Source organism: Ischnura elegans, chromosome 1 (assembly GCF_921293095.1).
Source record: "Ischnura elegans chromosome 1, ioIscEleg1.1, whole genome shotgun sequence".
Lineage (NCBI taxonomy): Eukaryota > Metazoa > Arthropoda > Insecta > Odonata > Coenagrionidae > Ischnura > Ischnura elegans.
In genome coordinates, this window is record NC_060246.1 from 115,029,061 (window position 1) to 115,317,418 (window position 288,358).

Genomic DNA, 288,358 nt, shown 5'->3' on the forward strand with positions numbered 1-288,358 from the left:
TTTTTCAAGACTCGACTTGCGTATGATATTCAAGATGTACTCATTTGCCATATTGCTGTCACTTACAAGGAGACTTTGCCTAACTGATGTGTAGAAAAAAGATGAAACCTTTTTTATTTGAAAGTAGACACTTAGATAGGAATACTGTTGAAGGGTTTCGTCCATATACGCCTGGGTTTGAGAGAAAAAAACATTAAAAAATTAAAAAATATGGTCACATTGAATTTAATTTAAGAAATTTCCGTCATTGTTTAGCGTTTCTGTTTAGAAAGACCAGAGTTCGAGACTCGTAAAGAGTTAATTTTTTCCAGTCTGTCGCCTCCTCCATTTTTTTCATCTGTTCCATCTTCTTCAGATTTGTTCATTTAGGACGTTTTACATTTTTTTAATTAGTTTAAAGTATACCGGGACTAGCCGCAGTGATAACTTTTACGGGAGTCACCCGCAATGCACAATCATGCGAAAGATCCACAGAGAAAAAATCATTCGCCTTGACCGGGATTCAAACCCGGATCCCCCGATTTCCGGTCGAGTGCTTTAGCCAGTTAAGCTACCGAGGCGTCATTCTTCCCTGTGGATATTTTCGGACACTACCGGACAAGATGTTGCTGGACTGCTGAGCATATGATGCCACAAGCAGTCCAAATCGTGTGCATAGCGCCACAGCCGGAGAGCAGGCCCGGACATAGAACACTGTAGTGGACTAATAAGTGGGGGATAGTCTCCTTTTCTAACATTAGGGGATGCTCAATAAAAAGAGCTCCAAAAAAGGTAAGTGTGAGAAGATTAGTTTCTCAGGGACAAATCTTACAAGTGGAGATTGGATGCAGTGTTTTGAGCGATTGGAAGACAACCCACCAAAGGCGATGCTCTGGAGCTGGAGCAATTATCTAATTATTTATTAACGTGAAGATTGTTGTTAGTCATGGTTTACAACATGAAAAGCAAATTATATAATCTCCATTGAACAATATGAGGATTGGTTTTGAGAAAAGTGAGGGTGCAATAGTGTGGGAGGAAGACGTAAAATGTCATCGTTAACACACAACAACCTCTCTAATTGACGATTCTGTTCAAACTGTGTATTTCCCATACATTCATGTCATGAATTACTTTCATTAATGAAGGTCATACAAAATCAGGCCATATAACCAAAGGAATAAAGTCCTATCATTGAAGGTTTGCAAGTGACCTATAGTTGAAACAGGGTGGATTAAGGTCACTGTTTTGAGAGGGGCAGTTTTCAGGCTATGCACTTTCTGCGCCTCGGTGGTAAGCAATACCTTTCCATGATGTTTGATGCCTAATATGCATAGACAAGATGCTTTTAGATATTCATGCTATTTTTTAACATAGGTTGTAAAGCTGGTGAAAAAGCTTTCAGTGGAGAGAACATTAAAAACTACCATATTTTCAATTTTTCGAGAGAGTATGAGGGTGGGAACAGACCACCAACCCCCTTAATCTGTCACCGAATAAAAGTACTTATAATATGCTATCACTTCCTAAACAAAATTCCTTTGCTAGAAAACTGAGGTGTATAAACATGATGGAGAATGTGAAGTAGCAAACATATGGCTAACTAGATGCAAATTTATGGAAAGAATTCAAGAACATGAAACCTGTACCAGAGACAAGGTCATCATGTTGCTACATATTTGCAAAGCATCTCATAGAGGAATACCATCAGAGTGATTTTCCAACCAGTGACCTTGCACCAGGAAAAGTGAGGATACAGACAAGAGACACGGTAGCAATAACGGATTTCACCAAGTGAAATGAAAAGAATGTCAAAAAAATTTATTTTCCTTTTCATTCCCTATTTTGGTTCTTCTTCTCAGCCTAACTACCTTAGCTTGACTTACCCCTGAAAACCCACCCGCCTTTTTGCCTCAACTTGCCGTAAAAGTAGGAATTTTCCTCCTATCTTTCTGAAATCTCCAAACCCAACCGCCAGGCATCACAAGGTAACAGACTTTCCTTTCCCAACTCAACCCTTCATAAAACTTTGCCGCTGCCACACCTCCAAGTCAACTCCTCCCCTCTTCCTTCCACCAATCCTAAGTCACCCTAACGGTTACCTGCTCCATAACTTAAAACTTTAATTTGAAAATGATCTATGCCTAGCCTATGCATACCTGTGCATTTGTATGATTGTGATTGCTCTACATAGAAAGGAATTACTTTGTCCTTGCTATTCAATCACAATGAGGAAAGCCCTAAATAACAGTATTGGAATGCAATGCAAAGGGAAATATTTTTTTTCTAAAAAAATAACACTTTATTTTACATTATAAATATGGAATTTATGTACATACATTGGAAATTCATGAAAAAGTAGTAATAAAATTATAGAGCCTAAACGTAAAAAACATCATCATTCATTCTGCTCGTCGAGAAAGTCTTGAAGAACAACATTATCTAATGGAATGGAGAGACGCTCATCACCATCTGCTCCAGCACGTGATTTTATGATATGGTGGTCCACAAACTCAGTCAACTGTGCTCGCAGGGCAAGATCAGAGCTCAAAAGAAATGCTTCCCTGCTCTTCCAGTAGAGATCCCGAAATGAAATACCTGATGGGAATAGATAACAATTGCTTATCACAGTCCAAATCCCAACTCAGCACTTGATACAATGACAGTTGTCCTACGACAAGTGTAAGTGTTGAAAGAAGGGTAGAAGGTAAGGTTGCCAGGTAAATAAAGATGAAAATGCCTACGGTCAGAGGTGAACTAAAGACATCAGCAATGAACAGGTTCAATACAAACTAAAAAGAGATAAAGAAAGAAATGGTAATTCTGAGGTTTGAATTCCAAGTGACAACATTGAATGGGAGATTGAGGGTGTGGATTGTAAACAGGGAACAGCAAATGGCTGAGCGACTTGCATTGTCATCAGAGTTCTCCACCCCTTTCCCTCAGTCATGGAACAACTGTGGCTGGATCAATTGAACATTCATCACATTAAAATAATATACATCAAAAGGTAGAAAAAAACTAAGCAGTAATTAGCCAAGGCATTAATGATTTTATTCTTGGAATAAATACATTATAGTTCTGTGATCATGTGAGGGGGAAAAGTGAACAACAGCAAGTATCCCTACATGGATAGGACCATGACAACAGATAAAGGGAAATACTGATCAGCTATCCTTCACGGATTCCCCTTCATGAATATATGGCTACAGTGAAACCTCTATTTTAAACTTTTGAATGGACAACCTAAAATAAAAGTAACATAATTTAACTGGTCTTGCAATAATCATTCATTTTAAATAGTATGTGCACATTCAAATGTAAAATAAGTGAATTCATAACAAGTTTAGAATCAATTTCTATTAAACCATTAAAGTAATGTTTCATTTTTTCAAGACCTTTCAGTCTAAACAAATTATTTTCAACTTCATTGCATGCTTCAACCAAATTTCCCTCATTCTCAAAATTGTGAATATATGTACTTTTTTTACCTAGTCTATTCAGGGAATCAATAAAGTTTGTGTTTTCTTCTTCTAAATCATCGTCCTCTTAAAGGTCTTCATCTTGATGAGACAGTTCTCTGAAAATTTGTTTCACAGGCTGGACCTTACACTCTAGGAGGCCTATTACGAACGGCTTACCGCATGCGGTGAGATACCGCCTGCGGTATCATACCGCCCCGAAACGCGTTTACCGCCCCCGAGCGATTACGAGTGGCCACCGGTCGGTATCATACCACGGCTTAGGGGTCGGTATGATACCACGGCCAGCTACCCCGGTGGTGAGATACCGACCCCCTAATGGCGGACGTCTGTTTACATTTTTCGGGTCGAGCTGGCGTTTTTAAAACAAAATATCCGACGATAGAAACTCGGAAGCTATCATATTTTGTGTTATTTATAATTCATTTATTTAATTAGAACAATTTGGATGTTTTTTAATTTCCGCTGTGTTTTTATATGCAAAAACATCTTCCATTTCTTCATAGGTGCCGGAAAATTCGTCGTTAAGGACTGCCTGTGCTTGTATTGTATGGTGAATACAGCTGTTGCTCGCTGCTTGGAGATTTCTACAAACATCTTTTGTGGCAAAATATTATTTTTTCAACGTGACAACTTCTTGTATTGCAAGGTGAATACTACTTTTTCTCGCTGCTGGGATATTTCTACGAACATCTTCTGTGCCAAAGTAGTGTCATTTTCAACGTTATAACTGCTTGAATTGTGAGGTGAATGTAACTTTTGCTCGCTGCTTGGAGATTTCTACGAACATCTTTTGTTTCAAAATAGTGTTATTTTCAATGTGACAACTACCGTTAATCACAGTACCAGTGGTTGTAATGCACAAAGTTTGACGAGGTTGACAAACATCTGCCAAGAGCTGTAGTTATCATTGTTCCATTGTGGTTGGTTGTTAAACAGTGGTTTACGCTATCGAGAAGTGTCTGATAGTAATGTAAAGATTGTCAGTGGCGTTTATACCTTCGTCATTCACCGCAGAGATAACATTTCACGATCAAGCTATCAAGTTAAAAGCCATGTGTGAAATTTGTTTATACTAGTACCTATATCAATTTCGCACCAAGGAGTTGTAGTGAGAAAAGTCACCTGTGCCACTTGCGTAGGATAATGTGAGGCTTAAAATCAGTGATTAAATAATTGTTTTCATCATAGCGAGCTCTTGATTGTAATGTTTACGTGATGAATATAAGAATGGTATTGACTTCCAGTTCTTGATGATCGTATTTGCCTATTTACCATTACATATTTACAATGGTGTGAGCTTGTATCGATTGTGGATTTTACCTGAAATATTGAAATAAGTTGTAGCCTGTGTGTGTGATTGCCGCGGAACCGATTCACGATCTCACTTGTTTATTGTGGGCAGACTGTTTTGCTGTGGTTGTGTACCCGTGATTAAACCAAAGAAATGGTGAAACTCTGTCACATTATATTGAAATAAAATTTTATTTTAACCAGAAGTGAATATCTTGTGTTTTTTAATTCTCCATTGCTTTTCATAGATAACAGCCAAAAAGTTATTTTTCATTATTTTTAAAAGTGCCTTTCTTGTTCTCTGAATTTGCATTTGGTTTCCAAACCCCGTTACTAACACGAAAGGAATGCAGAGCAACAGATATTTTGTCATTTCACAGATGTTGAGTGTCATATTGTCTGTGATTAAGGCTCTCCAGCTAAGTATTCGTGGTGGATTTTCATATATTTTTTAAGAATGGGCATTTCGGTCAAAGCTCTAATGGAATTGGTGGTTCACCTTGCCCGTTGGCCCTTAAAGTACTTCTATCGTAATTTTTCGATGGTCTGCAATGCAATTTGTCACGACCTGCGTCTGCTCATACGTGATTTTTTGATGATATCTTCCGCAAGTCACTGCTAATTATTGTTTTATTCAACTTTTATCCTATAAGTAAGAGTTGAGGAGCAAAATTCGTTCATTTGTCAAACTTTTAAGGTGAATTAACGAAGGACACATCCGTATTAATCCATAAATACCACTAATTGTCTTTATCGACTGCCAACAACTCTTGCCGAAATATTCGTCTGCTAGGAACAGTTGCCGCGGAATTGGAACACCGCACGCCCTTGCCATTGGCTACACCATTTTCGGGCTGAAGGAACTCAGAATTTTTCATACAAACGTCACTTCCGCCGCATCGCTCCTTACCGACCCCCTGACATGTACTCTCCGCCCGGCGGTGACTTTCCGACCGTCCCACTCGTAATCGCAAGGGGCGGTATGATACCGTATACCGAACGAAAACTCCGCCCGGCGGTAGCGTACCGCCCGCTCGTTCGTAATAGGCCCCTAGGAATGAATGCATTGTGTTCTAATTTCTCATCCATTTTGAGAAAAATTATCCTTTACTGGAATTCTCAATATACAATCTTAAAGGTAATGACATGACATAAACATTGACTTCTCGTGTAAAGCAAAAGATGGGATGAATAGCAAGACAAATGACTGCAACTTTGTACTTGTAAAGAGGAATGCAATTTGCAAAATTTTAGTTACAATTTGTGGAATTCCACAAGGTTAAAAAAAAAAGATTTACTGTACAAACATGCATTTTTTAAACAGATCACTGCATTCATGCAATAATCATAAAACCAACAACTTATTAATGTGAGAATGCTAATAGAACTTAAACTCTGGTTAAGCCGTTCCTTAAGTTCCGTTTCAATGTTCCGGTTCCGTTAAGATGTTCTGGAATAAAGTTTCCTGTAAATGCTGGTACTTCATTTTCAATTACTAATTATATGCTATGTTATTATAGGCTACAATGAGTACCTATGTGTGCAGAGCATTACTCTTCAGCCGACAATGGTCGCTGGCCTCCAAAATGCCCTAAAAGATTTTTTCTTACTTCTCTCTTTTGAACATTTGTGTTTAATCAATGTTGCCTATTATAATTGTATGCACATCCATGGACGTACCCAACAAAGGGGTAGGAGGGGGCAGCTGCCCCCCTAGGTGCACATATCAGTCTTTAAGGTGAATCAGGACTGGATTGAAACAAGTTTTCAACAAATATTCTTTAAACCCAGAAAAATGATATTAGAATAAAACATGTCACTAAAATAACTTTTTATCAGGAAAATCATTTTGAAGACTGATAAAGCACTGTTATAGTTTCCCTAAAATGCTGGTTTTATTCACCTTTTCCATGCTTAAATGTTACAACTTGAACAACCATGGCTTGCCCCCCCCCCCCCCTTCCACCCCCACTAGTTTTGATCCTGGGTATGCCCTTGCACAATTCAAGGAAAACATACAATCAGGGAAGAGCAAAATCAAGAAAAATTAACATTGTGCATCTGTATTGGCCCAAACCTAATAAAATATGTGTAAAATCAGGGGAAATTCACAATAAAGGAACATGAAATAGAGGTTTCACTGTATTTGGTCCACGACCAACATATGTGTCACTTTCTATCTGCGCACCCAGTTATATGCTATTGTTTTATAAGTTTTGTGCCCACAGGTACTAGAGCAACCCTGACTCATAAAGACAGCACATGTACAGTGAATAGCATGAACAAATTTCAGCTCTAAATGACCTCATATTCTCAAAGTAAAATAATTAATCATAGGCGGATCTAGGGGGGGGGGGGGGCAAGGCTGTGTCCAGAAGAAAATCCTGGACACAACCTTGCTTGTGCCCCCTTCAGAAAGAAATCCTGGATCCGCCCCTGTAATTAATACACGTAGTATGGATAAAATATACAACATCACTCACCTGCATAGTTAGCATTTCCTCTTTTCTCCAATTGATACTTCAATATAATCATAAAAACACCCTTTGCATTCGATGTTAGAGAATTATAAACACTCCTCAAAGATGAGAGAGCCAGAGCTCCAGACTGTTTCACCATGACTGAATTTTCAAATGATGTTTCCTCGATGTAAGGGAGCATTGTTGTTGCATCAAACCATAAGAAATTAAACATGCTAAGTTTCATAGGATCCCACACTAGAAAAAAATGATATTTTGAGTTATAAATAAGTAAAGGAGAATGAAAATAATGAAAAAGAAAATCAAAACAAGCATTCAGGCTTGATCTCAGTAAGGGTGAATGATTTTTCTCTATGAATTTTTAGCACAAATTGTGCATTACGGGTGACTCCTGTAAAGTTATCACTGTGGCTAGTCCAAGTATACTTAAACTCCTATTTCTACTTACATAGAGGGGAATTAATGTGGTCCAACGAAGCAATTACATGCACATTCTTGATGGCTGCTAGCCTGGACAGAATAGTTTGGCTCTGTTCATTTCTCAGAGTTATTCCATCAATATTATGAACAATCAAGAACAGTTCTTCACTGGAGTCCTCACCGTACATACTTTCTATAGCTTTCACAGAATCTAAAAGGCCTGCAGGATTAGACTTCATATCCATAATTTCCTCAGTGACACAGTTAAGTATCTGGAATGAAAAATAAATTGTGAGAATTAATGACTCTCGGCTAAAATATGGAAGTTTAATTGCGTGCATAATTTAAAAAGTCTATTTGCAAAAAATTATGAGTAGATACATTATATTAACTGATAGCATTTGATCTCACATACAGTGGCATCAGGAGCCCCACAAAAAAATCTAAATTAGCCCCATTTTATTCATTACAGATACACATAAATCACCGCAGCTGTCAAATTAGGGATGATTTAAGTAATATGTAAGCACATTTTTTTATCCATACCCATACATAAGATATTTCAATTTTTTATATTAGTTTTATGCTAAAGTAACCAATTTTTTAATACTAATATTTAAGAATTCCTACAGCAATGTCACAAGCTTACTTAAAAAACACTATTTGAGACTTGAATCACTGTTAGCAGATCTGAAGGCGCTGACATAATTTGCCAATATGACTTATGCCTTGAGGAGAGCGTTGCAATGATAACATTAGCATAATAGGATATATATTCCAGCCACTGAGAAAAATGAAGTAAAAAATGTCAAGGAAGATTTTTCTTAGAACGTAGGTTTCCGCGGCGATGGTTTGATCTCTGCATTTCTTCCGGGTTTCCTTCCACGTCAGCATGTTTGTAGACAAGTTTTGCCGGCTATCCTGCCAGCGTCTTCAGGTCGAAGGTGTCGGCTGTCGGTTTCTGCCTCGCTTATATACCGTAGGCTGGATGGGAGCTGCACTGTGATTGGCTGTTTGACTGGGCTCCTCAGTTCAAGTTCAAAGCGACGCAAGGCCACCTTAGAAAACCAGAGTGATGACAATGGAGAGGCAGAATCGTCGAGGAAGCTGTACGTCACCATCCCTTTCATTGCTAGAACGTCAGAAAGGATCGCCAGAATATTAAAAAAGCATGATATGGTCACCAGATACAACTGTGTGACCAAGATAAGAGACTTCCTCCCCGGGCCCAAGGACATCATTCCTCAGGAACTGTACGAGGGGGTATACAAGGTGCCTTGCTCCTGCAGGAAATCCTACATAGGGGAAACTTGCTGCTCCATGCATGTGAGGATCAGAGAACATCAAAGGGCGACCAAGAACAAACAATTTCAGCTCTCTGCCATCACCGAGCATGCATGGTCAGAACCTGGCCACGACATCAAATTTGAAGAAAAGAAACTTTTAGTTGAGGAAAGCCGATACTTCCCAAGACAAATCAGGGAAGCAATAGAAATTCAAAAAACACCATTGAATTTCAATAGAGAAGATGGATACTTCCTTCACAGCGCGTGGAAAAGAGTAATCCAAGAGAGAGCCAATCAGATAGAAGCGCCCAGTCAAACAGCCAATCACAGTGCAGCTCCCATCCAGCCTACGGTATGTAAGCGAGGCAGAAACCGACAGCCGACACCTTCGACCTGAAGACGCTGGCAGGATAGCTGGTGAAACTGTTGTCTACAAACAAGCTGACGCGGAAGGAAACCCGGAAGAAATGCAGAGATCAAGACTTTTCTTGTTTTTGAGGAGGTATTTTGATATCCAGGGGCAACGAAAATAGCAACAAAAATTCAGGAAGCAATAATTACAGCTGAAATATCTGCTATTACTGTCAGCATCAAAATGATGTGCCGCTGTACTTTGCAAATTTATATATGGAAGTCAGTGCATGCCATAATAATGAATAATATGTCACGTTAAAGGACATTTTATTCTCAATTCAATTTTATTTTTTGTTTTATGAAAGATTAAAAAATGTAGACATGCGAGTGCAATAAATGACCACCATACTATAAAATTAGCTTTTTTTAACTTCATTAACTTCGTAACTCAACCTAGGGAAAACTACGACGTCTACAATATTCATGTTCCACAATAAGTTGCAAATGTATGGTAAGACTCTTACAAAGAGATTGAACAACCATCAGGAGAATCTCAACACCGTATGATAACAACCACTGCAAAAGTGACTGTGTCGCACATTGAAAAAATAAAACACCCTCGGCCCTCCATCATGCCATGCCTCTGATATTTTTTTTTTCCTTTTTGAGACCACACAGTCCATAAATCATTATCTTCGAAGGAAAATATCAATTTACACGAGAACAATGGATGCGTGTTTCACCCCTATCCCATCTCACTCACTGACCTTTTTCATCTTACCTGCTTTAATTCTCCGTTTCTGGAGAACAAATGCTGGGCGAGTGACTAATTGGACCCGAAGATGTCTCAATAATTTTTGGCAACTGGATGACGTGCACGAGATTCAAAAAGAATGAGACCAATTTTTTTCTCATCTATAAAATATTTAGGTTTTTTTAAGCTCAAATTGATTGAAAAAAGTTTATGCATAGTGACGTGAAACTATCGCGAGGACGTGCAAAATCCACCTCACTGCAACTGAAGCATTTGCGGGTGAGAGACAAGTCAGTATGCTATGAGAAAGTGACAAAATTTAGGGGAAACTTATGTGTGGATTATTGAAATCAGTCATTAGTTTATCCAAAGATTGAAACCTATTTTCATTTCCAAACGCAAGTGTAAGGCCCCGGGTACGATACGAGCGGCGAGTGGCAAGCGGCGTGAGCAGCGCTCCTCTGATATCGGTCCTCATTTAGTTGCGTGTAAATCCATTGAGGGTGCGCACGATATGTTTGAGCGGCGAGCTACAGTGAGCGGCGCCGCCCAGTGCCGCTCATGGTTCCAAGTCTACACCGATTTCTTTTCCACTGCCGCTCAGTAGATTCATCCTTCGGTGTAGTTGAAATTGTAAGCAGAGAAACATCAAAGTAGTGAGAATACGGCCAAACAAAGGAAGACTGAAGTTAGAAAAGGTGAGAAACCTGAGCGGGTTAGTAAATTGCCGCTCGTATTGTAGCCACCGCTGCCGCTCACGTGCCGCTCGTATCGTACCCGAGGCCTAACAGTTAAGAACCTGAGTGTGTAAAGATTTTATAGTTAAAAAAAAAAAAAAATAATTTGAAAGCTTGTAAAAATGATTTTTAATTACTAAAAATATTAAAATGTGCATGTAAATCTAAAAAGCATTCCTTTGATTGTATGTACCAAGAAGAAACTTGAATAATTACTTCATTTTATAGCAGGAACTTGAAAATGCATTTGGATCTGAAAATATCCAAAGATACGGCTCTGAAAATGAAGAATTTGATCCAGATCCGAAAAAATCCTGGATCTGTCCATCCCTATTTATTAGTAAATTAAATGTATTACAGTATTCATTAAAATATTAAAATCATTAAGCGAAACACTGCATACTATTTGGGCATTCTGAGTAGTGTAGAAAATATTTAAACCAACTAAACGCTCTACTTGACCAGAACTCCTTTCTTTGCAAAAGAGTAGAGCCTTCCTGTCTTACATTACACAATACAGGCATCCCCCGAGTTACGTAAGAGATGCGTTCCGGCAGACTATACGTAAGTCGAAATTTACGTAAGTCGAACCTTTGCGTTGGCGCTTCAGAAATTGCTGTATAACAAGTTGTATCGTACAGGAATGAGCGCAACCACATACGCCACCACATCCATCGCTAGAACTGCAAATTTTCACGTTGATTGCTGACTTGGGATTTATAAGCAATTTTTCTACAGAAATTAATGAATTTTCCTTCGAGGAATGACAAAAATGGGTCACTTTGTTATTTTTAGCACGTAAAAAACTCTATAACTATTCGATATTTTTTCTACCATAGGTTGTACGAGCGAATATCTACTTCTTCGCGCTCGCATTCGAAAATTAACGTAATCATTTGAAATACGGTTATCGCTTACGTAAGTACGGATTTACGTAAGTCGAGACATACGTAACTCGGGGTATGCCTGTACTGTAAAAACCGCTGCCACTAGTCTCAATGAGTACATTCACAAATTTTATTGTTTTGAGGGTGAAATTGATTCTGATTGAGTTTGAAAAATATACGCACTCCCAATTTTCCATTTTTTAATGCATCCCCTAGTCCTCATGCTATTCACGATGAAAAATCGATAGCTGTAACCCTTTGACAGAAAAGTTGATGACATTACTAACTCATGACAAGTGGATCGCAGCTAATCAGCTACTCTCTGGCCTCATTCATGGGCCTCACATGGTTTGCTGTTGTTTACACTCTTGCTACCATTTTCTTCTCTGAGTAAAAAGTTCTCCCTGAGCAAATAAACAAATGAGCATATGCTGTAAGAGTGCAGTACATTACCTTCTTCATGGATAAACTCGGGAAAAATCCATTTATGACAACCACATCACAATCTGACAAAATTTGTTGATGAAAGCTACTCAGAGTATTTCTTTTGGAGCCCAATCCATACAAGAGAATACTGTGCCCCTGCCTAAAAAATATAATAAAAACAATATTAGACAATTTCTATCCAGAAATCAACTAGTGAAATCAAATTTCATGACTTGCTTCAAATAATAATAAATTCTTCACTGTATTCCATTGGCAAAATTATTCATGATTTTCTTTTTCAATAAATACTCACCTCATGCAAAATAACCACTTTCTGAAGTATTTTTCATGTTCCATGTTTAATTTTGTTATTTCCCTCTTGTGATTGGATTCCATTGACTTTATAATATCCTTCAGCATAGAATGGGATATCTTCGGAGTTTTAAGTCGACTAAGAGTGTGATTTGAAGTCACACTTTTCGAAGACTTTTGTGAGCTAAAGTAATCTTCTGGTGAGTAGATCTGAGAATAAATAGGTTTAATTCATTGCATAAATAAGATATTTAAGCATTTGTAGTTATTTTTATACATGTAATAATTAAGGTGTGGGAAATAGCATATCTTTTCCAAGTTACAATTACAATTAAATTTTTTTTATTACACATGGCAAATGTGTAATTCTAAACATTTTTCTAGGGTAAACAAAAAACATTCCACATCACCCCTCAACTTCTGTTTGATTAGTACTGAACATGGGACTAAACACTTAGGCTTTTGCTTGGCACCCTATGTGGTCGCGTACTTTGCTTACCCCTTAAACCAGCCCTGATTCAATACCTCCTATTACAATCTCAATTCACATACATAGTTATTCTATTTGACCTACAGCATATTTCAAACGTGGGTAATAATAAGCATAAAAATCTATTCAGTTCATTGCATGGATTCAAGGAACTTTCTTACATGCATTTAACTTTTCACATGATTTCCTTCAACTGTAAAGCATTTTGTACGTATGCATGACCAGAGTACTACCATAGCGAAGGAAATTTGAAAGAGCCTCACAGATAAAAATTAATTTTATAGTGTCAAATAACTTCCAAACTGAAAAAACATAAAATTCAACATAAAACTGAGGTGCCAAACACAAACATAATGGCTTCAAGTATTGTAAATCCAAACCATCTTGTCATCTAAAGCTACCAAAACTGCAGAGTAAGGTAGTTCAAGTTGAAGAACACCTGGAGTGAATTGAGGATCTCTGGGTGTGAATACTAGTGAAGACAAATGATATTTCCTCTGTGGAATTTTTGCATGCAACATATTCTCCAGGTACACAAAATTAACTATCTAGGGTAATCAACCCATTTTAATGTAATGAAAAGAATTATATTTTATAGAGGAAAAGTGGGGAGTAACATTTATGGTGATTACAAATATAAGAAAGCTGCAAAACGCAGAGGTATAAAAGGCAACTTTTTTAAAGAAGAGTATGTTCCAGCATTATGTGAGCACCCCTTTGGGAGGGGGGTAGTTTTGAGTTAGCACACTTTTGATGGCATGTGGGAGGGGCATCATAGGATTGCTGATGTATAACAGGAAGGTCTATATCAGTAGCAAAGAAAGTGGGAGTGGTCAATGTGGAGGACAGAATGCAGAACACCCTGATAATATATAACATTACTTGCAATAATTATAATTTATATATTGATCATTACTTCATTAATTGAGAAATTATAGATTTTTTAAGGTATACTTCCAAAATATAATAAATTTAATTTTTAGTTTTCCTAATACAATTGAGAACCTCAAATCCCGAAAGCTTGGGACCAAAGGGTTTCTGGATTTCTGGTCTTCATGGTATCTTTTGTTAATTAATTAATTTATAAATGCGTTCAGGCTCTTGTGCTTGATATTTAAGATCCCTACCTAGGTTGTTAGCATATTTTCATAGCATGTGCTAACTTCCTACTCGTCCCAGAACAAGGCTCGGACAGGTTTGCCACGAGATGGCTAGTCAAAACACTATGCAGAGGAATTTTCAAACGTTTTGGGTTTCTGATTTCCGGATTTGAGGTCCTCATCTGTATGAGCAGATTTTGAAAAAAATCGAAAAAGGGTGGGACTCAGAGAAAGCTAATTTTTTGTTGCTAGGGAGAAAAGGAGTGGATGGTTAAAATATGACCAAATAGAGATAACGTAACACTTCAACGATCTTGAACCTATGAATGAATTTTAATTAGCTCACATATTTATGTTCTTGAAGCTTTGGAGCAGATAGAGGCTTGACAGTTGTTTCTTCCACATCCTCAGCTGCTTCCTCATCGCTCGAGGATTCTTCTTTATCACTGGGGTTGTATTCACTCTCACTGGAAGAGAAATCACTCGGGCCCTCCTCCACCATGTTGCCAATACCTAAACAAATAAGAGAGGGACAGCAAAATGATCAAGGTATTATCTAAGGCAGATGTACTATTGGAAGGATTATAATTTCCCACTTTTGTAAAAACAATTTAACACTTTGAAAATGGAGTATCATCAGTCACTCTGTGGAGACCTGAGAAGCAATTTAAGCCTTTGAGGGTGGCTTGTTTTAAATGTGTGCTATTTCTTAATAATTTGTCAGTTACATTTAAATTGACAAAATCGGAGTGGCATGACACACTGGTTTTAAATTTCATTTATTTTTTTTTAATCCCTCATAACTCCTTTTAATGTCTTACATTAATATATGAAAAATATTTATTTACATGCACTTCATACTGTGGAAAAGAAAATTTTATCTCATCTAAAAGCAATACAAACATTTCCATGGATTGCTGCATTTGTATCACTCAGTTGGAGATAATATTAAGAAACTCAATCAAAGAATTGTTTGCGTGTGCAGAGGATAACAAGTGCAATGTATGGTTGCATACTTACAAGAGCTGTTAAAAAAAAAAAAAAAAAAAAAAAAAACTACAGATATTGAGTTTTTCTACAATTAATGCTGAAATACAGTCAAATAAACTTTTATGGAACATTATTCATAAAGACAATAATAATTTGGACACACCTCAATTTTCCAAAAATTGACGCCCAGAAGCTTAGACCATTTAAGTAAGTAGACCTGCCATTCAGGCGGAACGCTGTGGCCAACATCGCACGGCGTGGAAGTGAGTGGGATGAGGGAGTGTGACGTCACGGTTGGGACTGCAGACGATATTCCATATGCGCGCTTGAGATATTTTAATGCTCATCCGCTGCAAAGTCGCTGAATAGCGACGATATTGGGCACGCCAAATGATTATACACTTAATAAATATATTTTTACGATGAACTAAGGCATTTTATAGCCTTGACTGTGCGCAAAAAGCTAAATAAATCAAGATAAAGCGAGAAGCGATCGTATTAAATAAATTGATTAAGAATGTCATATGTAAATATGGGCGTACCCAGCGAAGGGCAGGGGGAGCAGCTGTCCCCCTAGAAGCAAAAATCGCAAAAGTCTTTAAGCAAAATCAGTACTGAATTGAAACGAAAGTATTCAACAAATTTTCTTCAAACCAACGAAAAATGATATGTATTAATATAAGTTAAGTAACTGCAATAAAACTATTTTTTCAATTAAATAATCTCATAAACTAATAAAGCGCTGTTATAATGTTCTTATAATGTTGGTTTCATTCATCTTTTCCATGCTAAAATGTCACAACTTGGCTTGCCCCCCCCCTCCTAGATCATGGCTCCCCCCCCTAGACCACGGCTTCACCCCCTCTAGGTAAAAAGAAGGGGTTCTGGAAAGTATCACGTAATTTTTTCCGCAAAAACCAGTTTATTGCGATCTCGGTAATCTTCAATAAAAATAATTAAACAAATCGTTTTATTTATGAGCCCAACACAATTAAGCCTAGATTAATGTATTTACACTGAAAATATGCATTTTGAAAAATCCTACGTGAGATTAGAAAGAAGGCGTGGAGCAAAATCCCACGATATCTCACATAGGATGAAGGGAGGGGTCCATAAAAAGGCAAAATTATTTTAGAAATATTACTTATTACTAGTAGATTAACCTAACGGTGACATTCCTAGAAAATGAATATTAAGACTGTCCCAACGGTCGTGTGTCATTTTTAACCCGTAATTTTAGTAACTTTGCATCGAGCAATATTCATGAAAATTGGCACACTTACCTATATGGGGAAAGGTCCTAAGTTTTGTTGAGTTTAAGCAAAATTTTACAATTTTGACCTTTTGACCTCACAACGTGGGTCCAAACCAAAAATTTTAATTTGCCTTACGTGGTTTTAATGTAAAAAATCGAGATTGAAAATGTCTGAATTTCATTGACCAAAACATCAATTCTTGGGTTTTCGGACACAAGAAACCCGAAAAAAACACTTTCATTTACGAAAATTCAACCGTTGACCCAGTAAGGTCACCGTCAAGGTCATAAGGGTGGCAAAAGAATAGCATACCAACAGGTGTCGATCCATGGATTTTATGGGACACCCAAGTCATTGGTATTGTCCAAATACCCGTATTATTCACTAATTGACCTACAAGGTTAATACGGAGGTCAAAGGCCATAGAGGTAAACGTCCGGCCATCGTGACACCCAGGTTTCGAACCATATGTTTTGAAGGGTGCCAAAGTCGATTTTTCAGTTAATAGATCCGTATTGTTGATTTTTTTACCACCGAGGTCTCAATGGGGGTCAAAGGTCATAGAGTTAAATGTCTGGCCATCATGACAACCAACGTGTCAAACCATAGGTTTTGAAGGGTGCCAAAGTCGGTTACGCAGATCATTCATCCGTACAACAATTTATTTTGACCTCCGAAAGTCATAATGGGGGTCAAAGTCATAGAGATTTTAGTCGACCGCTTTGACTTTCTGACCGCTTTTGATTCAGATGTTTTAAACTTCATTCGCTACTTCGATTATCAAAATTTTATCACCCTCAATAACTTCAATAGCATTAAAAAACAGGTGATTGATTGTTTTTAAACTCTAGCTAAATTTGAGGATTCTTTTTCAAAACTCTCTTCTACAATTCTAGGACATTAAGCCTGATATAGAAAGTAGGAATTCATGGTGTGGTATAATTTAAAAATTCTATCTACAGCTGACGAAAGAGGTAACTAGCGCGTTTTACAGTAACCAAGTATTTTCTTATACATGCGACTTCCGCAGTTTCACAAAATTCTTTCAGCATTTGAAGACGCACAGTGTGATGTAGAAATAGAAATATATATTTTAATGACGAAATTTTCCACATCTGTGGGCAACAAAACAGCAGCTGTTTGTACGGCGTTGTGTATCATGTGCGCTGCAAAACCGATTTGATAACTTGTGATGTACAGGCCTTAGATTTGAAGGAATGACTATGCAAAATGGCATGGAAAGACATCCTTCTGCTGATGCAAGTTTCTTTTCTTCGTTATATTATAAATTTCTGTATTTAGGAGGAAGATGCAGAAGTATATAAATATCTTTTATGCTCTTGCGTCTCGAAGTGCTTCGAAATATCATTCCTACTGCCGTGAAAAATAAAAAATTACCTGTTACATTTCACACATTAGACAAAGTAATCGCTCCTGGATTTTTTTAATAAAATGAGATTCACTTCTAGACGATATTTGAATTTGCATCCTCTTTTGTTTCGCATTATGACAAAAATCTAAAAAATAAAATCATGTCATAAGTAGTTTTAAAAAATTTCATTGAAAACTCGGTAAGTACATACGTACAAAATTACAAGAATATATTTATTAAATTATTCAATGATTGTTTTAAAGCAAATTTATCTTTAAAATTATTTTAATCCAATCCTCTCTTTCTTTCTAATTATAAATATGTTAATAGGTATTATTTAGTCCCAGAATTTTCCTTAGCGTACGTAAATCGTAGGTGTCACTTGCAAAGCCGGCGCTAGACCTTTTTCCACCATCGCAAAATATAAATAACACGAGAGCTGTCTGCTAAGTAAAAAATTATGCATTTAAGAAATAACTAAATTACTTGCCTAAATAATATGAATTCTGATTTGTTGACATCCCTTTGACAGCGCGCAGTTCAATTTGCATCGCATAATTGACCGTTTAAAAATTACTATATGCGAAGGCGTTGCCACGTTACTTCGTGGACGACCCGCAAATTCTTGACACCATGACCCTTTTCCTCTCTAAAATTCCCCCCGTTTACAACTTTTGTGCAAGATTTCATGTTTTTATAACGATGTTCCGAATGATGCTACATCGCTAACGAGATAAGAAAAAAATCTGCGGAAGTTTACAAAGGGCTTTGTCTTCCTTTTACTGCCGCAATATTTTTTCGTCGCTGCCAATGCCGAAAAATGCCACTGTTCATTAATTGTAAGTTCACCAATCCAACCATGGCTGAGAGAATACTTCTCGTACATAACGCAATAAATATTAGTACTTTTAATTGAAAAATCGTGAAGAAAATGGGCAGAATACCGCAGTGATACAGTGAATCCCCATTCGTAGCCATGCGCTACGACGATGAGCGTCCCAACCGTGACGTCACGTCGCTTTAAAAGTGGGTGGGGAAGGAAGGGAGCGGAGATGTTGGCCACACGGCAAGGCATGGGTAGGGGTGGGGAATGGCGGGTCTAGTTCTTATATGGTCTAAGCCCAGAAGGAAAAACAAAGGAAACCCAGCATCAGCCATGAATAAGATCTACCTCTCTATCATGCCACAGTAAATGTGATAAGAGCGATTTTTGTTTAATGTAAAGTTTAGATCTTCTTCTTTTAGAATATGTGGGATGATATAAAATTGAATTATGCTTTACTTGGGGAGGAAAAAATTTTAATTTAAAAATGGCAGAAGTAATATCACATTGCAGGTAAAATATGCAGGGACATTTTACAAAGTGTTAATGTGATGCCTAGTTTTAATACACTGTATTATTTTCTAGTTTCCTGCACATCAAATTAGTGTGTTGAAACAAGTCCCCTCTTGCAATTGTTTTTAGGCAGCAGAAAAATTTGCAATTTATACATCAGGGCATGATAGAAAAGTTCCACCCCATCAATCTTACATTAGTGCCATAAGTTCAATGAATTACATACTTACGTTTCTTAATTTTTTTCCTCAGATTATAGGGGGTTTTGGAATTCTTTAAATCTAATGAGGCTTTCACAGACTCCAATTTTTTCGATACTGGAGTAACATTCACTTCACTTCCATCACCCATATTCTTGTTTGATGATTTTGGAGTGACCTTTGAGGCTGACGATGCTAACTTGCTGAGGTTGCCATCCTTTTTTGGTGTCCTGAATCCGTACAGCTGCTTTCCAGATAACTTTCTATCTTCATCAAAATCTGTAAATAATAGACCACAGGGTAGTTAAAGGATAATGCCTTGAGGCCTGGTTGCATGATGCATTGTCATGCGTGAATAATTGTGTACGCGCATTAAAGTGAGAATGAATAAAAATGCAGCGTTTAGCCACTCTACTTGTGTGCATGAATTAAAATTAAACAGAACCTGTTTTAAATTGGCTCAAGCATTTGCACATTTTCCGTTCCACTCCACCAAAATCATTCATGCATTCACACAATGACTCACACATGTTACTGTATTGCTGAGCGAGGGCAATAAGTCTAAAAGTGGATAAGTTCACAAACAGTTGACTTACCTAACTCCATTTTGCAGAGGGGAAGTCCCTCTTCAATCTCATCCTTGGTCTCTTCTTGTGAACCAGCATCTTTTGTGGTTGACCTATTAACAGCCCTAGGGGTACGCCTAGCAGATTTGGGAGTAGATATAGAGTCAACTTCTTTTTTTCCTGAAAAATTAAAGTCCGCATACTGGTACATAAAAAGCAATTTCAAAATAACCGTTAACAGTTCCGGTTCCAGGATAGGGACAAGAGGGGAAAATCTCCCTGCAGTAGTGGGGGTCCACACAAAATTGCCATTTTATCTAGTATCAATTGGATCCCAAGGAGAGGCTTAGAGCCCTCCCTAGCCCGTCTCTGAATCCGCCACTGACCAACAATCATCAGAAGGCTTCAGCTTTCTGCTTTGTAACATTACCTATTGTAGGGTCACAAACATGATAAGCATATTTAGACTAGCAAAAATATGTACACTTCTCTCAAAAATCTAAGGAAATGAAGGGCAGCACAATACAATGCACATAGTAGAAAACTATAAAGCGTAAATAAAGGGAAAAGGATAAAAAGGAGAGCTACCTATAGAATTTATACTGATACACCCACTCAGTGATTTAACCAGACAGTTGGTTTGGATAGATGAGGGTTGAGTTCACCTTGAACTAAGCTACAGGTAAGTGAAATTCAAACATTCAAGGTAGGGGAGCCAGTTTCTTTCCTTGGGCCTTAGCCTCCATCAATGATTTTATTTGGAGGCATCACCAAGAATTTTAACCCAAGTCCTTTCAATTGGCTCACTCACTCTCCCCACTAGGCTACCGTGCTCCCCACACCGACAAAACAAAATACGAAAGTTCTCATTCATGAAGCTATCATCATGACGACTTCATGAAACAAATCACAACTTGGCGCAAGTAAATTAGGACAGAAAGTATCTTGGAGAAAACAAACAAGAAATGATTAGTATACCCCGAGAGATGATGCGCAAGCACTAAATAAAAAACACAAAGAGGATATACTTTTAAAAATGTCAGGCACCAAAGCGAATCAGCAGCAGCAATATCCGCCATTTAAGTACAGCATTATTGACAAGAGAAATGAGCAAATACCAGGGCCCAGACTTAAATGAAGTACCCCTTGAAAAGAAGGTAAAAGGGACAGGGACCGCATGAAAATGAGGTTTGCATAATGGTGGGATGAAGTCACGACGGACAGCCGTCAAGACCCACTGCAGATGACAATTCATACATATTATGTAATATTCAGTACAAAAAGAATTGGTAATGACAGAATATTGTCTAATTCACGTAAATAAGAATTTTGCATACCTCGGACACTCCTGATTGAATTTTTAAGAGGCTGGATAAATTCTTCGACATCTTTATCGCCGACAAAGCGGACGGTTAGGTTCCGCTTGCTCCTTCTAGGGGTCCCAGAAGAAGAATCCATCTGCGAAGGGTTAGATAAATATGATGCTAAATTTTCATGAACTACGAAACGGCTATCATGACTTTCAACAAATTATGGGTAAGAAAGAAACGTAAACGGACATTATTTTGTAAATTTAACTGGTTAATGCTGCTTAAACAACAAATAGAAGTTATTGCTACATCAAGAAAGGATAATATATATTCCATTAATTAAGTAAGCGGTAATAAGAGGAATCCTACATCTGAAATTCATCGGCGAATTAACGTCAACAAAAACAATCTAACTCAACATTCCCTCCAAATGAACTTTTGTCATTGGAACGGAAATGAACTAACCGGTGCACAGAGTGAAACAACCAAGTGCTGAAAGAGCAATAAAGTAATTTTATATTTCATCGTCATAACATATGTTATCTTAAATTTATTTAAAATATTTAATTAATTATAATTACTGTGTTTCATCCTTGTTGTAAAGAAATTGTCCAAGCCAATATCATGGATTGTGTAGAAGTATTAAATGCAAAGAAATCTTGTTCATAAATTAGGAAAAAAAGATTTTAATAAATTTAAGAGCTACATTTTAAGAATATGGGTCTTATTATAGTAATTTGTATTTAGAGATAATAGCATGTTTTTCTCCTTTTTCAAATCATTCCGACAGCTAGCGCCATTGTGTTCAAACTTGGGAAGCTTTTCTAAGAAAATTTCAATGTTCCCTTGATTATAAACGAAGGAACGTGTCATCTCATTTAGCGATTAGGCTACGGCAAGATGGCAGAGAGCAAGGGAGCGTTGATTGCTAAAACAGTGCAGAAACATGCAGGAAGGGCGAAAGAAAAGGTATGTTTGATGAATTACTATTTCTGTGCCTTCGAATAATGTGTGCGGATGGGCTGAGACTGTGGCGTGCCGACGTTGCGAGTGACGATCTGTGGCTTTAATGTTTACGAGTTTCCGTATGCTTTCCGATTTCGGTGTGTGTGGATGCTGAATTGTTTTTGTGATAAATATGCTTACGGTTGACAGAAAAAAGTTGTGAGTGGCGTTATAAAGGCATTGTTATTGTTCCACGGTGTGTCTACACGCACGTATGTGCAACATTCTCGTAAGGATTATCGAATGTGTTGGTTTGTATTGTGGTCAACTACGTTTCCATTGGTCTGTGATGATGGTCTCTGCTTTTTTCGCTTATTTAACGACGAATAATTATTCGGTCAACGTGTAATCATACCTGTTAATTTTGTTATTTAATGGGGAAGTGTTTGTAGAGCTTTGAGTTGCATTTCGCTGTCATTGTCATTGTTTACCCACTACGTTTGCATTAATGTTAAATGAAAAGTTCCCTCTTTGAATTACATCTGTCGTGGTGGGCTTAAATTTTTTCTATCATTCATTCTTTCAAATATCATCATTACTGTTGTCGTATTAATTCTTCGTCACCGCCCTTGGAATACACACAAACAAATTTGCTTTATTTAGAAATTATTTCGACATATTTGCTTTAAAATCTTCTATGTATGAATTTATTTTTTTATTCTTAAGTTATTTGGAAAATTGTGTATTTCCGAAGTTTCAGCAGGCATAGATTATGTCCATTCTTTCGGTTTACCCCCTACCCCCCTACATCTCAGAATAACTTCTATTTCTGGCGTTCGACTTTTTTCAAAATAGGTGACGTTGAAAGAAAATTTCTAATTGTTATGCTTGTTACTCATATTGGGTTTAGAACCGTGATTTGAGTTTAAGCTTGCTATGCCCGCAATTGCATCTTTGAACAGAGCTAATTGTTTTGCCATTCATCAGCTGGGCGTTTTCCAGTGTATTTGTATTCTTTTCTATAGCTCGAATGAGTCAATGTTTCAGTATCTTTGTCACGCATTTGAAAATGTTATCGCCGCCAGTAATTATTTTTTCTTTCCCTTTAATATGGCTTAATGAAACCAGATAATATCTCTAGCGTGTCCCAATCCAAATGTATATCACCCAAGAGATTTGGAGCAAATTGGTATCCTAATTTTGTGGGTCGGACTTAGGTGTTGAAGACCCGTGCTCGGACCCTGAGGCCATCTGTTCTACGCCCTCTTATATTTGTCGAACGTTTTGGGTTCTGTCCGTGTAAAACCATCTCGTACTTTACCCTTAAATTAAGCTACCGGATTGGTCATGAGCTCTTACGTATATTCATCAAGCTAATATGTGCGTGTGTCCACCCTTCGTGTTTTGAGAACATAAAGTGGAATTAATTTATGCCTCATGAGATAGGGGTGCTGCGTCTTACATGCTGATCATTTCTTAAGAGACCTTTTACGACTGTGATAAAGATAGCCCCCTGATCCGCGGATTTTTAAAGGTTCTCCGAATCATCTTTCCGCCGTGTGGCACAGGGTGAAGCGTGGAATTCCACAGCCGCCGGAATGCGGGTTGGAATCAGGTAAGACGCCGCCTTCGGCCTTGGGTTTTAAAAGACCTAAAGCGCTTGCCCTTAAAAGAGGCGCCCGAGAGAGCTTACCGGAGAGTCTTTAAGACACGCGAGCATCCGCGAACGTATTTTGAACGCCACTACGTAGAGAATAACGGGTTAGGCGGTAAGGAGAGGAGAATGGAGGCATTTCGGTGTGGCGTTGTGGATTGGGTCACAGGCGAGCATAGAGGTCACGAATGGCAGTTCTTCGTTTTTTCGCCTCGACGAGGTGTAAAGGCATTCGAGCAGATTTTTCGGGAGACCCGGTTGTAGGTTTGGGGAGTGTCCAAGATCGGAGCCGGGACGAGTGACGAAAACACTAACTCCGAGTTATTCGTGAAACACGGGGAAAGAGACGGGAGTCTGCAAGGCCTGGTGGACCAGAATAATGACTGACTTCTCTCTTCCTTTCTACTCTTGTCTTTGCCATTCCTCAGAGACTGAAGTCTTATGATGGGTCATCAGTCTTTGATTAGTCATTCCGGTTCTAGTTTGTGACACACAAATGAGTTTCCTGAAGAGATTCCGTTTGTGTTTGCGGTGGTGAACGGAAAGGAGATACTTTTGATCCTGGCCAGAATTGAGTTTCACCTTAAAGCTGAGGACTGTAATGGTTAAAAGGATCGATCTATGCGTTGACGAATCGCTCCCGTAAAGCCTATGTTATCATATTTGAATTTTCAGCGTATATAGAGTGCATCCTTGTCTATATTTGCCTGAATCTCAGATTTTAATGATTTTCATAAATATTTTCGCATAAGTAAAATGTATTTGAAATACAGGCTAGTGTTGACAGTGGTCTACGCCGCTTACCCTGAAAATTTTAAGACAATAGCGAGGGTTTTAATTGTGTCATATGTCACCATAAAGGACTAAATTAGGCCGATCAGGAGGGAGATATGAATCCTCTCAACCGTCATTTACTATGTTACCTTTTGATTACATTGGCCTTGTTTACTCAGGTTTGTAGCGCTTAAGTGTGAGCAACTGAAATAGGCCGTCAAAAATATTGGTTGATTAATATTTAATTTTCAATGAATAGCCGAACAGACTTCTAATTAGACTATAACCAATGCCATGCAGTCTCCCTCTTTCTCTAACAGCCGAAAAACCTTGTATATAGAGACACGCTTGATCTTACAGTTAGAGCATGAACACTTCGTGTTTTAGCATTAATCTTCGGAGAAAATAAGCACGCTGTTTGCCGTGTCAGACGTTCTTGTTATTTTCAAGTTCCATGGTATGAGGAATAATCAGTCTAGTTACAAATAAGGAAACTATTACCTGTTCATTTAGGAATTCACAATCTTCAAGTGGTACCTACTCTAACATATCCCTCTCATTCAAAAATCCATTCTGCGTGACACCGTATTGTGGTCTATTAATAAGAGAGACTAATAATCCATTCCTTTTTTTAAATATTTCACTGTTCGCGAAAATACGGGGCTTCTCTTGGCGACATAAGTTTTGGTGACTCCATCTGAGCTGTAATAATAAGTCATCTCGCTACCAATTTATAATTTTATATGAAATTTTAGTTTTAAGCAGTAGATTACTCCATTTTTTGTGAAAGATAGTTGTGTAGTCAAGGTGAGTAAACTGTTACTGTCATACGGAGAATCAGTTTTAGAAGATAGTACATATGGTGATTAGGCCTGTATTGTGGTTTTTTTATAAATGATAATTGGATTGGTATTTGTTTATGCCGAAGAGTGTTAACCCTAGCCGCATGTAGCATAACTCACTTCCTCGTTGGAAGCTCTGAAGTTGGGGGAGGGGCGGGGGAAGGTATTGGGGGCTTTGGCAACTTGCTTGGTCATGCAGTCGCGGCCCTGCCATCGCACTATTCCGGTCGTTAGCCTTTGTAAAGAGTGGGGGTTGGATCCCTCGCAAATGAATAGTAACATACTTCATAGGAAACAATTTCGTTATCCTCCACCGATCATTTAAGTTGCTTCGCGAGCCGAGTCCCTCTTAGCGAGGTGGGGATTGTGCGTCTGCCCTTATGCATCCCAGTCGGGCACGGTGTGGAGGACCGGTTTGCCGGCCCGCGCGATCCCAGGCGTCTGGACTCCATCGTCCATCAGGAGATTCACTCGTTCGGGAAGTGTTGTTGCCGCTCAGCGGTTATACTTTTCTTCCCCCCCGACCGGCCGGCCGGCCTTCGTTAACTCTCCCCCACCTCGCACGCTGGCGGAGAAAGAAAACTTCACTTCAGTCGGTACACGCGCAACATCCATTTTTGTGCCTGTCTGGCGGTGCGCCATTGTTATCGTCATTACGTTGGCTTTGCTCTTATCCCTCATGTCGGTCACTTGTCCGCAGCACGCTTGCTCACCAAGACGAGAACCCTGCCGGTCTCGGCTACAAATTCAGGGGTCGCGGGTTAGAATACCTCCCCATCCATGCCAATATTACTCCATCCAGGGCTTGGGTTGTGCGTGTATGTTCATCGAGTTAAACTTAAGACAGAGCTATACAGGCATAATAAATGCTTGCTTATTATTATTAAGAGGACGCAGACCTCCAGCTCGACCGGTCTATTTGGTAATTTATTACTTGTATAAAACTTATCCTATCGTATTTAAATTTTAGCCCATATTGAGTAAATCCTGGGAAAAATTTGCTTGTATCTAAGAGTTTATGTGGGGATTTTCTCAGATGCAAATATTTCGTTATAAGAGAGGAATACGTCGCCGAAAAGGATACAGTACGATCGATCCAAAGGGTCTGTAGCGTCTTCCTAATCAAGTGCGATCTCCAATTACGCTTGTTTCATCGCCTCCTGTTACAACTGCGATGTTCATATCCGTAATTAGGGGGTTTAAAGGGTTAAATATTAACCCCATTAATTTACCGTCATCATATGTCAACCTCAAATTTTATTATCAGAATTGACCGCTTCAGTTTTGACGGAGAATGTTAACAAGTTTTTCGTGATAGAATAATGTTCAAACATCGTAAAAATAGCTTTACATTTAACGCTAATTTAGAAAAAATTCTAAAGCGATGGTAATAGAGGTGGGTTGCGTAAAATGAAATACCTCGGAGATTCGATTTCGATTCCTTTGTCGGTAGGCTCAAATCACCCACCGATGAATGGGATGTCAATCTGAAGTAAACCAAGAAGCGTGTTCCGAAATACCGGTCAAACCGCGGAGTCCTATCAATCTTTCCTCATCATCTGCCTATGCGTAGTGGCTGGTCCTGTAACACGGATTTTAGCTGCTCCTCCCCGCCTAGTGCTTGTTACATCCTAACCCTTTTTCTATTCCGTATCTCATCTACCAGTTTCCTCTCCTTGCCCACTATGTCCGGCTCTTTGTCGTCCGTCCTCTACGTCCACTTCAACTTCCCCGTTCTCCGCACTCACGGCTCCAAAACAATATAACATGCCATTGAATTTTTAGAGATGCGGATGCGATTGTAGTGACCGCTGCTGGCCTGAAGGTATTGTCAATGTTTGGATGTCTCGTCGAATTTGGAACAAGAATGAGTGGCATGATTTCCCTTTTTAGTCATTCACCCTCGGTTCTTATCAAGGTCTGAGGCCCTTGTTCGCACGAATGTTAGGGTTTGTTACAAGTCAGAGAAATCAGGGAAAAGTAAGGGAACTTGTCCATGGTGTCACGGATAATTTATAACTTGACGCTCGCGTGAAAGTAAGAGCCCCTCCGTCAGCTGGCTGATGGCTCGCGCCTTTGACCTTGGAATGAACGATGAATTTACCTATTGCAATGCATTGTTTATACTTAATCGGTAGACATTTATTATGCTTTCTTCGTGCTTTAATGTGTTCATATTTCCCTCACAAACTCATTATCGGTGAAATTAGCCGTTGTAGGCCTGTTTGGGCAAAACCTCTAGGGAGTAATCGAAAGGAGCTTGTAGAAATGTCAAGGGAAATGAAGATTTTTGTCTGCGATTTGAAATCCTGAATCTTACTGGTAGAGGCACTGAATTTTCGATATTATCAAGTATAGTTTATTTCAACAATATTCATAGCCACAATTGTAAATAAACGTATAAACTATGTCTATGGGGTTTGATTAACATTTTTGTGCATCCTATACAGAGGCGGTCTGGAGTACATAAATTGGAACCCTCGGCTGGGGCTTGTGATTGGGCCCTCATCTGGAAAATTTTGGGTAATTCCATGTCCGGAAATGGATTTATAAGTTATTCTTGCTCTTAAAGACTAAATAAAAGTTAATAGAAATAGAAATTTCGCCAGAAAAATGATGTTAAAAGTGAACTTTTCTTAGCTTAAAAATTTTATAATAAAAATCTAAAGTAAAACACTAAAATAAGCTTTTCGAATAACCCTTTCAGAAAAGAATCAGGTTCTCTTTATTCTGCTGACGCCTTTATTTTTTTATCTGACCTATCTTCACTGAATATGTTGTAAATATAGCAAATTAATGAAATCTTTGAATTTTATAATTGAAAAAAAAACTGTGGTTCAAGTAATCTGAGTCTTTCTTTATTATCCTCTTCATATAAGCTTCAAGATGGACGCGAGCGTTGTGGGGTCGCCATAAGCTCGGGGCCCTCGGCGATCGCCGACCTGGACAGACCGCACCTGATTCTATATCACGACCATGTAAACACAGATCGTGTTACTGGTCTCTTACATTTCGCTATTTGAGAAAATTCTGTGTCTGTACTCGTGGGATATAAACAGCGTTGGGGGCGTTACCAGTACCTCAGTGAAAGTAGCTCAGTTACCGGCTACGGTTACATCCCCTATGAAAAAATAGTTAAACCTGTATAAAATTTGTATACATTCTTATACAATTGTCATGACAATGTATAAGAATGTATACAAATTTTATACAGGTTTATACAAATTTTTCATCGGGGATTTAATTTAATTTATATTTCTTATCTTTAGAATTAAGAATATAGCTGTTTAATGAAATGTATGCATTGCTAGCTGAAAATGCTCGCCACTTTTCAGCGCGTACCTTTCCCGGACGAGTAGTTCAAAAAGCCCGTGGCCTGTGAACTAGAGCACTGGACCAATGAAAATGTGTCCCATGCTCCGCATGAATCCAGTTTTTGTTCTCTTTCATTGTTCACTACAGCTAGATCTAAAGCCTATTTTTTAGTGTATTTGGGTAACACCCTTATCTTTTACAATATTATGACCCTAAAAGTACGGGTTTCTACATTGATGCGTCAAGAAATTGAAGATTGCATGCATGGCAGCAAGTTTTCTGACTTTCTTCCTTTCTGCGAAACTAATTTTGTCGCTAAACAAAACTCACTCGATTCAAGGCCTCGTGTGGCAATTGAAAAATATATTCAGAAAAGTGACTATAACTGCCTCCTTTTTAAAATTGTTACTAGTACTCGTAAAAAATCATGAGTTTTCAAAAGTAAAGCCAATTGAGCCGAGTTACATGTTTTTGTTTCTTTACACATCTCTCGTAACAACCGTGTGTTGTTTTGACCGATACTCCAAAAATGACCGCTGGAATCTGAAATGTGAGAGTGCCTTTTAAATCGTTCCACTCCCACCGTCCCTTCCTCTCCCCCTCCTCCTCTTCCTCAGCACCCCTCACGCCCGCGGCGCTTTCCGAGGATAAAGGCAGAGAATCCCTTACCCTCCGCCCTTTCCTCCGGGCCAAAGGTGTCGACGGCAATTAGCCCGACCAAACCAGTCGCTGTCGTCCGACTGGATTCCCGATCTCGAGTCTAGCGGAAATTCCGATATTTTAGAGTTCATGAGGCACTTCATCGTATTCTTGTGTTGTATGAACTCGAGGTCATTAACCTGTCGATCGTTCCTGTTGAGTTTTCATCGAGGTGGAATTTCTCTCTTGGCATCTCGGGGCATGTTCGCACCGTTCGGATGACGTAAGTGTTGAGATTCTATTGTTGAAAGATGCCTGGATAACGGATGTGTTGAAGTTGGTTATAGTTGTCTTCGATGATTGTTTTGCATTAAAGGGTTCCAAATACAGTTTAGATAAGGAATGTCAAAATCGCATCGCCATTTTGTCAATAGTTATTTAATTCCTTTATTCCACCGCTCACTTATGTTATAGGTGATCATGTCTGTTTTTTAATGTCAATCACACCACTGTAGCGGTTTGCATGCGAAATATCTAGTGGTATTATACCTACATGCAGGTATGGAATGCATTGTAATCATTACAATGTTCGTACTTTAAAATTAATTAGCCTAATTCTCACTTAAATTGATTGTTTTATGAATCAAATGATAGTATGTGTAAATTTCTTTTTTGTTCTCTGGGAATTCAGTTTCGGTGATAAATTGTGGTGTGGCGGTGTTGAAAGTGATTATTACATTTTAATTATTTGCATCACACGTTTCATCTTCCCCTTTTATATCACATGTGGTGGTGGTGAAAATCTAGTGATAGATAATGCTATCAAATATGTCTTCTTTTTTACCGAGTTAAGGTAAATTTTTGTGATCGTATGCTTCTAAAGCTTAAGACATTTAAACTTTTTTTTCAGGGCTACAAAGTATTTTCTTGTTGAGCCTACCCGAGTTACACATGTGATATTAGTGAATCCTTATCATAGTTAGTTTTCTTTTAGTAACTATTAATATGCATTCTTTTCCTGTAACCCTTCGAATTATATTTTTCTAAGCGAATCGGTCGAGATTAGACGTTTTTACTCATAGGATAATAATGTAGGTATTGAGTTAATGTCTACTAAATAAGTTCAACAGATTCAGGCGTGATATAGTGGAAGTTCGACTTTCATACAGATACAGAAAAAACATTTTTTTTTATAGATTGAATTGTGGAAAATTGCAACTACCTTTCATTTCAATTCAATCTTTTAACTAAAAAAATGTAAATGCATATGTAAATGTGTTGTGAAAGCGAAATGTGGCCGAGAAAACTAGCCTCCCCAAGCATAGTGCATCTGTTATGATCATGATTTTATATGATGAAGTATGGAGTTAATGAATTATCAACCCACTTCTGCTGTCACAAGGCGTTTACATGGGTATCAGTTCCTGGATAAAATTGGAGTGTTTATTACGAGCGCGCACGCTGTTGACTTTTTTTTGCTGAATGTCCGTTGTTGATTATAGGATTCCTTCACGCTTCTTCCTTAGTCTGAAATTATCTTAGCGTGCACAGGGAGAGGGATTACCTCACTACGGACACGTAACTTCTGGCTTATTTCGCTTACCTCATTCGTCGTCATCAACTTCTTCATTTGGACTCGTAGTTCATTATGGATGTTGGTGATCGCTGTTTTCGTTAGCAGCTTTGCTTTGGCTTATTAGCGGCCGACGCGTAGTCGCTTACGAATGAGAGCGCGGAGGTTGTGTGATAGTATTTATCGAACTCTGCCGTACATTACCCCCGACAGATAATCCTTGTCTCCGTTGTATGGTCACGTTTTCAGTATGTTCCTAGCATGGTCACTGATTTCCTTCATAAGGTTTACTTTTTTTCCTGGAAGTTTCAGCCTTTAATGATTCATAATTATTTCATTTAATATTTTCTGTGTTAATTTTTTTGTTGATTATGAAAACTACTGTCAAACTTCTTTATCGTGTCTGGTTTTTGATCAAATCACAAGTATGAAATTTTTAAAATGTTATCTCTTGACTGTACGGTTTTTTTCGTGTCTACATCTAAAATAGTGATTTTATGTTGCTTCATATTGAATCAATCAGTTGCATAAATAGTTTATTGTCATTGGTTTGGAAAATAATTATTTTCCATAGGTTTTTTTCTATCTCACTTAATTTATTTGCTTCATTATTTGCATTAGTGCTTGAAATGTGAACAAAATTGTTCTCGTGGTGGTTGGAATGAATTTTTAATGAATATATCAGCTATTCAATACTGATTATGAAAATAAGGTTAGCTAGGTCATTTAGGACGATCCGTTTATGCGCTCATAAAATTTTAGCATCAGGTAGAAGGAGGTTATATTTATTAATGCTCAGGGAACTGATGTCGAGGTACGATCTTAACCTTATAACGTCGAAAACTAAGGAAAACCATCGTAGTTGAAAACCTATAAAAATACTTCACGTGTGGTAATCCTTTCCTCATCGTATATCGACTTGTATTTTTAAGTCATGATGGCGGTAATTTCGTCGGCAAAGTTACATTAGGGATCGAATTAGGTTGGCATTCTTTTACCCATGCTCTTCGGTAAGTTCCTGTGCGTATACAGTGAAGTCTCTTTACAAATAGCTTATCCAAAGCATATTTTGTATTCATCTCTCAGTCAATGAATCCTCGTCTCCTTGAGGCTTGAAATCTCCGGCTTTCATCTCTTCTGAATTAGTTAATCAACGATTGGACGTTCCAGATTCATGTACAATTTCATACTTTTTACCCTTCGCCTTGCGGGATTCGGTTAACTATTTTGACTGGAAAGCCTACATTTCAATGGTTCTTCTCAGAATATTTCCCCATAGGGTTTCATGCATATACTCTGAATATCTTTTTCTGTGTTTTTGGCGTCTAGTTTGCGTATGGCTGAAAATCGGAAAAGGAAGAGCCCGAGATCTTTTCCTATGGATCAAGCTTTGGTACAATTTGAATTGCGTGTCTTCGTCACTATGAACTGGGGGTTTTTGGCTTATTTACTTGCTGTGATAGCTATTTTTTCTACTAATGCTAATTATAGAATGACTACAGGAGATGAGAGTTAAAGGGTTGAAACAAACTATTCATGTGGTAACAGTAATTTGTTAGACAAAATGTCACACTTCCATGTGATGTGATGCTGTCACAAAACCTTCTCTCAAGAGCCCTGTGCCATCCACACTTCTCTTGTAGAAGATTTCTCATTGTTGGCATGAGTATTGACGTCATGGTTTTGCTTCTTATTCCCGCCTCGATATTTGCCTTTTGTGCGCTGAATCCCCTTGATCTAGAGATTCTTCTGTCCCCTGGACGTGGCTCATGAATAGGCTTTTCAGCCGGTCGGTCTCTCCTTAGCCAATCCTGCTTGGCCAGGGTCTCGACGAGGAAGAAGGGTGGCTGGCGAGTGACACCACCGTCTTTTGTCACCCCATACCCGGAAGTCTCATTCAATCTCTCTCCGCGTCTCTCCAACTTCCGCGCCTCCTTACGAGTCGTCATCTTACTTTCTTAGTATATAATCGGCGATTTTTGAATCGCATCCTCTACCTAAGATTTTCTATTCCTTATGTGTGATTGTTGATGGAGGGTAATAATCTGCAAACCTGTCGTCAATTCAAATAATAAGATCCATAGATGAGTACGAACTTCTATTGAATAGCGCCTCGGATAAGTTCAGAAAGAGGTTCTTAAATAATTGCGTGTAATGAGCAGCTACCATTTTCGGGGCGTCAAAAACTACTTCATTCATACGAGTCCGGATAAAAAATGTTAATGCCTGGATGAATTTCAATTTCTGGCGGTAGTGAGTCAACCAAGAAAAAAAATTCCCTCATCGCTAGTTTATTTCATTATAATCGGTAGACAAGTTTCAGAGAGAAAATACTTAAACTCGGATATCTCAATTTTTTGCAAGGGTAGTAGATTTGGTTATCTCTTCATTGTTTTCCCATAAATACGACTACTTTTCATTCGTGTAGCCATGTTAGCTGAAGTAAGTCTTATTATGCCTCGCCTTTATGTAAATCATTTGGATAAATTTGTCGGTTCATATAGACGGTGTACTTCCTTGGTTATAATGCGAAAAATTCTGATCAAAAAGACCCCATTGAAAAAATTATAAATGTTTAAGAAGATGGTCGAAGGAAATTCCTGTTAAGGTATGCTCTATGGAATATGAGAATTTTAAGGATAGATAGAAATCCCTCAGATGACTTTCCTATTACGTTCTGAATTAGTGGTGCTAAAGCTGATTTGGTTGTTAGTTAATTATTATGATACTGAGTTTTGATACGAGTCCTTGTCTATTTTAGGCTAAGAAATAATACATATTTGATTTCTCTTGGGACGATTATTTTAGGTGGGGTTCAACTTAGGTTTCTGCAATTTTTTCTCTGTAGACCTTATATAAATTTCACGTATTTAGGGCTCCAAGGGTGCATGTGCAAGGTAATTATTATTTTTATAGCATTATATAAAGTATTACCATTCTGTAAAATGTGAATTTCAAATTTGGAAATACTAATGCAATAAATGAGAATTTTTTCTTAGATCACCCACCAATATTTTAAGTCATTGTGTATTTGTATAAACGTGTAAATTTGTATCAGAAGCATAAGGGATAGAACTCGCTCTTCTAATACTCTATTTGTAGTATTTTCCTTTCCTCAGATGAGCACAGAGTCCATACCCATTGTTATAAGGAGCTGAAAGCTATTTTTAAAGGTAATAGCGTGTTGCGTCCATGTCTCCGCTGCGCTGTTTGCCATTACCTGGCATAACTGCCAAAGCGGAAATTTTCTTACTTCAATAGAATAGTTGTATACAAAGAGTCTGTTCGTGTGGAGATAATTATCTTTCTCATTCGAAGAAGCCCTTAGGCATTTTAAGAGTCCTTGAGATTATTACCTTCCTCGCTCATTGCATTTCTTGCAACTCACCATTCAAGTCCCCTTCCTTCCCCAAGTATTCGATCATGACGAAATTTGTTCTCATCTCCTCTTATGATAGATTTTGTAATACTATAAACTTTTGTTGGTGTAAATCGAGATTACAAGTATCCTTTTGTAATGGGCTAACGGTCCGAAACTGTTTTATCAGAATTAGTTTTGACATCATCAGGCAAATTGCATACCGCTTTTGTTTCCGTGAAATTGGCCTTTCTCGTGAAAGAGCGGTCTAAACCGTTTCAATTTTAAATGGTCATATTTCATTTGCTATAGGGATAAATTAACTAGTCCCCGTGACGAAGTAATAAAGAAAATTAAATTATAGGCCAGTGACAACTATTAAGGCCAGTCTGCAACGTCAGAGGACATTTAGAAGACAAGAGTAGCCCATTTTCTCATCTCGTGTATTCCAGATAAAGTTAGAGAAACGAAGAATTCCGGAAATGGACAGCGTTTTCCAATGCTTCCCTCGCTTTGGAATATCCTTCGTTTTTGTGAGTGGAAGACCTCTTTCACCATTTTTGGGAGGGAAATGTTATTTATTTTTCCTAGGGAGAGAACGCCTCAATCCTGGACCAATGGCTTCGCGAACGTCTTTTGGATGAGCACTCTTTGATTATTTCTTCAGTGTATTAAAATTGACGTTTTCATGTGCACTGGTGGATAAAAAATCTCCCCCTGATTCACTCTTGTTCACATAATTGTCTAATGCAATGGCTTTCTCAGATTGTACCTTAGTTTAGCGAAAATGATTGCTCCCAATTTTACCTTTTTGGCGATTAAGCATTCCTGATCATTCGTTGAAAAGTGATTTAATGTACTTCCTCCTTGCCTATAGTTTTTTCATAAAGCTTTTCACGTACAATTACATGCTCGTTTCTCCTCCTCGACCGATCGTATTTTGCCTTCGTTAGCAATGTATTACTCCTTTAAACTTTGTGCTTTCGTCTTGAAATTTTCTGGGTATATATATTAAGTATAGACCTCGCTCAACACATGCCTGTTTCTCATGTATTAATTATGCGCCTGGGAAAATATTGAAGCATTCAAATTTGAGGTACAGGCAAACATTGACCTAATGTCTGCCACCGCGTGACGCCTCCTTTGTATTTATCCGCCCTAGGATTTGATTCAATGTGACAGCATAAGTTTTAAGAGGTAAATCCATCGCCAAAAGAGACTGGTCGAGCGAGAGGTATGCGTCCAATTTTTCCATTTGCTTACTCTTCTTCAAAGATCCATTTTCACACCGATAGCCACGGATGAATTGTGACGATTCGTTCTAATACCTAGTTATCAATTCTTCTTCATTTAATTTCTCGTTCTGTATTGGATTTCAATGTTCAATAGTATACAGGATTTCCTAACATGAGCCCATGAACTGTTAAGTTTCTCAACTATTCCTACCACGTTGCTCGATATGCCCTCCTTCCTCGGCGATTCCCTTATCACTCATCATCGATCCTTATTTTCGAGGACTCATGCGTCACATAGTTGTCATCTCGCCTACGGCACTGAAACCCTAATGATTACGTGAAGTAAACAGAGAGAAGTAAATGAAAATTGATGAAGTTGGCTTCGGGTGTTTCCAATTAACTGTCTCCTGAGTGTATCTGGTTAGTGTGAAGGCCAGTGTATTGGCTTTTACCCGGAAGACCCGGGTTCAAATCCCGGCCGATGATTCCTGTCTGGGTTTTATGTGGATGACACTTTAAGGGCTACAATCCGTCCGTCGGATGCCATCGTTCCCTTTGAGCAGTCTGATTCCTATCCCGGTTTTCTCTCCACCCTTCCTTCCTTAACCTACCTTAATGGCGAATATGACCTTAGCTGTGGGTCGTCTCCAATATATGCCATACCTTATGATACCCCTGACCTGAGGCAGAACCGCGTCTGAGATAGGACTTGTTTTCAAGCAGTCCGTAGTGTTGAGAATTCAAGGGGGCGTTATAATTCCCTCCCTTACTGAAGAAGAACCCTCGCGGTTCGTGGGCACTGCCATAACCGATTCCTTATAAAGCCCTCTTCCTGCCTGGCTCGCGGACCAACCCACTCCCTTGCCCCGACGGACGCACGGCTCCGTGGGTGAGGGGGAAGTGACACCTCGCCGTGCGTAGAGCTCTTTGGTTGCCCACGCGTCACGCGGAAGGGTCTCTCGCTGTATTATCCGTCATTTATGGTCGTCATCGCTTTAGTCGGGCGAGTATTCTTCTGAAATAGACCGAAATGACAGTGATTATAGTAATAACCTGTGGTGCTGGTTACGATGAGATATTTTTGGTCGAGATATTTATTCGCCTAAAATTTTAATCCTTATTGTTCAAATTAATGAGCTTTATTAAGTTCCACAAACTTTTTATCATGCCATCTCATGCTTCGTACAGGTATATCTCTAGCCATTAAAAGCCCGTGAAACTTGACTCAGTATATTCGCTTATATTTTCAATTATTTTAGCTTTTGGTAATTTTCCACAAAAATGTATATTATTGAAATTTTAAATACGTTTCGCATCATCATCACTGACTACATCACGAATTAAGTGAATTCCACGTAAAGTTCCTCGTTACGTGCGCCTTCTTCTGAAAAGGCTCGAGGCTCCTAGTGAAATTTTTCAATTGAGCGCTTACTAAGGGCGTTTTCGAAAGCAAGGATTGTGATCAGTGTATAGCAATTTCTCACCACCTTCAAAGCAGGAGACATCAAGCGATCATCGCTGAAAATGATAAGCATCTAAATGTCGATAGTACTCATGGATCTATGATAGTAACAATAATACCGTTGTCAACTGCGCGATGATGATCGCTAGATGCCCCTTCCGCTGGAGGTAGTTCAAAAATTGTTTTATTTTATATCACTAGGCTTGATTTTCGAGTGAACTCGATCGTTGGTACTTTCGAATATGCCCCGAGACCGCTTCGCCGCCACATCAGGTGCTCCTGGCGAATTCCGTGCGTTAGGTGCTAAATCGTCTTTCCCTTTCCTTAGCGAATAGCGAGTGTGGACGGTTTCATAATCCCGTCTCAAAATGTGCTAACTGCCGTAACCGAATAAATTAAGCGCGCACGACTTCTCGCTCGACAATTATTACGCGAGAGTGGCAGTGATTGGTGGATGGCGGAGTGGAGGACTGCAATGGGAAGGACGCATCACGCGCTGAGGAGGGCGCTAAACAGCTACTCAATGACTTCCCATGTCATATGTGCATATGGGTGGACGAGGTCTTATCACTCTCAACAAGCACTGTATGTATCCTGGCGGACGCGACGATCTCAACCCCAAGGCCATTGTGACGATGTTTTCGGCTGGAACCTTATCGACTGCCGAATTCTTCCGTTATATTAGGCGCTGCTGTAATGGCGTTCTCTTGTATTAAGTTTTAGTCAGGTTTGCCGTGAGCATATAACGTGGAAAAGCCTTTGCTTAGGCTTGCCATGACTTAAGATTAAGTTGAGTGGTATCCGAGATATTCACCGTATTTTCCATTTTCATGTACGTTCGGCCCGTGTATTTTAAGTAATGAATTCATCAAATGAAATTTATTAGATATTTCGCTGAAAAACTATAGTCATGAACACACTTATGTAGGCGAGTTTTCCACACTTCAAACACTCCTTGGGAGTGATAAATCGTAACATCCTTGAGAACATGCTTCCAAGCCACTTCGACTGCATCAAGGGTTCGTGGTTACCGAGCACACGGAAAAATGGCATCGCAACGATTCCCCAACCTTCATATATCCCCGATCTTACCCTGCATACTTTTTGCTCTTCCCTAAAGTGAAAACCCCTCTCAACTACGCCAGCACGACACCATGAATGCTGTCAAAGCGACTTGCACGCACGCCTACTGAAGGATATCTTGGTTTTTCACTTCCAGGGAGAGTACGAAGCGAGGACAATTCGGCTACAGAAGTGTGTTGATATTGAAGGAGGAAACTTTGGAGACTAATTTCGTTTTTTAGTGATCTCTACTGTAAATTACTCTCAATGAATTTATTTCATTGTTTTAAATGCACACCCTGCATGAGGAAATTGCGGGCGTCACTACGCTCCACCGTGAAAGGCGTCGTAAGGATAACTATTTTTCATTTACGCCTACTCGCACAATTTGGCATTAGAAATCTGGGGTCCATGGCTTCTTATGGCATCAGTGGGAGGTTGCTCCCAGTTAATAATGAAAGATTCTTATATGGAAGTGCTGATGCGATATACGTCGTCGCGTATCAAATAGTGGCTTAGTATGGTCTGTATTTTGTATCTAGAGGATTTTTGAATGGCAATTTCTTATAATCGTGACATTATCATTAATATTTTCATATGTAAAATTCCCGAGTCGAACCTTGTTTCAGAATTGTGATTTAAAAAATTTATAAATGGAAGTGTTTGCTAACCTCTGCATCGATTTTTTATTATTTATCGCATCCCTTTAAATTCTGAATTTAGATAACTTCGTTTCACCTAGAGGTTGCTTTTCGTTGGTGAGGGCAGATTTATTTGGAGTGTGATATTGTGGTGTTCAAGGAGGGCATGATTTCTCTTTCCTGGCCCATCTTTGATCCAAGCGCTAATGTACTTTCTGAACAAGCTGAAGATCGCACCTAAGGATGTTATAACGGGGGGTTTATTATTGGGTCGTAATGTTCAGTGGCTTCACCCAACTTCAAATTAAATTTCACATTCCTTCATTCAATTTCATTTCCACCGGCAGAAGTGATGCACATGTTTACTTTTTAGCTCTCTACGAACTAAAGTGACGTGAAGCCTTAGCATTGGTGAGGAAGTCATCCAAAGATCACTAGAAAGGGGTAGCGGTGGCAAAATGGCTTAGAATGGCTCAATAACATTGCATTACCCTATCAGCCATTTAAATGATTGGAAAAGAAAATCTTCCCTCCGTTTTTGAGGTCTCATCGATGTATTTTTTGTCAAAGGATAGTTTTCGGATTTGATTTAGCCGTAATTCATATTTCAAGTTGAAGTAGGAGTTTAATAATCCCGTTGCGTCCCTTTTCTGGTTAGTAATTAAAGAAGTTAGGTAATGCCTAGCGATGCAACTTCTTTCCCCATTGAGCGGGGCGTTATACCAGTGACCAAGTGGCCTAGATTTAAATTATGGTGAAGGGTCCGATAAAGGTATAACTAGAACCTTACCTATGACTTATTTTCGAGCAGTGACCCTCCGTGGGAGACCTATGAAGTTTCATGAAATTAGGCATTCCCTAACCTTTCTTGTGATTATTCCGCCCATCATTCGTTTCGGCTGATGACAATTTTTAAACACCGTCTTGATTTTTGTCTTTGGTCTACGCTCACTCTCAAATCAGTGAAGGTTTGTCATTTTTCATGCCTTTTTCCCCTTTGCATTGCTCATGTGTTGTTTGTCCGCCCCCGCTGAATTTTAAATTTGCGGCGAATATGTGAGCGTTGTATGCTTATGTGTGCAGAGGAAACTTTAAAATTCTTATATAACTCGAAATGACGTAATATACATATTTATCTTATTAATCTTTCATTCGCTTTTAACTTAAACATTTTTAGGGTTTCCAGTTTCATCTCAATTTTCTACCTTTATTTTGTAAAGTGTGTTTATAGATGTTTCATGACATTTTTTTCTTATTTGTCATTTGATTAAAATTTTAATTGGTATTATAAATGACATAATGATCACAGATTTTTTTGAAAATTCTAAAACAACGAGGAGAACGAATCTATATCCTGTCGTAGTCTGCCTTTTAGTTCAGCGCACGCGAATCATTTCGTGGCTGTCGAAATGCGCGTTGCTTCAGGCGATGCGCATCGTGGAGCGCCCCGAACTCCCCTCCGTCCCGCGTCTTACCCCTCCGCTCCATCCTTTCCTTCCCTCCACGAGGGAAAGTAATTTTCGTAACGGAAAGCAATTTTTTTCTTTGTTATGAGAGGATTGGGCGATTTCCGCGTCGTGCATGCGGCGCATATTGCCTCCGGTGGCCGTGTTCCATCACCGCAACCTAATCCGCGGGCGCGAAAACTCGCGACTGCCAAACCATACCGATGATCGGTGAAAGTGGGAACCGCGCCACGTGTTATTGGCAGTTAAATGCAGTTTCTCGTTCAGCCAAGCAATCTCGGTTGACTCTTGTCCACGGAATCGTTAGCTCTCCACCCGTGGCAATTTTTGGATATCATGCTTGTGCGGGAGTTCGCTATCGGTACGGAATATCCTGTAGTTACCTGTTTTTCATTCAAGCAATTCGCCGTGTGTTTGCGAAACCAAGACTGCGAAAAGATCTGAAAACGGGGCTGGGAAAAAGTTGACCTTTATATTGAATTTCGCTTCTTCTCTCAGTCCTTGCTGTTGCCTCCATCAGCTTCATTTTTTCTGGATTTGAAAGTGGGAATCTTGTTAATGCCTATTTCTCCTCTACTTGAAGTTCAAAATAGTCAACAACTATGATTATAGACTCGTTCAGTGGGTCTACATATCCTTTCAGCCTATCTTTGTGTCTGGATCAGGAAGTGGGCATCTTAATGGTGCCTTTTCTCTACAAGAAATTTATAAGGCAACTATGAAAAGCACATGGCGGATGTCTCTTCAAAATTATTCGTATTTAAAGCCAAGGAGGTCTGGTATTTGTCGTATGATGGGTGCCATTTGGCCTCCTGCCTCTGGCTCTCGTCCTGGTCCTCGCCGGAGGAATGCGAGAGGTTTGCCCGAGCGGAGCATCGAGTCCGGCTCCCCGTCTTTGCAGGAACGCTCTCCACTTGGCGGATCGCTGCGAATTAATTGCTGTATATCCGTATACAAGCTATGGGGACCATTCATCATGTGTCTCGGAGATAACTCAATGTTATCGCCTCATTGTCTGTTACGCTGGAAGTAAAAATTATTGTCCGTATTTAAATTGCTCTTGAGTTAATAGTTATCACTCTGGAGCTTTATTTACCGAAAGTAAGGCATGCAGGACCGGAACCAGGAAAATGGTCTTGGGGGTTGGGGGGGGTCAAAGTTTGCCTCTCCTCCTCCCTTGATCCCCCCTTCCTTTTCCCTCCTCCTCCTGCCCCGCCTCTTAAATGTAATGCATCCGTTAGCTATTTTTTGGTAATTGGTTGTTGAAATTACATACCGTATGTTTGATGATATGAAGTTCTATTAATGTTAATGTTTAATTATTAATCAATTAATTATTATTGTTAAATAATTTAATTAGAAAAAATATATAACTTTTTAAAGTAAACTTTTCAAAGTTTGCCACTCCTTGAAGTCCTGGGGCGCGTGCCCTCTCTGCCCCACCCTAGTTCCGGGCCTGAGGGCATCTAATGGTGCATGAAAGGTTTTTCCTATAGTGTGGTGGTAGGGTATGGATGAATTTAGTATTACTTCAGGCTGTAATATGTGATTTCATGCAGTAGAAAGTATTAAGGAACATATCTGCCGGAATTTCATTACATTTGACATAAGGCTGACAATAGTGTACCTACTCTTGCGTGTTTTTGGAGACGCTATAGATCTACGACAGCGCTTTCGCCGTCGGATCTTTAGATCACGGTGGGATAATTTCGATATCGTAAGATTTTGTAACGACCGAGATTTTCTTTTCCGCATTCTTATGTGAAAATTGTTTGGGCGTTGAACTCTTGCACCGTAGGTGTATCTTTTTTTGAATTATATTCTACATTTATTTGATTTACCTATTGGACATAATTGAATGACGATATCACCACCTAATGTTTGCCAGTTTGTTAATTTTGTGTAAATAGAATTTCAATATTTAATTCGGTACGTTTTTTGGGAAGCACTTTCGCCTGGCACCTGTACTTGTTCGTTGGGCGAAGTTAACCACACCGGCAGTGAGTACGAATCGATTGAGGGCGTGGTCGACCTTGATTCGATCTATTGGGGACGTTGAAGCATTTTAAATTTTGAACTCATGGGACCAGATTAATTTTTTTATTAATTTTGTGTGAGAGATCATTGTTAAGCCAAAATTTTCTCACTAGTAAGAGGAAATAAAAATATTTTTCATTTGCAACCTCGTTTATTTTGTTTTTCTTTCCTATCAAAAAGCGTTTTGGCGTGTCATTATCCACATAGTAGTATCCAGATATAATTTTTGAGATACTGCTACAGCAGTCAACTTCGGCATGTTATCAGGGTTTACGTGGGTGCGATAGGTGGCAGGGTTTATGTTATAGTTTCCCGTGTTATCATTCGACTCACGTAGCCCATGAATAGACAAAATGCTTCGGATACTCTAAGAATATTGGCTATTCCCGGCATGGTGGTGACACAAGTAAGCCTGGGAGGAATTATCCTCGTTAAGAAGTTGCAGAAGTCGATCTGCTGTGAAATTATGAACAGGTAGTGAGCTATTAAGAAATGATATCTTTTAGGGCGTCATTGAAGATCATCATGGAACCTCTCTATCTTTCTTGGTTCGAATAAAGTGGTAAAGTAAGACAGATATTTTTACAAACGGAGAGGCGTAGGAATTCTATTTCTCCCCTAGCATAAAAGGACCTAATTAAATTCCTACCTGGTAGGTGGGAATTGCAAACATTGGTCAATTATCTCCACAGACGCGCACCTTATTTTCTTTTTTTTTGTAAACGACGCGTGTCACGCCACGCGATGCAGGCGGGTGATACACCTACTGATTCAGCTTGCGGGGATCGTATTTGAATGTAGATATTCCTTCTAAGAGGGCCATCGCGAGTCCAGCTTCTATCTGCAAGCAGCTGATTCCCGCGGGAAAGGCTGCGCGCAGCATCCCTCACCCTTTACCGCAATCCGGAAGATGTCACGCGACTTTCTTTCGAGACATGTTTTGACCGGCTACGCTGCTAATGACTGTGCTTTTTTTTACGGCGGCTCTTAGTAGTAATTACGTTGAAAATATCGTAAAACGTAGTCCAACTCGGATAGTCATACGAATTCCACCGTCTCCAATAAAGGAATGCCGTTGTCGCTTGTTACTGTGTATTTCACTTTTGATATAGGTATGGATGAGGGTGGGGATTACTGAATGACTAGAGAAGTAATGAAAAAGCAACTTGTGTGTTCCTCGTTTGGACGTGAATGGATGTATTTTTAAAAGTTTCTCTGTTGAACTGTCGCCGATTATATTAGGTACGGAAATTTTCAAGTAATCATTGGAATGCATTCCCGTTCTTTCCGCATGTTTTTTTACTCGCGTTCTCGTGGTTATTTGGAAAGGGAAACCACTCTCTTACACCTGAGAGCAGCTCCCGTCCTTGTAGGAATGTGATGAAAGTAGTTTTGTGAGTGTTCCCGCCTTCATTTTTAAAGTGTTCTCCCTCTCCGCGCCCTGCCTTCCACTTCCTATCATGAGTAGGGAGACAGTATCCCTTCTTTCACATGTTTTGTCCGAGCTGTCGCGGGATGCTTGTTCTGTCCCGTTGTTGCAGATGCGGAAGAATCGAGAGAGTTGTTTGCGTATTTTTGAAGGCATCATGCGGTGAATCGCTGCTCTCTCATTCATTTCTCTCCTCGATTAATTGGTATATGCATTTATGACGAAATTCCCCCCAAAATTTGGTAGATTGGAGCAGAGGAGAAAATATTGATAAGAAACTTATATTGAGCGCGTTGGTATTTGTGAAATACGGATTCATTCAACCGCGGGCTTGGCGCGACGTATCTTGACGGAGTCACCCGCAAATATGCATAAAAATGCGAAAATTCCACTGAGGAAAAATCGTTTTCCTTGACCGTAATCCGAAACCGAAAATAAAGGCAATCAAACTACGCAGTTGAAGAAGAGGCTCGGCAGTTCAATTGGTAGAATACCTGGCACCAAGTCATGGGATCCAAGTTCGTATCCCGGTCAAAGCAAAGGCTTCTCTGTGGAAATTGCACACTTTAAATTCACTTGCGGGTGACTCCGTAAATGTACATCGCTGGCTGGTCCGCGGGTAGTTCCTTGATAATAGCCACATTTCGTTAATACCAAGCCGCTCATTACTAGCGAGCAGTTTCTGAATTGGTGATTATGCCTCAGTTTCCAAGTTAAAGTAAAAACTTTTGATTTGGAAATAATGCAGCTACCTTGTATGATCCTCACTGACTTTTTTCATCTTGAAATTATTGCAGGGCTTATAATGTTCCGTATCTTGCCGTATTCATTCCGAGTGTGCTTGATGTTATCAATACGCGTAAGATGCTCTAACCGCTTAAACTCATGGGGAAATACTCCCTCCCCATTGTATATTTTTCGGACAAGCCAAGGTTATATGTCTCGTGACTCGTGTCTCTCGTATCTGCATCAGCAGCTTCCTTCCCTCCTGTTACTCTCTCTGCAAACACGGTGTTGAGCCCCCATGATCTCTCATGACGTCGACCCTTCACGGAGACGACGACGTAACCGTTACGGAAGCTACGTGCCATCGTCACGTGGGCACAAGGAGGGGATGGCGTGGATGTGGTTGGGAAGGGGGTCCATTGGCCGCTCGCCTAATTCCCTCCACCTCTTCTTTTCGCGAGAGCACGTAACATAATGGAAAGGGGCGTGCGTCACCAATCCCCCGGGAAAGGCGATCATCGTCCTTAGGTGCCTCTCTATTCATATGGCGTCATAATTTGGTGCGCTGCATGGATGGCTCTGAGCCCCGTTGTTGGCTCCACGGTGGGCTGCTTCCTCGGCCAGCCGTGCCTGGTCGTAGCGAAAGAACAATGAATGGGAACCCGAAGCCGTCATGGATACATTGATCCCGATACTGGCTCATCTGTTCTCCGCACATTTTACCTGATACGGTCCATTCTCCGCAAAGGTCTCAAAACTGCCTTGACCGCGACTCTCCGTCTTCCGCAACTTCACGGGCCTTTTGGTTTTTTATTTTCGCTTTTACTCATTTACTTATCAAATGCATGAATCAATATCAACTTATGGAGTACGAACCCAAAAGAGTATGGAACTTTCTTTTTTTATAGTCGATGAAACGAGATAAGGCAATTTACGTTGATTATCAATATGAGTGTTATAAATTTCATGCCCAATTATTTTGTCTATGTTGTTAAGCGATCGAATATTTGCCCCGAACAAGAGTTAACGAACCGAAGTAAATGGTCTCATTGCTTTTTCCAACTGTCCGAGAGTTAGTCAAGAGAAGTTTATGTTAGATTCCCTGCTGTTCAAGAAAGCGTACTTGGTGCTAGTGCTTTGACATACGTGAACTCATAATCAACGTTGACCTTTCTGTTCAAGTGTGGTACGGCTTGCCCTTCAGGGATAGAAATGGTATTCCCGTCCGGGCCCCTTAAATTTTAAAACAGGTTAGTTAACTCACCCGAAATTACATTTCGTTATAACCATTTCGAAGGAGGGAAGGGTGATATAATATATTGAGGACAAAAAATCCTTCGCCATTCAGCCAACCTCTCTTAAATTCAAAAAATGAAAACGCAGAAGTTGCCGCCCACTTTTCATGTGCTAGTGACGTCATTAGAATTCTAGTTCAGTTTCTCGTTGTAAGGAGAACCTTTCTTTGTGGAAGGGAATCTGTCTCTAGAGTGTAGGCAACGACAAACGACACGACGCCAGTGAACAAGGTCGAGTTGTCGCTGACAAGCGGTGACCCGCTCTTCATAAACTCGTGATCTCATTAACTTCTCTGTGAGTGGGTTGAGGCCGGTGGTTATTCGTAGCTCTAGAAGTTAAGGATGGATTGAAAAACGGAAATCATGGGTGTTGTTATTTTTCAATCATTATCGCAATCGGCGTTACAGAAGAATTGGCGAACGAACCCAGTATGGCTTGGAACACGTTATAGTAGCTAAGCCATATTCAGTCTCTTAGAATTATTCTTTATCTTTGCCTGTATTATCTGTAAACGAGAATCAACGTCAGACTTCGTATTCTTCATCATCGTCAAAGCTCAACTATCCGAATATTGGTTTGACGAAGCTCTCCGCGTATTTCTCGTATCGGCTTATATCTTTAACTCTAAAAAATAATTCTTCTGTTGTAAATCATTCATCACCTGCTCCATATATATCATCCGAGGCCTTCTTTTGTCTTGATTACAATACAAATTTAAAATGGGAATGTCATCCGTTGGCTAATAATAATTTACCCCTTTCCTATCCTAGATAACACATCTGGCTTCATCTTTTCATTTGAGAAAGGAAAAGTTCCTTTCGGTTATAAATACAGTCGCGCTTCCCCATTCATTCTATTTTGGTCGTAACTGGCTTTAAGTCGGACCGATTGCAGAAAAAAATATCCGCGTGATGTATTGAATTTATCGAACAGTCGGCGAGTAATCTTCTTAGCGCATTATCACCTTGTAATGTGGCGCTGGAAAATTATTTAAGCGATCCCATTTTTCGTCCGTGCGGATAAACTGGCGGTTGAAGTCTAAACCGGGACCACTAAACTATTTTTGATGAGGCTGGTTAACTCTGCCAAATTCTGAGCGCAGCTGAGGTCCAGGGATTTCTATCTTTACCGTTGTGCGAGATATTCGCTTTTCGCCTGCCGCTTTATACCTGCGGCATTCGGTGCCTATCGCCGATCGAGTAAATGTTAAGACTGCTTATTTAGCATAATTATTTTCTCCTGCCCCCAAGAAATTGATTCAAGGACTTCATTGTCAAGTATTAATTGCGAAAATTGTGGCCTTTTGTAATTTATTCTGTTGGCTGTAAAATATGGCTGGCAGGAGCTATTAAATTTCGTGTAGTTACTCATTCAACGCTGGGAGCGAATTTTGAAGATTGTATAAATTCCTATCAATTAAATTAAAACCATTACTAAGTTTCTCCGAGTGTTATTTTATCTTCATAGTGGGTTTCTTTTTTCCCACAATCCCGTTTTTTATTAATATGCCGGATATCATCATATCAGCCGAAGGCTACTGCTAATTTTAATAATGTAATAAATAATTTTAAGCTGTTTATTTACTTTTAAATTGTTTAGATTTGAATTAATAATATTAGGTATAGGAGTGATGTCGATGGATGCTATAAACACGAATTTCACTTTAACATAGCGTCAGTCTTTTAATCGGGTTTGATCGGAAGTACACAAAGAACGGTTGACATTAAATCGGTGTACCAGAAGTAAAGAAACAATAAACTACTGAATAAATGCAATTAATACAATGTTACTAACCTACGAAATATAGTCGGGGCCCAAGTATTACTAAAACAGACGTGAAGACGACTAATTTATATTTATTTATTATTACTAATAACTTGCAGCCTCAATCCGCGAAACCTTTCATCTATGGAAAATAAAATTTCTTTGGTTTGAGGTTTGTTTATATACGGATGTGATCACGACCAGTCTCAATTGAAGATGTAGCTATGTTGAAACCCGGGCCGAACTCAATATATGTAAATGAGGAAACTTACTAAGTGTTATACTTATTCATTTCCGTGATATTTATTCTATTGGAAATACTGCTGTTATTAGAGATAGTGGTTAATTATCATCGAATGATAACCATGGAATGCTTTCGTCAGATTTTAGGCAACTGCTCCGTCATAAATGTAAAAGAGATTTTCCACTTTAATAAAACCTTTATTCGCTACACTACACCCAATATTGTACTCACTACAGTAGTGAATACTTTTTGTAAGGTTAATGTGCAAAATCTCGTTGTCATCAATAAATTGTTACTTTTAGTTAACGATAGATTCTAATATATCAGCCGATTCTTAGTTTACGTAAATCTTAGTCTACACAGATGTCTTTAATGCTATGGATTGTTGAATATATGCATTTTAAATTTTTTAATGTAATTTTCATGATCTTTTATTTTACTTTCAGGTGAGTGGTATTGTCTTCTCTCCATTGGAGATTTCGTCTTGGATCGTATGACCATGTGGTGAGCTCATTTCCCCTTCTTGGCAGTATTTTCTATTATTTCGGCGCGATATCCAACTTCTTTTTATCGTCTCAGTCTTTTTACGCATTAATGTCTAATTACGCTACTAGTTCTTTCATTTTCACGCATGACATCGGCGTATTATTCGATGTCTTATCCTTCCAATTTTCCATTATGAATTATTCAAGTTTGGAGAATGGCTTCAGTCAAATGCGGCAGGTATCAATGTTCCGCGTGAAATTTTTAAAGTACTGTAGAAGAATTCGATTTTGTCCTTTTGAGGATCCATGGGTTTGCGATGTCATGTAGTTTTGATTATTACGTAAATCCCTCATAATGCCTTCGGATTGCTAAGTTGCAATTTACCGGAGAAATTCTTAAGACTGAATGGCTTTGTTACCTCAAGTACATAGTTACTATTATCGGTATTAACTGTTGAATTTTTTCATGCCAGAGTGTATACCGTTACATTGACTTTTCGGGAATGAATTTTCCCTTGCGGGTTTTATTTTTAACTACTCTCTGTTGCAACGGGTATTATTCTTGCCTTTTGAAGATATCGGTACATTTTTGTGTACCTGCATTTCCGCTTAATATTTATTATAGAACACTCCCATTTTCTGATATTCGGCTAGTTTTTGGTGTTTTGACTCCAAGGTAACTTATTACCGCACTAAAGAAACATTTTCCTTGTGTAGATGACGAATTTTTTCTTACTCCTATGCTTTTATTTAGGAATAAAATAATAGACTCACTGGGAATATGTGTTTGGAGGAGGCGGTGGCTAAAATACGTTAGAGGACATGCGATTTGGTATTTCCGCTTTCCCCTTACTTGCGTTCTGCGTTCTCTCGAATGTTTACGAGGGATGAGGTCTCCCCGCGGCAGAGCTGAGCCAGGCGTGGATTTTAACGAGTGTCACGGTAATTCGTAATTATTAGAAATCGTTTTATAAACAGGTTTTTTAAACTCTTATATGTCGTATGAAATATTCTTAATTGAACGTTAAATATTTTTGATTGCACAATTCCTCAGAAAGGCCGGTTTCGTTACAAGAGAAAGTGTTATTCATGCGCTCAAGGAGTGGTCTCCATAGCTTAGAAAGTAGTAATTAATTCTGTTTTTTGCATAAAATTACCACGGTTGCGGGAGAGGATTCCACTGATTCATCACCATCTCATTACATTTTCTTCCTTTATGCATCTTATTATCGTCATAAAAAGACCTTTACTTATTGGAAGTGAAATTAAGTAATGGAACTAATGGCTCCTACAAGCTATGCCGGATAAATGGAGGGAAGTAGAAATATATAGTTAATCTGAATTTGCGTTCATCAGTCATTTTATCCATCCGTAAGTGTTAGCAGTTCTGATATGATCTTTTTTTAATTGTATATTTATGGATTTTTTTTATTAAAACTCGCTTTGGAGTTGACCGGAAGTATAGCAGTGACTATCTGGGATGCTCCTCACAGGCATAGTGTTTAAAATGAGTATGTTGGATACGAGGGGGCTAGATTCAACCCTTGTCATTATTGTCTTCCTTGGAAGCCTAGCTTGTTGTGTCTAATGCCGTAGATTTTATAGTACCTTTTCACATATAGAGTACTCTCACTATACTTTCTTAAGTCTTTTGTCGAGGAGAATGTGCATCCTTGTGTGATATGTGTATCCATAATCAATCAATCAGCTCTTCATATTACACAGGAAAATTCTCACAGCCAGTCAGATTAAAAATGTTACCTTATTTGGTTAGAGTTTTTTGGGCTTGGATTTTTCCCAGCTTTAATGATGATCAACTATGTATTATTTTTGTTTCATCCTTTTAAATTCTCGTTAATAGTTAGTAAAACTCCTTGCTCCTCCACTCTGGTGACACACTCCAAAATTAAATTAATAATGAAGATTAATTGAGTGAAAATAAATATTTTACCTTAGCAAGTGATGTTTCCAACTAGCCCTAGTACATCCCGCGGCGCCCATCAACCTCGCCCCTACGATTAGAAAATACTTCTATAGAATCTGTATTTATTCTGTGGTACGGAACTGAAAAAAAAGTATTCCAATCGTTAATCGAGTGAAGTGCGTTTTCACAAGTGAGAATTGATCCCTCTCGGAACTGGTCTAATGGCGTCTGAAGTGCACACATCCGGGAAAGTCGCAGGGAACAGAATCGAGACAATTTTTAAATTTACTTTATTACTTTTAGGGCCTCCAGCATAGCGGCGATTGGTTCAGGAATTGGTTCGGCGATTGGAATAGTGTGTCGAGTTCCAGACCGTCCCGAGGAAGCTACATTCATAAATCACCACTTGGTGCACATTTTTATCTTTTTTCGAAAATTTACAGAGTGCGGTGATGAGTGTTAAGCAATCCCTGAGTCCGCTGGATGGTCATTCAGAGTACTTCTCCGTCGCCATTGTTATTGTAAGGCAACCTTATGGATAGTTAGTGATCCATTGATTCCTAATTTATATAGTATAATAATTGCACTCACGAGAAATACCTTGAAACGTTATGAACTCGATTGAACACCTAATCAGAATGTATATTTCTGTTAATATTACTACTTAATTATAACTAATTTTCCCGTGATAATCGGCTCTCAGTAAGCGACGCGAGTGGAGACTTCAGTAAACCAGTTCAAATTAGCGTAGAGTGACAAAATTTCCAATTGGAGAATCCTCTACTGTTATATTCGAGATTTTAGTGTTGGTGGAATCGTGATCGAATCTTTCTTGGTCGAATGAATTTTGTATGCGGTGCTTGCAGCCGCTTGTGCATGATCTCTCTCGGAAATTAGTATCTTACTCTCATAGGAACCATGGATGCCCCGTGGTAGCTCCTCCGCTGCCGCCGTACTCGCCTTCGTCAGCTCTCGGTTCATTACGTGCAACCCCTCCCATTTCCCCCCTCGCTTGCCGCCACCTATTTTCGTCCCATGCGTCGGAAGTCGTTCCCTCGCGGTGCCCCTTCGAGCATACATCTCGCGCTCATTCCTCAAAGGCAATCGCTGGTGATAACCATCTCTGTGGAAAGATCGCTCAGGGAGGAGAGAGGAAGTTGTGCAATTCGGAGAGTCGTACCGATATCGCGACCGTTAAATCGTGCGATAACGAAGCGTTTTAATCTCTCGATGATGTTATCCTACCGGGTTTTGGACCCTTAGAAAACATGGAGGTTTCCTGTGCGGAGTAATGACCCTTGAAAGCTACTCTACTGAAAAATAGATGCTGGTTGGATCAGGATTATTTAGCGATATTACCCATTATTCCGACATGGGATGGTTAACTTGTTGCAAGTAAATCTATAGACAATGTGGAGAGTGCGTGGTGAATACTCGTGTTTCTGATCGCCGATCAGTTCGAATGTGTATTATTTCCTATCGCCCCTATCCATGTACAATGTATTGAAACCAAGTGGAATATATGGATAGGGGGGGAACGTGCCCTCCCCTAAATCCGCCCATGTTGCCTATTATAGTATATTTTATTATTTATGAAATGTAGTCTATTTTATTATGGTATTATAAGTTCAAGGCAATACTAGTCTTAATTATGTATCATAAGAAACGTGCTCCGTTAGGTATTTAATACAATTACGTCAATTATGTTTTTATTTTCTTCATAATTGTTTGCTCTCTTGTTGTCGAATATAATTTTCAAATAGAAATCTATGCTCGGTAGTAATTATCTTTGGTTTATTTGGTATTTATACAGCGTCAACATTTTCTTCATCAACTTAATTAAATATTATGTCCTTTTTTTAATTCTTTTGAAATTATTTAAAAAATAAAAGGTTAAATATCTGAAACCGGCTGGAAAACTGGTTTGAATTATATAATTGCGAAAAATGAGATTGAAGCTTTTGTAAGGTGAAGCAAATTCTTAATAATTATTCTGCGGATTTAAAATATCTTTGGTAAGTTTAAATCTCTGTGGAATATGGGGAATTAAATGTTTATTCATCAATGAGTATGCTTTTTTATCTTGAGTAACGTAAATTTTATTCCCTGGGATCTGTACGTACAAGTACATACTACCCCTCCAGCCACTTCAACAAGCTTGCAGCGGAGGCTGTTAAGTCACCAGGAGTTCACAAAAAAAGGAAAAGAAGGTCCGCATTGGAATGATTTTATCACAGAGTCCCACCTAGCATGGATTGTAGTCCTAGATTGTTCGTGGAAAAACTCCTACATATATCCTTTCGGCAAAATCTTTTTCAAAATTTTTCTCTAGGACTTAGAATCATAGTTGGATACTAAGAATATGTTCTTAATGCCGCTTCAACAGATATCTGTAGTTCAAGCAATCTAAGCCCAGTATGTTACCTCACAGTCTTTAGCGTCATTCAGTCTAGGTTGCGTATAAGCTGCGTTACGCCCTCTTCTCGCTCATAATAGTTTTTGACGTGTCGATTAAATTTCCTTGGTGTTTTATTAAGGTTATGGATTAAAAGTTGCTATGGCGGATCTCGTATTCAAGGTTCAGTGTGACGAGTGGAACGTAGCACCTCTTTTTAAGTATTTTCCCCGAAAAACTTATAACAATAAGCTTGGCGAATTCTGTCCTCCTCGTGGATCTGCCACAAATATTCCTTTCTTTTCCCCCCACAACATGTTTGAAGTTATCGTGGGACGGTTGACTTGCAGAGGAGAAGCTTCTCGAATCGGCATGAAATGTCATTGGATCCTAATCCCAATGTATTAGTGACCCAGTTGGGAGTAATGATTCATTCCCGAATGGACGATTGATGGATCGCGGCGAAAAGAGAGGGAGAGGATCGGGTGCTGTCGTCTCTGGCGTCCCCCTCTCCCCTGGCAGTCTGAGAGAGATGCACGCCCCCCCCCCTCCCCTAATGATCCCGCCTCTACTTACTCACCAACACTACCTGCCTCCCGCCCACCTGGCTCAGCGTGTCCGTTGGAAGGCGGAAGGGACCCATGAATGCAAACTCTTTTGCCTTTCCCTCTCTCTCTCTCTGCATTACCTCCCCTCGCCCCCCCGCGATGGTCGGAGCGTTGGCAAGATTACCTCCGGGCGGGGAATGCCGCGAGTGATAATTTTACTCCGCTCGGCCCTCGAACCCAGTGCTACAGTTTCCCTAGCCGGATGCCGTATTAGTGGGGAACGGTGTTTCTTTTCAGGCATCCTTCCGGATACACATGTGTTGCCCCCATGATCTTTAGCGCCCGATCGAAACGCTTGTTGGGAAATTCGGGAGCTATCAAGTGACTTTTAGATTCCACTGTCATATCGGAAGAGGGTTTCTTCTTTCGAAAATTACGTCAGGGGAATTCTACGCTGTGGGATTGACTTTTTGCGAGTCGTATTGGAATCGGGCGTAAGCTCACATCTTTCTTTGCCTGTATTACATCGAATACAACGGGAAAAATCTTCAGAATGGATTTTTAAGTCTTTCATTTTCAATCAAGGATGACAGAAATATGAGATGTTGTCTCAAGAAGTTAATCATTTGTTCTCTTTTATGAAATTATTTTATTATTGGTGTCCTTTATAGTTCTCCAATAGCGTAGGAAGTCAATCCGGTTGTCACATTCTCCGTGACGCTAGAGTCGGAATGATTGTCTGTCATCCGATCTGACTCTCAGATCGGAAAGTCTGGGTGTAACACTCCTGTTCCGTCGATGTAAAGACGTTTGTACCGCTGAGAAATGTAATTCTTGAAGTGACGCTATTTGTGATTTATATATTTGAAGGTAGGGACATCTTATCTTTTCAACCTCCTATTACGTCACTGTATAGGGGTTACAAACTTGGCAATAGATGGAAGAATCAAACCATTTGAGGAAATCAACGTAGTATGGTATATTCTAACACCGCATTCCCACATGTGATGGTTTAACATTCACAGGTCCTCACAAAAAGAACGAATTTCATACCCGTGGAGCTCCTTCTTAGGTTCTCTTTCTTTTTTCATCTTATCCTTGAACTACCACTCTCTGCGGACCCCTGTTTCTTTTATGTAGCGTTTTATTTTCTATTACAACTTACATAATCCCCTTTCCTGTAAGAGCTTCCATTCATTTCGGATACATGCTCACCGATTGGCCATTGTAAATTGAAAATATTTTATGAAAACGTTATGGATCTCCTGGGCCGGAAAACGTTCACGGCCGCGTGCAGACCGCAGGTTGGCCACCCCTGGTCAAGAAAATACCCTCCGAGAAGATCTTTTCCGTAAGGAGTGTGAGACGAATAAAGCTATTAACGTGGAAATCGTTTATAATCGCTTGCGAGGATATTGGAGCATTTGCGTAAGGGATGGAATTGTGTATTTCATAAGTGAACCGCTGCATTGTGCATACTGTGAGTACCTGGAGAAGGGTTTAAAATAGCTATTGTTAATTGGAAGATTTTTCTCGATGGTGTTTTATTTGACTGTAAATGACCGCCTCTAACTACAGGTGGCACCGAATTGATTTTTATTTTTGTACGCCATTCATTTCTTTAATGCCTTGAGAAAATTAAACGTAACGTCTTCGGCGCACATGCGAGAAAATACTTTTCTTCTGCTCAAGGACGTGTAAGATCCGTGCTATGAAATACCTTGAAGAAGCGACTTTTTAGGTGCATTCCGAGAGGGCGTATGATTTACTCTGGTAAAGTGTCTATTGCGTTTTTTTTTGCTGCTAATGAATGTGGTAGTTGCCCATCCGGAGCGATATGAGCGTCTTCTTCGTGGGTATTGTTATTCTGGGCCTGGAGTGAAGATATCATCCTTCAGTGTAGTCTGCCCCCGCTGTGCGTGTCATCTGATGTAAGCTCCCTCTTGTGATGTTTGACTGGTGGTCCGCTTTTCGTCCTCTTCGGAAGTGCTTTCGAGTGCTCTCGTCCTCTTCTTTCGCCGCAGACCCAGTCACCGTTCCTCCCACACACCACCCCTTCCTTTATTTTCAGCCTCCGCTAATACCCACCCGCTCTCGGAGCCTTATCGCTATTTTTGAACCACTCAACCAAGTAACGAAGTGAAAAAAATGTTTAAAGGGCAATCCTTGTGCCAATTTAAACGGTGACCGTAGAATGATGTCTCCATGTTCCTGGGCTTCACCGCGTGGATTTTTCTTTATGACGACAGTTTCTCCGGTATTCCAACCGGCGTGTTCAGGTGACCGTAGAATTTTCTGTGCTTAGAGCTGTTTATTTTGTTCTTCCGGAATTCAAATTAATCGTCACTTTTTATCCCTGTTTTTACTGCAGTTTCAATAGTATTTGTTTCATTAAGTCGCTTTAAGTTCTCAAAGTATTACCTAAATTTTCTTTTAGGTTTTTAAGCCTATAATTCATTGTGCGAAAAATCCACAGAGAAAAAATCACGGGAGTCACCCGCAATGCACAATTGTGCATTGCGGGTGACTCCCGTAAAAGTTATCACCGTGGCTAGTCCCGGTATACTTAAATTCTATAATTCATTGTCTGCTGATATGTTATGGCTGTTCGACCTCTTGATATCCATATGATTTCATTATTAAGCTATCTTTGAGGTTGATAACGGACTTTGGCGATGGTAGGTACATATTTATCGACCATCGGGTTACGATTAACCATAAAGTTTTTTGTGTAATAAAGCCATATTTCGCTTATATTAACATATGTTTTGTTACCAGAGTATCGTTAAATATCGCCCCTGTCTCTGTGTTTTAATTAACGTTAAATTTCTGACAAACAAACTATATAGCTAAGAAAATATAATGGATTTTGATGTAGAGAGGGTGGAGAGGACGAAGCTTCCTGCTGTCTATTGACGCCTGTCTAATTATGTAATCCGTGGACTAAATAAAATGCAAAAGAAAAATATGTGAATCGTCAAAAACCCCTATAAGCGAGCAGATAGTGTTTCACATCTTTTACACGAATTATGCTGGGTAACGCTAAAGAGTAGGAGGTTAGGTGGTAGGCTAAAATTGCTTGAGCTCTTAAGAAGAGATACTGAGAGCATCATTTGACAACCTCTCTACGTTTCCCTATCGAAAAATTCGTTTTGGGTTAGGAACAATAAAGGAAAATATTAAATACTAGAATGGAATTTGTAATTAAATTATCTTCAATTCTTACCTTGTTTCCTTGTATTTTTCATAAAAAGGGGGTGTCCTAATACCCCCGCTAACGCGTATAGGGGTGACTTGAGGATTACCATGCAGGTTAAACACCTGTTTATATAAGGTGCAGTTAGTGTTCACCTACGCGGACTACTCTCCACTTTCCCAATATGTGCATTGAATGGTGTCATTTCTTAAAGATTAAGTGGTTGGAATTGTTTTCACTCTTCCCTCTGTTCATTGAATCCCGCTCCAATGACTTGCTTCCTGCGTGCAGCGAGAGATGAGTGATGAGAAACCCATATGGCCGAAGCGCAACTGGGTTCCCGTTCGTGTTACGGATAGCGCAATGGATCACCCCCTCTGTCCCTGCCCTCGCTGCGTGACTTGGAGCCTTCACAACCGTCGTCACAACTTTCCTTTAACTTGGTTTAGTTTTCGCCCCAGCGTCTGTTTTCTCACGTGAGAGAGCGTCTATTCCTTATTAGTCGCCATCACCTTCCGTAGAAATCCAGCTCGGTGAATTTTCGCCTTTTATGCTTTACTTCTCGACTCAGGCCGGTATGTTTTCTCTTCACAAAAATCACCCATCCCTGATTCCTCCAGATTCAAACACTTTATGTGGAATTTCCCTCGAAATAGAACCAGTCAAGCGAATTTTAATTTCATCCCTGACTAATCGAGAGGACACTAGGTCGATGATCTTCATTTTTTCCATTCCATTGGGCTTAAGATAATTTGGTAGTAGCTTTACACGGTTGAGTAAGTGTCTATCCTGAGTTCTTTTATTCTCACTCAAAGCAACGAAATGACCCGGTTTCAATTGAAGGTTCGAAATGTCTAACGTAAACTTAGTGATAAAACCCTTCATTTTTGCCTTAACCCGAAGGCTTGTGAATATTTAAGTCAAGTTCAGACAAAGCATTGGTTCTGAAAATGTATCCAATGGCGAAATTGAGATTAATGCAAAAAATATCATGGAAACATGTATATTAAATTATTTTGCGAGAAAATTCCAAATAATTGTAAGCAATTTGTAAATATTCATTCTTAAAAAGTTTTTTTTTCAACTCTACGCTAATTTCGTAACTTTCTAAAATGTCATATCAGTCATGCCCACCCCTCGATTGATGGGGGACCACAAAGGGCGACTTTTATTAAACAATTAGCATTTGGTTATTAGTTGGTGTGATAAACGTAGAATTGGAATAAGTCAACGTGTCAGAATAGGTGTCTTTCTCATGGCTCGATGGTGTAAATAATTTGGAATGTGGAATGCAGCGTAGTTGCTTATTTTCCTTCCGCTACGTGCAGTGAATACCTGGGACGAAAATGGTTTGTTTGGGTTCTGTTACTTCTGTATTACGTCAGCGGTGGTGGTTGAACATATATGAAACCTTTGGAGATGCTTGAGTGTTGACGTTAAATGTTTTTCGTTGTCCTACTAGTTTCCTGATTGGGTTCACTAGGCTATAACAACGAAGAAGAAATAAAGAAGAAGTGCAGAGCGCTGGTTTTTTAACCTACTTTTTAAATAATTTATCGTTTTTAAAGATTTTGGTCGATTTTAATAATTCAAATTAGATGGTGATGTATACCTCTTGATACCGTATTTATACTGTAAAGGGTGCGACTTAAATTTCTTCTCCCTACGGTGGGTCTCCGTTGCCCTCCGGAGTTCTTGCTGGAAGTATTACATCCATTTGTTCGCTTTGCCCCTTTTAGGATAAGTATTTTATGTGAAATAAGTTCTTGTCCTTCAAGTGTTTTTGGAATAAAAGTGAAGCTGATATTGGACGCGCGCTGTTTTTTGTTAGGCCATGGTCATCATGTAAACCGCTACTTGATGGCAATATATTCTATGTGAATCAAAGAAAATTGCAATTATCTTCTCCTACATGAAGAATTAGCTATTATAACGGCGCTATGGTGTGGTGGTATGCTTCGCGAAGTGAATGCTGTCATCACTTGGAAAAGTCTCAACAAGCATTCCAATCTGGGACTCTGGGGAGAGTTACGAGGAATCGTCGATAGGGTACTTTTTCAGGGTAGGGATCAGCAGATGTAATTCAGAAATAAATTTATCACTGTTCAATATTACACCTCATTCTCCCGGAATGCGGGCCACAAATTTAAATGGGCAAGGGTGCGTGGGATGCAAATACTTGAACGTGATATTTATTTACTAATAATTTATGCTCTAAATTTGAGAAATGGATTCCCACAAAATAATCGACGTAGTTGGCCCGCGAATCGCAATTGGCCCAACCCCTGGATGATGATATCGCTCGGGTTTGCGATAAGAGAACATTAAACATTACTTAGTTCATGAATCAACCTTTTCATTATTCCCCAATACATTACCATAATGGGGATCGGATTGGTGTGGTGGCTAGAGTGTTGGCTTCCCACCCGGAGAACTCGGGTTCAAATCCCGACGATGGCAGAGAATTTTCAGAGACTGTCCGATCCCTGCTTGAGTGTTGTGTGGAGGACATTTCAAGCGCAACACTCCGTCCGTCGGATGGGACGTTAAGCCGTGGTCCCCTTGGCGCCTTTCGTTAAGAGCAGGCTAATGCCGACGCCGGGCATCTCTCCACCCTTCCTTACCTACCCTTCCCTCATGGCGCAAATGACCTCAGCTGTCGGCCGCCTCCTCCAAATACCATACCATACCATTACCATAATCAGTCCCGGATACCACGATAAAACGTCCGTGAGTTCATATGTCCATGGCTTGGATTACGGCGTTTTCGCCGGTGGAGTGTGCCACCACCTCAATCTGTTAAAATAATGCGGTCGTTCACTCAGACACGATATCGCCATCAATGTAAAAGAAAAAAAAGCTACACCGCATTACGCCATCATCTCGTAAGTTAGAAAAGAAAAGTAGTGGCCTCATGGACTCATCTACGAAAGGGTAAATGCCGTCGATTTACGCCGGGGGTGGCTGGAGAAGTAGGAGACGGATTTGAAAAAGGGAAAAATACGCGTCTCTTTATTTTTCAAACTATGTTTCATATTCTAAAATGAATAAAAATAGGTGAACGAGGCCATCATCGGTTTATCAGCCAAACCGCAGATGGTTATGACCCCGTGGATGATGAAATCGCTCACGTTTACGGCAAAAGGCAATGGAATATTGATTATCTTATGGTTTCTTCTTCTATAATTTTAAAATTTCCCAATAGACCATGAAAATCCTTACAGGATACCACAGTAGAACGGCTGAGTGGCGCATATGTCTGTTGCTCGGGTTACGGTGTGTTCGCCCGGAGAGTATGCCTCCCGCGCCATTTCTCCGAGGTAGGTCCCATTGTGCGTGCTTGCTGCGTCGCCGCGCTGCGAAGGAGGGGCGTGTTTTACGTGCGATCGGAGGAACGAGGCAAAGCGGTCCGACTGGATTCTTCTCGGGGTGGGAAGGCGTGTGAGGCTGCTGTGATCGGGTGTAGGGGAGCCCCCCCCCCCCCATCTCCCCTCTTGTATCTCCGCGCGTCGTCACGGGGTCAGACTCAACCGAAGGCAGCAAACGCGGAAGGGAGGAAGAATCTGCCCTTCCCATCCTGCTTCGAACCTACTTCTTCTCCCTTTCATTCGCATAGTACCGCCGTGTGTACGACGGAATTTCCTAGCCAATCGATAAAAAAAACGACTCGACTCGATGGAAGTTGAGGCTAAAAGTATGGCGAACACCATCGAACGTATTCCTTCTCTCCTTTTTTTTAATAATAATAATAAAATGCCTTAATTCTTGCGAGGTTGAGACTAAGAAGTCCCCTCTTCCACCTTACCCCTCGATAGCGTCAATGCAAACAATTTAAAAAACGGTAGACAAACGTTTACAATACAAAGGATATACAATATACACTGTTTGTGAAATGTCAAAAATATAAAAAACTATATGTGAAAATTTTGTGTAAAAAATATTTCATTTTAATATTTTTTGTGGGAAAAAACATGAGGATAAGGGTGCAGTATCCTTCAGCGAAAAAACCCACTGCAGGAAAACGCCCACACAAGAAGAAGAAAATTGTCCCTTTCTCTCTTTTTTGGGGGGGGGGGGGGAACTACATAGAGAGGGCTTCCAGTCAACCTCGATTAAGTTTGATTTTTTTTCCTCTTCGCCCGGGAGAGGGATCTGTTTATTGTCAATATTTATTAATTAATATTTTCAATCGTGAGAAATAAAATTGAGTAATTATGAATTCGATGGATGGCACAATAATTAATTTACATTTCAGTTGACAGCCCTAATTATAAATTATATCTTCGAGTGCTTCCGACCGCTCTGCCTGTCAACGACGCGAGTGGAAAATCACGTAACCCATTTGAGTGGGCAGTGGGTGACAACTCTCCTTTTTGGCCGACAGCAGAAACCTCTATTGTAATTTTTTCGTGTCCCTTTCACTCTCGTAGGCCTGCAGCGTACAATGGAATTTCCTGACCGATCGGCAAAACGGCTCGAGTCAATGGAAATTGAGGCGATTAGTATGTTTCCGTGGTATAGAATCACTGAATTGTTGCCTTTATGATTTCCCATCAAGCATTACATTCATGAGTACTAGTGGCGTTAGTCAATTTTGAGTGGTGGAGTGCAAGCAGACAAAATAGAGCAAGCAGAGTAAGGAGACTAAATAGAGGCCTCAGTACGTCCTGTAGGACCTTGATTTAAGTTCCAACTTGGGGCGTATTTTTAATCGGTTTTCAAAAATGTACGTAGCCATTCTCAATATTTATATAAAGTGATTTTCAGTCGCGAGGAATGGAATTGAAAATTAATTAGTTTGATGGATCACATCGTCGTGGTATAAATATCGGTTTATAGCCCAAACTATGGCTTATTTTCCAGTGAAATTCGGACCACTCTGCCGACAGCGACGAGAGTGGTAACTTTTTCAATCCATTTAAAGTCTGCCTCTGGCTATGAGTCAATCTCTTGTGATGTAATGGATGAATTCGTGCCAGAAGGCGCGAGGTCCGTGTGGCGCGCCTTCTTCATTCACTTCCTTCACGGATGGGGAGTTCCCAATGATTACACATGCTCACCAAAATGGGGAGTCTGATGAGTATTTAGGAAGGAGGAGGACTAATACTGACCGCAGCCTTAAGCATTCAAGCCTTGCGGTTATGCCTTTATTTCCAGTTATGTCTTAGCCTTGGTTTAAACGCTGGCATACCCATAAACTCCCAAGTCTTGAGGGGGTTATAAAGGAGGAAATGATATTTTTTGTGTCAATTGTCCTTACCGAGTAAAGATTTTAATTTTTAAAATTGACAAATTTTTTACCGCCAGTCATTGTTCGAGTGCTTCAAGCCCAAGGTTATTTCAGATAGTGAAGAGCAAAGCTGTCTCCACGAATAGCCGTATTAAACATTGAAGATACGGGAGTCTGAACGTTTCGCTGTTCTATATCACTACCGAAGACATTTGTTCTGGTGTGAAGAAAGCCCTATTCTGGATTCGAACCTGGGTCCCTCGATCAGTTGTCTAACTCTTCCGACTAGGGTCCACGCTCTCTATTTTGGTCTTAATTGAATGCTGAAATTAAACAACTTTAGATTAAATGGTGCGACTGCTGAGCGGAGACTGAAAGTTCTCCATGATTAGTGTGCTACAACTCATCGAGTGCCTCAATTTTGGCTTAGGTGTTCTCTCTTCATTCCGTCGTTCAACCTCCGTAGTTGGTTTCGATAGGTGAAGGCAGAGCTCGCCACTGACGTATGAATATCTCATATTCGGGGTAGAGGGAAGGCATTTCCTTTCCCTAGGCCACCTCTCCCTTCGAATATTTTAATTTGAGGGTTTCTTAAGGCTTCACCCAGTATTTAAACCCGGACCCTTCTATTAGCAACCTAGCGCTCTATCCAATAGGCTACCACGGTCCTCCGATAAGTATTTACCAAAACTAAAAGGAATCGCACGAGTAAATCTTATTAGTCGTGCCTTACCAGCTCTCTTCAACAGGTGAATTTCGCGAATTAAGAGGCCAGGTAAATGTGACCTGTTAGAATTTTGACTGCGTTTACCTTTTTTATGGAAGTGGAAAATCGATCGTCAGCTGACTCTTCACTAACTTCCCCATTGGCTGGAGAAGAAAGCTTTTTTTTAGGCAACGTATTCTCCGTGACGCCGTTCTTGCGTTGTCACCGGCGTGGAAGTTCACGGCCGTCACGTTCTTCCTCCGACCCCCGACCTCGCCGCCGCGCCTCTCTGCCCTTCACTGTCACTCTCGGAATCACGCGGTGCCCCTCCCCCGCCTTTTCGTCTTCGAAATGCTCTACTTACGCCGATGCAAACATGTCATCCTACGGCGTTTACGAAAGCACCGATGAATAAATGATGACGAAGGACAACGATCTCGTGTGACAATTTACGAACTACCTCCAATGCTGCAGACATCTGGCGGTCAGAGGTTAAATAAAAGAGCATCGAATTTAAAATAATACCCATGAATATTGTGTGCACTTTTTGATTTTCCACCACAGCGACTCCATGGATTCCCGCCGGTAGTCGTAAATAGTGGTACTCCAGTCGCTGGGATACTATCAATATACGTATTAGCCCGGAAGAGATACGCTACGCAGCGAATTTAATCGTTTATTGCTAAAAATTAAGCTCGTAGATGGTTGAAATGAGCTTAATTATTTGAAGTAAACGATTATATTCGCCGCGTAGCGTATCACTTGCGGGCTAACACGAATATACGGGTGTATTGATGAGTATCCTAGCGACTAGAGCGCCAATATTTGCGGCGACCGGAGGGTGTCCATGGAGTCGCGGGAGTGGAGAATAATAGGACCTCCTGTAGTGATACTAATGGCACCGAAGGTAGTACCATGATGAAGGCATTAACTAGGCAAAAAGACCGCTAGATGTTTCCTCAATTTGAGGGAGTCCTTAAATTGTTGTGTGCAAGTGTTGTCCTTCGGTATTAACTTAACTGGAATATTGTCACTTTCGAACGCGCCCCTAGTGTTTTACGGAGACTAAGCGGTGGACCGTGTTCGTGGTTAAGTGATCTAATGGTGAGCACGCGTTTGGTATCATTCGTCTCGTTGTGACCTGTGAAATGATATGTAGGGGCGTAGGTGTCGATTGCGGTTGGCAATGCTGCGCGGGAGACATCGTCGGATGACGCCTGTGTCCTTATGGTCTCCCGTTCTCGGGTGGGAGACTCGCGTGGGATGACTCTCATATATTCCACCTCAGTTTCCTCATTTCCCTACTCCTTTTTTCTCCCCTTCCTTTCTCTCGCGGTAGCGAGTGTGTTTTGATCGATGGATGACGGTGTCATATCACCATTTTGTAAAACTTGTTTTGAGCATCCTTTCTGTGAGAAATGTCGAGGAAACAATTTTATTCTGAAAATTCTGAATGGACAATACGTTTATGTTTGCGGCGATATGCTCTTAATTGCCATTTGCGGAGTTGTGTAAAAATCACGTGATTTGTGTATTTGCGGATGATGTCCCGCGGCGATCTAATTTCTATGCGAGAGTCATTTTTCCGTGGAACATCAATAAAATTTCTTTTCCTTTAATAGGAGCTCTATTGAGCCAGTGAGAAGACGGAACTATGGTTATGATTAATGAAAATATTTAGAGGATCCAATGTGACTCAGGCATACTTCGATTCCTGTGTCTTTGTCTTTTTTTTCAACCCCAAAAATGAGTTATTAGCGTTGATATTTTCCGTTTTCCCTCAGTAATCGGATGCCCCCCCTCCCAAGTAGTCATATCCACCCACCATTTGTGGCTCACCATGTCTGTCCACCACCAAATTTGGCATTATCGTGAAATGATCATTCTGAGAGTAAGGATGGAAACCGCCATTACCTGTGAGTGCTGGGCATGAGTACAAATAGTATTTTGCATCATTCGGAGACCACATTTTCTATCATTCCTATTTATTTTTTTGCTGATTGTGGGAGGGGTTTAATAATCCTTTGGCTTATGGTCCAAGTATTTGTATTACCTGTTTGTATCCAGAGTTCACACTTATCCCTCTTAATGTTGCTGTGCTTTATTCCCTCTTCGTCGTTGGCTGCAAGGCTCGTATTAATTAAAATCATTTGATACGTTGGAGAAAGACGTTTCCTCTGCGGATGTATTGAACAGTGTCATAATGTGCCGCTACACTGCACCTTGCTACTAATTTAGGTCATTAATCTTTTTTCTGATGTTATCGAGACGTTAAATTTCTAGGGAGACACCAGATGGCACTGCCTCCGCATCCCGTACGCACTTGCTCCTCCATTAATCCTTCTTACCTTACGTCATCGTCCTAGCCTTCCCCCACCCCTTGGCGCCTCTCATTTCCCTGGCCCCCCTGCCGCTGTCTCCTTTCTTCTCTTGTCCATCTTCCCCGCACTTGCGTTGTATCCCTGCCCTCCTTCCCTTTGCCGAATTCTATAGTAAGGAGCTATCCGCGTGCTTGGGTTTTCCTTTATAATTAAGTGTTTCAGGGGTTAAAGTGGGCGTTATATGTTAGTGCTTCAACCAGGAGGCTTACTTATAAGTTTCTCACATGCCGTGAATCGAATAACGGACGTAAAATCATTCCTGGGCAAAGGCGGAAGTCACCAGGTGGCCTGTGGATCAATTCCTGGTGCATGGGGTATTTTTCCCTTGGCAATTAATGTGAGGAAAATTATTTTTATTGAAATCTTCAGAGGTTTGTTATCCCTGAAAAGCCTTACATGTCGCCAAACCCGAGAAAAGTTTACTTTTATTATTCGTCTGAGCCTGCTAGCCCGACAAATGATTTACAAGGAATCATCCTGGCAGAGTACTTAGTGTAACTTTAATGGAACAGTTATGGTGTTGCTAAGTAATTTTGGGTACTAAAAAATTAAATAACTCTAGTCCCATCAGCTATGAATGATAAATTTACACGGTTAGAGTTCTGGGATTATGTTTGAAGCTGAATTTGCCTATAGATTGACAGATAGCACTTCTTTTTCTTATCATGATCGTCTCTCTCGAAGTGAAGTGTACGAATATACTTCGAGTAACATTGAGTGGGATATTGAGGAGCTGTTAGAAGTTTTGCATGCTGTTGCATCAAATTTTCCAGCTTTATTGAACTTTAATATAATTTTCCGCATTTAGATGGGATGAAGTCTCTTCTTAAAAGCTATTTATTCATTATATTAAAAGTTAATTATAAAGTAAAATTTCTTTCTACCTAAAGGAGCTCTTTTGCTTTTAATTAACTCACTCTATGGCGTCCTTCAAATCGTTTCTAACATTTTCTTATTATATCGCAGTCCACTTGAAGTACGTCGCGCTTGCAAAGTTTTGGCATGCATTAACCTTCCTTTTAGGCGCTACCTCGTATCTCTTACTGCTTACGCAGAGTATTCTCGCACATTTATTTTTTTACCGTTCCCATCTCTCATCTGATTTTGATATCCATCTTTTTTCACATTTAACTTGCGTCGCTTGATTTCCAGTAATTTCGCGTCAAAGTTTTTGCCCTTATGTTGACGGCGGAGTCGAGGTCGTTAGACCTCACGTGGCCTTTATTCTGAGGCCGGGTCTACTTTTTTTTAAATGGTTTTTACCGATGGGTTTCTTTACCCCGAGTTCTCGGATGGGGCCGGGAATTTCTGAAGGAGGAGAGGAATGGTGGTCTCGCCATGATGAGCACGACGAATCCCCCGGGGTTAGGATAGGTTCTGGAAGGGAGATTCTCGCACCGTCATTGAGATAACGCTTGATACCACTACCGAAACCTGGAAGTTAGTTTCAAAATAATGGAAGCCCTTTCCTGTAAATACGGAATTGAGAGTGATTTTTTTGTCTCGCTGTTAGTATTAATAACGAATTTTACAATAGAGAATTCTCCAGTCGGTCACTAAATTCGCCGACATTCGTACATTTATAGACGTGACATTATGACGTTGCCAGTGACGGATTAAGTTGGGTGATCGCCCCCTTGCCCGTATCTTCTGGAAACGTCTGGAAAATAGGTTAGAAGGTAATCACTTACTAGGTGGCTATTCAATGCAAATTTTTGTTTCACCAAATTAACTCAGGAAATTTTAAAATAATTCCAGAATTCCCAATAGCCACTTGTCTATAAGCTGTCATAAAATCGCTTAGAGGCATTGCCTACCACCAAGGCGCCGCAGAAGGGGTCAACCGCTCCTACCCCCTCCCCCCCCCCGTAAACAACGATCTTAATCCGCCCCCTGTTCGCCACTCGGGTCGCTAACGGTTGAGCAATCCGAATTTCACGCATAAATAATCTATATTTAGGCCTGTTGACCGAAATTTATAATATTGCTGATTTTATCTGCCGAATTATTAATTTTTCTTGGCAACCCTCGCGAATGCAAATACTTTATAGTGAAAATTAGTGTATCGCTCCGCGCTCATTTACGCGTTGCAGATATGATGTCAAACCGATGAAAATGCACCCTGAATAGCACAAAGGCTTTTACCGGACGAATCTGAGCCTCCTCTCTGCAGACCCTTAGTGATCTCTGTATTGGATCTCGTTTTGGTGACAAAGCAGGTGGTATTGTTGAGATAGCCTCGCCATGGGTGTAATTTGGTCTTCCGCCCCCTCGTGGCTGCCCCGTCACTTTTAGCGCCTGCCTTCTTCCCCTCTCACCAATCATCAATCATGTGCCCCCTTGTACCTGTTGAGGCGGTATATTCGCAAAGTATCTCTATTATACGTCTTGATTGACCTTTGTCTTTCTATATCGAGGTTATATTTTCCTCATACTATTAGGGGTAGCATGGGTTTCTCTATAAATAAAATGGATGGCGTCACTTGACAGGACGACTCATTGTGTGCTTTTCTTTTCCCGTTGGGTAATATGCATGATTTCATTCATATGGTATCTTATTTTTCATTCTTCCAATCTAATGTTACCTTAGATTACTCAAGCATAAATCATTTCCGACTCTTAGTTTTTTTACTGATACAATTTCTCATTAGTGGTGAATGTAATCCTTTTTATCGTAAATAGAATGGTAGTAATGTTTCCATTTCAAATCTAATTCTACATTTTGATAGATTCCTCGCCTCTGGCACAAATTAATTTCAGTCTTTGTATATTCGTCGTATCCAGTGTTCCCCTACATTTGTCGCATCTATTGAACATCCGTCTTATGTTCTACTTTTTTTGTCCGCTACCCTCATTTCATACTCTAAAGCAGGGAATTCGGTCTAGCATGGATGTTTAATGTTCCATGATATTTTCGTAAAATCACTGGTGTGATGCGCGGGAAAAATTATGTCATTAGGTATCGTAAGCGATTTGTTGCGGAATTATCGCGCTGTGTTGGATTATTTACGGCAGTTTTATCGTCCCGAATGATCGCGGCCCCTTGGTTAACTAGGTAGGCTGTTGCCTACCCTTTTGCGCCGGTGCTATGTTTCCGTCGACGGCCATTCAGAGTTCGGAAGGGCGAATCGCAAAGGGTAATGCTGAATGGTCGAGTGCTGTGTGGGCCTTCTCTTATCCTTTTGTTAGGGGTGGATTGAAGAAACATTGATTGAAAGTTTGATTCGTCCGAAAAAATGCTCATTTTCCGTACGATATTTTAGGGAAGATCGCGTTGATTACCCTTAGCGTTGTATCTTTTTATGCTTTACGTGGAATCTGGTCATTTAATTAAATGTTCACCTGATTAGTGTTTGGAATATTTTGATTCCATTCAAGTGGTTGTATTTTTTTCTACAGAACCTTCTGTTGCCATTGACGTAGGTGTCAATGGGCGTTCTTTTTTTGTCCTTCGCTGTTCCTCTTTCATCGCCCTTTATCGAGGATCTCTCAGCTGCCCTGGCTTTTTTCCCATCTTCTCTCCTCTACCCTTGCTTCATCCTTCAGCGGTTTTCCTCTCCGTTCCTCCTTAACTTTTTGGCCTCTGCTCTATATTTTACGTAATAATGTCCTTTTTTCTTTTCTGGCCTGTATTACGTAACTTTTTTGTCTCTCGTAAAATACTTATCTTTTTTCCTTTTAAAGGCGAATGACTTGCACAGAAAGATTCCATGATAAATTCTTATTCCATGATCCATTTTCGTTTTCGCCTCGTTGAATTGTCTCTAAGATTTTATTTTAAGAGGAAGTTCATTGTTTTGATTTATTACATTGGTTGATTGTTTTACTTAATTATTTGCTTACATTTATATGCATATATTCCCTATGTTTCCTGCTGAATTTGAGCGTGACTTAATAATATCTTTTACCATTAAGTGGTGACACATGACTTAATAAGCTCTCTCCAACCATTAAAAGTCCTCGAGACGATGACCAACTTGCGCTCAGCTTATTATCTCGCCCCGTTCTCGTCTCCGGTTCTTTTCTTTGTGGTGTTCTTCGTTGAGACGCAGCCTCTTGTAGCCACCATATCCTTTCTTACTCCACCAATCTCTTCATTCTTTGCCACAATTTTTATTTTATTCCGGGGCTTCTTTTTCATATCACTGCTTATACTTGGTTGTTATCCGATGCTCTCATCGTACGCCTCGCCGCACTCAATTCGTCGACTCGTCTTGGGTGAATAGGCTCGTCCACCATTTTTTAAAAAAATTATCGATTGCGTCACTGTTTGAAAAATAAAATTACCCGTATTTTTTTCTTTCACCGATTCGTCGCCTACTTCTCGAGCTCTTCCTTCGCTAAAAGTCGGCCGTCTTAACCCTTTCGCAGATATGTTTGTGCAGACGTCATTTAATCACCGCGATAATATATCTCTCTGCTTCTGGCATTATCCTCGCATGGTTCGTTGCTGTTAGCAGTTTCTTCCTTGAAAGAGCAGTTCTCTATGAACGTGTAAATCGACGAGAACTCTAAACTCATGGAAAGCTGTTGGTATCCTATGCGCTTTTTATCCTACAACTATGAGAGAATTGTCGAGTGAAGAAGGTTATATTTTCTTCTTCACTCATCTTTCCTTTCCACCTTTCAAATTCTTTTAATGCATGGCGATTACTGGTCTAAGTGAATGAGAACATTGTGACTGTGATGGGTGAGGAGAAAAGGGGTTATCCTCCCGGGCGGAGGACGCATGGCGGCTCAAGGGGTTTCCAGGCGGCCAACGCACGCCCCTGTCTCTTTCCCTCCCACCCTCTTCCCTTTTCGCTCGAGGGTATTTTAAACTTCGCGAGGCGCGACTCAGAGCTAGCGGTGGTCGGACGAGCCCTTTATCTCGACTGCTAGACAATTCTCATCACGTCACCTCCCCGCTTTTTCAGAGCTTTCGCCTCCATTTTTATTTCCCCTCGATTTTTTTTACTCGGTGAAAAAGATAAATTCCAACTTATCTTGTCATCATGTCCGTTAAATTGGGTGTCTTCTGTAAACTTCACAAGGAAGTAATATCACAAAGAAGATGAACGATTTTTTTGCCCCTTCTCGGTAGGTTTTACAATATTTAGTTCGTTTATCACGAAGGGCCCGACACCCGGATTGGTAATGGTGCTGACCGGTTCTCTTTATGGCAAGTTTTCGTATTGAATGATATGGAGCCGTGTCTTACGAAAAACTCTCAGTGTATATGAATTCCATTGAAATTGTGAACGCAGAAAAACTGAAAACTACAGATTTATGAAACTTATCAAATTTGTTTTGATTGCTATTGCAGGTACTGTAACTCGAAAAAAACAATCATTCCTTTTTTTCTCTTGGCAGAAAATGTTAACGAACGAGCCTTTTGTTCCTACTTCTCCCTGTTTTAGTATTAAATATTTTTTAGGTTGTCTTCAAATATTGGCAAGGAGTGAGGCCTCTGCTACTTCTTGTACTGATCTTGTTGGGGTACGGTACGTGTAGCTTTGAAAGTTTTATTAAAATGGAAAGTTTGAATTCAGGTTAGTCTCTATGAACATGATTTTGAACTATTTCGTACCTCCCAAAAATGCTGGGAAGTGGGTTGAACCCCTCTATTCCCTCACCATCAACACGACGGCTGTACAATTTACAGTTTTTTGTGATATCCTGAGGTCGGTCCTGCGGAAATCACGTTCCGTTGAAAGATATTGCACAAAATGCAGACGTGTCAATGGGTATCCCATTTTTAATGTTTGAAACCTTTTGTCTATTGTAAGTTGAAATTGTGCTCAAATGTTCTTCATCGGAAGGAGACTCTAATATGACTTGCTGATGAAGTGGCGAGGAAAGCCGCTGACCCATAACCAATGTCACTTCATCTTCAGCCAAAGAAAATATAGTCAAAGACACGCGGGTCTGAGTGCTTGAAGGCTTCTACTGTAGCGACCCAAAATATTCCATTCCTTCGTTTTCCTTCGATATATTTTGAGCGTCTTCAGAATCTCCTTTTGGAAGTTCAAATATTTATGAGGTTGTCGGATGTCGAAAAGACTCTTCTAACTACGGACATAAGCTTCTGCATTTTCTGAAGGCCTTTATCGTTGTCTCAAGAGGCCACCTCGCAAAATTTCGAGGTGCCCTTTCAGCTCCTGGTTCCATTTGTAGTATTTTTTACCACCTATTTGATATTTTTTGTGACAGAACGGTGATACCTGTTCTAATCCAAATCTATTCTATTTTTTGGCGACTTTTCCAAAGAGGTTGGCTCTCTTTCTTTACGCTCTACTTTTACCTGAATATTGAATTGCTATGGTTCACTCTACACAGGCGTGTCGTAGCTTAATCAAAACCAAATCCCTGGCTACTGCTCACAATCTTAATTTTAAAACCAGTATATGTCGCCCTAATTGGTATCAATCCCTCGAAATAGTTTTTATTTGATTCTAGCACAGTTAAACGACCATTTAAGTAACTGTACAAATGCTCTGTAAATAATAATCTTACCTAAAATAAACATCAATTTTTGCAAACGTTTCATATTTTATTTTTTATCTCGGTGGTCATGCCCAGGATTAACATGGTCAGCGCCGTGACTGCACTTATTATTTATCAGAAAGGGAAACTTTTCCAACTTATTACGTTTCCGATACCACTTTTATGGGACTGATTACCCCCTTAATGCACATACGTTAATTCCCGTGAAGGCTGAAATACATGTGATGTGATTCCTGGTTGTGAAACGCGGAATAATGAACATCAAGAAAACGTTGGGATAATACACATTTAATGACCATTAAGGTGTAGCGTGTGTCGTGTCACATGTTTCGCCTTGGACATTAGGCCGGCCCTTATTTTTCAGAATTGAGAAAAGTTATGTTTTCCTAGTCTCAAAATGATCCAAATGAGGTTCATATTCACGTGTTAAAATTTGGTTACTTTAAAATAACGGCAACCCGTGCCCCAAGGGCCCTAAGTACTAAGGACCCTCAATTGAGATTTTTGAGGCCGAAAAAGTGCTAATTCTATGTAAAACGTAAAAGTAAAGCCCCTAAGGGCCGATTTTTTGTTTGTTTTGACCTATCTCTAAGCGTTTACGAGATATTGTCCGTCGTAATGCAATCCACCCCCAAGGGCGCTACCCCGCACCGCGGCGCCGCTGAGGTACGGCCCGCACCACTTACTAGAGACTTCCCCTCCACCCCCTCCCCTACCTCGGCACAGACTTTGCTCCTGCTGGCAATATTTGCATGCTAGTGGTACAAAATTGAAAAGTTCCTCTTGTGTCATGATTTATGTTTTTAAAGCATACAATGTCAATCTTAACCCTTCAACGCCGTCCTATGTACTGTGCACCGACCCCTTAAACCTTAGTTTGTTGCCACCATACGACCGCGCACAATTACTGCATGCTTTGTTCAAAAGTGCTCTTTATGTACAAAATTTTATAAGTATTCGATACAATTGTGTTTGTGAATTATAAAGGAATGAAGGAAATGAGCAGGGCTTCCAGGGCCATAACAGTTGATAGAAATATTCTATGAAGAAGAAACGAGGCAGTCAGTTCACATTTGTAGATCAATGTAGAGACATAGTTAGTTCTTATTTATGGTGCGCAAAGGATAGAATGTGCTAAGTTTTTTTAGGATATACGGAGAAAAGTGGTGAAAAAACTAGTTTATCATGAACACACGTGGCGTTCATTTTAAGAATAGGCCAACAAGAAAAAGTATGAAATTAAGACTAAATCGCACATTGAAGTGGTTGAAAAAGAAAGTGAAGAAATACTTGGCTCAAAGTTACTCACAGTGAGAGAAGTAATGTGTGTTTCTCTATAACCTGATGGGTTTGAAATGTATCAGACTTAGTGCGAGAAAAACAGAAAGAAATGCGTTTCATCCATGGAACAAAATGAGAATTCCTCTAATTACAGAAAATAAGGTGACTGAAATGTTAGAAACATTACACAATGAATGGATGAAGGTGCGACGACATAAAGAGAGAGTGGGAACTACCGTGGAGATTTAGAGAAGAGAATCTTTCGTAACAAAACTTGATGATTTGTTTGATATTGCAAGGGGCGGTGCCATTGAATTTTTGACGCTCGCAGTTAATCTCTCAGATAAATGTGCGTGGGATGAAGAAGTAAAATTCTTACGCAGTCAAATAGGAGCACGAAATGCAGTTATTGGTGGAATAGATTTCAATATGCTCAAGAAAAAAGAAAAAGTTGTGGTTTCCCGCTCCTTGTGCTGCATCTGCTCCCAACAGTGACTTTCAGATCCTAAAATTACGAAAGTGTTAACCTGGACATAGCGAAAGGAGTACAAAAGAGGTTTTCAAACCACTTGTGGTACCTGAATGAGGAGTTCATAGGCCTATCATTCTTTGACGGATCCTTTTCTGGGTGTGAAAAGGAAAATGTGATACGCCATATGAGGACACGTGAGGGAAAATATGATCCACCAAAGATGGCATTCTATAAACGTAAAGACGTGAAAACGGTATCTATATCAAATGTTGTCACTACTAATTCGAGAAGGCTATTTGATGCATTGGAAATATTAACTGCATTCTTTGATGTGCCCACGCAAGAATGGTATGAACATCCTGATTACAAGAACGATTTGCAAATTATTCGGGGCCTTCAAGCAGTAGATGATTGTGCAGAGAGAGGGGTGATACTAATTCAAGATTTTAAGTCAGTCACGTAGAAGAAAGAGAGCTTTCAAAATAAATTACTAACAATAAATGTGAATTTTCATCGTGGCACAGCCCCTAACGTGCGCAAATACACTTTAAATGCCAAATATGGGGTGTCAGTGAAAGATTAGAAATACGAAAATGTATTTTGTTTTGGTTAATATGTACTGAAATTCATGGACAGGTGAAAATACGAGTAAATTGATCACTTTGATTGGAAGCATTGTCAAGGCAATTAAATTCTTTTTAACGCAAGCACATTTCTTCAAAGACTACATCTTGCCATCGGGAGCAAAGTCTGTGCCGAGGTAGGGGAGGGGGTGGAGGGGAAGTCTCTAGTAAGTGGTGCGGGCCGTACCTCAGCGGCGCCGCGGTGCGGGGTAGCGCCCTTGGGGGTGGATTGCATTACGACGGACAATATCTCGTAAACGCTTAGAGATAGGTCAAAACAAACAAAAAATCGGCCCTTAGGGGCTTTACTTTTACGTTTTACATAGAATTAGCACTTTTTCGGCCTCAAAAATCTCAATTGAGGGTCCTTAGTACTTAGGGCCCTTGGGGCACGGGTTGCCGTTATTTTAAAGTAACCAAATTTTAACACGTGAATATGAACCTCATTTGGATCATTTTGAGACTAGGAAAACATAACTTTTCTTAATTCTGAAAAATAAGGGCCGGCCTATTGGACATTGTGAGTCGACTCCCCCACCCGAGCTGTCTCTTGCGTGAATTCGACCGTCACGGCTCAACGGTAGCGTCGGCACGGCCCATATTGCGCAATGCACGTCGGACCATTGGGCGAACAGGCTTAATACTATCATCAGGCGCGGTATGGTGGGAAATTACGCCGAAATGCTGGCCAAAACTCCCAAATCCAACTCATAGGTGCTTAAAAATATCTACGGATTCACAGATCGAAAGGAGCCGCTATTAATTTTATTGCCAATTTTAATTTATAATATACACACGTACTAGCTCGCGACTCAATGTAACTCTCATGCGGTTCAGTGGTATAAGCTGTGAATTGCTGGAATGCACGCGAGAGGGCAAAATAGGCAGCTCTAATTTCCGCATGAATTTGCACAATGTATGGTTGATAGAGAAAAAATCAGTCCCGGATTTTGCAATAACATTCCCCGCGTAAAACATCCTTAAGAAATTTTCGGGGTGATTGTGATGGATTTTTCTTGCGGAATATATTGTGTAGGTCTGTACAATTAATTCGACGAACGACATTTTCCTAAGTTAGTGTTAGACAACGTTGTATATTGTTACCTATAAGGAAAAATTATCTATCTTTTTCTCCTTAAATTTGATTATTTATGGGCCAAGGATACTTAAGATTTTTGTAAGTGCATTGAATGGGATTTTAATGTTCACTTTGTAGTAAATTAGTACAATAGTGAAGGGATTATTATAATTTTAGGATCATTTATGGCTGTGAAAATTGTCATATTTGACCATTTTATCCAATTACGAAATTTTGTGGAATAAAATAATTTAGTTCTTCATGACGTGATTGTCATTATCATTAGTCAGAAATCCAGCTTCACTTGGTCGCTATTTCCAAAAAAAGCGTAATAATTGAGAACTTTAATTCTTATACCAACATTAGGGGCACCAGTTGAATAATCCATATTTACTATTCATCAAATTTGGCGGAATAATTCCTTGAATTATTAGTTAATAAGCTCATCGAAAAAGGGTGGGCTTTTCTAAATAATATATATTTTGTACATCTTCGGAAGGTTTCAAACGGATGTAGTAGGAAACCTATTCAAATCATCATATTCTCAATAAATGAAATCGATTTTGCATAATCCTTTTTGACCAGCTATTATCCTTTTACTGGTGAACTCTTTTCCAATTAGAAATTTGGACTCCTTACTTTCAGGGCTTGATGTGATCTCTCAGGGCTTCTATCGCGTCAGAATGTTATCCAATGCCCAAAGTTATTGGTGAGATGCCTCCTCGTGTGTTTATAGTAATTTTGGTTTTGAATTGATTTTAATGCCCATTTACCTAAATTTTTTTAATCGCTAAAGTTCATTACTCATTATATTTCTCTCCTTTAACTTTCAGGTGAGTGATCGTTTGTGTTCAACACTCGTGTGATTTTTGGAGTTCGTGTTTGGATTGCCTCTATAGAGGTAAGTGATATTATATAGAGCTCGGCAGTCTGAAGTTGCGTAAAATATTCTATCGCAATTCTAAAATCGATACGTATCAGAGTTAATAAGATATCGCTTTTAATAAATTTGCTTCACCAAACGTATACGGTGAATTCTGCGCTGATCCTGAGGCCATTATAAAGAGTTTGCGATAAAAGCAGAGTTCCCAAGGAAATACCAGATAATATCAGAGTCAATTTCAGCGTTTTTTGGGTACAGATGCGATGTTATCCTACAATCCGAGTTGGGAGACATTCCATATCAGGATAATGAGGAAGTAACTTGGGTGTCGAATGAAAACGGAGAATTCGTTAGAATCTCACTCATGGTGGGAGATACTGGAACGGAAGTATATAGCTCATACTAGGATTATAAATTAGTTTTAAATCCACACATTTCATTTCTCAATCGAGCCTGGTTACAACACAGCAGTGCCATCATCTGGGAAAGTAGGTACGATATGTTGGCGTGAATTGTGCACCAACCAGTCGACATTGGTTGCCACGTCTTGTGTAAATGTCATTAGAGACTACATTTGATCGTGCTTTCTTAGCCGAGATGGATTGATTCATATATCCGTGGGATTCGAACAAATTCCATTGCTGGCAGCGTTCCCGATCCCTGACTCCTTCGAACGAATTCTCCTGTTGGCCGTGCTCCTGATTGCCACTTGAGTGTGATGTGAAGAGACAGAGCAAATGACGAGGCAAAACTATTACCCCGCTCACTTTTGATTCCTCCGCTTGTCTTACACTGATTCCTCCCCCGCGACCTACTTGTTTTCCCTCAAGGTCGCCCTTCTCGTGCAGCGCGAAATAAAATTTCTGCAGAAAAATAATTTCAAAAGTAATGTCGTGAGGAGGAAAGAGTTCTGTTTGATCGTTACATTGTACAGTGCAGGAGCGTCAACTGTGTTGAAGTTTCGACCTGAAAAATAGCTGTTCTTAGTATCGAAACCAATCTTTGCTTAGCGCGTTACCTGCCAGTCTCTAGCGGATGATGGAGATAAGAGGGGTACCTATAGAAGAAAATGCGCGAAGAAATGAGTGATCGATTTTGTGTATGATCGATGACTTCAGGAAACTGGGAGATATATGGGTATGGCAGGGTTGGTGAGCTCAAAGAAATAGTCATAGAGGAAAGACGCCGATGCTTGTATGGATGAAGAGATTTTTAATTAGTGGGGAAGGATGAAAATGAGATCCATGGGTGGGGTATAGAGAGTCTACTTTGGATGGGAAATATTTTGCGGAGGCTTCGGATTTTGGCTGTTTTTGGTACGAATGTATAGCTCGTTTTTCGTGAATTCCTCCAATTTCGGTTGGTTAGTTTGAATTCACGTTCGTGAGGAAACACCAGTAGAGATGTCATCCTGTCAGGAATGGAACCAGGATATCCAAAATTTGCTCCAGGTGCTTTATCAAGTCAACCTCTACGTCTTTGATTTATACAATGTTGTGTTTTCGCTTTCAGATTTGAAAGTTCATTTAATTTTTACCAGATTTTTTTAAACATGGTTTATTTCTTCTATCAATTCATTTATAATCATAATTTACCCACTTTTTTATTCACAACTTCAGGGTTACGGTTTATAGAGAATCTGAAAATCGAAGAATGCTAGGAAAAATGAAAAATAAATATTGATAGAAACATAATTCCTTATGCACGCGGGAATATTTTCGCTATTTAAACATTCCATGCTTTTCTGATTGAATTTCTTTAAATTGATAATTTTCACTCCGGAGACAATATATGAGGGCTCATATAATTATCGAAATGAAACTTTTCAAGCACAACAAATTCCAGTCGCGTTACTAACCAATCGGAATCAACCATTCGGGATGAAAATCGATGTGAATAATTCCGATTATGTCAATCAAACCCCCCCCCCCCACCCCCAAGGCTCCATGGTGAGAGTGGAAGGGACTCGAGTAGGCGGAGGTACTAGCTGGGGAAGGGGGCGTGGAAGGAGTTCGGCGAGGAGTACTAGCGAATAAGGAGAGGATGCTCTTCTGCGGGCGGAGGAGGTTGGTGTGGTGCCCCCGGTCTCGCCTTGCAGTGGTAGTATTTTTACCTTTGGCTTCGGGAGGGAGTCTGGGGGCGGTCTTGGATCTCGGCCAGTCGCAATGAGAGGAGTCTCCACTAAAGAGACTTCGGGCGGAGGGAGGGAGGTGACGCGGGGGGAGCCCCTTTCGCTTTGCCATCGGCGGGAGGGGAGGTCGCGGTCCGCGAAAAGTGAGGACTGGGAGCGTGGCGGTGAATGGTGGAAGCAAAGATAGCGATAGAACAAAGAATCAGTGGAGAAGCTGAAGCTTGCAAACCGTAAATGTGGTAAAAGTTATCAAAAAAAAGATAAATTAACAATTTTGATACAAAAGAGAGCGCTAAATTTTCATGCTCTCCCCGACTTTTTATATAGATAATTATATAAAATTAGCTAAACTGGAATAATTTACCGGAGATGTGTGGTCTAGTGAGTAGAGCGTTTGGATGCTGGCCGTTGGTCTCGAGTGAAACCTTTGGAATTTCCCCTCCCTTAAGGGCCCCGTAATAAAAAGGGGCACATGGGAAGGGTCCTCCTCCTCGTACACTCCCATAGTCACCCCAAATGTTTGAAATACGAACCTGTGGGTTAGACCAGGGTGGCATTTACCCTCACTTGTCCTAAACAACCCTCAAGTGGAGTAAGTGGTGTGCGAGTAGCGTAAGGAGAAATAAACTATAATTAGGGTTGTTAACCAAAATTAAGATATATTATGTTCATCGCGAGTGCGTTGTATCAAATGCAAATATTGAGAGTAAATGGGTCTTGCACTCATTGTCGTACAGCGGATTTTTTAAAAACTGATTAAACTGTGGCCTAAGTGGCTACGTAAATCAAGTTTCTATGCAAAGGACTGGTCCCTCTTATGTATTCTCTGTGAAAAAAAATGAATGCACCAGCTATCAATTCTCTAACTGTATTTACCACGTTACTTCGTAGGGGTTACGTCGTAAGGTTATGGCATGCGCGTAATAAAGGTTCAGGAATTTTTTGCCTTTTTTCTTTTATTGTATGTGATTATTTATGCCATTTTTGCAGTATTTATTCCAATAAATATTTTGTACATCAATGACCGATGATGTTGCGCACTTGAAACATTAACATCTTGAAACTAACGCGAATTTAGAGCAGAACTAGGAAGAACTTTCAGTAAAAGTTCGTTGACGCTTCATATTCGTATCTATATGGTTTCTCGGTTTATAGATCGTATAACAAACAGCACAAATAATTCATTATCGTTGGAACTTCAATATTTTCGAAATCTCAATCAAAATGTATGTAGTTTTTTTGATCGAATTTAATTCGGGTGGTAGGACTGGTAGGTGTTTCTGCAAGTGAACGGAATTAAACAATTAAACGGTAAGTACTCGGCAATTAGAGTTTCTTACTATCCTACATTCTCTGTCACCTCATGTCCCAAGTGTGTAACTTGAATATTTACATGCAAGTATCTCTTCCCTTTGAATCGATCACTGGAACCCTGAATGAAAAGTCTCTCGGAAAGAGATGACTGCAAGGCTTCCTTGTTTTCTTCTGTGACAATGCTAAATTTACGTAAAGCATTTACTACTCGGGGCACACTCAATCTCAACATTTCGTATTATTTTTTTCGATTTCTATTATTAATACCTATAATTTCTCCTTTAGTTTACGTTATTCTTGTCATATATTCGTTTTAATTAACGTAATGAGTGATGTGGATATTCTTGCTGCTTGCTGAAGTTTTTATTAATGCTACAAAGTAAATATCGGGGTTTCGGTGATGTGTTTTAATTCAGCGAACGTTTTTCCTTTAGATACCCTATGTAATTTGATTGTTTGAGGCGTAACTTGGTGAAAGCGATTCATTATTAAAATTAAATGCAAGCACAAAGTTCTCCGTTTTAATTTTGCCTATGTAATTTGTATTTTTCTCATGTAATTTTTCGTCCTGTGTTAATTGCCGTGTTACCTTCACCATGTAGATCGCGATAACGATTTTATTTCTTGGCTTGGGGACGTGACACCCACAAAAGAATGTATGACCATCATCTTAGTCTCGAACCAATCCCGATTTGATCTCAGGCCCTTAGAATGAGCTCGGAGATTATCTGATAAGGCTTCCAAGCGCATTCGCCGGGACTCCAACCTCAGATCACTGGCTTCTACCGCTAGAGGGAGCGTTGCTCTGAGCGTGGCTGAGTTACGGCGTGGGCGCCAGAGGCGGCTGGCCTTTCGGGGGCGGGTCACGTGACTTGGGCTCGGGCCACGCTGCCGCTATGAATTAGTGCTCAATCCCCTCTTAGGTGGACAATAAGCTTAAATCCCCCTTTCGGCGGACTAAGGCCAAAAATTTAAGTAGTTACCCTCTAATATGCGCAAACGCGTATTGTGAACGATTTAGTACCTACAGTCTCCAAATTAAAATGTATTTATTTCTTTCCAATCACCCCTGAAATCAGCACTCTATGGAATTCATATCAGGGGTTCAAACAATCAACAATATGCGAGACACTATCTGATATCTGCATACATATTTAATTCGTGAGTTGTAACTTTAAATAATGTTTACTTCCGCAAAATGAATTTAAAGGAAATCATGTTATGCTTCCTTGATTCGATTCCATATTTATCGTGCAAGAATGTATGCTCTACTAATAGTTAAACTGGCTAGTGGTTTCTTTACAAAAGACCACCGTCCATCGCGGTGAATGCCATTGTGAAGAAATATCGGTAGGGGGCGATTGACGTCATCCTAAACGGAGAGCAGCTTAAAAAGGCTTGTTCTCACTTGATTGTAGTGAAACTTCGTGGAAGGATTATTCACTGCTGACGTTCGTGGCATTGACAGCCGTAGTCGTTTGGCTATGATTGTGATTATTCGTCCATTGCAGTCTCATGAGTTAAAATCGATCCATATCCCTCGGTACCACATAAACCAATTAAGTGAAACTGCAAATCGTATGAAGGACTCGGAAATGGTGGATTATGCACATAATCTCGTTGTTGCACCGTATGTTCTTAATAGTACCCACAAAATGTATCACTATGATAAAAATCTTTTAATAAAACGGTGTTAGTTTCTTGATGAGATTCGAAGGAGTTTGAATCGAGTGAACGTGGAGGGGATGTTAAAAACCATTTCATAGGGATGTTGATCAGTTAAGCGGGCAAGGGGAGTAAGAAAATGGGATTAATAGGTAGAATGAAAGGGTATTGCCTTTCTGGGAATTTTAGAGGGAAGTTTGGATCGAGGAGGGGTTTCAGGCGGGGTGATTCGCGAAATGCCTCATGCTATCTTACCTACCTTATTTGGTATATTATTTACATTAAATCTCTCACTGACAGTAAGCGTGGTATAGTTGTTAGCGCGCTCGACTACCAAGCTATAGGGTGCAGGTTCATATCCTGGAGCTCTCCGACAATTATTTTCGAAGGCCTATTCTAGGAATATTGGGAGGCGATAAGCTGCCCCTATGTACTACCCCAGTGGTGAGAGGCAGCTGTATCACCAGAAGGCACTGATAACGAAGATACAGAAGATCGGTGCATTATAAATTGCCATATCTTCGGGTGAGAGTGAAGGACACGGAATTGGTCGGTGTAGTGCAACTGTAGAAGACAACGGGAAGCCACCACATTAACTCCCCTTGCAGCCGATGCAGCCTTGCATTCAACATGGTGTGTTCGCCATCCACCCCGTTAAAATATTCTTGTAGTAAAATAGTCCCCCAATCGGATCTCCTGGTGGGGACTGACCAGCTATTTTGGGAAACTTCAGCGCTAAATTATGACGACGATATTTTTGGGCTTTGCCCGCGTATGATCTAATGTCATGGCAGATTTATGGAAGCAAATAGCAATCAATTAATTGTAGGGAGCGCTAGATGTGATCTCAGGAACCAATGAACAATTGCGGCGTTCACGGAAAAAGTTAGTGCGAAACCTTATTAAGTTAAAGGAAAAATCAACGTAGGGTTTGGTCGATTTGAATTAGTGTGAATTTCTATGAAAATCGTCGTGTCGTTGTCATTTGCTTTATGTTCTTTTCTTCCGTTGTTTTACTCCAGGTGTGAATCATGGAAGATGACATCGAGTAATCAAAAATAAGATGGATTTTATAATGGTTTGGAGAAGTAAGCTCCGGAAAAGACATCGAGGCTACTTTGCTTATAACCATGGACTTAAAATAATCGGGACTGGGCACTTAAAGCTTCAACTGTCGTCGCTATTGTCGCTGACGAGAAATTACTCGCGTAGATGGCAGCACTGTATATAGCCCGAAACATCTAAGGAGTTTATGGTGATTATACGGGAGTGATCTTTTTTCAGCATACTTTCGAATATATAAGCTACTTTGGAACGATGAATCTTCTTGAGATACTAAGAAGATTGTATAAAGAATTTATCTCGATGAAGTTTTTTTTATTCTTTCGAGAGAAATAACGTATTCTTTGCTATAGAATTGACTACGTTGACGTTTTCATATCCGTCCCACAAGATTTTTAACCTCAAACTTTTCGACTACCGCAGTGGGAATCTTTATTGGAAGCAGCTAATCATTTAAAATCAAAATAGGGCATTTTCAGCTAGTATATAAGATAGGGCCTTATCAGTTTATTATTTTCCTTACGACTCGATTAATACAAAAACGTATGACGTAGCTTATAACGAATCAACTAATTTTTTTACTTAGTGTGTGCAACCGTTTCATATTAGTTCTTCAGAAGAGTTATAGATAGCGTCTAGTTCGCGCTATTTTTTTATTTCAGTCGCAGAGTCGGGAATCTACTCCTTTTCGTTGAGATCTTATATTCATTTTTCGCTATTGTTGCTTTCTGTGAATCGACATTTAGACTCTGCGGAGCCGACGCTGCCCTGGGGACGAGACAATACCATCTGTGAGGGGCCCAAAGGGGCTGTTGCACCACAGAGCCTCTGACGTGCAATCGGCTTCCGGAAACGTTGGAGAGTAGTGTCGGTTCCGGCATCAGTCATCATTGAAGGGGGCTTTGGAGGGGAGGGGAGATTTCGTACGCAAAGTGGATGCTGGGCGTGAATAAAAAAAAGCTATATTGTTACGGCATTGCGGAAATAGGTCGTCGAGGATTAATCTGTTCCGCTAGATACTCTCTCTCACCCCACCCCGCCTTTCTTCTCTTCCTACCGCGTTATTTGTTCAGCGTTCCCCCTCTTCGGCGACCTTGAGGGGCGCCATCGTCACGCTCCCTTCCCCCTCCCCGCTCCTCTGGGACACCCTCCCACCTCTTCCCCTGTCCCTCCCTCTATAGTCTCTCTTTACTCACCTGCCGCCCCCCCTGCAGAGCTCATCTTTGGCACCGCACCCCCACCCTCTTCAGGCGAATGTCCCACCTACGTCTCGTATATCATGTCCCCCTTTTAGGGTAGGATATCGCGCAGCTCCAGGATATCATAAGTGTGAAGAATCAAGAGGAAATGAGTGTTTGGCGATGATTTCCGTATTATCCATTGCAACAGGAAAAATAACTCCTAGTAAGTGGAGATAGTAAGTCGATGTACGTTGGTAATTAAGGTATCAGTGCGTGACATTTGTACAGCAGATCAACATGCAGCACTAGGATGGAGAGGGTAGTATCTCAGTAGATTTATTGAATGAGATTCTTTAATCTCTTCCCATGAGTCCTTAGTCCTGGGAGCCGCTAGATACTCGGAGGCTGCGCGGCTTGCAATTAGATTGCTTGAACAGTAGACGATAGATATATTTAGTGGAGTGACGCGGAGGACATAATCTTAAATCATCATTTCTAGGTCAGCGATAAATTAAGAGAGATATTTTGCTTAACGGATAGATATGGGAATTCTTTTTTCCCCTGAACCATAAATGACTAATCTTGTTTGAGCATTTGATTTTTATATGCAGACGGTTGGTGTCTTAACACCCCCTGCCACACGCCTGGCTTGCGGGGTAGTATGTAAATGTTGTGAAAACTCTACACGAATGCTTAGTGGAGGACACTTCAAGTATGGCACTCCGTCCGTTGAATGGGACGAGAAGCCAAGGTCCCCTTGATGCCTTCTAAGTGTAGGCTATTGCCGACGCCGGGTTTCTCTCCACACCCTAATTCCCTATCCTTCCCTCATGGCATAAATTACCTGATCCGTCCGACGCCCATTCAAATATCTTACCATCGGGGGTTTTAAGAGTTAGAAGTGTTTCTATAAATTAATTGGTCTAAATGTGGGATGTATCATGGTTTATATCATTCTGTCCGATGTCTCTGCTTTGTCCCGTCAAATGTATCTATTGAAATATTGTACAGCGGCCATTCCTGGGTTACCCTTGGTAGCCCATAGTTCAGTGGTGTTTTCGGTCTTCTACTCTTGGACGGCAAGGCCCTAAAACGTCTATTGCTCAACGGATCAAATCAGTATAATGATGGTCACGTTGGAAGTTAGGGCTTCTAATAGGGTGTAATGATGGTGGGGGTCGCGTTCCGAAGGCCTCCTAGCCGTAGGTCGTGCTGCTCGCTGCTCCTGGGAGCCTGGGACGGGGGGGATAGCTAATCAGCTGACACCACGGTGCCTTTGCCCGTGCGTCATCCCGAGTGTGACTCCCTCCCCCTTGGGGCAGCTCTTCTTGATAATGACCCTGAACACGATCCGGAGGGATCTTTTTTTAGGAGACTGCGACGCGTACCGCACCGTCCGAGTACAATTGACCGAAGGCAGTCAGGATTAAAATGACCGAATAGAACTTAGATTGATGTCGATGACAAGAAATAGAAAATTTAATTTAATGATTAGAAGTCGGCTGAATTTATACATTAGAGGGGATTTCCCTTCCAAATATTATGCCTGAATTATAATTCCATTGGTGTGAAAGGGACTCTCACGGAGTTTTACCCTTGATCGTTGAATAATTTCGTCCCTACATTCGTTTGAATTTTCAATTTGCATTGGGATAGCACGTAAGAGCGCTGGATGTATCTACCGGAACTACTCTCTCGCCGGTATATTTAGCTCGCTTTGGATTTTTTAAAATGTTTTTAGCTTCATTTCAATGCAATCGCATTCCACTTAAGCGTGTATTTTGTCTCTTGGTTAGGTTACACATGCTTGCTTTTGATTCCATGCGCCTTTCTCTACCAAGCACTTATTGTTAGTGGGTGTGTTGGAGGTGCTCCCATGCAGTTAGAGGTGATGTTGGAAGGGTGGAGGAAGAGGCAGGTCGAGGTGACGAAACTGGATATTGTGTTGGCCATCGCTGAATCACTTTTTTATAATCTGGAACAAGATGTGGGAAGTAGTAATTTTTATGCCTGGCAAATTGGCGAACCACCTCACGTTTCTTGTTTCTTCTTTTAATTCGTTGTATCGTTGAGATTCTTTTTTCTACCACTGTGTGGAGAAACTGGTGTGTATTTTTTCATATCTTACTCGGAGCATTTCGTGCGACTTCTTTCACAGATCCTTTTGCAGACATTGACACTTTCCGTAGGTTGGTCTTTTTATGAGTTGATTAATGTCTTCCATCCTTGAACCTAAATATTCAAACGTATTCGCCTCCTGTTTTAAACTGGTGTATTTTAGCAGCTATTTAATTTTTTATGGTGGAAACATTTCGCTGGGGTTGATCTCGTGATCTCGTGATCTCTCAGAATCATCACCCGAAATGGGTCTTATTCCCCCCTTTCAGAGAGATAGGTCTAAATACGTACTGATTAATGCTTAGAGTACCTGATGCTTGTAGAGTATACTTAGTCTTTTCTCTGATAAATGCTTTTTCTTTAGATGTGGTCGCAAATGCTCTTAAATTGACATATTTGTCGTCCTCTTTTGACCGTATCTGAAGTATCGTGTGCAGAATGTTACTCAAAGAGTTTATAATGGTGGTGTGGAGTGGTGTATTCGTCGGTATATCGTAATAACCTTTATCTCTCGTGCGATTATCATATAACCCGGCAGGATGTGTGCATGGTGGGAAATAATCTCTATTATGTGCCATTCATTGTGTAATATAATAAATGACTTAGCTTCTCATTGTTTCTCGTGATCTAATTCCGTTCCCAGTGACTGCACCTCGTTCGTTCAGCAGTGGTTTACTCGAAACTCAAGTGCAAAGTACAGGCGCAGTGACTTCCAAGAAAGACTCTGAAATCAGCCCTAGAGTTATTTCAATTTATAAAAATACCTCGTCGATTCGATATACTTCCGAATAAGGCATTTAATTATATTTTTATATTAAAACATAGGCATTTAGAGGCGCAAGTCCAAGGGCGTGAGGCGGTGCCTATTCGAATACTGTTGCAGCACGAGGCTTATTTGGCGGCGTCGGCCGTGGCGTGGCTGTCGTTCGAGGTGCTAGCGAGGAGGAGAAGTTGAAGTGGTGGCTGCTTGAAAGGGGTGTCGTTGCCCGAGCGGTTGAGGAGGAGTTGTACTGGGTGGGATTTTTGCGTGGGAAACGAAGGTGTGCCATTGTTCTTGTTTTAATATCCTATTTGAAATTCTCCTGGTAATTAAAAGACGAGTCGCCATTAGGGATGTGCGCAGCGTACGAGATTAGGTGTTTCCCGGTGTGTTATTCTTACAGGTCTTAAGTTTTTTTATCTTTCTGCGCAGTCGCTTGATCTTGCTCACAAAACCTTTTCTATCTCTTTCTACGGCTACATTTCAATGTATGGAGAACCCAGTTGGTTGTTGGGTTAGTTTTGCCGCCTGCCATTTCATATTTTAGTAAAATTAAATAGCTAGATTCATAGAGGCTAATGGTAGTCAGTGTCACCTTTCTGTTATCTTGTTATTTAGAAATTTATATATTCTTTTTTTGTTCTGTTAAATTTTAATGCATAGTTTAATGCACAATTTTGTAGTTAAGCCGTTGTGTTCAGAACCGAGAGAGTTCACTCACCTTTACCTTCAAACTTTATTATCCTATGAAACTCTCAACTCCTTGGGCGCAGTTATGACGATTGACGAATGTTTATTTTGTTTATGTTTTTCTAAAAGTTATCCGTTTTAATTATTTCGAGAAATTTCTTGGCGAATTTGCTTGATTAACAGCGGTGTTCTTGTAGTATAAAAGTTAATCCTCTCTTGGTGGCTGGAAGCAGTTTACACTTCAGTCTTAAGGAGTAGTCATGGGTAATAGCGAGGCCGTTTCTCTGATCCCACTAAAGAGTAGGAGTGGCAGCTACTTCGGCCCTCAAGGAGGGTGGAGTTGTGCTTGACTATGATCTGAATTATTACGATCGGAATCTTGTGTGGATGAAATTTACACACTTTAAACTCACTATAAGGGTTTTATCCGACGTCGTCGTGTGCATTTTCAAGCATAAAAACTTCTGCTAACCAATCGATATCGACTATTGGGAATGATTAGCGACCGGAATAATTACAAACAGTGTCAAGCACACCAGATTAACCAACCCTCGGAAAAGCAAAAGGAAGCTGTAGCGAAAGGAGTTTTATTAGGGGTCATGCCAATCAGGGAAGTCAGGTAAATTATGTTCAGTGTTAGGGGAGGGGCCCAGCGTAAAGGTGCAAATAGTAGTGAAATTTGTGGGCAATGGCTGCGTTCGAGGGATGAGGTAGGCGCGTCATTTTGTTTGCGTTCGGGAAAAGAGAGAGAAAAAGGCGATGACAAGGTCATTGGCACAATTTTCGACTGAATCGAGGTTCAAGAGGACTAAGTTAGCGATTCAGAATCCTTTCGTTTTTTGGAATGATTTGTGTCATTTTTAACAATGTCATATTTTTAAGTAAAGACTGCTAATTCTTAACACTCCTCCTTGTTTTCGAAAGTCGTCTGTTAAAAGACTATTGGAAAAAATAATTTTTATTTCGCAATTTATGTCCTTGTATTTTTCAACGAGGTCCTTTTTGCGAATGCTTTTCCATGGTCGTTAAGTCAGGAGAAAAAACGGAATGGAAGTCAGGAAAATCGAAAATCGATAGTTGGTATGAACTCTGTCCATACCGTAGGAGTACTTCGCAGAATGAGGTTGGGGTTGAATTTATTTATTTATTTTACAACATAAGCAGCACTAAGGCCTTTATATTGGGTTAAATATGAGCAAGTAAATAATAAATTATGCCTTTTTAATAAAAAAAGTACAAAAACAATTTCATAAATAACAAAGATATTTAAAAAATTCAGTAAAAACAAAAGGGGGTGTCAGAATGAAAGGCGTTGCAGTTGGCTGTTGAAACTGGTGTGGGAGACTAAGAGGTCAAGAGAAGAAGAAGTATTCGATAGGGAATTGAAAAGGGAAGGTAAACGTTAGAAAAGGGATCTTTGCGGAATTGATTGTAGGAATTTGGGGGGTGAAAAGATTCTTAGCTGTGGGTCGTGCGGGTTGGAATGTGGAGTGTGAAGAATAATAGGAAATCAATGTATCTGGAAGAGCCATTAATATTGCAATGAAAAATGTAATGTCAATCGGCAACGGGTGGGGTGTAAAAAGCCAAGTGAGAGTAGTATTTATTCAAGTTAAGAGAGACTGAGGTGAGGTATGCGATGTCGTACTACTGAGAAGAACAGTTTGAATGGACGTTTGAGTAGTTTTAGTGTGGTAGGGGAAGCAATTGACCAAGTCCCTTTTATAATTTTCCGTGATTTCAAAGTCAGGGAAATAAAAAATAATCCGACAGGAAATCAGGGAAGAGTCAAAAAAATCCAAACTGGAAAGTTGGCATGAACCCTGTCCATCCCGTAAGCGGAAGGTGCAATTTTTTCTCCTGTGCGACGATGGACGGACCCTCGCCGTTTCCCCCCACGCTCCTCCCATCGCAATCGCCAACCACCCCACCCGCCCTCCGCACCATCCTTCCGTGTGACAAGACGGGGAGGGGATCTCCGGGGATATAGAGAGAGGGCCTATATTTGAAGAGGGAGCGCGGCCGCCGCCGCCGGGGGCAAGAATAGACTCTCGCGCCCCCCTTTTTCCTCCCCGGCATCGCATTCCTCCTCTTCCCCGATTATTTGGCGCACCCCACCCTCCCCCGACGCGTCGCCTGCGGCAGCATTTTTCTCCGATTCCCATTTGGCTCCCCTCTCGGTCATTTACTCCTGTCCAATCGCTCGACCTCGATACCGAACGAATGTGCATTCCTCCGCTACTCAACCGGCTCACCGCCGAACTTACGCGCCACTCGTGAACGCTCTTGAAGTCTTTTTTCTGACTGTGGTCATTGCAGGGTAGAGAATGTACCCAGGGAAGAGAGGTAATGAAACTTGAGAGTGTTCGGGGATTTTGGCCTTCATTTTAATGTGTTTACCTCCAGTCTTTTTTGGTCGTTTCAAGCTTTTCATGTATTAAATTATTGTCGGCGTATAACCCCACCTTACACTATATCCATCAAACTTTGAGATGACAATATTCAGTCTTGCTTTTACGGGGAAATTTGCATTATGTCATGAGTGCTATTACTTCGTTCGCTGGGATGCGACCATGAGTCCCCGCGCGGAAAGCGAATATCCTTGCCCGCGCGCCAAACCGTCTCGGTGACCACGGTTCGCCTCCGACACACCCCTTCTCCTCATTATGCAGTGCGCCCTTATGGAGTCGTGGGAACTCCCCCACGCTATCTCCTCACTCCCCACACATTGTGCTCTTCCCCACCACTCTTCCTGCCTAAACTTTTCGACTTTTCCACCTCATTTACGGAGCCCTCCCCCCACCATCTCCCTTGCCTCCCTTACCCTTCTCCCATGGTAACACCCTTCAATGCCCTTTCCAGTGGGTGAGCCTCTTCCCCCACTTTTTGTATCTCCTCCTCTCCATTTTTTTAGAAAAGGCATTCCATTAGCGCGGCCGCGCGTTTTGTTTCCGCAAATTCAAGATTAGATATATCGTTTTGTGAGCCCAATGGCTAATATTCGCAATCCCTGTTCTTATTTTTTGAACCTTTAAAAATTCCACCATTCCCGTATGCTCAAAATAATTTTATTGCTAAGCGTCGACTCATTGCTAAGTGACGACTAGCGTATGGTGATAAAAACGTTTTAATGTAAGTCTGGCAGATGGAACTTTTTATCAACTTTTTAATGGTGAACGACGCGCTTGTCTTTAACGTTATTATGAAGTGCACTTTGATTTAAAAAATTGAGTGTATTTCGACGTGACTCTCTACTCCCTATCCTATACGTTTCACGTAATTAATGGACTCCCCCTTAGGTTTGAATTGGAGGGTAGGGATGTGACGCAGAGGAAGGTCGTTTGGAAATGGGGAGGATTCTTCGGATTTAACGGATGAGTACGACAACGGATATTGCCTCGTTTGTATGGGAAGTATGCTAAAAATACGAATATATTTTCGATGAATACGATTGATGTTCGCCGTATCAACTGATTGACTGAAGGTAACTCGATCACTCAGTGAATCAACCTGAAGATTGATTTGAAGGCAACTAGTGTAGTTGAATTTGGTTAGGAGTGAACTCAAAAGTGGGAGTGTGGAGGTGGTGGGGATGTCGAAGAGAGAGTCGGCAGTCGAAAATTTCGGCGGTATGGAGATTCGTGGGTGTCGTGTTTACGTGAAGCGAGAAGAAACGCCGCATTTGTAAATAAATTTCAGGGATATTTCCTCTCCCTAGCTTTCTTTTGAATGGACATGATGGAACACGTCACATTCGGACTTTTATTTGAAATCTCATCCACATCTAGTTGATATTGAGTAAGTTGGACCCGAAATCATCTTCTCCGACCCAGCGCCTCCCTTATCGAGCTTTGCATGCTGAGGAATTCTCTCTCTTGATTTATAATCTTTGAGATTGAATCATTGGCTACCCGAAAATATCAACCGAATCTGAAAATATTCATTAACCTCGATGCAATTTAGGCTCGAGGAAATACATTCTTCGCAAGGCACAATTGATCTATACTTTTTGAATTTCGGCCGAGAATTAAATAATATTCTTGGTAAAAGAAGGCAAGATTCTAAAACTAATGTTACTGGAAAACATCGGAACGTATTGCCCAACTTTTGAATTATTCGTTGAAAAATTCTTTGTCCTGAGTGTGAAGACATTAAATTGTGTATCAAACTAAATCTCGTTTATTTATGGGATTGCTGGGGATATGAACATTATTTTTATTTTCTTAACAATTGCATGGTTCTCTCAGAAAAGGAATTTCAGCGCATTTTGTGGTGACCGCAAGCATGCATTAGATTTTCGGGCTTGAATCAGCAAAAATGATTTAGATATTAAATCCTTTCAAAATGTTGTGGCCAGATGCTTTTGCGATAATATTGCGTTGATTCATGTTACTACGCACATCAATCACACCACATCATGGCGAGAACGCTAACCTGCTGCTGCCGTAGGTACTGTCTCTCATGTTCTTTCCACTGTGGTTACTTGGTAGGAAGAAGTCAGTCACTCGCGCCGGACGGTATCTTGGATGCAACGCCTTTTCACTCGTGTCAAGATGATTATGAACCCTCAATGAAAACCGCAAGCATTGCCTTTCCACCTTCTCCTTTTCATCTCGTGATATTTGCCTGACTTTAAGCGCTAACGTGTTCAGTGAGGCGAATTCGGCCGCTACCTCCAAGTGCTCCATGTCGGTGCAGCCTCACTTCCCTCGTCTGCTCCTACGTCTCTCGTGTCCACCTCATTCGCCGCGGGCACCTCCATCTGTTTCCCCTAAACAACTTTTTCCTGAAAAATATTTCGGACTTGGATGCATTGCTCGTCAACCGGTTAATTAATCATTCGTTGTATTTTTGGCTGTCAAGGACACGTGTGTTCTTGGATTAATACGGGTACTGGAATTCCTCCCTGTGAGTCTTGGTACGAATCCTGGTGGTGTCGGAGATTTTTCAGGCTACCCGATCCCTGCTTGAGTGCTTTGTGTAAGACACTTGAAGTACAGCTCACCGTCTGTCGTTAGAAGGTGGATCTGGGGACTTTCTTTGAGAGCAGGCTAATGCCGACTTCGGGTTTATCTCCACCCTTGCCTTACATCCCTTTCCCTATAGCGCAAATTGCCTCAGCTGTCCATCACTTCCTTTAAATACCTATCCACACACCCTTTGGCAAATTCTCATTTCATAATAGTTGTGCGGAAATGTGCGTAGCGGCATTCATATTCCTCTCCCCATGTTTCTGCACTCACTGCCGGTTTCCTCTTTCCCCGCTGGAAACTCCTTTCGATTGCCCTCCACGCCCAGTTCACCTTGCCCTTGTGACATCCGCGCTCACAGGCGAGTTGAGAGCTCGGACTCTTGGGCAATACTCTTATTCGATCCAGAAAAGCTCGGATTACGCCGGAGGAAGTGCAGCCGGTTTTCCTCTCCTCATGCTTTCCCTCCGTCATGAACAACCCCTCCTCGTCCAGCATCATTCTTCTGTCGCCACTCATTTCCTCTGCACTTCACCCTTCCTCCAGTCCATTTCTGTCCGCTGGGTCCCCAGTCCGGCGACATTGCGTCCACTCTGTTGGTCCAATCGGTTCTCGTCCATTCTACCCCTCTCCTCCGGCCGGCCTCCTCCCTCTCGTTCGACTTCATCCGCGCTGTTCTCCCTCGTTAACAATTCCCCCTAATGGGTCTCCTCCCTCTGCGTGCAGAAGGCATTTGCGCCGGTTTGACCCTGGAAGGGTATGACGGGCGGCCCGCTCGCGTAGAAGGCTCGACATTATTGTCGACCGCCTCAGAAATAGTGGCATTGAAGTCTGCGTACACCTAGCTTGAAATAATGCCATGTACTCACCATCACGATCCCCTGATGGTTCTCCGTTTCAGTACCCTTTGGCGTCTTTCGTTAATAGCAGGCTAATGCCGACTCCGGGTATCTTCATCTACCTACATATTACCCTGCGAGCCACATCTATGAGTTTTTTGCGGAGGGTAACCAATCACGAGCATGCAACAGGATCCCCAAGTGCATACAGCGCAGTCAAAAATACGCTGATAATAACATAATGTAGTAACACTATCATTGTTTAATACATGCACTTTCATGCGCAACGGTGGTGTGAGCTTTCACCAAGCGTGCCTCGCCCTATGCAGCCCGAGACTTCAATACAAATGCACTCACATAGAAAGGCAAAATTTGCGAACGGTTAGCGATTATGTATTATATCCTTGCAAGGTTATAACAACGCTAAGTAATTATCGCGAAGAAATAACCGGTCGAACAATGCTCTAAATTGTTTCTCTTCATCCCTACTCGCTCCCCTGCTCTCGTTTGGCGTAAATTACCCCGGATTTTTGTCGCCTCCTCCGAAAACCGTACCCAGTACTTTTTTTGTGAGCCGAGTCTACAATCAGGCTAAGGGGTGATTTAGAAAAAATTCAATTGATTAATATTTTGTCATTTATGGGCATCTTTTATGCAAACCACCTGCAGTCCAAGGACCATCTGTTTGGAATCATTGCTATAAAATGGCGATGTATTCGCGTCAGCCCCTCTAAAATTTCAAGTCTAGGTTATGTCAAGTAATTGATTAATTAATGATGCTGTGAAGTCACAATCACGAAGATTTCGAGCTTTTTTATGGGCGACGTAGCTTATTTATTTACTATTTTATTTGAAACCTATGAGAGAATGTCTGAGTGTGATTTTTTTCATCAAAACTAATCTTTCCCACTCATCTACCGAATTATTTTACAAAATTGCGGAATATAGTCTTAACGACCCCGATCTATTGAACCCCTCCCCTTCATACGTGGTCTCATAATTACTTTTTCCATGCTCGTCAAAGGGTTTATTTTCAAATTCTACCATTATTTTGCAAAAACCTCGTTACACGCATCTCACTAAGTGGAGCACATTGTTCGTTTTCATTTTCTTTGCCCAATTACAAAAGCATCCGAGTCTTAATCATTCATGCAGCCATTCGCCTAACTGAAGCATCCATTCCGGAGCTCCCGGAAGCAATATCATTTTCTCGTGGTCCACATCCGCTTCTGCCTCTTCAATCCCACAGTAGAACTTCGAGGGTCGGGAAATCATAGTTGCAGAATGGAAATGAGGGATTCAGAAAGTGGATATTTAAATTGCTAAAATGCCCGCACTCGCAGAACTCTCATCATCGTATTTGCAGAAAAGATCAAGTGCATTCTGCTTTGGGGCACCTCTGGTGGTAAATGCGTATGTACAAAAAGGGAGCCATATTGAATCAACGATTTAGACGCCCAAATTAAGGGTATTTCGAAGCGGAAAAGATGCCTTTAATAGAAAATGGTGATGCGATAGGCGATCGCAATTAGGAAGAATTCTCCACCCGCTAAGGCTGTGAACCTTTCTTTAATTATTCTCTTGAAAAGCGAGTTAGAGTATATCTGCGTCAGTGGGGATGTGTTTAGGAGGACCGAGGATGTTATTTGGTTTAAACTTTTTTAAATGGTTCATCGGTATATTAATCGCGTTATTCTATTTTGTGCCAGTATTGATGTAGTGGATAAAGATTTGTTTTATCGATCGATATGTTTACTTTATCCTTAGAACCGCGCGCCTAAGTCTTATCGTTTATGGATTGACCGTAGCCTTCAAGGAAATTTAATCCAATTTCCTAACAGCGTCATCCCCTATATACTGATTTACGATCCGACAAATCTCCGTGAGAAAGTGTTGCAACCGAAGGATGAGGCTATGCTAAGTTTTTAATCGACGTGCAAATGGATACATGAGTATTCATCCCACCGAACTCAAAAGAATAGAATGTCGGTTGCTATGAAATGCTCAAGCGAGCAGTTGACGCACGTCTAGGTCCTCCAATCATGCCTCACTCCCAAGTATATCTAAAGGAAAAATGTGCAAAAGCATAAAGTAAAGTAAGTGCAGTTTGGCGTGAAAACTTTATTATAGGATCCATGTAATGCATCCTCCAAGTATCAATCCCATCCGAATTATATAACCCGAGAAAAAAATTCAAAGTTGCGTGATGTATGTACCCTGTATTAAATGGAGCTAAATTTTAAATGATCCTCTAAATATATCCAGGTGCGCAAATTTTTGGCTTTACTAGGGTAGTGGGTGTCATCATTCCATTGTATAAATGTCAGTGATTCATCCAGAAGTGTCATCGAGTATATGTCTGCTGGATCTCATGTTGCGATCGTCATGAGATTATTTCCCTCGTGCTACCTATAAGGTGTTGGTGCCGCCGCTGCTATGTCTGCAAAAGAGCGTCCGGGCGTGCGACGTTGCTGTGTGCTGTTATCGCCGTCGTTCGTCGGGAAGTACTTCAATTAATTCCGCATTCCGCGCGACTTGGGCACTTAATCGCTCGCGCGGCCCGATTGTCTGGTTCGCGAGTGAGCTATTGTGGTGGTCACAATGGCGATTGGGTGTCCTTGCTGCTCCGGGCAGTAGGGGACCCGTGCTGCCGTCTGAGGTTGGGTGGCGGCGTGCTTGAAAGGGGTCGTTGATTGCCGTCGTCGTCTGCACCTCATCCTCCGCTCGAACGGCGCTGCTTGCTCCCGACGGGCCACGAGAGGAAGGCTGATTGATTGAATTAATCGCCCTCATCGTGCGCTGGGCGACCCGTTGGGTGGTGACCCCTCTCCTTGCCTTTCCACTCCCTAGCCTAGGCCATCCTGCCGAGGGCCATAGAACCTTGAGGGAAGAGCTTAGCTGTGAAATGGTCGCGTAGGGCAGGCTTTGGGAGAAAATATCTCGTCTTGCGTGATCTCATGGCTCCAATCGAGAGCCGCAAAAACTTTTAAAAAATTAAAAGTTTTTGCGGATTAAAAAATTAAAACTAAAAGCATCACACTACATTCGTGAATCATAATCATCAATTGCCAGTAATCTAAGATTGGTTTGGCGCAGCTCTACACTCGATTCTTCTACCGTCTAATCATGTTACACCTAAGTATACCGTATCTTTCATTACCTGTTCCATAAATTTATCCGAGGTTTTCCGTTGCCGATCTTTATATCCTTTTTTATCGGTGGCTGTGTTTTTGAGGCCGTCATAGATAATTAGGTGGTTCCGCCTTGTATTTAAGGTTTTCATGAAGTATCTCTGTTCCCCCACCCCAAATTTGGTTCACTATTATTTATTTTTAATGGGCACGTTGACCGGTAATGGGTGTCATAGCATAGTTAATACTTCAGGTTTTATGTTAACTATGAAATGAAACTAGGGTAGTGAATATTAAACATAATTAGCTAACCTTACTTAGTATGAGACTTTCATTTTCCATAATTTAAAGGCTTCACACGGTATAGCCTGAAGTTACCTTCTATATTTCATTATTGAATGAAATAAAATAACTTTGTTTTATTCCACACTTTATTTGAAAAGGCACGACCCGGGTTTCAACATCTGGTGTTATCATCAGGGTGATGTTGAAACCCGGGTCGTGCTTTTTAAAATAAAGTGTGGAATAAAACAAAGTTATTTTATTTCATGCAGTAATGAAGCAATTCCACAAAATAACGCCTGAGACCGTGTCATACATTCTATATTTCATTTTTCTGGCACTTACCAATTATTATTAATGTGGAAATATTTAAACAATAAACTATTTTAGGGGTCGGCAATCCGCGGCCAGCCAGCCGTATGCGGTCCCCGAAACTTGGCTTGATTGATTAAAATCGCATTGCGATGTACTTCCTCCTCCGTACTTCTCATATTTCGCATTATCAGTCTTTTTTAATACTTCCTCATGGTCCTTTGTGGTAGAGTAGCATTACGGAAGATGGCTTCGGTCTAGATCCCAGAGGGCGTTGCCATAGTAATAAAACGACTCAAATGAGTTTAGTAAAAATAGTCTTTAGGTCCTCATTATGATCTCTTATGAGTTGCCTAAACATTGAACTTTTCGTTCCACATGGTCATGTGTGGTGGCGGCAAATTACGTGTTATGCAGATTTCGAGATCCTACCGGTTTTTCTTCCTCATTTTTTTAGTCACCCTTCCTACGTGCGTCATCGTTATGTTTGTAGAGGATCCATTCTCACAATCACGTTAACATCTTGTGACAATTATGCGCATGTATTCAAAAACTTAACCCCTGCCATGACTACAGTAATAAAATTACTCTTTTGTAATTTGGTGATCGCTATTTAAGTCTTAACTGGGTAGACCGGCAAAAGTTTATATGTTTTTATCCTCATTTGCACAATTTTCTGTCACTTTTAAATAGGAATGGACCGCCTTTGTTCCCTTGTTCTTGTTTCCATCAGTTTTTGAACGTAAAACCTAGTACCAGCAGTCTCGGTATAATTGCCATGGGAATTAAAGAACATGGATAGCGTAGTGGTCTGCGCAGTGGCCCGGAAAGCCAAAGGTCCGTGGTTCGATTCCCGATCCAGGGGAATTTTTTCTCATGGCGATTCTTGTATGAAACCTAAAACCAAGTTTTCCTATTAAATAACTATCACATTCAATTGTAAGAAAGTTCGTGTTTTTTCTTTACTTATATGAAGTTATGTAATTATTTCATGTCTAATACTTAAAAAAAATATTATTAATATTACGTGTTTAATTCGATGGTTTTCATTTTTTTTAACTAGAAATTTGTAGCAGTCAGTGCTAAACAGACTGGTATTGCAGAGCACCGTGAAAAATTGCAATTGAATTTCAATATTGCCTTTATCATTATTGATAATTATAATTAGGACACAGTAGAAATTTTGTCATTTAATGCAACAAATAAAAATATTTTGTTGATAATCGTTATTCGATAGCCTATTTGTTTGTTGATGCTATGATGGCTGTTGTATCTTTTCATCAATGTTGTCTTTCTATAAGTTATTTTTTATTATTCTTATCAGCTATCTAAATTATCTAATTTCTGGATTTCAATTTTTTCCAGAAATACAGCTAGGTTTTAGCCTCATATTGTCGTAAATTACTATGCTCTTTTAATGAAGTTTGTTAGATATCTTTGAAACACGACCGCTTTCGACGACGCGACGGAAGGCAACAGCTCAACTGCAACCAAAACGAGAGACCAACCCACTCCTAAAATAAAATTTTAGTGTGACAGCTGACAGGTCGATCGGGATCCTGCTGAGATGCACTCTCCTTAGTGCATAAGTCTGTGACTAATACTCCCCGCTCCTCAGGCGAGGGAGCAAGGGAAGGAAAAATGGAAGGAGGAGCCGCGCCGCTCCGATTATAAGCCCGAAGTAGTTTCGAGGGTGAGGAGGATAGGATAGAAAGGAAACGGGATGATAGGATCTCTCGCCGTCATTAAGGCGACGCGAGCTATCACTAGCTAAACCAGATCTACTGTTCCTAGAAAAACGGAACGGAAACGGAAGATCTTCACGTGAAAAGAAATGGTCCAAAGATTTTTCTTTTACTGGTATTATGACACCGCGGTGCTCCGGTACCCAGGGTGGGTGGGTCTCTGGAGGGTACAACCACGGGGCTGGGAACGAAGTAGTTCAACTTATTCTCTCAGTCTCCTCGTTAGGGGTATGGAGAGTAAGGAGGAAAAGGAATGGAATCGGAAGCGCCGGACTCACCTGGCGGCGCACCGCCGCAAAGTGAGCCCCACGACGCCTCTAGGGTGAGGATAGGGACGGAAGGAATGGGTTGGAAGAATCCGTCGCCGTCATTAAGGTGACGTGGTCTGCCATAAGCGAAACCAAGATTTGATGTTCTACAGAAATGGAAGAATATTCTCTAAATATAAATATATTCTACGGATTAATCTGTAGGTTGGTATTATGACACTAGCCGGATAGCGCCATAGTGCGGTATAGGGAGAGGCCGGGTGCGTAGCGGGTGGTGGTGGTTTGTATGGGCGGGACCCTTGGCGGCGCCGGCGTCTGCCGAGCAGTGGGGCGCGGCGGCCGCGGGTGGCGGTCGCTGGCACGTGTTCGGAGGCGCCTCCGCGTGTATCAATGGCGAGGCAAGGCTCGGTGTCCGCGGGGAGGGGGTGAATATTTCGCGCGTCCCGTCGCGAATCCGTGGCTTGGAGGGCTTCCTTCTTGATGTGTGTGTCCTCAAACGCGGGCGCCCACGCGAGAACGGCCCTCGGCCGAGGGGGAAGCCCTTGCTTGTGCTTCCACTCCACCTCTTCCCCAAGGCCCTCTACCCCGCCGCCGCCGCCGCTAGAGTCGCTTTCTTCTGGTGGTGTTGAGAACAATGTGGATCGCGCTTTGATCTGAATTTCGCCCCTATTTCGGTGCGCCGCCCGGCAAAGTGCGCATTCGCGGGAACGGGTTCGACTATCATCGATCATTATTCCTCGCAACCATTCCTCGCTTTTTTCCATTGAACATCTCTATGTACTTATTCCTCAAGTATTTTCCATTTAGTGGTTCTTCTTTAGGATAGGGAAAAAATACTTCGTTCAAAGTTTTTAAGTCACAAGCAATTGAATTTCATCTACATCTTAGTATCTGTGCGGAAAGTTCGCCTACGATCATTGTTGCCTGATTACGTTTCCAATTAACCGAGTAAGTAATCCTAATGTAATGGAAAACACAAAGAGGAGGCTCTGTTATTTATTATATCCAATTCATAGAAGTATAATACTCCTGATACGTAGCAAATAAACGTAAGAGGAAATGGTCAGTTCTTTCATCACTCATGCGCCTGAAGTCTTCTCGAGTTTACATTGCTATATAGTATTCCTCCCTCGCCCCCTCTTGCTCTTTCGTCTTTTCTTGAAGTTGTGCCCTGGTGCACTTGAAGATCTTCCTTTTTCGAAGTTTGCCCTTCCCGTTTCTCCCTTCCAGCCTGTCTCGCCTATTTCCTTCACTTCGTAATGAAATTCCGATGCTCACATTTCTGAAGTACCTCCCATCTGACGCAGTCCGTTTAGCTGGTAACGAAGTCTACTGCATGCGATAGTTTGGCATTTCGCCTGAGTCTTGAAAAGTTGAACATATTTACTTTCCAACCAGCCCTAATAATTAGGCCTAGTATGGCTTGAGTTTTGAGATGCACGCCCTAGCACTTCCATTTATTTTGGTAGGTGTTAACTTTCCCTCCCTCCCTCCCTCATATCCTGCTCATATTTTGTAATTTTCGATACTAGCAATGATCATGCTGATTTTTCCTGATTCCTTTTGAGTAAAATCTGTGAACCTCTGTGGTAATTTATCGAAGATGAAAACACTACCTGTTTGGCAAATTTTAATTGTGTCTTATAGTCTCGAAAAACTGTTGTGCTTGCTTCAGTTATGAATCTTTCGTTACTCTATCCGTTGACTTATATCACCTTTTATTTTATTTGCGTGCATTAGCAAATGTTGAAGGGATTGACATTTTGGAAATGCAGGAGGAATCGAACGTACAGCCTTGATTGTTGGTACCGCGTATCTCTCATAAAAGGGATGTAATGCTCCTACTAAAGCTTTTTGGTGGATGGAGCGGATTCGTGTATAAAGGTCCTTGTTTTGTTTGCTGCTATGGCAACTGAAGTCATGATTGGTTGCCTCTCTGTTTTTTATATTCATCGGAACATGTGACCCACCAACGGGAAATTTCTCCAACAAAATGGGTAGAAAGGATTTATCGCCTTACATCATCCGAAGAGACCGATAAGCACATACCATAACAGCATTTGTAGAAAGGTTTTAATGGAATAAATGGGTGATCTGAGCATTAGTTTCAAGCTGTTTCACCCTTACAATATGTATTTACTGAAGTCTGTACCGAAGCAGTTCACTGATCGAAAGAAACAACCGGATAGAATGACTTGTTGAAAAAAGGGAAATCAACTTAGGTGGAAGAGGGATCGGTAGTTGAGTTCCCTTTCGAAGGGAAATAAATGAAGGAGTTCTTTGACCGTCCCGCACAAGCTTGATGTCGCTATTTCGCAATTTCAATCACTTTAAAAAAATATCCACTGCTCCGCGATTAGTGCAAATTTATCCCTTATTTCCCAATAGTTGCAGAATAGTATATCCAATCCAAATGAATAGAAATGGAAAGTTATAAAAATGATAGATTATATCATCACTAATGTAAATTTCAGTTTACATTCCGAATTTTAGCTTGTTTACCTGTGAAATTCCTCTCACCCCTGGCGTCATGGAATTGAGCATAGAAAGCATCTAATGGCCGACAGAATAGTCCTCATAAGGTTCATATGCACTTTCTGGTATCATGCGTGGCCCTCTCGCTACCCCAATGTGCGCCACCCCATGTATGGCGATGGCAGAGGAAGTTGGGGGGAAAAAAGACGACGCCCCCTATATTTCATTTTTCGTGTCGAAGGAATTCGTCCCGCCCGTGTCCCCCCTCTCATTAATCTCATTATCCTCCCTCGCTCTCCTTCCCTCCCTCCCTTCCCTCTCGGCCCCTATGTAATGCGATTCCGTGGCATTCCATTGTTTCCTCTTCATCTTCCTCGCCTTGGCCCCTTTCCTGCGATCGGCCCACATGGCGACGCGTCCCATGCGTTCGACGAACTGATTGCGCTCCTCGCTCATTCCAGAGCAACGCCACCGCCTCGCGCACCTGTTGACTTGAAATTCTCCCATGAAGAAAGATTTCGTGCTTTCCCGGCGAATAGACTTGGTGAAGAGTTCTCGCACGGAAAAAAAAGATTTGATTAAAACTATCGAACTGGTGTGATAGGGAGTATTTTTGTTAAATATACTTAAACTTTGATGCAAATTACTAAGCACTTGATTTATTTTACCAAACGCTAGCGTGAGCTCTTGATATATTTCATCAAACATTTTGGTATTGCATAATTTGGTCAATTGTACGGAAGAGGTTCGTAAAAATAACCGAATTAATTCAATACGATTCTGAGTTTGATAACTTTTATCGAAGTTATGATTAATTTTACGAAGGTGATTGCTTGTTTGGTAAAAATTATCAAGCTCTACATTGCTCTGCAAATTTGGTTTGATAGAATTTACCAAGTGTTTCGTAATCTATCGAACGGTCTATCGTTCCTCTTATGTTTATACCAATACACATTTGCAGTTGAAAGATTCTTAAACAGGCCTTACATAAAAGATAAGTTGGTAGAAATGCTTTTGATTTCATTATTTGTGATGGCGATAACGTTTTAATTTTGTTTACGTTCATTTTTCTGTTTTTTTCCTGCTTTAAATTGCAATACTACCCGTTAGCTGGTGCATCAAAGACATTGATTGAATCGCTTATTATCATAGATATTAAAGCTGTAAGCAGATGTTTGTGTATTTCGACACATTAAAACTTTAATTATAGGTATTCCTGAGGTATAATCATTCGCGATCATGTTTAATAACGTGATAAAAGCCGTGATACTACACCCAATCCATGCTAAGGATATCACCCAGCACGTTAAAGCCATCTCTATATCGATGTAATAAGCCTGCAAATAAAGTTTTCTTGCGCATCTGCACTAGATATTCATATGGAGTAACTACGTAATGCAATTGTGTGCATCAAGTATTCCTCTTAAGCATACAAAGGGAAACTGTAGCCACACCTTATTCACATTTCAAAACAAAGGTTAAATACTTACAATAATAATATATTACAGCGTTTAAGTTAGCAATTATTATGACAACCGATTTAGACTAGTTGTTAGAGTCCGTTGCTACCACGCGGAGGGCCCACGTTCAATGCTTCATGCAGGCTTGTTATTTTTCCACTTTTTTTTGTATTTTTTTTGCAGAAACTTACGCCAAACTCCTAATTTTATTATATTCAATCATAATAGTGTTTTCTGGGTTGAAAATCTTTCACATGTGCACGCTACGTCGATTTTATTGCCCTTTCGATTTTGATAGTTTTTATCGAACTGCTGTAGCCATTTCGGTAACAATTACCAAATCAGTTTGATAGAATTTATCAAACTGGTTTGGTAATAATTACTGAATTTTTCAATGTGCCATATGAACCCAAAAGTTTGATAAATTTAATCAGAAATCGATAGTTCTAATCAAACTTTTTTTTCCGTGCGGGATCGCCACCGGGTCAGGAACTGCATAATGAATCTGCCGATCCAATGGCTTTTGGGATCGACTCATCAAAGAGTCTATTGAAATTAGATTGGCCATGAATACCGTCAATAGAGATTCCGGATTCCTCAACTCTTGGAAACCTGTGCTCAAAACTATCCAAAAGGCTAGGCAAAACCATCACCAACACGCCAGCCAATCAGAGCGCGCCGCTGACGACAGCTAATCCTGACCACCAGAGTGGCTTTATATAAACAAGTAAAATTTCTCACTCGACACTCACAGCCCTGAAGACGATGGTCGAGTTTGGCATCGAAATGTCGGCACTTATGCAGTTCCTGACCCGGTGGCGATCCCGAGAACTCTTCACTAATTCTCCCATGAGTTTGGACTCGTTCAATAGCTGAAGTAAATGAAAATAGTGAAGAGAGTATAGCACTGTATGCTACCAAGGTGCTGCGGAAAGTGATGAAACCCGCCCCCTTCCATACACGGAAAAAAAAGTTTAGTTAGAACTATCGAATTCTGATGAAATTTATCAAACTTTTGGGTTCATATGGCACATTGAAAAATTCAGTAATTATTACCAAACCAGTTTGATAAATTCTATCAAACTGATTTGGTAATTGTTACCGAAATGGCTACAGCAGTTCGATAAAAAGTATCAAAATCGACGTAGCGTGCATATGTGAAAGATTTTCAACCCAGAAAACAATATTATGATTGAAAATAATAAAATTAGGAGTTTGGCGTAAGTTTCTGCAAAAAAATACAAAAAAAAAAGGAAAAATAACAAGTCTGCATGAAGCATTGAACGTGGGCCTTCCGCGTGGTAGCAACGGATTCTAACAACTAGTCTAAATCGGTTGTCACAATAATAACAAACTTAAACGCTCTAATATATTATTATTGTAAGTATTTGCCCTTTGTTTTGAAATGTGAATAAGGTGTGACTACAGTTTCCTTTTCTATGCTTAAGAGGAATACTTGATGCACACAATTGCATTACGTAGTTACTCCATATGAATATCTAGTGCAGATGCGCAAGAAAACTTTATTTGCAGGCTTATTACATCGATATAGAGATGGCTTTAACGTGCTGGGTGATATCCTTAGCATGGATTGGGTCTAGTATCACCGCCTTTATCACATGTTATTAAACATGATCGCGAATGAATATACCTCAGGAATACCTCTAATTAAAGTTCTAATGTGTCGAAATACACAAACATCTCCTTACAGCTTTAATATCTATGATAATATGCGATTCAATCAATGTCTTTGATGCACCAGCTAACGGGTAGTATTGCAATTTAAAGCAGGAAAAAAACAGAAAAATGAACGTAAACAAAATTAAAACGTTATCGCCATCACAAATAATGAAAAAAAAATCATTTCTACCAACTTATCTTTTATGTAAGGCCTGTTTAAGAATCTTTCAACTGCAAATGTGTATTGGTAAAAACATAAGAGGAACGATAGACCGTTCGATAGATTACGAAACATTTGGTAAATTCTATCAAACCAAATTTGCATAGCAATGTAGAGTTTGATAATTTTTACCAAACAAGCAATCACCTTCGTAAAATTAATCATAACTTCGATAAAAGTTATCAAACTCAGAATCGTATTGAATTAATTCGGTTATTTTTACGAAACTCTTCCGTACAATTGACCAAATTATGCAATACCAAAATGTTTGATGAAATATATCAAGAGCTCACGCTAGCGTTTGGTAAAATAATTCAAGTTCTTAATAATTTGCATCAAAGTTTAAGTATATTTAACAAAAATACTCCCTATCACACCAGTTCGATAGTTTTAATCAAATCTTTTTTTTCCGTGTAGCATAGCTGGAAGTTTCGCGGCACCCTGGTTCTGTATGCTACTTAAGTAATATTTGTATCAGTTGAGGAAGGTTCCGTCCCTCCCATAATTCTGGAAAAATGGAAAAGATGGTAATCCTTAAGTTTGGTTCTCCAATCAAATTTTGTATTTCACCACCATAACAAACAATGTTTAAAAGTAACTGATGAATGCGTGAAGGCCACTTGTCTATGCATAGCAGACCTCATACGCATTATCGCGGTGAAGAGAGTATAGCACTGTATGCTACCAAGGTGCTGCGGAAAGTGATGAAACCCGCCCCCTTCCAAAACAACGACTTTATTCCGCCCCAGCCTATCCCGAATGTAGGCTTACCTGAGCCTTTCCCTCTGCGCAGTGGAGTATATAGATCATAATTTCGAGGGAGAGGGTGATGGGATCCTGCTTTTTATTTTCCCGAGAAGGCGAAGACGACTATCAGAGTCACTAAACGTTGATTTTTGCCTCTACATAGGACGTATCTTCGGTGACGACTGGCGATCGCGTCTATAATAGTACTGCAGGAGTAGGTATTCGTCAAATTCAGTTAGGCGATTTCGGTCCATCGAGTTAGCCTGCGTCCTCTTAATTATTACTGTGCTTAGCGTTGACTTAAGATAATGATCAATAATTAGCGGGATAGCCAAGATTTAAGGTTAGGTCAACTCATGTTAAGGAAGGACGCCCCATTGCACTTTGTATTTACATTCATAAAAGAAATGAATATGTTCTTGATTCGTGAAATATTTAATCTTTTCCGTGAACATCCAGCCTCCACTTTTTATTCGCGCTTGTGAGATGTTGGTGATTTTTCTCTCAGTTTCGTGTGTCACTTTTTAGTGAACAAATTGAAAATAATAATGATTTGCGGGTTCGTTTCGTCCTTTTTTCAGCATGATACATTTTATCGTGAATAGTAACCTCAGTAGATTGGGAAAAAAAAGTCTATCCTCTCTGTGATAAATGCTAATCATCTTGAAAAAATCGCCGCGGAAACCTACGTTCTAACGCTAATCATCTTACTTACCCAGTAAAAAGTAATAATCCTTACAAGATAATTCACTTTGATCTTAAAGATAACCCATAAATTGGTGGGGGCCTCTCATAGTTCTACAATATCGAAGTTTGCCAATTTTTAATTCGCTGGGTTACTAGGAAAAAAGCTACCATCAATTTCTTGGGCGGCGCAAGTTGTTTGCATCTACCAACATTCTTGAAGAAAAAGAATATTATCCGTTTGTAGACGTTGATAATTTTTCATTTTACTTCCGTTGTATCAGGTATAATACTTATGTGCTGCCCCCCGTATCGGAATATTAATAATCCGGCTTTGAATTTTGATTTTGGCGCGTTTTGCAATCGATTTGCATGTCAGAACTTGTGGTCTCTTTTGTTACAGCTCCATCTTGCTTTTGTTATTTTATTCATTCATCAATCTGTTTATTCTGCAAAGGTCATTAATCAGTAACCTATTTCTCTGAGCATAACAGCTTCAGTTATTCATCCTACGTCCACCCAATTATCCGTTAAATTAATCCTCCGTAACGGGAAATTACTGTAACTAATTGTATCGCTACCGTTCTGACTTCATGGTCTCAAGCGCATTCGTTAAGTTGTCACACTCAATTAAGCATTGTTTGATGGGCTAGAACTTTCAGATCGCAATTTACATGTCTTGATGGGATTTAATAAAATAGGAACGAACGGAGTGGTTAGTTGTTCAGTATTACGTGAATCTGGGTTTATGAATAACCTTACGTAATATATAGCAAGTAAAGTCACCTGTCGCCCGTGCACTATAGTAGGTCTGGTGTACTTGTTAATCGTAAATGTAAATAGTAAGTAGTGATATACCTATGTTCGATTTGGGCTCGTCATTTTAGGGGTTGGGAGTGACTCGGTATCGGAGCTGGTCACCTAGATATGGCAACGATGCTCATTAATTTTTCTTTCACCCCACTAGTACTTGTAACCCTCCAAAATCTTACTTCTGCAGCATCACTTATAGTCATTTCACTCATCCTAGTGTCCATGTCTCTTGCTCTCCATAAAAAGAGTTTCCGGTATGTATTCATAGTGTCAATACTAATATATTTAATTGAAACTCTTGCATGGCTTTCTTTTCAAGCAGCTATGTATTCATGATACTATTACCTGCTTTACTATCGAGTTTCGCGTTTTCTTCCGTACGTGTATTCTGTTTGACAAGTGGTATTTAAAGGATTCACAACTTATTTCTGGCGGAAGTGTCGGCGGCGCAGGTTACGTATTCCTTTGATATGTCTATTTGGTAATCGCCGCACGCGATCCAGCTCGGAAATCAAGACGTATAGCCAAGGTCAATGACACCTTGGCGAGTCTTTGCTCATCTGTGATCGAGTGGGAGGAAGTTTGGCGGTGCATTCGGGCTGAAGTCATTCCCACGGAGCCCACCAGCTGTTTTTAGCTGAGAGTAATTGTCAGCGTGGGGCGTGGTTAAGAATCTTGAGGTAATTCCAACTTCTACCGACATTAATTCTTGGTCCCGTTGTCTGAATTGCGATGTCTCGCATTGCGTCTGTTGTTTGTGCGTCAATCCATTCTGTGCCACCAAGGCATTATGTCCAAAGAATATTGATCAGAAGTTCATTGATAGCTGGTTTGACCGGTCCGCCGGTTCGATGAACTAACGGCTGTCTCCCCGTTGTGTTTCCGGCTATGAGTGAAAGTCTCGTAACGTTTAGAACTGTTTTTTCCTCAATTACGTTCCCTCTCTGACCTTATTTTCTCTCCGCCGCATTGTTCCTGGAACTTTTTGAGTTTATGAATTAGCGCAGTCTTTTCCGCTTGAAAAAAATTATTCCTGCTGTGCAGATTGATTTTTTTTTATCGTCTTAAACGCGTTCAGAATCTTGAAGTACGATTATGGCCCGGCAATTTCTTTATCGTAGGAATAAAATGTTGCTAGGTGATAGGAATCCATTTCGGAAATGTTTTCAATTGAAGTTTTATTTCGCGAGCTCAACGATTTGAACATTTTTTTAAAATTTAGTGATGATTTTGTCTCCTCATTGTGATTGTGAACTTCACTAATTAAATCCAGTAGGCTCCGTAATGATCTTTACTATCCATCGTTTCTTGTCGTTTTAGATTTTCATTTTTTTAAATTTTGAGCTCCCGGGAGGGATTTGTTCTACTTGTACCTCTTCCGCAATTCCCTAACATTCTTGCCTCTGTGATATAATTTAGAATATCATCGAACTTCGTCACAAACCACTTTATCAATGTTATACACTTCACGTATATTCCATGATTTTCTTCGCATCAGCAAGTGTCGTGTACCTCCTCGTTTGTTTTTATCGGAATATGTCACACTTTTTCTATCCTTCTTCACGCACTAACGTCAGACTCCTGAGACTTAACCTCGTTCTCCTTTCACAGGACCCATGTTTTCTCATTCAACGCGGAACCCCGCCCTAAGAACTTAACGGTTATATTCTTACGTTATTGCCGGGCATCAATGCCGTAAGGTTTTCATTAATTATTATCCGTTGCGATATAGTTTCCTAATTTATTTTTCGAATTCTTTATTATGTTAAATGCTGCTTAATCTGCTCGACTACTTCGTATTTATGTAATGTACGGTTATTTAAAGTGTTCCACATGCTACCCGCTAAATTTAAACATTTGTGTTTTGTTTTACCTCGTATCTTTGTCCTATCTTATTTATTGCCGCTTGTCTTCTTGCGTTTTTATTACTGGGGATCAAATTCCTGAAGTATCCAACAATACCTGCCATTTAGTCAATGGGTTATTTACGAACGCCATGTGACCCGCATAACTAATACGCTTATCGTCGGTCTGCCAACCTTCTTGCAATAGGTAATGTCTTTCCTGACATAGTTAACGTCCAGGTGATTCACTCCAGTTCCTATGGGAAAAAAACTTTGTCTTCCCGTCATCAACAAGTGACTGTTCCAGTTCTTATTCACTAACCCCCTTTGTGCATTTTGCGTTACGCACAAGCTAAGACGTATTGAACTATATTCTAAATTCTTGCCAACGTGAATCGCAGGCAAGTAATCGTATGTCATTCTCGTTTGATATGATTTATTGTTAAATATATTTTACCTGTTTAGATAAGATTGCATGGAGCATTTTGCGAATCACCTCGCATGTCCTCATCAAATAGAACTTGCCTCTTCAATTCTGAGTTAATCCTATTCCCTTTCGTTAATTGAATAATTCAATCCGGAGGGCAATATTTTCTTAGGTGACATAGACCTTTATAGACCCATTCCTTTCCAGCTTGTTCGTTCATTCGCGGTTCTTGATACTCAGGTGCGCTTTTATCGATACTGCTTCGTATGAATCCCTCTCGACAGTATTTCGACCCACTCTCTGCCGTTAAACGATCAATTATCTTCCGCCCTGGTGGGACTCGCGGATGCGCTTCGCCTTTGTCTGTCGCTCGGCGGCGGATTCATTTGTTTGTTTTTTGTCTCATTCTTTTCGTCGCGTCACTTAAGTGGATTGCGTCCGCCCTCCACTCCCGGGATGTCGTTCGATGTCAACTCGCCGGCAATTCAGCGTCCGAGGCAAAAGGGCGAGCGCACTGTCACAGTCATGTTTGTCACGGCATTCTCCCGGCGGGAAAAACTCGCGCGGGTGAGGACCGAGGAGACGCGAGGGGGGCGGCGCCCGTAGGGGAGAGGGGGAGGCGTGCCCCCCTCTGTTCGCCTCCCTCCCCACCCCGGCGGCGCGTGATATCTCTGCGGGCGTTGGGTATAAGGGGCGGGTCGGTCGGCTCGAGTGGGCTTGGTTTAATTATCTCTGGTGCTGTGTTGCTGTCAGGCGATGGATTCAGGATGCGTCGGCAGAACTAGTGTAATCGCGAGCCACAGTGCTTTCTCATTCGTGGGCAAAAACCGCGTCTAATAGCGTAAATATAATATTGTGTAACTTGGACCGTTTTACCTTTTATGACGCCAAGTTTCTTTAGCTTGAATATTTTAAGGTTCATAGCATCTTCTGTCAAAACAGCCTTAGGCAGTGTGAGTTTTTCACTTTAATATTAAATAAGTATAAAATCGGCCAAAATCCAAATTAACAAATTCTTCTCGTACTAATTTGTAAAAGTAAATGCTGGCATGTAATATTACGTGACGTTCTTCAGTTTTTTAAAATAATTGTTAGAGTTTTATGATTTTAAATATTTATTCTATTCGTGTAGATTCGAATATTCTGTGTACCTTTTTAGTTCAATTTGTGCGAAAATTTTGTGGCACCGACGCTCGTGAAAAAGATGTACAAGTAGCTCAAAGATGAGAAATAGAGTGAAATTAAACTCAAATGTGTTTTCTGGAGAAGTTCTCGTTTGCCCGAAGGATACATTTCGGATGATGCGATCAGCGTGGACACATGTAAAAATACGGTGGCGTCAGCGCGGAGGTATTGAGGGAAGGGGGTAGTGGGGGCGCCCCGCGCCGGGGGTGCGGCGGCGACTCAAGTGCGCTGGTCGCCCGCCCAGGGGGTGCGAATCAGTGGCGGTGCCGCCCAAGGGGAAGCAACGGAAATAGGCGCTCTTATTCACTCCGGAATGGACGCGGAGCACTTGTTGCCTTCACACCGACGGTCGAGACAGGCATTCGTAGTCAGTTGCGGATCCAGTAGGGAGAGAGCGAAGGGAAATCTGTCTGAGGGGAGGGTAGCAGTATGTACTAATATGCCATGTTATCGGGTGGTAGAATACCACCCCCGTTGTGGTGTCTGGTATTCCACATTTTGCTCTTGGGGGTAGGAAAGGGGCCAGTTTCCTTTTTTGCCTCCTATATAATCCATTTGTGCGAGTGTTGTTATAATTTCAAATGGGTGACTAGTGAGGACAGTGGTAGGCTTTCCTTGAAACTCAGAGAGTGAAGGTAGGAGATAAAGATTTTTGGCTTCCACGGGTGCAACTAATATTGAAACATAAGTCCTGAACTAAATTAATCCCACACCCCTCTCCTCCATATCTTTCTGTGGCAAATAAGATCGACATTTAGCCGATTACGTTGAAACCATTTTTATCATTGAAGTTGTGATTTATTTTATTTTTATCAAAAACTTGATTCCCTAAAATTTTGTAATTATTCTCATTTTTTGGCTAAGTCTGCTTATGTTGGATTTAAATTTTTATAAATTTGATAGGTACATGTCATACTCCTGGATTAAATAAATTTTATTTCTCGATGTACCTTGCTATAGTTTTCTACAAAATCTCTAAATACCAGTGTTTTGCGATTGATATAAAACAAGGGAAAAAAATTGGGAGCTATTTATTATATTTTAGGATTAGGACTTACGGAAAATTCAGGGGAATAGAAAATGGAAATTTGGTATGAATCCTAATGGGAAGTCCGTCAGCCATGTGCCGGAGAAGTTAAAGGCAGATGGATCAGTATCCTGTGAGGCTGGGTATAATCCTAGTCTTTTTCACCTTTTACCTCAGAAGAGGAGGGTGGGTGGATAAAATGAAGGAGGAATGGAAGAATATCGCCCCGTCGTTACGGCGAAGCGAGCAAAAGCTAGCGAAACAAGATGTGATGTTCCTAGAGAAAGGGTGGATCTTCCTATGAGAAGAATAATCCCGAGATTTTTATATAGATAGTCGGGAGACTTTTGGAAATTTCGAGTTACGGCGGATCCGTTACTTTTTTGTGAAGATGGCACTGTAGGGTATAACTGTCCAGCAGGACCAACACCGGGTGTTTACTCATGCGTTGTGTCCATAGTGAACATTTGGAGTGGAGTTTGCGATAACTCTCAAGAAATCTATTGTGCAAGTTCTACTTCCTGATTATTCAGCTTCGCCCCCCGCTGTGGTCTAAGCAAGCATTGATAGTGTGTGTCGTCATGTCGCCAAAAGGATTCCTGAGGGAACGGTTGGCTACGGGTCGTAAACACTCGGTGAATAATCCTTGTGATATTCCTGGCTGAAAATGATCTTCGCTTAATCGTGCAATTCCGTGCCGACAGTTAGGCCATATTTATGGCGGCTGAGCGCATTTTGGTGTCCGTGACGTCAGCACTGCAAGAGCTTTCAAGCATCGTACTCGTTTCCTTTGCATCTGCCTACTTTTGCATCTGCTCACTTTCTTACATTCGGAGATATTTGGTTGGTTGGGAAAATTGCATCTTGACATGGTCCAGCATTGGATCGTGACTGTGTATCACTTGATACAGATATTGCTACAGTCATTAGGGTTCATCACCAACGCATTACCAAATCTGTAATTAAAAAAGACCATGTTTTATAAAGGATTTTTTGTTATCTGGCTCATTTACACGTTCAGGGAGAAACGTTAATTCAGGAAAGAAATCACTCGCTCACAAGGATATAAACAATTGGGAACCATTCGCGGCCGATTCACGAGGCCGAGGGGGAACTGAGAAAGCTCGACAAGAGCTCGTGACGTCTTCAACTTTCATGTGAAAAAGTTAAGGCGGTCGATTCTTTACAGTGAGAAGTGCTCGAGAAACGTCATTTCGTATGATAAAACGGGTAAAATTAATTTAATTGTAATTTTCATACGCTAAAAAATTGGACTGAAAAAAATGAAGCGATGAAGCCGATTGCCTATGTACCTTTTTCCTCTCGTCAAATACCCCCTATCAAATTGAATTTGTGCACACAACGTCCCCTGCTGCTCGAGCCATTTTATATCCCATCTTTCCATATAGCTTCCCTCTTTCGGCCCCCTTTACCATGCTCGTATTCCTCGCAATTTGCTCGCGAGATACGAGGATGAAGCTGTAAACGCGTGTATCCGTCGTCGTTTGTGTCCATTTATTTAATCGTCTCATCGTCTCCTCTTTTCATTTTAGAGGATTGTGTTCCACTTCTTGTCACCTCTCATCACTAAGATACCTCATCCCACTATTCCCCCCCCCCCCTACATCCTCCCTTCTCGCTTCAACATCTCTTCCTCCTCCCCACAATGCGCTTCTTAACCAGTTTTTTATTGTTGGATGGTAAAAATATAAAATAAAATAAAAAGACGTATTTTTCCGTCTCTCGATCCATCGCGAAGCCTGCTCCTCGAATCATTCGCGGAAAAAAAATCGCGGCACCTCAACCCTTCCGTAAATAAGGTGATGACGCCAAAAAATCGTGCAGAGTGAGTCACCGTTTCTCCTCCACTCCTCGGTCTCGCGCATAGTTAAAAAAATATATTCTTTACAAAGCGACTCTCTTCCTCAATGAGATTTTATCCTTGAACGTGCGAATGAATCGGAACTAAAATGACGTCACTAACTCTCGAAAAATGTGCGGCAACTTTCGCTTTTTTTAACTTATGAGAAAAATGGCTGAATGAGGAGGATTATCTTTTCGTCTTATACACTTTCCCTTTCATTTACCTAATTTTGGAAATTATTTGCGCTTTCGGTTCCCATTTCCTCTTTATCTCTCTTCCACGCACCCCACCCATTTCTCTACCCATTCCACCCGCCCTGTTAGTGTCTTCCCTCTCGTGTGCAATCGTCCGCAATCTCCCGAGATAAGTTCGCTCAGCTATATTTTTTCAGACATTCCCCGCCTTCCACCTTAGCCTAGCCCTTCCGTCTCTCTCCTTTCGTTCTCCGCGATTTTTCCCACCCGCCCTTCCCGTCGTGCACTTCGCGAGCGCACTCTCCACGCCCGCCTCGCTCTCTCTCCCTTGTCCCCTTCCCCATACTACTCATCTGGCAAAGCTCGCCCGACCGCTACAACACTCTCTTGACGACTATTTTTAGTCTCATCCTCTAAATATATTTCTTCCCTAAGTCCTGATGTGTCGAATTGAACTGCCTCCTGGTAGAATGCGGTGTTTGTTTGCAGGGAAACTCGGCGATCCAGCCTACGGTCATCCGGTTACGATGGTGCTAATTACACTTGTTTAATGGTTTTTATTGGCTGTCTTCTTAAAACAAATGCCGTGAGTACTAGCGTCGTTCAAAGTTTTGCTAGTAGCCGCCTGATATCTCTATGGGGTGGGATGACATTGAGCTGGAATCACGGTGCTTTAACCTGGTAGTAGAAATTGAGTCTGAGATTAATTGAGAACGCTAACTTGTTGGATGTCCAAAGGTTACTCTCTTATTTCTTTAGACGTTACTGTACATTTTTTGGCTTGTTCCTTCCATGCTTGTGTTTCACCCTGCGTACGTCGACCAGCCGTGCGCTTCGCGTGCTGGCTTATTTTTGGTGCCATTTGCGCGGCGATATCGTTTTACCTCGATTTTCCGGGCCTAAGTGGAGAGACTAATTTATTTCGTGTATCTCACTTTGCGTAGAAGAAAAGCATTGCATTATTGTCTCATCTCCTTGGGTAGCAGACATGTGTCGGTAGCGGATTAATGGAGCGAATGGGCCAGAACTTCCGTAATAATCTGGTTCACCACTTTTATTTTACTGTCGTTTGCGATAAAGTTTGAAAAATAAAGTAACCCTTAAATCTCCTTTTTCTCCAACTAAGAGATCCTTCCCCGACTAAAAATCGACTGCCTTAAGACTGCAGATGAGTCGATAACGTCACGAGCCATTGCCGAGCATGTCTCCGTTTCTCGGCATTGCGCACCGTTTTAGCGGCTTTCTTTGTTATTTGCACTCTTTTAGGGGATTCCTTTCCCCCTGTTAATGTTCCCTTTTGATGGAGTAAAGGAACCAAAAATCAAATGACGTCACTAACCTATGAGAAATGGGTGGCCACTTCCGCGTTTTCTTATTTTTAACTTTATTTGAAGATAATGGCTGAATTGGGAGGTTAGTTTTCAGTCGTAACTTATCTATCCATTCCATTTACCGAATTCTTTTGAAAAATTACTATTTTGGCTCTGAGTGAACGACCCAATTCCAGGGAAAATAGAAAATGACCATCATATGTATGTACCTATAAAAGTAATTATATTTTTTTCGCCTATCAATTTTCAATGTTTAATGCCTTTCATATCTAAAAAAAATTCGAAGATGAATGAATCTAGTGCACCAGCTTCGATTTTATGTATTACATACTTACCCTTTAAGTGCCCCGAAAAGTAGTTAACCGCTTCCCCCAAAACAGAAATGAATTACCTCAAGAATCAAGGATTTAGAGCGCTTCTGGCCAAGTATTTCCCTAAAAAAGTTTTTGGTTTGCTGTTTGTCTCTAAAGTCAGGTAAATTCTTCCTTTTTGTTTTCCTTTTATTGCATCTATAGTAAAGCGGCGGATTCGATACGTTCTAAGGTTTGAACGGGTTGATATTTCGTGTAGCAACACCTTTGATGACCATTTCATGTCATTCCATTTCAAATTCTAAAAGATGTTCCGTTCCTTACGTGATAAAAATTCGATAAAACAACTAATTGAAGTGTAATTCTTACCTATCGATTTAATTTTATTATGGTAACCTTAATCTTGTCCCTCACATTTTTTTCGCAGCACATCTCTTTTAAGAGAATCTTTGCCGTCTTTAAAGTAATGCAGTAGTTTTAGTCATGGTTCATGAGACCACCAGTTGAAATTGTAATAGATGTCTATTTAAAATATTTGGTCCATTTTAAAATTTTACTTCTAATCTGCGATACCACAAAATGAATCACTTATGCCAGGTTTCACACAAATCTGCTCGTTATGAAAAAAACATATTTTAACTGTTCACGTGGACCGAAGCAATTGATTCTGCTGTGACGCAGTCAGAAAAAAAGCGGCGCCTGACCATAGCGCTTGACGCATGGGCCATTCTCCATGGTGTTGGTGCGTGGTAGAAATGGGATGGGGAAATAGTGTTGAAACGGCCCTCGAGTTGATCGTGCCCCGAGAGAGTCCCGCCTAACATGCCACTAAATTTGGAGCGGTGTGGATATCCTGCTGTGCAAATCTTTTTCCTTACTTCCGTGTAGTACGTCTTTTATCCTTCGGTTTTCACTTTTTTATATTGCCTTCTTTCTTCCGTGAGATCTAAGATTTCATCCATGTTCGATGACTTTTTCTTGCCCACATTTCTTCCCCCCTGAACTACTTAGTATCTTCTTGTTGACCAATTTTAATATTTTTACAGCTATCTTCCAACCACTTCTCAGGTATCTCTTCTCCTATGTTTTATCCAAGATTGTTGAAATATACGTTGATGATGTGAATTCTTTAATTTTATTAACTGCCGTATGTTTCTCACTCCTTTCTTTAACATCTTGAATTCAGGATGGGATTAAATCATCACTGGATCATGATCTCTGTCCCTGGGTTGATTTTACAGTCCTTGACGTTGTTCCTAAACCTCTGCTTCGCTAAAATATTGGATCGTTGAAATCTTCCTGTGCCATCAAGCATTTTCCACGAATATCTGCCTGCCATGCCTCTTTAATTTGGGTTGGTGTGGGTGGTGGTGGTTTCTCACCCTGCGTGGGTACATTGCCATTCGTGCGTTCGAGACGAATTAAGAATCGCTGTGGAAATAGGAGTCTAGGTGGGCCTCGCTCAAGTTTTGTTGGCAGTCGGTGGTAACGGTATCCTTTGCCTCGCCTTCAGTGGGAGATCCACCGTGTTCTAATCTTCTGCCTGCTCCGTTTGGTGCCACTTGAAAATTTTCTCTGGTGACATAACCGTAGTTTTAAAAGGTAATCTTAGGTGGTAACGGTAAAATCAGCTTTCAACGGTATTTTTACTCGAAGTTAGGCAATCAACTCGAATATATTCATGTCTACGACCCGGGTCTGTTCTTTCATGAATATGTAGTTTTAACAGGTAGTTTGTAGAGTCGTGGCAGTTGACAAAATTTACGGAGTACTTGTTTGGTACGAAATATGTATTATAGTAATTTCATGAACACCTGAGGTTTTTTAAACTTAATTTTGGACCTTTCGATAATTTCCCTTTGGTGGTACTATTTAATAACTCTAGACATGAAAGCTTCTCTTAGTGACGGCTGCTATCGTCTTCTTGGTAATTTTCATTTAGGTGGCCCTCAAAACATCTTTTCGTACAAATATGCCCCAAGATGGTGAAACTACCTATAAATATAAAATAATAATTTTATTTACTCCTTCATTTTTATTTTACAGTTAAATATCAAAGAGAAGGAGCTTTAGCTCGTCTCCAAGGTCATGGGACCAGAATTGAGCCACCAAATAACAAAAATGTACGCCAAAAAAAGAAAATAATAATGCAATAAACAATACATGAATATTTTAAAGAAATAACATCAAAATAAATGTTCTATCATTTTTTGAGAGAAAAGCCAGTCTATGGCAAGTCTTAAAATTTTATTTGAGAATTTAATTTTTTTAATTTTAGCGGGCAGTAAATGAAATATCTTTGGCCCCATGTAAAGAAAACAACGTTTATATATTGTTAACCTTGGTCTATTTGTCAATACAAATGACTCACTCCTTAAATTATATTTATATTTATCACATCCACTCGGGATATTGCCACTTTTGGCATAAAATAATTTTAAGACTTTGAATAAATACAAATGCCTTAGTGGCAACAATTTTAGGGCAGTGGCGCAAAAGTTTCGCAGCGGTTCGGGGTTCACCCTCCGATGATTGGTGCAAGATTATCTAATATTTGTGATGATCATCGTGCCAGTGGTCTTTATTTGTCGTAGATTATAATTTTCTACTGTACCTATGCAAATATTAACAGCACACTCGAATATCGTAGATCGCGTGACAATTAGCGGTGATATAACGAGGGATATCCAAGGGTGATACTTCAGTCTTGTGACAGCGGTTGTTGAGATGCGTTAGTATGGGCGTTCTCGATGCGAAAACACAACTGACGTAGTTGGCGGAAACAGAATCTAGTTAGGAGTTTTTCGTAGGGCGAAGTCCTTTGAAAGTGCGTGCCCAAAGTGCCTCTTTTAATTTAAGTACTTTACGGTGATTTTTTAAAATCAGTTTTACATTTGTGTAAGCTGTGTTTCGAGTTCGTTTTCCATATTAAGAGGAGGCCATGTTTTATGTGCAACCCTTAATTTCGTCTATTGAAAAAACTTCATCGTGCGGAAAATATGCGATCTACTTGCATGTGATAGTGATGTTGAATTTTAGTGGAAGTAACGATAACGGGCGTGGAAATCCTACATAGCTGGAGCTGTTGACGATATTTCAACCTGTGAATTGATATTTTTTATCATGGAATGATAGTACTGTTGCTTATTTTTATGTTTCAAATAATTTTTCTGATAATTGGCGTGTTATTCTTCGTTTTATTTCATCTAACTACTGAAAATATTTAAAGTTCTAATGCGGTATCTTTTTTTCTCATTACAGGTAAGCTGCTGTCTGTCGTGGTGAATGTTGTTTGGAGAGAACGAAGAGCTTGCAGAATATTTTGTAGAAGGTAGGAAGGACCATTCACTTCCAAAAAAGTGTCTTGAAAATAGAACTGCGGGAAATATTTAATGACGAGCTCCCGAATTTCCTCATAGGGAAGGGACTAGCAGTGTAGGAACTACTCTGGAAAGACTGACTTAATGGCCATTGTCTGTAGTGGCGTTACTCACTGCGGAGGTGCTACTTGTGCCATCTTGCAGTTTGAGAGTACGCGATTGTTTTCGCATCATATTGTCTGTGTTGTTCTAACTCGAAATAACCATTTAAAATATCGACCCGTGAGGAAACAAGCACCTGATCTTCTCTGTCATTAATTCTTGAGGACGAGGAGCGAGGAGAATATGAATTCCCGCCCGGGTGGAAACTCGGTGGAACTTATCCAAACCCTGCTATGAATGTAATTTTCTCTCTATATATGTTTTGCTTTATCTGTATGTGGCGTTAGGAGGAATGATGATTATTTCGTCAAAAATCTCCTTAGTATGCGGCCCTAACAACCTTATTACAATTCAAGTCCAGCGGGAGTGCTTTCCCGTTAATGGACTACGATGTATTTTTTGTGATGTTATTGTTTACAAATGACGGTGCTAACGACGGTGACGGTGATTATTGAAACTTGTGTGACAACTTGGTCGTTCATATCTGCCAACTTCATTATCCGCTTATTCCTCATTTTCCGCGTGCCTGTGCGGAGAGAGCTCCCTCGCTAAGACCTTGGTCGCCAGCGTGATGTTAGCTCAGTCGCCACGGCTCGTGAACTCACATTTGCACCTTCTATTTGTCCCTTCGTTATTATCTCTTAACGGTACCTGAAGGATCCTCCGTCGATGATCTTTCTGTGCACGTTCTTGAGAAGTTACTTCTTGAGTACGTATGCACTTCCTCATCATATTTTTGTCATTAACACTTTGTCGCAATAAGAAATCCGCTTTATTCCCTACATTTTCTGACGAAGGGACTTCGTTCGATGCCTTTATTTGTCCATAAATATGTAGGCGTTTTACTTCAGAGTTTTTGATGCTCAATTTTCACCCCCCTCCAATTCTAGAGGTGAGTCGTTCAGAGAAAATGTTATTTAAATTTACATCGAGGGTGAAATTCGCCATGAAAAAATCATTTGGCTTAGCCTGAGTACGAACCCAGATCTCTGGATTGTCAGTCAGTTATACTATCAGGTACTTTTTGGAATATTTGTCTAATTTGTTTTCTGCAGATTATGAAGTATTTTTTGACCTAACTCACTCTTCAATTTTGTTATGTTATTGAGATTAACCCAGCTACTTGTCATGGTCTTAATTCGTTGCCACTGCAACACTTACATTTGAGACTGTATAGTAGTACGCGATAAACACTAGGATGACTTTACTTCCTACGATTAAGATTTGGAGACCAAGTTCTACAAATTTTAAAGTCTCTTCTTGATTTCTGTCTGTCTGAGGCTGTGTTGTCGTCTCTATGATAACTCGTATATTTCGTGCGAATTACACCAATCTATCTGGAAAGCCGTACTCATAGAAGTGAAGTGATGGGTTACTTTGAAATCATTCCATTCCTGGAATAGGAAATGGAAAATATTTACTATGAAAACTGGTGTGGCTAACATGAGTGGGCCTTTGGTGTTGAACGTCGAAAGTTGTAATATATCAAAACAGATATGCTGACGTAGGAGTTGTCACCAACCTTGCCGATGCGCACAGTGGCCGAGGATGGGAGCCCCCTCGCTGCGGAACTCCCCCTCTCCCCCCGCGATGTTGTCGTGTCTTCTTGAACGATCATCGTCTCGAATCGGCGTACCCATGGAATTTCGCCCCGCAGCCGCTACCCCTTTCCCTCCCCCAGGCGAGAGGACTCGGCGGAGGAGTAGCGCCTTCTCCGTGACCAACTTGGTGCTCCTCCGACCGGTGGTGGCGGTGAGGAGAGGGCGGCGGCCCACTGGCCTCTTTTTTGCCGCTCGTGGCTCCTCCTCCCCTCTCACCTGCGAGGAGTTTTACGCCGGAGACGACGGGGCATCCCTCCCTCGCTGTCGAAGAGCGCGTTCATATTTTTCCTTTTTCAGGCGCGCGTTTGCCGGTGAACGGGGTCGCCCCCCAGTCTCGGCAGAAGGGAGCGTGGGAGGATGGGCGGACGCCGCTCGACCTCCATTTGGATTGAGCCGCCCCTGGCGTCGTTTTTACTTCGCCTGCACCCTGTGGCATCCCCCTACCCCGTAATTCCTGTCAATATAGAAAATATGGTAGTCGTTTAGGTGGATTTCGGATCCAGGCTTGGATTTCGCCTGACTCAGTAAAACAGTGTCGAAATGTAATTGGAGAATATCTGAAATCCTTTTGTCTAATCAGGCGTAGGTATTATCGATGAGAAGTTTTGCGTACCACCAAGACGCTGCGTAAAGTAGTGAATCGCCTCCGCAAAAACAACCGTTATCAGTCTCTGCGGTGTTTTCTCTATCGTTATTCGATGTTGCTCGAGGGAAGTGGCCAAAGTTGTGGTCCAGGAAGTGGCTCGAATGTAGTGTCAGAGAATGCTGTCGTGGATTCGCGGTGGTCATCAATGGTTGCAGGGAAAGGACGTTTTCAAACGAAGAAAAAGCCCCAATTTAGTAAATCCTGTGTCATGGCCAGTGGCTGAATGAGCAAGGGACCGGCGGGGGGGTGCTGTCCCCCCTCACTCTCTCTCTCTCTATCTTTAATAATGCATGAACATGTAGGGAAATCGTAATTATTTACAACGATTTCTTTTGCAATTGTTTTATTTTGACTGGCCATCTAGAAGCTCCATTTCGTTCGTGTTATTACATGCCACCCAGGAGCCACGAAAAATAGTTCACTGAACGCCTTCCTCAAAAATATTAATCCGCCTTTGGGTTTCTCTGGGTTTAAGTCCTCGCCTGCCTAATCGAAGGCCGCGGGTTCGGGCCTCACCTTGATGGGTTTTTTTAGTGCATGGGTGCTTGTGATCGTACGTTGTTGTCAATCCCTCGTTGCAAAGGTCTGGTTGTAATTTTCTCGGGGTAGTGGAGATGAATAAACAAAATGTTCATTTCCTTGAGTTGTGTCCTATACCGATGTTTATTTCGTTGAAATGAGGTTCAGCTTGGAGCCTTTGCACTCGTCGTGGGTGCCTTGGGATGGGAATTGGCGGGAGGAGTTCGAGGACCTCAGAGTGCGTCGTTGCGCGGTTTCGAGGGGCCGTGCGAGCGAAGGCAGAGACGAGTGAATTACGCGATGAGGGCCGCGGATCCAATCCCGGCGGATAGAGAAATCGAGGTCAATCCAGCCCCCTCTTGGGTGCCCACGGTACAACTCTCCATCCTTTGGTCACCTTGCTGTAGTTCATCGAGCAAAGGCGAAAACCAGAGGTTGGCCTCTCTCCTTATTCCTTTCCGTCCGATCCCTTTCTCATCCCTCCGTACTTGCGGTACCTACTTCAAAGCAATTGACCGTTCATGGCGGCGGAGGTCACTGCCGGAGAAAGGCTTGGAGGTCGAGGGCGAATTCCTTTGAATACCCTTTGCCTTGAACAGAGTCACCCTCGATCGGACGTTAGTTCCTCATGCAGCTTTGTGTAATGTCTCCTCAACTGATTTTCTGTGCAATGAAGGTTTGCTCCGCACGTGTTTTATAGAAATCCACCCGTGATTTACAAATAACCCCAGAGAAGGATATCAATTGATTCATTTTTTATTCACTTTCTTTTTGTTATTACACCGAATCGTTTTGTGGGCTAAACGGATCCCATTTCAAATTCCGATGAACACTCACTCAACTCTGCACATCATGTCTCCGATAAGTGGTTCTTTGACAGAAAATTCCATTTTCTCCGATTGTACGCAATGTCACCCCTTTGCTTATAAGTTGTTGAGCTTTCGGGGGCTTTATCGCGGGTGACATTTACTTCATAATTTGAGGTCCTGGGTTACAATACTTCATTGAAAAGATTAAGAATAGATGGGTCGCTCTGCACTCATTGCCGCGCTGCGGACATTTTTGAAAACTAATTAAATATCTTCTTCTTAGGTAACAGAAATCGAGCTTCTACGGGGCAGACTGCCTTACTGAGGTTTCGAATTGTAACTTCCTGGCCTATTTTCACTTTCTTCGTTCACCGTATCTCAAGAGGAAATCGTTTCGTATGGTATGAAATCCTGTCGCTAGGTGTGGGCCCTTTGACATCGCCAGTCGATCCAAACCCAGTGGCCGCTGCTGCATCCTCCTCCCTCCCCCTTCCCCTTTCATTCACGGGTGGTTTACGTCGAAAGGGAGGAACGGTGGAACGGGGAGAGGTAGGGGTGGAAATCCGTTTATGTGCCCCACTTACGCCGCACCCCCTCCCTCCACGTAGGAAATACCTTCTTCGGCCGAGTTCCTCCTCTCTCTCTATCTCCCCTCCGCTTCACCTCCCGTTCCTTTGACTACTCACTCTAAACATTTCTCCTCCCCTCCATATCCCTCGACCCGCTCATCCTCTTCGCGCGCCCGTCGTTTCGGATCGTAAGTTCAATGTGTGTGTCTTGCGCGAATGTCACGAATGTGCTGTGGGTTTTCTTTGGGGAAGTTAAACACGCATTTTCCCACATGCGCTTGGGATACGGCGCTTCATTTGAGCATGTGATTTCCCTTCCGAGTGAATATAAACAAGAGTGCCCAAGATGGCTGCGCTGTAGCGTTGATATCCCTTGAAGATTGTTTGTCTCATGATAATGGAAAATATTCAGCAGATATTGGTTATGAATAGATTTTATTGAAAGCTTGATCGTTCTCCTCCTTCGCGACTATTGAATTTAAAGAGAATCAAATCCCCTCTCGCGATAAACAGCATCACCAGAAACAAACGATATCGTCGTATACAGCCAAGGAGATCCATTCTTGTATGCGTCTAACAAGGCTTTCCTGACCTTCACGCATTTCTCTCCACTTTTAAAACAAGTTTATTTTTGTATGAAGAAAGGAAAAAAGACTTCGCTGCGGAGAGTAAGTAATGTTGGTAGCCTTGGAGTCAACTACCGTATTATGAGGATGTATGAGTACCCACGATCGAAGAATTTTTTCACACTTTTCGGCGGAGCGTTTTTCATTGAGTTATCTCGGGTCGTTCGGATGGGCGGATTTTGCCTTCGAGAATCCAGCGTCCGCATTCGTTGAGTCGTGTGTTACGGGCTGGCCCCCCTCGCCTTGGCTCCCTACGATTTGTGTCGGATTTGGATCGGTTGCTTGTCTTCTTCCGGATCTGATTGATTAGATGGCCGTTGCGGCAGCTCCATGATTTAAGAACTCGAGGAGGGTGGAGCGCCACAGTGAATGGCCCGCTATTTTCCCGGCTTTAGAAAATCGTCAATTCGTCTCACAATTTCTTCTGGATTAGGGTATTGGCTACTGAACACATCTCTATGCTTAACCAGCCGCTCTCCTTCAGCGCGTTTATAAGGATGTCGTGACGATGCTACGCTCTGATGTATCAAGCGGAAACATAAGCAGCAACCAAAGCCGCTCGTCTTGCTTTTAAATGTTTTCATCTGAAATGAAAGTCTCTGGCAGGCGATCTCATTGCCGAATCGTGTATTTAATTTTTGCCACTTGAAATATGTTAACAATAGAGCCATAGTTTCCCAGTTTTTTTTAATCGTAGCTTACCTATTGTCTAGTCTATCGTAGCGCACAATATAATTATAGAATAAATACAAGCTAAGACAGATTTCGAATCAAATTTATCTTAATCTATTCCACACCAATCCAATCATATTTTTTCTGTGTAAGTGGTTATGAGTTTAACATTTATTATCTGTCACTTTCCGAGATGTGTTCACGAGGATTGGGGAGAAAGCTATATCGATTGGAAAACGGGGAAATCACGCTAGGCTTTCCTTCCTCCTTGGATCCCTTCTCTCTTTTTTCCTGGCATAAATATTTTGAACGCTTCCCTCTCTCCACTCCACTGTTTTTTTTTTGTGCTTCCCTTTGAGACGGCTCGTCGTCGTGGAAATATTCCTCGTGGAATACCTTCACGCTCGCGAAAAACAGCGCCTTGGGTGCGATTCGCGAGAGCAACCAATCGAAGCGGCTCGGCGTGCGCAGAGCTGCCCGCCCCTCGCCCTCCCAGCTGTGCGTGCGGGTGGAAAGTGCGCTTGACCTTCACCGCGAGCCTTTCCCGGGTTCTGCTCCTCCTCCTCTTCCCACTGGAGATGATCGCGCTGATCGCCTTCCATAGCCCCTGTGCATGTCGACATTATAACGCGCCGGAAGCGCTATGCACTGCTGTACCGGTGTATCGAAAAGTCACCCCAACTAGCCAATTGACAATGGTGTTAAACATTTACTGTGCGCTTATGTTTCCGTAGTCTGTGTTTGTTAGTGTTTGAGTGAAATAAAAAATGACAAATTTTTTACAGACGATTTGGACGCGGAAAAAGTAATTTTAAAATATTGTAGGATAAAATACATTTTTTCTTTTTGTTGGCGCAATTTTCATATTTCTCAGTCTTGTCATTTGATGGCATCTACAGTGTGTGTATTATTGCACGCTATGACCACGTTTATTAAAATTGAAATTCTCCTTACAGCCTCTTAATGTGTTGTCACCCACCGCGCATTTAAATGGATTTACGAAAGTCGCCATTGGCGCCGCTCTCGGCAGATCGATCCGAATACTTGAGGAATAAGCCATTAAAATAGTTGTCAACCCAACTTTATGGCGTTTATATGATAATTTGTCTGTTACTTTTCTTTCCAAAGTTAATGATTGGCAATTCGAGATGAAGCGAATCTATTCTGTCAATAACGAGGATTCTCAGTGTGAATATGGATTTTTATAAGTATTTGCTAGTTTACTTACGCATCATTTCGTTAAAAAAACGCCGCTGGTTGGATCAAAGTGCTTTCACGGTTTACTAACTGTCATGAAATGGAAACTTCAGACGTACGACTGCCGCCTCTTATTTTGTTCCTCGGTTTAGGTGGTTCGATCAGTGGGTATGCAGTCAGAGACATTAATTCGCTGACGACAAGGCAGGTGGGTGAATTCGCGTCCATTAAAGTCTCCTGCTACTCGGCCAAACTTGGACCTCCGGAAGAAGCTACTGCCCTTGCTTGACGTTCGGCGAAGTCGCTTTACTGTCGGAATGCGTCCTCGCTTTGGTAATGGCAGAAATATTGAGCAAGAAGGACTAGTGTGATTCCCCATTTGGCCTAGACCTTATATTGTTGTCAGTATACCAGTGAAAATTTTAGAATGATATTACTGAATCAGTCTGCGTATATGTGGGGTGCATGCAGATGTCGACTTCCGTGGTACTTTTCTTCTAATGGCGAAAGTCATCATGTCCTGTCTGAAGGCATTCCCCGCTAATCAATTTTGTGGAGTGCTGAAGGAAGAACTGAGCAGGGGTAGTATGGAAAGGAGATCAGCTCCGGCCATAGTGTATTCGCCTATTCGGACATATTTCTCATAGCTTGTGGAAAACAAATGTAGAAGCGTTGAAAAAAAGTGTTTATCCTCCGGAAAATAAGTATATGGACGTTAACTAGATACGCTTAACAGTGTATGCGTAGGTTACTGTATTTACCTGGAGAATGGAGGAGCAACTGTATGCAGGGAAAAAACTTAGCGTATGAATAACATATAAATGTTACCACAGAGGATCCTGAAGTCGATCAGTAAATGTGTTGCCCACAACCGCGCTTTTAAATCTGTCTATTTAAGTCGCCACTCGAGACACTGAAGGTAGAGCGATTAGTTGCTGCTGCGATGAGTACGTTCAACCGAAATTAATATTCGTGATGAATTTAACTACCTAATACATAGCTATGATACAATTTTCGAGATTGAAATTACTCCATTGGAAATAATTAATGGCATCGCTGTATACAATTTTCGAGATTGAAATTACTCCATTGGAAATAATTAATGGCATCGCTGTATACTCGTCGCCCCGCAGCTGAAATGATTGTAAACAGATTAAAATGCGCCCTTAGTCACAGCATAAATTAATTACACCAAAGGATGAAGTTCGCCCTGAAAAAATATTTGACTTAGCCGGGATTCGAATCCGGACGTCCCGATTACCGGTCATGCTTGTTAGCCAGTTACACCTCCTAGTCATTATCTCAGAGCGAACTTTGGGATGGGTTTTACAGAACAAGCTGTTGACGTCACAAGTGCACACTGTGGCACATGTGGCGGTGGTCGTGCTTACCAAGTCATCATGCAGTGCTCTGAAGATCAATTAAGCTTGTACGTGGCGGCCTGGGGTCTTCTCTATGCAGTGAGATGATCTTCCCCATGAGATAGTGCATGGATGTTGGTGGAAAATGAAGTGCAATGACTTTGGCTCCGATATATGGCACGGTCCTGCCGGGATCGAGTCTGAGTGGGAAAGAAAATTTGTGGGTGGGGCAGTGCTCTGCCGACGTGCTTCATTTCGCTCCTGTCAACAATTCCATTCGTGGTTTTCAAGTGCAGCGCCTCAGACAAGTGGAATGGGAGTGGAAGGTGGAGCGAAGGGGAGGAGGGAAGCCCCCCGTAGTGTCAACCTTACTCTTGACAAAAGAACGCTAATAGCTCCTCGCGGGAGTAAATATAAAACTAGAACAATTGGCTGATTCTGACGATAGCGTTTTTCCACATTTTCTTTAAATTTCAATTGGAAATTATATTTCGATCGCATTTAATTTTTACGAAGAGAAATAAGTTTATGAATTTCTATATTATCTATTTGTGAGTATTCCGAATGAAATATACAGTGTCCGGCGTGATACGGTGGAAATCTTTGATTTTCAGCTTAGTAAAACCACTTGTCTGTTTCCAATTGGCGGTAACCTTGATAATGGCATCAGTTGCCGAAACCATGGTCAGTCTAAATAAAAGTGTGTGGAAACAGACAAGTGGTTTTACTAAGCTCTGAGTCTTCCATTTGTTAACTTATTATCCATTTCCTTCTATAGTTTTAAAGTTTGGTGTTTCAATGTAAGCCTCAGATTTTTATTTCACGTAGTTATCTTGGTCGATACATGCGCTAAGTTTAAGCCGCAAAGCGGGTTGGAGTGGCTTAATAAAGTCTTCGACCGGTGATCAAACGTAGGCTTCCCCGTACTCGACATTCTGCTCGTAACCCGAAGGCTCAGGGTTGTGGCGATCAGATCGGCACTTACTCGGAGCTCCCCGCGGTGATCGGAGGCGGTGTGGCGTGGGTGGCGGTGGCCTTCTGGAGTATCGTGCGTGGGACTGGGTCGGTGAAGGAGGGGCACCTGCGGGCCGTAGAAGGGAGACCGGCCGGCTCTCGGCGGTCCCTCGGAGGCGTCGCTAACGCCCACGGGAGCCGCGGCCGAAACAGCTTCGAAGTGGCCCCTTCTTTTTTCAATTGGTTTACTTGTCAGTGGTATGAGCGAGGCAGCCTGAATAACCAGGCGTTGAGCGATGAACAAAGAAAATTGTGACAAATATTTTATGGTAGATTATAGTAATAAGAAATAGTGCCTCCCTCCACAAAGTTTTTGTAATAGCAACTTCGGTTTCAACGCTTAGGGATCATCATCAGGTACTTGATGCTAGAGAATTAATTTACTTCCGCGTTCCTTTTTACCCAAGGTCAGTTGGGCTGTTTTTCTCTGGTCCACCTGGCGCCTTTCGTGTTGTGGTATATGCCGGAGGGGACTGTCAGTTAAGGTCATTTACTACATAAGGGAAGGGCACTCGGAAATTCGGCGTCGGCATCTTTTCATTGTAGGCGCCAAGGGGACCACGGCTTTATCTCTCATATGACGGACGGAGTACAGCACTTGAAATGCCCTCATTAAAGCACTCTAGCAGAGATCGGGCTGTTTGAAATACCCCAGCCACCGCCGAGATTTGAACCCGGGCTAAATGGGTGAGAAGCCAGCACTCTAGCCGCCACACCAACCCGATCACTCCACGCCTTTCGTTAAAGCCACACGAAGAAGATATAAATAACCCGAGACTGGTGTTCTTCACCGACTAAATTCCATTTTCGATGGCTACATGGCGATTACGGAAATTGATGAAGAAATCGTCTGTTTTTACAAATCTTGCTGATTTCACATTTTCTGTTTCTAATCAAAGTAGACATTACATGAATTAGCGAAAATAATACGGAGGAAAATAATTCACCTCGGCCTGGACTCTAACCAGAATATCCCAAATTTGTTACGATTTTATTCTTTCTCTCTGAATCTTTTGCATTTAAAGGCACATTCGGTTGTTTGTTCGCTTGTGTTTTTATGTACATTTTATATGAGGTTTGATAAATGGCGCTCTTTCAAAACACGATGGCTTCAACCCAAGAATAGTTCCCCGTAATCAAGGTGGTGCGTTCAATTGCAGTTTTGTTTCCCACGTGAAAGAGCCTTCACTTGGTTTGCACGTGGGTGGGGGTAACGAATAATAATGGCACGTCCGTCGACCAGTGAATGCCGAGCATTCTTGTTCCAAGGTTTTCGCTGCCTATCGCATTTCTCCTGGTGGGAAGAAATCTTGCTGCATATGCTTGTGGTCGGCTCCATGTTATATTGATCTTTTCGCTTTATCATGCCGTTTGCGAATTGTTGCGATGTGTTTTTGCTCTGTACGAACATTTGTAACCGTAAAGTATGGTTCATCAGCCCTGAGTCTGTATTTCTGAACTCCAATTCTGCTCGGCATTTAGGAATGATAACATATGCTTCCTTTTGGTTCGTCAGAGATTTTAGTGATACCTTCTGTTCTCATTGCGTATTCGAACTTCCGACGAGTGGTCTTGGAGCGCTTTGATGATTTTTCAACCATTGATGGCTTATGTAAGATTTTTATGTTTTTACATTATCACGATTGTGTAGAAATATGATTTATGTTGCCTGAGTGCGAATGACAGTGACTATAAAATGTGATTTACCGAAGAATTGTTGGCATTTTTTATGCCATGAAGGGATGCGGAGTACGTTAGAAGAGAGCGGAAAAATGCTTGGTGCAGGAAATTGAATTATAAATGTGAAAGTAAACAAGGTCCATCGAATCATTCCCTTTGCTGTTGACGGATACTTATTAAGCTGTGGGTCCCATCCTTGGGGGAATCATAGTAATGTGCGCATAATCACATAGTCATTTTTCAAGCCGAGACATTTTTCTAGAAGTGAGGAAATAATCAAGCTTATCATTCTCATCTATATTTGAATAAACCGTTGCAATCATCATCATCAAATATTCATATATTAATATAATTACGACATAATTTTGTCTTTTCATAGAGTATATATTTTATGAATAACAGCTACATTTTTAAAATTAAATTACGTTATACCTGCATCTTTACCTACTGTATTGATTGTCAAATGCAGTATGAATGGTTGGTAATTCTACATATAGTCCGTAAAACATTAATATGCAGTATTTGACTCGTAAAAAAATATTTCGGCGGTAAACAATCGCAATGCACTTATTCTACGTCATCGGGGTTGTATTTTCCTATAGGCTAATTAGGATTCAGCCTAAGACATCAAGATAAGAGAGGCCTACGTACAAATCGTAGCAAAATTAAATTTAAAATTAGGTAAGCACACACAAAGCTCTATTTTAGAAAATTACAATGATGTCACCGATGCACTCAATTATTTTTATTGAGATAATAATATAACATATAGATACATTTCACAGAGTTGTTTATTTAATTATCTCCCATGTAATTTGCAAACTTAAATATGGGAGTATGAAGGGCCTCATAAGTGGAATAGCCATTCATCTAAATAGCTCTTTTCATCTTGATAATCCGACCCTGTACCTCATGCGATGGAGAATCCTCAATATGTGGCGAAGTGAAACAGTATACTTTGCGACGTTAATCCCGGAGTGCAAGTTTTTATGTATATTTTAAATGAGGTAACATTGAAGATGCTATTTTTTCTAATCAGTGTTGAACAAGAAAATACTTGCGCTGATATCTTAGGTCCCGTTTGCATATGTTATATTTATTTATGTTATCTACAGAATGATAATGACAATATGCTAGGCTTGACGAAGAAACGTTTAGGGTATTTATTGCATTTGTATTTAAGTTAATTTTTCACAAAGGCACGAAGCCGTTTTCTTTGGATCCGTTCTTTGCCGTCTTAATTTGGTATCGTAGGCGGTCAGGGCTATCCGCAATGTATGTTATATCTCGATTGAAAAACATTGCTATTTCTGAAGCCTTTGAATACCGAAGCATATACACGGACGAGTTTACCTAAACAGAGCTCTAGATTGAGTGCCGGCAAGGTAATGCATACCCCATTAAATGATGAAGATAGTGACCGTTCGTTTCGGCGCAAGATCTCAAATACGAATTTTTAACTGCTATTGCTGAATGAATACGACATTTATAGGGTGTAAAGTATTGATAATGAGTTTTTATGCCTTGAATATATTTTTTGGCGTCATTCCCAAACGGAGAGAAAGGCGCACGTAGTGGGATCTACAGCACAGTGTGCGTGCCCTTCGCCGTGAGCGCGCGTGTGTTGTGACTGAGAGTGAAGATCACGCCCTCGCATGTGGAGTTCACACGCCCCACTCCCCCCTCTCCCATTTATTGGTATTTGCTCGACTTTCGAGATCGCGTTGATCCTACTCGCTGGTCATTTATATTACAGAAAATTCCACCATCAACTGTAGGTATTGCGGCGGTTTCCTTTCGGAATATTGCCTTTGCCATGGGTGGAATTTGGTAATAGGATCTTTAGTGGAAGCTTTAAGCGGATTCTTTAAAAGTTGGCAGATTTTGCGTGATGCCTGCCTTTTGCTCCTATGAACCCAGAATCCGCGATATTTCGTAGCGGAAATTTTAAATCTCCACCACAGCTTAAATTCCCTAGTCTTCGTTTAAATTACACCCTTTTCTTCTTATTATTATCCTTGTTGCTGCAGCCATCACTTCCATCAAACCTTATCTTCAGCCTTTCTCGTCAGTTCATTGTTTTATTATTTTATTCCATTCCCATCGCCAATACTTTTACGCATAAATTTCTCGTTCTTCCTCTCTGTCTTTGGCGCTGAATTTTTCATTCCATAATATTTTATATTAAGCTGTCGTGTTTGAAAAGTGTCCAGTGAGCTTTGCTTTTACTATTTTGTTCGTATAGTTCTCTTTCGGCATGGGCTTCATTCAGTACTTGCTTATCAGTCTACCTGTCCGTCAACCGAATAAATTGTAACTTCCCGCCAGAGCGGCATTTAAACAGTTTAAAAGCTCGGTCATTTCACTCTTCCTTACCTGCCTTGTCTTTCATCCACGCTTAATGTAAATTTTTTCTTGAATTTCTTCGTGCTATCAATACTAATGTCATTATTTAATTGGAGGCTTTTCTTTTATTAAAAGACTTTCTTAGTTAAAGTAATTCTTCTTTCCACCTTCGAGGAGCAGCTGTTATTATTCTCCAATATGCTTCCAAGTACTAAAAATTACCAACGCTGTGTCTTTTCTGTTTAAACGGCATCGCGATTCAGTCGTGCGAAGTGAAACACCCTTCTGGCCAAGTTACCAATGCGTACGCATTTTTATTGCTAATAGTATGATGTCCGCCGGATGTGGTCTTCTGTTTAATTCGTTCGAAAATTGCTGCTCGGTTTATCCTCTAGGTCAGGGGTTCCCAAACTGGGGGGCGCGCCCCCCTGGGGGGGCGTAAAGAAATTCCAGGGGGGGCGTGACACCCAAATGAAATAAATAAAAAAATTACAAAAATAATTTCCTCAGATCTTTGAAATAAAGTATTTCTAAGTTTTCATAATTGTTTTTGTAAAGTTTCAATAAATTTGTAAACTTTATCAAAGAAGGTTACAGGTAATTATATTCGTTTTTCATGTAATACTTGTTTTAATTTTCATCATACGTACAATTATTGAATCTTTCCATTCTGCGTTACCGCATTCAACAGTGAACAAAAAAATCTACCTACTCACCGTATCAAGTAGGCACATACAAGTAGGAGTACACAAGTGTGTAGTAGTGTGAGTAGGAGTGTACAAGTGTGAGTAGGAGTGTACTGGTAGGAGTTGGTATGTACGGCACCGTGGAAATAGGGTATAGCAAAATGGAAAGCTGATATGTGTAGCGGGGGGGGGGGGGGGGGGCGTGGTACAAAAAAGTTTGGGAACCCCTGCTCTAGGTCATAGGTGGGCAAATTATGGCCCGCGGGCCACATGCAGACCGCCACAGAGTTTCTGACGGCCCGATACAGAATTTTTAAAAGTGATAGGGTAAACTTTTATAATGAAATTGATTATATAATTAAATGTGCTAGCAGCTAGAAATCTTAATAATATAAAATTTACCTAATAAATAAGTAGAATAGAATTGTTTATGGTTTGATTTTTATTATACAATTTATATTTTTTTCTGAAATTAAATATAATGGTAACTAAAGAATACAATCATTGTAAACGGTGCGACCTTCCGATAATCTCCGCTCAAACAAAGTGGCCCTCGAGCCCAAAAAATTGCCCACCCCTGCTCTTGGTGATTCCACCTGCGTTGGAAGCAGAAGCTAGATCTCCGTAATTAACGTCTCAGCAGAGCCGGAAAGCCTCCGAAGAAGATATATATCTCTGCGAATGCCCACGATCAAGATTGTATAACATATCCTGTCAGCAGTTTGGTCGGCTCTTAATCTAAGTCCTGAAGTATCGTTTTTAGAAATCTAAAATCTTAGAAAATTTAATGCCGTTTAAAGGGAAAAATCCACTCGACCTTTGTTTACGGAAACGGTAATTTTGAGAGCAAAATTTAGTAGTTTCATCCGAAAACGAAAAATGTATTCAGAGTTCTAATAGTGTCTACCCGTTTGAAATGAATGGAACGAGGTTTTGAGTTTACCTAGATAATAGCTTCGAATTTTGACGTGCGCGGGGCCTCAACCCTGAAGGTTACTGGCATTCCAATTTAATTTTCTGTGTCCAGGAGAAAATCATTCCTTTCTTTCAATTAAAAGACTTAAAATTTATATTCAGACGATGAGAATTTTCATTTCTGTGCTCTTAAGCAGCATTTATAAGTAATCGGGAAAGGGAAATCGCACACTTTCTCCTCTTATCCAACGCTGACGTGATTACTCGGGGCTGACGGGGTAATTGCGTCATAAATGGATGGACGTATTTGGCGCAGCTCTCATGTATTCGTATGAATTCGCTCAACCAATAGCATTCCGAACCGAAAGAGAACGCTTACTTGACGCTCAATTGATCTTTTTTTGACGTCTTAATCGCTCAAAATTTGTGCAACATCGTGAAAATTTCAATTTTTTTATATATTAGACCCTGGGGAACATTTTATTCTGTACTAAATTTGAAAATTCTACTCAATATTTTTTCATATGTATTTTTTACATTTAAGGTATCTGCAAATGGTGACAAATATATTATATTCTTACCCTGATAATATGAAGATAACACCATTGGTTTTAACTAAATTATAAGTCTCCAAAAAAGACAAAATGCCGGTCGAGAGTGAGGTATGCGTCCTCTGAAGACCTTTTTACGCGGGGAATGTAATTGCAAGATTCATAACAGCATTTTATTCTCAACCTGGCGTGCAATTGCGCGAATGCATGCACGGTATTAGAGGGCTATTTTGCCGTCTCGCGTTCATGCATAATTCCGAGCATTCTTTACTTATCAGTACATTCTTCTCTTGCAGTCAACCGCTTTACGTGACGCAAATTGAAATGCTCTCTTGCACGTTCGTCTGATAGTGCTAGAACATCCCCGTCTAATACGAGCTTTTAAGTAGTTGGAGAGGTCCTGTGGCAGCCGAGGGCACCACGAAACATACCTAGTGCGCAACTCACCCTTGGGACGACCCATGGGCTGGCGACTTGCACAACAGAATCCCCGCGGAGCAAACGAAATGAATGGTACAGGCGTGAAAGGACGACGGATTGGCTGCGATTATGAGGAGCGAAAACTCGATAAAGCGGCGCGAGGTGACTGCGACACTCCACCCCTCCTGATGACTTACAACTCTCAAATTTACACAGGACCACTTAAGCATTAGCACAGAATCATAGGCCGTACTACACATACTATTTAACGTACTTGGTTTGAGCTGCCAGTTGACTGAAATGAAGTATAAAGTGTGTCTCCTAAGGTGAGTTAAAATTATTATCTCCATAACAGGTTTTTAGGTTGGATAGGGCTACCATCAACGGGGACGAGAATGTGTTTTAAGGTTTTAACCTGTTCGAGGACGTGATGAGGGCGATATTCGGTTTCTTAGATATTAATTCCTATGTTAATTGGCTTTAAGAGGCTAACTTAAATGCACATTCTATTCACTGAGGTAATTTTAATGGAAAGAAACGTGCAGTACACAAACGTTCAACGAAAAACGGAACTTCGTACGAAAACAGACCGCCTCATGTTCAGAGGATACAGCTACGATTTAATCACGAGAATAGGCCGCTCTTTCCGAGGACTGCATGAGGCGAGACTCGCAGGCTGCATTTTGTCGGCCACTGGGCCTCCACTCCCTTCGCCAGGGACCCCGCTCACCTCGCACGCAACCACGAGATGGCTTTGCGCATTCCTCTCTCCAAATTACGCCCCGATTCCCACCAGTCCGCTTGAAAGAGTCACACTGCTTTTCTTCCGCTGTACCGTAAGCAGGTAATTAAATATAACAGTCACAATGAAAATAACTCGGCCGCGGAACACTAAAGCCACAACGCGGGTAGACACTTAGATGCCTCAGAGGTTTACGGAGCGAAACCGGCATTAATAATTAGCATGCCCAATGAAAAGTGTATGAAGTGCATCTAAGTAAAATATTTAATTATGCTTTTATGTAAGCTACGGTAAGGGAAGTATAGGTGCAGGAATAAATTTTCAAGAGTTAAAAGAATTATCTCTTGTAATGTGACAAAAGAGCTAATAGAATTACGCTTACCAATCCATTTCATAAGAAACTGATTAATAGGTGTCCTCAATTATTCAAGAAAGTCTCGCTAGCTAAACGTGCGTAATATTTTCCGGGTGTCTTATGTGCTTTCTCATGCGCTGTCGACGAAAACAGTGACTAATGAATGGAACGACTTATAAGAAAACCAGAAAATAAAAATAAACCACAATGCGATTATGAAAATTGCTACGTACGGGGTCGTTCTCTCAGGCTCTAAATCGCATTTCATTGAGAGAATTCGTTGGATGGAAAGAACAGTCAAGTTTCAACGGAAGTAGCAAACCTTCCCCCATTCAGCTATTGCCTCATAAGCTGAAAATAAAAACATAAAAAGTTGCCGCCCAATTTTCATGGGTTGATGACGTTATTTCGTTTCCGTTTCATTTACTTGTACTGAGAGAACCGCTCTCTGAGGGAAGGAATCGCTCACAAGAATTTAAACAATGAAGAACCATGCGAGAAAGATAGTGGGGGGGGGGAGGAGTTGCAGGGACAGTGGCGCCGACTCCATGGGGCCTGAGGGGGCCCGAGCCCCCTCAAAAATTCGTTATGGATGTGAGGAAAATATGTGTCAGGCTTGTCGATTTTCCCCGGAGTGTCCAGGTGTCGAGATTCGAGTTATCAGGGTTCTAATGTTGATCATATGTCTCTTCTAAAATGCTTAAAAAACTTAAAACTCACTACTTATAAAATTTCCCGGGGCAAGATCCCCGGTTTGGGCCCCATCAATATTTTTTGTAAGTCGGCACCCCTGTGCAGGTAAGTACTATCCGCGGATTATAGAAGATCGTTAATGAAAATGGATTTTGTAAATGGTTTTAGCTCCGTATTTACTCAGAATTAATAGTTATACAATTGAACCACCATTGAGGTGGACGAACGTATTCAAGTAGTTTCATTAATGCGTCACCACCTTGAGTCACGCACGAAGTGTGCGATTGAAGAGCAGCAGGCTGTAATGCATAACTTCGTTGCCGTCTCATTGAATTGCGGTCGCTGATCGCGCTGCAAAAGCTCCTAGTGTGGTTTTTCTCCGCCTGAGATTCCCAGCTCGTGAGTCGTCTGACCTATCTGCCGTCAAGCTCCACGATTCCTATTTTAGAGCGTTGGCAATTTTCGGCGATGATGGGCTCATACCAAAATCAAGATCCAACTCCTCCAGCTTTTTAAGAATTGGTGCCCTTCTTCCCCAAAGTATTAGATCTACATTCGAGACTAGGATTGAGTCATCTCCATATGCATCCAACACTAGGATCGGCAGCAGTTAAATTTTATCAGCTTTGATGTATAGAAATCTTCAAATCCCTTAGTCAATTAGAAAGAGGAAAAGGGAAATATTTGTCTTCCGCGCGCTGTTCCTTATGGAGGCGACGATTCCGTGACTAAAAAAAGACGAAGTATTAACCTCGGTGGAGAAGTGAATTACTATTTTTTTCGCTTTTCATCGGTGCTCGTGTGGGAGCGAGATTACCTGGTGGTTAGGCGCTGGGCTACTGATCGAAATACCTCGGGTTTGAATCTTCTGTCTTTGGAGACCACCGAACAAAATTCCTCAAAGTGCGAGGTGAACCTGGGAAAGAATTGACTTTGTGGATTTTGCTCGCCTGTGGGTTAGGTGGAGTTAGTTCTACTCACATATCTACCTCTACATAATACCCCGCAAGCCGCCTAAAAGGTGTTCGGACACCAGCCGTTTACAGCTTTAAAAAAATGAAGTGCTCTAACGAAGTTGGGACTAGCGTTTATTAAAGTCCTTTATGATTCGGGGGAAAAACGAATTCCCATGTCTATCCGATCGGCAAAACATCCCTTAATTTATCGCTTCTATCGGACCTGGAAATATGGTGTGGCTCCAATATTATGTTCTCTGTGTCGCTCTTAAAGATATCCATTCTCACTTGTTCAAGCAATCTAAGCCTAGCGCCCAGCCTCCGAGTCGCCAGCGCCTCCCAGCCTATTTCGCTTAACATCTGGGTAACGCTGTCTGTACGCCCGTAGCAGTTTTTGACGAAACGCGCAGCCTTCCTTTGTATTTTATTCAGTTCGCGGATTAAGTCTTTCTGCACCGGATCCCATACGCTCGCTGCATATTCAAGGTGCGGTCGGACGAGAGCGAAATGGCAACTTATGCTAAAGCAATCGAAGGTGCTAACGTTAAATTTACTAGGTGACAGATATATTTCATATTCGTGGTTGTGGCAGTCGATACCCCGAAGTCGCGCTGGACCAAGTGGGTGAGTCCTTTCTGAATGGGCTTGTTCGCCTTTGTTTTTATAAATTTGCAATTATGATTGTGTTTGAAAAATAAAGGTACCAGTATTTTCTGTTTCTTGATCCGTAGGTTATTTCCATTACTATGTGCGACAAAAAATCAATGGCCTAAACCCTTACATAGATTAGATGATGTCGCAACGAACTCATGCTAAATGGGTTACCGCTTCTCCGATTTTCCACCGCCTCGTACATTGACCTCATATGGTCCGTTATTGTTTACACTTGTGTGAGCGAATCCCTCCTCAATGATGGGTTCTCCCTGAACGAGTTAATGAACCGGAACCTAGACTGACGTCACCGTCACAAGACTAGTGGTCGGCAACTTTTGCATTTTTATTTGTTAAACCTGTGAGAGGAAGGTTGAACAAGGAAAGTTTATTTCTGTCGTAGTAAATGACCTGAACCTACCTTAAACCGACTTCTAGATTCTGGCGGCGGGGTAAAGTCCTCGTCTGCCACACCGCAGGTCTCGGGTTCGAGTCTCGCCTGAGTCGATTGCTCCTATCCTGGGCGTGAGTGTTTGTAATACTTCATCGTTGATGAATTTAAAAAATTCCCTGAGGTAAAGGCTTTAAATTTGCTGTTTTCGGGGAGGTGAAGATAAAAAAATCTTTCAATAAATTGCGAATTTGGGTCTTAGTGAGCGACCCCATGAGGTTAGAGTTACTCATCGAGAATTCAATGGAGATCGTTAGAAGTGGGTTGACTTGTGTCCTTGAAGGGGCCAACTTTCGTCATCTGTGATCTCTGTACCTCTGCAATATATCGCCCGGCGTCGCGACTTCTCCGAAAGAATCAATGTTTCCCTATCGGCGCAACTTTGCTCTCCAGCGAGGCATTCTAACAGCTCCCTCGAGAGGATTTCCCACGATTCACGTTCCGAGGTTTCGACCTTTAAAGCGCGTGACGTGACATTCGTGTGTATACGAAGTGAGGTAAGCGATGCGCTTGACTGCAGCACCTCCAACGGGAAGTCCGTGATTACCCCTTTTTTTCATTTTTCTTCGTCCGCCTTTAAATTGTATCTTGTGATAAGAGGGAAGACGAAGGGGGCCCCTAATGGGTGGGACAGGAGGGAAGGATAAACAAGACCATATGTCGGGGGGGACGACGTATCCAAGGTTTCTTACACCTACTTGTGCGTTTTCCTTCGAGGGCGCGCTGTTATCCCGACCGCCCGCCGCCTCCACGAACTCGTCCTTGGCGTTGGGACTCAACGTGGGTCGATGATTCCGGCATCATTCCCTTTTTCTTGCTCTCCGTGCGTGGGCCACGGCACTCGAAAAAGCGCGATGCGCCAACGTGCCCACGTGAGAGCGTACACACCGCCGCGCGCGCACTATGCCCTTGTAGGGACTCGAGATCCAGCACCAATTAGGCGTAAGAGTCCGGGCCGTTGACCTCGGGCTGCATGCAGTTGGTATCTTACCCCGCGAGTTTATGCTCGTAATACTACTCGTGCAACGTGTGCCCCTTCGTGTGCTTATATCATGGCCTTTTCCGCGCAATCGCCGTGCCGCCGAGCAGTATTCCATATACTGACCTTCAAATATCTGGATAATGGTGTTGAAAAATATTTCATTTGACCCATCATCGCTGCGGGATTCACTATGAATATGTTTTTAGCTCGCATCCTTCATATAATATAGATAATTCAGCTCTTAATGAACATCGTGCCTCTGGCCTACGAACAACAGTTTCTCCCCCCTCTCCCCGTGGATCCATTCCCATAAACGTATTCTTCAGCAGTGAAATCCAAAATCTCCTCTAACACCCTTCCGCGCTATAATCCTCTCAAATGCCTCAAACTTCCAAGTAAAGCATATGATGATAAAGTGTTCCCGAGAATTCTTCCTTTCTTCTCCGCTCAATTAACCTCAACCCTTCCACCCTCTCACCTTTCCCAAACTCCTGCCTTGTGCAGACGATTTTTGTTCCATAAATACGGATATAGTCATGATTAGTCTCCTGAAGATGTCCAGCTGTCTTATGAATCCCGGTTCGTCCCCATTAAACATGAACAGTGGACCTCACGAAGTGTAATACTTTTATTTTTCATAGTGTTTTAGGTTGTTTCGTGCTTGAATTAGGGTAAGTATGTCATTGGGGGAAAGGGTGAGGGTTATCCCGCATATATTCTGCGTGACCTAGATTCGTTTCCAGAAGTATCTTCAGCTGAACATAACCTATATGTCAAATGTCACCCACATGCCTAACGCTGAAATGTGTTGCATATGGGTATGAAGGGAGTAGTGGTGTACTTTCTCTTTCATGTACACCAGTCCCGAAACAGCTTTGTTAAGAAAGAAATATTTTTTTTAATCTCACATTGTTACTGAAAGGAGCCGGAGGGTGTGGATGGAGCGAGTGGTAAGCGGTGAGGGGATACTGAAAACCGTGACAGAGGGGAGGATGCGGAGAGAGCGGGGGTGGCGGAGGACTGGAACAGGGCTCTTGGTTAGAATGAGGAATAATGGACAGTATGCCGAGGTGAATAGGAGAATTCCTTGTGGAGATGGGGTCAGGGCGAGGTGCTTACTAAAATTGTTTATGTCAGCTTACCCCAGCCGATAGAATACTCATCATGACGATGAATGAGAACATTTGCTCGAGCCCGAGAAGTTTCCTAGTGGCCTCTGGAGGGAAGTTGGTCTTTAGAACATGCCGTGGATGTTAAGCGTAAGGATACTTACATTAGAGGAGGCCCCGGTCCGTTCAATAGAAGCTTGATTTCTGTTGCCAAATAAGGAGCATTGTAATCGGTTTTCGAAAATGTCCGCACGCGGCAATGAGCGCAGTGGCGTAGCCAGGATTTTGAAATGGGAGGGGGTTTTACCGGAGATTTAGGGGCCCTTCCAGAATGCATGGAAAACACCCCAAGGTAAAGGGGAGGGTCCTCCCCTGGGAAGTTTTGTGATTTTTGATGTTGAAAACGTTATTTTTAGGACTCAAAAACAGTAATTTTGTACGAGTATTGAGCATTTATTAAACTTTATTTATTGAGTCCATGTTACTCGTTTTTTGCGCCTCTTATGTAGGCTCAAGGGCGCGTTGTAACCCGGAAAAAAAACACCCGTAGCTACTGCACTGTCAGAGCGATCCATTAATTCTCAATATTCGCTAAAGAATATTTCCACTCGCGAGGAATATCAATGAAAAGTTTTGAATACGATAGATTTTATCATCAATAATATAAATTTCAGTTTACAGCCCTAATTTTAGCTTGTTTACCTTTAAATTTAGATCACTCTGCCGTCAGCGACGCGAGTATCGAGTGTTTACCACCCATTTAAATGCGCGTGTGGTGATAACACATCTGGACCGAAGAATCTTTTGTTGTAATACTCGTGCATTATATAATCACGAATACGAAGGCGACGCGAGTGGCGACTTGTGGAAACTTGTGGACTTGTGGAAATGCGCTGTGGGTGACAATATGTTTAAATGACTGACTTGAGAATCCTTTATGGTAATATTTGTGCTCATGATGATGACTTTTTCGACCGAACATGAGAAAAAATTACTGTTAAGTGACTTCTGGAGTGTATTTGGTCTTGCGGGCATGCAAGGGGAGTTGGAGCGATTCTTCAGCCGCAGAAAGAGTCGATTGCGACATTTCCACCTCCCGCGAGGAGTCGTGTTCGTTCATCGTGATCGCCCTTCCCTGCAATTCTCCCGTCCTTTCCTCCGTCCAGAGAGAGAAGAGAGACAGCCGAACCGCACCCCCCCCTCCCTCTCGGCTGCGTCACCTTCCAATTCAGTCCTTCCCACACTCTGGGAGACACCCCACCTCCCTCCCTCCACCACCCCATTCCACCTTCCTCACCAAACCTGTTATGCGCCCTCACATTCCCCTCGATCCAACCTCCACGGTCCACATGTCCGTTCCTCCGTCCACTTCTTCCTTACCGATGCATTCCCATCACGTCCCACCCACTTAAAGCAATATGTGAACTGATATCAGCTGCTTGGACCTCTTCTGCCCACCCAAGTTACTTCCTTTTCCAGTGGAATTAGATCTTTGTTATATCCTCAACGGTGGTGAGCTTGGAAAGAATTTGCAAAGGAGTCGTTCTCTCAGACCAGAGATCGTAATTCATTAGAATAATTCGGTAGTCGAAACGGAAGGATAAGTTATTACGAAAACAAAATGTTCCTCATTCAAACAGTCTCTCATGATTTTCAAATTGAAAGAAAATGTAAAATTTTCCGTCTGCTTTGACGGCATTAAGGACAATTGAATGGTTTGCGGCGTAACTTCGTGAAATTTCCTCATAATGGAATGAAAAAACTTTGTAAATTTCACATGAATTTTATTGGCACGACCAGTTTCATCGCTGCGCGACATCATCAGGTGACCCAAACCTGATGATGTCGCGCAGCGATGAAACTGGTCGTGCCAATAAAATTCATGTGAAATTTACAAAGTTTTTTCATTCCATTATGGCATTAAGGACGGTGTATCGAAAACATAACAATAAATTAAGAGTAGAAAGCATTTAGCGTAAGATTCCAGGACCAATAAATCAATGGCGGCGTTCATCGAAAAAAATATTGGCGATTTTGTGAAATAAGCGTGAAAATTAGTGTGAAATTAACTTATCCTTACTCCGATTTAGCATGTTAGCGTGAACCCTGGTGTCCATCGTCGAGGCACCATGTTCAAATCCCGTTGCGAAAAAAAGTCTTTTCGTATTTGGCTTCGTCTAGAAAAGGATTCCTCAACCAAGGATACTCTTGAGGGATTGCGTTATGTTGTCAGGGGTAGGGGATGGGGGGCTTGATCTTGGTGGGAAAGAAGCTCACGTATGAAAATTATCTTAATCTGTATTTTAAATAAGCAATTGGAAAAAAAATGTACCTTCGTAAGTGGTTGAAGTTTTCACGGCCCATTTGAAATCATTAAGGTTTATTTTTTAGTCTATTTATTTTTTTCCTAGGTTTTGCCTCACATATTTCAGAGTATGTAGTTTTTTACTGAAAAGATAGGCCGAAGCCCCCATATCGCGAATAGAAACAGGAGACAATACTTTTTAAAAATAGGCGACAATCTGTGGAATAATCTATAAATATCTCATTATTCATATTTTTGTAGTGTTCCCATGACTGGTGATCAGGCGCATGGAATAATAAGGAGAAGTACATACCCTTTATTCTCCGTCATTGAATATGCCCTTTATTTTCGCCGCAATATCTTTATTGTGAGCACTAACGATGTAAATTTTATTTAAACCCTAAGGTAACTCCTCCACATCGCTCTTGTTTACAGAACGAACTCGCGATCTTTCCTGTCAACATTTAGGGGGCTGTTTAGCGCACTATATAATTAATTACCTCCACTTTTCAAGTTTTTTCCATCATCTCTCTAGAATGCCATCCAAACCCCATCCCATCCTGGCGCCGTGGCTACTTTCCATCCTAATGATCGATATCAAGTTTTTTCTCTATCTCATATGTTGAATAGCGTGCTTTGGAAATTCGCGAATACAGTGCGATCACGGTAATACAAACTTGTACAACTGTGGCATGGCCAGATCATTGAAAATGCACTGGAAATAAATAAAACAAGCCAGGATTCTTGTCATGGTAACATTGATCTTGTGGTTAACCGTTTCTGCAAAATTATGCGTACGACGCTCGCCCGCCCTTTGTCATTTTTTTTGCATAAAATGGTTTATTTTCCCTATACTGTGGGATACTGATTATATGAGAATAGAACAGACACACACCAACTAAAAAAATTTATGTCTATAGAAAAACTTTAATTTGAATTGGCAAAAATATTTTCGCGTATATGATGTCGCCATCCCGGACGCCGGATACTGGACGTGTTGAATAGCCACACGGCCGGATTGCAGAGATGCTCTGTGTATAAGTTCAATAAAGGTTAAATCTATTTTTGAAACATCTCGTGAAACCACTGGAATTTGCGAACCAGCAGGTCCTACAATTAGAACATGTGGCTGGCTGAAACGAAAAGGTTGCCGACCTCTGCTCTAGAGCAAGTATTGAGCATGTTCAAAGAGAGATCTTCAATGTCAAGGTAGAAGAGTCGAAAGCGTGGGCGATGCTGGTGCGTATATTGCAATGGTGGTGGCGCTAGAGAAGGCATTAAAAATAAGGAGATATATATCTTCCAGATGTTGGCTCACCTTGGGTCGCTCTACTTGTTAAGTACTGAAAACCGCAAAGAGATTTGCTAAGGAGATGGGGAGGAATTCGAAAGTTATGCTTTTAGGAGGAAAGAAAGAAAGGAGAGACTCTTCAGCATCACACTCGGCTGTTCGATAAGATCCTTAGCGGGTTCATGTTGTGATTTTAACGAAAGCGGTATACCATGGAAGGTATGCTTGAAAAAAAGCTGTAATCTCATAGACATCCACAAACTTGTGGCTTCGTCGATTGTATTCATGTAAAAAGGTCGCGTACGAAGAAACTTGTAATGGACCAAACCCTCATTGTGCTCTTCAATTTAACTAGATGATTTAAGGAGTGAGTCATGTGTAGTAACAAACGGATAAAGGTTTACATTATAATCGTTGTTTTCTTTACATGCGGCCAAAATTATTTCAGTTACTGCCCGCTAAAATTTAAAAAATTAAATCACCGAATAAAATTTTATGACTTACCAAAGCACAAGAAATAATTGAGCATTTACGTTGGCGTTATTTCTTTAAAACAGTCATGTATTATTTACTGTATTATTATTTTCTTTTTTTTTTTGCGTACATTTTTGTTATTTGATGGTGGCTCAGTTCTGGTCCTATGACCTTGGTGACCACATAACCTCACTTGCGAGACACACCTTCTCTTTGTTATCTTGTATTCAGCTGTAAAATCAAAATGTAGGAGTAAATAAATTAAAAAAATATTATGATCGTTCATTTTCAGCGACGAATATTTGAACTGATCGTGTCGTTGGAATTTCTCACATTTATCATATATGTACCAATCTATGACGGTCACTGAGGTGTTAGCTCGTTGCGCTACTCCGTGACCCTTGCATCAGTCTGCCTCTCCATCCGAAGGCCACTGGGAAGGGGAGGAGGAGGTGACCGAGGGGCGTCACGGGAAGTGAGCCCTGTGCCTGGGTTTGCTCCTCGCACGGTGCTCCGATTCCACTCACTCTGCCCCACCCCATCACCCTCATCCAATTCTCTCCTTAGCCTCCCATCCTGCATCCCCTAATACCAACCCACTCGATGAGACAGTGTGCCTAGTCAAACATTTCTCCCTGGTCAAGCCCTCCGATTCGGGTCTACTTTATGGATAGCGTTTATTTTGGTGCACATTATCTCCTCTCCTGTCGTCGTTAAATGAAGGTAAAGCTATGAACTGGTGAAGACAAACTGTGCTAGGAAGCAAAACAAGCTGGGGTTTGGTGACGTCAAAAAGTTTTCTGCGAAAGGGGTAAAGGCGCCGATATTTCTCAGCGAGTAACTCGAGAAGTATTAGACGGATCGAAAAACGGAAAAAATAAGGGTCTCTTTATTTTTAAAACTCTGTCACAATCAGCAATTGAAAAAATTGGTGAATTTAGCCTATTTTAATTGTTTGATGTTTCATTAATTATTTTTTGCAAAGGGTCGACAGGGAATACTCTATTAGAATGGTTCTCTAACGAACTTTGTTTGTAGGAAAGGTCCAAGGAAAATGCTGCGGAATGGTTAGTCACCTTATTTGAATGCGGTCTTGACGATGCACCGCAGCTGATGTACCGTCTCATGGCTGAGGGGTCGAAGCGACTAGAAATAGGGCGAGAGCGGAAACCGTGCGGGATTTGCAGTCGTGTGCCGCGTCGCGCTATTTTCGCCGGAATTTCAGCATTTACCCCCGCACTCCTGGTCACATGCATCGTTCGGTAAGGTTCCATGCCATGTGGGCTCGCAAATCCCCATGAAAATGCTCTACAGCTTCAAGAACGGGTATCGTTGCTCAGTTGAATTTGCTATCTTCGCCTAGCCTGGATAAACTTTCATTCATTCATTCATACTTCTACGGTAAGTAGATTGGTATATTGCAGCCCCCATTTCTCTTTTTCCCAAGCTACTACCATTTTTAAAGATTTGTTTTCTGGAATAAGTTAACCCCTTTGGCCATGAGGTATGTAAGGAATGGACTCATCAATTTATGGTCATCTCACTGTCATCCATTCTTGATTTATTTACAATTCTAAGATTGGTATTCTTCATTTTTCCCTTTCCCAAGCTGGTTCATTAAGTTCACAAGTATTCTTTTTCGTTGTTTCCCTCTTTTTCTGCCCCAAGTACTTATCTCAAGATCTTCCTCGGGGGACTTATCCTTCAATTTTTCCCTCCATTATATTTCTCACGTAATTGCTATGTCTTGTGACATGACCTAGCCACCGGATCCTCCTCTAGCGTATGATACTCCGCGATTCCATTTCTTCTCGTATTGTTCGGCACTTCCCATCGTTTCTCATCCTATCACCCAATGAAAGAACACACGAGTGAGCAATTACGCATTCAATCATCGCATTCGTTCGTCTATTTTCGCCCCATTCATTTGGACTTGACCGACTGAGATCCATTTAGGAATTGTTCGTTGCGAAAGCGCTCCCCTCAGTGTTGTTCGTTTGCACGCGCTATTTCTCCGAGATGATACATCAAAGATGCTCACGCGTGCGATTCCCTCTGGGATAACTGCGCTCGTGTATTGGCGCCGAGGCGTGGGAGAAATATGTTTTTCGTTATTTCCGTGGCTCGATGCCATCTGTTCGGGAAATTTATACTGTGATGATTTTTTGGCAGTAATTGCGGACAACAATCCACCTCGTTTTTCACTCTTTCTCGAAGGGTAGAACGTTGTTTAAATTAGTCCACTTCAGTCAAACCTCCCTTAAAGGGCCTCCTACTAGTGGACGGCTTTTTAGTCCCTGCAGCAGAGCATAACTCTTAAATTGTTATTAAACGACGCAGTTACAGCACATGCATTCAAACTGTGCTCTAATTGCCCGGACAGCAGCCCCATTCTAAATAGCGGACACCTCTCAATGGTGGACAATTTTTAGTGCCAACTTTATTGCATCCAATTTTTACAGACATCACAACTCACAACTTTTCGCAAATAGATTTACAGTACAAATTTTAAGTACGTATAATTTCCTACCACTTTTCTCCCTTACAAGTCTCTTGTTAGTTTTTTTTTGTTCACGAACCGTTTGGAAATTAGCGCCATTTGAATATTACCGTTTCATGTCCGTCTTCGCAAATACTCTATACTCCGTAATTGAAGCAACAAGCCTATTATGGTAGTATTTTTTATTTCTCCTATATATTTCTCAGCGAATGTCCGAACCGTCCAAGTCCGAAAATGATATTAATTTTCTTCCATCACGACAAATAATTTGCAAACGTCGCATCTGCGAATTTGAAAAAAGCAATTAAAGGTTAGGTATGCGATATGAAAAAGTATTCAAAAATTATTTTATTTGAATATTTTGTACGGGTTTTACCTCTTGCATGCACGTACCTAAATAGTAGCTTAGCCTGAAGAGCGTGGCAAAACTGCATTTCGACTGGAATGCACTGGAGCTTGTTCAAACGAATACCGGCAAACCATCCGCAAAGAGCCAGCTCATTTTCTCGCTCCCTACGATTACTGTTTCAGTTCCTCGTATTCGATTCTCTACTTCCGTAAACAAGAGAAAAGGCTCCATCCGCTCAATGCCCTCTGCGGCAGCCACGTCGGTGAAAGTGCGACGCGTGATAAGAATTGAAATCTCGACGGATTGTCTCGGAGTGGGTAGAGAGATTGTACAGCTTGGCGTGTTCGTATTTGGAATTCTGGATAATTAAGGTTCAGAAATTTCTTCAGGAATATGCGGAATTCCTATGATACTGCTTCCATTCCCAGGGGAGTTTATAGAGGAGGCGCTACCCCGTCCCACTGAAAAATGATTTTTGTCGCTACATAGGGCGCATATAATCGGTTTTCAAAAAATTCCGCGCCGAACAGGTGAGAACTATCCATTTATTCTTAATATTTACTACATAAGATGCAAAATCGTTAGGCATAGCATCGAAAAGCTATTAATTCTATGGGTCACGTCATCACGAGTTCAAATTTCTATTTAAAGCCCTTAGCATACCTTATTTGTCCTTGAAATTCGGATCGCTCTGTCCATCAGTGACGCGACTGGCGACTTCTGTAACCCCATTTCAATGCATGGCGAGAAACAACCCTCCTGCAGGCCACCTAAAGAATCATATTAATTCAATATTCATGCCTCATTCACTCAGTTGTCGTTTTGTATTTGTCTGTATCCCAAATTATTTTCCTCTCGGATTATGCTATCATAGCTGAAGTCCTGCTCATTCTGTACCTATATTCTTATGTGTAGTTTCATCAAGGCGCGTGAAGAAAAACGCATCCTGGACTTACCTTAAAGTTATGTATACGTTGGACGAACCGGGTTTCATTTTTGGCAATGTTAGTTCATTGGCGCAAGTTACGGTGCTAAGTGTCCTCATACCTCTCGCTCGAACGGTCTTGTATGGTGACGGATGACCCGCTTAAAAATTTTGCTGTCATCCGGAAACATAGCGTACAATTACCTAAGTATTTTCTCCGATTCATATTTTTGTATTTGAGAAACTGGAAAATGTTGATAACGGCCTACTCTACGTGTAATTTACATTTCAGAATGGTAGTTTAAGCTTCGTTCGAGTAATGCGTCACTAAAAAAAGAGGAAGTACGAGAGGGTTGGGATGCGCTCCCTTCGACGCATTGTGATTTCCAAATGGTTTACACTCGCTCTTTTTCCAGCATGTGCGCAGAGTAAACTCAGGTGGTGATTATCAACATTGATGGCGAAATATCCGAATTTTGGGAACGTGAAGATGGTGCTATAATGTGGCTCTAGATACCATGCGTGGAAGTGGTTGAGATTAGGGTCTCCCCCTGACCAAACATGGTGTGTCGATGCGATGGGACGCCCGCTGTCGCCGCGAGGTCGTGTAGGGGGCCGTCCGCCCACGTGTCCCCCGCCCACTCCATCCCAACCTTCCCATTGAGAGTATTTCTCATTCCCTTTCGCTTTTTCACCTTCCTCGTCGGATCAGGTTTGTCATCGACGCAAATTGGTCGACTCTTTTAACTAGCGTCAACATGGCATCTTAGATATTTTTATTTTAGAACCCATTTATAGTCATGCGCTCAATGAAGCGATTTTGATTATGTGTGCTTGACGTGAGGTTAAATCTACCCACGCAATCCTGAGGGAGTCCAGCCTATTGGGAAACGGAATTCACAGGAATTTTATTTTCGCTGGAAATGTCAGGGAAATTTGACTTATTTTTGTGATCAAATCGTGGCATAATGTTATATTTTCACGAGCTACGATCACGCTGTTAAATTAAATTAAATTGATTTAAAAAATATATTTTTAATTATAACTTTTCTTTTCTCTTTCAGTTTCTACAAAATCTTGGAAAAGTCGACCGGACCGCAGATGATATATTCGATGAGCACTTACAGAACTTCACACGGCAACAGAATGCAGCTAATAGGCTTCAAAAGGAATTTAATAATTACATACGGTGTATACGAGGTATGGAATTTAATATTTACATTTGTTTAAAAAATAAGTATTACGTACATAATTTGATGGATCGTGCATTAAGGTTTTTCTCATTATGGAATTGATTATCAAGTCGTATGAAATCATGCACTTCTGTTGTAAGATTCATTCTAATCATAATGAAACTTTCATGGCTTCTTAAATTTTGAGTTGGTAAATTGAGTTAATATGGAATAATCTTGAGAATTCTATAGCAAAAACTGATTTTGAGCCTGAGTATTTTCTCCCTTGTAACACTATTTTTTGTTACATATAAAAAATAATTTCCATAGGATTTTTGATTTTGCACATATTTATATTGGAGTCATTTTTTTAAATAATTGAACAATAAAAGTTGATCAAGTGTTATAAGGGAGTGTAGTGTAGGTCGGTGTTGTTTGTAGAGGAGTAGAGGATTCTATATTTATGTTATGTGGAGTAGTTTCTAAGTGAATCTGTGGATGGAACAGATGCACACAAATTAAGGGAGGGTGCTTGCAGATGATAATAATATTTAGAGCCTCAGGGTGCCATACGTGGTATTTCTTAAATAAATTTTAGATTTGTTTCTCACTGATGGGCCTGTGTCTCGGAGTAAATTTGGTATGTCATCTGTAGATAACACTAAATTTCAGTACTAAATGACTAGCTTCAGCAGGGAAAACTTTTTTTCTCTTGAATTTGGAAAGCAAGGCAATATTTCTATTCCCCACCTCTCATCTGGAAAGGTATTTGAGAATATTTGAGGATGTGGGTTGTAAAAATACACATAAAACTACTATGTTAGAAAAAAGTATCCTAAAAAATTTGTTCCACCAATATCACCTTGCAGGAAAATTAATTCCTTTCTGGTAGTCTATCCTTCATGAGATTGAGGAAAGGTGAATTCGAGTACACTATTTTTTTCCACCACCAAGGTTGTGATGGAATATCGGCTGCTTGCCTGCCCTAAATGTATGTCGACGTTGTTGCTCAACCTATTACAGACTATTGAATCAGAGTTCATTCGTCTTGAAAGTAAGGGAAAGAATTCAAAATATTGGAAATGTTTTCACCAATGAACTCCACTAGTGATTACATGTTGAATTACCATGCACCATTCTCCCCTGTCTGTGGTATAACTCTGGGGGGATGAGCAGGATAGATCCCCTCCAAAGCCACAGAGAAATTAAAAAAAAATTAAAAACTATTGTCTAACTTTTACGTATAATAACTGCATCTGCTTAAAGTTAAAGTTCATTTATTAATATGATGGCAGTGAGACAAGTCACTAAATACCGACTGGTGACTTAGGAATGAGGGAGGGTGCACGCACCCTGGGACGGCAGGACAGTTTCCCCAAGGGGGGAGTGTCCTGCCGTCATCCCCTGAGCACCCCCCATACCCCCAATGTATATTCCTAGTTACACCACTGTCCTCTGTTATTCTTTGTCTTGCCTCCAAAGGACTCACACTGTGGTAACTCAACCACTCTTTTGTCACTATTTTATAGTTACTTTTTGCTTTATCATTTTTTTTGTACCATGGTGAACAAGGTGCATTACTGTCAATTTTAATTTCTCTTCCCAATTGTGACCTTGAAGTTGTTCGTCCATGTTTAAAATTCCTGTATCCGTCTGTTCTACCCCTCCCGCCCCTCTAGTCCACTTTTTCTTCATGACTCAAACAGAGAGTTCAACGAGGTCCATCCTACTATACAAATTTGCATTTGTAGGTATTACATATTTGGGAGAAATTAGAACTTATATTTCTCCTATTGAATCCCTCATTTTCTGTTTTCAGCCTGCCATGCTGCTAGCAAATCATTGTTCGACTCCTTAAATGAGATTTATGAAAGCAACTGGAGTGGACATGAACTCCTGTATGTGCAAGCTCAAAATGTTGAAATGCTGTGGCACGACTTCGGTCACAAGCTGGCGGACCAAGTACTTGTTCCACTCAACTCCTACCAAAGCCAGTTTCCTGAAATGCGGGTTAGTTGAATTTATTTCTTCCATCTGTAGATTTGCTTCATTTTCAATTATTGGCTGGAAAATTTAGCTTTATGCGTGGTAAAAAAATTAGGTTTGTGTTGATTTTCTATTTTGTAATTACTCATAGTCACCTTGATTTTTCATATGAATATTGTGTATTAATTATGATTTTGAGAATGAGAGTAATAATATAAAAAGCGATTCATTTATGCTTTTCCAGTGAAGGTAATCGTTACATTATTTTTAATGTTACAGATATACCACTTGTGCTCCCATTAACTATACTGCTCCTGCCTAATTATAATAGTTATTTCTTGTGGAGGCATTTGTGGTAGGGTTTCAGCAAAGTAGTTTTCAGGAATCTCACCGCTGTAGTCCTCTTTCGAAAATATTTAAATGGAGCAGAATGGTGTAATTCCCAAGAAAAACTGTACTGAAACCATAGATTATTTTCTAGAAAAGTTAGACACTTCAAGAAATTTTTAACTCTCCAATACTCAACATGTAATGAATGAAAAATAACAATGTTATGGGTTAATTAAAAATTAAATGTAAAGCCATGAGTATTAAAGGAGTGCTGGAAAACACACACCATAAAGGCCTGGTTACACAATACATTAACACGTACGGGTTAATGTCTAAATGTATGAGCCCGCGAATGAACACAAAAATGTACCGTGTAACCACCCAACTTGTGCGAATGCATGAACGGAAAATAGAACCTGTTCTAATTTGGTTCATGCATTCGTACATGTTCTGTTCCGGTCCATCAAAATCATTCACGCAAACGTACATTAACTTGTATGTGTTAATGTTCTATGTAACCAGGCCTTAAGAATGAGTCCATAAGAACTCCTCTGAGGATGTAGTTAAAGATGCTTCATCCTACAGTGAGTGGTGGGATTGGTGATGATTTTCATTATTATACTATAATCGTTTGAAAAGTGGTTAGAATAAAAATAACCCCTTAATTTCTTATTTTCTTCTCACCTTTTTCTTTATTCTTGCCTCTTTACACCATTAGCATGTCATAATTTACGCATGTGATAATTTTCCGTTGTTTTTTAATATTAATCATGTCTGATGAAAATTTTCTTGGTAGTGTATTTTTTAAATATTTCTGTGTACATACTTCATAAGTTCTATATCTTCCTTTGGACTCATTTGATGGGTATAATAGCTAAGTCTTCTTAACTCAATGAAGGTATCTGAATGCAATTATGTACTTTGCTTGCTTTACATTTTTACATTTTTAACCTTGCAGAAGAAGATTGAGAAGCGAGGTCGTAAGTTGGTTGACTTTGACAGTCAGAGGCACAACTTCCAATCACTACAAAGCAATCCAAAGAAGAGGGATGATATTAAGGTAGCTAAGTCCAAGGAGATGTTGGAGGAAGCTAAGAGGACATACGAAGTGCTCAATAGTGAACTGCATGATGAATTGCCAGCTCTTTATGACTCCAGGGTGCTCTTCCTTGTCACAAATCTTCAAACTCTTTTCTCGGCTGAACAAGTCTTCCACGCTGAAACATCAAAGGTATGTATCATTATGCTGTATAGTTGAAAGAATTTTTGAATAATGAGAAAACCGTAATCAACTTAAGGAATAAGTATGTCTTATTTATTTGGTACTGATTAAGAATTTTAGATGGGTGATGTAAATGGAATAACTTATGGAGATTTTCAATCTCTATGCTTGCACTCTTTGGGTGGGGGGGGGGGGGCAGGTAACAAGTTTATTTTTTGCCATTACCGACAAGTTGAATGCATAAGACAGGAAGGTCTTACTCTTTAGTTGAGAAAAGAGTAGTACATTGTCAAGTAGAGTGTTCGGTTTGTTTTACTCTTTAAGTGAAATTTTTTCACTCTCCAAAGAACACCCAGATAGTGGTACGTATACCAATAATAACCTATTGTTGAATACTTTAATAAAGGTAATTTATCAATAATTATTCCTGAAGTAATTTCAATGCTCAATATTTTTTTATGAATGATGTGGTGTTGCTGAAGAAACTCTACAAAAATAGTATGATATAGAATAGTTTTCATGGTTTAAAGCTAAGATTAAAAAATCAAACCATCTTCTTTTGGCTAATAGGGGCAGGGGTTTAACAAATGCTAAGTTTTGCTTCCGTGGGGGAATGGTCATATGTAAATTGCCAAAAATTTGCTTGCATAATACTTTCACGTTCCCGAATTCTTTTTACAGTAATCGCAGTATCCTTAGGGCACGGACTTATATAAGTACTGAGCCCTAGAGGGAATTTCTGTCCGCCTTATGGCCCAATGCATATTTTGAAGCTCACACATTTAACATAGAATTATTATCAAACTATAATAATTACTTAATGCTAATTGGTGATACTGATAAGTAATCATCAAGGATGAAGATAACTGAATTCAATCGAAATATTTATTTATTTACTTGAACATAGAACTTAACTGTTGGAACACTCTTTATTATATTTCTAAGTGTGAAAAACCAAATCACTCCTCTGGATAATTTCTAATTTGTGTTAGCTATACTTAAAGACAATTTTGACATTTACTGATGGATTAGATTATTCATGTATTATAGTGTTGCATCATGAGATCTAAATAAGCATAATTGCATGTGGCACTATACTTTTTGAGGATATCTTGCCCACCTACCTAAAATGCAAGATGGAAATAATTTGCACGGTTTCTCTTTACCAGGGGAGGCAACTGTGAAAAACCTGTGATTTTTGTTTACGAGTTATGGAGTTGATGAGAAAGAATAATTTACCTCATGAAAAGATATTTTTGTGCTCACAAAATGCATTATCAAATGACTCTTTTAATTCGGGGAAAATTACCTAAATTTGATGGCAAAATGTAATACAATCGCCCAAAATAGCTGTTAATATATATTTTTCAGTTTGTGAATACTTCTAGTGACCCCTAAATATATATTAGGACACCTTACACCCAATGATACACATTAAAATAAGTGCTTCCCAAAAAGGCTGCTATCTTTAAAGATGGCTCTATTTTTGCAATTTCCAATGAGCATACTAAAATTGAAAATCCACAATCAGTTGTTTTGAATGAAAACAACACCTCATGCAAGCCTGGACTTAAAATATGATTTAAATAAATTCTCATTATTCTCTCCTCACCTTATTCTCCCAAATTAAGAGGGTCTGATGGTTCTTTGTGAAAAATCACTATGTTTTGACCAAGGAATGATTGTTCCAAATTTCATGCTTGCTTCATCAAATTCAATGTTTTTAGCTGTGTCACCATAATTAGTTGTGAGTGTGGATGATGGGCGATTGCCAAATAAATTATTAGTAAAGAGTCAGTATGTTGTCCACAGTAGGATTGACTCATTGGTGCTTTCCATTCATGCGACTCACACATGGACTAGTGTCGACTCACGGAAACTGGTTATAACTCTCAAATTCCTGCGCGTTATCGTTTGTTGACTTCTGTCACAACAGCAGGTGAAACACTCAGAATGGAGCACAAAAACCAAGACACAAGTAGACTTGTGTCGATGAATGGAAAGCACCCATTGTGTTAGTAGTTCAACTCTGTGTTCAAGTAAATGTGTAGATATCGTTTTAAGTGTACCGAGACTAGCCACGGTGATAACTTTATAAAAGTTATCCACAATGTACAAATTGTGCGAAAAATCCACAGAGAAAAAAATCAGATTTCAACCCGGATCCCCTGATTTTCAATCGAGTGCTTTAGCCAGTTCAGCTACCGAGGCGGCACCTTGTCTAATTTAGTCCTCAAATTTCTACAGGGGAGAATGACGCCTCGGTAGCTTAACTGGCTAAAGCACTTGACAGGAAATTGGAGGATCCGGGTTTGAATCCCGGTCAAGGCAAATGATTATTTCTTTCTGGATAGTTTCAAGTAGTTATAATAGTTGGGTAATAACTCTTTATACCGTCTGTGAGATTCAAAAAATGCAATTGAGTGTTCAAAATGTCTACCTAGGAACAGTGGCTGAAACATTTGGGGGGCTGAGAGTCCCTGTCCCCCCTCCCAGACTCCCCCCACATGCGGGGTCACCCTCATTGCTGAACATTGCAGAACCGTAATTGTAGTTTTTTATATCATAAGAAAGTCTTTTGTATTAATTTTATTAAAACTTAAAATTTTCTTGTGACCTGATTATGTTTTTATTATGATATAAGTAAAGCTCGCTCAAGATATCTTTTGCAGGGTGCAAAAGAATGTTGAAATTGCTACAGTAGCAAAGCTGAACATATACATAGTATGTGGTATTTGTTTCACCCTTGAAAAAAGGAAAATAAATAGGAAAAATTGCATTTTTCAGTAGAATTCTGAGTGTGTGTGCAATGCTTTTAGTGGGCAGCTGTTTGTGCTGCCATTTAGCAGACAACAGTTTCAAAGGTGACCTAAAGTTGGAAAAGTTTTCACACAGTGTGTTTCTGAAGGTTCAAAGACATGCGTATGAGGAAAATTATGAAAGAAATTGTGTTTTTTATCCGAAAAACATATATTCTGGTGTTATATTGGTAGATAGTGTGAATGAAGGTCTCCGAGGTATACAGTACCCTGGTCATGGTTTCACGTGTCAATTTTTCAATGGCATGCTCTGTTATTAATGTTAAGGAGCTTGATTATGTTGCCTGTGTTAGGAATTGAAACATCAAAAGTAGAAATATTGAGCCAGATGTTATCTCAATAGAACTCAAGCGCAAAATTTAGTGGAAACTTATTGTGAGAAATAGTATTTTTCATTTGACTTATGTTATAGTTTTTCAGTTAATTTAATCTCTTCTCTCATCTGATATAGTAAAAATAATGGATGCATGTAAAAAGGAATGATTATAAATTGAATGAGTGAAATTTGAATTGATCAATTCAAGAGTTGGATACCAAATATTTATTTAGAATGCCGAAAAATAAAATGTTTCCTAATGCACTTTAAAAGCTCAGTGAAATAAAACCTGACTTGGCTTTCACAATTATTGGGGTGGCATGTTTAAAACAAGAAATTTAATTGATCATGGGTCTTATGATTGGCTAATGGAAGCTTAGCTTTAGGTATAAATCCCTTATTATCATTGATTTATGACGTCTTTAACATTTGGCAGACTTATAATTGTTATTCTAAATCTATAGACTGATGTTTTGATTGACTTTTCCACTTAATGAATTGCAGCTTTTAATTTTTTTTTCTTATATCATTTTTTTATTCTGAAGGTCTACTCTGAACTAGAAGCTATTGTTGACAAATTGGCAACCGACTGTCAGAGAGGAGCGTACACTGTCAAGAAGAGCTCACCTACTTCACCTAAGAAGTCTCCAACCTCTCCTAATTCCACGTGAGTAGTGTTTTTTTGTGCTCTTCTGATGTTAACTGCTTGGTCTATGTTTTTTGGTCCTAACTGTTAATAGTAGGGATGGGTCAGTTTGGTTCTTGCTTCTTCTGGTTCTTGAGAATTTTGACCAGCTGTGTCCAGACCTTAGCCATGAAAAATTTCTGGGGTGGGTATAGGTACAGTGAGTCCTCATTTAACGTTGTCGATTCGTTCCTGAAAAACTCGACGTTAAGCGAAACAACATTAAACGATGCAGTGTTTCCCATAAGAAACAATGTTAAAAATTTAAATTGGTTCCTAACAATCCATTTCTTCGTAAAGAATCCAGAATTTCCCGGGCGAGAATCCAAGGTGGCCAATTATCGGAGCCGTAACTTTTAAGCAGACTTCGTGACCAATCGGGAGACACCTGAACCAGGCCAAAGATATACATCAGAAGGCCAAAATAAAAAAAATCTGACACTCGGAAGCACGAAGATGAAGGGCAAGTCACTTTTCATGATGATATGAATTCTTTAACCCGAAATCGCGAGAAACATTCATTACCGATTATTCACTTCAGCATGATAACGATTCATGCACAGCGCAACGATAAAAGGTTGAGAATAAGTCATTATTAAATGAAATATACAAACTAAATTAAGAAAGTATTTCAATGGCGAAACATCGATATTTTCAGTCATCATCATTAGTCAACAATCCTAAGATTGGTTTGACGCAGCTCTCCATTTCTCTCTCCTATCCGCTAATCTTTTCATAGCTACATATTTCTTCTCTTTTACATCTTTTATAACCTGTCCTATGTAACTCATTCGGGGCCATCCCTTGCCCTTTTTCCCTTCCACTAGTCCTGCAATGATTGTCTTCATCAGACCATCGTGCCTCAAAATGTGTCCAACTAAGTTGTCCCTTCTTCTGCATAAGGTTTTTAGGAACAGAAGAAATTTTAACTGTAAAAACTCGACCTGAAAACCAAAAACTCGACCAATCTCTCCAGCAGTTGCACCTTCTTCAATTCTTTTAATAATATCAAGTTTTTGTTCTAATATCGCCGTTTTTTTCTTCATGTCTGAAGAACCACCAGGATAGCCACTCCTCATCTTGGACATTTTTTTTTCGGTTGGAATCAGAAAAATATGTGGATAATGGGTAAATGAGGCGATAATTATTCGCTCAGATGCATATTTAACTTACGCTACCCACGCCAACCTTTTCTGTCGAACGAAAATTATCAATTGCATTAATATAGTTACATTTACTATACATCAGATGCGCTTGCGTCCTATTTGCCATTCATTTTTTTTCGTCATGTAATTTGGTCAAGGGTTTCAATTTTTGGACAACGTTATCCTTAAACAACGTTAAATGGGACGACGTTAAACGAGGACACACTGTATGTATTTGGAGAGGTGGTGCATTTCAGAAAGGTCCATTTTGGAAATGTTCACTTGAGACATACTTCCTTAAAATTTCTGGGAGATGAACCCCTTAGACTCCCTACTGACCATTACCTTGAAATATGGTGTAAAAATTTATTCTAGGTGTGATTATGAATTGTTGTTTGAGTAAAAGAATTATTTTCATAAAGCATTTTCAGCCAGTATCAATAGGTTCATTAAATTCTTCTTCTTCTTCTTATTATGGCAAGATAAGTCTACCATGTTACAAAGGTCTTATGATTTTCAATGTGAGGGGACTCACCAGTATTATTATTTCATTAATAACATAGACTTCTAGACAATTATATCATATATTATCTCCATGAAAATATAACATTCTTAGGATAATTTTCAAACTTATGAGCAGAAGCAGGTGGTCAAATCATTCTAGAGATACGTTCAAGGGTTAAGAAAATATCCCTCTCTAGAATTTTTTTATGCCCATCTTAAAAGATGCTACATATGCTGTTTGGAATTGTATGCAATTAACATTTTACAATATTGTCTTATTTAATTACTGTAAATGTGAGCCTGAGACATAGTATGTAAAAATGTTTTTATTTACTTGCTAAGCCCTAAGCTGGTCTTTCATTTTTAGGAATAAAATTAGTTACTAAGTGAAAATTTATTAATATATTTCCAGTCTTCATGTATTGTTTTCCCTATATTTTATTTTTTCAATAATTGTCACCATTATTATCTTGTATTGTGGTATTGGTTCATAGTGGATATCATATGTAATTTTGAGTTTTTAACCGTTTTTCATTTTATTTTTCAGAATGAACTCTACACCATCATCTCCATTGGCAGGTTAGTCATGTTATCAGAATTTTGCTGATTAGCCACTCTCTTTAATTTGGTATGGATTACCAGTTAATAGTATTCTTGTTATAATTTACTATTTATTTATTCATTTCCAATGGATAACACCATTTTAACTATTGCCTATAGACCAATCACTCCATCGAAATTGTCAGTCACCCCAAAATATCCTGATGTGGTTGGTGATTCCTAATCTAGTGAAGGTTTTTCTTGTTTTATCATCCCCTTTCCTTGTTTGTATTTCGTAATACATAATTTTTTATCTTTTAAGACTGATGGTGGTGTTTTGAGTTTCATTGGTTACAAAGCACCAGCTTGTGGTTTATTGTGATGCAGTCACCTTAATTTTCATGCTGATTGACCTCAGAGGAGTTCTTATGGCCTCATTCTTATGGAGTGTGGCTGTTTTCCAGCACTATTTTAATACTCATGGCTTTACATATAATTTTTAATTAACCCTTAACATTGTTATTTTTCATTCATAACATGTTGAGTATTGGGGAGTTAGAAATCTCTGTGCATATATATAAATGCCAACCATAAGCTAATCCATGACATGCTGCTTAGCAAACAATAATTTCATGATTGATATCCAATGTTTTTTTATTTTAACCCTTACAATGCCAACCTCTTGTCCCTGGTATTAAAAAAGAATGCCATGTCCTTTTTAGTTTATACAATGTTACTCAGAAATTTATAAAAATTCCTATACATATGTATTGAAGTTATTTTTTTTCATTTTGACTTAAATACTAAAGCCATTTAATGAAGAGTTCACCTATGCTGTTTTCCCTTGGCTACAACTTCGTAAAAATGTTGCATTTTTATATTGATTTTAACCCCAGGCATTCTTTGTACATACCCATCGGAATACTTGGCTGGAAGAGAGGCTGGCTGGCACCTAAAGGGCTAAATCCTATCACTTCATAAAACAATTACATCACATTCAGTTCATTCCCTGCCTTTTCCATTGTAAAGGCCAATTTACAAGGGGCTCAGTTCTCCACAAACTGATGCACGGATTGATGTGCAGTGGAAATGTATGATGCAGATTAGCTAATTGTCTATACGCTTGTACAAACAGTTAATGGAGAGCATGATTGTTGAAATTCCACTCTTGTATTCATATTGTCTTCAAAGCACTTCAAAGTTGACAAATGGACTCACCTTATAGAGAACTTTCCTTGTAATTCTCAAGGGATATCACCATGTGCAGTAATTTCCATTGATGCATTTTGTATTGTAAATATCATCAATACTTCCCTCTCAGAATTTTGTGGCTTCAGAAGACAGCATGGCATTGGCTACCAGATGTAGCAATGCCACAAGGTATGCATATAGCATTGTTGCCCTGTGGCTAAGGGCTGTATTCCAGAATGTTACTCAAGCCTTAATCCTGACTAGAACTCAACTTGATTGGCACATTGGTATTACAAGATCTCACTCGAGTTCCAAAGTTTGCTCATATCCTACTCTACAGATGATAAATGTAGTCCCTACTCAAAATTGAGTTGCCAAATTCCAAGATGTCCACTTATTATGAAATATCTCTTATGAAAACACTTATGATATTGTACTGCTTTAATGCTACAGTAGACTCTCGTTAATACGAACAACGTTGTTACGAAGTTCTCGTTATTACGAAGCAAACCGTTGGTCCCGTCGAAAGGGCCTATCCAAGCTATAGTAAAAGAAACGTTATTACGAAATTTTCGTTTTTACGAAATTACGAACCTATGTCCCGGTCCCGGCAGTTACAATATGAACTTTATTACGAAGTTGCACGCACAAGCCACGGTATTTAGGTGGATATTCACTACACTTAAGTTTCAATAATTGCGCCACGTTTAAGTTATTCTCGTTTACTGTGCCTAAGAGCGTCAATTATGGTTCTTTATTCAGTTTACACGCAACATCATATAACTAGCTTACTTCCTGTGTAGTCAGGGTGCCCTACTCATAACCGTTCGTAAATAGGATGTACAGTCAGACCTCTTCCTATGCACATTCGATTTACGAATTTTCAGAGATACGAGCATTCAAAATTTTCAAATTTCAAATTTGGCGCCTTTCGATTTGGCCGATACTACGCGGTGTGGCGCTGGGAAACTCTCACTGTGATCATGATCTGAATAAGGTATCAATGAAAATGGTGTGAATTTAGGAACTGTTCAACGTTTCGCCCGTTCTTCGTCACCGCGGGGAGCTATTTTTTCGGCTCCGAATGCATCGCAGGCCCCGCTAGATCAGTTCGCCACAAGCGTGAGTAAGCGCATACGTGTGATGCAGTGTTGCATCCCGCAGGATAACCTTACTCTGCGATAAATTACATACAGTCCGGCTGGCGAGGGTTGTCCGATTACGGCACAATAGGATGGGCGGATAATCCTGCGCCAGCACGGTTTAAAGCCAACCGCTGTCCCCCAAACGCACCTCACACCCTCGCCTAGTCATACAACGTCGTCAAATGCATAAACGAACACCGAAATAAGCCTGATCCACCAAAATAAGCCCATTCTTCGAATCACAAAACAAGTGATTATTCCTCTAGGTCCTTGACGCTTGTCGTCCCTTCCGGATCTTTTCTTCACGGAACACTTTGTAAGCGTTTCCCTTTCTTACCTGGCAGCCTTGCCCCCTCCCCGGACCTAGACCATTTGGTCTGTAATTGGACAACTCTCGGTGGCCGGACTGTAATTTTATCAACCTAGGAACAAGGTCTTGGGACGCATCGAGTTTGAATATCGGAGTTCATGTATTCGGGAAGATATCAACCCTCGATTGCGTCATGGCGCAGTCTTCTGTTGAAAAACTGAAACGCATTTTCCTGTTTATATTTATTTCCGCGTAATTTAATCGCGTTTATAATACACTATTCCTTTCGACGATTCCTAAAAGAAACGTTCTTACGAACTTCGTTATTACGAACCTCCGATTTTTCGGTCCCGTGAACTTCGTAATAACGAGAGTCTACTGTAGTTTTTATTAGTTGAGGGAAGTGACAAGTGTATTATTTTACAAATAGGGTAGTTTCCTTCATCAAAGAAAACGAAAGGCACTGATTGCGATTTGTTACCCACCATTAATGTATCATAATATACAAATTATTTGGTTTTTGAAATACCGGTTTAGACGAATGGCAATGGTCCATTTTTATCCTCATTTGAAAAAGGCCAGATTGGCACCCATGCAATGCCACTCCACTTGACGTCACAGGGACCTAGTTTCTATACGAGTAGATAGGAGTTTTACATCGTCTAAGGTTACCAATGCATGCATGAGGCACAGAGTTCAGGGAAACATGTCTTAATAATCACCTATTAAAACTGGCTAAGGCCGGAAAGTTTTCTTCGTTTGATAAGGTATTAATAATCCTTATTTAAGCCTAGCACTACCAGCTAGCATGGCACTCTGCTACCTGCTAGCATCCTGCATCGTATCAGTGCTCAGATCCTCGCCCCAAGGTCACCTCACTTGCAGCAGCGGGAACCAGAGCGACGTCACATGGAGTTTTCCCGGCATTCATACTTACCCGTCGTGTTTTCGCGCGCTTGAAATTTTTCACTTTTCATTTAATTGCAAAAAATAGATATCATTATTTAAAAATCTAAAAGCGTGAAATACATACTCAAGGAGTAATAATTTTTCGATTTAGGCAATAAAAAAATAATAGGAAACCACCCTATTTTACCACCAAATGTATCCATAACTCTTGCTCAAGTGAGTTGTGCTGAAGTTAGTTTATAAAATAAAATCTCCTACTCAAACTCAAGTTGAGTCTAGGTATGAAACACTCAAGTAGAATGAGTAAGGCTCTGGAATAAGGCCCTAAAGCTCAAATTAGATTGCAGAGGTGCGCAGTGAAGACATTTTTTTGGAAATAACCTCAGCATAAATTACTATTTACTTTAACAGAGTCAGCCACAGGGCGACACAAAATGTGATTGTTTCACTGGGGAAAAATATTTGTTCTTGACTGGTTTTCATACCTGGATCCACCAAACCCAAGTGCTCATATTATCATCATCATGTCATCAATCTGAGAATTGGTCAGATGCAGCTCTCCACTCTATTCTCCTATCAGCTAACCTGTTAACACCGATATAATTCCTCTGCTTTTCATCCTTCATCACATGCTCTATATGAGTTTCATCTAAGGCCTCTGTTCACCTGTTCTATGGTGATAATTTTCATCAGACCATCATGTCTCATGATGTGGCCAATCAAGCTGTCCCGTTCTCTCTCCAGGGTTTTCAAGTTTTCTAGTTTTTATCTTCCCTCCTACTCTTTGTAAAACTTCAGCATTATTCACGAGGTCTATCCATTTCATCTTCATCACATCCTTCTATAATATCGCATTTCGGAAATTCCCAACCTTGACTGCTCTGCAGCTGTCATTTTCCATGCCTCACCACCATAAAGTAGCGGGCTCCAAATGCAAGTCCTAATGCATTGTTTCCTGACTTTGAGGCTAGTAATTCTAGCTGTTGAGAGATCCCTCTTTTTGAGGAATGGCCTCTTTGCTTGGGCTATGACTACTTCCTTCTTACTTTTCCCATCACTGGTCACTCGGTTACCCGGGTGGCAGAATCCTTCCATCTCCTCAAGTTTATGGTCTCTTAGTCAATCATTGACGTTACCCCGAATCTTTCAGTGGAGACTTATATCTTGGTTTTCTTCATATTAAATGATTTTCAGCCTATGAATAGCCATTGTCTATTCCATATGTGTTAGAATTTTCTATTTTGACTGCTATGTCATCAGCAAATCTCAGGATGTTAATTTTTTCACCATGGATGTTCGCTTCCACAAGTGCTATAACCACTTAAATTACTAAGGTATCTTTTTTCCTTGTGAAATATGATGACTTTTGAGGAAATCGTTGGGTATAATGCTGGACATACATTGCCATGAGGGAGCATAGTCATGTATACATATATGTTTCACCAGAGTGATGGGGAAAAAGCTAAAACTCAAGTCTGTGAAGTTTCTAGGCATATTCTATAGGCAGGTTCTATAGGCATATTTTAGGAAGTAACCATGGACTGGCCAGTGGTGTACCTTCACAGAGTCACATTCACCTAAAGAGTGACCATTCCACTGGAAATAGGCTGTTTGGTAAGGGTCAGGAAGAGAGAAGTGGGGTGCTATGAAAGGGAGTGTGGAGGATATATTGTGGGGAGTTGTTAAAGTACTCTCGGATGGATTATTTGAGAGACCTTAACTATCTGTAGATTGAGTATAGGATTATATACGTTCTACTTTGCTGTGCTTAATGCATATTAAGTAATAAAATGCTCTCACAAAGAACCTTCACAGGCCAACAGGTCTACATGATACATTCATGTGAACAGGTCTTGGAGATATTCCTTTGTTATGGACTACCTATGCCATCACCAACTAACCAAAGGAGAATAAAATGCATACGAGAGGGAATTATTTATCAATTTCTGTATGATTTTTTCCCGAAAAGTGGGACGAATGACTTGAAATAGTGACATAATAGTGTAGGAATGAAACCTTTGGAAATGAAATTAAAAATTATACGGTATGTATCTGCAAAAAATAATATGTAAGTCCTTGGATACCTAATAGTAAATCTCTGTATTTATTTAAGATTGTAAAGCTCACAGTTTAGCTCTTTTTTTCTTTTTTAGTAATGTTTAATGAGTGCCAACAGCTAAATGAGATTGTTTGGTCTTATTGAAAGGCATCTGTATCTTGGGCTCAATCGGAATGAGTTGGGATTCCTCTCCAGCTTTTAAGAAAATGTTATGCAATATCTTTGGCATACATAGGCCATTTTTGTTGCGCATCCAACCAAAGTTAATCTTTACCAAGCTGAAATTTTAATGATATCGTACCTGATCGTCCTAATGAAGTTTCAGTATCACCTGTGCATTCTGCGTTCTCTTGTTATTTCTTACTCTGTATTCATGTCTTCCAATGCATTGAAATGAATGTGAGCAGGAAAGGAAAAATGAGTTTTTGTCTTTAAATCTCAACATGCATTCTACATTTAATATCTGAGGGAATATCTCCAAGACGTGTTCACTGAATGTATCATGTTGGCCTTTCGAGCTTGTTTAAGTTATTCTTGGAGTGCAATAACCTAAACATGGATTTTACATTTAATCTGATAAGGAATACCTCCAAGAATTGTTCATACCGTTGTAGAATAGGTACTTACGTACACTCGCGGAGGTGATAGTAACACGCAGGCACGATTTACTATATTTTATTTGGTGGGTTGAACTGTACAAAAAGACCAGCGCTTCGATGTGGCACCGACGGTCGTAACATGCGGCGTTGGTGACTCGGCCAGACTGAGCTCACAACTCCTTCACGAGCAACTCCCCCGGCATCATGTAGAGCTGTTGGCCCTCAGAGCTTGCCTTAGTTGATTCTTAGCAGTTGGCTTGGTTTATTTTCAAAGTACACTCAGGTGGCCCCTACTGCAAGAACTGAAGCTGCCATAGCCTGCACAACACAGAGCACTGCGTAAAATAGTATTAAAACTTGTTTTCACTCCATTTTCTTTTCTTTTCTGTTGAGCATGTACCAAGAATGCTGTGGTATAATACGAGGGGGACCCAATAATAACCGGATGCAATTTTTATAAGAATTCTTAATTTATTTTTTGTATTACACACATTGGCCACCCACCTAGTACTCTCCATTTACCCTGATACATTGGTTCAAACGTTTTTTTCTTCTGCATGAAACACTTGTGGTACTCGTCCTTTCATATGCCTTGCAGCGCTGCCTTCGATTCTCTTTTCACCTCCGGAATGTCACCAAAACGTTTCCCTTTCATCACCCTTTTCATCCAACAAACAGAAATCACAAGGCGTGAGATCTGGTGAGTAGGGTGGCCGGCCCAGGCATTGAATGTCTTTGATCAACATGGAGCCACGTTTAAATTGCGAATACCACTCATGCACTTGAGTTCTTTTTAAGGGGTTTTCTTCATAAACTGTAGACAACATATCAACCATGTGCGACTCACTTTTGCCGGGCAGAGAACAAAATTAAACTATGCACACTTATCGAATATCAGCCATTTCAAAAATAGAAGAGGTCAAAAAACTCTTCGAATTTAAACTCAGAAGGGCTTACTAAAACCGTTCAAAGCCACTCAGAAATGATGAAATATAACCCATCTAGTGAGAGAAGCCTGAACTGTAAGATTGACGCACATTGCGATTTCTGTCCGGTTATTTTTGGGTCCTCCCTCATATTGTCACTTCCTTCAAGTATATCTCTGGTGTATGAAGCCATAAATATCTATACTTTTAATTTTATGGCTGTGATATTTTATTTTTCAATAATTTTGCTTGAAATTGTTAACAATGCTCACCCAAAGAAAATGTCTACTGAGAGGAATATCTCAATTAATTTTCTAATGGATACATGTCAAACACAAGGATGCCTCCATCTTGTTTTTCCCAAGTATTGGTGCTTTATTTAACGTTTTACAACATTTATTATCAGTTGCTGAGCATGTTTGTAATTAATAATTATTTAAAAGTTTTGAATGGAACACTGAAACAGTCTGGTCATCTCTCAGTGGGTACTTTATTAAATTACGTAATGAAAATTCTGATGTGACAGTGTCCTAATTTAATGCTCTCCAACCACTGATATCATATTATTCAACAGATCAGCGGATTTGGAATGGACTAAAGGCACCCATGCACATGAAAGGTTTGCATTAGTCCTAGAAAAGGAGTTAGTATTAATGAGCTGTGAAGTTGATGCATGCACATATGGCTTGCCCATTCCATTTGACCGTGACTGTCAATATCATAAGATTCCATATCTCTCACTGCTCCTCACATGCATATTCTCCTCTCTTTACTTTTTCATATGCACCCCTCTTCATCATCCCTTTGTGGTTGCTCTCCCCTCTCAAAATACCTTTTAAAAATCCCAGGCCAGCTGTACCTCAACATCCCTCCGGCCCCCAGTAAGTAGTCCATTGGTTTCATCTCATCATAACCCACACTTTTGCCATGTTTTCATTCGCACATTAGTGTTTATCATTAGTGCAATGTTTTGGCCCATGTAGTTTGTGTGTGTTGTTACTTAATTGTGTGAAGATGACATTGGTTTGTGATGTATGTACAAGGTAGCTCCCCAATACTTACTGTTAATATAGGTTCTACTATTGTGACGTCTTAGTTTTCATTATATAACATTAAAAGTTAATGTTAATTATCAAGCTTAACTCTAAATATTATAAATTCTGTAACAATTTTGCCTTGTTAATAATAACTCAGACTGTCCAATGACTGTTCTCTCCTCTAGCCCTGTATAACATTTATTCATATTCATCCCCCATATCCTTAAGTCTTTAAAATGATATAATCAAGTAATTTACCATTGCCTGAAACCATTAATGTTACTTTATTCTCACAAAAATTGAGCATGTTTCATGTTAGTGTGTTTTGGTTAACCATAATGTGCTGTGGCTGTCGGTGTTTGCAGCATCCCCGACAAAGATGGAGATGGAGTTGAACAATAAATCAGAGACATCAGCTCCAGAAGAGGATGGGTTGGGTGAAGAGAGCAGAAAGCCCATTGTTAGTGGGAAGGTTGAAGCTGTGGAAAGTTCAAGCATAAACACACCCAATGGTAATGCTAAACCATCATCAGCATCAAACAGTGAACCAAAAATAGCGAAAGACACGTATGAAGTACCTGCTGGTGAGTATTTGTCTTATTCAAGGGGCGTAATAAAAGAGCAAAGCCGCAGCCATCTCTTCCTATTGCATGTGTATTTGGTGTCTTGGATTAAATTTCAGGAGACTCTGATTAATGGCCTAACAAGCAGCATGATTCCCTGCTTAATTTTCATTTTATTTTGCAATAACAGTTTGCCAGCTTTTTTTTACTGGCTGAGTTATTTATCTATTTTTATCGCTCTCTGCTCTATAGATATTTGGGTTGTTGGTTGGATCTGACATCTACTCTTCTTGGGGTAAGCTCTTGCTTTTGGGAATAACTGATGAATTCACCGAGGATCGGTGGACATAAGAATCAGTAGAATAGTCATATAATTGGTTTGCTGGTTTTATTCTGTATATTCTGGATGCTGAGCGAAGTGGGCAGCATAATGCTCTTTCTGTTTTCAATTTTTTTATGCAGCTAAGATGTGCTATGCAAAAAGCATTCTTTCTGTCCTATTCTAATTTTAACTCTTTGTAGATTTTAGTATAATTAAGAAAATATTTTTGTAATTGCATATTTTGAGCTTTTCAATAGAAAATTTTCTGTTTTAAAATTATGGATATATTTTAGCAGGTATGTGGCCTTGATTTATGAGTCTTGTTGCTGTGGTAAATGATGGCTTCTATTTTAAGTGCAGATGATAGCACGTAATGGGCTCTTGTCTAATGTTATTCATTGTGTGTTACCGCGGCTAATAATAGTTCATACTGGTGATATTGACTTATTGAAAGAGTAATTTGGCTAGTAAATTTCAATCAGCTCGATTATGTTATCTGATAGTTACTTATTTGCTTTTCATATGAAATATGTATTTCTCATAATTTCATTCGCATACTGCTCTCTAGGTCTACCGTGTATTATTATCCTTAATTATTGAAATATACATCCAGTCTTATTTAAAAAAATTTTCTCTTAAGTGAAATATTTCCTTGCAATTGCTATAATAGGATAATAATATAATAATGTGGGCTTGCACTATTGGTGTCAGAGTATTGGTGTTTGGAAAGGTGCTATCCGCTCAAGTCCCTCTTTTTCTTTTTTTATGGTTAATACCTCTTGGGCCTCACTCTTTTCATGCTGGGGATTGCTGGATTGAAATAGGGCAATTGAGTGAATAAACCAAATTTAAGAGATGGGAAAAATATGAGTGAGTGAAACTTTAATAGGACTCCTTTAGGAACTGATTGAAGGAAGTAATTAGTCATAAGAAAGTAAGAGTTAGATGTGAAAAATCTAGAACTTTTAAATTAAACATTTTGAAGCTGTTGGTTATCTTTAGGTTTGTTATCGGAGTCTTGACATTGTCTATGCTGTCTTGAAAAAACTGCCTTTTACGACATCTTTCTACTAGGATTACGCCTATAGTAATGAACAATCTCACTCTCATTCATGCCATGGTCTGGATAAATTTACCCCTGTTGGACTCTAGCCTACAACCTCGGAATTGGCAGGTGTTAATTTAGTGACCTTGGTGAGCAATTGGAGCAGTTATTGTTTTGGACTTGTTCCTTTTGGTTTTATCATACCCATGTTGAAACTCTGAAATATGATACTCAATTCAAAGACTCAATTCATTGGCACTGCCACTAAAAAAATCATGAACTTTGTGGGCGTGACCCAACCAATAGAATATTAGATATTAAAATCACTTATATAGGAAAACTGTTGCCATCATTTGACGGGTTTGGTCGTCCAGACCCAAAATCACAAAATTAATTTAAAGACTTCGGCAAATAAAAAGGAAAGGCAAATTGCGGCAAAAAAAAAGCCTTCCCCATTCAGCTATTCTCTTGGAAGTTAAGAAATAGAAAATGCAAAAGTTTCCACCCACTTGTTATGAGTTGGTAATGTCATTAGAGTTGTAGTTCATTTACTTGCTCCGGGAGGACCTCTCAGCAAGGAAAAGAATTGTTCATGGGAGTGTAAACAATAAAGAACCACATGGGAGCCATACACAAGGCTGAGGAGTAGATGAGAAGCAGTTACCTACTTGGCATGAGTTTGTGACATTAACAACTTATCTGGGAAAGGGCTGAGAGTGGTGATTTTTTTATTGCAAATAGCTCAAGAAGTAGACAAGCCCATTATTTGTCCTGAGAGAGGGTAAAATACCTGTGATTAAAGTACCTGAATATAAAACAACTGAAATTCAATGTGAAGTGAAGATTATGGTGTATTTATCAGCAGTAATTTACTTTTTATGGTAGTTTGGAGGGAATGAGAATTTTTGCCACCTTCAGAAGTAAATTCTATCTTCTTACACAAGGGAAATCTTCATCATAGAATCTGTCCATCTTTCTTGAAGACAATAATCCTGTTCACTTATGTTTTCAAGTGCGTGCTAAAACTAGCTTGAACAGGAAGGTGTAACATAATTTAGAAAAATGAATTTAAATAAATTAATTGTTGACTACTTTAATAAACTACTTCATAACTCATTCAAAACTTCAGGTTTTCCCAAATTAACCATTTTCTGGAAAAGAGGCTATGCTCCATTGAAAAGGGGAGAGGATATTATTTTAATTAAGAGAAGTAGATGTTGAAAGATGCAGGAATTCTGTCCCATTTGAAGTGAGCTTCTTTGAACATTGTACATTTCTGGTCTTGTTATTTGGTAGTCATTTTTTCATTGTTATTGCGAAGTCTAAAATTAATTTCAATAATTGACTAAATATGTGTATCAACATTTTGGTGTTCACATTTAGTTGAATCTGCAGTGACACATTAGACTTAATTCTCTCCATATTTTTGGTATTTAAACTGGTTCTATAAAAAGATAGGTTCAGTTTAGCGATCCCATGTTTTTTTAGAGCCTGAATTAAGTGATGAAAAGTAATATTGTGGCATTGTGGTTTTGATTTCTCTGTTATCCTCTTCAATAAGTTTTTGTGTGAAGTTTTGAGAAAATCTATGAAGAATTACATTATGAAAGAGATTCATGGTAAAATGATGTAGAATCACTGTTAAATGAACTTAATTCTTGTATCCATGTTGCCCCTGGGTAAAACAACAAAAATTTAGGTGATAGGAAAAATGATTGATGATTATGTGTATACTTTTTAATATAAACTAATTCTAATTTTTATCATTTTAGGTGCCACTACTGACAATCTGCCTCCTGGTGTTCTCTACAGAGTGAAAGCAACTTATAAATACACAAGGGAAGATGTTGATGAACTTTCATTTGAAGTAGGAGAAATAATTCGAGTAGTGGAATATGATGACCTGGAAGAGCAGGTTAGTTTGTTCTCTTACCGGAGTTATTGTATTTATTATGTGTCCAGAAGTAAATTTTAGATGCTTTGTGTATGATTCACTCAATATATATTTATTTCATGATTTATGATGCTGGAACAGATTGTGCTAATAAGTCCACTATTAATTATTATTATGTAAGTAGATTTATGAGCATAGCCATGTAAGGATTCAGGAAGTGAAACAAATGCTGTTCTTGAAAAGGATTTTTTAAAATGCATTCTAACCTGAGTGTGCTGGAAAGAGCCAGATAATGATTATCAGAGTACACCTTGCACAATCCTTCCAGTATAAATCCTGGCTTTTTTGCAGATCATTAACACTTTTGGTGGGAAGGTTACACCTTCCTAGAGTGATGACGGCTAAGGTGTCTCACTTTTTCACAAGCTTTTGACCCAATGCATCACAAAAAACTTGTATGCAAATCAAAGTCATGCAGGTTAAACAAAACAGTTGTAAACTGGATATTCTATTAAAAAGTGTTTGTTGACGTAATTAGCTATGCATGCATTTCTTGATTAAAGCTTTTGCTGCTCATGATAATTAAAGAGACATTCGGGTATGCCACAGGCTATAATGGATTTTGCCCCAGCATTTTGTGACCGACTGCAGGTCACTTCTTCAAGGGAATGGTCAATAGAATTAGCTCTGATGTAGTTAAAGCAACAACAGGTGTCCCTCAAGGAAGCATAATTAGCCCCCTTTTGTTTATTAAATACATGAATGACTTATGCTCGTGAATTAGAAGTAAAATACATTTATTTTCTGATGATGCTGTCATCTATCGCAAAATTAGTTTAACTTTGAAAATTCATAATTGGATTTAAAAAATGTTAATAAGTGGGGCCAAGAGTGGGCATTCAAACTTAATCTGAGCAAATGCATGGTGGTAAATGTCATGTGGAGGTCATCCAACTATCCACATGAATATATTCTGTGGATTGTGTTAAAATGAAGGCGACAGATAAAGTGGAGGTTTTGAAGCTTGGTGAACTTCAGCATCTCATTTTCTTGTAAGCAAAGTAGGATTAGCATGAATTCAGCGACCCACTCCTAGAAAATTTTGCGCAAGCATACCACTGCCCCCTTCAATTACTGAGAGGAAGGAGGTTTGCTCAACTTTGGCTCAGTTCACCCCACCATAAGAATCACTGGTCAAAGCATCTATCTATGGGCTATTAACCTTTTTGACTACTAGGATAGAAGGCTCTCACTCAATGTACTGATTAGTTGTTCTTGGTAGCAGGGGTGTGGTTCAGCTGTATTGCCAATTCATAGTCAAGTCGAAACTTTGAAAATTTTTGGCTTCCAGGTGGTAAGATTTTTCTATCAGAGACTACCAATATTAATGAGGAATTCGAGAGAAATTAATCAGTCACGCATTCAAAACATTTACTTGGTACTCTAAGTAGCATTAATTTATGGGTGCACACCAATAATTTAATATTTTTTTCAAGTTTTGAAATAAGTTTGTAATGCCAGTGGCGTTATAGAGAACTGCTCATTTTCGAACCTGTTCTTCTCAGTGAACAGTTCGTTTTGGCAGCTCGGCTTTTAAACTATCTCTATAGGCAAATTTTGAGTTGGCCTCCTATTTTCATATCTTAAAATTTATGCATTTGTTCATTGAATTCATTAAGCCTTATTATGTTTGGGTCGCCTCTTGATTTTGCTGTGGGGTGTCTGAAGGCTTCATTCAGAATTTTAACCCAGAACCCTCTTATCTGCAGCCAAGGTATCAAATGTGAAGCCATGGTTGCCAGTTATCACCCATCTCTTACCCATTTGTTTCACTCAGTGCCTAGTTAAAATATACGATAGAGAGTTCATGCGGCAGGGAAATATTTAAGTTTTTCAATTTCTGACCTTTGGTTGATGCTTTTCTGCTATTATGCAAAATATTTTCTATAACATGAAGAGATGGGTCGATATCATGGTCAATGGGGAACTTGCATGGGTCATAGGTTGCTCTAAAAACTATTTTGAATAAGTAAAATGGATATATTAGCTCGCAAAAATACCTTAAGTTTCTCCATTCAACATCAAAAGAAATTTAAAAAATTGCATTTAAAATCGAGAAAAATTTCTCTGAGCCGACCACTGCGCGAAGACACCCGAGCATTGCCGAGCCCAGGCATGACGTCATAGGTGGCTAAACAACAGTAGGGAGTTGGGAAATACGCTGAGCGCATGTTGTAAAATTTGTTTTGAGGGAGTATTTAGCCGCTCATCTTCGCTTTATTTTGTTCTGTTATTCTTGGGCAAGTTTTCCTATTCCTAATGTGCCACGATTATTACTTGGGATATTAATAATGCAACATCGGGATGATGAGGTAAAAGCGTTTCACTTCATATGTTTTAGTTATCTGATAAATGGGTGATAACATTGCCGCTCGTTGGAATAGTACACCTGAAATTCATCTACATAATACCCCGCAAGCCGCCTAAAAGGCATTTGGCATGGGGTGTTAGGATGCCAGCCTTTTTTTTTAGGACACCAAAAATTGATGCCACGAACCTCATGGAATTTGTTAAGACAGATTATTTCTATACGTCGGCGGCAAATCGAGATGTAAAAGAAACTTGTAATACTGGAGGATAACGATCGTAAGCTGTGCTGTTGACATTAGAGTAAGCTGTGTTGTTGAATTAGGCAACGCCGAATTAGCAGAGAAGGTAGTCCTATCCGTCCTACGGTACGAATTCACAGCAAAACAGTCTGCACACAATCCACATGTGAGATCGCGAATCGGTTCCGCTGCCTACACACACACAAGCTACAACCTATTTCAATAATGTAGGTAAATCCATAAACAATATACTAACATATACATACCTTAAAAATATAGTGGGAAATAGGCAAATACTCTTATCAAAAACTGGAAGTCACTCACATTCTTATATTCATCACATACAACTTACAATAACAGAGCTCATTATGATGAAAACAACTATCTATTCACTGATTTGAAGCCTTAAATTAGCCCACACAAGTGACACAGGTGACTTTTCTCACTACTATTCGTTGAAATAATGGAATAACAAACTTCACACACAGTTTTTATTTCAATAGCTTGATCGTGAAATGTCATATCTACTGTGAACAACGGAGGTTAACACGCCACTGACAATTTTTACACTACTGTTAGATATTTATCGATAGCGTAATAGCATTTTACATACATACATAGTAATAGCGTTTTACAATTCGATCACGATGGAACCCTGATAACTCTTGGCCAATATTTTACAACCACTGGCACTGTGATTATTAGCAGTAGCAGAACAGGAGATGTCACGCAGAAAATAACACTATTTTGGTACAAAAATGTTCCTAGATGTCTCCAATCAGCGAGCAAAAGTTGCATTGACTGGAATTCACCTCATAATACAAGCACAGACAATCCTAAACAACAAATTCTCCGGTATCTACGAATAAACGGATGAAGTTATTGTATATAAAAGCTAAGCGGACATTAGTAAACATCAAAATCGTTCTAATTATATATTTAAATGAATGATATGCCGTTGATAACATCAACTTACAATTAACGTATCTCCCTTCCAACGGCCATGTCTCAGACTCCTACAACGATGTTATTTAGGTATTATAAAATTTTTGGTTTAACTACTCCAGTTTTATATTTTATGCCCTTACTCAGATATTAATGTTATAAATAATACAAAATATGTGGGGTCCCGAGCCTCTATCGTCGGATATTTATCTTTAAATAGAAAATAATCAACACGTCTAACAAACGAAGTTCTCACAACTGCTGGCAACTATTACTAACAATCACAACAATAGCTTTGTGTGATGTTTAGGCACCTTTGACGTCATCGAGGCTTCGTCAGCTGTGGCTTGGGGGGGTGAGGGAGTTTTTCCCGTGCTTTAAAATTCGTTATATTTATCATTGAATATCTCACAAAGGAAAACTCAGATATACATGTGGTTTTCTTTGTTGTATTCAGAAAATAATTTTCTGTCCGCCTGTGAAATAAACAAAAATTCATGCAAGTTCCCCATTGTATTATATTCTCAATTATCTGTGTTTTTCAATGACAATGGGGAGCAGCCATTTATTGTAATAGATCTGTGACCAACTTTTGGTCTCTGGTTGAGGAAATAACCTCAGTTTTTTCTACCACATCAACTATTTTTGCTGCGAGACACCCTTTTTTTGTCTCAAATACATACAATGTTTGACTGCAGTGCCGCAGGTGTAACTAGACATGTATGCATCTGTTGCTGGTCTCCTACTATGTCATTCACCCTGCTCCAGTTGGAGAGGGGTTATATCAGCCAATAGGAGAACAATAGTGCTCCCTAAGATATATACTCGATCCAGCAGAAAGTGGTCACGTCCACATAAGGTGCAGAGAAAAAACTTTTTGCAGTGGAGGGAAATTATCTGCAGTTCTGAAATCAGCATGCTCATTTAACTCTGAAACAGCTCAAAAATCTAACTCAACGGATATTGTGTCACAAAATGTTCTCCAATTTTATGCAGGTTGCACCTTATTTGCATGAATAATAGGGAGTTGACTGTAGTTGGACACCTGTATATGCTCAGTGCATTGTGTAATTTCTTGTTTATTCAATCTTTCCAGGAGGAAGGATGGCTGATGGGCATCAAAGAGAGCAATGGAGAGAAGGGAATGTTCCCTGCCAATTTCACACGTCCAATCTGAGGAGGGGGGGGGAGTGGTGCAAGAGAGGGTGGGAGGGGGTGGGGAACGGTGGGGCGGGAATCATCAGGGGAGAGGAGAGGATTGGGGGGATGAGGAGGAACACCCGAGTTGATTGCTGACAAACGTCTGGGCAAGAGGCTCGGCGGTTCCGCTGCTGTGACCGGGTGAGGGCGTTCAGATTCAAGTGAGAGGGGCCCTGGGCAGTGAGAGACTTAGTGGGAGAGTGGGGAAGAGGAGCAAGTGGTCTCACAAAACTCGTGTTTCTTACTTTCTCGAGTACAATATGTGTCGCACTCTTCTCTCATGGTCCAGGAAGTGGTTAGGTTTTCCTGTTCCATAGTTTTGAAGGAGGTACTAACATGCCGCATCAATTCTGGAAGATATTCTTAGATCTTCACTGTGGAGGCGAGTGTTCACGGGATTTGGTAGTTGTACTGTGGGAAGTTAGAGCTCTGATTTATGCTGTGGAGTATGTGATCATTTCTCTACGTGGTATTTGCATGTTTCTCTCCTCATCTGAGGCCCTCTGCTCAAAAGGAATCACTTTGCCTGTGTCTGGTATCCGTTTTTACTATCAACGGCATGGCAGAAGATGGTCATCATTCCCTCTCCCTCGCAGAAAGAATCCCGCTCCACATCTGCTCACCTGCCTAATCATGATTCCACTTCCCACTTGCCATTTCCTCAAAAATTTGTCAATTTTTCAACTCGCAAAGCCTCACAAGTGCCTGTAAAATAATGATATATATATATATTGAAATACACAAATGCACAGGTAAGCCTGTTTGACATCAAGATAATAACGTATGTGTATAAATGAAAAATTCATTGGTCATGGGCAGTGGTATTTCAAAATTTGCTCATTTTGTCTTTGAGCAAGCCTATATTTTCCGTCCCCACCACCTTCCCTCAAGTGGCATTTGTTGTGTCATTAGTTGATTCAGAGGGTCTGGCAGAGGGAGTGTCAAATTTTTTAAACGTGCTAATGAATTGTGTAAAATATTCAAAATATTTCATAAGTAGTAGATATTTCTACTAATTTATTTACAATCTCAATCACTGAGACTGATATTTTATAACATCTTATTGAATCTAAAAATACTCATAATTGTATCAAAGTGAATGCCTTTTAAAACAGCATGTAGTGTTTCAGGATTGCTACAGACAGCGCAGGTATATACAAAGTCATTGAGTTTTGGTGAGCCTCTGGTTATCCACTGTTCTCTTTGCTATATGGATTGTTTATTCTTTTTGTATTAGATATTCCACCAGTTTGAGGCAAATATGTTGATTTGTTTGTTGTTATTATATTTCATAGCCTTTACTCGTTCCCTTTCCCAACTTACAATGCCATTTAAATATTTGTTTAAATATTTGACTTTTGTGGAGTTATGTATGTGTGTGAAACATCCCCACTTTTAAAATTTTGCTCTTAATACATATTTGGCATAGTGTTGGAAATATACTTGTACAGTTTTCTGTACTTATTGTCATTTAATTTATACTTCCTCTACCTATTACCTCTTACTTATTTGAATCATATCAGCTTTTCATCCATTTCCCTATTCACCACATTCGTTTTTCATCCTGACCTTTCTTGTGCAGTGCACAGAACATTTCAGAGTGATTGATAAATCTGGGGTTGTTCACAGTGGTACTTTTTTTCAGTTTAACTGTCTTGCGTATAGGATAGAAATTTCCTCGCCTTATGAAGTATCATAAATGTGTGTGATATTATGTGATGGAAAATCCCAGATATTCTCTTTTGCTATCCTCTGATGGTCTAATGTATGTACTGTCATTCATAATCAGGTACATTTTTAGTTGAGTTCTTTTGCAAGGTGCTTTTTGGAAGTGCTGGTTTTAATATCCTAGTCATAAGATGAGAGAGTAGCTATTGCTGAAATCAATCGAGGGAATCTCCTGCATTCTTTGAAGCTTCTACATAGTTCCCCTTCAAACAATCCTTATCCTGAGAAAAAGTTTTCATAAGAAATGTTTTAATCCTAAAAAAAAGTTTTAATACTTTTCTATGGTACCTGGACTCTAAAAATATTTTGTTCAGATTAAAATGTTATTTTGTTTTAGCTTCAACGTATTAAGGATTAGAATCCATTAATAATGCCATTATAATCATATGAACATTTCATTTTATTGAAATTTAATTTTTTCAGTTTAATATCAATTCTATCTCATATAATTATATTCTCATTTAAGCCTAGATTCAAATCTAGCAAACAACATCAAAGAAATACAGAGTTGAACAATTAATTGCATTTTGTGTTCTATTTCTGGAACAGCAGATTAAGTATTTGGGTGTAAGTACTTCATCATAAGAAAAACTACCTAGGTGCATAGGTTATCTAATGCATCAGAAATGTACATTCATATTGTTGAAATGCTATAAATTTTTACCTCCTTGGTGGCGTTGCAAGTGTTTCAGTGTTCAGTACATGGAAGCCTATCAAATGGTGAAAGCAAATGATTTTATTTCAGTTTTAAATATGAGCTCTGCAATAAGATATTCACTTATTAATTTAAAGGTATTTGGAACCCAATAGGCCCAATTTATTTCATTTTATAGAGGTTTTACTCTATTAGTGTCCTATTAGATGAATCAATCATCATGTGTATTTATTTTTTGTCTTAGCTATTAACATCTGGAGGAGGAGTTAGCAAGTTTCTAAAACCAACATTTTTTACAGCTCCAAGCCTCCAAAAAAGAGGTTATTTTAACCCAAAGAGCTGGGTTTTTACATGTAAATAAAAAATGCTTAACTTCTCCTAAAACAATAATTTTTGTTGTAGTTGTCAAGCTACTAAATGATTAAAAATTTCCATGGTTTGGGAATGATAGAATTTTAACCATATGGTATCGACAGATATAATCTGATAATAAGTCTTCCCCTTAAGTAGAGCAGTAAAGTACTCCAAGGCAGTATGCACCATTCTTTGAGATACAATTATTGAACTATCTAAGGTTGCATATTTGTATTTAAATGCTCTGTGACAGTTTGAATTGGCAACCTCGTGTTTACCTAACCCCTAATGAAATTCAGGAATATTACTATCTGATCCATCTGAGCAGGCTTTATAGACTGAGACTTCATGATGCCAAGTTCACGTTTTTGTGGAATCTTGAAGTATGACATTGTCTTAATAATTTTTATCATGTGAGTTGATACTAAAATGTGCCTATTTGCTGATTCTCAGGCATCTATTTTTTTTCTTAGTCTTATTCATAGAGTTAACCCTAACAACTTTAACCTGTGAAGTGCAATCCTCGGGACAATTTACTGCTCTGACCAATCAGAAAATTTATATGAAATCATGTAAAATATGTCAATATAGTATATATGCATATAAATATATTTTTAAGGAACTCAGTTGATTTCTTTCTTATTTTTAGAAGGAATGATAAATTGTCAATGTTCTTATTGCTCTCACCCTTAATTTGGGCTTCAGTCTGAAAGTATGATGAATATCATACATGAAAAAATGTGCTGAAGAAAAGTTATATTTTCATGTGTGCCTGAGAGTGTGTTTGTGTCCCCTGCCATCCGTTACACATCCAATCACACACTCAATCAACAACATCTCATATGTGAGAGATGAATGTAATTACGTAGAGTTAAAAAACGTAGCACTATTGTGTATGGAAGTTGATTTGTAATAAAGAGGGATTTCAATTTTATAAGATTTCTCTTATAATCATTTCAATGTTTACAGGATGAACATGATGTGAATAGTTAAATGAAACTCCTTATTTCTCTCCAGTCTAAGGTACCATTTATTTTGGGGTGCTTTTTCTTCATTCATGGTGTCTTGTACAACAAGCATGCACATTTTCTGCATTTAGGGGAAACTCAGGAACCATATTTATGAAATGGGTTTATTTAAATTAATTTTACATCTGCCAAATTTATAAATTACTCAAAACTTTCACATCACATGACTCCTGCAATTATTTACTGATTTACAGTAATGTACACATCAACTTTTTGTATCTGATGACATGTATTCCTCTGCTGAATTACCTTTGCGAATTTGATATGTAGACTGATTTTTAATATCTGAGTCATTCTTAATAAGTAGGCAAGGTTTTTGCAGTGCTATTTTCTTTTTATTTTTAGATCACCCATTAGAAAATGTGGAATAAAATAAGAGGAAAACGCTATGTTCTAACTTCAAAAATATCAATGTCCCAGTATTAAGGTTAAGGATAAAAACAAGTCAAATGCATTTTGTTTGCTGTGTGAATAAGGAGACTGGACAATTATTTTATTCCAGAATTTTAATTTGGTGAAGTCTTGAAATAGATTAATTCATCCTTTGTGTATTGAAAAGACTTTCTACCATTTTTTTACTCTCTCAAGAGTGAGAACCTACTCTTATGCCTAGAATGTTGCGGCTATCTTCGTATACAAAATTACAAATATTGTTGTGAATGTATGCCTTCCCCATTCTCGTATTTCTTTAAAAGGATTTTGTAAGCATGAATCATATGTCTTCTGTATCAAATACAAGGAAAGTAGGGAGGGAACTTGATTTGTTTCTTGGAGCAGAGAAACAAGAATTTTCCTCGCAAGCACCCCTCAAGCTGTGGTTTGTCTACCTGTTCTTCTGCCTCACCCAAAGTTTTAATTTTGCCTTACTTGTCTTCAAATCTTCACACCTCTCATTTATTGTCAAATAGGGCAATTTCATTTCAAGTATACGTATAATTGTTGTTTCAAGATCCCTCTTATGTTGAAAATTGACAATTACTATGTCTATTCAAAATTTTATGCTGTTTAGGCAAAGTTAAATCACACTTGACACTTCAGTCTCCCATTGAAAAGGATTTTACTAAAATTCACAAATAATACTTGAAGAACTTAACAATCTATGCTTCCAAATTCTTTTTGTTGGAGCAAAACAAAGGGCCCCAGAGCGTTGTCATAGACTGGAAATGTTCCACGTTTCTGAGTTGTGTAGGCTACTGCCCCAACAAAGTTTTAGAGTACCTGCTGTGTCATTGGGGGTTTATTGAAATGGTAGATGAGCCATGAAAAACGTATGGCATGACGTATATGTGAATAGAAGGGAATCATTGGGCTATAAGGTCGTTAACTGAAACCTGAATTCAATATGTTAACCATGAATACTAGCTATGAATGGGAAAATAGTTGTTCGGACAAAAAAATTGGTTGTACATTCAGCAACTCGTTTAAAATTTAAACGGATAATTGCTCTAAGTGACGCCCGCTCGAAGACGTGGTGGAATAGTTATGGATGCGAAGCAATGAGAATTCTCCATAGAGTTCGCAGCGATTGAGTCGCCTCAGTAATACCTCAGATAGATGGAAATATAACAACTTAGGTCGACAGTCATTTTTCGGTTTAATGCCGCGTTGACTTTAATGGAAGACAGTTTCGGGCGCATTCCAGCTCCAGTCTTCGAGTCGTAATGAACCCGAAGACGGGAGCTGGAATTGCCCAAAATTGTCTTCCATTAAAATGAGTCAACGCGGCAATAACCCGAAAAACAATTATCTATTTCATAACCGCGAAAGCGTCCCGGGTACAACTGAGATCTTTCACCGGAGGCGCCTACATTTTTCGGGAAGCGATCGAAATTCGTATTCTTTAAAGCGACAACAATTGTTATAAGAGACGAAAATGTATCTCTTAGTTTTCAATTTATTTATATTATTTTAAATTTCTAATTGAAATGAAATATATTTTAACGGCTCGCTACTTCAGTGGTGCATGATGTGTCGGAACTTACCGCGATTTCCCTGTTTTTCCCAGAATATGGTCAAGTTTTATGGAAGGTTGAAATAATCCGTAAAACCTAATTCTACTAACTGCTTCAATTTTGTGGATTTTGAATTTTTTGTGGTCTCAACTCAGGGAAACATTTTTGCTTTGCAACTGCTTTGGAACCCTTTTGAAACTGCTTTGGAACACCAAAATCTGTATTGGAACTGCTGTGAAACTCATTTTCACTCATTTGTACCAAAAATTAGAAATATGAAGACGTTTGTAACTCATTTGTGATCCCCTTTGGAACTCCTTTGTACAGAGTGTGTTCGTTTGGAACCGCTTTATACTCATTTGGAACTACTTTTGAACGATTCGGTAGGATTTCCAGACGTCATCATTCGCATTGTAACTGCTGTGTACGGAGAAAATTCATTTGAAACTCCATTTGAACGAGATGACAGGATTTCCGGGCGTCATCATTCGTATTGTAACTGTTGTGTACTGAGAAGATTCATGTATAACGGCTTTCCATACGTTTGTAATTCTTTGTGAACAAATCCATGCGATTTATATACGTCATCATTTGTTTTGGAACTGTCTTCTACGCGCCAACATACCATGGCCAGGTTCAGTCTGATACGTTTGGTCGAGAAAACGAAAATTCTTTAATATATGCAATAAAAATGCATAAGTGGTTTAAGAAATAATCGCAAGTCAGTTAATAGAAACGGAACTCCCAAATAATCACTCAAATTAGTTTAAAAATTATTCTATTTTCCTTGTGGCTTAAATAGTATTTTTGGGTCCGATTTGAAATGCGACAAGATTATCTTCACTACGTACCGAGAATTTTGGTCGCGTATAATAAAGGTATTCAATAACAAATTCATAGCGCTCGCGTTTTTTTGCGTTTCCAAGTATATTATTATCGTAAAAATTCAATTTCTATACTTTCAAAGTATACTTCGCAATTATAAATATTGCGAATTTTACGGCATTTTTGCAACCGTTTCTTTCATTGCTTTCGTTCTTTGATATTACCGGAAAAGTAGTATTTTGCATAGATTAATATACATAAAATCATAGAGTAAGTATATAATATACTTACTCTATGATAAAACATACCGATGTATTGTCTTCGCGATCCCTAGGAAATGGTTTATGTCCATATTTGGATCCGTATTTTAGGGCTGAATTTTTTCGCCATGAATCCCTCCTTCGAAAATATATTTCTATGTCGAGGTTGACAAGTTCGATTACCCGGAAAGGCCTTTTTTCGCATTTCCCATTGCATTTTCAGATATTTAACATGACGGTTTTCAAGAAAAAAAATCCAGAAACGAAGGCATTTCACTCAAAAATGGACACTGAATGATCCACATCAACCACGTAAGATCGGAATTAAGCTCTCGATAAGGACTTTCTTGACCACCAAATTGACTTACCCCTCACTCCGCAATAAGAAAACAAGAATCTTGTGTTTAGCTTGTCGAGCTTGAAGGTCTTTCGTTTATGACTAATGCTTTTCAAAGCAATGGAACTATTGCGAAATGGCGGCACTGCCGCACTTCAATTCGTAATATTCATCTTGCCTAAATATCCGAAACAGACTAAAATAAACTTCAAGAAAATTGAGTACGCCATCTTGAACTGTTACAAAGCAGGTGGCATGGTGTACAAATGAGTTCCAAATGGGAGTCCAACTGGTACAAATCAGTTCCAAAACGGATGAACGAGTGGTACAAACGAGTTCCAAATTTAAATTCAAATGAGTCCCATAGCAGTTTCCAATGGAAATCCAAGGCAGTTCAAAATATGTTACAAATGAGTTGATGACATGGTAGGATGCTATGACGTCATGAACTGCTGTGTACCGTGTTTCAATTCCACAGTAGTTCAAAAGCACATACAAATCAGTGGTACAAAGCAGATAAATGACAGTTCCAAATGACTTACACAGCAGAAATTTTTCCCTGAGAAATTAAAAGAGGATTGAATAATAATCATTTAATTCCTGTCCAATTTCCCAGGGCCATCTTTATTTCGGTTTCAAACAGGAGGTCCTCTTGTACTTCTAGCGAATTCGTTACGTGAATATTTCGGAGTAAATAAACATGCATTTTTTAAAGAAATTTTACTTTTAGAACTTGGCGTCAACAAAAAGTAAACGGAAGCCATTAAATGCTAAAATATGGATGCTATCATGACATTAACGAAGTAATCTTATGGTAATTGATGACTGCGATAATTGTCTTACATTTTTCCATGACAAATTGATTGATGAATCAAAATAATATTACCTATCTACTGACATGGCTATAGGAGTGGCGGGTTAAGGGGGCTATAGCCCTTTGAGTTGAAACACATACTAAATAAATAAAATCGAAATTTTTGGAGGTTGCTACTTTGTACTAAAGTATTTTGTTATATTTTCCTATATATATGCCTACTTAAATGAATTGAAATACAAATTAGCTCTAAACTGAGGGCCTACTTTACTCGCTTTTGGTAGGTATGTTACCATCCAGCGGCAGATCCAAAGAGGGGCTATGGCCCTTTCCCCTGGGTATCCAATTTACACTAGATAGAATGGTAATTTTTTTCGAACCCCCATTACAGCTTGGAGGTTGTCCCCTTCTTAGACCCCCTCCTTGTCCCTATCCTAGATCCACCAATGATGGCTAGACTATGGTCATAAGGAAATATTTAAATTTTCTTTCTCGTAATTCTTTTCCGTAGACAAACTAAAAAATAATTTTCGTTGCTCTTTCGCCTTCTGAAAAAATTAAAACTTTATTTAAGATTGGGTAAACAATAAATTATTTTCATTTCTTAATTAATCTTAGCAGCAATTAGCCCTGTTTCAGATTTAATCCTACGAACTGAACCCTATAGTTGAGGGTAAGAGAATTCACAGCTCATTGCGAGAGTACAGCTTAAACAAAGTAGTTTAAACTGTGGCAAGAGCTCGTTTATTTACGTTTTATGTTTATTTACCGCTCGACTTTTGTTTCCTTATTGTGTAAACAATTGTCATTATGACCGCGGTCGTAATAATTATTACCGATCCGCGAGCATACATATTGCATTTTCTTTTTTATTTCTATTGTTCACTGTAATTTTGAATTATATCTTTTAAGCAACGTCTAGTCATTCTATATGTTGATGTGAAATTCTAAATGCAGTTACAAAGCTCTTATTAGTTTTAAATTGACAAGTTTAAATGGTGAGTTAATTTTATTGAAAGTTTTACCACGCATTATTTTCATGAAATCACCCTGAAATTTATCTTTCTAAGCATGATGAGTTTTTCGGAGTTGTGTCGTCCATGGTGTCGTCTTATCCTGGATTGTCACAATGCTATTTCAGAAGCAAACATGCTGTTGTTGTCGCTGCTGTAAATGCAGTCAGCGATGGTCAGAGCCTTCGATCAAACCATTGAGAAGTCAGAATGAAGACGAGAGAATTGCGGGAGAAGAGCTTGACGATGGAATAGAGAGACAAACGTGTGCGACCGAATCACGATCCATGATCGATTCTCGTAAGAAGGGCGCAACAGCCGCCGAAGCGCGTTCTCCATCATCCCATGTCTCTTCCGTGAAGTCTGGCTTAGCGAGACGTACGTCAACCAAGTTACAGCACTTCAGTGACAGTGATGAGGATGGGAATGAAAGTTTTGATCGGAATGCCTCCTCAAAGAACATTCGACGTGCACATCATGTTAAAGGGCATAAAATAAAGAAACACAAAGACCCTAAGCGCGTCGATGAGAAGACAATGAGGGAGATGGTGAGCTAAGGGTACGATTATATCATGAATTTTCTTCTTTTTATCTCAAATCATAACCTCAAAGACCTTTATTGTCCTTTTTTAATGAAAACACACTGGGAAGTAGTTATTTGAACATTTTCTATCGCTTGAAATTCAGTTCCTTGCCTCTATTCCTGTCATGCGCATTCATATGATTACGCAGTGACTATAGTAGTATATATATAGTAGCAGACAGAATTTTGCGTGAACTTTCCAATGGCAATGCAACACGTTTTACTTAAGATTTTTCATCAAATATGATCAGAGATATTGTTTTGCAAATGCCTCACTTCGGGAGGATCAAAGCATTTTAATGGAGAAAACTGTAGTTTTCGAGTATATCTTAATATAACTCGAAGGGCCATTGATTATTATAATAAGTGAAAAATTTATTATTTAACCTTTCCGTACCATGCAGTTGCAACTGAGAGTTTCAAGTGAAATGCTTAACGAATCGTCAACATGGCAGCGCCAAGAAAGACTGCAAAGGCGCCTGGAGAGAATTGGAGCGCTAATAACCGCCACCATGGTGTATAGTGATGCTCTGGATCTTGCATTACGTGCAGGAGTTCGTGTTCAACGCCTCTTGCAAGTTGATTCTCGATCCACGAATGAGAGGAAGCAAATGTCGCATGAGGAATTTGGTAATGCAAGGAGGCCGCTGGAAGTTGAGGAGATGCACGAAAAATTGATCAAAATAATCGAAGTAAGATTGTAATATCTCTTTTGTTTTCTCCATGGTGCTAATCCAGGCATTTTTCCTTGACGAAAAACCTTGTAGTTAATATATTTTTCATATTTTTCTGTTAGTATATTGCTTGTTCGCAATTTCTATGCGTTGAGAAAAGATAACAACTTTCGTTGCTCTTTTGCCTTAATTAAGGAAAATTTTGAACATTATTAAAGATTGGATATATCTTCTATTATTTTCATTTCTTAATCAATTTTAACAGCGAATTTTTCTATTCAAAATTTATATCCTCCACATTCAGTTCATATATTTCTTCTTGGCTTCGAAAGTGATCACGGGTATCTATCAAGGCCGTTGCCAGTTTTTTGAGAGGGGTCTCCTATTTTGAGGGTTCACTAAAAACACTCCCAAAAATTTCGGGGAAGATTTTAATTTACTGAGGCCCTCCACCCACTGTAGACGGCTTTGATCACTGTATGTTAATCTTGCTCCAACTTTCAAGCAAAATTGTACAGGTTGATGTCACCATGATTTACATTTGAACTACCAATTTATGAAATCACATCAGTTAGCGAGTGAAATCTCACGCTATCCATCATGTTACCCAAGTTGGTCAGGGTTTGTGGAAATTAGTCTCCTCCCAAGCTTAATCCGGTCGAGTGTTTCGACGAGGTCTTGCGGATCTCGGGATTCGCGCTCGAAATCCAATCTCTTTGCAGAGTCTTGCAACGCAATGTGAGATCCGCTGGTTGATGTTTTATAGATATTTTCGACATATCTTGATTTTTTCTGATTTACTATATGCCCAATAGCCTCCGTCAACTAAAAATCATTTAACCCCCGCTCCCCCTCTAACAGTACCAAACTGATTGTGAGACTACGGATGCTGATATCACCCATGAGAAAAACTCAAGTGCCTCAAAATGCCGACAAAAAGTGTATTCCTCGCGGGAGATCGATGCAGCCCTAGAACTCCCTCCGGCTCTGGTACAGGTGATGTCTATTCACCGATCTAGAAGGAAAGACTTCCTCCTGGCTTCGAACAGGCTCGAGGCCCTGCTGGTGGATACTAGACGCCTAACGCTGGCCCAGCTCCAAAGTCTGGAACGACAGTACAGTGACGTGACATGCGGGCTCAATAGAAGCGGGGAACTGCTGGAGGAGCACTTGCCAGGTGCCCTCACGAGGTAAACTCCCCAGGGCAATGCTAATAGCTTGATCAGTGGCGCGGCGAGGGGAGGTTTTGAGGGATAAAACCCCCCAGAGCTTGCGATGGTGGTTGGCGTAACATGGTGAAACTCCTTCATGATGCACAAAGGTTAAGAAAACACTATGATACGCTGTATCGAAACCGGTCGCAATATATTTTATTTTGTGAAACAGCTAAGTGTTTTCTTAACCTTTGTGCACCCCCAGAGCTTAAAAAAATTTAAGTTCAATCTATTTTACTTATTAAGATTGATATTACTAATATAATAGCGTAAGGATTAATAAAATATCCCTCAGAAAGCCGTAAAACTCACCATTTTGAACCATTTATCTTATAATTCCGCAATTTACTGATCTCGCACCTACCTCTTATCCTGGTGGGTATACCATACCCACACACACCCCGGTATTAGTTGCACCTAAACTTCCTCCAGCCTTAATTCCTGGCTTCGCCCCTGAGCTTGATAACACCTGCCTGTATCTACTTTACACTATTTACTCCAGAATTGGAAAGACTAGATCCTCTTTTGGTGAATAGGTATATTGTTCTTATTTCAGTCCGTTGTGACCGGTACGGTTATCTGCACCATCTCTTGCGTGAACGATTGCATGAGGGAAAATTTACCATGTGGAACGAGAAATTTTTGAATGGTTATGCGAATGTCTGAATGACTGAACACCCAGTAGAAATAGTTCAAATACCACCCAGACTTCATTCGTTGATGAAAAAAACTTGCACCATGAATGAATTTCGTCTGGATTACAACTGGGTATTTTTTCCAGTTGCCTGTGCCTGCTTTGTTTCAGATCATCCTCCGTAATACAAGTAGCGACGGCGATAGTAGTCAATAATTCATAGTGGTGGGTTGATAAGGTACAAATAAATGAAAGCTAATAATAAAACGTTATTGTACTTTTCCACACGATTTAATTATGTATTAATTAAATCGTGTGGAAAAGTACAAAAACGTTTTATTATTAATAATGGATTTTCACAAAGTAAAGCCAGAAACAATCGAGTTTATTTTTAAATGAAAGCTATCCCAAAATCTTTCCCAAAGAACGATGGGGGTCATCCATTAAAATATCGCCTCCCGATCATGAGAGGTTCCTGTGAAGAATTCATGTTCTAAGAATTCATGTGTGGTACGTCATGACGCGTCATTAAAAAACTTTGCCTGCTGAAGAGTGCTTATAAAGAAATGACTCTATAAGACATGGCCTAAATTATTATGTTTTAAATTCAATCATAAAGTGATAAACCAACAGATTCATGATGACACTGTGTTATGGTTAAATTAAAATGCGTACAGCAAAAAGTTATAGCACTATAAATACTACCTACGGGAGAATTTAGGGAAAAATATGTGCCAAGTATTACAAACACTCTTAAAAATCCTGTCAGATTATTATTTAATGAATGTTGGTAAAATAAAATTGAAAAAAACTAAGTATAATCGTCACGTAAATATAGAAGTCGCGATTTTTTATTAAGGCCGTTTTACACGGGGCACGGAAGTGCACAGGTTAGAGCTGCATGTATTTCTAAAATGGCGTGGAATTGCGCGAATGCATGAACTAAATTAGAACAGGGGTTATTTTGCCGTCTCGCATCCACGCATTCTCGCATGTGTTCTAGCAATTCACCGCTTTACGCGACGCAATTTTGATTGCGCCTTCGCACGTACGTCAGATTGCGCAATTCCATGTACCGTGTAAAACGGCCTTTAGATCTATCCTTACAAGTCACTTGCATCCATTGACATTTGAATACATAACTTACATAGTTTTTTTTATTTTCAGGAGAGTATCGACGTTGTCTGCTGTTATAGAAGGGATAGGGAATCAATTGGTGGAATTTTCTGATGAATTGAAGAAAATGCTTATTATATTCAGCGACGCAAGCAAAGGGTGATCACTATCAACTCAAATTTAGGGTTCTGACTTAAGAATATTATGTATGAAAACCACTTAAGAATTATCTCAATGACTTTCGCAGTCTTTCTTAATAAAATGGATGTTATAAACCCCCGTTTTATTTGCTTAAAAGTTTGTCAATGGAAAACGTATATTTAAAAAAACCCTCGTAATCTTAGCATGTAGTTATCATTTCTCTCGCTGTGACCTCACAGCGCTGCCGCTCATTGGAATGGCTTCAGTTTCCCCGGCTTCCACAGGAGTACAGTTTGTGGAGTTGAAAACGTAGAAAATAGGTGGCAGAGTGGTTCAATATCTCGGAAGATATGTAAGAGGTGTGAGAACAAAGGTATTGGCTCCAATTTATGAAGTACCTTTCTCCGGTGGTAGTATCTTTTCAATTTTACACTTCGAGGGTACCTTGATTGCTGGTGATTTTGCTGAATCTTTGAATTCATTCGCATTTTATTCCACGCATCTTCGCTATCAAAATTTTATGTGACAACAGCCGTTAGTGTTCCAACATAATTCATCTTTGCTAAATTCTTTTGTTTGTTAAATTGTGTTTATTCTGAAAAATTTCCCCCTTGATTATAAAAGCAATTCCATGTATTCACGCACCAAAAACTAACTTCAATCCTAAATTCTTTTCTCACGCCATAATTATAACAAAAAGTTAATCTGTATCATCAACCTTCTCCTCAATTAAAAACGGCAGGAAAAAAGGCAATTTTTGTTTAGCGAGGTGAAAGGAGGATTTTCATCGGCATCACGTGTCTTAGCACAGGAAGAAAGGGATGGCCATTTAGCTTTACCCTCTGGGGGGGAGGCACTTGGTCGGCCTCCTTTGGGAACGTGTTGCGCCGCCGCAGAGGAAAAATGTTTGAAAAGTGTTGCTCTCGTTGCCTCGGTGAAGTCAAAGGGCGTAAGAGGGGATTGCTTTAACATCGAGTATTAAGTGGCCTGTATATGGGGCAGGATTCGATCGTTGGAAGGACGCCGGCAATGGAAATTCTCGCCGTAGGATGCGGAAGGTGGCGTGATGCACCCTGGGCTGAGGACGGCAGAATAGAATAAAATAATTACGTAGTCTCAGGAGTTGGGGTTGGCCATGACGTGGGAGCGAACAGGGAGGACCCAGCAAACCCAAGTACATAATGGAGGGGAGGAAGAAGCCTTGCATTCTTTCATCACCTACTTTTTTTAGCGTAGCGGGCAGAAGAAATCCTATTTGCAGGATTCCCGTCACCCTCACGCGACGGGCAACACGTAATCCTCTGGTGCGCGGAGGGTGCTCGGCTGCGAAGGGGCTGGTTTGTCCTTCACCACCGGGTGCTTTGAACTGGTGCCTATCTTGGCCGTTCGCACGCGCGTGCACGCACCCGTACACATTCACAAACTCATGGACGAATTTGGTGTTCACCGCCCTCTCTGTTTCCTCCTTTGAATTTATCCCTTTTGTCCCTTATTCTTGCAGTCCTCAGCCACTCTTTCCTCTTCCTCCTCCCTCGACCCAGTTTCTGCTCCCATGGACTACTACACTGGCGGGGCTCTTGTTCGCGGGTGGCCTGGTAAGGATTTTATTTTCTTTGTCAGTGTCGCTGGACTCAATATTCCCATCCAGTATGTTCGATGGATAAACATAGATAGATTTCACAGAGGGTGGAGGGGAGAAGAATTTTTATGAATGAAAATACCGTTTTTTTTTTGCAATTGCCGCTCTATGTTGCCTGCAAAGACAAGCCATCACGGCAAAAAAATTGGGGCATAGGGACTATTTTGGAGAGTGATACATTTCGTAAATTTCTTGGGAAATGGTTGCACTTAGTACCGTAATTCACAAAAATTTCGGGGGGGAGGAAGAGATTTGAGCACCATGATTTCTCTCCACCACTCTTTCCAGCTCCCTACGACCTAGCTTAAACAAAAATATATTCGAAACCATAAATGCAACAATCATCATTCCTCTATTTGTCCATAGCTGTCAATTTCTGTTGCGAAATATTTCCTTTCTTGGTTATTCAACTTCATGGATACGCGAGAAGTAATTTCTTTGGTATTGAAAGAACAGAGAGGTGGCACTTTTCCAGAGGTTAATTATTGAAACTACGACGCGTTTCGACCGTCAGGTCATTGTCAAGTAATGTGAACATTAATGACCTGACGGTCGAAGGTCGAAATGCGTCGTACTTTCATTAATAAACCGGTTCTTGAATAAACCTCTGGAAAAGTGCCATCTCTCTGTTCTTTCAATACTAATACGATGTCATTCCACAATATCTCGCTCGCAGAAGTTACTTTAATTTATTTGATTTATTCCTTGGCGTTTCAATAATAGCCAATTTATAATTTAGACAACAAAGTGCAAACATTTTATTTAAATTTCAATTTAAAATTTAATTTTTATATTTCTAATTCCACTGAATCGTTTAAATTTACCTAAAAATATATCACTATTTTTAATAGTTATTTTGCAAATGCCATTTAGAAAAATGTCTGCATTAGAATCAAGATGTGTCTAAAAATACCTTCGTTCATATTATTGATGAATGCGTGTTTTAAGTTCAATTTTTATCTAGATCATTGTCGATAACATTGTAAGAAATGCTTTGAAGAAACAGAAATTGTAATCACTTGTGAGAAGAAAGTGAAGGGAGCTGAAAAATATGTTGATTTTTTTGGCAGCCGATATGGAAGTGTCTTTTTCCCAGCAAATTCTGCAGTTTGAGACTTAATGGACTCAGAAATGGTGAGCATAACTAGTGTGTGGCGATTCAGAAATACTAAGAGCAAGGAAATGTGTAAAACGGCGATTAAGAAAATTTAATTTTCTTTAGAATAATTCTTATTGCCATCATCTGTAAGTTATCGCGATAACTCAAAGATAATGCGTTACACCTTAAACTAGGTCGCAATCAAGGATCATGCATGGAAATTTTATTTAAGATATATTTTATGAAAATGAATTGACGATTATCGAAAAATTCTTTCTTTTTCTCAATATTTTAGGCCCATTTTGGACATAAATTACCTCATGCCGTGCAGAGAGATAAAAAAACTGAAGTCCCTTACTACTTTTTGCCAATATGGGAAATGACATTTATTTTGGATAAAATTTGATTTTAATGCGAATTTAGATAATTTTTGACGATGAAATAAGCGCATACCTGATGCAAAATCTCTCATTCCAATTACATGGGATTTTTTTCGAAGGTAATGTTACAATGATTCTGGTACTTTTTAATTATTATCAAGCAATTAAATATCGTTCGGTATATCCCATAAATTTAGGATATAATTCGAATTTTAAGCATAACATTTTTCCAATTTTAACTCACCATTCCACATTAGTACAGGTTCCTTGATGTTCACATATTTTTTGCATAAAAAATTAAAACCGAACAGTTTTATTTTCGAAAATCTACAACACATAAGATAACTGTTTGCATAACCTATCTGATTCAAGTTATCGTTATTTTTTATGTACTCAACATTCGGTATAAATGACGCATTTATGTTAGTGATTGAATGATAACATAATGCTCCGTGCCAGCGGTGAAATATGGTGGAGTTGCGAAACGTCTTTTTTCATCCCCCAATGATAAGATATAATACGGTGAAACTTGAAAAAGAGACCGGTCTGCGGTTAAATTTTAATTGTGAATAGAATGCCAGTTATTAAAAGCGCAACCTTATTAACTATCTCCTTCTCCATATTAGCATTTTACGAATTTCGGACCTTGGTACCCTATAACATATAATAAGGCCCACAAAAATGCCTGAGGTTTCGTCGGAAAGGGCCATCAATTTCATACTTGGTCGCGACTGATTATACACCGGGTGAAGTAATGCGATAAGCCCCGCGCGATTCAGGGTCTGGGTGCTTCGTCGCGCTGGCAAGGGCTCCGCTTCGTAAAGAGGTTGCCGGTGAGAGAAAGAGAGATGGAGAAAAAAGGAGGTCGGGCGTTGGGGGGGGGGTGGCGCGTGAGACGAGGCGGAAGGAGCCGTCCGTGCCACACTGAAAGGCGGAAGGCTTATTTGGGAAAATTCGTTTATTGAAAAAAATAATGCATTAGTCCTCGTCCGCGAGAGATCACCGTGTGTAGAAGAAGCGCCGAAAAGCAGAGCGACGACTGGTGTCGAGGGATTGTGGGTCACGGTCGTGCGGCGGCAAGGGATGGCTTCTATCCTCGCCTTCCCCCGAGAAACACCGACATCTCCTCACTCTCTCTCTCTCTCATTTCTGAGGCCCGAGACGACGTCCCTGCAGGTTGATAGGACGAAGGGGTTGGTCGCCCCTTAGTTTGGCACTAATTGGGAGGGGTTGATTTGCGGGGCCCACACGGGTGCGCTCTGGTCTCTTGTCCCTGCCCCAGCATTGGGCTCGTTCGCGCATTTGGTTTTACTGTCGATAGTAATTGTAACTGAAAAATAAAGATGTAATTATTTTGCAATTTTTACTTACTACCTACTTTTTCCTACTTCTCGTGCTATTCGCGACGAAAAATCGGCTCTCTTAACCCTTTCTCAGAGAAGTTGATAACGTAACGAACTCATGCCGAGCGTGTCTCCGCTTCTTAGGTACTCCTCCATCTTTTGCAAGTGCCTCGCGTAGTAAAATGTGGTTTATACTCCTTTGAGAGATTTCTTCCTTCAATGCAAGGTGTCATTATCCCTGACCGAGAAAATTATCCACATTAATCCACTAATTACATCACCGATTTATGAAAAGTGAGCGGCAACATTCGCGTTTTCTTATTTAAACTTACGAGAGAATGGCGGAATCGGGAAGATTGTTTCTTGTATGCTGTGAGGCGCGATGTGGTGGAAGTTCTTAGTAATAGTAAAATTGGACATTGCGATATTTTCACTGAGTTTTATTTTGACACTACGCGTTTCGTTGTTACAAACAACATTATCAAGACGGATGAGGGAGGGGCGTATGGAAATGGGAATGGAAATACGTTCCGAGAGGCAGAAACTTTTATGGGCATAGTTTTCACTCCTGCAGTGAATGCATCTCTCCATTGAATGATATGTTAGCAAAATGTGTATCATTTTTGTCTGTTCCTATTCCGACCGTGTAAGAGTGAGAGAGTTTTTAATCAACTACTTATCAAGTGCTAAAATGACATCACCGTCCTATTGCAAGACTCTTCATTAAAACACTGTCTGTGTCTGTTTAGAATTAGATCTCATATTGGGTCCCAGGAATACGGAAATCAATCCCAGCAAAGAGAACGCATACATCTGGCTTGTAATAATATTTCTCACATAAAGGAACGCAGCGGAAAACCCTGAGCCAATTACATTGATGTATCCTCACTGCTGTTTTCAACGTCAATAGGATGGCAAATCTCCTTGAAAACAATCATTCTTCCCCAAGAAATGGATGACTACACTCATGTTCTCACCTCAACTGTAAATTCATTCAACTGGAAATAATACGAGCGATTAGGTCAACCCTCGGCTTTGAAAATACTCGTGAACGCTCTGCTCACTCTATGCAATGTGATTTTTGCGACTAGCACAAAATTAGAGAGATTGAATAAGGCAGTCATGAGAAGATTATTTGAATACATGATCGGAGCAGAGCAGGGTTTAGGGGAAATCGGTAATGCGCGCCCACCGCTGCATGTTCCGACCCCTCCTGCTCCCTCTCCGTAAGCATTCCCACCGTCCCTCCTTAGCGGAATTGCCGTAATCCTCTCAGGACTCGTTCGCTTGTACCTCTTCCTCACACACACACACACACATGCCCAGGGTCCTCCTCCGTTCCCCACACTCCGTCCACACCCAACGACGTCGCCACCCAGAGGGGCGCCCGAAGAGCGGCATACGGCTACGGATGAACCTTCTGGACAGTTCCATCGCGGGCGCCGACGCCGTTGGTCGCTCCCGAGTCGAATAAGGTGGGTAGATCTGGAAAATAGCATTGAGCCCTCTTGCTCGTTAGAATGATGAAGGAATCGGTTGTGTTTGTGTGGACCTAGGTTCAACCTCGGCGACTTGCACCGATTTTTATCCTTGACCGAAACATCGGCTCTGTGACGAGTGCCAATAGAATGGTTGGATTCGCCTCTCGGAATGCTGTGCGATTCACTCCATCCCGGAGGGTCCATTGGTAGAAAATTCAGGTTAACGAATTCACCATGTTCCATCGGTGTCGAGGAGCCGGGAGTCACAGCTTTCTGTTGGCGTCGAAAGAGGTGAAAGGCGTGTGAAGGTCTGATTCCTGAGGCGTGATCCCATCGTATTAGTGGAAGAAAGCTCAGATGAGAATTAAGCTGATGTGTGTAAGGAGCTTGGGCAATGGCAGTGGATTCCTTTGCTCACTTCGCGGAATATCGAAGGCGAAAGCATTTGGATTTAAGAGTGATGCTCCTCTTTTGAGCCCTCTCAAATATATGATCCAATAGTAACAGGGATTACAAGTTGCAAGTGAGGAAAGGTAAAATCACAGGAAAATAATTCGGAAGGGGTAGACTATTACCTTCCAAAATTAAGGGAAAAAATTCCCTCTTAACCTCCTCCGTAATCGTCATCACGGTGATCATGCGAGCTGCTTCATTTCGTTTTCTCGTATTGACCAGTCCTGCTTCCGAAATCAAGGAAGAAGTGAATTGAAGGATTATATTATGGTGATGAGTCTTCAGAGCCTCTTATCACTGATGAACCACCACCTTGCTGCCTGGCTAATATGCCGTGATAATTATTTGTAAACGCAAGTTCATACCAGCCATTTCTTGACTTGGAAATAAATTGTGAACCACTGTGTAAAGCCCTTGGATTTTTTCTCGTATTCTTGTTATCAGGGGAAGATGGAAAATACTTCTCTAATTCGGCTGCTATTGAAGGGAAGAATATGTGTCCAAAATTAAGCCAATACCAAAAGTAAATATCCTGCTTACACATGTTTTTCGTCAGAGGTAAGTACCTTTATAACTGAAGTAAAAGTGAAATGATGTATGAGGGATCCTTCGCTGGAGGTAAAAAGGCGAGTAGAAGATGGAGATATAGTCGAGCACAGAGCCGCTCGTAACACTGGAAGCGAAGTATTGCTATTGTTTTTAATATTCAGAAAATGTGATTTTTCAAAATGGATAGTCTTGAAGTCAACGGAGATAGCTCTGAGAATAATTTACCTGTTCAGGGAATCGTACTAAGGACTTTAGACTAATATACATGGTTCATTTCCTTTTTCTGATGAATTTTGTCTTTCAGCAATTTTTTCTTTCTTGAAAGGCCTTCCATTGAAATAGGAGGATTATTAATAGGTTGTGGATGGAAGACAATGGCAAAGTCTGTAAATAAAAAAATGGAATGACGCCTTATTGATTCTCTCAATATCTGACATTGATTCCAAATAATTAATTTTACCTTGACGCTTGCTCTTATTACCGGACTTTTGCAATAATTTCTTTCGATTGCCATTGAATCATTAGTACCTTTGGAATATTGTACGCTACCATTGATCATTTGATATTTCCTCCTCCTAGAAAAGCTCTAATTTAAGTTTTATTTTAATTAAAAATTGATAAGCATAAAACTCAACCAAAGAGGACTTTGTTGAGTTTTGAGCAATGGCTCGAAAGAAATTCATTTTGAATTTCACGGAACGAAAACACTTCGGCTTACTTATAGAATATCCGAATTATTTTAAAATTTCATCAAATGTTGTTCCTGAAAGTTATAAAATTAATTCTACATCATTGTGTTGGTTAATTTAAAACACGATATGGAGCAAAAGCAACTTCAAACATAGTTCATCCCGCAATCAGCGACCACGGTTCTTTAAAATTATAGTAAGTAATGATAGCTTTTGGTGCCACGTCGTGGGTAATTTAGTATTACATTTTGACATAAATATACTGGGAAATTAATAATTAATGCATTGTCTCAAATTCAAACGATTCAGGATCATGCCTCAGAACCTGTAGAAAACCGTTCAATCTGATTTCAATTTAGAAATAACTGCATTTATATTAAAATAGTATAATACATGAGATACATTTATTGCAAGGAATTTTATTTCATTGGTTAAGAGGTGGAATTATATAATCATGAACATTGAGGTCCACATTAGTGCTAATTTAAATAAATTTGAGTAGAGATCCAAGAAAATTACAATCTAACAATAATAAACTGTTTTTGAATTTCATTTGAAATGCATTTAAGGTATTATACGTATATTCTGAACTATTGAATTCCATTTAGAGCCGAGTTAAATTCAGATGCTTTATTTTTATCCAAAAAATATAATAATTCGGTGAGTATCCATAAATTAATCCGGAATATTGTTCAATAGAGGCGTCAAACTTACTTATTTCAGTGGCTAAATTAATGCATATTAAGGGAGTATAGTTTTATTCATAGCTTTGAATCACTTCTTTCGAATGGCATTATCGATTGGCTACGAGGGATGCCTTGAGCTTTGGCAATTCAAACTATCGCGGTCTTGAGCTGATAGTCGACTATTCCCTTCCCGTTGCATGATGGGATTAAAAACCACAGTGACGCCATCTTGAAGATAGGCGGGTGCAGACTGTGAAAACGTGCTTTCTTTAATTTTGTGTCCTTGTTTTTGGATATAAGTGCAACTATTTACCTCATAGATGTTTCTACCAGTAAGTAAATATTAGTAATTACAGTTATTTCACGCTATTAAGTCCCGAATACTCATCGAAATCGCTTAAATGCGGGCTGCTCCAACCTTTGTCTTCCCCCCTGGCGGTTCACCATTTGTTCTCTATTTTAATCTTATTAATAAACACGTGCACGCAGTAGCCATTGGCTTCCTGAATCGAATTAATATAATGAGATTATTGGTCTGTGACGTGACCATGCCTTAGGCCGTGAGCTTAATTTTCCGGTGGAAAATATTCGAGATAGGAAAGGGTACAGAAGACGTATTGCGTCGTCTGTACCACACCCAGTGAGGGAGGGAAAGCATATCCTCTCTGTTCAAGATATAAGTGTGCGTGTGTGAATGTGTGTGTGTATGTGGGGTATCAAAGGCAAAGCAGTGAATATTGAAATTTCTTTTTTCATAGGAGTGAGTCTTGTGTAAGGAGCCGAAAGTTTATTTATCACCATCAACACGGCACCGAAAACGGCTCGGTACAGATAATATTGGCTGAGCAACCCTCCGAAGTAATTAACATGGCGTGCTGCCTCTCAGAAGAAGCGAAAGAGCAAAAGAGGATAAATCAAGAAATAGAAAGGCAACTTCGGAGGGACAAACGTGATGCAAGAAGAGAACTTAAATTGTTATTACTGGGTAAGTGGAACCTGTAGCAGTAGACATCTTGTATTATGAAAATCATTTGGGAAACCGGTACTAATAAACGTCAAAAGCTCTTCCATTGTTAATCGGCTCATAGGTGTATTATTAGGTTGTAGGAATGGTATTTGGTTTCTCTATGTCTATTTGGTATCGATTATGGTATTCTCAGTATTATCCTGAGTGATTGCCAATAGTGACCCCTTGATGTGGCGAGAACAACATAGCATCGTGATGTTCCCAATTAAAGGTCGAGGCTCAAACGATGGTTTTTCCCAAATTTTCCGACTGTTTGTCATATTCATTAAATACCAGTTTTAATCACGCAACCTTCCGAGAGACAATTATTCCTGTGCGTGTGGTAGTTATTGCCCGATGCATTTACATGTGTACTCGACATATATTTCCGAATTATAAATATTCATCATTCATTCACTACGTTGCACGAATAAGGTATTAGAGGAGTGTTAAGCCAGTATGAGCTTAATTTTGTAGCGTAAAAGTATCATCTCACTTGATAGCATTTCTCGCGTATCTAATGGTGTTGTCTATGTAGAAGTTAATGTTTTCATCGTTTGGCATTGTAACTATGAGGTCTAACTGCTAAGTATTTTTATTGAATATAGGGGTATCATTATTATACGTGTACAACCCTCGCACAAGTTCGACCATTTCACTAAACCTACACATTCTTGTGGTATGTATGGCTACCATCAAATGAGGCTTGCCTCTATTATGACCATAAGTGTTTTTTCATGTTTGCTTAGTCCAGAAATAATCCTTCCTGCTAAATCTGAAATTTAGTTCATTGGTCTTGTGTGTGGAAACGGAGGTACGTTGAACGGTTTAGCACCGCTATCTTCCGTAGATAATGAGAGTTTTAGTTGGCAGTGAAATTTGGTAGGAGACGATTCCCACATTTTTTATCTTGATTGCAATTGTATTATCGCAGATCATGTCAGTCTCACTGCTTTTCTGTACTTCTGGTTTAGATCAATAGTGAAGCGGTGTTTTGAATCACAGGAAAATATATATTTGAGATCGAACATGTGTCTTCAAAGGTTAGTTAGCAACGTTAGCATGTTGCTCCTCTTAAGTACGTGGATATATGTAGTGTCTCGCTGCCATTGATCAGATGTAGTATTTTTATTTTATTCTAAATAAATGTATACACTGTTGACTTAATCTCCGTGATCGTTGGCAATGACGTGCTGTATGATGTAGGCAAGACTCACGTAATAGCATGCGAGAATGTTCGTCATTTATGTATTTTACTTAGTGCCCCCTGTAGTACGTAATTTTATTCAACTGATTGTTTTTATTATCTTGTGTATGTTAGCGGGTTCCCATAGGTTTCTATCGAAATCTTTGTAACCGTGTCTGGGTCTGCTGTGGTTTGAGGCACATTCCAGTGTCAATTACTAGTTGTAAGGCTTCAAAGGGGTGTGCGTGTGACCGATGCGGCTACCCTTTAAAACTCGGCCCTTACCGTTCGTACCTCACAAGCTTATGTCAGGAGCCCCTTCAAGTGTAGTCCCCTTTTCACCTCTTGACACTCACGGAGATCACTCGTATTTTAACCTGTTACTGCTGTGTTTATTTAGGCTAATAGAACAGCTTCATCTTGAAACTTAATCAGTCGTCCTACAGACGCACAATGTTTGTCAAGTGTATGGGAACGGTTACGTGGGAAACTAAGGGCGTCGTCCGCATTTGTCGCGGGCTGTGATTTTGTTGCAGGTGGTGGTGCTGTAAATATTTTTCATCCAATTTTTCTGCCCGCTTTTCCGTAACCTGTTTATTGACGTGCACTCTCATCTTTCTATGGTGGGCAATGGACTGGATCGCGTTGCGAATATATCTGATAAGGGTTAAGTTGGCTCCAATCAGCTCTTGCTGTGTTGGGTGCATAATTAGTAATATTGTTACCCCGATACTTGGATTCGTCATGATTATGCTCCCATCCACGCCCACTTCACTTTTTTTTATCCCTCGCTTTTGGATTTTGGGGCCCATCGGATGGCGATGTCCAATCCAGAGTTCATTTTGAGCAGTCAGGTGATAATTGATACAGGAAAAGCGGCGGCAAGTGGCGGTTTCATGCGGGCGACTGACCATTTAGAGTTGTTCTCTCATATCCGCACACAATTGCGTGGGGGGGGGGGGGACGTTTGCTTGCACCCCTTGTGTGTGTGTGCGCAATTGTGTTTGTGTGTGTGCTCTCGTTCACGAGGCGGTGAATCACTGTTCCCTCGCGATGTGCGCGGAAGAAGCTTGCTCTTTCGTGGAGAGAGAGAAAGGGGTGGTGGGCACGGTTGTCGGCAGGCGGCTGGGCGGGGGGGAGGGCGTGGGTTCGGCCCCCCTCCGCGGTTGCGCGGCCGCCGTGCGCCTGTGCACTGGGTTCATTAATGCCGCGCGGGGGGGCATACCTCCCCTTAAACGACCAAATGGTGGCCCTCTCGCGTCTGCTCACTTGCCGATTGATATGTGACAGATAGGCAGCGAATAAAAAATAACATCGATGTCGTGTTTATATTCTTCGAACCGGGAAATTTATCGTCGCGTTCGAGTGTGGGGGAGTGCTCAGGGAAGGTTCACTGCACTAAGAGGGCCTTAATGCTCACGAATCTTTCTAAATTAACCTGGGTTGTTTTGGTCCTTCTCCAAAGATTGTTTTTATTCATGATCATGAATTTGTTATATCTTATGATTTCACTCTATCGCATTCATCATAATGGGCTACCATGATTTCAAGGCTTGCAAATGTTTTAATTGAACTGACACTGTTCGGTATTGTTTTTCTCTGTTACTATTTTAGAGCCATTATTTCCCAACATCAGTATTGATCATTGTTTAAGTGTCAGTTTTTTTGTTAGAGAAGCTACCAAGCCCTGATTACTGGTTATGGGGTCAAATATTTCATATTAACATAAAGATATCCATTTATCCTGTACTTGTGATGCTGTATCTCCAATTGTGGTTTCTATGTTTGCTCATTTTTAAAGTGGTTTTAAATTTGGATGAGAAATGTCCCTGTATTCTCTACAAATCTCAGGGAATCACTTGAGCCTCACCATAGCATTTCTCTTGTTTTGTTGCTAATTCATCTGGTCTTTGAAATTCCTGTTCATTTATGACTCGGTAATGTTTCATCAAATGCCATTCATGGGGGAGATGACTCGATTGACGTTAGCTTTATTGCATGTAATGAAGAGGTAATGAGTGACCTGCGAGAGTCCAAATTTACCATGTTTTACTTGTTTTTAACTGTCTAATGTGATTGTTTACCATCTGTCTTTGGGATATACTGTCTCATGCCATTGATGAAATACATTAGTCATGCTTTTCACATTTTGATGTTTGGGAACCAGGAACATCACAGGATAAGCAGCCTTTGCCTAGCTTTTTCTATATGAGTTACTTCGTGAATTGTTCTTAGTTTAAAAATTCGTAGTCGGACAGCTAATTTTTGGCAATTTTTAGATTTTATAATCACTTAGGGTATTTACATATTTGAAGCCAAATCACTGTAGCAATTAATCATTCAGTCTCCTTATAATAAATATCGCTTTATTTTCGTTTCGTTTAAGTAGCCTTAATATTGTGTGCCAATTTGTTTAAAATACACAGTTATGTCAGGATTTGCAGAAAAAAATATTTTCTTTGTTTTGGTGTAACAACAATATGAATGGGTCAATTTCTTAACCTTAATTGAGAAATATGACAAAATTTACTCAGGATATTGATTTCACAGTGTAAACAATTGTTTAAACATGTAGATTTGTGAGATATTGGAGGGTGGATGATTTCTTTACTAATGATTCCTTGCTTAGTTAAGATTTTTAGAAAATCAATATATATATATTTTCTTTATCTTGGGACATAGAATTTTACAAAATAGGTTCCATGTAATGGAGAATCAATAAAAAAATTCATAAATACACATGAAACTATTGGCAGAATTTCGTGCTGTCGTGGTTGTTTGTTCATGTTTAAGGTGTTGATCATGATTGCTCCGGAATGTTGTAATTTTGATTCTATTTTAGTATTCGAAAGGATTATAATTAGTTTTGTCGATGCATTTTTAATAATGTGTAACAACTATAACTCTCTTTGCCTAGGGTTTTGGTTCTGTGCCCTGTTGCATTTTAGTGCCTTTTCCATCCATATAAAATAATAGATGAAAGCAAAGTTCTTGCCCTTTCCTGTGAAAGATTACACTACTTTGGCTTATCGAAGGCCATACTGCCTTGTGGACTTGGCTCCATTGAATTAATTTAATAATATTGCATTGTATTTTACTCCAAATGGGTCGTACGTAAACATTCTTCTTGGGATATATAATGAACATGATTACTATCCTGTAGCTGTTCAGTGATACCTATTTTATTTAAATATTGCTATTTATTGCTTATTATTTGAAGGTAATTGACTTACACTGTTTTATTGCACTTCCGGCCAAATTTTATAACCAACACTTGTGTGAAACACTCACTTATTTTCCACTATTGCATTGACCTCAAAGAATAAATTCCAGTTGATTACTCTTGCATTCTGCACATAACCTATATCTGTTTGTTATATTAAACATGCACACAATGTGATCTTGACTTGTGAACTTAAAACTGGGTTGTCAGCGTATTTAGGTGGAGGAAAAAGTCAAATCTAGTTGTGGATTATAGGTTTTATAAACCAGACGGCTGTCTGAGAAGAGATTTCTATCCTTTGGGGAATATAAGTTCACCTTGAGAACTTCAAGCATATTAACATATATCAAAATTTCATTGTTGTATTTTTATCTTGATAGAGGCACTTCCTTGCTCTTCAGAAAATGGTGCTCATTAATCATTGTAACATTATTTATTGTAAAATGGAAATATATTAGCCACTATGGCTGTGTCTGAATACCCGTTTGATTTCTGTATAAGTAGGTGAATATATTAGATTTTTGACATGGCCTCTGTAAATATCAATAGAAGGGGATGCATATTCTTAATGCCGCAATGTTTTCATAAGGAATTTGTGAGCACAATTACTTACAGAATGAATTTCAGAAATTACCAGATTTGTTCTATGTTCTTTTAGTTAAGTGACAAACACAAAGTTATGAGCAATTATTGATAATATTATTGCAAATTTAATTTCTTTGGTGTAGTTTTCTTCATCTGCATTCCATCTCGGGTTGAAAAATATAAATTATACACAAGAGATATTGTTCATGGCTGCTTGGTCTTTTGGTCTAAAAATTGTGTTGATAATCCTGGATGACTTAAATTTGACCTCATTGAGGTACTCCTGTTACTCAACTCAAAATTTTGACTAAGCATTCTGGTTGTCTATTTCTTCTTGTTATAATTATGTATCATCAGTATAGCTCAAGAAAATGTAAGAGGAGTACAGTCATAATTTATTTGAATTTTTTTACTGATTTAAAGCTTTTTATAAGTACTATCTGTTTTCCCAACACTAGGAAAGTGTATGTTGATCAATAAGAAACTTCATATGGTTTTGAAATTTCTATCCTCTTCATGGGCAGTAGGGCATATTATAGTGTTTGCTCATATATTCTATGCGAGTTTAAAAGAAATACAAGGTTTTCACTATCCTACCATGCACCATTGTTCAACATCAATGTCTTTTTCCTCATTTCAATAAGATTAAATGCTGAGATTTTCAGATCAGTGTTACTAAAACCAAGGTGAATTTTTAGTAATAATCATCGGCACCAGCCTGCAATCCAAATATTGATTTATTGCCTTTACTGTTCTTATCTTCCCCTTGGAATGGTTGTCTTCTTCCTGTCATCATGTCTCTGGACATAGCCTATTAAGTTGACCCTTCTTCTTCTCCAGATGTTGAAAGTTATTGTTTTTCCTGTATTCTTCTTAAAACTGCCTCAGTATTCACGTGGTCAATCCATTTTATCTCCATAATTCTTCTGAAGCTCTACATTTGCCATCCTTCCACCAATTTTTGTCCCAGCCAAGACGGAAGGGATCGAAATTCCTGGTGGTTGGAACTTTCTGCTCTGAAACTTATTTGATGATTACAGTGAATGGCCCACTTTTAGCATAAACCTGTTAAATCTATGCTTTTGAATCTACCTTTTTAGTAGTTAGACAAATATATCTGAGCTACGATTGTGCATAACGGTCTTCTAGAGTGTATGGAAACCTCCACTGCACAAACACTCAACAATCGCCCACCAAATCAAATTCACTCATCTAGAATTACTAGATGTGTGGATTTGATTCGATGGGCGATTGTTGAGTGTTTGTGCAGTGGAGGTTTCGACATGTTTCCATCAATATTCTGTTTGTTTCCTTGGCAATTGGTGAGCGAGCAGCATCTTCTCTTGAAATTTGAACTAGACCATGAGCAGCATTTTCATTTAAAATTTGAAGTTGGGCATAATGAATATACCAGGTTTTTAGAGGTATTCTGGAGATTTGCATGGGGCATTTTGTAGGGGGCATCGCTGGGGCATCGCTGCTTGCCCTTTTTACAGTATTGATCTTTCCTATTAAATTCTCAATGATGCATATCATATTCCTTTCTTTCTTATACACTTCTCCACCCTCATGTCAGTAATCAACTTTAAGCCAATCCAACAAATACCTACACCATTGAGGATTGCCATACATCTGCACTATTGCCAAACGATATATGCCTGCCCAAGATTGATTGGTTTGACATTGGAGGTAGAGTAGAATCCTGATTTAACGTTTTTCGGGGGGGGACAAAATTTAAAACACAATGCGGAAAATCACTAAATGAGGACCAGCCATTTTTTTTCAGGTTTTAGGATCTGTAATGATTGGAATGGCTTTCTATTAATAAATTATATATTTTTAAGCCACTAAAAGGTGCCACACAGTGGAGTAGCCAGGTATGTCGTTTGGGGGGGTCCAAAACCCAGGGAGTGTGGGGGAAAATTAACAAAAAAAAAAGGTTAAAAAAAGAGGGTTTTTAACTGATTTGAACACTTATTATAATGGAAACAACTTCATTTTTCAAATAAATCTTTTGTAAATACATGAGCTTTCAACATTTTGTTTCCTTTAATGAAGAAGCAAAGTAATTGAGTTTTCATATTTGGGGGAGGGGAAAGCCAGACCCCACCCTCTCACCATGCCACTGGTGCCATATGTGGCAAAAAATTCATCGATTAAATGTTTTTATCCCACTAAGATTGTGTCATAACAATTTTCAATTTCCAGGAAAGAGCTAGAAAAATTGGGAAGTATGGATGGATTATATTTTAAGAAAATTTTAATATTCATTGACTTAGAAGCATTCCCACGCAGAATATTATTATGAACTTGATTCCATTTTTACGCATTTTTCAGTGGTCTTGATGAATTAAAAAAAACTTATTCCACGCATAAGAGTGACATGTTGCTAACTATAAAAAGTCTAAAATAATATGAATATGTTTAATTCCCCAAAAATTCCTCTTCATTGTATCATTATAGACAAGTGAAAGAAAGAGACAATAGAAGATCCTTAATCCGTAATTCTATGCTATGGAATATCTATTCAACGGAAGGTTATTTGGAATTTTGCCAACTTAATGTATTGTGTTGCCTCAGCGAATGAGGGCCAAATGAGCTTCACATTTTGCACATACTCGATTCTGAGATCATCCATAATAGGAGAATCTTATTTTGAGTATGCATACTAGTCAAAGGTGATTGAACTTGATGATAACACCAGATTTGTTGTCGTATATACACGGCCTTATGCAGGTCGAATGGAGCCAGGAGAAGTTGCTTATGCAGCACGCTGATCACCTTGACTCTGGCTCGCCTTGTTTCTTGCCAGTTATTTATAAAATATGGTTGGACCTTGAGTAGCAATTAGCTAACTCTACGCAGTGAAAAGATATATAAGTTCAACAGAACTTGGGCTTATATGAAAAATTGTCACTGCCTCTGGAGGACGGCAATTTCGTCGGAGTTATGATGTCGAAGTCAACCACCAAGGAATTCCTGCTTGATTTTCGTATTTTTCTGTGCTCATCGATTTTACCATTATTATGAGGTGGTTTTTTCCAGTGTGCGCGATTTATTTGGAGTCATTGACTGTGATACGGTCGTCAAAACTCTGATTGCCATTCTCTTTTGACGCATAAATAGTAGCAGATCTTTGAATTGACATCGATTATTGCCATCCGCATGTCGCGAATGGACTCTGGACATCTAAATATGGTGTAATATGTTTTTCCACAGAGAAAGAATGCTCTCACCCACCATCATGTCAGGGGAAACACTTCCTTGGTTCTTTTACGGTTCATCCAAAGAAACTGACCTTGGAATGGATTATAGAAAGAATCTTCCGGTCAACTCCACAAGTAAAATTGGGCCTCCTCTTTTGAAGGGGAAATAGTGGTCTGGATAAATATTGACCTAAGAATACATTTCTTGAAGAGATTAGAGATGAAAGTTGAAAGGTGCGTAAGCCATGGATGAAAACCATTCCCAGAAAACCGTGTATTGTTCCAATTATTTTAAATCAACAAGAGATCTCAAGAACAAATGCAACCATTTCATCAAGAGCCGTGAATAGTTTTATAATGGATTCTAATTTAACTATTTATCTTGACAACCTACCTAGTATAATGAGTTGACATCAATGTCATTACACACAGTATTATTATGCTGTTCCTCACTTTCTCTTTTCTTTAAAATCTTTTCATCAGCAAATTCAATTTGTTAATTCTTCCTTTAATTTGAAATAGTTTTGTAGCAAACCATTATTTATTCAATTATTGATTGGAACACAAGAGATGACAGCAGTTATGTGCAAAGTCTAAAATTCCATGTAGCGATGAACAATTTTCAGAGGAAGGCTTTAACAGAATGGTAAATCGCACGCTTCGTTGAAGATAATCTACAGGAAAAAATAAAGAGGTACTTTAAGCTTTACAAACCGATACTTTATTGCAGCTGCTGTGATTACGGTGGCTCCATTGGATTTAAGGGGCCCTTTTTAGAACTCCATATTTAATTTTGTTTCTGAACATTACTCGAGGTACTCTTCCAATTGTGGTGAAAGTGTAAGAACATAGCACTGTCATCCAGTTCTGAGCTATCCTGAAAATTTTAAGTGCTCAAATAAATCAGGAAATGGTCAAAATTTGAGTTGCAAGATTTTTCATACAATTTGTGGATCGTGGGTGACTCCCATAAAAGTGATCACTGTGCCTAGCCCCGATATCCTTAAAATTTGCAATATTTAGACTGAAAGGACAAACAAAAATGCGAGCATAATAAAGCATGGTAAAATCAAAACACTCCTCTGATGAATGAAAATCTATTTCATTCTTCCTCGCCATTACTGACCATAAAATTTCAAGTACTGATTGTGAGACACGCATAAATAGCAATTTTATTCATGAAATGTAGGACAACCATTCTCTAGCAACCCCTACCGCCAGCACATGTGAGGCTGGACCCAAGCTTTCCAACCTTCCCTGTTGACACCGAAAAATTGTTGAAATCCATAGTTTTTTAAATTTTCTACCAACCCTTAACATGAAGAAAACAAGAAAATTCTCATGAAATTTTAGCAAGATTTGATTGAATCTACCCGGGAATGCTTCTTCATCAGCATTCTCTTGCGAATATGGCAATGGGACTTACAACTTGCAAGTCATGTGGGTTATTTGTCTTTACGTGATGTTTCACTCCCTTTCTCATCCAAACACTTTTTGTTTCAAATTCGAATTAATGGAGTTAAGTCATCACTTAATTAACTTGTAATGACCTTATCTTTCACTTCTTGAACTTGACTTCGATGATTATGTGACGACTGATGACACGAATTATTCTCCTAGGCCTGCTACTATGATGGTTTTCTGGGAATGTTTTTCATCCATGGCTTATGCACCTTTCAACTTTCATCTCTAATCTCTTCAAGAAATGTATTCTTAGGTCAATATTTATCCAGACCACTATTTCCCCTTCAAAAGAGGAGGCCCAATATTACTTGTGGAGTTGACCGGAAGATTCTTTCTATAATCCATTCCAAGGTCAGTTTCTTTGGATGAACCGTAAAAGAACCAAGGAAGTGTTTCCTCTGACATGATGGTGGGTGAGAGCATTCTTTCGCTGTGGAAAAACATATTACACCATATTTAGATGTCCAGAGTCCATTCGCGACATGGGGATGGCTATAATTGATGTTGATTCAAAGATCTGCTACTATTTTTATACTTAAATATTATTTTAGTTTTTTATTTCCATGATTACTTTTCATAGAATGCCCTTCATAATAGCTACTTATTTTTCTTGCTTATGCAGATTTTTTCTGACGATTTCCAGTTTATCCAATCCAATTAAAGTACAAATTCGATAGGGCTGTAGAATTGGTGGTGGCTTGGCATGATTTTTCATAGATGTTGAAATTGCAATGTAATTATGTTAAAAAAAGGGTGTTCACTTTGCAGTCTATGAAGTTCTGAGATGACTTTCTCACTGGCGTAAATGCGACTATCTTAAGGAGGTGATTCATAAATTATGTTTTTTGGTGTTTATATTCCATTATCCTCAACTCACTGTTTGCTTCTTAAATAAATTGTTCTATTTTTTAATGTAGTTCATTTTCGTTTTTGTCCCCAGTAAGTAGTGGCGTGGGGTTTAATGGGATTCACTGCTTGGCTTATTACCGTGGCATTCTGCATATATGGAAAGGTATTTGACGATGCACCCATGGACCAAACCTTCGTGATCCACTCAGGTCCTTAGAGGGCTAAATTTGGATTGTATAATACGTGGAGCCATTCACCGTAGACCCTAAATCGCAATAATTTTAGCATACTAATAGCTGTATCTTGATGGAATTAATTATTAAATGGACTTGGTATCATCCACTTTCTACATTAACTCAAAGTTGGTTTGGACGGGTGAAGGCCGAGTTCTGGCTGATTGGAATGAGCCACAGGCATCAGGATTCCACCCGCTTTGGGTAGCGGGAGTGGATTTCCTTTCCCTGTTTCTTTCCACCTTACACCTACTTTAATATAGGATCTCACTTAGGATTCAACCAGATTTGAACCTGGACCTCTTCAGTCGCAGCAGTTTCAGACTCATATTCTGCAGTAAAATATTTCTATGAGCTAGCTGGTTTTTCGGTCATTCTTTGTGTGAGAGTTACCCCCTTTTAGGATTCATTTCTACGAAATAGGAATGTTCCATTTACAATATGTTCGTAGTCCTTGGAAAAAAGGATTTAAGGACCCGTGTGCGAAAAAGTGGCTATTATTGGGTTTATGCATGCGTGTAGCTATCATTTTTCGATGGCCGTGATTCTATTGTCCCGTCGCAGGTGCTCATTGTAGTAACTCGTGCAGTATTTTATGAAATCTCTCGGAATAATGTAGTTTACCTTTTTGAGTTCTGTTTTTTAGGTTACTTGAAAGGTCTCTCCTAGCATATATATGCGCCTATCGTGATACATTTGATGTTCGCCTTTAGACAGATACTAGTAATGCACTCATCAGTAAAACGCTCTCCAGTGCGTCCTGTAACTGCTCGAGGGCGCTCTTTAATCAATTTTCGGCCTCTGTGATTCTTGGAACGAACATAATGATTGGAATGAATCACATATCAGCCGATTGGTTCAGGGCACCGGTTGAGGGACAAAATTTTGGCCTTAGCCATCTCTCTCACCTCTCCCCTAAGTACATCGTGCGTCGGTCGAATTAGTGAAAGTATGAGCACTCGACGCAAATGGTCGTACCTCGAGAGCTCTTTCTCATTATTGTGGATGGGAAGATATGAAAACTAATTCATTTCCGATGCCTACTTCCTATTCAATCATGTTTCTCATCGATATTTTAGGCCCTGTTAACTGGAATGAAGGCAATCCATTACTTCCTCCTAGCAGTGCCCTTCGCTTTTATGTTTTCTTGGAAATTCCTCCTATGTCATGACTGGTCGTTTTATGTGGGAAGCTCATCTCGACGGCACAAATTGCGTTGTCACGCGGGCTGAAAGTGGTTGCAATGTGTGGTGAAGTATTGCATCCCCAAGGCCATTTAGTGGATTTAACGGTCATGTAGGATTTCTTTTTCTGTGCGGTTTGCAGCGTTTTGGGAACGAGGAAGTATTTTTAGAACCCTCTTGAGAGTTGGTCCAAAGGTTTTGACGTCCCCGTAATCTCTCGGTAACGTGGGCTACTCTTGCGTACGTCACGTGTCCCTGTTGGTCCTATTGCTCACCAATTTTATTTTATAGTCGATGGTGAGGGAGTTGAATATAGAGATTCGTGTTTTTTCGTTTTTATTTTTGATCCGTTGCCTACTTGAACTATACGGTGTGAAAAATCAACGGCCTTAACCCTTTCGCCGACAAGTTGATGACGTCATGAACTCATGCCGAGCGTGTCGCCGCTTCGCAACTTCTCGCTAACCTTGTGCATGTGTGTGTTTCCCTGTTGTTTGCACTCTTGTGAGCGATTCCTACCTTCAGTGAAAGGTTCTTCTTGGGAAATTAAATGAACTAGAAATCGTTATGACCTCACCGATGCATGATAGTGGGCGTCGACATTTGCCGTTTCTTATTTTAAATTAACTAGCAAATGGGGAAGATATTTTTTCGTCCTTGCTAATATTTCCCTACGGTAAGCCGAATTCTTCTAATGAATTGCGATTTCGGGTATGAGTGAGCGACCCAATTGGATATTCCAGGGGTGTCATCTTTATTAAGTGGCCGATTGTGATGTGCCTCGTTGGAGTCCATACTCCTTCGAGTCGGCGCATCGTGCCCAGCCTCTCGCACTCATAATCCGCGCTCCCCATTGTGCGGAGTTGCGTAACAGTCCCAAGTCTCCCTTTGCACCGCGCCGTCGCCGTGGTGTGGCTCTCCCCTTGCCTCTCTTTTCGAACTAATACGGCGATGTGCTGCCAGTTGAGATATCAAGATTTCGGCCTCGACCAAATCCTGTCAACCACTACCGTAATATTTATTATCCTCTTGACCTCTGGGCAAAGTTGTATTTGAAAAAACATCATCGATCATGGTTTTAGATCATTCATTCGTTTTTTTTAATTGCGAATCAGGTGGGGGACGTATTTGGAACATCGAGGCCTAATCTTAAAATTATTTTTCCTATCTTTTTGTCATCAGAACAATCAGAGTGACTTTTTGACAATCGAGTCATCTCTTTGGAGATGGAATTTCTTCGTTTAGTCTATAAGAAAGGTAGTAAATGGTGGCCTTTTTAATCAATATAATCACTTAATGTTAAAATTACTGTGGAGGATAACTTGTTATTGCTCGTTAACGTCATGTTTTTCATCATTTAAAGTTGATGGTCTTGAAACAGTCTGTATGATTCAGAGCTAGTAATTCGTTAATGTTGCGAGATGTGGAAATGTGTGAAGTAGGGACTGCTACTTCCTGGTCGAGAGCCGGTCACACATGAGAGCCACTGTTATCGGTTACGGCCGTGCAGTGTGTTTTGACTGGCGGTCGGGCCGTGATTGTCACCAGGGTGTTATTCTTCGCGCACCCCGTCCCCCGCCTACCCCCCCAGGCGGTCGCCAGGGTTATGTATCCTCGTATTCTTGTTTATTGGGCATCCTTAAATAAATATTGCATTTGTGAAGCATGAAAGGCGAGAGATTTTGGTATACAGTCGCTGGATATTGGGGAACGCTAAGGGAATTAGAAGTTTGCAGTAGTCTCCCCCTCTCCACCATTGATTTCTCGGTATGATATCTTCTGAGGCATCGTCTTCCTTGAAGATTACGCATTCTTAACCTCGTGGCTGTTCGTTAAAAGTGTGTATAATCTCTGAAATATTTTCTTCCCTGTAGTTCGCTTCATTCGTTATGTATCCACCCTTTCATAATGGACGGGCATAAATAACTAATGAATTTGGTAATAATCACACCATTATCCATTATGCCTCTTTACAGATGGATTGAAGTTCAACGGTGAAGTTCCTAGAAGTGCAATGTTAGAATATGTCCTGTTGTAATAATGAAGTAACCATCTATTATACCTTGTGTAGGTGTCAATCGTCTCATATCCTGGGAGAATTTTTCTGTCGTATAGTATCGCTGTTGGCAAGATTGCCAAGTATGCTTGGTTGATTAATAATCATAGGCAGTGACCAGTCATGAGCGCTCATCATGGAGGAAAGATATAATCTTCGCCTAGTGTTTAGCCATGGAGAACTTAGAGCAATTACGTGTTAATTCCTTAATTTATTTTCATGAATTTATCGATTATATTTGTTGTTTTCTGGAATGTAACCAACCGGGATTTTGATTTTTGAAATTGGTCCGAGCGATTTTCGGAGTACAATAGTGCTATTTATCAAGTTAAGATTCTATTTGAAGTTCAAGGCATTCAGTTCTTTGAGACTTTCGCAGCGCTGGTTTGCAGTTCTTTCCATAGTGTCAGGGTTAGCTGCGTCGAAGTTGATTTCCCATGACGTTTCGTAGCCAATGCTGGCCACAGGTCTGAGACTCAGACCACTGAGACCTGAATTGGAGATGGGGCCAGCGTTGGCTACGAAACATCATCGGAAATCAACTTCGACGCAGCTAACCCGAAAACTATGGAGATAATTGCAATCAAGGCACTATGTATGATTGTAGCGTCGGTAATTATGATTGGTGATGTATATTCTGTTCTTCTCCATGTCCGTTTCAGCCCTGACAAAAGCCCCGTTATCATTTTACCGCAGTGAACAAGTTTATGATTATGCATGCATTAAAGTAATTCGTATCATAGTTATTGTTCATTACCATAGCGTACGCCGCTTCTGAAGAAAGCCCGTCCTCTACCCTCGTGTATTGTCCCAAATACTTAATTTGTACTATTCTTTTAGACTCTTTTGCAATTTCCGATTTCAATGTCACAAATCTGGGATTTCTCTTCAAGGAGTCGGGCGGGTGCGGCTGTACTTAAGCTAATGGTCATTTCACAATCATCCGGCTCGCGAAATTTTATTCATCGGATCGCTCCGTTATCCGCGGCGTTGGTAACCCCTCGGGTGGGTCCGCGTCCCACTGTTGTGCACCCTCGTCAATGTTTTCCATGAATTTGGGGACATTTCTTGCTCGCGGGCTGAAGTTGAAGCTGCGGGAAATTGATCGAGCGGCCGTGGTTTCCATGGCACGTTTCGAGAGAGAGGGGAGAGGGTGGGTGGCGTGCACATGAGGGGGGGTAGCTCCTGTACCCCCTTCCCGCCCCCCGGGATCCGTGTGTGTCCCCTCGGCGGCGCGGGGTGTGGATGGGGTTGGGAGGGGGGGGGGGTTCGACTCGCGTGAGAACTAGCACCCACTCCTTCCCAACAGTGCGGGGTGGGCGTGGTCACGCCCTCCGCGGAGTCAATGGCCCCCACCCTCTTTCATTTGCACTACTCCTCTTCCTACGCCCTACCCCCCACCCCGCCGGGTCAGGTGAGCTCTGCTGGAGGGGCAGTGAGGTTCGCCCTTTCTTATTCCTCTCCTTGTTTTTTCCTCCTTTTCTGCGCCGACTTGATCGCGCGCTCTCTTATGTCGTGAGATTAGGCCGTGTTGACCACCGTTGTCTCCTGTCTTTCCGGCCGATCTTGGATCCATTAAAAAGCCCTGACTTCCTTGAGCTCTCTTCTATTCTGCCGTGGACTTGTTGCGCCCTCTTCCTTAGCGCGGATTTTGTCCTCCACCGCGCCCGGACTTCTTGGCGCCAAATCGCCTCTGCATCTCTCCACCTCTCTCGTCTGGATCTCTTGCCCTCCCCTCCCATAGTGTTTACACACTGGAAGGATACCGATGGGTGTCGTCATAAATTGATGTGACACAGTCAAGATATGTGGTAGTTTCCTCTCTTCGTGCCACAAGTACTATATTTTCCTCTTGCCCCTTCCTTTCGGGGAATTGTGTAAGATTTTTACTTTTATCTGACTTTTTTTTTAATGTCTACAGGCGTTAATTGAATTTGATGTCTGCCCATGAGTCGGTTATTTTTCCAGAACTCGAAGACAAGGTATGGATTTATTTTCCAACCAGATATTTTTCCTTGTCCAATGATCTTGAGGGTTTGGGATTCTTTCGACTCACTCCGGCTGATAATTAGTCTTCACGTTCATGCTATATTGTTAGAATGAATGGGAGTTATTATAGCGGCTACTCACTACTCTTATTTCAGCTTTTAGCTTCTTTGGTAGGCAATAATATCCGAGGTAATTTTTCTGGGTTTTAATGCTATTTTGGAAGGAATATATATGTCACAGTCGAACCACGTTTCCTTGAAAATTAGGTGATGAAGAAAGAAGGAAGAGGCAGAGCGTCATGATATTGAGAGAGGTGAGATATGTATAGACATAAAATTGTCTTTGTTTCAATATAACAGTTGTTGAGTTTTTAATCTCGCTTATTTGTATTATTAGACGATGGTGGTTGAAGCTTGTTACATCTAACAGAAACTTTTTTCGCATGGGTTTTAAGTATAGGATTAGTTGCACTATTATAATTCATTTTCGGGAATACGTCTGCGTGCTATTAATATTTAACTCAACGTTTCGATCCACTTACTGGGAACGTCGTCAGGAGAATGAAAATATAAACACCTATCATACCGTTGGAAAAACTGGTCCATTGTTGTTAAGGTATTTAAAAAAGTAAATAAAAATAAAATAAAAGCCAACTTCTTTAAAACATCTAATATAAAAAAGGAAGATGAAAGGTGGAATATTGTAATTAAATTTTCGAAATGTATCTCTTCCACACATGGCTTAAATTATATCCATCATCCCTGTTAAAATTCATTGGTCTTTTAGAAATTTCTATCGCCTCTCTAATAAGCCGTGGATAATATGCAGATTTTCTTGCAATGGCTTTGGCCTCATCCAGGAGGATCTTGTGTCCTGGCCCCGACATAAAATGATCGGCGACAGCTGAAGTTTCCCATTGCCTTGCCTTCAGCGCCCTTTCATGCTCTTTCAGAAAGGGCGCTGAAGGCAAGGCAATGGGAAACTTCAGCTGTCGCCGATCATTTTATGTCGGGGCCAGGACACAAGATCCTCCTGGATGAGGCCAAAGCCATTGCAAGAAAATCTGCATATTATCCACGGCTTATTAGAGAGGCGATAGAAATTTCTAAAAGACCAATGAATTTTAACAGGGATGATGGATATAATTTAAGCCATGTGTGGAAGAGATACATTTCGAAAATTTAATTACAATATTCCACCTTTCATCTTCCTTTTTTATATTAGATGTTTTAAAGAAGTTGGCTTTTATTTTATTTTTATTTACTTTTTTAAATACCTTAACAACAATGGACCAGTTTTTCCAACGGTATGATAGGTGTTTATATTTTCATTCTCCTGACGACGTTCCCAGTAAGTGGATCGAAACGTTGAGTTAAATATTAATAGCACGCAGACGTATTCCCGAAAATGAATTATAATAGTGCATCTAATCGCTGCGAAAACCTTAAAACTAAAATATAGGATTAGTTATTTATCGGTAAGAACTATTTACTGAGAAATTGAGTCCAAAGAATCGGTTTTTCCTTAATAACATGTCTGAAGTGAATACGAAAAAAAGTCTTTTTGTTCTTGATCGAATCGGATTCATTTCTTTTTCACCGATGTTTTCAAGTGTTACTATTTCGTAACAATGATAAAAATTTTGTCTTACCTATCGTGCGATTACAGATTGGCAAAAAATTATAAAGTAAATTATTCGTTAGATCGGTTGTGCGTGGAAACGAGGTTTTTGGGGTAGCACTGCGTCCTTTTTAATTTTTGGTGAGTGGCATTTTTTTCGTTAAGCTTCCGCAAATCGATGGAGGTGATTTATGGTGTTGGCTGATTCTAATCAAAACCAACCCTGAAATCATATATTATTTTTTGTATATTGTATTTTTTCGCCTCACCATTACACATTGGCTCACGTGATGAGTTATTTCCTCGCATTTTCAAGTCTTTAAGTGGTTGATTTATGGTTTTCAGTGCCATTACATTATACCGCGGTACATTATTAGAAGCGTCATAGTTATGAGATTGGCGGCGAATCACGATGTGTAACACCTGTAAGGTTGCGTAAATATGTCATACGCCTACCTCTCTTTATACTTACCCGCTGTCCTCAAATGAGTAGCGTATAGGAAGGATCGAGGTACCTTGTGGTGAGCTCCACTTCGATTTCCTCGCGCAGCATGAGAAATTCGTGACCACGTTATCGAGGAGCATTTTCAATCGAGCAGCATGTTTTTTTGACCCCTCCGCGCGGAATCTTGATATGTCGGAAAAGTTTTGTCCTCTAAGCTTGCCCGGTCGAGAATTATTCCTGGAAATATTTTGTTGCGATTTTGACCTTCAAATTCGAAGCTTTTTTCTAATCGCATTTTCAAATTCCCGTTTACGAGTTACTTCCCCTGCGGTCGACTCGTGCGGTAACATAACTGCGGTTGTAAAATAACTTGACTTAAGTTACGAGATCAAAACACTTCCTGTGAGATTGGGGTATTTTTCTAATGTACAATGTAGATAACTAAGGGAATTCGTGTCGATTAGAATGTTACCGTTTAATGGAAATTTCTGTTTTGCGTACATTAATGTAAATTATTATAGTAGAATTGTTAATTTGCTTATTCAATATTCTTAAAAGAAATTAAATAATAAAAAAATACCTTAAAAGAACCGGTACTTGTCGAATAATCTTGTTGTAAAGGGCTTGGAAATTATGGAGAAAGATTGTCTTGTTACTTTTTAATACTATTGATAGTGCATTATTCTTATCCGTGTATATTTGTGGAGTAATTATTTCGAAGTTTGATGGATAAGAATGATGAGACTTGTATTTAGACCACAAAAAGTGAACCCTTGATCGAAGATTGTAGATAGCTTAAAATTTCTGTTTGTTACTCGGCCCATAAGTTAAATCAGGCATAGTAGCCTAATATAACGTTACATTTTCGTAAACGTTTTTAGCGCACTGATATGGTATACTTGTCTTCATGAATAAAATGCAGGAAGCTTGAGGGAATTGTACGGCTTTCGGATGTTGTTGGGATGTTCTGATTTAGATTTATCTCATCAGTAAAAGTTTTGAAATGCTCTCCTTATGATCGGTATTTATTCTATTTTCATATTTTGTTCGCTTATTCCATGATTTATCTTTCAATTTCGATGGCCGTTTGCAGAGTGCAGTTCTGTGGAAACCTCTTTGTTTTCTTATGTGTCTGCGGTTGAGATTGCACCAACATGTGTCTATTTCGCTCCAGTCTCCGCCTTTGATTCTTCGTTAAGGTGAGCTGACTCAAGGGTATTCAGAAATGCAAGACAAGACGGATTTTTTGACAAGCGCGATAATTTTAGTCAGTACAAATACGCATAACTTGTTTTTGGAAAACGTTGAAGAGGCGCTCTATCTTTGCGTGATAGACGATGGAGCAGGATATCGGAGTGGCATCCGACGAATGCCAAACATTCGGCCTTGCTAGCAGTGCCATTCATTCCGTATAAGCCTTGGTTTTGAAAGGTAGCATCCCCCTTGATGATTATAACCCTCTTGACTGCTGCCTTTTTCCGTATCTTTCTTCCCGAAGAGTTGATGCTACAATCCTAAACAGTGGTCCGATCAGGACTTTATGTGAGGAATGGTTTTTAATGTCTCTTTTTCAATGACGGCGTGCTTACTCCCTTTGAGATCGCAGCCAGCAAGGCGGCAGTCGAAGATGGTTTATCGGTGTAGATACGCACCGCGATGTGATAACGCCTACGCCCTGTCTGTTCCTTTAACATTATCTGTACTTGCGACTGGATTTGGAACACAAATCAGTCATATATCGGGTAATACTTGGAATTCTTAAGGTGTTTTCTTCATCTCTCTGTCAAGGGGGTCTTCCCGGGAGGGGTTATTTTGATTTTTGTAACATATAAGGAGGTTTATTTGAAGGGTCTTCACCGAAGATCGCATATCCCTAAAATTTTCGGAGAGGAGGGCGCATGAACCCCCAGCACCTCTGCTCGCTATGGCTTTGAATACCTGTGACCTTAAGGAAATCGGTCACAGAAGTAGACGTATCAACATCGAAGGGGTTGAGTCACTTTTCGAATCACTTCGTTCTATTTCGTTTACTTCACTTTATTTTTAATGGAATTATTCGCAAAAGAAGCTGCGCCCAAATTTGTAAAAAAAAGATCGCGTTGAATCGTCATCAGCAATGAAATAACCACACCTGTCCATCGGTGTGCTTTCTTTTATGTTAACGTGTAGCGTCGAGGTCAGGGAATTTTTTATTGGGTAGCAGTAACCACAATTTTTCTGTGGAATTTAGCATTCCGTCTGTTGGTTTTATGCGTATTCCAGCATCGTGTCGGAACGCGAGAAGGAAGAGGCACACGCTGCTCATCAACAAAGCAATGCGGATGCAAAGGGAGGGGTGTTGCATGCGCCTGGAGCGTGCGTGCGGTTTGAGGGGAGGGAGTTGGGGGAGGGGCAGGAGGGGAGGAAGATCCGGCCGGTGGGTGCTCGAATCGCAGCCGCTGCTCACTTTCCAAACGGCGAGTCGCACGCGTCATCGGTATTCTCGGAGGCATTCATTCGGGGGCCTCCACCGCGGGGCGCCCTCTTCATTGCTCGCGTCTCTCTTTCTCGCGTGTTGCGGTCGGGGCTTGAAGCGCACGGTATGTTGTCGAGACTGGAGCGGTTCATTGCCGCGGATACATGTGCATATCGTAACACTCCCCTCCCTCTTCCGTCGGGGGAGCGAATCGCTAATTTTACACCAGGAAACTCCTTGACTCTGCCATCAAGAGACTCCTTTTTCCTTCTCCATCCGTGAACATTGGAGGAAGAGCAGTGCGGAATGCCGAGCTAGTGACGTTACGTAAAATAGTAGGCTGCGAAATAATCTTGAATCTTAGACTTTGTTTTATGTATGGGGAGTGTACAGGATGAGTTTTGATAGCTTAATACCCGATTTAAGTAGGTTTATGTGAGAAAAAGCTAAAATAGTCTTCGTGCTACCATCGTGAGGATTGCGGTTGTTAATCAGTCGGGACCCATTCAGTTAATCCTTGGCGGTAGTTTTCTATTGACAATTGGGCATTTTTTTCCTATTCATATTTATAGTATGAATCACCGATAGTGTATTTTTTCTCGTAGAAAAAAACTTAACCTGCCGCGAAAATATCTGTAATTTTAAAATAAAAACTTGGCTTGTCGGCATAAATTGATAAGATGTCGAAAAATGTGTTCTTTTGTAAAATTTCGTAGTTTAGTGTTATACTGCCACGATGTATCGCGTGGGAGTTTCGCACTGTGATGCTCTGCATGATTTGTCGGAAGCTGTTGCATGATTAAGGGTCGAGTTGACCTTAAGTTTTGCTTGGTGGGCGGAGGGCTCTCCGCGGACTCGCCCACATTTCATCTCTGCCGTCGTGTGACAGTCGACCGGCGGACGCGCTCTCTAGGGCGGCCGGGTGGCTGCGAGAGCAGTCGGCCACTGTGCTGCCCCCTCCCTATCCTTCTCCCTACTAGAGGTTCATTCTCATCTCTCCCCTCCAGTCATCCTTTGCTCCACTCCCACCTTTCTCGCCGTGATGAAACCCATATGGATTCCTTCGGCATACTTCTGGAAGGAAAGTTTTTGCGATGCACCCACGTGCGTGCTTGCGCCATTGTTTTAACTACCTCCCTCTCTGTCGGTTTTTTCCTCTCTCTGATCGTTAGTTTGAATTTTTTAGGTTTACCTTACAATCTGATCTATCCTCTATTGCGGCTTTGATTGCTTGTATATTAGTTAAATTTTTGGATGATGCAACTGTCACCCTAAATTTGATTCTAGGAATTATGTTTGCCTGTGTGGTTTCAGTTTCCAGATGCTACGGTTGCGTACAGTTTTTTTATGCATGAGTCCTTTGAGTTCCATATTTTCACAAAGAATATTTGTTCTTATGGAATCGCTTGCGTAGTTGAATCTCTGTTGACTCGTTCCATTGTTTTTTGGAAAAAATGTGGATTTAAAGAAAATGAAAGTGCATTGTCTGAAATAAATGCTAAGGCAGTCGGTGTTATTATTTTTACGCATATTGTCCATTTTCACTGTCTCACGCCCTAGCCATGGGATTTTGTCGTTGTCACTTTCCTTCCAATTCATTTCATCTTCAAAATCATTTATCTTTCGCTTGGCAATTCTGTCGAGAGTGATACGTGTTGAATGCGTGTGATTCGCTCCTCTCGACCTTTTTTTTCTGGTGATTGATTTTTCGCTTAAAATATGTTATAATTATTAAAATTTCAGGGTAAGCAGAGTAGACCCTGTTCACTATACCCCTGATTTCAACACACTACTCAACCCTACCGTCTCAGGTTGTTTTTAAATTTGGCTTATTTAGTGGCCCTTCCTAAGCTAGAAGACACCAAAATTGGGATATGTCGTAAAAATTTGTGTGCCTGTATCGCTTTTTCTTATAAATACGGATAAAATGCATTATGGAAAAGAGAGGAGGTGGAGGCGTAAACTGTTAGGTAACGTGACCTGTTGATATGAATTGTCCAACCAACCTATGGGCAAATTATAAGCTTAAATATCTCAAAATACGTATCTATAAGTGTATTTTATTTCTTCAGTGCATTACTATCTCATCAGAAAACATATGAAGGGCAAATTGATGGCATCACCCTAAAATAATTTCACAACTGATATATTCCCCACCAAAATTCCACAAGATTAAGCATCTTCTACAAATTTGCTCGCTAGCGTGAGGCGGAATATGAATGAAGTCTCATACAACTTAACCACATGGGTCATAGAGAAAAAAGTTATGCTTTTGTGTTTTCGTGGCATGAATTTTTAAGTGGATTTTGTAAACAGGAGCTGGAAAAGATTGATGGTTCGGATAATACTCAGCGGGCTTATATTCGATACCACTGTCTTCGTTGTCTATCTATCAACGGCTTAGATGGATGGGTCCTATTTGCATCTGAATGTAGCTTTTTAAACTTTGTTATTCTACTAACTTTGGTTTATATAGTACGAGTTGAAAATATTTTTCTTTAGAGACCCTAGTAAAAATCCACGAAAACAAATTAAAATGCGAGAATGAATTTTCTGTATTTACGTGGAATCACGAGGCCAGAAATCGCCCACTCTTTTTGGTCTTGCATGATGCTCACGTTGCAATTTAATGGAAGAAGCACTTCTCAACTGCGTGAACAACAGCTAATGGCCATGGGGAATATCTGCCTTATCTGTATTATTTTCTGCAATCTCGTGTTTCAGAAGTGTTGGAGAGGAATCGGAGAGGGGCGTTTTAGCGTTTCGTGGAAATTTCCTGGAATGGCTAATAAATTTCAGGATGTTAATTTATCTTGCTCGTCTGAAGTTCAATTGTACTTATTTATTCTTCCGTCCATGGGGACTGTCATCTTGTTTTGACTGCCGGATCTAATGTTTTCAGTCCGTGATGGTGTCTGTATGAAACATTCCATGTGATCAATCTTGTTTGTGTATGTACGGCCGGTGTTTCCTGTACACTCGATAATGTCGGCGATTTAGGAACTAATACATGCCCATTATGTTCGGTGTTCAGCTTGCGTTTTGTAAAACGCCATATGGAATGAGTGAGAGAATTGCTAATCCGTTCCACTTGAATCGAAATTCTTCCATTTCTCATGGCCTTAAGCTGTTGTTCGCGCATTTGAGAAGTGCTTCCTCGTGGTTGAAGACTTCAATAATATATGTATATATATTAACGTTTGCATTAAGCTAGACCAGATAGAGTGGTTAATTAGGTACCTCGTTTTTCCTCATTCATCCAGGAGCGACTTCTAATTCCTGAAAAAAAAAATACCAACCCGTATCGCTATTGCGTTTTTTTTTCGAATCGATTTCTGCCGTCTGTTGGATTTTTTCCCAAACTTTAGATAATTTGATATGAACACTCATTTTTAGAATTAATTTTTAAATCTGAGAATGACAGTTTTTTGGGTAAAGAGACATTGGTTATGATAAATGTTGGCATTAGAAGCCCAATATCCGAGTTTTATATCCATTGAAATCGATTAATCGACTTAATGCAGTGTTCCCCTATCTCAACATAGTCTGTTGTGGGCACTCTGCTTCATAATCGTATTGCTCCGTATTTCTGCTTTCCTGATGAAGGCGTTTTATGCAGTCGATCTCTCGAAGTCATGGTGATTAATTTTCTCGATTTTCGAATTATGATATTTAAAAAGAAGATATTTATGCAATGATAGTAGTACAGCATATATCTGTTAATAGTATCACGACACGCCATGAGAAATAATTGACATAATCGTCATGACTGGTCCGGAAGTCGAAGGAGGCATGAAGAATATGTTAAAATAGGCTTGCTGGCAATTTTTAACTCCCTAGTGACTACAAATGATAATTTCAGTGAATTCGGTATCGACAAAGCCATCCCTCGCGCTTTTTTTTAAACGTCTATTCGCGGTTTGATCGTGAACAAGTGTCGTATGCGGAATAAGTGGAAGCGAGAGCGAGGGTTGGCTACTAGTGGGGCCACTCCGATCTCCCCTTCACCTGAGAAGCCGTCGTCTATTCTCTCGGCGAAGCATTTCGCACCCGCCGGTGTACGCACCGCACGCGTGCTCTCTCTCTCTCTGTCGCCAGTGCGTGCGCGCGGGCGAGATGCGTGCGTGGGGGTCGCGTTGCCCTCGGTCGTCGACCCCTTGCCACTTGGCCCTCCCTCCCCCTTCGCCGCGATCAGCACCTCTTCACGGAGGGATAGAGGATAGCTTGACCTCCAGCGAAGGGAGGGGGAACGCGTCCTTCTCGTGGTGAGGGGAAAGGGGTCGACGGATGAATTTTACCGAAGGCCTCGGCGGGCATCGTCTTGGTGGTCGGGACGAATGTTCGCCGAAGCCCGGTGGCGGGAGAAAACCAACCGGCGCACTGATTCTGGAGGCCGCATCAAATTTCTCGCGGCGTGTTGACTGTATATATTTTATCCTCGTGTATCTTGGCAATAATCGAGGGAGTTTATATTTTTACGGCCTGGGGAAAGTCTACCAGACCGCGAACTAGGCTTAACACTTAGCAGATTGCGATCTGCCTAAATCGCTCTGTATCCGTGTTGGTGGTTACCGTGAAGTCACATGCTGGGACACATGCGTATGTCAAGGTTGTTACGTCCAAATATGTTACTTCCGCCGCTCCGTCGCAGAGGTGTTTGTGGAAGATTACACAATTGACCTATTTTTTTTCCTTTTTCATTTTTTCCATAGGCATAGCCATCGGCACCACGTTCAAAAAGCAGGAAAGAGTTGGTCTCCTTTAGTTATCGTTCCTCTCGATCTTTTAATTGGCGATAACTCAATAGCCGTTCTAAGAATTATTTACCAGGCCATAACTTACACGTGGTTTGGGTATCGACGATGGTCCCTTTGCTCTTGGGTATTGCTATTCTGTCTTTTGAAGCATAGTATAACGTGGGAAAGACGTATTATACCGTGTTGAATGTCGTCCTAATCTACGATTGCGCTATAAAGTATGAGTAAAATTAACATGAGCAAATAGTTTTCCAGACTTGATAGTTTTCAGGAGGACAGCGTATGTCGTGTAGTGAATTATAATAATGCTATGATTTAAGTTATTTCTGCAAGATTATTATAAAAACTAAATTTACGGTTCTCTGATGTATGTATGTATGTTAGTTATGTGGCATGTAATGTTAGTAACGAGATATGTTTTATATGTATTTTTTAATCTTAAAAAAAACGATTAAAATTTAAAATATGGATTATTATCTATTCTGACTAGGTGACATTTTTCCTGAGCGTGGTTTAAAATAATTTCTTAGTGAAATTCAATTTTATTGTCTTGGAAAGGTAGCGTGCATAAAATCGAAAAATATTCATTCGATGGAAACTTTAAATTCTCTTTTCAGAATTATGTGCAATAGTGAAACAGTTTAAGTACATACCAGGGGTCACCCTTCTCTTACATGAATGCATCGGAAAATAGCACACGGTCGCTGCAAGTTGAGGCTGGAGGCCAAATTTTGTAATTGAAAGTAAAGGGGTTAACCGGCGGGCATTCACGCGAGCATTCAGCGAATTGTCGCCTTTCGATTAATGAAGCTTTTTCAAGTGAAAGAACATCAGCGGCTTTCTTCAACCATATTTTGGGTTTTGCCTTTAGCTTGTCTGAGGACTTACCGTGGCGGCAAGGGTTGCACGTTAAAATTCTCACCCGAGGCTGGACTGTTGGGGTTAACATAAATTCCATGGTGCCAGCCATAAGCCGAAGAGCCGAGAGAATGGCAGTCCACGTGATGATGTCACGTTGGAGTGGACGTGGAAACCTTACCAAGTATCTCTCACTATGCTCACAATGTAATTCGGAATCAGATAAGTGAATCCTGGTAAATTAAGGAAACGGCCGGTGAGGTGGTGGGTGTGGTGCTGTGCTGCAGGGAAAGCATGGGGGCTCGGTCGGAAGGAATATATCGAAAAACGTCACGTAAATGTCTGCTGACCTAGTGATATGGATGGAAAGGAATGCCGAAATCCATTAATTCTAGCCCGGGAAAACAGACGCCGAATGAGAGAAGGGACGAATGAAGACGAGAGGAAATTTTATTGAAGGATTGCAGGCGAACTATTTTGTTAGGTATCCGGGCAAAACGTTATACAAAGGGTCGATGTGAAGTTATTTTATGTCTTTTACGAGAAATAAAATTATGCCAGAATTGGAGGACTAAAGGACGACTATTGAATCAAATTAATTTCACTCTCGCCTAAGTAACAGTTAAGAATTGCGGACCTAGTGGAAGCCTAACATTTCCTTGGCGACGATATGTTCAAGTTTTAACGGAGAGACGTATACGACGATAAACGAAACGTTGAATAATATTAGGAGCAACTACTCTGTTATTACCAATCTACGATCTGTTATTGTCGATCTCGTATTTACAAAAATGCGTTTTTGTAGTCAAGTGTAATTTCCGCTTTTAAGCTTGTGAGAAATTTTCTAATAATGCATTAAATTTTTTTAATCAGCGGTGTCATCTTTTTAATAAACCCGTAAACTAATTAATAAAGTAAAAATATATCTTATTATAAATTTTCGGTGGTACTATGATATAAAAATAGACAATTTTTTTACAATTTTCTCTCTTTCATGAATGGTATCAAAACCGTGTGCAATATAGATTTTTGAAAACAATTCGTTCCAGTATGCCTTGATTTCAAATTAATAAAAAACTTGTAGGTACATCGGTGGAATTTGTTTACACTTCTATCTTAGTTCCCTATCATTATTATCATAATGGGTCATCTGCCTGCAGACTGGTTTGACTCAGCTCTCCGTTTTCAAGCTCCTCACTCTCACTGGCACAACTTTGTCAATTCTGTGATCAACTTGTCTTCTCGTAATTACGTTTTAGTTTTGAATTCATTGCTTATAACTCGAATAATTACTCCTGCTTTAAATAGAATAAACTTAAAGAAGCTTTTATTACAGTTGAATTCTAATTTGCCTTTTAACTTCGACATCAGAAATCATAAGCTTGGCATCTGTCTTCAGCGTCGTCCGGAAGCACATTCTTCTGCAGCTCTTCACACTCTTCCCAGAGCCCTTCCATATTCTTTCGAAAGTTTTAGTGTCAAACTCATGAATCTCCATCCATTAGTCTGCAAACCGATGGGAAGACGTTTCCCCCGTCTAATTTTCACCGCGGTATTTTCTTCATTTTTTCTTGGTGTTCTCGATAATTCTCTTTTCTCTACGATGGAGAACTTACAGATAAAATTGAATTTTGTTATTTTTTTATCATTTCTAGTTCCAGGTATCTTTGAGTTGCATATTTCCCACATTTTAGCGCCCTATGACGAACTTGACACCTTTGTCTCTCTTTCCCGATTCTCGAAATTTTCCTTGGCTATTCAGTGTCAGTGTGATTTTTGCTTTATCCAAATTTTTTGTTATTCTGTCGTGTGAAGAAGTATCGGTATTTTTACTGCTTGTTTCGTCGCACACCATTGATGGTTGCTTCTCGTTTAACTGGTATTGCTAATTCAAAATATTCCCATCTCTCATGCCGTTGAGTACTGAACTCTGTGCATGTGGGGTTTCGACAACTATGCAAAATGTATCACAAGTTACCTTGGAATAAGTCCTGCTTATGGCTACAATGCCTGTGATAGCTAAATTTTCGTGCTCTTCGTGTATGTTCAGTCGTCATACTTCGTCTTACTCTTATAGTGAGAGTCACTCCTTGGTATGGGGAAGTCAATGAGCAACTTCAATTGTTTTTGCTTATTCTTTGGAATAATTTTTTTCCGTGTACACATTATTTTGCCTATTTTTTGGCTTTTGTGCTCTGTCATGAAAGACTTCTTATTTTTTAGTGTATGTTTTTCACTAGTTTTAGTTTCTATAGCTATCCGATTTGCCTCTAACAGGCGGTTTTTTATTGTTGCGCAGGCATATCTCCTGTAAAAGGAGTGTAATGCTCCTTTGATGCTCATGAATATTTACTAGGGATGGTCGGATCGGATACCTCGGATCCAAATATCCGCAGATATTGCCCTTCATCGGATACATCGGATCCAAAGTCGCGGAAGACATCGGATCTGGATCCGAAATTTTAAATAATAGCTTCAGTGAATGCAGCGCCATAAGGGTGGAAAGAGTTCCGATTCTATCTTCGAATGCGCCGTCGCATGCGATTCTTGCCCTACTCATGAACCGTTTTGTTTGAAAGCTCTCGCAGAGGTTACGTAGGAGAATTTCATCCGTGGAAAATAAAAAGGCAAAATACGACTGGTACATAGTGTGACTTCCCAAGAGATTGAACAATCATCGGGGGAATCTCAGCGTCAGGAATTTGAAAATGCATTTAGATCCGGAAATATCCGATCCGAAAGATCCGGATCCGAAAAAATCCTGGATCCGAAAAAATCCTGGATCCGAAAAAATCCTGGATCCGCCCATCCCTAATATTTACATTATATACTCCAAAGGGTTTATTTCTTTTAAATCAGGATATGTAGATCATTTATTTTTTGTTCTTTCTAAAGTGATATTTATTTTGGAATGTTATTTTTTTAAGTTAAAAGATTTTTTTTTAACTTGATAGGTGTTTTTGTTTCGGTACCTTTTGCCAACTCTTAAGGCCGTTTTACACGGGGCACGGAATTGCGCAGGTTAGAGCTGCATTAATTTCTAAAATGGCGTGGAATTGCGCGAATGCATGAACGAAATTAGAACAGGGGCTATTTTGCCGTCTCGCATCCACGCATTCTCGCATGTGTTCTAGCAATTCACCGCTTTACGCGACGCAAATTTGATTGCGCCTTTGCACGTACGTCAGATTGCGCAATTCCGTGTACCGTGTAAAACGGCCTTTAGACCACTAGGATCTGTCTTCCTTTGGTCAATGGCACTCCTTTTCTCTTGATAATTGAGTGTGAAGCTTTTCAAAAGGATAAAGGATGTAGCTATAAATCATTAGAAATTACAATCAAGATTGGTATGGTTTTTTGCTGATTTTTTGATGGCATATTGGTGTGTATAGTGTCGGCTTTGGTGCATGATCTTTTATTTTTTGGAGTTTAGCTTACATAACTTCTGTCCCCTGCGAAAGCTTCAGTACTCCCAAGTTTGGGGTATCATCTATGAATATAATAAATGCATCTGTTATTCATCATTGTCCTGAGTTTAAGAGAGCGTTTGGATAGTATTTAGCGTGTGTTTGCTAATGAAATCTTTACTTTCGAGATATTCTGGGCGGTGATTGATGCACGATGCAGATTTTCTGGAAATAACGTGTGCGGGCGACCCCATGTCTTTATGTGATAGTTTTCCTTGTCGACTTAGTTCTAGGAATGGTTTCTCCTCTCAACAATTTCCTCAACCTCATTGGACTGCCTGAGTTAATTGTTCCTTAATTTTCAGATCTACCTTGATACTGTTTTGGTGGAGTACTAAATTTAATATCTGGCTTCATTTTGGTCTGGGCCCATAGTACATGGATCATTTTTGTGGTTTTTATTCATTCGGGGTAATTGCTTTCGTCACTTCGTAAATACTGCTAGACTTAATTTTTTTCTCAGGACTCGGGTGATGTGTGGAAGGAAAGTGATGAAGGATGCAAAGCAATAGAATTATGCAAGAGTGAAAAGATAGGAGAATTGATTGGAGAGCTATGTCAAACCAATTTTCGGATTGTAGAAAATTGTTGTTGATTAATTTATCTTAGAGAATCCATTGTCCCTGTTGAGGATCTTGAAGGTTTTTGCTTTCGGCTGAGTCCCAATTCGCTTGTCTTTGGAAAAAAACCATTTGTTCCTCAGTTTTGGTCTGATAATGATCGCTATTGATAATTTCCAGATTGAATTTTCGCTCATCAGTTTTCTCAACTAGCTGAGAGCCGGTAATTATTTGGGTTGTGAAGATAGGTTGGACTTACATTGAACTTGGGATTTAATAGTGTGCAGCATTTGGTATGTAATAGTATTGAGAATGTATAGCTGGAAAATTTATCCTACGCTTCCGTTATAGCGCTTGTAATCATTGAGCCCTTGTGTCACCCGTGGAAGGATTTTGTCTCCTTTGTGTCATCCAGTCGACATTATCATGGCACTATATCTTGTGGTGTGTACTAGCACAATGTTCTTCTGAAGCCTTCTTAGAGATTCTGCTATCCATTTCACCTTTGAAACGGTTATTAAATTTAAAAACATTTTTTTCGACAGATCAAGTCTTGTGCTGTTCTTGTGAGAGGACGCACATTCGTTTTTGCGATGTTGTCGGAACATTAGTAGGAGTTGATAGGAATTATTGTGTGGTAGCCCTTTACCTTTTTCTGCCATAATTGTCGGGTGTATTTATGCTACAAGGGTTAGAGACATCGTTCTAGATTACTCTCGAAATATCCCTTTGTGTAGTACTTCCGCCAGATCTTCATCTTCGCCGAAACTACAGAAACCTTTTCCTTGGAAATTAATGTTCCAGTTTTGGTCTTTTTTGCCGATTCATTCAATCCTATTTAAATCCTATGCAGGCATTCGGGGCGGGGTAAAGATTCAGTAGAGTAGTTATTGGGATTTAAATAGCTTTCATCTATTTCCATAGTGGGTGCAGTTACACCGGTATTTCAGTATCTTATTAGGTCACTTGAGTGAACCATCGCGGTGAAAATCATTGAAAGTGCTCTGCTAAACAATCTACGCATTTATATCGTACTTAAGTTTTTTATTATTTTTTAAAGTGTGAATAAAGTTTATGCGGAAGTGAACCTCCCTAAAAATAGCTGAAATACCAAATTTTGCGTCTCATTCGCCGTTTTTGTTTCAGCATCCTCGCAATGCATCTTTGTGTTTGGGAGTAGTGATAAATAGGAGGTCTTCCTTTGTCGGTTTCTGAGCATTGAATTTGGGACTTGAGAATACATATATTACGGTGTTGCAAGCTTTCAATGGAATCATGTAGGAAAATTTGAAGTTGGACTTAGAATCCGTTTCATAAATAATGTAAACACTGCAAAGATTGTCGCCCTTGACCTATTAACGCTAATCACCGATGATATTACTAGAACGATTTCTTCCTTGGGCACATATACCCATAAGTGAGACCGCGGCGTGATTCCTTTTGTTTGTGGTTGACTGGAAGTCGCAAATCCATTGTATTATCTTATCTTCATTTGAGTTATCTGCTTGATACACACAGGCTATTCGACGGAGGAACAAACCTTAGCGTTTGACCGTGACTTTTCACTTTCGAGAATACTTGAGACTACTTCAACTGCTTTTTTGTTTTGTGGATATTTTTACAAATCTGTATATTTTAGCAATTTTAGCTTATAGCTGCATATTTCAGATAGCCAACGCGCCATTCCGCCCTGAGCGAACATATCTCCCGATTCTCAGTTCCAGACGTTTGTTGCTTATCTTATAGTGTGTGTTTAGTTAATGAATACGTTTTTTCTATTCTAGTTGCATTATTTTAAGTATGAGTTCATTAATTAAAAGTTATCCCTGCTAGTGGCGATAACGTGAGGAACAGCATTATTGATGTTTTAAGTGTGTTATTAAATCATTAATATCTTCGAAACATTGCACGGAATACGTATCTGTAGGTCGAATTGAAAGGGATTTATGCGATAAAATACGCTTATGTAAGATCTTATATGCTATATGAATTAAAACTTCAGTTAATTTCAATTCATACCGTGATTTCCTGTTCTTGGATTCGCTTGTTTTTTTTAAGGTAGTATGAAATAGCTGATTTAGTGAAATATGCAGATTTTATTATATAGAGATGTATCATTTTTTGGGAATATTTTGTTAATTTAGAACGTAGGTTTTGATTGAAAATTTTCATGGTCGTAGCCGAAGTATTGTTCATCTGACTGATTTGCTGCTTTGAAGATGGAGATACTGACAAAACTTGTGTTTTCATAAGCTCTACCTCAGGCCCATGATTTCGTAGAGTTAAGAAATTGATTTCGGTGTGCGTCTTTTCGAAGTTTCTGTTAATCCTATGGGAAATTCTACCCACATATGAGTCTGCGTATAAGATATGTCTTTGTTTGGCAAAGGCTTATTGATAACATCCAAGTATTGCTGGAGTCTTATTACTTTGTATCCTCTTCCGTGATGAAATCAAATCGTAAAAGAGCAGAAATTGGCCTTGGTATTGTATACATTTTTCTAAATGGGGGTTTCGGCGTTTCTCTAAGTCCATGCAGACTTAGTTTTCTGAATACTGGAGGATGACGAGCAGTACCGCGTGCTGCTTTCCCTCCGGCGAAGAGGTAAATCGAGTAGAAATGATTGCTTTTTGTCTTGGTTTAATTACTTTTACCCATAATTTTCTGCAACGCTTGTTATATTTTCTTAGGTCTTAATGTTGTATTTTTTCTCAAATCCACATTTTCTATCGATCAAATAATCTTATGTAACCCTCATTTGATTGTATATGGGCTATGGTGAAAGTAATGGTGAAACTCCGGTGAAAGAGTGAAATTATCGTGAAGGCTATGGATTGGTTACAGAGAAATCTGATTGGCGTCTCTTCTTCCGGCAATTTATGTATCAGTTATTTGGAGATGTCACCGAGTAGTTGTAGTGTGGATCATTCGTGGTATTTAGGAGTATTTAATTCGTTTTTTTAAAGGTATTATTGTTGAAACTCAGTGGGACGAGTTGGGAGAGAAACCTGGCGTGGAAATCAATCTACTCTCAAGCGTAACGTTCAATGGAGTCCTGGAGTTGGTGCTGTGCTGAAAGTTCTCTCCTCCCGCTACATAGGTTAGATTAGGAGACGTGCTACCTAAAAAATGCTGGAAAATCTTCTTATCTGATGAGCTTAGAATACGACTCCTTGGTGTGAAGAAGAAGCAGGATCATTTGTGAAATCCCGAAAATTACTGTGGAACTAAGGTCCCATCTCATTTCTAATCTAATATTTTCCCTCCAACTCTAGAAGTGGTTGATTAAAAATTTTCTCTATTTAAGCAAATCTTTGCCTAGTTGTTTGTTTATTTATATTCTGATTCGGCTCCAATTATGTATGAAGTGTACGCTCACGTCTATGTATTGTTTTTCGTTAAGTTCACAGATTCTTTGTACTGCTTAGGGTGTAATTTTGGCTGATTTGAATGATGAAGCGTGTAGTTAGGGGTGAGGGGAGGATGCTGAGCAAGCGAGGAGGAGAATTAGTGGTAGTCCTGGCTTTTTTGGGAACGTTGACGACTTAGGTGAACTCACTAGGGGGAGGAGAAGGAAGTGGGAAGAGTTAGGTGACAAAATACAGAGTAATAGAACTGGTGCCGAACGAGAGAGATAAATAAAATAAAGGAACAATATGGGACGGCGTTAGGCGGGAATGATTGGTGGAATTATTGATAATTATTCATTGTAATTAATTAAATTTTTATATTCGTGATCCAAAATATATTAGCAGCTATATTTATTTGCTTGTAAGTGTCGGTTATTTTCAAATTGTTCACGAAACCGTCAGCAGAATACGGTGAATCCGTTGAAAAGTATAAATTATTCAATCGCAGGAATAAAAAACCCGAGTATCAAAAAGTAGGATAGTAAATCAGTGTGAGTTGCTTGAGAATTTTAATAATTTTAACTCTTGGTATTTTTTATACTGATTTCTTATTGGTGGCAAAAATGTAAATATTTATTAAGAAGAAATATTTACATTTTTGCCACAAATTTCGTTAAAATAATTTAGTCCTTATTATCTGTTATAAAACTGCATCATCATGTACGATTCAATCGTGTCTCATTACTTTTGTAAATAATTTATTAGTGGAACTGCTTTCGACCTCCTTTAGGCCTTATCCTTTTAAGCGCCGGCAATCTAAATTACCATCCAGATACTCAAGTCATTGCTCAAGTCATTGCTCAAGTCAATTACCTAATGTCAGCTTAATTCCTATGTTGGTTTAATATCTCTCTTCCTAAGATCTTGCTAGCCGTTAACTTGTTCTAACGACGTCTTGTGTTAAGGAGACTCTCATTTGGCTCCATTCACTTACTCTTAGTTTTACCAATTTCCCTGTAGGAATGCCTTAGATAATTATCTTCAAGCTTATATTCATTTCTGCTCCTTGAATCTTAGAAGGCATCGCTCGCTTCAATTCCAAAGTTTATGAAGAAAGAGACGTCGCTTGCGTTTGTGTATGGTTAAGGCTGTTTTATTTTGCAAATTATTTATCTTTGTAATTTTACTGCGTGTATGAGCGTAGTGAAACTGAGGGTGGTTGTGATAAAGTAATCAGACATCCTCTTTGGCCTGCTTGCCTGCCATCTCTCTGCTATCCGTTCGAATGTGCCATCAGGCGGAGTCTTCCATTATATGTATTAATGTGAGCCAAATCCTTGTTTCACGCTATATCGCTCAACACTGATGTATATTCGTCGCGCAGTTGCTTCTTGAATCTATAGGTGTACGCGACGAAAAGGAAGGGGGCGTTCGACTCTGCCAAATAGAAGTGTGTCGTCGTGTATTACCATGCGAAAGCCTCTTCTGACACTTCTATATTTCATAAACTTGCATTCAAGAACCGTGACTTGAGCGCTGCATGTAAATGTTACTTTGTACGGAGTCGCGCGCAAATTTGCACTTAGGATGAAATTCGCCATGAAATAAATAACTTGGATTAGCCGGTATTCGAACCCGGATCTTCTTATCATGCTACCAGTTACACCACCAAGCCATCGTCTTCCAAGAGAAATGCTTTCTTATGCGCTGCGAATCTTGGTTAACAGCATTATTCTCCATGTGACGTACTGCCGTTGAGGTATCACGTCTCCATTGTTTTCCTCACGTTGTCTGGCGTTTCTTAATGAAGGCATTGGGGATAGTTCTTGTTGGAACTAACCACTCCTTCCATTAATTATTGGCAACCCATGTCTTCATATAACCGTATTGTATACTTCCTATGAATTAGGTGTTATGGTTTTCCTCGATTACTCATCAGGCTGAATTCTCCTTCTGTTGTTGCTTTATAGAGGCTAATGCCCTGAAGTGTCTCAAAAGTTTGAATTATCTACTGCTAGAAGTTTCCGTTTTGCGGTTAAGGAAATCATCTCTGTTGCTTGAAGCTCGACTCCTTTATTGTCAACAGTATTTTCCTCGCTTCCTCGCTGTAGTTGTGGTGGTGCTAATTTTCCCCCCATAGACGTGTCCACCAATTGCGACTTTACTTGCTGAGACGCGATCTTTTTATAATGCCTGATATTTTGCGCTACCAACCCCGTTTAGTCTCATTTCGCGGTGATTCTCATGAACCATAATTAAGTTTTCTAAGCCACTAGTTTCTGTTGGACCGCACTACTTAGAACGACATTTAAGGAATTGTTTCTTGCAGTTTGGATGTCCTAATCCTCTTCAAGAACGACTTTGTTTTCTACAGGGTTCTCCTTGGTTATTTTCCTTACTTGTTGATCAGTAGGGCAACCATCGTCAGTCTCCTCCTTTGTACGCAGTCACGCGCAAATTTACACCAAGGATGAAATTCGCCATTTAAAAAAATTTGGGTTAGCCGGTATTCGTCATCAGTATTTCGTGATTTGTCACTCAATTCTCATATCATATTTGTATCTTTTTTCAGTGAAATAATTTTAGGCTATCGGCGACCGCACTACTGACCTCAGTTATATACCCTCCACCCGGAAGCAAATTTCTTTCAGGGACTGGCGTCCATCCACATAATTACTCTCCCAATTTAAACAGAATTTGTATTCGCTGTACTCTGGTATTTGTATTTTTATCTAGTTCGCATCATGGTACATCTTCAGTAAGCCATCGACTTGGACTCGAATCATTTTCATTTAAATCTTCTTATTTATATTTGCTCTTCTATGGTTCCCAATCAGTTCACTTGGAGTATGTCGCCATTCCATCATGTCTTTGTTGGTAGTCAAATGGCGTATATTAGTGATCATAATTATGTATGGGCTCTTTTCTTTATTTAATGTTGATAGGGACGTAAGTTCATTGAACTATTCTAGGTTTAAAATGTATACAGTGCATTCGTCAGTTTTTGATTCCACGAGTGTCAATACTGAAGGTACATAGAAGCTTTTTGTTGATGAAAACTATTTTTATTATTTATGTAGTATTAATATCCTAGGATTAGTGTACTGCCTCCCTCCATACCTCCCTTACCCAAGCTAGTTGCTTCACATACCCGATGTAATGTCTTGTGTGTCTGCCCCAAGTATGTTTAGGTTTTTACCTCTTTCAATTTTCCGCTCAAGTAAAAGAAAAATAGAAAGTACTACTAAGTATTACGATGTGAATTCATTTTCTACGTTGGCATTCAAGCGAGCTTGGCTGGCATAAACAAGTCGGTACTTTTCAGCTGTGTAATTTATTGGTGGGCTGTGTCCATCGTGGGCTGTCTCGTAAACCTCGGAAGCAGCAGTTATTGAGAGGGTCGGTATTTGTGAATATCTTTCCGGGGGAGGCGTGCTTGACACATCGGAATAATTCCGATCGGTTTTCATTACGAAGGGTTGTTTCCTACTGGTTAGCAACGGGATCGGAATTTGTTTTACTTGGAGATATTAATTCCGACGCCGATATCTTTTCACCGAACGAAATATCTCTTTGTGAGTCACCGGAGTGAAAAAATTCAATCACGAAAAAATTCCAGTTGCATAGCAACTAATCGAAATCAGCCGTTTGGAATGACAATCGATTGGAATAATTTCGGTCAATGTCAAGCACACCTCCCCCCCATGAGGATTCAACGAGTGGATGGCTAAACACAAACGCTTGCATTGCGATAAGAATGGCAAGTACTCTTAAAGTACCCTTCTCTCTCTCTCTCTTACTTCTTATCGTATAATTCTTTCTCTCTCTCTTCTAGGAATTTCGCCCTTAAAATGCTCTCTGGAACGAATCCGTTAAGGTTTACCCCTTGGTAGTCCGCCAATATTTCCTAAAAATTGATTATCGAATTTCGTCACTCCTGATACGATTATATCAGTCTAATGACTTATTCCCTGTATATACGTATTCGATATTTTGCCTATTAAGATCTCGAAAATCCACCATAAATTGCATGACTTCCATTTATTTTAGACCCGCATTTGAATTCCCTTCCCCTACAGCATAAGAACAAAGTATTTTTTCTCAAGAATATTGCTTTGATAATGTTATCCAGTTTCATGACGTCGTTTTATCTTACTACTAGTAGATCACTACACTAGTGAAGGTAACCAGGGACTACTTCCCGTAAAATCAAGTTATAACGAAGACTTTTTCGTGGCATTGTAATATTCATAATGCTGAACTAAGGGCGATTTGCGCATAGTTTTTTTTAATCCTGGTATTTCACGCTGTTCTAGTAAAGACGTTTTTTGTTTCCACTTCCGCTTTAACTGTTTCTCTCGCCCTTACATTAGTATATCACACTCTATAGGGAGCTTCGTTACTTCATTAGCTATTGTAATGGGTCTTTTATCTGGTGAATTTTTGAGATAGATAGTCATGCCTATTTAGATATTATTAAATAAATTTAGTTTTGCTTCAGAGTATGTGCATGTATTCCCATGAGGAATTGTTCTATCCGGAAAGATGAATTCAGGCTCGATGGACATATTTTTATGTAACTCTGCAAAGATATCTTTAATACGACTGCGGAGAACTTGTTGATCAATAGGGATTCCCGTTTTTCGTGGGTCACCCACTCGCCGACCTTACCATCATCCGATAACCTCCGCCTATTGAGCGTAGTGCTTCACAGCTGCTACGGGCACAATTTCAATCTTTCCTTGCCATTGCGTCCTCAATGATTATGATACAAAACATATTCAACGGACAAATTATGTTATTTTCTTGATCGATTTTTTCTTGCTTTTTGCATTACGCATATTAGTGTCGCGCTGAAGAGGATTATTTCGCAATTAACAGTTATTTCGAGTGATTATATTTTCGACTTTCGCATATTTGTCGTTGCACTCGGTGTTCGCTTTTGTACAGACGAAATGAATCCAGAAATGTGTACTTGTCTGAGTGGTTGTCGAGGTTAATACTCCTTTTTCTGTTCACACAATGGTCTTTTAACATGGTTTGATTTCCCTCGTGTAAGCGACCGCACAAGAGATAGCGCAAACAAATATACCTTTTGAAATGGCCGTAAGTTTTATCAATAAATTTTCATAAGGCGGTACAGAATTCCATCATAATTATGTGTCTGTCATTATTATCTTATTATTATTATTTCGTTATTATTATCGTTTATTATTTATCGTTATCTTCAAATAATTGTGCGAAAGCGTGTACAGAATTCTCTTGTAATTGTGTGCTTGGTCTTCATTACGGCTGCTTATTACTAGTTTGTTATTTTCTTTTAGCCACTTCCCCAATTATCCACGTAACTCATCGTATATCCGCGATCTTAGAAAATTACATATTACTCGGTAGTTCCATTTCTGTCGGTCATGAAGTATCATCTTCACTCCGCCTTTGAGAGCCTTAATTAGTTCCGCATCTCATGTCTTTTGTCATTGTGCAACCGTGGTGTAAATATGGTTTATTCTTAGAATTTCCTCGTCGGCCTTAAACAGTTAATTTCAACGTTGATGTTCATTTGCCATGCCCTTCATTGTCTTAAATCACCATGGATGCTAGTGTAGTTATTTCTCCTCATGGTATAATTCCTTCCTGTATTTATTGTTTCGCGCCACACTCGATGATCATAAGGTCATCGCGAGTCGTGGTCTTATTTCGCATCGCAACTGCTTAAATTGGTATGGATAAAATCGACATGTACCTAATTTGATCATAGCCAGATTCCTTTCATGAGGTAATCGCTCCTGGTGAGAACAAATGAAGAGATTTTGGTATGGACAAGTTGCGAAACAATCAGAGATGCATGAAAAAAGCATCAGTAAAGATATGGTTGACGGGTGAGAGCGAATGCTAAACTTCGTCATAGATGATTGATATCTTTAACAGTAAAATATTATCGATTGAAAATTTTTTGGAAGTATTAAAAAATAACGCCAGCGATTAATTAGATTTGCAGTTCAGGTTTTGAATGTTGTGAGTGCCGTGGCAGACTCTTGTACTGCTGGTTTTATCACTGCCTCATCAAACGGACACTACCTGCTATTCTTCTTCATCTACTCTCCTCATCTTTCATTGAATAGCGCTCTGGTGTGGCTATTTTTTTTAGATTTAAGGACTTAATTTTCAATACTTCTCTTTTTCAAATGCTACTTTTCATCTTAATCACCTTCATGTCATCAATCCTAGGATTGGTTTGACGTGGATCTCCTCTCAATTCTTCCATAAGTTCTCACTTAATAACACTCACTTAATTATTCAGCTTTACATCCTTCATCTCCTGCTCTGTTTCCTATCCGATGCCTTCCTCCGCCGTCCTACCCTGCTATCTGTTCTCTAATGATGATTTTCCCGTTTGATGAGGCAGTGATAAAACCAGCAGTACAAGAGTCTGTCACGGAACTCACAACATTCAAAACCTGAACTGAAAATCTATTTAATTGCTGGTGTTATTATTAAATACTTCCAAAAAATTTTCAATCGATAATAATTTACTGTTAAAGATATCAATCATATATGACGAAGTTTAGCATTCGCTCTCACCGATCAACCATATCTTTAATGCTGCTTTTTTCGGAAATGCATCTCTGATTGTTTCGCAACTTGTCCATACCAAAATCTCTTCATTTGTTCTCACCAGGAGCGATTACGTCATGAAAGGAATCTAGCTATGATCAAATTACATCTCGATTTTATCCATACCAATTTAAGCAGTTGCGATGCGAAATAAGACCACGGCTCGCGATGACCTTATGATCATCGTGTGTGGCGCGAAACAATAAATACAGGAAGGAATTATACTATGAGGAGGAATAACTACACCAGCATCCATGGTACCATATTCACGAGCGATAAAATAAGCATGTGAGAGCAGTATAAATAAAGTCATCTTAGAATTGGCTGTCGTTTGGCGCAGTTTTGTTCTCCGGTCTTTTCGATTAATGCTTGTGTTACTATTTTTTCTGCAATTTACCGTCTCTTTCACTTCACTATGTTTATGCTCCTCAATTCCTCTCTTTCTGGCCCCCTTCTAAATCCGCATTTTTGTCTTAAATAAAAATCAAGTTTTTTTCTCCTAATTCTAATCTAAGTTTCTGCTGTAATTTATTCGTCGCCCCTCAAAAATCTAGTTTTTTTTTTAATTTTCTAGTGTGGGAATGTATTCATGTTCTCGTTTCAAAACCATTTTCTTTTTTTATCAGCCAGTATCTCCACTTATAGGTTCATGCTGCTACGAATGATCCGTCGTTTTTGTTTCTGGGCTATTATTGCTCTTCGTCTTGAAAACTTTGAATGATGTACCTACTTTCTATAATGCCTTCAAAAACTTGAATATGCTTTTTCGAGTATTTTTGTTATATATTAGTAAATGTATGTAAAATGCCCAAATGGAGACAACGTTCTACTTCTACCAAGCGCATTCCAATATAATTTTAATTACACGTCATAGTATTTCCTAACTGGTATCCATCACAAATTCCGTGGCTGGAGATGAAAGGCAGGTAGACCCTCTACCCCCACCTTCGAGCTTTGCGGATTTTCCACTCCGATCCTCCCACTTATATTGATGCAGTATCTGTTGTGAACATTTACCCTTATTGAAAACCTGTCCAGAATGTAAGGCGTATCTAAAGAAATATTGTCAGCTATTTCGGCTCTTCCGTCTTGTGTCACGTCTATTTACGCGCCCATGTGTTGAGCAATTCGTCTTGAAATGCTTCAGTAGAAGGGCACAGAAGATAGGATGTCTCATACCATCCCGTTGTAGCAATATTTATGTTGCCTCTTAAGTTGTATTTCTATCGATTTTCAAAATAGTCCGCAGCGCGGCGATGAGGTCTGAGCGATCCATTTTATTGCTGTTGTATGCAAGTGTGTTTTTGAACTAACGAGGAATGCATTATAGAGTTATGAATTTAATAGATTATAGCATCGCGACTGTTATTTTTGGTTAACAGCACTTATAGGGTAGTTTCCTTCATCAAAGAAAACGAAAGGCATTGCTCGCGATTCGTTACCCAGCATTAGTGTATTCATAATATTCAGATTATTTGCCTTTAAAAATCCCAGTTGAGACGAATGTTAATTTTAACCTCATTTGAAAAAGGCCAGATTGGCGCCCATGCGATGCCACTCGACGTGAAGTCACAGGGACCTAGATGCCATCAGAGATCGATGCTATACGAGTAGTCAGGAGTTCTACATCGGCTGAGATCACTAATTCATGCATGAGGAACAGAGCTCAAGGAAACATCTCTCAATAATCGCTTATTAAAATTGCCTATGATCGGAAAGTTCCCTTCGTTTGATAAGGTATTAATAATCCTTATTTAAGCCAAGCGCTACCTGCTAGCAGGATACTCTGCTAACTGCTAGCAGCCTGCATCGCAGTGGCGCTCATATTCTCGCCCCAAGGTCACCTCACGCGGCGGCAGCGGGAACCGGAATGACGTCAACACGGGCTTTTCCCAGAAGTCATACTAAGCGCTCGCGTTTTCGCTCGCTTGAAATTTTTCACTTTTAATTTAATTGCGAAAAATAGATATCGTTATTTAAAAATTTAAAAGCGTGAAATTCGTACTCCAGGAGTAATAATCTTTCGATTTAGGCAATAAAAAAATAGGAAACCACCCTATTTAGCATATTTCTTCGTGAAATTTGAATCACTCTGCCCGTCAGCGACGCGAGTGGCGACTTCTGTGTACCCATTTAAGTTCGCGGTGGGTGACATCATGTCTGGAGGCCGACTGAAGAAGCCTCCATTGTAATAGGTATTCGTATTTTTTACCTGGCTCGGGGCATCTGCCGCAGTCCTCAGGAATGGATGTTATCGCTCATAGTTCAATCTCATTCGACTTGTTTATTATATTCTTATGCTCCTGTAGGCTTCCGTGGCCTAGGTCACATTGCCTCTGAAAGCTTTCATTCGCTTAGGGAGCCTGGGATAGCTTCCAGGGTATCTCTCTCTGCTTTCAACGTAGGCCTTTATTCCAGCGCCGATCTTGTGATGTTATCCAGGTGGGTAGGTGCGATAATACCTGCGTGCCTCCTGTCGATAATTCTAATTGTCGGATACAAAAGGCCTCCACTCAATACAATTAGTTAAACGAATGCAACTTTCAAGCGCGCACAATGCCCCGTACTCTTTACTTTTTGCTGCTCAGACCTTTCGTTGTGCAACTTTTTATGTGGATGTTCCGTAAGTTTAAAAAAAGTCTCCTCTGAGGGAATTACTTTACAGAAACCGTTATTTCCGTTATTACGTTACGTGGAATTAAAGGTGACGGATACACCTACTAGAAGTATTATCAGCAAGTGCTTATAGCAAGCCACTATGGGACATGGTCGGCTGGATAAAGAGTCATCTCATATTTCACCATTTGGCTGGAGAATTTGTCTTGATTTGTCGCTGTATCGACGTACGGAATATATTTTTCAATCCTTGCTAAATTTCTCGCCTACTCGTCGTAGGAGATGTCCGTTAGTTTTCATCTGGCATACAAGCTCCTTTATCCCGCTCCTCGAAACATGTGTGAAGCCCTTTTTATAGCCGGTTTTCGTCATTCATGTGTCACATCTTATGCACCGCTAGCTAATGTGGCCGGAAATATATTTTTTTTAATATGGCGGTGCAGATGAATTTCTGGGTATTTTAATTTGAGGAAAACCATTCTTTAGCATTTTCTTCGACTGCCGAACCTATAATTATGTATGGATCTACGGATGGATGAGCCCCAATTCATGTTAAAAGAAATACTGTAATTAATAATCTTCAACATAATATGAAGTTAATTGGATAAATTTAATCCTCTTAATTCATTTTGATATGAAGTTATGGTAAAATTGCTATAGACATCCCGTGAAAGTGTTCTGGCTCATTCGCGGAGAATTTTCCTACCTCGCTAAGATGATTTTTATCTGAATCTCCGCAGAAATAGTTGTTCAACAAAGGAAAAACTATCTTTTGTCATGACATTTCTTTTCTGCAAGAATATCTATTATTTTAAATGAATCGAAAACTGGCATTGGCCATGGATTCTGTTGAAATGTCATCAAATGTATTTCCAATGAATCTACCGAAAATTACGGGGTCATTTATCGATTAATAGAAAACTATTGATTGACGGAAGAGTGAGTGGTTGGTTTTAATGGTTGAGAAATGAGCAAATTTTGCTTGGTATAGGAATGTCAAGATTGAGTAAGGGAGAAGGAGTTTCACGTAATAAGTTTTTGAACTCTTTAAAAACCAGCTAGGTTTGGAGAAAAAACTAAGTCGCTAAAGCTAACTTTTACATCGTTCAACTGCTATTTCTGCCCCGGTACCTCGGAACAAAAAAATGAAAGAAAACTAAAAAGAAATCGTCCCTGTGAGGTGGACAAAGCTCAAAAGGAGAAGACCGAAAAATTTGCCCGCGATTTCGCAAGATAACGTGTTTAGCAGTCAAATAGATTTTTTTTCTCTGCTTCGTTACCTAATGAAACCTCTAGAAAATGTATCAGCCCATACCGCTACCATCATTTTTGGCTCTGTCATAGCTCTGGGAACCATGGCATTTGTTTAACGTTATCCACATGAACAAAGTTTGCTTGAGGCAGTCTGTATTTCCCTATGAAGGTTGTATTACCAGGTCCTCAGATGTCTACAAGGTAAAATATTATTTGGGAACTCTCTTGGAACCGGCTATCCAAGAATTTAGTTTCGATTCAATTTATCATTAAAAGATTTTTGTCATCACTTAGAATGCTTCTTTCATATAACTTAATATTTTTATATGTCTTTTTGAATCCTGTTCACGGTCACTTATTAATTTGATGCCTAAGAGCTAAAAATTGTCTTTTTCGTCAATTTGGGATCTTAGATTAATTCATAGAGTTAAAGGACACTCGCCTTAGGTGGAATCGAGTTGTTCTCTCGAGTTTTATGCGATGAGTGATGATTTTTTAATTAAATATTTTCTTCATTTTCAATGTATTTCCTGTTATTTTCTTACATTTTATGTGGCATTCTTTGTCGAACCATCAGTTCTTTTGTGGAAAAATTTGAACAAAACCGACTACGATGTCTGACACCTCGCCCTGAGAAGCGAGTATTCCCTCCACGAGACCCTCCTTCCTGCTAACCTCCCCTCCGACGCAGCACTTCGTTAAGCAATTCTTCTCCCTTCCCTCCCGAAATGAGGCGGAAAGTAAAGGTACGCAAGGAATATAGTGACGAAGATTAAGGGGTTGGAGAGGATATTAAAACGTGAACGTCCGAGATGAATGAATGCCTACCATTGACGACCGTATTCGCTTGGGCAGTGTAGTTGAGAAAAACTAGCGATTTATTTGAGAACTCTCCGAAAATTTCACAGAGGCTAAGCTATAGTAATTGAAACATGAAAATACCAATTGAATTTTCAAAATAAGTGCGTAAAAAGGTATAAAATGCAACAAAAAATCATGCATTTTTACTGATTGCCGTGCATTTGGGTGTGGAGCAAGGAGTTCTTTGATGGTTGTTTGGAATTGTCCGTGCAACTTTTAAATGTGGACGTGGGTGCAGGTTAGAGAGAAGATTCAATAAAGAGTGGGGTATAGAGGTCTCATAGGCATTCCGAGGAAAGAAAAGTTATGAATTTTGAGCAGAGAGTTTGGATAGGAATTTATTTATTTTGTTGGATTAAGTTCCAGTAAAAATTGGAAAGGAAAGATAAAAAATAAGAGAAAGTTGGTTTTGACGGTTTTTTGAATTAAGAGCGTATATTTAACGGAATCGTCATGCATTACTGGTGCTGGTATTTGTCTTTACGTGTGGAGGACATTGATTTTGGAGTTATGCTTATTGGGCAACATTTCTCCTGAAAAATCGACTCTCGTATGCAATGCAATTATTCTCGTATTACGTCAAGGTTGTGGTTTGAATGGCCTGGATTCTAATTCCGCCTTTGGTTACGATTACTACTATTTCAGCGGTTGCGGTTGGGCGTCTGCTGTTGGAGTGACGGGAAACTTCAGCTATGACCCCAATTACTGTGGCTTAGCCAGGGGGCGGGGTCCGGGGGGTCCGGACCCCACCCCCCGAAATATAAATACACAATTATTTTCCTTCATGAAAGAAATAATATTGAAAAATCTTGAATTTACAAATATTTCTTCGACAAATGAAGTTTTTTCGACCATGAAAAGTGTTAAAATTAGTTTAAAACCCTCTACTTTGTACCCAGTTTTTTTTTCAAAAATTTTCCCCCCTGGTTTTGGAACCCCCCGAACGAAAATCCTGGCTACGCCACTGCCCAATTACTACCCGCCTCAGACAATTATGAAATTATCCCAAATGAGTTTTCGCCTATCGGACGTACGGTGACATTTTATTTTAATATCAATGATAACATAATTGCTTGAGAATTACGCGAAACATTTTCAATGGTTCGGTCGGAAAATAAAGCTGACTGGAATATACTCGGACTCTTATTTTAATCTATCCTAGAAAAACCGCTGGGAAACATCCCAATCCTCTCAGGACTTATGAATTTAGTGGTTTTGTGAGTTATAATATTTTTTAGTCAATTTACCCTTTATTCCGGCTTTGAGTTGTTTTTGTGCGATTTTTTTTGGGATGAAACGGACTGCATGATAACGAGAAAATAACCATTTTAAGCCCGCGTATCTCTCAGGTGCACTTCTTGATCTACATATTATAAATGCACATTCGATTCTATGGCAACACTCGTGCTTTCCCGCGCGTAGTATGAATGCCCTTGACTAGAGGAATCGCTCCGTGAACCCGAAGATGGAAGTTGGCAAGTAGGTACTCCTCCGCAGTGGATACACGTCTGTGCAAAACTCAATTCGCGTGCCGACTGTACCGGGCCTCTCGATGGCACTGTGTTTCTGGGTGGGTGAAGGTTGTGCGTCGCGGCGGGGACGGTGAGAGACGCGGGGCGGATAGCAGCCGAGTGAACGTTCATTCATGGCAACGTTCCCCCCCCCCCTGTCCTCCTATGGGGGAGCAAGGGAGGGGAGTGGCGCCGTTGTTCCAGCAGCGTCGGCCCCTCCTTCCCCCACTCCACTCCCCACCTTCCCCTCCTCCTTGCACACACTCCCAGTGTGAATCCCTCCGTATGCCACGGAGAGCGAGCTCGGCGCTCTCAATTCCGCCCTGCCGTGTTCCCCTTCTTCTTCTCCGGCGTCTGTCGGTCCTCTGCGCCCCGGTTCCTTCTCTTCCGCCGCGGCCGCCTCCTCCCCGCTATCGGCGGCGGCGAAAGGGTGGCAGTTGTGCAGAAAGCGGGAGGGAGGGGCGGTTTTGCTGGAGGGGCGTAGTCGCCGGCACCCGGGGACGCTCCGTCTCTCCCTGCCTGCTGCCCTGGCGGATCGATAGGCCGCGCCGGCAGACGCGCCATTTGGTCCATGCTGCGGGAGGGGTCGCGAGAGGAGGAGTAGGGGGCGTGGTTCCCCCCTGCGGTGAGGGGAAGGGGCGTTTCCCCTCTGCTGCCGCCGCCGCCGGCAGGCACTCGCGCCGCGACACCAACTGGCGCCGGGCGCGGCTCCTCGCCACTCCGCGCTCATTTAGACCTCACTCCCCCCGCATATTAGTCCCACTTCTCCCTTCCCTTCCGTGTCTCGTGCCGGCACCCGTGTCTCCATCATCATCATCACCATCCTTGAGCCACGGCGGGTGCAAGTGTGACGATTCCGTCATGCTCCGTAATAATGTCATAATGGTCCGCCCCTCGGATCGGCGCTCTTCGCGTGTTGCCGCGCGGCGGAAATGGATATCCGGGGGAGGGGGAAAATCACGTGCTCGCCAGCCCTTGCCGTGCGATAGCCTCCCCTAGCCTTGCTCCTCAATCTTTCGACCGCTCGCAAGGATTCGATTGTTCGCGATGGCTGTGGAGGTTGTGTTGTGGAGTGATTAATGATCTATCGAGAAATGATTGAGGGGTTCTAAGGCCCAATTATACGTCTGGTTTAATCAGATTGTGTTTGCATATATGAAGATGACTTTGTCAGAAATTCAATTTTGAGGGAATAATAATGTATTTCTGGGGTTGGATTATCAGTTTGTCTTACCAGGTGAACTACTGATAGTTAATATTTTTAAAACTACCTGTCTAGGCGAAGTTTCTTCTTTGTGTTAGTTTTTCATTTTTTACTATTGATGATGCTAGTATCAAATATCTTTCAAGTTTTCCACCCCTGTAACTTTGCTGCTCTTATGCTCGTAAGAACTCTTAGACCAATTACAGCTGAGGTACTTACTCTTGATCTTCATTGTGGGTGTATTGGCATCATAATTGTTAGTTTAACTCAAATTTGTGGGGAATTGTGTTCTATTGTGATAGTTGTTTATTTTGTTTTCGATTAGGCTGGACGTCACCATAAGAGAATTCAAAGGAGTGAACATAGAGTTTTTTGGAGAAGTTCGTTGGTGTAATTTTCAACTCTGTTTCTATTGTGGGAGTCCTACTCTTACCTTGCTGAATTCATTCTATACAGTGGTTTGTTCTCATACCACTCCTTCCTATATCTTCTGATTAAGGATGCCAGTGCAGAAGCTGAGGTCTTGCTGTTAATTTAGCCTTGTTTCCTCTAAATTGGATGTTGTTCTCTCATTCATGGATTTTGGGATTCTTCCAAGTCTGAATCAGCATTGTCTCTGTAGTAGTTTTCCATATTTGTTGTCTGTCTAGCTTTTCTTATTGCTTGTAATACCTTGAGTTTTATTTGTCTGCTTTATCTTATGCTTCACCAAATCCTCAAATCTCAACAGCCTAGCGAACTTGGTAATGGCAAACAGCTGCAATAGTCCATTCTTTTCTTTCTCTTGCTCTTGGTGATCTGGCTGTTTAGCTGATCTATTATTTTCTTCAGGACCATGAGATCTGGCTAATTAGTTGATCATTTTTCTGATGTTGTTGAAATTGGTGTTGATTCCAAGTATCACTGTGGTGATCCTCACTTGGGTTCCTGCTAAACATAGAATGGTGATACCAAAAGCCAAATACGATAGTAATCATTATGATTACTATCATATTTGGCTTTACATATAGTCTGTCCAGCTTCAAGGTGTTGGTGTAACAATAAAGGAAATACTCGGAGGATATTTTTTTATTATTCAATGCTCAGGGAAATGCTGTATCATTCAGAAAAATTGAGAATAAAAAAGTTCTGAAAGCCTCGGGAATATGATATGGTGGCCAATTTTCTCTAGGGCAGATGACACCTATGCTATCCCTCTGCTTGGCTCAGTGTAGTCCTGGGTTCACCATTCATGTTTCTCTCCCCATTTGCAACTTTTTTTCACTCTCTGCACACTAACATATACAGCCCAATTGCTTGCACATATTCCTTGTAGTAGGGATCTTATGATTGTTAAATTATCAGGCTTGCTTGGGCACCTTGAAAAATTAGTATCTCAAAATTATTCCAATTTCTAGTGATAGGTCATCACTAGAAATATACGCACTAGGTCATACGCACTAGGATCAGCCATTTTAGTGTACTTCTGTGTGGTGAACTTTTGCTCAATTTTTCTTTCCCAGCAGGAGGAACTTCACCTCACAGTATTACTCTCAAAACATGTGATGCTAGTGAATCTATTCCCTGAAAAAATCTAAATAAAGAAGGTCATCATATAGTCCATTTATTATTTGAGGTGAAATTGGTGATTCCCCCAACGTCCTCTCTGCTTCTTTTAGTGGGAAGTTATGAGGTTGGCCTGACCTCCTTCCCCTTCCCAATCTCAATCTCACTTTTTCAAAAGATTAAAGATTTTAAGATAAGGAACAGATTTTTCAAAATGCACATTTTTCAAAGTGAATATGTTAATTTGAGCCCAACTGCTTTGGATAGTAATAAACATAATTTGCGTACATATATTTTATGAGACTTGTATTTAATATTACCGAGAACGAGAAAATCAAACTGGAAGAAAGACATCTGTTCTCAAGTCACAGATAATATCAAATGTAAGTTCTGGAACAAAAGCAAAACAGGACTCAGAAAATTCAGAATAATTGTCTATTAAATCTGGAAAATTTTGATAACATATCTGAATGAGATAATTTGTTGTTCTAGGAAACAAATTTGGGACCGGAAAGAGCTTTATATTATGCCTGTTAATAATTTTTGTATATTTGCAATGCAAAACATGAATAAATATTCTGATAAGAATTAATATTAGCTTCATAGTCACCTTGAAAATTGAAGTTGATAATGACTCAAGTTTAAGTGATGGAGGGATTCTAAATCATATGAAATATGAAGTCCATTTTATCTATGATTTTTAAATTATACAAATATAATTGAGGAACTTTTATTTTTTAGTAAAGAAATGGGAGCATAAAATTAGACAGGGAGCTAACATTGGAACCAATGCGGTAATGTTTAGAGATTTAATTGGTTGCTTTATACACTGAAAAAAATTGATAGATATTCTTCTAAGATAGAGCTTCAGAAATCTACAAGTATATTCATGGGTTATATGTTATACACTTGTGAAGGAACTCAGCATTTCTTAGCCAATGAAACTGTCTAAGCCTAACAGCTTTGTGATTGATATTTGACCTTCCTAGTCCTTCTATTGTTACGAGTATTTTATTCCTGGTATAAGATAATGTGAGTGCCTAAGCCAACACCTGGTGAAGTCCTCTTGAATCTGCAGTATAAAACTCATTCCCAATGAATCTGAACATTCTTTGATTTGTCGCATTTATTTACTGATAACTTCATTTTCAAATCACTTTATGGATCTTGCTTAGAAAATCCATATTCTGCATAAACCTTGTCAAACATCCCATTGATTACTGTAAACATTATTCCCAGAAATTTATAAAAACTCAGAAAACTTGTTATTGTTCTAGAGTTTGATGTATTAATGTCTGCAAAGCACCCTATTTTATTTTATTTTCATAGCACACCTATTTATTTCCTGAAACTGTCATAGGCTATACACAAGATAAGAATTTTTGTTTATGTGGACTTTTTCAATCCTGATAATCCACGAGGCCGACTTTTAGAGATAGTGCTCCATAGTAAATGTGGAATTCTCTGCCTCTTACATCTGAATCATAATAACCTTAACCATTGTAAAGAAATGTATCTAAATGAGAGGTAAAATTAAAATTCACCCTAGGGTTTGAATCACTGCAGCTATTTATGTGTTCATTTTAGCTCTTATTTCACAGGATTTATTTATGTAAGATTTTATATTTTCCCGGCGAACAGAATGTATAAACTTTTCTCAGGATTCCACGCGTGTAAGAATTTATTTACTTTTGATATTTGAAATTCATTTTCTTTTTTCTTCACAAACAATTTTTTATGCAAACAAAATATCGTGCTGATTTTCTACTGAATGGAGGTTATATGTGGATTTTTTCTGAAGAAAAAGAGCAACATGAATTTTATTTATTAATTCAAGTCAACCAAACAATTCACTATTCAAGTCAACGGAAGCAGCTATTTATCGCCTTTGAGGTGGCTCCTGTTTATGCAGTTTCTCTCTGCTGTATCAGGCGAAAGGGGATGTTATTAAAAAAAATTCTGAATTTTCTGCTCTTCCTCAACCACACTGCCACTCCGCAAGTTATGATGACTTATTTTACCATCAATTTCAACTGCCATTATTTTAAACTACATACCGTAAAACTATATCGTACTGTATTCCAGTCCAAGCCAAAAATATTTATTACTTTGGATGGAATTACCCTATCCTTTTGAAATTCAATCTCCTGTTAATGTATTCCTATTTATGTGTTGTGGAATATTTGTATGTACTATGTGTAATTGCAGTTTAGCTGTTTAATAATACCAGTAATGGCACTATTGTAAGAGCAGAAAAAATATGAGTTTTTGTTCTAAAAACTTTCATATTTCATATACATACTGTTCTGAAAAGGCCTCTGGACCTGCTACTGCTAGACTAACCAAGAAGACCTCACAACACTTGCCTCATTTGCCACCTCTTGCCCTTCAGCTATTTCACTAAGACCCTCCTCGTTTGAATGTCCTCACTATAAAATCTTCCACTAGAATACCCCCTGGATACCTTCCTGCTACACATACTGCTGGAGTCCAGATCATGAAATTTTTTTAACCTACACTGTAATATAATATATAGGAGGGAGGAAAAAGTATGCAGTGATAATTTAATAGGTTTTGTCAGTGAGTGATGAGGGTTTCATGAAAATCGAAAGTGGTGGCACCTTTAGTACAAATATATTCACATGAATTTACTGTGAAATTATTCTATCTGAAAAAATTCAATTTTTTTTTTAAAGATTCTATATTAGCAGTCAATATACACCAGTAATACTATTTTTTCTTTATCTACCATTCAAGGTTGGGCTCAATCAAGATAAAACTTCAAACATTCTTGTGTTACAATGGTGCTAGCCATTTGAGGAAGTAATGTTCCAGTGACAAAAACTGTATTAATTAATTATAAACTTGTCTTATGTCTCGGTAATTTTAATCATTTATTAAAACAATACATTTGTGGAGACTATGCCATCTATACGGAGAGTTTTGAAAATGCATCCAGATTTTTAAAGGAAGTAACTCATTTAAAATCCACAAACTGCCGGAGGAAGTTAAGTTTGGCGAAAGGGGAAGATAATGAAAACACCTGGGGATATCCACATTGTAATACTAAAAAATGTGTAAAATTGATCATTTTCACTTTCATTTAATGATATTTGTGGGTACCAGCTTAATTATATTTTAAAATTTTATGAGAGGAAACAATGTGCTTTATTATAATTACCTTTTAAACTGGATAAAAGAATCTCACCATGGACATGCATGAATGAAAAAAATAGAGTTTGCATGTAAGATTAAATAGCATCCTGAAACTTTTTTATTAATTTAAAAATAATATCCCCAAATACTCCAGCACCTCAAAAAAGAGAAATCATTTGATGTTTATCCGATCTTGAGATGTTGGAAGAAGGAATAGGGTCGTTTCCTATTAGGAAAAAAAAATTTAGAAATTGAAAGGTTATTACTCCTGGAGTGTGTGTTTTATGCTTTTAGATTTTTAAAGGATGATATCTATTTTTCGCAATTAAATGAAAAGTGAAAAATTTCAAGCACCCGAAAATGCGACAGCTAAATATGAATGCTGGGAAAAGCCCATGTGACTTCATTCTGGTTCCAGCTGCTGCCTTGTTAGGCCACCTTGGTGCGAGGCTATGAGCGCCGCTACGATGCAGGCTGCTAGCAGGTAGCCGAGTACCCAGCTAGCAGGTAGCGCTTGGCCTAAATAAGGATTATTAATACCATATCAAAAGAAGGAATCTTTCTGACCTTAGGCAATTTTAATAGGCGATTATTAAGAGATGTTTCCCTGAGCTCTGTGCCTCATGCATTCATTGGTTATCTCAGGCAATGTAAAACTCCTGACTACTTGTATAGCATCTAGGTCCCTATGACATCACGTGGAGTGGCATGGGTGCCAATCTGGCCATTTTCAAATGAGGTTAAAATTGACCATTAACATTCCTCTGAACTGGGATTTCTAAAACCAAATAATTTGTATATCATAAAGATCAATGCCTTTCGTTTTTTTATGAATAGCGAAATGAGAAGTTGGAGAGATAAAACTGGGTGTGTTTATGCTATGCATGGTAACCTTAGTGGTGCGACCAAAAGTTAAGTGCGATCCACTGGTTTTAGGATAATACCTACTTGCTTAACCATAACCATACTTATTTAATACAAGGGTAGAGTGACCCTAATGTGGGTCATACCGTAGCCACACTAGTTGGAGCCATGCAAAATGGCCGACCATAAGCAACTTAGCCCACCGATTATGATCAGAGAAAACCCGTTGGCATGCTAATTTGTTTGAGACACGTACTTTCATGGAATTACATGACCCCTCTCCCTGACCTCACTATAGAGTTTGGCAGCTAAAGTTGATAAGATTAAGATAGCTGCCATCAAGGTGGCACTTCCAGGCGGCTCCGTTTGACACTGGCCTCAGTCTAATGCCCAGGTTGTGATTGCTCATAAATTAGATGTTCCATGTCCTGGCAGTGGGCCTGTGGCACATTCTTGAGGCACTATAGTGGGCGGGCCTCACAATAAAGGACCTCTGGCATAGTCATTGGACTAGAATGGTGGCAGTCCCTTGTTTCTCCACCCACTCCCATTTGCCACTGACTATGAGTGTGGCAGTGGTTAAAAGATGAACCTAGGCGAGACCCACCCTTAGGTCATACCGTGCAGAATAAAGTACACGCTGGTGTGTCACAAGCTGAACTTGGGGAGAGAGATTCAGCTCTTAAGCAAACATGTTAATTCTGTGTGGATGCCATAACAGGCCCATAATCAAATGCTTCTACCCGCTGTGCACTTTTTGTGAAGAATTAAAAAAGAATCGAAATAGCAGCTGTAAGTGTATTAGGATGGTTTATAGTTTCTTGTCAGTTTGAGTGTAATATATGAGCCAGACCTTCCCCACTACCAAATGTGTTCATCATTAGAGGTATCTCCTATAGAGCATTGGATATGATAGTGGCAGCATGCGGAGTAAATTTTGCAACGTGTGGTAAACTTCCATGCTGATGGTCTCTGTAGTGCAAATTGTTCACCAATGGCTGAATCTTGAGTTACAATCGTAATGAAGCACAAATTAAAGATAAAATAATGAGTATGGCTCCTGTACTGAGTTTTTGTAGATTCGCTATATTATTTTGAGTAGATTCAGGTCTGAAGTTGGAGCTTGAACTTGTTGTTTGTGTTAGCAGTGTGGATGGGATGCAATGCAGAACAACAAATTTGGTTTCACTATTGGTAGCTCACGTCGTCTTCATGACAACGTTGAGATCAACTATCCCATACCCTTCCATACCTATTCTTACCCTTGAAGGATAGCTGGGCTCTCATCATGATGGTGCCTTCTTTCCCTTTTCTTTCCTCTGTCCTGCCCCTTCGGATGCATAGGCATTAAAGTCTCTGACTTGTTTCTGAGACCTTAGAGGTGCATCCTCCCAGGACCATCCTAGGTTCCTGTTTCCAATGACTAAGTACCTCTTATTAGTATTTAGTCTCATCTTCCTTATTTTTGAGGCTTAGCAAAATTGAATGACTTTATCTTCTGTGATTAATCCTCATTAATCTTCATGCCATCATCCTCATACTTTTTATTTGATGCATCCACCATGGCTTTCAGGCCTATTGCCCACGGGCTAATCAACACCTGGTCATCTGCTTACCTAACTGACCTAAATATCAGAAAGTCTGTCTACCCTGATTGAATTTGAGGCACCTTGGCCTAGAACATCTTGGTATGGGATATTTCAGCATGAAAGTGGGTGGTTTTCAGGGTTAATGCTGCTACTTTGTATCTTGTGAATGAAACATGCAGTGTTATTCAGTCTTGATCATAGGCCTATATGTATTGGCTTGTTGTGTGTAGTATGTAATGTTCACTGAAAGTTAAAAATAATAGAATATTATCATAAATTATTTAAAAATTTCCAATATTTCTGCTTCACTTCATCGGCAAAAACAGAAAGTGTTGCCAGATTTATGAATATCATATGTTGATGCTGAAAGGTGATTTTGGATAGGTCTGGCCTCCTCACCGAAAGTGTGTGGAAGTCCTGTGGCTAAAGTCTATAAAGAGTTCTATCTTTACCTATCTTATCCAACCTTCGGAATGAAATATTGAGTGATTGTGTTATTGGGACTACAAATTTCTCCTGCTGAAAGTTATATTTATTATATAATATATTATTTTTCTTCAGTATTTTGAATTTTCTTTTTTATTCTTAGCAGCTATTTATGCATGATAACAATGATTATATGTATGTCAATATTTCAAATTCTACTCAGACGACTAGTTGAGGTATTGTTGTTTTTATGTGAAAGCCAAAGAAAATTAAGTTAAATAGTTGTCATTCATGTAGTTCTTTATCATGTTTATTGAAAATATTTAGCTTTTACCTAAGCTTTGGCAGTATAACCCAATCTCCTTACATATATGTTTGTATATTTTAAATTGATAAAATCATTTTGCCCTCATTCACATCATTGTAAGTTGGTGTGGTAACCATTCATAAATTTTTAATTATGTATTACTTCATGCTCCTCATATCCTATTTCCCATTTATTTGGTGAAAATATTTCTCTTGAAGGGATAATTTTATCTTGGCACTGTTATTTAATCTCGATAATATTCTTTCACTTGGGAGTCTTACTTACTTACTTAGTGAGAGATTGTGATTTGCCATCGTATAAGTAATAGACTGGAATAATTTTATAATGACCACATTTTAGCTTTGATTGATCACTTAGGTTCAAATGCAGCATTTTGGATGGAAATTAATTATTTTTACTTACTATTTTAGGTACTGGTGAATCTGGGAAGTCAACCTTCATTAAGCAGATGAGGATTATTCATGGTGCAGGTTATTCAGATGATGATAAAAGGGGATTTATTAAATTAGTGTACCAAAATATCTTCATGGCCATGCAGAGTATGATTAGAGCGATGGATTTACTAAAAATTCAATATGCTGATTCATCTAATGAAGTAAGTATTGCAATCCTTTTCTAGGTTTAAGGATTTGATGCATGTAAAGAATTTTTTCTGAATGCCAAGAATTTCTTAGGTGTATATTTGGGACTTTGGCTTCCCCCATGTATCATAATTGCATGTGTCATTCATACGATTTGCCAAGAACCGTTTTGTAAGTCTGCAATCAGCAAATCTATCAATTGCTTCAAAATAATAATTTAAAAAGCCATGGATTCGGAAACTGTTTAAATGGTGAAATAAACAAATTTTATTATTTTAAAAATACACATCTCTCTTAAATCTGTTTATGGTTTAATACAATAGCTATCAGTTTCCAGATTAAAAAAAAATATATTGTCATTCATTGCATCCCTTGCTTTCTTCCTGGGATTTTCCTTACTTTCTCTAGCTCAGGATTGTTAAATCTCCTCATAAAATGTGATTCAAATATGATCACTAAATTCTTAGCCACAAATATGTATGTAGGGTGTAAGTAGGAGTGTAATAAATACCCCGCCCGACCTTCCTCTCATGTTAAACTACGAAGTATTGTCGACGTGATGTTTACGAGTATGCACGTAGATAGGGAAATTGTGTCAGCCACATGCTTTTACTGAATTCCTACTTCTCCTTGATTACTACTGTAAGTCTTTAGACTTACCCTTTCCCTCCAAAGTTGAACTATCATTTACGATTTCACACTTTGATGCACCACAGTCAGAAGCACTGATTTTTTTAATGCTTTCGCTGGAATAACTAGTTATGCTGACAAATTTTTTGCTGTAGTTCGTATAAATAAATTCCATTTGCTCCTGGGGACCAAGCCTGATGTTCGCAATTTCAAAATATTTCGTACTGTCAAAACTTCGTATTATTGAATAGCGCCATGTATTTACCATAGGCTTTTTGCCGGGACCTCAATTTCACTTCATATTATTGAAAGTTTTGTAATATCCTGCTTCGTATGATTGAGAGTTTACTGTAACTATCATTTTGGTGATTAACTGCCATGTGTCCTGATCGCACATGTTTATTTACCACAGAAGGGATCATTGAACATTTAACCATGTTGAATATGCATTTTCCATTTAAGTAGTTGTTTTCAAAGTTGATTCTGTAACGGACTGATGGCAATTTACCTAATATTTTAATAGAGAAAAAAAAACTGTTAGAAAGTTGTGGTACATACAGCTTTATTCAGGTTAGAAGTGATAGATACCGCTTACATTTTTTGAGAGGGGAGATGTGGAATGACTGACCTAAATAGAGTTTATCCTCATCTAGTCCCCACGGAAGAATCAATCCTTGAAAGCCGTGCCACTATAATGGCAAAATCTCCTCTGTTTACATTGTTACATATATTTCACAACTTACCACTCATTTTTTTATTTAACTGGTTGAATTTTATCCTAATATTCACTATTTATTTCATTGGTGTAAAAAGAAGTACCGTAAAACCTCTGTGCAGTGAACCTCTTGACATCATAAACCTCCATGCTTCATACCACTCCCATGGTTCCATCAGATTTACATGTAAATTTATAGGCAAACCTCTATGCAGTGAACCTCTTTATCTCGTAAAACCTCCGCTTATCATACCAAGGAGACACCCCCGAGACATTCTAACTACCTCCGCAACTGATACCGAAACCATTAATGCAGCCGCGATTACGTACATGGAATGACATTTTCAGCAATAAATGTTTCACCCTTATTTTTTTTCTTATACACCTTTAATATGCTGTAATTTTCACGTTAATCATTGGTTATAGCCATTTTGTTCCATATGAGACTCTACCCAACAGTAAATAAGGAAAAATATATCCAACTATGCTAATAATTTTAAGTGAATATCTGTAATTTTAACTGTATATCTGTAATAATATTATCAACATTGAATAGTAAAACAATATTTAAAGCCATTCGATATTAATTTTTCAATGTCATTCAGGAGTATCTTGTCGGTGGTGATATCAGACTATAGATCCATTGATAAGATATGTTGGGTTTATATTTTTTGTTCATTAAATTGAATTTGTAACTCCTGTTGTTAATTTTATCTTTTATATGTATTATAGGAAAAAGCAGAACTGATACGATCAGTCGACTTCGAAACGGTAACATCATTTGAAAGCCCTTATGTGGAAGCCATCAAGGATCTTTGGGAGGATGCTGGCATTCAGGAGTGCTATGACCGAAGAAGGGAGTATCAGCTTACAGATTCAGCTAAATAGTAAGTTTAAATGGGCTATAAGAAATAATGTTTCAATTTTTAGTAATAATTTTTTCAACTTTTGCAATTCATTACTTCTGTTTTTGTTTCTTTTTCTAATAAGCCATTGAGAAAATAGTTCTTCAAGTGTGAAACTTGAGATCAAGGACAGTGAAAGAAATTCCATTGCAATGATGATCCCTATTACATATATGCTTTTAATAAGATATTCTTTGCTAAAATATTATTTCCATTTGGTATTATATTTCTATCACTATTTTTTGTGGTGTTTAAAAATGTATTGCAATGAAGCGTGCCATTTTGATTGGAAAGCTTAACATGAAAATGTGCAGATGTGATTTTAAAGAAATATTTTTTGATTGTTTATACATGCATTATTGTGCATAAATTACTCATATCCCAATATTTTTACTCAAACTTATTTTTATTTGTGTATTAAATGCCATATCAAACAGATTTTTCCTTGAATTATGGTGCCATATGATGAAAAAAATAATTTAGCTGCAAATAAGCACTCACCCTAGTAAAATAGTTATATTACAAATTGTAATTTAGCCAATGGAAAGTTTCCAGTTTTGCACAGGAACCTTGCTTCATCGTGCATTCATAAAATATTGTTACCTGATTTTTGGTGAGATTATTAAAATTTTGTTGGACTTCCTTATTTTTTCATTTAATTAGATTCTTAAAATGTATTTTCAATGGATTGCAGGTTTTGCTTTAGTCATATTTGTGTTTAATTAATATTATTAATTACTAAGTTTTAGTATCATTAGGTGAAATTTTGCCTACACTAGCTTTATGCTAGTAACCTCCACCTTTGTGACTCATCAACCAGGTTGACCATCATGTTGGTTTTGGTAGCTAAAATAAATCTTATTATTTACAGGTTTATTGCACTTAGCTCACCAAAGTGGAAAAAAATGAGCCCTTATGCCAGAGAGTGAATTATTGTTTGAGCACATTTCCTTCCAACATAGTGATTTGATTCCTTTTATAGATGCAGCTTAGCAGGATGATAAACCATATCAGTGAAATGAGTGTTATGTTGTGGTATTGCTCGCTGAATTACAGGGGCATAATGCAATGACTTACTTTCCTTGCAAGAAGTGGAGACACTGTAGTTTGAAGTTTTGTATCTTGGTAACTTCTCAATTGGTAGTAATTTTAGGGAAAATATAAAAAAAGATTATCTATATCCAAGTATGGATTTTGGGAAAACAAGGAATGCCAATTACTACCAGAATTGTCAAGGCTTTTAATTGAGGCAACATTGTAATTTCCTCCTCAATTATCGAATATTGCTATCCACATCTTTAAGCAACCAAGCTGGATTTTATTGTTACGGACAAATTGCCTCACAAAATTTTTGATATGGCACTACACCAGATATTAAAGAAAACTGAAATTTTAGTCGAGGCAGTATGACTTCTTGGGTCCCATCACTGTGGGGAAGGTCTGCTTTGGAGCTCAGTATTGAGGAAGGGTCAAGGAAAGGGTCAGACACCTAACTACCCGATGCCCCCTGCAAAGCCATCACGAACCAGAGAAATATTCAGAGGATATGAACACAGAATATTTTTTTCTAGGAAGTCAGAAAATACCCTATGTGTACTATTTATTGTGTAAATAGTAAACTTCCTATTAGCTGAGCTTGAGATTGAATAGCCAATTGAAATTTTCATGTGGTGAAACATGTATGACATCAGAATTTCAACTAATTTTTTATGATGAGGTCTCTTTCCTACACATTTTTTCACTTTCTTAACATCTATTATACAGTGGAACCTCGTTAAAGCGAGTACGGGCTATAGCGACACCCTCGCTATAACGAGAGATAGCCGATGCACCGTCAATTGACCCTATAATAAGCGTGTTAAAAAATTCGTTTTTACGACACCCTTTTGGTGCTGCCCCTCGCCATAGCGAGGGTTTCACCGCCGGAAGACTTTCATCAAGACTCCTTAATCTCTGTATTTTCTAGCGATCTGTTAGATATGAAGTTAATGGAGTGCTCAGACTCAAATTTATGTGGTAAACTGTCGTTCGATAAATAAGTAGTTAATTTTGGTGAAAATATTGTGGCATTAGCATTCGCGAATGCTTCATCTTCTTTTGTTCCTCGGACGGCAGAAAGCAGTCGGCAGCATACCCGCACGTCCGTGAGTTGCGTGAATAGAAAGCATTTGATGGCAGTCACCATGGCCAAAAAAACACCAAACACGTCTAAGTGAGAAAATAAAAATAAAGGAGTAATATGAGAGTGTCGAAATTAATTTTTCTTCCTATTTGCTCTGCAAAATTAAAAAAACAAAAGCGCCCAAGGAATGCAGACGATGAAGAGTTATAAGGAGCTTTGTTTGGATAGTTTTGCCCACTCAAATCTGCGGGAACTTCTGAGAAAGGGGCTACGCCTAAGCCTAAAGCGGATTATTTCAGGGATAGATTGCGAATCGAGAATTTCAAGAGTGCGGAAGGTTGATTATACTAATGCGAAGCACCAAAGCGTTATCTCCCCTCATAATTGCTGGTGATGCCTGCGGTGTAAACCCGAAGTCGTGGAAGAAAGGACTCCGATCGCAAGTATCTTTGGAAGTATTCCCCGCGTCATATAACATAGACGAAACGGAACTTTTTTACATACAACTCCTCGACAAAACCCTTGCAGTATGAGGTATTTCTTGCAATGATGCCCCTAAAGGTAGGTAGTGCGCCTTAGCGATGATGTAGGATGTACGAAGCAATGATACTCAGCGTGAATTGCCCGGATGGACGTATTTATTCTCCGTTGCGGATTTACAAGGGTGAACTATTCGCATCAGTGGTCGGAGTCGTACTGGCGCTCTCTTTTGTCACGTGGGTAGCCGAGCATCCCCTGGTGGCCGCTGGAAGAACTCGCAGAACAACTAACTCTCGTTTGCAGTGCCGTGGTAAACTCGGTGTATTACTTCAAATACGTCGCGAGCGTAACACTCAAAAAGAAACTTTTTTTCAACAACGGCAATTTTAATCACGTCATTTTTCAAGGTTAGCAAACTTTTTACCGTAGATTATGTAGGTATTACATTATTTGATAGAAAAAGTCTTCCAAGGCGGGAACGTTATACAACCTTCCACCGTTTTCGCCTGTAGAAACAAATGCAATGCGTTATTTCACTTCACTGCCGCATAACGTACAGAAACAATAAACATACACCAATGGAAACATTTGAGGCATTAAATAACCGCGATACTGTTTTATCAATTTATTTTTGAATTTTCAGTGGAATATACCAAAATAATGGAATGATCACGTAAATGAACTAATTAAGTGCATAGAAAAATGGCTTCGTCGGTTGTGCATTGGCATAATGATTGACGAAACAATGCTTTCCATGATTTTTATTCAGTGCGGCGCTTATAAATTGTTTGAATAGTTAGTCATTGTTTAAGTAAGGAAATTTAGTGATGCAAAAAAACATCGCCTTTCGTCTGGATTTATGATTACGTTTATCGGATAGATGTTTATCTGTCGCCGCACCACTTCCGTTCCTGTATATCTGTTCGCAACAGGTATACTGGCTATTATTTGCTCCACCTCCGGTAAAGCGACAATTCGCTATAGCGAGTGTTTATTAGTACACCGTGGGGTGTCGTTATATCGAGGTTGCACTGTATATTCCTATTCATGAGAGTGTTGAAACAACCCAAAGACTATCCTCCCTCTATATCTCCCAAGGACGATCGTCTAACGCTACAGCAAGCATTTTCCCCTGCTATTAAATTGAGCTTGGTTTGAGAAAGCTATGAATTATCCCTCTAAATATGAGGGAGAGCAGTACACATTGTAAAATCCAAGCCACTAGCTAAGCTTTCAAAAGTTGTGCTCTTCATCCAGGCCCAAGTAGTTAAATTTTCGGGACGTAGCTTAGAATGTTTTCTTTTTTCCATAAGATGACTGAATATGCTTTCAAATCATATTTTATTTGTCTTATCAATTTAATAAGCAGTTCTCACTCGGAGCAGTGTATAGAATTCTAACAAAATTTCTCTCTTATCTTTCGAAAATTGTTATGGTATCTTTTATTAAAATTTAAAACTTAAAATGAATGTTTATCAGATTTTCATTCAATGCATTTTGTTTTGCTCCAGTGCATAACACTGTGTAGTACATGAATTTCTTAATTTTGCCGTTGATATAATTTTTTGTATCTTTTAATATCACTATAGGTGGTTTACCGAAATGTTCCTTGAAATCTGCATAGACTGTGTTCTAAATTATTTGATACCTGGTAGGGTATGTGAGCTAATAGCTAAGTTTCTAACCAGTCACCTTGTTCTTTTAAAGGTTTCATCAGCCATTCTGACTTCAAGTGTGAATTTCAGTGGATACATGCTGTTATATACTTAAAAATAAATTTACTACAGTTTTTACTTTTAATTGTCAGATGTATTTGTATGAGATTCATTTTCAAATTTTATGACAAATATTCTTTGTAAAAATATATTTTGCTATTAATTACTGTTTCTTAAATGCCTAATTATTTAAGCTTTTGATAGGCATTTATATTTTTAAAAAAATATTAAATTTCAATGAATGCCAAAAGAAATTGCTTTCACATTAATTATTTGAACATTTGTTCCTAGCTAACTGCTTCAATTGCTATTTTGTCATCAGATGAAAAAACGGTGACTCCAAAGTGCTGAAAATCATTATTTTGGCTAATATCAACGGCTCTTTCAATATCAAAATAATCAATTTCCATTTGGGAACGTCCCTGGTTGTAATGATACTCTCAAATGAGAATAAATTCTTTATAGATTAGCTATTGAGGTTAAAATTTAAAAAATTGTTGGTGTTCGTTAGAAAAAAATGGCACTTTACCATTCTGTTATACATTGAAATTTACCGTTTGGGATTGGGAAAGAAAATATTTTGGTTTGAAGGAGTATGAGGTACTGTTTTCAATTTATCTCTTTTAGCATTAGCCACCTGATGCTGTCTTTGGTGACATGGAGGAAGCTGCATTATTCTAATGCTGTTGTTTCTGTATGAAATTAACATGGCTTTAATTGTCATTCTAATGAAATAATTTTTGTATCCTAAATCATATTTTACTTCCTAGGATTTTGACTTTGTTCATCCAAAGTTAATGAGGTGTATGTGGTGATAAGGTTCACGAACCCACCCGACCAGACTGTTAAAGGGCTGAACAGATAACAAAATTCTATCTCAAAGTTCTAAATATTCACATGTATCAATTGTTTTGCAGCTATTTGATGGAAATAGATCGTGTAGCCGCTCCATTCTACCTCCCCACCGAGCAGGATATCTTGCGTGTGAGAGTTCCAACTACTGGTATTATAGAGTATCCATTTGATTTGGAAGAGATACGGTTTAGGTATGTTGTCTCTCTCTGATCGGGTCACCCACACTTTCTTGGAGACGTGTGGACTGCCTGATGACATGCATAAGGGTCGTGGCTGGGGAAGGCTTGCAGGAAACACTACTGCACTCTGGTGTTTCTCCTTCCTAATGCCTCTCTCCCTCCTTTTCACTCGTTATATACTAATTCCTTGCCTGTCATCCACTAATTCCTGGCCAATGTTTCTTGAACGCATGTTCTTGAGAGAATGCCAGTAGAAAAGGAAATATGATCCCCTCACCTGTAACACCCTTAATGCTCTTTACCTATTGTTCTCCCCATCCAATTGTCATTGGTGAATGTTCTCTTGCATGCTTCTTGTGTGTGTGTGTGTGTGAGCATTTGTGTGTGTATTTGTGTTTGCCCAATGGTGAAGCATTTAAAAAGTCATTTTCTTTTACCAATTCTCTCTTCCTTACAGTTATCTTAGTGATTTAGAGAGAATAAAGGCAGACGACTATTTGCCCACTGAACAGGACATATTGAGAGCTCGAGCTCCAACCACTGGGATTATAGAGTATCCCTTTGACTTGGACTCCATCGTGTTTAGGTAGGAATTCAACATCCCTGGGAAAGTAAAAGAATCAGGGGATTTAAGGAAATGGAGCAGTCTGAAACATGGATTGCTTTTTCCACTCAAATTTTTGAATTACTTCAGCCCATTCGAGTAGATTTCCTCCCTTTATTTGTATTTGCTAACATAAGCACTCCTGTTAGGCTCCTTTTGAGTGTACACGAGAATTCTTTCAGGTATTTTCATAGAATATTCACTCTTGAGTGACATGTCAGTAATTTTGTTTGTCCTTTGTGTCAAGTTAACGTTGTTGGGGAAGTCTTGTGTGCTATTTTTTCCCAATACCTGCTGACCAAGTCTTAATTTGTACCTTATAGCCTATTTTAAATGATATTATTTATATTCTATTATAAATATAAGCTAGAATCAGATTTGCTATTTCACTTTATAGATTTACTACATTTACTCGGTCGTCTAATACAAATCCTTGTACAATGCTTTTCAAATAGAAGTACGTATCAATAAATACTTCTCTCCTGTGTAGATGGTGGAAGGTCATTTATTTGATAATTTTATTGTACTGGGAATCAGCAGATAAACTAATATATCATTAGCGTAGTGAATTTTGATTATTTATACTGGCACCCCTAGTCAGAGCTTGACAAGGGTGTAAGAGATAACGAGACCTATGGAGATGTGAGATTTTTAATTCATACAGTTTTACTCTCACTATTATACTTCTGGTGATTTGGAATAAAGGGAAGTTTTGTCTAGATTTAGCGTAATGCTTTTCTGAGAGAGCCTGCTTGAAGTCTTGTTCTCATAATTAATACTATAGATACCACAATGTTGGCTCAGTACATTAATCTGTGAGTATTTTGCATTTTTGCCATTGGAGATATTGTAGTTCTTTGTGATACTGTAGTCATTTACTAGAACTTAGCTTAATTAAATGTCTGGCATTTACTAATCCTTGATCTAACTCAGTCACAGTGCATTGCATGCTTTTAATGTCTTGCTGGTAATGGTGGTGTTAAATTAGAAGTATGCCCTAGTGTATCCCTTTCAATCTCTTTCTTTGATATGTCTTTGTAGTGCCTAGAAAGTATTAACAAGCTTTTAAGTTGTATGTCCTAGCCCATACTAAACTTGTCAAAAATAGTAGACTAGATTGTCTTTGTAGTTTCAGTATATAAAAGCTAATCACTTTAACCCTTATAGTGCCAGCAGGCTGATCCATCGGCCTGGGGGATATGTGTGAAGAAAGTCAAGGGCCGATCTATCATCCGGGTTTTTTTACACTCACGCCTTTAATTTTTCATGTTTAGTGTAGATTTGGTAACTATTTTTAGTACCTGTCATGCTTTTACATACTCGTGAGTTTTGGGAGCAAATTAAAAAAAAAAAGTTTCTGAAAATGCATACCAGGCTTTATGTTAATTTTTAAGCGCAAACCTACAAATTCGCCAAAAAAAGCCCTCGCATTCTTCAGCAAACTGGGCAAAACAGGCTGGCACTATAAGGGTGAACACATTTCTTATTTAGCTACCCAGATAATATATAAAGAATTTTTATAAATTACATTATTTATTGATGAATAAACTACTCTTCTGGGACTTTAGATGATGATAAATAATTCAAGTACTTCATTTGATGTATTTATTGAAATTTCATGTAGAATATGTATTTGATTTTGTGACTTCTAACTTTGTATCTGCTGTGAAAAGTGTTAATGCATTCTTATGCTTCTTGGTCTATGAATATCATATCTTCTTGCAGGATGGTAGATGTAGGAGGGCAGAGGTCTGAAAGGAGGAAGTGGATCCATTGTTTTGAGAATGTTACATCTATCATATTCTTGGTAGCTTTGAGTGAATATGATCAAATTCTTTTTGAATCAGAAAATGAGGTAAATTTTGTGATATTCCATGGAATTTTCTGCTTTCTTCTAATCTGTTGCTCATGATTTAATATGTTGTATTTCTTTCCAGAATCGAATGGAAGAAAGTAAGGCATTGTTTAAAACCATTATAACATATCCATGGTTTCAGCATTCTTCTGTAATTCTTTTCTTAAATAAGAAGGATTTATTAGAAGAAAAAATAATGTACTCCCATTTAGTGGATTACTTTCCAGAATATGATGGTAAGTATTCATTTCCTTTGCTATAAATTTTAATTTTATGTGGGAGGAAGTTGATGAAGGAGTCATTTTTTGTTAAATATTTTATGCTTTTATATTTTCATAAAAAGATGGAGAAGAATTTTTTTAATTCTATGATATAAAAGTACATATTTGGAAACATGAGTCATCAGTTGAACAATTTTAAATTTTTTACCTAAGCCTTGACACTATAAATCATTTCTGGCATACTGCAGTCTATATCGATTTATTATTATCCTATAGTAAACATTATTTTGTGTTGTGAATTTAACCCTTTAGTGTTTAGTCACATTTTCCTGTATGTGAGGGTAACTGAAAGACATTATACACTCATAAATAAACAATTCACTGTTATATTCCTTTATGATTACCTCTCTCATCCCTAATGGTTGGAATATTTTTTTTAATTTGAATAAGCAAATATCTGTTTTTAGTTTTTAAACATTTCTTTCAATTGCTATCTATCGTGGTGTCTCATTTGAACTAATGTATATTAATATCTTTATCTATTAGTGAATTATAGGTGCATCTCCCTAAAATTAATTGAGATATATTGTAAAAATTTTGAACATGACTTGAACTATCAGTTCATAGAGCCCTTCCATAGGGTTCTATTTACAATACTTTCACATGATGAGGTGAAGAAAGTGTATACAGACTGTGAAAAATTGCATTTTAAATGTTAATGATCTTGGATAAGTCATACTGTTACATATATGCATGAAAATACTCCAACATATTTTTCGTGAAAATATGTATGGAAATGCATATTTATCTGCCAGGGAAGGTTGGGGATTTTCATTAGTTGTTGGTGCTATCTCTCAGTTTTTAAAATAATTTTTCATTCTCCAATTCTTTTTGTTCAAAAATATTATTTTTTCAAAAATTTTAATTTTTTTGTGGGAGTGGAATATTTTCATTTGGTCCTTATGTTGTTGTCAAGTAAGCATCTATGTGTATCACTGAAGTGTAGCCTACCTAAGATTTAATGTGAACACTTATTTTTAGATTTTAAAATAAATATGGATTTAATTTTAAGTTTTAAATTATATCAGTAGTGCACATGTATTCTTGGGAGAGCCATCACATCAAATTTTACACATTTTTTATCACCTTTGTGTCTCGTATTCTGGTATAATTTTTACTGACCATACCATATTTTATACCAAAAAACTGTGGTGATCCATTACTACTGAGTATACTGTTAAATTCATAGAAATTACAAGAATGAAAAGTCATTACTTAAACATGTCGAAAGGTGAAATGATATATGTATTAGGAATAGCATCTGGTACTCAGTCCAGATGTGGTGACATATCAGAAGGATTATAACCTTCTTTCTACAGTCATTTAAGATTATGTTGTAATTGATATTATAAGTGAAGACCAGCATGTCTTCTTCCTCCTAGAATTTATACTAGCAATGGTAAAATTTTTAACTTTATTTCTACTTTTATTTCAGTGTTTATTGATTTATTTATTATATATTTTTATTTACTTTGTGCTGGAAAATCATTTGTGAGTGAGATTGTTTTACTTGTCAAGTGTTTTATAAGTGAGGGTCTTTGAATGCAGAAGAGCCTTCTAGAGTAATTCGGAGAATTTTTTTACTTTCCTTATATTTCTACTACTAAACACCTTCATTTTTAAATATTAATTGTTGGAATATTGATGCTTGGGTCAATCTTTCATTTTAAATTAACAATCTACCCTTTTTTACTGTTGCATTGAAAAATTTTCAAACTAAATCATCCCTAATTAAATTTTTAATTTTCGAATGCAATGTTAATTGTTAAACCATTGTTTTCTAACAGTAATGCCATGATAAACTGGCTTAGCTACTTAAATAGATGTGACCTTTTTCAGCTGACCAATTTCTGAATGATCATTGGAATTTAAATACAGCATATTACCAATTATCCAGGCTAACGGTGGGGAGAGGTGGTACGAATAATCGAAAAACACGAATAATCCAGACTCTCCTTTTATTTCTTGTAAATTTCATAATTTAAGTTAATCAAACAAATAATTATGTATTATTTATGCACATCGTCTGTTATTTTAGATTGTTTACTGGAGTCATAAAGAGCTTTCTTTTATCGACCATGGTCTTCTTAGCAGGGATAATGCGATTGTAGTTGTATTCCTACTGCTCCATATAATACTTGGTTTCCGAAAACCACACACCCATGGCTGAGAGATCACTTTCAGAAAAGGGGCTTGTACAATTGCTTCAAAACCACTGCGTGATGTCGGAAACTACACTGTCGGGCACCAGGTCGCGTATCACACAAGTTGCCTGGAAAGATTAAACTGCTGCGGGATGCAGATCCGGTCGATCGCACTCCCCGATGCTTGGAAAACAGGAACTCGGAATTCCCGTGAAGGCAACTGATGCGTAACACGCCATTTCGCATTGGTGGTTACAGGAATTTAGGGCTCACGGCAAACTTTCTATGCAGGCGAGTGCCTGGCTGTGACTCATGCTATCTCTACTCCCACTTCCCCCACTGCCGTCTCTTCTATTATTCCCTTCCTCTCTCCAGTTTGACCTTGACTAGTCACGGTGTAAACATGCCCAAGTGCGACAAAATCTCCGGTTCCCTCGGGTCGTATTCAACAGCATGTGAGGCCACGGCAATAATTGTGCATTTAACACATGAAATGTGCAGTAAAAGATTGTAGATAACATTTATTTGAATTTACGATTGTGTTACCATTGAAGAATCTTCTAAATTTTATCAAGATTGTTTTCCCGCCACTGACTGTCGTCTGCAATGCTAGAGCAGATGTCCAACCTACCTACGTAACCTAGAAACATTCCTTGTCAGCTAGCAAATCAAATAATTCCATTTATGAAGGGAACTGTAATGAAAATAAGAAGCCAGGTGTAGCCTTGCAGTAAAATGCAAATATCTTGTATATATCTGGTGATTTTGCGTCCAATTTTATTTTTTCTAAAGATCGCGGAAAAATTCGACGAAGTGTGAACTAACACAGGGATAATCCGCAACGCATATAAACCACACGCGGATAATCGGTAGACTTCTGTATTGTTCTTGTATATGGTTTTGAATATTTAAAGCACCAACTCAGAACACTGTAGCTTCTTGCAACCAAGTGGGTACTCGTTACGTTGGCACAGACTTTCATGACCAAGTAATCTTAATTTCATTTCATTGATAATTTTCATGATATTTTTTGTGTTTACAAATATACCCGAGTTATTTTCTTGTAACCAGGTCCTAAACAAGATGATGTACCAGCTAGGGAGTTCATTCTGAAGGTGTACTTAGCTCAAAATCCTGACCCTGATCGTATGTGTTACTCTCACTTCACTGCTGCCACAGGTTTGTCGCAGAGCATTGAGTAATTGATGCCCTATCTCAGTATTTTGTAGGTTTGCCTCCCTCTATGCTAGAGTAGTATTATAATAATCTTTTACCGCTAATTACCTTTATATTATGTATTATTCTTACTGGTATGTTTGACTACTAACTTCCATTTAGCTGTTCTCTTTTCTTTATAAAATGGGAACTGCAAATGAGATATTCTCTTTTCGTATGGTCATTAAGAATGAATTTTCAGATTATTAATATGGGCATCAAAAGTCTGCAATTACTCTTTTATGTATTTTTTCTTTTAATTCATAATGTAAATGGGTGTTTTCATGACACAATGAGACAGCCTTTTTGAGACTTAAAATATCCATATTTATTGTAAGATATATGCTAGGGTGAAAGTTTTTCATCTTACTTCATTAGAATTTGTTTTTAAGATATGAATTTAAGCACTATAGAGTTAACTCCAGATATGGCCCACACCAACTTGCTTAGCTTAATCTTAAACTAGCAGATTTCCGAAGTAAATGAAATAATTACTCTAGTAGTAAATGTGACTTATGCTCTTTTTTTGAAACTTCTGGGTGAAATCTCTCAATGTTCTCTTTTGTGCAAAGTTGAAAATTTTCTACTTCATCTTGCACATGCCAGTGAGTTGTATCTGGAATTACTCCATAGCCATCATGAGATATCCACCAGGACTGTGATGCAGAAAGCATTTATGAAGTCTTTTTCTCCTTAGAGCTCCAGCTGTTGTTTTATTTGAGTGCATCTGTAGCTCAAGAAATACCCTACTATTATTGTACTTCGGCCATGAATTTCCCCTCTCATCACTCTATTTTATTATGCACTTTAGGCTTGGTGCAGTAATGGAATCCATGAAGCACAAGTTTATTAGCTAGTAGATAAGAAACCCTATTTTTTACAGCCCATCAATGTTATGTATGGTTAGCAATTTTGCATTTTATTTGCTAGGTATCATAATGTTTTTTACATGTAACATGCTTCTTGTAACTATTTAAGATGTGTTAATTTTTCACCTAAAGGCCAATGGATTGCCCATCCTGGCAAATGCCCACAGATGGCAGCACCTGTTCAGTGCTTTTGCTCATTACCTGTTGATTTCCACTTGTAGGGCCACAAAGGGATGCAATAGCTGCTAGGGAGTTCATACTGCGTATGTTTGTTGATCTTAATCCTGATAGTGAGAAGATCATCTACTCTCACTTCACATGTGCAACAGGTACTAAAAGAAGTGGCAGGAATGCTTGCGTGCTTGCTTGCCTGCCTGCTTGTCTCCTTTGTTGCTAGTATTTTAGAGCCTAGCTTGCCTGCTGAGGTGCCTGTCCAATATGTACTAAAAATTTTTAGTGACACTCATAAGGGGTGAATCCTTTGTGCATGTGTAAATATGCAGTCTTTTGACTGCTATGTTTCATGTTGCCTAAGCATGCATCATTGATTCTCTTTGTCATTGAGAGCCATTCTAAGACTGCCTTTCAGCCTGGCCCTCTCAATGGATTGAGATGATGTGTGTTGCAATGGGCTTGTTTTAACCATGTTCTCCTTTTGACTGAATGTTTTTCTTTCTCTTTGTGCATGCTGCTTTCATGGATTTTGGGACTGTGGAACAATAATTTGCATGAATTGGGTTTGCCTGATATGTCATATTTAAATGTTATTAATAACTCACTGTCCTCCATTTGCATGTAAACCAATGTAACTTGTAGATACGGAGAATATCCGTCTTGTGTTTTGTGCTGTCAAAGATACCATTATGCAGAATGCTCTGAAGGAATTCAACTTGGCGTGAATGCAAGGCTTTCCTCTTTGCTACACTTATGTCTTCTTGTCTTGTCATTTTGCCATCGAAATTTTTGTATGTTCAGTGTGACGACTATTTTGCAATCTTATTGCAAGCACTTTCACAAACATATGTTTTGTGATGATGGAATGACGGAGCTCTTTAACTTCTCATTGGAACTTTTCATAAAGATTGTTTTTGAATTTGTTTCATGAAACATTTGACATTTATTGTGCTTTCTATCCTGAAGTTTTATACAATGATTTGATTGTTATTAAGGCATTGAGGTTAGGTTTAACCTATATTTGTTAATGTGTTTTTTCTTTTAATTTGATGAATTTTTGTGGAAATGTGTCCTATGGAACACCATAACATTCCTGTTTGCATGAATGTTGTAGATAACCATATTTAACAATAAAAGTTAAATAGCATGATTTTGTCAGTTTCCTGTATTGTAATAATCTATTCAAAAGGTGAGAGTATGTTTGTTTTGTAACTAAATGAACGTGTTTATAAAATGCATTTGGCAAAATAAGAGATAACAGAATGATAAAATTAGAACGTTAGGTTATTAAGTCTTCGGTGACCCGTGTGATATTAGCATGTTGCCCCTATAGGTGCATATTAGTTTTTGGTTCTCATTTCTCATTGTGCCCTCAACCACAGAAATATTATCCTGACAAATGATTGCACGATTGCATTTGATTATACTTTAAATACTTATCTGTGTTTCCTCAATTAGATTACTATGGAAGAAATTTTTGAACATTAATAATTCATATAAATTACATCCTGAGCTTAGTAGTTATTGACAAATACATAATGTAACCGTTTTAGAAATGAAACAAAGTAACCAGTATATTGTTAAAAATTTAATCACTCTTGATTCATTTGGTAACTATGTGTTTTAATATGGCAGCGCTCATTGAAGGGAATGTACTTATCACAACTGTTAGAGTTTAATATTTTACAGTCTGTCTTTATTTATATGTGAACGATCTTTCAAAATACCATGCCTGCCGGTTCATATTCCTCACCTTATATCAGAATTATTTTTGTCCAGTTGTATTGCATCTCAAACTGGTTGTTCTAAATGTTATTCTTCCTGACCTAGCCATTATTACATTTACTCCCTGAGTGATCTTTTACGCATTCAGTGTGGACCAATGTTAATCCTATATACCTGACCATGTCTATGTGTTGATGTGTGGTCCTCCCAGCGATTTTGAGCTTTCTCTATTCCATACATCCAGGTTAGCCTTTAAGCTGGGCCCCATTCATGACTATGGCAAAATCGTATGACGTAGATCGTATAAGACATGATGATGGTGTGACAAGCAAAACCAGTCGTAGAATTTTATAATAAACCAGTGTAAATCACAAATTTGTGTTCTTATTTTAATATGGCTATGAACTTCAGTATTCTCCTTTTTTCACATTGTACGCAGTCCATTTCAGATCTAATTGTGGCCTATTTTTATGCCTGTTTTGAACTCAGAAAAAAAAGTGTGTGGTCCTTATTCATGATAAGTTTCAAAAAAGTTTTCCTCGTTATATATGTCAATCTGTTTGCAGTTTTAGGCTTGATTTTTATACTGATCCCCCCAACTCAACTGGTCTTTTTTGGCAACATATTCCTCACCAAAACTTATGCTTCATCTTGAAATTTTCAGCATATGTAGAGTAGGTCTACATTTGCCTGTATCTCAAATTTGAAAATGTTGGCATTAGTATTTTCACCCATCTAAATTCCTTATATTTTAGATTAAGGCAAATGTTGATTTAGGTTTACTTTGATGTTTGATTAGACCTTTTCCTTGTGAATAGTTATGCTAACGAGTTCAATGGTTTCAGTCCAAGTTCTGGTAAAGATGAACCTGACCAACGTGACAGAAGCCCAAGAACTCTTTAAGGCCTGCCATACACGTTCCGGCCCGGCCTCAAGGCCGGGCCTTGAGGCCGGGACTGCGCAGTTTGGCCGGAGCCGCAGGCCTTGAGGCCAAACTGACAGTGTGTGGCGATGCCTTGAGGCGGATTGTCGGCCGGACGGCGGCCGGATGGGAAAACAATAGGTCCGGCCTCAAGGCCGCTTGGCCTTGAGGCCGGGCCTCATTGGATTCCCATCCGGCCGTCCGGCCAACAATCCGCCTCAAGGCATCGCCACACACGTTCAGTTTGGCCTCAAGGCCCGGACTGTACAGTCCGGGCCTTGAGGCCAAACTGAACGTGTGTGGGGGGCCTAAGCAAAGGTGTACTCTATCTACCCTCAAAATTTTAAGATGATAGTATGTGTTTTAAATGTGTTTTATGTTACCAAAGAAGACAAAATAGGTCCAGATGGATATGTCCTCTTCAATGAAAACATTTCTGCTTGAAATTAATATTTGGTCAAATGTTTTTTCAGCATTTTTGAAGAATATTCTTAATTCCTAGACTGTTGCATGATGGTATTTTTTCCTTGAAAGTCTGTGGACAACCTTTCCAAGATGTAACTTTCTATCAAAATCCAACTGAATGGGTGGAGACCTGAATTTCTGATTATTTATAATTGTAGTTAGAGTCTGGTTAGCCCTGGTCATCAGCAGCCTCTCACTTGTTATTGAGTTGCTTTAGGAGTAATTATTCTTATTCATGGTGGATCGACTGACGATAACTCTCTTTTCGATTAGTATAAATATCGGTCAATGAAAATAAAATGCTAATACCGATGCTATAGACAATCACATAATAGAAGAGATATGAAAATGGGAAAGAACAAAAGTGTAGTAATGCCTTATTTCTGTTATGCTCTCATTTTTCAAAGTTGATAATGGCTATTTTTCTGCTATAGATTTTATTGGGACTTATACCATTTGCTGTTAAGGTGTGTACCGAACAGATTTTCTACATTGGTTATGATAAGATGACTTGTTTGTGGGTTATGGGTCCCCAAAGTCAGTGCCATGCAGGAGCACACTGAAAAATGAGTTCTTTTTCCATTATAACTGTTGTGATTTTGTGATTTGCACACAAGACTTAAGTGCTCATTATTTCGATGCCTACAGCTGAAATCATGCTATTTAAAATCGTATCTGCTTTCAAGAAGCGTATTTTTTAATTCATTTTTAAGATTTTATTCAATTACATACATCTATCATTCCTGTGGTTTCTTATGGTAGGCATGACTTCTACCTGGAGTTTAGCTAGTATGTCTGTTCACGATTGGTGTCTACCAGTTGTTATTTTCACTTTTTCTATTAAGTGTTTATTAACTGTAGTGATGGAGGGCATGCCAAAGTGAGTAATTGACTAATATGACTAGGTATTCATTATTTTCTTTGTTGTAGTTCTGGCCTTACTTCCCATGGAGGTTTTTTCTGGTATTTTATCAATTAAGCATTAGTTTTTTTAAACAATTATTTGTGTTCTTTTTGGGAAATGCTGCTTCTGAGTCATCATTGCTCAATGTTTTGCTCTTCTAACTGGGACCATTGACATGGAGCTGTTTTCACTCAAGAGAGTGAGTGAAAACTCTCCATGTCTCAGCCTTGAGCAAGGGAACTTAGAGAACTTAAGGAAAGAGTGTGACTCAGAGCAGATATTGCTCTCTCTGTTGACAATGCTCCCTGTGCGAGGAGCGAAACTGAGAGGGAAAATGACTCGTATGCAGCATTTCCCGAAAGGAACTCAAAGAACTTCCTTTCCATGCTTTCTTGCATATTTTTAGTTGCCGACCAAACTGTTGTTATTATCGTTTTTTGAGGGGGTAGGGTTAAAAAAGATTGGTAGGGACTGGGGACAGGAGGTGGGAGTAAGTTGATGTGAAGGTAAACTGGCTAAGGAACTGATTGGTGGATAAGCCAACATACTTCTAATGAAACAACATATAATGGTGATCTTCGATATTTTTTCATTGCATGAATGGAAAAAATTGAGAAAACACATGGAAAAACATATTTCAATTTTCACTGTATTTTGAGATAATTATTGGTTTATCCTTGTGTATCAGAAGGCTTGCTGAATGGGCACCTAGAATGTTCTATTTTGAGCAGCATGGGAAATCTGAATACATATTTATCTCTTAATTATCCTTGAGACTGTATCTGAGGCTTTTCTGTTGCTTCTTTCAATCCAAGCTTTTGCTTTTTGAATTGAGCTGTAATTGATAAATTTCAAACAACAGACTTTTGAATTAATTATTGAAATGAAAACATAACTTTATAGTCTAACTGCCTATTTTAACGTATAAAAAATTATTTTTGGTGATAACTATACAGATCTTATTTTTGTCAATGTCAACCATGTGAAATTTTTGAATTTTCATGACTAATGGGGTGCTTACAATGGAAAAAAATAAAAATATTTGTGAAGCATCTATGACTGATAAACAATTGTTAGGAAGACATTTTTAAATCTGTGATAGAAATTGAAAGCATTGCAGTCTCATTGAGTCATCTGTATTGGTGATGGAAATGAGTGTGGTGAATTATTGGACAAAGGAAGGGACGATAATATTAACTAACTGTTCAATAAGGCTTTGTCAGCTGCATGAATCTTTAACTTTATTGCTGTATAATTTTATTTTTGAAATTGAATTTCATTTTACAAACTTTTATCCCATCACTCATTCAGTGATTCAACCCGGAGGTTAGTTTGGATAAGTAAGGGTAGAGCTCATCCCACACCTATCCATGGCATGTGAATCTCATGCATTCAGGGGGGCCTGTTACTTTCTCCAGGCCAGCAAGCAAGTTATTCAGTGTAGTTAAAAAAAGTTGCATTGTACTCATCAGTGGATGCGAATCCCAGAATGCTGGGAATTTTCAACTTCCGATCAGTCGCAAATCTTTGAGAACTTTCCGCCACCCGACTGCTGACATCAGCACACATGTATTGACCTGTAGGTTTCAATATTTTTGGCTTTAGCATTCTTGTCCCTTTTCTAATGTTGTCATCAAATCATTGTTTTATATTTATTAGTTTCTATGACGAAAGCATTGAAATTGTCATTGAGAACGATTGCCATTTTTATTCACCATAAACGTGGTGTGTTAATGTTATTTTGCATGTTGTTCAGCATTTTTTGTTCTCTGTCTTGTGGGTCGAGTGAATGTGATGTTAGATCTTGGAACAGTTGAATTTGGTGGAATGATTTTAATAGGATGCATGTTGATTACTGACTTGATTCTGGTGTAAGTATAGAAATTGTTAATCTTTCTTCATTATTTTTTTGTATGGAGGACAGTATGATTAGCTGTTTTCATTTGTCTATTGAAATTTTTATAATATAACATTTCATTCCTCAGTTGCCTCTTTGGCATATAATTGAGTGCATTAATGATGCATGTAAGTCAGTTGCTAAAGGTTTAATTATGATCAACTCCAAAATTGTCACTTGTCAAATTTTAATTTAATGCATTTTCATTCAGTCTTTGTTGAAATATTGTACATAAACTTAGATGGAAATTTCTCATAATTAATGTTAAAAATCTGTAATAATTTTTGATGAAAGCCATTTTTTCTGCTTAATTTTTATAACTGTCAAGTTCATTGAAGCATTTGTGCAACTGATTACTTTGCTTGTGACTATTCATTAGTGATATGGTGTCTTTTTGCCTTGCAGACACTGAAAATATAAGGTTTGTGTTTGCAGCTGTGAAGGATACAATTCTTCAGTCTAATCTCAAGGAATACAATCTGGTCTAGAAAATAAAAGAAAAAGAAAAATCTGTATGCACTCTTACTGGTCCACTGGGGTGCCGGGGCGCACAATCAACTTTGTTCAGTATTTACCGGAAAGAGACAGCGAGGGGAGGTGTTGGTTGGTGATAGAAGAAGCGATGGTAGCTACATAATGCATTGTTTGTTTGTGTTGGCTCCTGGTCAAACGACGTAGCTTGTTTTGGGATTTTTGCCATTGCTCTGACAGGAATGGAGGGTATGCTCTCCTGCCAGAGGTGAGGGCAGCAAAAGCTGGAAGACACAAGAGTGGTTTGTTTTAATGGGAAGGGTGCAGCTTAGATGAAAGAGAAGGAAGGGAAGGTTATTGCGGGCCATAGGACATTGTGGCTTGGGAAATCAACAACATCCCCTTTACCCATTTGTGCATCACAGGGCCACAATTGCAAAATCACCATAGGTGTGTCTTCTGTATCTTTTTTGAGTGGATGTGTGCCTGCCTGCCGGTACTATTTGGGCCATGCCGTGATGACAAGACTATGGCACCCTTTTTCTTTGATACACTGCATAAAAATATGTATAAAAATGCTGTGTCTGGTGGGGTGTGGTGGATCGTGAAAGTTGTGCAGGAGGAGAGATTTTTGGGGGGAGGGAGTTGGAAATAATGTGAAGAATTTTTAGAATCACATTTTTTGCTGAGTCACATTTTGAGTGTGAATGAATGAATGCACCTCTAATGGTATGTTTGATTGAACAAGCTTGTGCGTGTGTTTGAGGTTGCCTGCTTTTTTGTCGGGAGAGATGTAAAAAAAATATTAAAATGGCTTGCCTCTTGTGGCATGCTAAGCCCATGGTGGGAACATTTCATATGGAATACGTTCCAAGCTGGAGCCCAGATAGGTTTTGCTGAAGTCAGGGAGTGTATGATAAAAAATAATTGAATGCATAAAAGAATAAAAAAAACACAAAAAGATCAAATAATAAAAGCTTGTTGTTGTGAAAAGAGAGAAAGGGTTAGTGAGAAGACTGTAGAGGCAGGGTTGGGCGCGGTAGAGGAGTTGTTGACCACAGTATGGTTTTCAGTGGGCACTCTGGCGAAGGGGTCGGCTGTGCATATATAAGGGTGAGAGGGAGAAAACACACACGCACACACACAGAGGGAAATAGCGTAAAGTGTGGTGTGATGGTTGTCAGTGGTTATTCAACATATCTCAGGACAACTGATGAGAAAAATAGAAGGGATTGTCAACCAGGGTGAATGGGAATGGAAAGAGTTAGCATCTCAAGGCAACAGTTTTAAAACGGAATGATGAAAAATGTTTTTAGGCAAACGATTTTAAAACTTTTTTCATATACATTGAGTGTGATATTGTTAAGAGACAATGTTGCACCGGTGTTAGCTTGCTGATTTGGGAGAGACACTGTTCCTGTTCTGGCGGGAGCAGTTTATGGCGTGTGACACGGTCCTTGTCAGACATCATCACTCATTGTGGGGAGCAAGTCAAGAAGACAGCGAGAGAGAGACTGCGCCACCATGGGTGTTCCTGGTCAGTTCCTCTTGTGCAGATATTTTCCAGTCTCGGCCATTACCCAACCTTCCCCTCCACCACTTTCCCATTCATCCCTTTTGCTCTCCTTTGTATCCCTTCCATCACTCCATGCTGTGAAAATCTGACGATGCAAGAAGTGCCCCATCCCTCCCAATTTTGCCCCTCTTGTTAATATCCTAATTCAGAATATTAATTACTTCTGATTCACCATGCCCTATTAATTTTTCGGTGCAGCACTTGCTCTGTGTTTGCAGCCTTAGCAACTCTATTGAAAACCTTTACTAATGGAACTGCATCGACATCATCATCTCGAGTGACTGGAGCAACTATAGTGCCATTAGTGTGGTGTTATTGCCCTTCTAGATGCGAGCCAAAGTGTTTTTTTTTAATCCATGCAAGAAAATAAAAGAGTTCTGCATGAGACTCCTTCACATTCACATTGTTATAAAAAAGAAAGATAGGTTAGGATCAAAATGAATAAAAAACTTTCCCTTACTATTGCAGATAGTGATGCATCTTGTTCATGTGATTCTAGATAATTTGGGGCTGCTCCCCCTTTGTTGCTCTGTAGTGTTTCAGTGAACTGAAGAAATTAAATAAAAAGAGGAAGGTTATCAGTCATGTTGGGATGTTTAGAACTTCATGCAAAATAAACTGCAAATGCTGAATGAACAGTTTGGTTTGTAATGGTGGCTGACAGTTAAAAAGGATTTTGAGTGAGGTGAATTTATTGGGTGACGAAATGGTAATCATTGAAAATGTGATTTTGTGTTACAAACATTTGAGATTTTGGCAAGGCATTTTAAGAATATCTTTTCATTTACAAAATGGCATAAACCAATGGGTGAAACTGCTGCTTGGTTTGTGTATGCAAGTTTGTATGTTTGCTCTGTGTGTGCGCGTGTGTGTGTGTGTGTGTTAATAGTTCATTTGTAAATCATTTCTTGTCAAGAATATACATTTTTTTCTGAAAGCATTTTCAAGTCTCTTTAAAGTGTTTTTTGCCATACTCTCCTATGTTGGGATTGGGAGGAGTGGTGAAATGACACATACACATACATACATACATATATTGACTATATAAATATATATATATAAATAAATATATATATACCTAAATGGCCCCTGAGCATTACCACTGCCCACCATTTTGTATTTCTCTCTCTATAGGTACCAATTAAAGATAGATACTGGACTTCTTTCTTATGTTGTGGTGTTTTCCATTGCAAGTTGGGATATTCAAGAGAATGAGACATTTGGCTAATAATTGGCTTTGGAGTATAGCTGTACCAAGTTTGTATGCAAAATTAGGAACTGATTTATGTTTTGTTATGTGGATGTTGCTCATGGTTAAAAAGAAAAACTGAGCCGAAGTGCATAATTTTTTGAAGGCGTTGAGAAGCATGCTATGTTTAACAGGTGCATTTGTGAATTGCCATCTGAGAAGTTTCAACAGTCAAGCCTTGTGAAGGCAATATCAACACCAAAAATAGGTTTTCTGAGAAACTGTTAGACAAAATCATTGTTAGGACTTGAAGTTGTGAGGTGATAGTCTGGATAAAATTTCATTTTTATAAATGAAAAACATCTTTCCGAGTATTTGTTTTGCTTTTTTACATCAACTAACTATTGTGTCCTCTGCATTTTTATTATTTGGAAGTTCTTGTTTACTGATGGCATTTGATCCAACCAAACTCTTGCCTTTGGGGTGGAAGCTGCGTTTGTGTATGGTGACATTTCTTTAGGAAATGCAATAAAATAATTATTGAAATATTTTTTGTTGGAATTGATGATTATTTTTAAAATTTTAACCCTGCTAATTTGAGGATTGTATGGCAATGTTTTTTCTTCCCTCAATTATGGTCCAATGATGTTAATCATGACTAAATCACAAGTTTTTCTATTCCATAATCCTATGGACTGCTTTTGCTGCAATGCATATCTTAATCCAGCGTATGATAGAGTGGAATTAATTTAGTTTTAGCAGTTCAAAATGTTTAGCTATTCTTGGAAGTGAAGGTATAATATACTCTGAGCTGAGTTTTCCTTAAAATTCTCGTATTATTGTTTGTATTTTGAACTTGCAAGGGGTGCTCTTGAATGTTATAGTGGAAGTTGGCAGTCAGTGAAACCATGGACTGCATCACTTCTATGCAAAATGCTTTTTTAGGTGACAGTAGCCATCTGAAGTCTACCGTTCATTGCAATCCTTTACCACACTGGCCAATAGTATTCAAAGTGTATTCGCAGAGAGATCTCATCCCACGGTCGGTATGGTTTGCTCCATTATTCAGCATCCTTACAGTCCCTTGTGAGGGCATTTTCTACAGTCTAGATGGCTGCTGGTGCCAAATACACCATATTGCTTGGAAAAAACAGTAACTTCAATTTCATGTTAGCCCGTTTGCTGTAGCTATAATTTTTTTGATTGGACCCTTGTTTTGAGTTAAAGAACATGTCTTATGGGTTTCATGTGAGTAATTCTATTATTGATTTTTAATGAATGTTTCTACTTCATCAGTTAGTTATTTGAAATAATTTATTCGCAATTATTATGGACTTTGAATTTATATAGGATTTATTAGTCATATAAATAATGATCTGCATACAGTTTTTTTGTTTTAGTGAGGACCTTGCTTTAAGGGAACAGATAATCAGCTTTTCCTAACTCATGGCTCCTCAGTTGTACATAATACAGTCCTGTGTGTGCATGCCTCAAATAGTAAAGTTTGCTTTATTTCAGCCGTCATTTCCTGGATTTTTGTTTTTATACTATTAGAATTCAGGCTGTTAAGACTATTTAATTAATACAGTGCAATATTCTTCAAAATTCCCATTCAGCATGTGATACTGATGTTTGAGTTAACAATGCATGGAGAGGAGAGAATTTTCTTAGAAAAAAATTTGTACAAACATTTTAGAAAAAAAGCTGTGTAAATAAGAGCTCTATTTTTTTACATTCATCCTTTTTGTTGTGGAGGTGGTTTTTGAAGTCAACATCAAAAGAAGTTTCAAGATAGTATTAAAAGTGCTTCTCTTGTCAAGAGTAGGAAAAGAAAATCCCTTATTGTGTTGATATAATATGAAGTAATTTATCGTCTAATTGATAAATATTTAAAGATTTTTAATTGGGGTTATTGTTATTCATTTCAGTGCTAAAGAGGGATGTTTGATTGCAATGCCTAACATGCATCAAATGTATAAATTTTAACTCATTTAAAATTCTAAAACATGCTAATTTTTTAGAATAAATTCCAATTGAAATTTTCCTCTATTAAAATGATTAATTTTGTGATTGTAGGTATTCCTCTGGTGGTTAAGATTGCATATTTAAATAATATTTCTTTGGATTCATTTCCAAATAATTTAAAAATTATTGAAATTAAGGAATTATTTACTAGTGTCCAGTAACATCGAGAAGTTTTTTTTTAAAGTATGAAGCATTTCATTGGTTTAGTATTTGTCTCATAATGTAGTCTTCTTGTTGATCAAATCATTATAGAAATGCATGCAGTGTCATGTGCTGTTTATTAGTTTGTTTTCTTTGAGAGCTTCCAGATTTGTGGAAATTAATATAAATTATGGACAAGTTAAGCATGATGGTGAGGAGTGGAACACACAAATAATCTATATCAGTTGTTGATTATTAACAGTATATATATGCCTCATGGTGGAAAAGTGATACAATGAATATGGCGGTGTGACTGTTCTCCGTTGTCATGGATGAGGTCGACCGCTCTCTTCCCAAATTATATACAGACTACCCTTTTTTTACCCCTTGTGGCCAGAGGTAGAACCTTCAATCTGCCAGTCATTGGTGTGAGTGGTGTCTAGCGGCCTTAGGACAAACTACTTCCATTGGTGGTAGCAAGTGGGACACTGATCAGGTGACCTCCTGAGTTAGAAAAGGTTTTAGACTCTATGGAGATACAGAATTTAATTTAAAATTTTAGCCATCAAACAGTATTCAGATTTTTGTTTCCAAAATTTGACTGGCATTGTTGAGGAACCCGGAAAAGGATATTTTATGTTACAGTGGAGTGGAGTTCACCTGATGAGAATGACAGTCCTAGACAGCATGCAGATAAGTTCCATCATGCCTGTAGCTGTGGTGAAGAGATGAATGGAATCAAGGTGGATTATTCATTGATTTCTACCAAAATGTCCACAGTAGCAGTTATGGAAATCCATTTGAATTCCCTCAGTATTCACTGCACCATGAAAGAAATGGCCTCTGATTTCAGGTAAACCTCCACTGTTGTAAATCAAATTTTAATTACCCTTAAATGTAGAATTTATGTCAAGGTTAGTAGTAATAAAACATTAAAAGTTCAAGGCAATTGGTTTATCAGAATTGGGTGAAAATATTGTCCTGGAGGTGCATCATTGCATGTATTTGCCCAGGCTATGGGATCAAACTTGGGAAAAAAATTATTAGGGACCTACTTCCTCTCTCATTTGCAGTTTGAAATAACTTCCATCTTCACCCACATCAACTAGTGACTGTGAAAAGTATTTGAGATATCATGAATTTAGGAGGGGTTAATGGTACTTCATATTGCCACTGATCTATTATCAGATGCATGGAAATGGCTTGCACCGGTGGGAGATTGGAGGAAGTGAAATGGGTCGCATTAACATCTGGCACAAGTCCTCCCTTTTGATAAAGGCAACCTGAGACTTGGGCTGCCCCAATAATGAAACTTCTCAAAACTTTCTCTCTACCTCTTCCATGTGGAAATTTAAATTTTATGAGTTTTATTTCGTGAACTGTGTTTGCACAACTAAGAGATATGTGACAACAAAGAGGTCTTATACAATATTAATATGTAGTCGAATACATTGACTCTTGCTGTACAGCAATAACCTGTCCTGGAAGACCAGTCTTGAAGTGAATTCCAACATACATTGAAGCAGCATTATTTCTAAATGAGGAATCTGTTAAAAAATCATCAGCCTGTATAAATTTTGTTAGGTTAATGTAAGCATTTCATTTTAAAATATCACATTTAATTACGTTATTGATTTGGTAATTATTATGTGAGTGCAAACGAAATCAGAAAAATTAGAAATTTTTAAAAGCACATGCAACATCATCTCTGATTGTATGCTGAATCCATCTTAAAGAGGAGTCCAATGTAAAGGGGTTGTTCACCAATTCCTTTTTAATGGCAATAATCATTGTGGTTAACCTTTTAACTGCACAAATAAGCTGAAATAGGCTACTGAGGGTTCCTGGCAGCTACTGAAGGGCATTAAAAATAAAAAGAGGAGTGAAAGATGTCCGCATGACATCTACTTGTCAAAGGAAGAACTTCTAAGCACCTATGGACTCTGAGAGTAGATGAATAGTTCAAATCGTAAATAGGCGATGGGAGCAGGTTAAGGGTTAAAAGATAAAGAAATCGGTATGTTTCCTTTTACATCCATCTGCTTTTTCTCCAGCTATTTGCAGTTAAGAATTGATTCTCAGATAAGTTGATGATGTCACAAACTAAGGCTTAGCGGATCACCACGTCTCCCCTCCTCTACCTTGCACATTAGTATCACACGATTTGTTATTGATGACCCTATTGTTAGCAATTTCTGCCCTCAATTATAGGTTCTTCCTGAACAAGTTAATGTACCAGAGCTGAAATGGCATAACCTACTCATGAAGAGTAGACTCAGCTTTCACTTTTTTATTCTAAACGTATGAAAGAAAGGTTATATTAGGAAAGTTGTTTCAATTTTGTAACTTATCTGACCCATCAATGTACCAAGGTTTTTAACACATTCAGCACGGTCGGACCTTTCTCCACCTCCGTACCTGATTAATATCCACTTCCGAGTCTTCCGATCGTGTATGGCCTTCAGCAAGCTTCCCTCTTTCGACCCGTGTGTGCCATTTGTAAATAGCAGTATTTGAGCGGAAGTTTTGGCGCGAAAACCTCTCTCTATTTTTCTTTCTTATTTTATCGGATGATTCTGACGACATCCATGAAAATCAGGCCTGCAAATGTGTTAGTGAATTACAATATGTGGACTTAGTTAACAAATAATTAGCTTTTCTTTTTTATGAAAATAGGTCGGTTCTGTTTGGTTATTCCCTCTTCAAAATATCATGCTTTCTGGGAAAGGACAAATTATCCTCTCTCTATTGCTTTTTAGTGAATAAAGAAATGGGTGGCTCAAACCTGTAAAGAAACAAAGGAATGATTTTGAATTGGAATGGAAAAACTGATGATAAAGAATAAAAGTGGAGAGGTGGTTAGCTGAGAGAAGTAATGAAGGGTGGAGAACAGCACACGAATCAGAAAGCAGCCTCTAGTATGTATCTAGTAAATGCTTACAAGGGAAGTAGCAAGTGAGTTATCAATGGTTTAGGTTATATTGGAAGATAGATCTACATTGATGTGAGAACACGATGAAAGTAATGAATGGTTGAACAATATCTAGTAAAAGTCATCAGTGGTAAAAAGTAAAGATGACATCTTAACCCAGTTTTCTTCCAGTTACTTGAGTCTAATTTTGTATTTGAGTGTGCTGCTTGCACTTTCAGCTTCTGTTGTTAATGCCATGGCACACAAAAATTTTCCACGTGAAAATGGTATACCAGGTATGTATGACCAAGTGAAAGTTATTAATTTCCTGTATCAATACCTCCACTGCACAAACGCTCAACAATCGCCTACCGAAACAAATCCGCTCATCTAGTAGCCCTAATAGTACTCCGCTCATCTCATGCCTCTCGCCCACGCACAACTCACACCCATAATAGTAAATCCGCTCATCCAGTACTATTAGGGCTACTAGATGAGCGGATTTGATTCGGTGGGCAATTGTTGAGCGTTAGTGCTGTGGAGGTATTGGTATGCATTATGAGTAGCCCATTGGGACACTTGGGGACTGAGCTCTACTGTTCCAACTCAAAAATCCTCAAAATACTTATTGGGCTCATTACAATCATCATATATGGGCATCTAAAATTGGCTTAAACATGTATGCCAGAAGATTTTCCTCTGGCAACAGTTTTGAACTGTCCACAAATCCTATTTGCTGAATTCAATAATTTGAACAAAGCCTAATCAGCATTGTAAAAAGAGCTGTATCCTTAAAACCTGCATGTATACATACATATATATATATTGGTGTGACTGAATTTTAGCCTTGCCTTATTATTTAGACTTCATTGTTTTCTTTGCATGTTACAAGCTTTGACTGCACTACAAATTATATGTATATTTGTTGGTAGTAAAAATATATACCTATATATGTGTGTGTGTAAACTTTTCTAAGGACTCTCATGGACATAGGTGGATCTAGGGGGGAGGGGGGGGGGCGGGCACCCCCCCCTCCAGTTCCTTAAAAGATATGCAAGATTTTTAATATAGTCCCATTATCATTGCGTTCGTTTTGTATTACAGGGTATCCTGGTGCCCCCCCCCCAGAACAAAATCCTGGATATGGCTTTGCTTGTGCACCCTCCAGAAAGAAATCCTAGATCCGCCCCTGCCCATGGAGTTAAATACCCTATTTCTGCGAATGTTTCAAACTCTGACTCAAGGCTCTCCAGGGATCATTCAGCAGCCCTGAGTCAGAGCGTGAAACATTCGCAGAAATGGAGTTTTTTACCTGGTGGGAATTCTGAAAAAAGTCAACCCACATAATTCACCAAGAAAGCATCAAATCTTATATATACATATGTATATTTTGTACCTATTTCATGATTCATTTTAATCCTTTCTATGATCGCCATCCATTAAGATTATGATTAGGGCATGTACAGTAAGCCTCCTTTTTAGACACACATTTAACTCTTTATGTTTTATGATTTTTCTCTAATGAAAGTTTCTGTTGGATACTTCTTGTGGTAGTGAAATCTATTTCCAGCTCTGGCATCAGGAATTACGACCCAAGTCAAAATAGTTAAATCAGTTGGCTGAGAGAGAAGCCTTAAAATCGAGAAAACCTGCATTCCAATTTTGCGGATTGGTTGGCTAGAAGGGTGGAATTGTAGAACCTGGGATGAAGGTTAGTTTATTCGAATGTAATATTTGTTGTATTATATAGCAAATTCCTATCAGTTATAGATTTTAAATTGGCAATTCTGCCTTTTATTGTGTGATAAATTTACATGGGAATACTTGAAGACCAGTGCCAGTGGTGCAACTCGACTGGGATGAGGGGTGCTGTTCACTTGGGAATACTTTGAAGCCTTAGTTTCCTCGGACAACGCATCTGTGGCCGTACGATATGTATGTGTTGCATGGCAGTAAGATCGTGTGCCAGTTGCCTTTATGGAAGCTTAGTGATGTCAGTTTACAAGAATTACGGCAGGAGTGGGGTCATTTCTGTGCTACGTGATTGCGGAACTTTTTTATAAAGCAGTTGCTTCTCAGCCAACATGTGTGCAGTGTGACTGTGTGGTATGGTGTATAACAATGTAGTCTCAGACACTGCTCAGTGATTTGATGTATCCTTGTAGACTAATTTCTCATACCTGAGATCACGCCATCACACATTACAAATCACGGATTCCATGGGTCTTGGAAACTAGAGACTAAAGGGGGTTGCAGTGTAGCTCATGGTTAGCAGTGAGTGACAGTGTGGGGTAAGGGGTAGCAAACTCAAGTGCCAGCCTGATCAGCCCATACTCGAGCTACGCCACTAGCCAATGGTAACATCTATTTATTAACGTGAGTGTTAGCTTTAATGGAAATGAAGTCTTGGTTTCTGATGTGTTGTCAATGTTATAAAAGTTGATTATTTTGGGATTATTGATGAACTAATTGGAAGGGCCATCTAGTTACGGTGATGAGTTTGCCAATAGCACTAGTGACTTATCCCTTCATTGCAAAGTCACATGAAGTGTGTTGCTTTTAAGGAAAGACACTGAAAAGTTTTACCTTCGCTGAACTAATAGATCATTTGACTGAAAATATTTGCTGATATCAATTGAAGTAGCTTTTGTGTATAAGGGTTATATTTAAGGCCTCACAGGGGATGTATAGAGAAGAATTTGACATTTATTGTGACCTTTGCCAACATAATTAACTTAGCGTGAGATTGGGATTTGGGAAGAATGGGGAGATCTCTGAATTGTAATACTGTTATCTGGCGGAGGAGTAATTTGTTCCTGAAGAAGTTGGTGTAGTGAAACTGTTGGTCATTCAATTGGCATATACATTCAGGTAAACTAAAAATACAAAAGTGTATGGTCCTTCTCGATATTCGATTATAATGACTAGATTTCATGAGATCCACTGAGGAGATATCTTTTGTACTACTCAGATTTCATTAAATAGTGGACTGATAGTTTTGCGTTATAATGAAACCCTTTTAATATATATTTTTAGTAAATGTATTTTGTGGCCTTACTGAATGCAGCCTTCATTTTTTGCCGAGCTAATTAATTTCTAAAAAATTTCAATTAAATTGCGTAGGCATTTGAAAAATTGTTCTTTTGAAGGAATAAGTGACTGGTATTATGTGTGAATTTTACCTGTTTTTCTCTGGAATCTTTTGAAAATATTTCTGATGGAAATTAATCTGGTAATTATAACAGCACGTGTACATAGACTTTGGTGTATGTAATCATTCTGTTGTATTGAATGATCTTCCCTGCATTGGATCAGTAGGACCATCAGCCCAATCATTGACGGCTGGGCTTGAGTCTCTGGGCTCATTAATATTCATTCATGCAGCATGTGACTTTAAGTGGCCAATTCCATTTGCAATACTTTTGTTTTAGCTATATTTTGTTTAACATTTAAAGCTTATGAACTTCTATGAGTTGTTATTTTGCTTTACTAAGCATTTGCAAGTTGCTTAAAGAGTTTGAGCTTTGCTTGAAATAATGTTAGGATATTTGTTCATTGAAGTATTTGGTCCTAAAATGTTTTCATTCGTAATTTTTTATTGAATCAATCATATGTATTTTGAAATATTTCTTAGTACTAGAAAATTCCTTCAAAATCAGCTGCGGTTAACTTAAAAAAAAAGTATATTTGGGTATTTATTCAGAAAAACTGATGCCACTTCGGTCAGTTAAATGAAGACACACAATAGGAGGGCCTTCTACTAGATTTTGGTGGTTATAAGGGAGTATTAATAATCAGAGGTCTTTCTGAGTTGTGTATAAACGTTTAGTGAACAGAACAATACCCATGTTAATTTCTTGAGCAGTAGCATCTCCTTAATTCTTTTCTTTTTCGGCTGGCATTAGTTTTTACAGCCCTGTCTGAAACTTTCCATTAGAGTTTAATATGGGATCTCTTAATTGGCTCCACCCAGTAATCGCTTGCATAATGTTTATGAGCTAGGAGTAAAATGTGTTGGCATGATGATTGGGAAACGTAGAGGAATTTAGTCCTAAAACTGCAAAACTTAGTTTTAGGACTTTGTTATGTTCTTATTTTGATCAGTGGTGGATAAAGAAAAAACTCAATTGGAATGGGGGGGCAAAGATATCTTGAGCTACCTTCACTTTTATCATTGTAAAAAAAATAATCAAGCCACATGCAAAGTTTAAGAAAGTTTTATTGAAACTAATTATACACAAATACAAGACAATGCCATCTTAGGATAGAAAATAGTTACTATTATGGTTCTGAAATGTTTGGCAAATCGGGCAGCTTCCCATATGTATCTGCCCCTGATTTTGATTATATTTGGATGAGTATTAATTATAAGTTTAAGATCAACTTTTAAAGAGTGTGAATTAAATATTAAGCTGGTAATTATCAAATTAATGTAAAGTTTTAATTTAAGTTGATCCAGCGGAAGTGAATGCAAGCTTTCTTGAGGGGATAAGAAGGTGAATTGAGGGGTGAGAAGCCAAGAGGTACAAGTTATTTTATTCTAAATAGAGTTAGGTTTAGAAATTAGGTAAAGAAAACAAATGCGATTAACTAGATAATATTTAGTTGTGCATTTGATTTTCCACTTGATATCAGCACAGAACAGAGAGTCACTTGTATCGCTTGGCCACCAAATTCTTGTATATTTCTTCTATAAGTCTCTGTACTTAACTCTGTTTAGAGAAAAATCACTTGTACCCCTTAGCTTCTTATCTCCTCAGTTTCATTTGCTTAAGAATTGTCCCTTTTGACTTGAGTTCTAAAACTTGAGTATCTGCCACTTAATTCATACGGGCATTTCCCTCCAAATCGTGCAGGCCCCCGTGGAAAGTACCTTTCTTAATAGTGTAAGTTCACCATCTTAAACATATAATGTTTTGGATGTTAACATATAATATCCATTGGATATTATAAAAATATATGTGTTTTAGACCTATAAGGGTAACATGTAAGAAAAGTGCTTTCCATTGTGGCCTGCATGGTTTTGAGAATGACTGTTTTAAATCAATTTGTTATTATTAGTTCCTCATAGTAATAAATAAATTTTAATAAAATCAACAGATTTAGGCGTTACTTGGTGGAACGATGAGATATTCATGATGAAATAAAAACACAGTACTATTCCACAACCTTATATTTTTGCAGTCTACTAGTTTCAACGTTTACACCGTCATTATCAAGACTAACTGAGAAAAGCATACAACATCCAGCCTTATTTATCCAACAATAGTGTGAGGGAAGGAGGAGGGGGGGGGGAGCTAAATGAGGAGGAGCAAGCACTTGCTCCTCCTCATAATCTTGGGTAGGTGAATGAAGGGTGAATAATAAATCTTTTTAAATAATTTCAGAGTAATGAAGCATAGATCAACGTATTTACCCTGAAAACACACACTTTGAATAATTTCATGTGGGATTAGAGGGAGGGGGTTGAGCCAAATCTCACAATATCTCACTTAGGGGGGAGGGGTGGTCCTAAAATCACCTAAATCACCTCACGTAATTAATGGACTAAGCCATCGACACTAATAGTTGTATCTCTTTCAGCTTTGTAGGGGCGGATCAAGGATTTTTTCTGGGGGAGAGGGGGCACATGGGTCTGACAGGTCTTCTCATGTTTGAGATTGAAAACGAAGTACAAAATTTACTGCAGAAAATATTCTCTTTAATTTGATATGAAAGTTATTAATATTAAATTAAATGATTAAGGCTCTTTAATATTCAAAAGAAAACGAACGTAATGATAACCCTATTCAAATCTTGTCTATTTTTAAGCATCTAGGGGGAGCACGTGCCCCCCCTCCCCCCTAAATCCACCTATAAAGCTTTGTATTGCTTCTGTCTGAAATATTGACTGCAACTCCAAATTAACATCTTCCCCAGCATCTTTTGTGTTGGACTCTGCATCCCCAATTAATCGGGTGAAGGTTATTCCATCTGTCAGTACTATTTCCTGCTGATATACCTATTTTCACTCCTGAGATTTTGATTTTCAAGTATATTTCTTACGATAGCATCAACACTGTAACCAGGGTAATCGTTGGTTTTCTGAGGCTCACATGGAGAGGTGTACATTTAGGGAGCTCATTTGGAAGGGGAATTCTATATACATATGTATATCTCTATTTCCAAACATTCTGGGGGCCTGAGCCCATAGATCCTCCCCCCTTCCCATAGAATCTCACATTATCTTGAAAAATTAGAGTGCAAGTGGTCAAGTTTTTGGTTTTCAGGAGAATATTTAAAATTAAGAAGTTGAGAAAAAATAATTTTCTTCACATGTAACATGGCATTAGAGCAGCTTCAAGCTAGGCTGGAACGGTATGGTAAAAGTGAAATATACTGACTTCTATTGCCGAATTAAACATTTTTTTTTGGAATTTGCTTTTTGACAGGTTGCT

The 288,358-nt window shown here is 39.4% G+C and overlaps 4 protein-coding genes and 1 long non-coding RNA gene across 17 annotated transcripts in view; 4 read left to right on the plus strand and 1 right to left on the minus strand.

Moving 5' to 3' along the window:
- Positions 1 to 2,274: 2,274 nt before the first annotated feature.
- Positions 2,275 to 21,474, minus strand: LOC124168480 (origin recognition complex subunit 2). Of its 2 annotated transcripts, none has more exons than XM_046546775.1 (10): positions 21,400 to 21,474; positions 21,058 to 21,178; positions 19,751 to 19,900; positions 19,185 to 19,433; positions 14,347 to 14,513; positions 12,412 to 12,620; positions 12,126 to 12,258; positions 7,683 to 7,926; positions 7,238 to 7,471; positions 2,275 to 2,577 (listed from the first exon to the last, which is right to left on the minus strand). In XM_046546775.1, exons 2-10 carry the CDS (start codon positions 21,176 to 21,178, stop codon positions 2,378 to 2,380), a joined length of 1,707 nt encoding a protein of 568 aa, XP_046402731.1. In that variant the 5' UTR covers positions 21,400 to 21,474; the 3' UTR covers positions 2,275 to 2,377. The 2 variants fall into 2 exon arrangements, with proteins under 2 accessions (XP_046402731.1, XP_046402720.1); XM_046546764.1 differs by having other exon boundaries at positions 21,280 to 21,459.
- Positions 21,475 to 21,848: 374 nt separating this feature from the next.
- On the plus strand, positions 21,849 to 177,932 carry LOC124168486 (myc box-dependent-interacting protein 1). 6 transcript variants are annotated; one of them, XM_046546791.1, is made up of 10 exons: positions 21,849 to 21,999; positions 147,853 to 147,988; positions 149,780 to 149,970; positions 151,235 to 151,507; positions 155,179 to 155,300; positions 157,515 to 157,546; positions 165,221 to 165,265; positions 166,049 to 166,267; positions 169,386 to 169,528; positions 174,158 to 177,932. In XM_046546791.1, the coding sequence occupies exons 1-10, from the start codon at positions 21,931 to 21,933 to the stop codon at positions 174,236 to 174,238; spliced, it is 1,311 nt and encodes a 436-aa protein (XP_046402747.1). In that variant the 5' UTR covers positions 21,849 to 21,930; the 3' UTR covers positions 174,239 to 177,932. The 6 variants fall into 6 exon arrangements, with proteins under 6 accessions (XP_046402747.1, XP_046402755.1, XP_046402765.1 ...); XM_046546799.1 differs by lacking the exon at positions 165,221 to 165,265 and adding an exon at positions 165,495 to 165,527; XM_046546809.1 differs by lacking the exon at positions 165,221 to 165,265 and having other exon boundaries at positions 21,850 to 21,999.
- A 5,102-nt stretch (positions 177,933 to 183,034) lies between these two features.
- On the plus strand, positions 183,035 to 187,731 carry LOC124153485. The gene is made up of 5 exons (XM_046526682.1): positions 183,035 to 183,212; positions 183,356 to 183,775; positions 184,215 to 184,502; positions 185,346 to 185,674; positions 187,500 to 187,731. The coding sequence occupies exons 1-5, from the start codon at positions 183,210 to 183,212 to the stop codon at positions 187,609 to 187,611; spliced, it is 1,152 nt and encodes a 383-aa protein (XP_046382638.1). The 5' UTR covers positions 183,035 to 183,209; the 3' UTR covers positions 187,612 to 187,731.
- A 5,672-nt stretch (positions 187,732 to 193,403) lies between these two features.
- LOC124168514 (guanine nucleotide-binding protein G(q) subunit alpha) lies at positions 193,404 to 277,394 on the plus strand. Of its 7 annotated transcripts, XM_046546885.1 has the most exons (10): positions 196,102 to 196,240; positions 196,667 to 196,893; positions 252,782 to 252,966; positions 255,030 to 255,184; positions 260,437 to 260,565; positions 261,011 to 261,139; positions 262,883 to 263,012; positions 263,095 to 263,248; positions 267,743 to 267,850; positions 274,014 to 277,394. In XM_046546885.1, exons 2-10 carry the CDS (start codon positions 196,776 to 196,778, stop codon positions 274,094 to 274,096), a joined length of 1,191 nt encoding a protein of 396 aa, XP_046402841.1. In that variant the 5' UTR covers positions 196,102 to 196,240; positions 196,667 to 196,775; the 3' UTR covers positions 274,097 to 277,394. The 7 variants fall into 7 exon arrangements, with proteins under 7 accessions (XP_046402834.1, XP_046402829.1, XP_046402841.1 ...); XM_046546878.1 differs by lacking the exons at positions 196,102 to 196,240; positions 260,437 to 260,565 and adding an exon at positions 193,404 to 193,525; XM_046546873.1 differs by lacking the exons at positions 196,102 to 196,240; positions 260,437 to 260,565; positions 267,743 to 267,850; positions 274,014 to 277,394 and adding exons at positions 193,488 to 193,525; positions 266,509 to 266,616; positions 268,338 to 269,795.
- Positions 277,395 to 283,057: 5,663 nt separating this feature from the next.
- Positions 283,058 to 288,358, plus strand: part of LOC124168551 — a 7,268-nt gene continuing 1,967 nt past the window's right edge. Inside the window, exon 1 of the long non-coding RNA XR_006866978.1 lies at positions 283,058 to 283,632. This is a non-coding gene — a long non-coding RNA (uncharacterized LOC124168551). The remainder of the gene's footprint in view (positions 283,633 to 288,358) is intronic.

Coding starts and splice junctions, on each gene's coding strand:
- LOC124168480 (XM_046546764.1), bottom strand. CDS start 21,366: ATGGAATATATATTATCCTTTCTTGATGTAGCAATAACTTCTATTTGT. Junction 19,901..21,057: donor TTCAATCAGGAGTGTCCGAG/GTATGCAAAATT, acceptor TTAATTTTTCAG/GAAAAAAAGAAGTTGACTCT. Junction 12,259..12,411: donor AAGTGGTTATTTTGCATGAG/GTGAGTATTTAT, acceptor TATATTTTTTAG/GCAGGGGCACAGTATTCTCT.
- LOC124168486 (XM_046546791.1), top strand. CDS start 21,931: ATGGCAGAGAGCAAGGGAGCGTTGATTGCTAAAACAGTGCAGAAACAT. Junction 149,971..151,234: donor GCCAGTTTCCTGAAATGCGG/GTTAGTTGAATT, acceptor TTAACCTTGCAG/AAGAAGATTGAGAAGCGAGG. Junction 157,547..165,220: donor ACCATCATCTCCATTGGCAG/GTTAGTCATGTT, acceptor ATTATTCAACAG/ATCAGCGGATTTGGAATGGA.
- LOC124153485 (XM_046526682.1), top strand. Junction 183,776..184,214: donor AGAAGACAATGAGGGAGATG/GTGAGCTAAGGG, acceptor CGTACCATGCAG/TTGCAACTGAGAGTTTCAAG. Junction 185,675..187,499: donor TTGCCAGGTGCCCTCACGAG/GTAAACTCCCCA, acceptor TTTTATTTTCAG/GAGAGTATCGACGTTGTCTG.
- LOC124168514 (XM_046546885.1), top strand. CDS start 196,776: ATGGCGTGCTGCCTCTCAGAAGAAGCGAAAGAGCAAAAGAGGATAAAT. Junction 252,967..255,029: donor ATGCTGATTCATCTAATGAA/GTAAGTATTGCA, acceptor TATGTATTATAG/GAAAAAGCAGAACTGATACG. Junction 263,013..263,094: donor TTTTTGAATCAGAAAATGAG/GTAAATTTTGTG, acceptor ATTTCTTTCCAG/AATCGAATGGAAGAAAGTAA.